A 288,358-nucleotide genomic window follows, 5' to 3' on the forward strand; every position below is an offset into this window, starting at 1 on the left:
GCTGACATTATTGAATATTGCAATATTTTCCAAGTGTTGCACTGGCGCCTTATATGCGAGCACATTACCGGGGTGAGTAACCGTCTTCCCTCTCCCACTTTTTCATGTTGTGCCTAATTTAATTTACGCCCTGTTCTTTGTTAAATTTTATGTTTAGAGAATATGTGCTTGCTCGAGGTGGATTTCTCAAATCCAAAAAGAAAACTTAAATTTTTTTTTTGAGTGTACCTCCTCGATAGAGTGTCACGGACCCCTAAGGTGATTTCATAATTGCAATAATCTTGACAGCGACGCAAAGCGTCTCCAAAAGTATTGTCGTTTGTTATATAATATTACAAAACAAAATACGATAAAATGACTCACTCTATTTTGCCACAAAACGTTTGCTCTCGAAAAGTATGCAGACAGCTTATAATATGCCACGCAAATGCAATAAACTTCACATTATTGAACGCTCATACTCCACCCAAAGGTAGCGCAGAGGTCTGTACGAGATCCCGAATATTAAGCACGAACTAATATTTTATTTAAATGATACAGGTGATTCTCTGACAATTTTGACGAGAAAATGGGGCTCATTTTCGCCCGTTTTCGGTTTTCTGCGCCATAGATCTTCCTGTATCCGAGAGTTCCGTGAATCATAACTTTCCAATTCCAAATTAAAAAAAATATCAGTTATGATACTTTAAAAATAATGCATCGGTTAGTGTCGAAACTTTGGCATCTGGTTCGGATTTCTAGCGCTACCTTTTGTCCGTGGATTGAGCATTTGGCGATGCGCAGTTTATGTTTGCGGTTCAAAAAACACACAAAAAAAACATAAGCACATTGTTTCGTTGTTGTTGTTGTTGTAGTTGTTGTTGTTGTTGTTTTTCTTGGGGGGTAATTTTTGCATTTTATACTTTGTCTTTTTATTTAAAATGAATGTGCAGATAGCAAATCTGATGCACTTCCGAATTTCGCAGGTGCAGTTCGGATGCGGATACAATGCCTGTGGATGAGGATTAGATCAGGATGATGAAACTTATCCTCGCAGCTCGCAAATCATGCGTGGAAAGGATGTCTGAGAGTGTGAGCGCTAGTACAATACTTCAAGTATCTCACGTGGGCCTGCTTGCGTCAGTGGAGTGTGAACAAAACCTTTTAAGCATCTCTCGCAAATATATAAAAAACGTATCTCACTCCACTTAGTCAGTTTACTTGGTGATGATCAGCGGATTCCTCATCCTTGTTTGTCGACCTCTCTTAATAAGATCGGTCACGCGCAAAAACTTGAACTTTAGTTCGTACTATGAATGCATGTTCATCCTTCAAATACTTAAACATATGTAGTATTCATATACCACATCACAAGCTATTACACCTCGTTTGCCTTCCAACCTCCTGCTCCTAATACTTCATACAGTCGGTACATTTTTAACGTAATAACGCTTGCTTTATAAAATATTTAATTATTTTAGTTAGATGAAGGGTGGATAGGCGAAGATGTGGCAAAAGGCCAGTAAAAAGCAAAAAAAAAACACATCAAAACTGAATATCCTATGTAATATAAGGCACTGCTATTTTTTTGTTTTTTTTTTTTTTGTTTCAATATTGGCGGTTTCAGCAAGGTGCTTTTCATGCAAGATTGTTAATTATGTACGTTTGTTTTGTGTCCTAATTCAAAAAAGAAGCAGTTTGAAGCTAGGTCTGAAGGTCGTTCTTGAAGTCTTCAGCGGTTCCTTGATGAGGTCGTCCCCTGGGGCTGAGCGTTGTTTTGTCTTTACTGTCGTTATAGTTGGGAATAGTGCGTCACAGCCACTGATCTCTATTGTAGTAGGCTGGATCGCGGACCGCGGCCTCGGCAGCTGGGGCCGAGTGTCGCCACCGGCGGCCATTGATTGACACCAGCCAATGCATGGGACTCTATGGGAAGACCGAGAAAAAGTGCCATTTCCCCCGTTTCTAAGCTGTTGTCGGCACTAAAACTTTGTGGATGCTTTTCGATAAGCCCGTCAAATAGCTTGCTTGCAAACATTAAAACAGATAGCCCTCGCAGATCTCATAAATAAATATTTTGTGGTCGAGAGTGACTCCTCTGTAGTGCAGCTCAATGAGGCGAGAGTTACCTAGAGTTACGGCGGAGTCGGTGGCGGTTTCGTTGAGTTGGGTTTAGCAGACGACAAGCTTGAAGGCTTTGCTCCGCGGAATTCGCTCACTCCCGGAAAGCCGCTGTCGAGATGGAACTTCTTTGTCATTCATCAACTACTGGGCTTCCCCGAGGATGGTCTCATTGACGGCTACTTCCTTTGTTTACTCCACTACGAGAGCAAGCTTGCTAGCTCAGCCGTAGGTGCTCCGGTACGTTTGATTTTTTTATTCGGCGACCGAACGTTTGACAAATACTGATTCGATCTCAAAACACCTGACATAAGGTCCGCAGCACTCCATAAAATACTCGCCTCCGAGCACAGCGTACATGCTTCAATATTCTTTCTTTTGTGCGTTTCTCCCATAGACTTGCGTGTATTCCGTGGTGTCAAGCAATGGCTGCCGGTGGCGACACCGACGGGCTCCCGATCCGCGATCCAGCCTACTACAATAGAGATCAGTGGTCACAGCAGTAAAGTCGATCCGAATGCAGACAAAACTTTCTGAGCCAGAATCTTGAGGTGGGGATGATTGGCTGCCGTCACAAAAAATACGCAGTTTTATCGGAGGGCTGGTTCATTAATATTCCTTTTTCTTCTTGCAGTTCGAAAGTTATAGTTTCAACGCCTTTCAATCATGTAAAATTTCAGCATGGTTGTAAAGCCGTCACTTATTTCTCAGCACATCCACCATAAAATAAATCGTTCAAAGCGCTGCATATTCCTCACGTTTCTCAAGGATTTAAATCGAGACTGAAAATTTCTTTCGGGACATTCACTATTTGCAATGTACTTCTTGAGCTTACGTCCAGTATGTTCAAGCATGTTTGCAGCAACAAGCACGAGCTTCATTCGCGGAAAATAGATCAGGTGCTTTTTTAATTCCATTCGAAATTTGTCTGTTTTTGCTTTGAAAGCTGAAATTGCTGGTGCGAATTCCGACAAAATTGTTCGCCCTTGCGACAAAAAATGCAGAGCTTGAAGATGTTTCACAATGTCCTTGAGATGGCCAAGCTTGATCAACCAATTCTACTTTTTGAAGCACGGGACATGGCCTCCTTTTGCCTCCAGAAAAAAAAAAACTTCAATCAGCTTCAGCAGATGCAGGAATCTTGTCACAATGCTGTTCATAAACAGTCGAAGTACGGAACAAAGGAAATACACTTCGCTGGGTACACCATTCAACTTATGTTCTTCAAGGCGGTTGCGGATTTGCCAGTCAGACTTTGCTTTTTGTTCTATGTACTCTTTGACTCGAAGAATGGTCCTTATAGCATTTTCGTAGCTTAATGATTCGCAAGAATGTGCTTACGATAGACAATATAATGAAGAGCAAAGAAAATTCGGAAATTCGGGGAAACACTCCGCTCATGACTTAACTAGCCTGCCATATTTACGAGCATTGGTGGTGCATCATCACTTGCGACTGCGACAAGTCTAGGCTGAGGACCGTCGAATCTCTTCAACGTAGTTAACAAGGCGGTCTTGATGTCGACACCATAAGTGGTTTCCTTCAGGGTGATTGTATCCAAAAGTTTTTCTCTCATGATTTTATCGAATGCAACTTGGCGAACAAAAATTTAAAGTTGTATCTTGTTTCCGATATTCGTACATTTATTAAGTGTTAAGCTGAAAGCTTAACAGCCGTTTAGGCCAACCGAAGCTTATTATCGACGTCATAGTCTAGATTTGAAACGCGCCTCTCGACGGGATGTCGCAATGTGGGCACGTCAATGACACGTTTTTGAAACTTCTTGCTTTAATGGTTCATCAATGCCAATATGCCAAAATATGTGTTATCCACAACGTCTCCTTTTTTTAATAGAATCCTACTAATAAGCGCACTCTTACCTTAGCCACTTAGACAAAAAAGAAAACACGCTGCTTGAGTACAGCAGCAGAACAAGACATCAATCATCACTTCGTAAAACCGATACATTTTTTTTAATAACCTGCGTGAACAACAGAATTGAGTTAAGCGACATCTTGCAGGGTGCCCTGCCGCTGTGCCCTCTGAGAGGATCCGTTGGCGGGCGACAGGTTATCCCCTCTGATCCTGCCGTTGATGACGATGGTGCTGGGACCAAGAACGACGTGTCGATGCGCGGTTGGTTTGGTTCAGTGGTGGGTGGTGATTCCCCAAGCGATGACAACGTCCACGTAACAGTCCGTGAAAAGCAACATTACGAAGAACCTTTGCTGCCGTAATCGGTGCCGTTAAACTGGCTGGAGGCGACGGGAGCACCAAGAAACAGCAACAGCTGCGTAAACAACGAAATTGGGTTAAGCGACATCTTGCCGGGTGCCCTGCCGCTGTGCCCACCTGACTGATAACTTAATTTAGTCGCAGTATTTATAAAAATTATAGCGCTTACTCTTAAAAGATCATAACTTAAGTCCTTCATAAATCTAAGAATAGGCCATTTTAAGAATACCACGTCGAAATAAAATTTATATTGCCGCGCGCGCAGCTGACAAAGTAAGCAGCGCGTCCTTTGCCTAACAATAAAGAAAAAAAAAAGCGCGTCCTTTGCCTAACGGTTATCGTGCTTGGTTCCCATGCTAAAGACCACGGTTCGATTCGAGGCAGCGGAGGTGCATTTATATTATATCTAACTCTCGCATTCTAGTAAATTGTAGACTCCTGTTGCGCGTACAAGGTCCGAATTTTGTACGCGCAGAATGTTCTACGACGAATGTTCCAGAAGCCCACGCGTGTGAATAAGGGGCTCCGCGGGGGCCAGCCGGATTCAGTCTCGCACCAGCGTTCGATCCAGCTGTTACGGAGACTTCGATGCCAGCGGACACTCTGTTGTTATCCTCTGTTTCCTTTTTGTTTTGGGCACAAGTTCGCTCCATTAAACGTTTCAGTTTCCCCAGTTATTCCTTTTTTGTCACCTCGTCATTTGGGACAAAATCGCGTTGAAGACATTCGCTAAATTTAAGCTTTTGAACCATCATAAACAACTTCAGGCCTAATGAATATTGGATTTCAAGCACAACGTTTGCGTTCATAGAAATGCGAGCGCAAACAAGTATGTTTGCACACTGTGTTCTCACTTTCCACTAAAATGTTCTAAACCCACGGGATACTGACGTGTGCGAAAGGGAGATTAACTCACCGCTGCTTCCTAGAATCGTCAAAGTTGGCATCGGCTGCTGGTGTGAAAACGCCCCTCACTGACGTTAGCAGTATGCATGTGGCGTGTTCCTAAAGGCGAGATGTGCTGTTCGGAAACGACATTACGTTGGCACTGGCTGCCACTTCTGACCCAGATAGTTCCAAGCCACTATACCAGGGCAAGAACGATTCGCTACAAAAGGTCAGAAGGCTGCTTTGACACGACCCAGACGAGTAAGTATGAGTTTCTAGGACAAAAAGGGGCATTTACTTTGATAGATTTATTCCGTGACGGCGCTCGAGAAAACTAAAGGAGAGGCGCAAACTCTCGAGCGGGCGAAAAGAAATGAGTATAAAATATATGACGACGATAGCCAGTTTGAACATGATAAACGTCACGTCGGTGTTCTTTAAGTACCCTCACGTGCCCTCCTTCTCCCACGCCCAGCGTGTGAAGTGTTGCCTGCCGGTCAGTAAATTCTTACAATGGTCAGTCCACGAATGTGAATGTATTAACTAGGGCTGGGAAATTGATCGATTAACCTTCCGATTAATCATTAAGGCTTTAATCGCGATCAAATTTTTTAACCGGTTAATCGGTTTTTTAATCAGTATTTAAAGTTGTATCTTGTTTCCGATAGTGACCGCTGGACGCACGCAGTGCGTCCAGCGGTCAGCGGTTTGGACGCAATCCTGGACGACCTGCCCGAACTAGGGGCGACTCATTACCCCCCCCCCCCCCCCCCCCCCTTAAGGAAAGCGCTGCGTGGCGTGCATCCGGTCGTTCTGTCCTGAGCGGTTTTCTGTTCCCAGCCAGGTGCTATGAGTATGAGCAAGGTTCAATTCTCGCGCTCGCGAAGCGTCACGTATTCGAGGATATAGATTACAGTTTTACCGAGGCCAGACAAACAAGCCGGACCCGCGATTGATCCCTTTACGACCGCGAAACTTCACGTGTTGAGGTTTGTCTTCCCTGGGCACATCCTGCCCAGGGAAGACAAACAAGCAGAAAAACAAGCTGGGAAGCTAACAAGGCCATGGTTACTTGTTCCAGTATTCGGCTCGTACAAATGGACGAGTTCGCGAGTATGAAAGGCAATCTCGCTGGAAAGTTGGGGTTTAAAGTAAACTCCAGTGGAGAAGTTTTTAACTCGAAGGAAGACCTCTGCATCCTCTGCAAAAAGCCGTTTTCATACAGCGGAAGCGTACGTTCGCTTCAGTCTCACCTACGAGCGAAGCACCCATGTACGCCGCTGCAGCAAGGACCATCCGCCAAAACGCAGACAACAATCAACGCCTTCCCGTCGAGGCCACTTTCTCTGAAGAGAGAAGAAAGCATCGCCCAAGCCCTGACTTCTTGTCGTCCTGTCGGGGAAAGTGGACAAACTTCTTAGTCTTCGGAGCTGGAGCAAAAATATGCGAGTCTTTGAATCGTTGAACTATATGTATCCTCAATTGTAAATGTCCTTTGCACCGTGTAACAGAGAGTAAAATAAGTCTTCAAAAGCAAGACGAGTTGTTGCATTCTTTTTATATATGCTTTATAAAAATCAACGGCGACCGATAAATCAATTAATTAATCGATTAAAGGGTGGCGATTAATCGGGTTAAAATTTTTAATCGACGCCCAGCCCTAGTATTAACCGGCCAACATGAAGCACATCACGTCAGCGACGTCGGCGATAGGAAGGAACTCATAGAGGCTTGACAAAGCAATTTACCGATGTCTGATTTTGTACTTTGTGGGGGCCACGCAGTCGATAAGACATTTTTCATAGCGCCCTGGTTGCCGTTATTTCAAAGAGATAACCACCAACTGTCCAGACTCAAAGATAATATCTTGGTGTCTAAGGTAGTAACGCCGTTTACGCTGCTGCTGATGCTAATATGTGTAACATTGTGCGAGTTCCCCGGTGTTTTCTGCGTATTGTACAGACTGTAAAACCATTTATGTTCGCAAGCCCTTAATTTCCGCGAATTAAAATTCGATGAAATTTAAGGACCCGCGAAAATATCGGCCCTAAAGTGTTTCAATGCTGGCTTCTGGAATTCGCGAAATTTAATCGCCGCAATTAGGTCCTCTGCGACCGATTTGCGAAAAATAAGGGCCGCGAAAATGAAGCGTTTTACAGTACTAATCTAAATTTATGCTACGATGCGCTGAGTGTGACGGATATATTACTGAATTCAACGCATATTTAGGCTACCGTCCTTATATAACATCTTAAAGGGAGTATTGACCGTACTCTGTATATAGGTATTCGAATTGTAGGTGACAAATGGGTGCATAATTTTCCAGTTTTTGAGATCCGAAAAAAAAATGCACACGAAGGTTGTTGCACCAAGGGCACAGTAAAAGGATTCTTTGAGCTTATTTTTCCGTATACGGGCGGTCGACCTGGTTCTGCGGACACCATGGTATACCAAGAGCACATCTTCGAGCATGTGAGAAAGAAATGCCCTGTAAGCTACTGTCGCTGAGCAGGACGAGTGTTACCCATGGCGAAGAAGTACCTCTTCAATGAAGAACTGGGCTTTCTATTTGCGTTGCCTTTGGGGTCAGCCACCGTTTCTGTGAATCTAGTAAGTGGTAAGCAGCGATGACCATCCAAAGGTTTCCATGAGTGTTGATAGTCAGGAACTCAAATAAGTTTGTGCTTATTGTGTCAGAAGGTAGTGATTTTTGATAGGTTAGTGTGGTTAGACGACTGTTCTGTTTATATAAAATACAAAATGTGGTGTATTAGGCATCGTAAGAGCAGAGGCCAAACTCCCAAAAACGTGGCCGAATATTTGAGTTCATGTTAAATGCGTCGAGATATCCGGTGGTCGGATAATACAGGGAGTGTAGTACCGTCAGACGTAATAAGGGTGGTCTCATGAGCGACCACACAGTGATCACTATCAGGACTGTAATTTTACGATATAATATATTTTCTTAAATCTTGAAGTCAGGCTCTCCTTGAGCACATACATAACATCTAAAAAAAGGTTAAACATTCTTGCCTGTTATACTACTCTGGTTCTGGTACAGCCGTGCTGAAACACATGGACAACCACTCTGTTTACAAGATCATGAAAAAACCGCAACAAAAATTACTCCAAGACATTTTGGATGAGACAGTTTTATTTCAAAAACAATAAGCCATAAAGACTTGTACATTTCGATTTGATTTTAGGATTTCGCATCATACTATAAAAATATAGCTTTTGAAGAATAACATATATTACTGGTACTTTCCGCTTCCCATGAAATTTAGGAATTATTTAGTCGTTTTCCTTTCTCCTGGGCACATAGTTCCTTTCACCTTTGCTTGCAATTTCTTCCAGTCATCAACCCAGTACTTCATACTCCTTTCAAGTGTTTCGCTGCAGTACTGCGTGAGTGGTAAACATTTTAATAGGGTTACTACAAGATATTAAAATTCAATGTTGGTGTTGTTGCAGCCTTGTTTGGGCAATATCACTTTTAACAAAGAATGCGCTTTAAGGTCTGGATTTTATGCGACAAGCGTTCTGCTTACGGGGATGTACGCGTAAGCAAAACGCTTACGCGGACATACAGATACACGTGGTGAAGCCAACATCCAACATAAAGAGCACGGATAACCCAAAAGCAGGAAACGCATGAATACACAAATAAAACACGTGACACAGTTTTTAGTACGTACTTCTACATTATCTTAATTGATCAAAATTAATTGTAATAAGCAATTTCTATGAAGCGGCTCAGTGGGGATCGCACACCCCAACGTGCGATACCCATTGAATAGGGTCTGCTGAACAGTTACAAATTCCTCTCTCGGTTCTTCTCATTTGTAACTGTTCAGCTGACCCTATTCAATATGTACCAACTAGCTCAAGTCAAACATGTAGTGTGATACACTGCCCGACACCCGTTTCAACGCCAGGACGTGCATGCAAACAGGAGTCCAAGCAGCTGGAAAATGTAGAGTGCATGTATGCTTCCGCGTACTGTGTGTCACTGCAAGCTCAGCTCGCCGCTTGCGTAAATAGCTATCCTTGAGGGGCCGTTGTCGTCTCTGCGTTGCCGTTTGAGCGTCATTTTGAGAATTATTTGACGATTTTTGCTTGTGTTCTTTATTTTTATTGCGAGCGCTCTCTTTACATTGCTTACGACGAGCCTCCTCAGTGAACCGCAACTGATATTCTCCTTCTTCGGATCCGCTACGACACTGTAAAGCCAAGTCACAGGGCGTGCAAGCAAGGTCGTCGGCCCGGATGGTACTGCGCACGCGCCGGCAGAACGTGGCGTGAACTAGCTCCAATACCACCTCGAAGATAAGGCCTGCGCGTTACGTCATCTTTAGTGTGCCCCTGACCCGCCCAAAGCGATGTAGACAATAAAGCTCGACGAGATCCGCCGTGAAGCGGCAGACGCTTTCGTCTTGGCTTAACGGTGTGCTAGCGTTGCTTCGTTTCGTGAGAGACCCTTCAACTCGCGTCGTCCACGATGATGACACAAGGTTGGCAGCTCTGCGTGGATTCCCTCGTGATGACGTTTGGGAGGGCAGAGCTGCAGACCTTGTCTGCCGGGTGGTATTGCTACAGCCAACACGTTGTGTGGTCACTCACAAGGTGAAAATCAAGGTATGTCCCTTTTGAGAGCCGGCTTCGAGCACGCAATCACCGCTTTTGCATTTCTAAGGCGTCAAGTGCATGCTCGACACTCACGAGACACCGGAGCGTTATGAAAGGGAGAAAGAAATGAGATGTATGGTGCCTTTAACTTTCCGAAATATATGCGCCCATCTGGAGTGCCAAAATGGCAGTACGTCAAGCACCCGTAAATGTTCGCTCAGAACGCAGTTACTTTGTTGAAAGTCTACGTATTATAGCTGTCATGTACCGATGACTCTATCCTGAAGCCGAATATTTGACGGCTTTTGCGAAGCTTACTGAAAGCATTATAATCATCATCCAAAAAAATGCTGTCTATAAGCTAAGCCCAAAGAACAGAATTCAAGTGACATGGTCCACTATATAGTGCCGCGATTGAGTGCATTCTACTGTTTGTAGAACATCGGAAATAAAGAAAAGTAATAACCGTAGATAGCTCAGATGATAAGGCCGTTGATCGTAGGGAAAAATATTGCCAAGGTCCATTGGTCACTTGCCTGAAATCCGACTCGACAAAAGGACATTTTTGTTTTCGTATAAACAATAGTGCCTGGAGTGCGTCGTTGAATGGGGTGCATAGCGTGCTATGCTGCCCATACATCAAAGGTGGTCCCGAAGTGGCGACATATGATGTCACAGAAGACGAAGTGTCATGCAGTTCCACGTCGCGATCCTGGCGGTTGGTCGTAGAAATGCTAAGGAGAAGCTGCAAGTAGCACAACCTAACGTGAGTGTCGCTGTCGTCACGGCGTCCCAACTTATGACTACCGAAGCTTCCGTGGACTCCCACGCTTGAGAGTGACCTGCAGCAGGACAGGCGTCTGCCGCATCCGCCACAGCATTTGGGACGCCACCAGGATCGCGAGTGGCATGACCCATAGCCTTCTCTATACACACAAAGCCTGGTAGTTCGACGACGGAGCAATAGAGTGGCCGGTCGTAAATTTGGAGCGCCAGGATCTTGTAGCAGAGAGCATCAAAGAGGAACTTGGACGTCAGCATACAGATTTTTGGAGCGGCGAGTATTTGAAACCCACTTGTTCGATCATGAGACATGTGTTTCGGCGTTCGTTTCAAAAAGGCTTAACGAAAACACCAAGTCTATTGTACGGAGAGAGAGGAGCAGCAAATAAAAACGTAGCATGAGCTTTCCGCGAGCTGTATTTATTTCCGAAGCCGGCTTCTCCCTGCAGGTAAAGAAGCTTACGTTTCGAAAGCATGCAGCCACTCAGTCTTCTCATAGCCAGCACTGCGATGCTAAGCGAAGGCAACCGGCACCCCATTCGCCCACTTTATGTCTTAGTTTTGCTATTCCTCGAGCCACTATTCCTTCGTCAACCGTTCGCGTCAACCGCACATCACGGAGGAGTGGTAAACCATTCGCTGGCCAAATCAAAAGCCGTTCTAAAAAAAAATCAAATCAGGAGCAACCTCTTGGCTCATTCCAGCACGGTAGCACGAAATTATGGCGTAGCCACGTAGCGTAAAAGGATGTTAAATCGCTTGCCACCAGATGGCAGGGTCAAGCAGAGTAATCGCAAGTAGCTAGGCTAGGTGGCGCTAGGTACCGCCCAATTCATGTTCTACAAAAAATATTTATTTTCTCACGCGATCTTTGAGTTTAGTTATCTTTGGGAACCTTTATTATACACTCATGTCACGGTGTAAGATACACTGTTTAGGTGAGGACACGGCGGGACTGAACGCGCGGCGCGAGGAATCAGATAGTGTTCGTTCGACGGGCATCCGAAAGGCTGGATCATTCCGCTGCCACCGTGCCCGTGGCTGACAGTGTCGCCGGCGGCCAAACGGCGAAACTGTGTGAGAGCAATAAAATTGTCTCGTTGCCATGACAGCCCGGTATACACCGTGGTCTTTCTCTGCACGTGCGACAACCTCGTTGGAGCTCTGCGCTTGTGGTACATGAGGGGGCACGAGCCGTGTTTTGTACGTGCCCACGGGTCGACGAGTCACCTGCCGGCGCCGGTTGAAACCATAGTGAGAGAGAGAGTGAAGCGCGAACTTTATCTGGCACGTCGCGAGGAGCGCGCTGTCCTCACCGTGACTCATGTAGACACATTACGCATACTAGAAGCATCAGGTGAACATATATTGAGCGCATACACAATGCATCGCCACATACGCACATCAATTCAACAACACACTAACCCCATCACTACTCCCGTGCTCTGCGCTTCCGTCTTTTATACTGGTCGTTTTTGCACGTACGGTATTTTTCGGTGACTCCCTAAGCAATAAAAAATATTCCCAGCATGTTGATTTTTTTTCCAGCAATGTCATACATTTGTGAGTATTTTTAATGGCTCAGAGGATGAACCTCTTATTAAAACGAAAACGCTCGATCATGCCGTAATTATTTGAAAGCCAATAAATCGAGCCGCTCCAATATGGTTCCAAGCCATGAGTTTGTTTCCAAACACGGCACTTCGTAGCCAGTATTTCTATTGTAGTGTTTGTTTTTCTATTTCTGCTGTTCGCGCACGGCTGCAATTGCCGTCTTGAATTAATCTTTGCAGAGCGGATATTCACTCAGCTGGAAGTGATGCTTCACGGGCAGAGAAATGGCTTTTTGAACAACTTGAATGCAGTCAAAGCCGCGACTTGTGGCAGGTGTTAAGTTTTGTAGCTACGCCATAGCGAGCTCGAAAACTTCTATCGCTCATCCCAGCGCGCCACTTGGAAGGCAGTTTCTCCAGGAACCGTAGTATAATTAAACAGTAAAATAAAGTATAGCGGTTTTTGTTTTTCAATTTTACCTGTTTTTTTTTATGCTAAATTTTCATTGAAAATATACGTACTTTCCGTCATAATTTCGTACTGTTCAGCCTTTTCCCCAGAGCGCAATCGCGCTCGGGGACCGACAGACACATTGGCCACTTTACAATAGGAGCTTACTCTACAGACCAGCGTTCCAACATGACTATCCGCAAGTCGATCGATTGCATGTGCTTAATCCCTCAAGTGGTATTAAACTTTTTAATGTAAAGGGGAGTGGCAACCTGCGAAACCCCGTCCCCTCCAATCACGCCCCGACCAGCGGCATCAATGTCCGACAGTTTACGTCATATCATCTTGTTGTTATACCACTCATACGCGAACACACGGTCACATCGGCGATAATTCCAGTCTTCTGTTCTCTACGCACATGACGATGCTGCTGACACGCAGAAATACTGAACCACGTTGAACGCCGGTTGGCACTCGCGATCGGCACGGGAAAACAAAACCGAACTCGGCACGGACGGCACCCAGGCAGCCGGCAAACAAATCTGCCTGCCTTGGGAACAGTTCCTCCGATTTCCATAACGTCTAAAACGTCGGCACAGTTCCGCGTGGTTTCGCTACTGTAGTTCCGCGTGGGTCCCGGAATCCCGCAATCCAGAAACGGCCATCTTACCCAGTGTCCGTAGCGCTGCTGGCATTGCTCCGGAAGTTCGCTGTTTCTAGCGACTTCCTTTACTGGTTTGATAAAATTAGTGGTAAAAACGTCAATGCAACCGAAATGTTCTGCGCGTTTGGACTAGAAGACGGAATTACAGGCGGCCTTCGCTGCCGATGAAGCTCAATCAACTCAAGAGCATTTATTAAACAACGTGCGCGACGTGCTCGAAAAACGAAACCGAAAGAAGATGACTCGGGAGAGCGAAAGCTTTCCCCGTCTGCCTGGAGAAGGAGGAAAACGTCTCGTTCCTCCCTTCTTCTCGTGTCCTCTTGGGGGCGCGCCAGTAGAAGGGAGGAAGACGCGCCGTTGCTACCTTTTTCCTCCGTTTTTTTCTTAGAGTGTAGCGGAGGGTTGGCGAAGGGAGAAACACGGTCTACTAAAACTCGCTAATGCTGTGTACGCCGCGAGTGATGGGCCGCCGGATTGGAGCCGTTTAGTCGCGTCCTAACGAGCCTTGTGTGCGAAAAGAGCCTAGTGAAACGAACGAGCGGTGCAAGTGACTGCATGCGGATGCAAAGGCATTTCTGGAGCTGGAATGCTTTCTTTCATATGCTTTCACTCCATAACACAGAAAAATGAACTCCGGTTTTTTGTCGACTCTTACCAGACACTTGCAGAATCCACTTTCTTTCCGACACAAAAGCCCTCCCTCTGGCTTGTAGCGTTGTACGCATCTTATGCTCTCACCCGCTTGCCCTTCTGCTTCGCCATTTCTGTTGCTCTTGTGCTTGGCCACAAACAAATTGTAAGAAAATGTGCTTTGACGCTTTGCCCAGTTAGAAGACACGACACAGGTCCGCTCAGCTTGAGGCTGCGACACCTGCTTCTTAGCGTCACCTCTTTCAGCAGAAGCACGGAAGTGCACTGTATTACCTGGCACGAAATGTGTCTGCAATGGCAGGGCGCCTAGCCAAAATAACTGGAGTTCAATATTTTCCAAGCTTCCCGCCTCTAAAGAACATAACAAATAGAAAGTAACTTAAAAGTAACTTTAAAATGAGTAGAAGGTACTTGAAAAAATATTTAAGTTAGAGTGCTAAATACTGACGGTCGAAAGTATTTGAAAGATATCAAGTTACTCAAAAACGTATTTATGATAAAGTAAGTTGAGTAGAGTATTTAAGTTACGTACAAGTCTGGTTTCTTCTCAAGGAGCCTCGGCTTACAGGTGCGCTCTGGATGACCACACGGAACGCGAAACGCTCCCGTGCCCCGTGCGCTCGCGCCGACGTCAGCGAATACCGAGGAGACTGTTCACGTCACGCGCCTTCGGGCAGAAATGAATCAGTATCTGGAACTACGATGCCACTTTTGTATCCAATAAGCGGCGGTACGTGGAACTACTCAAGAACGCAGAGCGCTCGGTACACCTCCCCACCCTAGCAAGAAAACGAAGCATTTTAAAGCGGCAGATGTTTTTTTATCCGTCCCTCGCTTTCGCGACGGCATGAATAGAAACGAAACAATTTCCCCGCTAAATTTGCGAAAAAATTTACGGCACATCACATATGCACGAATTCAATTTCCCGCTAAATTTATCGAAAACATTGATGGCTTGTGGCTTCAGCATTAAATCAGTTTCTCCTCCACATTTAGCGATAAAATGACCTCACGTGACCTATTCACCACTTCTGTTTGCACGCTAAATTTGTCGGGAAAATTAATGTCACGTAAACTGACGTCATTGCAACAATAGACACATTTACGTTCCCCAGTTAATTTAGCGCAAAAATTGACGTCATGTGAAATGTGCACCAATTGAGTTTCTGCGCTAAATATGGCGTGAAAACACATCATGACCTTTCTGCCACTGTATAAACGTGCTACGTCGTGCGATTGTAGCGCTACTTTTTGGTCGTGTTGTCTCTTTTCTCTCCTTTGCGCCGTCTGTACGGTGGAGGCACTGTCGTCTATGGCTAATCAAGCGCGCGTCAAAAGGACATTATTTGGCCGATCGCGTCACAGCGCTGGCCGTGTTGTGTGTTGCCACTTATATACTGGGTGATTCAAGGAGCCACCAGGCTCTTTAAATCGACCGCAAAGTTCGGTTTCTTAACCTATTGCGCTACGATTTTGTACAGCGTTGCCCCGAGATGGTGCATTTTTTCTTGTAAAATTTGCAAAGAGCGAACTTACCTGAGGAAAAAGTAAAGAAAGAAAAAGGCTTAGCTCCTATGGAAACGCAGCGACGCTACCTGTCTTCAAACAACGCAGCGCCTTTCCGCACAGGAGACAAGAGATGGCGCAAGCGGTCGCGATGCCAACTTCACCAACGAACAAGCATACGGCGCGGAGAGCCGGCGTGGTTAGCAGACGATCTTTCCGGCTCAAATGCGGCGCGCGTTCGGTAGGCGGCGACAGTCGCAGAAACAAAAACAGGCGCGGTAACAACAAGGAACTGCAGTTCCTTGTCTGCTAAAGACGCCGGCTCTCGGCGTCGTATGTTTGTTCGTTGGCGGCAGTTGGCTTCGCGACCGCTTGCGCCATCTCTTGTCTCCCGTGCGAAACGGCGCCGTGTTGTTTGAAGACCGGTGGTGTCGCTGCGTTTACAAATAAATGAGCCTTTTTCTTTCTTTACTTTTTCCTCAGGTAATTTCGCTCTTTGCAAATTTTACAAAAAAAAAAAAAAAGCATCATCTGTGGGCAACGCTGCACAAAATCGTAGCGCGATAGGTTAAGAAACCGAATTTCGCTTTCGATTTAAAGAGCCTGGCGTCTCCTTGAATCACCCTGTAGATCTTACGCTCTGGCCTCTAGCTCTAACTATATAACCACAAAAATGTGTCCCCTAATAGAGCAGCCTAAGTAAAAACATAACCAATATAAATTGTTTATGCTACGGCAAGTACCATGTATTTTGTATTCGGGCGCTTTCACTTCCGCATGTCAACGGCCAACGCGCTAGTATGCCTTCGCTCTTCGTCATATATTTTATTACGTATGTGTTGCACTTTCGATGGTGACAAGACGCTACCACGCTGTGCAACTTGCCTAATTAAAAACTAAGAACCTGATGAGGTTTACCACGCTGAGAGAGCTTGAGAGCCGCCTGTATGCTTCCTAGTTTATCAGGTGCGAGCACCAAATTCCGAGGATTTATGGCGAAGCGCTGTCTTCCGCATGCCGAGGTCGAGTATTTCAAAGATTCACATGACACAATCAAATGTCTTGCCTTTAAAAGCTTGTAAGTTTCATCATGGCCGATGCCCACTAGTGCGACAAACAGAAACAGCCGATAGCGACAATCCTCATACATGCGCAGCACGCACACGAAGGCACCTTTGTCAGGCTCGCACTCTCTCAGTGCTCGTGATGGAAGCACTACTAATTGCAAAGCCTGTGAAAGATACCTTCGTGTGCATAATTCGCGTGTTTAAGGCTTGTCAATGTCTTCTGTTTCTGCTGTTCCTTTAGGGGATTCGGGCAAAACAGTAACACTAGAAACAATATAGACGAAGGACCTCTGCATTGCTCTGGTTTTGTGTTGATACTCGGCTTCGAGTCCTCTTTATCACTCCCCAAAGGTCGTAATTAGCACGCACAAATGCTATTCCCTTAGATAAATTTACAGAAATATAGACTCTGATGGTTAAAAAACGTCAATTCTCTACTGTACGTTTTGTGGTTGTACTTTTGTGTGTGGGTAGATATTCGTATTAGGATCCTAATTCGCTTTATGTTTTAAAAGAAAACAACACGAATCTATCTTATTACAAGATGACTAACTTGATTTCCGTAAGAAGGTTAAAGTTTTCATATTGTAAGAGCTTTGATGAAAAGAAGCTTCCGCCTGTGGGTCCCATGCTATCATTTACGTAAGCCGGAGGATGTCTGAGTTGAAAACTTCTACCCAGGTTATTGATCGTTCACAGACGCGCTTTCTGGACTGATTAGTTTTCCAACGAGACGGCTGAGACTTTAGGGCTCAGTTTTAGATGCTGTACAGAGGCGATTTGGCTGCACTCCTCAGAGGGATCTATATAAAGCTGCAACAAGAATGCATGCGGGTTTCGCGCAGCGGTAACGTTGATGCTTATCCTCAAACCGGACAATGAATTGTTCTTTTTTTTAAGCTGAATTGTTTTGCAATGTATCATTAAAGAGCGACCGTGCTGAGGGAACTTTGCTCCTTATGATGTATGCATGTATAATGTTAGGTTCACAGGAGGAAATGTGAGTGTAATTTGAGTGAAACCTAACCGTAACCAGTGTTTTAGTTACACAATACAGTACTGCAAAACATATATCTCCACGCACTGACGAATATAAAATCTGCAGTCGGTCACGTCTTGAGCCAATCTCTTAAAATTTTCACATGGCATTTTTCTTATGGCAGCAATGCTATTTTTTGGAAATTATCCAAATGAAGAGCTGCATTTAAACATCTGATACGTACCGCGCAAACATCATATTTTTATCTATTTACTGGTTTCCTTATTGCTTTGAATGCGTGGTATTTAAATGGTTTAAAACATTATTGATATATTCATAGCTTAAATTAGATCAAATGTTCTACTGAATAGTGATTCCAAATAGCACGAGTATATTGTTATGTTAGTAAAAAAAGAAACGTATTAGCAGTAGGGGCGTTTACTGTAAAGGCTTACTTCCAACATGCAGGCTGCATTTCTCAGCTCACCATCTCCTCCTGAACACTACAAAGCAAAATTTTTTATTGTTCTGACTCCCTCCTGAACGGAAAGTTATGTGTGGATAGTACATTTTAAGAAACAGGCGGACACTGCAGCGAAATATATATAGAGGCAGTGTTAAACCAACCTCAAATCCGTACGGCGGAAGTTCACCAAACATCTTCAGGTACGTCGCCCAGTATTCCTATTAGGAAAAAAAAACAATATTGTCACCGTTTCTGAGTTAATATATGCTATGTATAATGCTGATAGTATATACATACTATCAAATGCTCGCTTTGAATGCATGTTCAGCGCAGTTTTAATAATGGCAAATGACCTTAACGCCTGACTAAGAATTACAATTTTTTTTTTCATTTTGTACGCGCCATGAAGGTTTCGCAAACTGACTAAGATAAAAATATTTGCAAATGGATTATAAAAAAAATATATTGTTTAAAGTATCTGATATATCCAGAATCACCCATCAATGGTACTTGCATTCCCAATTGTGAGACAAAGACAGAGTAATTCTAAAGTGACTTACCACCTCGAATATTCGTTCACATTGTGCAGGGGGTAAAAGAAAATCGTGATAGCGTTCTGTGCAAGACACCCAGCAGTTTCCAATGCTCATTGTATAATAATGCTGAAAACAAAAATTCCGTTTTGTTTTATTATGATTTCCTTAGCTATGCTTTAATATTTAATTCGCGTTGGAATATAAAAGAAAACGTATATAATTGTGCATTAAAGTACACGTATATGATCAAATACTTCAATATCATACCATAATTTTAATTTCAGTGGCAGACCATTTACTGTGAAAAACGCAAGTGTTTCAAGACGCCCAAACGTTATCTCAGAAGGAGTTAAACGGTGAAGCTGGTATAAACAGTTAGCTTTACATGTACTACATATGCTAAAACGGCATTCGAATTTGTTCATTAAGTAAGACATAAAATTGGAATGAAAGATAATGAATAAAATTCATGGGAAAGAGAATTCGCATTGGGCATCTATACATCTGCAGTGCCATAAAACATGCCGGACTGTAACTATTTTTCCACAGCTCCGAGATATTTTTATATTCCCACAACAAAATAAATAAATATAAGTCGGACGAGAGCGACGAGAGCGACCTTAAAAAGGGAAATTTATATTAGGTATAACCAGGGATGGGCAAAATACATGCAAATATGTATCGAAATACAAATACAAAATACTTCGTCAAAAATGTATTTAGTTACGAATCTAATTACATTTTCAAAAAACATTTAAGTACACGATACAAATACAACCAAATGTATTTGGTCTCCTCCAAATACTTTTGCAAATACATTCCTCAAAATTTGCGTTAGCGACTTCAGGGCACCTGCAACGGGTTTGTTGGTATCTCATTTTACTTTTGCATCGCACACTCGGGAGTTAGTGTGCGAGGCTCTAGTAACGTAATAGAAATATAATCACAAAAAAAATGTAATCAGCTTGGACGTAATAGGTGAAAAAAGTACAGAGCTTCCAGCCGCTTTTTTTGTCGATTACATTTTGGTATAGACCAACAAAGAACCGAGCCGACCAAGACGCGCAGAACTAGCTAGAGAATTTTTTATTGTTGCAACTTGCACCAGTTACGAAAATCTGGACGGCCCGCGCATTTAGAATGTTCGAGGCAAAAATATGGATGGAAATCAGGCTGGAAACCATCACAAGCTGTCACAGGCACTTATTTAACCAGTCTGCCTGTGAACGTCGATTTCGTCACTATTCTTGCCCTGGACTAGCACCGTAATCAAAAAGTCATTAAACGCTTATACTTGATTGAGAGACACTGCATTCGGTACAAAACGTTGTTTTCTTCCTGCTCTGGACAGTGACAATAAATTTGAGGGATGTATTTTCGCCCACAAAATGGTATTTAATTACAATTGTATTTGAAGTACCTACGTTTTAGTATTTATATACACACGTCAAATACATTACCCAATTTGTAATTAACTACAAATGCAAAATACACAAAGTATTTGAAATACGTATTTCAAATACTTGTATTTATTAATTTAATCCCTGGGTATAACTCTCGCACATCCCCAAGGGAGGTTAGATGACAAAGTTTGTTCTCTGTTTTTATATACCCGTCAAACGTAAAAAGAGTTAATAATGACTTCCAAAAAACTAATTTCAGAGGCTGCTGGGGCCGGCGGAGAGAATGTTGAATCCCTTCAATCAAAGGGGTGGTAAATGTATCCGCCTGAGAGGGAGGCTAGGCGTGTTGATTATTCATGGCTTATAGGTAACAGCGCACAAGATAACTCACACACTCAGAACACATGCACACCGGCAAACACACGCACACGCACAACCTCACCAAACACAAACCAAAAAAACCCACCAGCAAACACACGCAGAGCAAACCAAACCGGCAAATCAGAGGCAAACACACGCATACCGGCAGCGCGAAGTAAGAGGTTATTTTTTTGCCGTTATGCCTATGTCCTTAGTGTGTGTTACCTTGTGCGCTGTTACCTATAATTGAAGCATGTCTGCGTTTACATTACCCCTGTTAAGAATACCCATGTTGCTGGGCTTCGCTCAGAATGGTATGACCTGTCCAAGTTGAAGGGCCTCATTCACCTGTAGTCGCTCGCGCTGCGCATGAGGGTTCTTGCTCTTCAACTAAAAGAAATCTGAATGTACGAGGGCTCTGGGAATTGATGGAAGTAAGTCCTTATATTATATTAATATACACATTACAGTGGATGACCAAAAGTACACCTTACAATTCAGCAGTGAAATCGAGAGCAATAGATTAAAATATTGTGGTTTTTCTTAATGTATTGGAATAAGCTGTGCAACCTAGAAGGTTTGATGTTCTTGCTCCGCCTGTATAAAAGCTAATGCTATGTACATACTTCTGCACTGAGGCAGCGAACTCCTGCTGGAGAATGAGTAGCGGACCAACGTTAGTGTACATAGTGAAGAATCACTATAAAGTCCAGAAATCACATGGAGCAACTATTTCAGTGTTTGGCGGCAGAGTAACATAGACTAAGAGAAGGATTGAGTGTTGTTGTCAAACTTTTAAGTCGAAAAATAGGTGGCCGAACAATACTCGGTTTGTTTTCAAAACGTCAGGAGTATCTAAATGTTTGAAGAGCAAAGAAAGACTGGTATGGATAAATCTGCACTTCATATGAATATCAGAGGCTTTATGGTCTTCATCTTTCAACAGGCATTTGGCGTGTCTCGGAGTTGTGTGGAACTCACCATCGAGAGATCTGCGCCATAGGTGATGGACAGAACCAAATATATTTAGGGCAGACTGCCGTGCTGATCCAAAAACAAATGTAGAATGATCTAGGCGAGACCGTACCAAACAATATAATCTGCTATAGGCGACGTGGGTCTGCTATCCAGGGCATATGTGACAAGACTTCAGGAATGTGTGAGGATCACAGGCATTTTTTAACTCCTTAATGTGACGCATAAACGCGAGGCTTTTATCGAGAGCTATGCCTAATACCGAGTATGCCAACTTTAGGAATATAACCATTATGTTCATAATAAAAATCGAATCTAAACACCGCCCACTCTGCAGTAAAAAGGTTAAGAACCTTTTCAGCGCCAAACTTTAAACCGTCTTTTTGTGCCTATTTTTTATTTAGTTGGTTGTAAATTGCCGCAGCCGCTCAAATCTGTACATTTTGCAAGAAGAAAGAGACCTGTGCATATCGTACATATGTAGGAAATAAGATAGTGATGGTGCTGTCATATATTTGCCAGGTCACTCATTTTTATTGCAAGGCGTTTCACACCTGACATCCTTCGCAAAAAAACACCACTTTGATGGAAATACAGATCCGATAAGGTGCAACCTAATATGACTTGAAAGATTCGCTTCGTCAAAACAATTCCAATAATGTGTAAAACGCTGCCTTGAAAACTTTAGTTATAAAAATCGTTACGTATCGAATACTGTCGCGTCGTGTTGCAGCCCTCATGAAAATGGAAAGATACGGAGACATAGTGATGACGGTGCACAAACGCTTCGCTAATAAATGTTTTTAGGTGAACTAGGTGAAAAGCAGAAGAACGTCCTGCTCGGAAGTCGCACTGATTAAGGTTAAAAATATTATCTGCTTTACGAATGCACGAGGCTGCGATCAATGAGTTCCTTGGAGGGTTTCCCAATCACTTTGCGCGAGCAACAGATATTCGAAGTGCGACTTCATTACTTTATAGTCTTCGGCATCCTACGCTATATTTTCTTTATATGGGAGATTTTATTTCAAACAAGGCACGAATTTTGGGTCGAATTTTTAATTTTCTCAAAAAGTATGTTTTGGGGCAATTGCTATATTAAAAGAATGCGCAAAACGACAATTTCGGCGGATTTTTTGTTCTCAAGTTATGGACCGTTGAAGCGGCCGTGGTGGAAACTAAGGTTTTTCTAGGTTATCGGGGGTGCGATATTTCACTCCATCACTTTTCCATATTTTCTGGGAACATTCTAGTCATTTGTTGTTTATGCTAATTAAGTGTTTAGGTCATAATATTCTTAATGTTTTTTTTTTGTTTTTTTTATTTGTCAAACCGCCATCCTAGGACGATCTTTGACAAAGTTCAGCAAGCTGAGGTTATGTGGCCTAATGAACATATTTTTATGATTTTATATCACCGTAAAGCTCCAATTAAGCTGTTTGTTTTTTTTTGCTACAATTTGAATATTTTGCAATAAACATATAATGCGCTACATGTGCCTGAGGAACGAATAATTCGAAAAAAAACTAGCAAGTTTGAAGTCGGTTTTCTAAAAACCCCACCTTTAACTTCTTTCATTTTGTATTCACAGTTAGGGAACATAGTAGTCTATCAGGAACTATCAACTGAAATTGCAATATATGGTTTGTATGGCCGCTATTAAGGCTAAAATCTCGCGCTGTAAGCGTTTTGAACGGGGCTTCGCTCAGGCGCTCAGCTGAGCAGAATCTTGGCCATTATAAGGTTTTCCCTTTATCGTTCGCAGCTACATCAGTATCCAACCATGAACGTTAATAAAATTTGGAGTAGTGTACGGAAAAAAATTTACTTAGAAGTCCGTATCCAAGAGTGCGGGCACCCAGCGCTTGCTTCCTCCCCATACGGGGGAACGCAGATCGTCAGAGAATTCCTCCGGGCCCTTTTGCTTTTGGCTATGAGTTTGGAATACCGAACTTGATATGTAATTGTCATATTTTTATGTCAAACAGATATGCAGTGCATAGACATATGTACGATTTAGTATTTGACGCTTACGAAGTACGTTATTTTTTTTTTTGTGCGCGTACGGATTTTGTTGTAAAATAACGAGCATTTCGTAGCGTCTTAGGCTTGAAACGTGTTAGTGATTTGTTTACTAATTCCGAATTGTTTTAATGTTTATGGTTTGATATTGAACTAACTGCTACTCAAAAGAAAGGTCATAATTGAAGCTTTACGGTGATATAAAGATCATAAAAATATGTTGATTAGGTCACACTGCACAGCTTGCTGTACTTCGTCAAATATCGTCGCAAAGACGCAATTTGACAATTAAAAAAAAAAAAGAAAAATCATAAAAATGTTATAACCTAGACGCTTCATTAGCATAAAAAAAGCTTATGTCGAGAGTGTTCCCGAAAAGCTATATTGATGGAGCGTAATAAGTATGGAAAAGGGACGGAGTGAAGCATGGCACCCCCGATAAGCTGGAAAAACATGTTTCCACCTTGGCCGCTTCAACGGTCCGTAACTTGGGAACAAATAATTCGACGAAATTGCCGCTTGCGTCTTCTTTTAATATAGGAATTGCCCCCAAAATATATATAACAAACATTAAAAATTCCACCTAAAATTTGTGTCTGAGTTGAGATGAAATCACCCACACATATATATTATATGGGTGGTTTCATCTCAAATCGTGCAGCCAAAAAGGGTCGAATTTTTAATTTCGATCAAAGAAATATATGTTATGGCGCCGTTTCTAAAACTGCAGTCACCACAAACCGCAAGTTCGTCATATTTTCTGTTCTCGACTTATGAATTTCGAAAGAGGCCCCGGCGAAAAGCAGTGTTTTTCACACTCGCCGCGGGTCGGATGTTTCGCTTGATCTCCCGCCATGGATTTTCAGTCCACATTATATTATATTTTTTAAAGCACTCTGTGGACACATTTAAAAGGCTCCAATACCATGAAATAATTTTAGGCGTTTTGCTTTTTTTCTGTAAAAATGTCAAAAACGCCTCCTCGGTCAATTGTTGACGAACTTTGACAATTAATTACTGGCGATCTACTTGGGTTACACCGATTTTTTTTATGTCCACAGAGAGCCCAAAACACGCTCTTTACATTTATTATAAAATAACTCGGTTGTATAAAATATCCTTTGCGGTACGTTTACGTTAATATTATGCAAAAACCACAGAGTACCATTTTTGATATCGATTTTCTCAAAAAACCCATTTTTTATTTTTTTTATTTTTTGTTCAAATGTAGATATGATAGTTGTCTACACGAAAATCAATCCAAGAAAGTGTATATTTTGTTTGTATGTTTTATATTTAGGCCTCAATATCGGGAAAAAAACGTCTTTGTTTTGCAAGCCCTAAGTCAGACATTGCGACCCATGCGTCTCTATGAAGTGTGAAGAAGTTTTCTTGAATTTTCTTCTGCATTTTGTAGACAATTATAAACGAATTTTGTGGTATTGAATATTTATGTATGTTTTGATAAGTGCGGGAACAACGAGATACATATCTAACCAAATCAGCAGGCCTAGAGACTTTCAATAACCAAAAGGCACAGACGTTGTATTGTTTCGATTTATAAACCTTTCACAGTAAACTAGCACGACTAGCTATTAGCTGTAATATTACTAAGACAAAGAAAGTCACCACATCCGTCGATATGTTATATACAATTCTTTCCGAAACCAAACACTGGGGGTTTGTTCACCGCACATCGCACAGGTCACCAGGGAATGTCCTTTCACTTCCGTAATACACAAAAGTGGTGACACAGAAACGGTCCGAAACACACAGAGAGTGTGTCATGGAGAGGGGTAGGAAATAAAAATAAATAAATAGGAATTAAATTGCCCAACTGCGATCTTAACGAAAATTGCGTTAAAAAAATAAATAAAGTATTTAGGTTCGAGCGGTGGCAAGGCGATAGGTCCACGTCTGGTGGAGAGTCCGACAAAGAAGTCGACAACACGTAAAGGTAAAACAAAAAAAAAAATTCAGTAATTTAATAAAGACGGGAAAACTCAGCCGCACATGGCAAGAACAATAACCAACTCCTCCGGGCATTCCCTAAACGGGATGCAACCAAATGCGTGCGAACACGCTCTCTACATCACCGCCTAGGCCGCTACGGTATGACAAAATAAACCCAACAACTGAACAGTGCTAACAAACAGTTAGTAAGAAAACATAAAAAAAAAAAACGTTCAAAAACGCACCCGAGAAATTGAGTTCAGCGGGGCGAAAAAAAAAGAAACACGAGTCGGTCCCACGACACTGAAGTCTGTCATGATGACGGCGTCCAGATGATGCTCGAATCTGTTCCTCCCTCTATTACGCACATCCACGACGGCTGTGCGGAACAGTGGCTGTGCGAAAGAAAGTGAAGAATAGATTCAAGCAGGCGATGCGCGAGAAGGTAACCGAGACTATGCCTGAAGCTTCATATCGGGAGAGGAGCTTTCGAGGTAGTTTGTGCAGTTACTCAAACTTTTCCCTTTTTCAAAAGAACACGTCAGCCGGCGCTGACTTTTCATCTCGGGAGAAGCCTACTCTTCACAAACGGTTATAGTTGACAAGGAGGCTGACTTCGACCCAACTAGTTTCCGGGCAAAATACAAACACAAGTATATTTACCAACACGCTCGTTTTAATGTCAGTCTCCGGGCTTTGCTGTTTCCAAAAGAGATAACCCTTTATAAGGACAGAACAAGCGGGTTGGTGGGGATAATTAAACTTAAACACTACCTTCTCGTTTTCTTCCTCAAGTTTAATAGATAACCCTTCGGTGCTATCGTATCTCCTCGGAGAGAGAGAGAGAGTGCGGATGTTTCAAGGTAAGGATAGGGCGCTCGAAGCTGGGGCAAACAGGCGGTATCGTTTCACGCATGCACGGATGGCTGGTTTCAAATTTCCCCACATCCCTAACGAAACCGGCCCATCTTCGTGTGTGCGTCTGTGGGATTTCCGTCCCGCGCCGCCGGTTTTAGCGCGCACGCGGCGTTGTTTTGGCTGGCAGAACAGTTGTTGACCGTCGATATTGTAAGGCCGTTGTGTCCTCATCCTTTCAGGCAACGATTCCTTTGCTTTCTCTTGTGCAATACTCTGACTGACTCCTCCTGGGTGGCTGTCACTGTTCGCCGCGTCAACGACACAATCGTACCATTTCACTCCTCGTGACACAGGGTGCGCTGCTCGCTTTACTGTCACGGGCCGTCCTATCTAACACAACGAGCGCGAAAGGTCGTGGTCATCTGCTGGCTCCGAATGGGCGGGACGTTCATGCAGGCCAATGAGGGCACCGAATCAATACGACGTCTGCGGACTCCTGCACGTTAAAAATTTACGACACCTGCTGGTCTGTTAAGAAGTGTTGCTTTCTCTTTTTGGAACTCCTACGATGTAGCTTGCCGCCTATAATAAAATTTAGATAATCAATAAATATAACAGGGTGGAAATACTGTATCTCATTTTTATGTGGGAACGTTGAAAAAGATAAAAAAAACTATTTCCAAGCTTGTGAAGACGCGCAATTCGTAAGTCCATTTCGTGCCGTAAAAACACGTTTTTGTACGATATTGATGCTTAAATATAAAACATACAAACAAAATATACACTTTTTAGACTTGATTTTCGCGCAGAAAACTATCACATCTACATTTTAACAAAGAATAAAAAAAATGGGTTTTTTGAGAAATTCAATTTCAAAAATGGTACTTTTTGGTTTTCACATAATATTAACGTAAATGTGCCGCCATAAATATTTTATACAGCCAAGTCATTTTATAATACTCATGAAGAACGTGTTTTGGGCTTTCCGTGAACATAAAAAGTATTGATGTAACCCAAGTAGATCGCCAGTAATTAATTGTCAAATTTCGTCAACAATTGAGCGAGGGGGCGTTTTTGACATTTTTACAGAAAAAAAGCAAAACGCCTAAAATTATTTTATGGTATTTGAGCCTTTTAAATATGTCCACAGAGTACTTTAAAAAAGATAATATAATGTGGACTGAAAATCCACGGCGGGAGATCAAGCGAAACATCCGACCCACGACGGGTGTGAAAAACACTGCTTTTCGCCGCGGCCTCTTTAAAAATTCATAAGTCGCGAACAAAAAATCCGACGAACTTGCGGTCTGCGACGACTGCGTTTTTAGAAACGGCGCCATAACATATATTTTTTTCATCGAAATTAAAAATTCGACCCTTTTTGCCTGCACGATTTGAGATGAAACCACCCATATACCTATATATGTGTATATATATTACGCAATTTATTTTCACCGCTTGTACGGAAAAAGAAAATGTAGTTCACACATCTGGAAGCTTCACTCTGTCTACGTTTAGCCAGTGCCACAAAACAGGACAGCAAGAGCACGGCGGGAGAACAATACATCGTTGGAGTCAACACTTTGACGAAGCACGTGATTCTCTCGATGTCATCCTACTTGCTCTCGACTATGTCGAAGACTGCTTGGCTTTTTTTATTTCATCAGCATTAGTCTTGAGCGAGCTCCCCCGTGATGGCACAGCAGAACAGCGACTGCGCGTCCTTCGGCGCCTATGGGATGTTTTCCTGCATTACTATTATGAAGTTATTCTACGTCTTCAACGAACTATTTGGTGAGTGCTGTTGGCGAGAGATGCAAAGCTACTACGAGCAAGCCGTTGTCGACCTTTTCGGCACACAATTTACCAACTTCGTCTGACATGCCAGAGATATCGATGGGTACAGCACAGTCCCTTACCCATGTAGATGGCCCCTTGGCTAACGAGTACACCATGGTTTCATACGAGCATCACAGTGATTCATGAATGGGGATAGCACTTGCCTGCCCACGGGGTGACTGACATGTCCCCTTCTGCTCCTCTGATCTTCATCTCCTCCTCCTCTCCTGCTCCCCTTCTCCTCCTCCTTCCTCCTCCCCTCCCCTGCACTTCTTCACCTTTTGCTCCTGTCCTCCTACTTCCACGTGACCCTCGTGACATCACGTGTTACGTTATTATGGGAACCATCCCATAATGCAACGCGCGGTTGCGCCGACTGTTACGTCGACACCGACGTCGACAGCGACGGCGACGGCGACGCCGCTCAAGCTGGAAACGGCCGCCTAAGAGCTGCCCAAAGCACTTACTGTGCTTTAAAATCTAGTTTTATACGTGGATCGTTTTTTTACTGACTTCTTTTTGCCTTTTAGTAGAATCGCTTGTGGCAGGAAGATAACCTTGATACTGAAATGGTTCCGTCCTCGTCGGATTTTTTTGCCACGTTCCCCCCAGGTTCTTCGGTTCCAGCCGTCGGCAGACGCCTGCAGGTCGATTGCCTTGACGGCTTACAAGGATTCTTCCGAAGTAGGGACAAAGGTTCGAGTTGGTTGATACGGCCGCGGGATCACAAAACAGCAAGGGCAGATGGATGGGGCCATTTCATGCTCTGGGGTGATTGCTGGTATTCAAGTACTATTCCTGTGGTTGGGACACGGTGCCTGGCACCGTCCTGGCTGGTTTAATAAGGCATGACGACGAAACACACACATTGTCGGAGACGCCTGTGTTTCGCCGATGCCGTCACTGTTCGTGCAACTCACCTACAGACAAACTCAGCATAGGCTTTTTTCACGAGGAAATAAAGGTACTTCTTTGCATCAAGGTATGATTTATTTTAATTTACTTTCGCGGTAAGTACTTTATTTTCTTGATTCTGGACTGGACACATTTGAAAGTACGGGTGGAGATCATCGCACTTCCCACATTTGGGATTTTGCTCATACATATCAGCAGCATACTTTTCACTAGGGTACTTGGCAGTAGAATCATCTCCCCTACAGCTCCCTGACCAATGGCCAAAACGTTGGCACTTAAAGGGATACTTCAACGAAATTTAAAATATACTCGTCGTGTTCAAAAATAGGTTGAATATGATACACAATATCCATAAATGACAATCTTACGTTTGTATTTTCAGCCTGGTGGCAGCATTTCTCGTTATAAACGGCCCAACCGTCCAAGCGCTCGAAGAACAGCCAGTGGAGACCATGTGACATCAACGCAATCGTGACGTAGTTCGTCTCCAGACGAGCAAAGCTACGGCGAGGCTGACGTCGAGACGATGGCCAAGTCGTTCCAGCCAGTGAAGTGGCTGCTTTTGTACGAATTTTGAGTGACGGTTTAATCTTCTATAATCTCGTAGGGGGATAATAGCGACTTCTGGGACACACAGAAGGCATTCAGGGAAGAGGGGAGTTCCTCCTTTCCCTCTTCGCTCGTCGTGGCCGGAGGCGAAACAGTTACCGTCACTAGCTGTCAAGGTTCCTAGACAAGCATTACAAACGAGGCGTCAGCGACATCCGGAAGGTGCTCTTTGCTAATCGTTTAATTCGTTTTGAAATTCCTTTTTGTGACTTTTATAAGAAGATATTGCTGTGTTCGATCTGATACTGCTCCTTTGAACACGTGTAGACCAAAAAATGAGCGCCGAAATTTTGTTGTAGTATCCCTTTAAAGCAATACAGAGGTTCCGGCGTATATGACCGGATACTTCTGTGGGGTTTCATCTTTAAAGCAGTAGGAAGGGCTGACATAACATGGCCCCTTTGCCGTTCTACACCAATAAGGCGAAAGTTGATATACGTCCCGCTCCAACAATTTCCATGCTGAGAATACCTCCATAGGCTCTGCATCTGTTTTTTCAAGCAAGTCACCTCCAGTGATGACCCTTTGATGATGTTAATGATTTCTGTGGTGAGTCACACTAACCAAGGTTCCCTCTACTTTTTTTTTGTCTAGCTCAACGAGTATGTCTCCTCATATCATCTCTATGGCAGTGATTTTTGCACCGACAACACGTCATATTGTTTTGGACGCCAGAAAGGGCGAAAGTTTAGCAAGTGGCATTTCGTTCATTCTTCTTGGAACCAAACCCGAGTTGAGCACATGCATCATGATGCCCTTTTATTCTAGACACATGTTTGTCAAGCACAGCCAGGCGTGGGAGGGTGAGCCTACGTGTTTTGAGGTACGCGGCGACGTCTCTTATTATACACGAATTAGCACAGCTCCTTATGTAAGGCTTCAATTTGTGGTGGAATCGTTGCCATTAAAATCATGAAAACAGTGATCACTTTGTTTTAAACACTGAAACTCCAGTGTCCTTATGAGAACATTAAAAAAATCTTCAAACGCAGAATCAAATGAATAAAAAGCAAGCTATATATATGTTCTTACCTCAATAAACAACATTATCAAGAGCTACCGTATTTGCATTTGCAAAACGTCACTTTAACGTTTTCAATGTTTGCGGCGTTTGTGTGGAACCGTTCTATGGAGTAAATTTTGGTTTAGACTAATTTAAGTTAACAAATCAAATATAATTAATTGAGTATGAATGACAAGTATCTACAATATACAGGTAGCCAAAAACGGGGCTTTCTCTTAATTCTACCTAAAAACTTAAATTTAATGCGACCATTAATCGCATTCAGAGCACTATAAAAGAACCGTCGGCTTGCCGTTCCTCTGTGCCAATTGTCAACATGTGATGCTGGTAGACAAAGAACTACGAACTTCGTGCAAGTGGCAGTGGTTGAAAGCCACTAAACTCTGTCATGCTTGTGTTACGGGAAGCTGGAAGGGGTTATACCCCCTTCCAGTCGCAAAGAATACGAGCTGGCCGAGCCGGGTGCTAGATGAAAAGAATAAAATGCAACTTGCAAAGCCTCCAGCTTGCAAATGGGTGGTTTAATCTCAACTCAAGCACGGATTTCGGATTAAATTTTTAATTTTGACAAAAAAAATATATATGTTTTGGAGGCATTTCGCAAATGAAGGAAGGCGCAAATCGTATGTTTCCAGATTTTTTTTTCTTGAGTTATGGACATTTTAAGCAGACGAGGTGCAAACTGACCTTTCTCTTGCCTGTCGGAGGTGTCATGTTTCACTCCTTTCTACTTTTTGCCCTTTTTTTGTGGTGCAATGTAACTTTTTGGCCACTCTCAGAATAGGGATTATTTTTAGTCAATAGTTTTATTGTGATTATTTGTCTTTAATTTTGTTTTAACTATTGTCAAAATGTGTCCCTTTGACAATATTTTTCAAAGTTTGACCAGCTCTTCCGTGTGATTTATTCGAGATATCCGAACATATTTAAAATTTTCAGAAAGCTAACTGTATACTCTTTATATAGATAACAAATTTAACGTGGTGTGTCAAAGGGAAAGGGCAGTGTGTTCTCGTAAATAAAGGACTTTTACAAAATATTGGCAAATTGGAGATCGATTTTCTAAAAAACTAACCTTTTATTTGGCTGATATTTTTCTTTAGCTATTTATTGCAGTGTTTTATAAGGCAATATAAATAGAAAATGTAATATTTTGTTTGTATGGCAGCTGTGAGAGCTTGAAACCTGATTTGGTTTGGCTGTTTTGTCAGTAAATCAACTTTTTCGCAAAAATTCATGAATTCAAAATTGGCACCTCTTATTTGTTAATCGATACCTGTGAACACACTAAAATTCTCATAAATAATTTTAACGCAATTAGTTGTATGAAATATATTTCAGAAAATTTGTCAATATGGCGTTTTTGGACAATATTTGGGAATGTTTGCCAGCTCTTTCGTGTGACCTATATAAGCTGTCTTAAAATATTTAGTATTTTCAAAAAGCTTAGACGATACTCCTTCTAATGATAACAAATTTTATGTTGTGTGTAAAAAAGAAAGGACAGTATTTTTTTCGTAGAGCAAGGACTATTTCAACACATTTGGGAATGAGGGGGCATTTTTTAAAAAGCCTACCTTTTCCTTTGGCTAATTGTGTTTTTTTTAGCTACCTTTTGCGGTATTCTATAAAGTAAAATAAACAAAAAAGAGAATACTTTTGTATGGCGGCTACGAAAGCTTACATTCAGTTTTTGTTCACTTACGCCTAGTAATACAAATGACTTACACAAATACACTAACTCATTATTAACGCCTCTGAAATTTTGAGTAACTACCTGAAAATTTCTTTACTAAAAGAAGATGCAAACGGCGAGTTATACTAATAAAGGGTCTGGGTCATTATATGTTTTTTTTTTTCAAACAGCCTCTTTTCAACAATATTTGACGAAGTTCAGCAAGTGGTACTGTGTGACCTAATCAAAATAATTTTATGATCTTTACATCACCGTAAAGGTCTAATTAAGGTATTTCTTTTGACTAAAATTTGGATATTTTGCGGTAAACATGTAACGTGGAACATTTGCCTGAAATACGAACATTTAGAAAGACTTGCAAGTTTGAAATCCAATTTCTAAAAAAAGCACCTTTCTTTTTCTTTAATTTTATATTTACAGTTAGGTAATATAGAAGTCTTATTAGGAACTACAAAGGGAAATTTTAATATATTCTTTTTATGGCTGCCATTAGGACTCGAATCTCGTGCTATAGGAGTTTTAAATTTGACTTTGCATATACGCTCAGCTGAGCGGAATTTCGACCTATGTAAGGTTTTCTATTTAATGTTAGTACTTACCTCAATATATGAGCGTAAACGCCAGTGAAGCAACAATATTTATCCTAACAAGATCTATTCCCCTGGCAGTTGCTTGATTTGCAAGGTGTGTGAGCTTCGCCCTATGTATTGACGGAGAAGATACGTAACGTCTATACTCCCGGCCAAACTTAAGTCAAGGGGGAAAATTCAAAGTAACCCGGCATAAATAACTGAAAATAGAAATTAAACCCAAACACATGACTAACACATTTGAAGCCTTGCACGCTACGAAATGCTCGTTATTTTACGAAAGAGTCGGTACGTGCAAAAAATAAACCGTACTTCTTTATGCGTCAGATACTAAATCGTACATATGTATATGCACTGCATATCTGTATAACATATATAAATATAACAATTATATATCAAGCTCGGTATTTCAAAATCAAAGCCGAAAGCAAAAGGCCCCAGAAGAATTTCCTAACGATCTGCATTCCTCCGTATTGGGAGGAAGTAAGAGCTGTGCCCGCACTTGTGAATACGGACTTCTAAGTAACTTTTTTGAAGTAGACTACTCCAAATTTTACTAATGTTTATGGTTGGGTATTGAGGTAACTGCTCACGATAAATAGAAAGCCTTTCATGTGACAAAATTCTCCTAAGCAGAGCGCCTGTGCCAAGTCCCGTTTAAAATGCTTATAGCACGAGATTCGAGTCTCTTATAGCGGCCATACAAACAATATATTACAATTCCTGTTGATAGTTCCTGATACACTACTATTCTTCCTAACTGTAAACAAAAAATAAAAGAAGTTAAAGGTGGGGTTTTTAGAAAATCCACTCCATACTTGCGAGTTTTTTTTTTCTCGAAATATTTGTGTTTCAGGCACATGTAGCGCATTATACATTTTGCGCAAAGTATTCAAATTATATTTAAAAAGAGCTTAATTGGAGCTTTACGGTGATGTAAAGATTATAAAAATATGTTGATTAGGTCTCAAGGAAAGCTTGTTGAACTTCGTAAAATATCGTCGCACAGAAGCGGTTTGACAATTAAAACGAAAATCATTAAGGATCTTGTGACCTAGATGCTTAATTAGCATAAAAAGCATATCTCAAGACTGTTTCCAAAAATTTAGATTGATGTAGCGTAGAAAGTAGGGAGAAGGGATGGAGCGAATTATGATACCTCCGATGAGCTGGAAGACGTAAGTTTCGACCTTGGCCGCTTCAATTGTCCATAACTTGGGTAAACAAAATCCGATGAACTTGCCGTTTGTGTCTTCTTTTACTACAGAAATCGCCCGAGAACATGTATCTTTTGAAAACGAACTAGAAATTCGACCACAAATTCGTGCCTGAGTTGAGAAGTAATCACCTAAATATACTAAGCCGACTTTCATTATAGAACAATTGGAAATGGGAGAGTTTTCGCCATCCTCGTTTAAGAGCTCAGACTTCATGGGGTTCTCGGCGTCATATTTGTGCTGCCCCGGCTGAATGACCGCTGGTCCAGTTCAAAAGTAGCGCACTTTCTAAGTGCACCTTGCCAGCTACGGCATTATAGGTTGCATGTGATAGTATTAGAGTTTCATACCCCTCCACACAGTTGCAAAATCCTCACTAATGCATGATCTACTCTCCTCTCGTGATGATCTCACAGAAGACACGTGGTACGGAGCTCGTCGCTTTTATTCATAAAACATACGTATGCTCAGTGATCAGTGAGCATAAAATAAGTTAAATTGTCTCAATGTCATGATTTACCAGGGTGAGTCCTTATTAAAGTGGCGGCATAGCGCGGTCGTTTTATTGGGCCAACCAGACGTAAAGACGCGTAAGCACGGAGTGTGTAGCTCGTTACTTGAGAACCGTTAACCTGTCTCGAGAAGGGAAAAAAAGAGGCAACCAGTGCTTGAGTTTGAACCCCGGTCACCGGCGTTGAAGCCGATTGCGCAGCTGATCGGGCTACGGACTTAGCTCGCCGGAAAAGGTTGAGCAGAGGCTTTTGGGGTGAGAAAGAGCGCAGAGCGGAGAACAGTGTAAACAGACAACAAAAGAGGAACAGAAACAGTAGTGTAGAAAAATTGGGCGGAGCGAGGAGTCGAAAGGGACGAAATCGCGCTTGCTGAAGGAAAGCGCGCTGTTGCAAAAAGAGACAATGATTTGACATAACTAATTTCCATTCAAAACCCTACCTTAAAGAACCACCTTACCTAAGAGCACCACCCACCCCAGGCACTGAAAAACTAAGGGTATTCTTGCCCTAGGCACGACCCGCACTAAAGGCAAAACCCATTATATTGAGAGTCTGAATTTAAACGCGCTTTACAAATTAAACATGCATCCAGTCAAGTTAAAAGGTAATATTGTTTGGCCAGGCGGGAAGTTCAGACGACACTCATTGGTTTTGAGGGGAGGGGGAGGCAGGGGAGAGAGACCATGACAGCAAGAAAACGTTTGTGCCATGCGTGAAAAACACCTAGACCATCTAGATTATTAAACAAGTTTTGTTTCAACTTAAAACAATACAAATTTGTTTTTTTTTTTAATAAGAAGTACGGAGTAGTACAACATGTCACACATTACTCATAACTTTGCTTTAATGTTTTCTTAAATTCAATAAACAGCCCAACAATGAGAACCTGCCAGGACAATCTTGCGACACAGATAGACACTTTTGATTTGTGCAACGCGCTGAATGAATAAAAAACGAACAGGTTTCGGTGCTGGTATAAAATTTCGGACATTGATTGTTGATATTCATCTAATATAAAAAATTCGACCACAGTGAGCTCATTCGGGGCATTCTCACTTGACAAAGACCGGCAGAAGACATATTAACACTTGTGCATTCCCATGGTCTTTTTTTTTTTTTTTCAAAGTGCGCTCTAAGACGTCCCTAAAAAAGATTTCATAGCAGCATTCAATATAGCATGCTACGTAGTTTCCGGCACTTTGCATAGGAAACACTATGTTGTTCATAAAACAAGAGCTCCTTTTTCTTCAGCCCCACTTTGTTCGGTAGGATGCATCAATGAAACTTTAAAAAAAATTAAGGTTTTGTCTCCTTGGGGGGGGGGGGGGGGGGAGGGGGAGGGGGGGACGCACATATTTTCAAAGTGCGATAGTAAGTCGTAATCTTGACAGTTGCTGATGATTGCACGATAAATTGGTGATGGCAAAATAATCCTCTACAAGCTCTCGTGATAGCGCTTTTCTTGACACAGTTTAAGGTAATCCAGAGAACATCGTGCAGCTATAAATCTAGAGAGTCGACATCTTCCTTAAAGTACCCCAGTAATTGTGGGAACTGGTCTCCAGTCATAGCAATTAAAACACAGGGAATGTAGGATGCAAATGTAGTCAGGATTAGCTCCAACACAACTGGAGACTCCTGATCCTAAAAACAAAAACCGCGCTACCAGTTGACGGGTAAAGAGGTGCGAGATTCCGATGCCTCCCGCTGAGATGCGACGCAAGAGGGTGTCCTGTCGGATTGAATTTGCAGAGCGATTTTTAAATACAGCGAAAATCCTGTGGAACTTTTGGATGTTTCGCAGTGCACAGTGCAGAACCTGTAATACGTACCAGAGTTTAGCAGCAAGAAATGGGTTGCAAGTGGTGGACCTTACGAAAATGGATACATATCGGTGTGCCCAGCGCTTGGCGCGCTGTTCTAGGTCTGTTGACACATCCGACCACTAGGTCATACATTTTTGATAATGCCGCAAATGCACTCCTAGGTATCGTCAGGGTGCGGATATCCACTCGATACCTTCATATTTAGAGGGAGTCTATTCCGAATACCCGTGCCAAAACCCTGTGTACTGGAGCAGTTTAATGCAGCTCCTGTGGTTGCGTAGAAAACGCGTGTAAGCGCAGTAGCGTGCCTAACACTTGGTTTGTTTCTGCAGAAAATGGCAATATCGTCCGCTAAGGTCGAACTTTGTTTTCCGCGCCCTGCAAATCGCAAACTTTTACAATCACGCTCCGAATCTTCGGCAAAGGGTCTCGAGATACAAGGAGAAAATCAGGTGAGAAAGGGGGTAACCTTGTCTAACTCTGGAGGTAACAGAGATTTTTTCCGAAGCACTATTTTTTTCTTTCTTCCTACTAAGGCACTTTGTGCGCAATATTTGAACGCCTTGTGGAATTGTTTTCTCAGCCCAAAGCGCTCTAAAATTTTGAAAATTACATCATGCTAAACACGATCAAACGCTTCCTGGAGATCTATTTGAAAGACACCCACCTGGTCGGGGGGGGGGGGGGGGGGGGGCATGATAAGGCACAAATTTCAAAATGATACGAGCTTCGTGAATTTTGCGATATATAGCCTATTCCCATATGTTTCGTGCTGTCCGACTAGGTCGGTGATGACTCCTTGTAACCTAAATAACAATATATTGGCAAACATCTCAATCCAAGATGCCCAGAGTAATGGCACGGTGTCCGACGACGTGGAAACGTTTGTTCTTGTCTTTACCTTTTAGGATTAAGATAGTGTGTTACCATAGATACAAAGTGCTGCAGTTCACTTATATCTTCCGGCTCTCGAATAATTCTTCGCAAAATATGGCCGATTGCATAATTGTGCGCATTGTAGAACTCCGCAATAATACGATTAGCACCAGGCAGTTTTCCGTTTGGGCCAATGTCAATGCCATTTTCTATTTCTGTTGATTAATGACGTCTTCCATATTAATTATATGGTGCGCGCTTAATCGCAGGAGCGCCTCTACCAACTTCGAGTTGCATTCCTTGTTGTGGACGTCAATCCTTTCTCCGGAGAGTGTGTGGTAACGCGGCAATGTTCAGCGAACACATGCTCTATCGCTTGCTTGTCGGTAGCTATCCTACTCGTATGTTGTATTTATGAAACTTTCTTCGCCACAGTGAGGCATTTCTGATCTACCATCGCTCTCTATTTCGGCAACTCCCTGAGGAGAAGTCATTCCACTCGGGAGCGCACGACCGCACCCTAAGAGCGCTATTGGTACGGACTATCTATTTGACTCCGTGACGTCACTCAAATATTTCGCCCCTGGCCCTGTATTCGTGCATTTCAGCTGGTGCGAAAAAATGGGCTCGTTCAGTAGTTTGTTTTATTTTTTACGGTTATGAAAATTAAAAACATTGAATCTTTAAATTGCGAGTATATACACGTCTTTCTTAAAAAGCTCCGGAAGCATAAAATAATGCTGGTTCCGATTTGCAAATTCTTTGTAGAGCTGCCATGTGTCATCTGTACACGATTCGTATCTAAGTAGCTGAGAGTTCAGCGTCCATATTGTTCAGTCGATATACTTTGGCTTTTGAGAAATTTGTCAAAATGTAATAGAGATCACGCAGTGGTGTCAAAAGGAAACCGGTTTGGTGGCATATCTGTTCCATTCTTTAATAAGCTCTAAGAAATATAAACCTTATCTAACCGAGCGTTTTTGCAACCGATAAATAAAATCGTACGGCTCAATTATGTCAAGTAATAAATTCTGACTTTTATCAATACGTGTTGTGTTAGGAAGTCGGTCGTCCGTACTTCTAACACAATTAAAATCGCGAAGAATAATGACTTTAGTCACAAAGTGCATGGGAGCGCAAATTGTTGAAAACAAATAACTCGCTTGTGGACATTATTTGGATCGTAAAGGTACATCTCTCTATTATAATCCCTATGCGGTGAAGTTGCATATAACACCTCTGCCACAAGGATCGCATGTTACCACTAATTGGGACAGCTGGGCAAGCACCTTTATTAATAGAAAACAAAAAACCGCCCTGAATACCCGACGGCGTAGGTTACACAAACGTAGCAGATATTTAAAAGTTAATGCAATGTAGAATCTACCGGTTCTACACTGGACAATTAACTTTCCTGAATCTCCCAATAATCAATGTTTTGTATCTTCAAGCAAACTCAGTAATTAATAGTGTTTTTCCCCTGTAATAATCCCTCAAAGATTTAGAGTAGCAAGGCGAAAACCATTGACTATTTTGATTCAAGGAGGGGGCGGTTCCTTAATTTGTCGTACCAAATACTTCATAGCAGCGAATGCACACGCTTGCTCGCACTGTTGTCCGGCGGTGAAGCCTGCTTCCTCTCGGCCTTGTTGCTTTCATTGGGCCCTTGGTTGGTGCGGATTTCTGTAGCTGTTCTTTATCGTTCGGGATACTAGGTGGAAATCAGACCTCTGTAGGTTTAGTGTAACTGGTTTGCGAAGAACCAGCCACGGCGGGCTCAGCAGTGCGGCCCTTGCGAATCTCCGTGATATCCTTTGACGACTGGCTGCACTCTGCTTGTCCGGAAGGTTTTTTTTTTTTTTTTTATTTACCCTAAGTGCCCTTTCGGGCATTACATAAGAGAAATTTTTAACACCAATATTATAAACAATACAAACAATGAACAAATAGCGGTAACACATTGCGAGCAACGAAAATAAAAAAATAAATAAATAAAAAAAGCGACGGAGAAACAATTCAAAGTTGTCATGGCGAAGCAAAGCATACAGACGGACAATGACTTAGGCTTTTTCTGAGATAAAGAAAAAATCAAGAAGCCTAAAAATGTTTAGTAATCCTGTATGACTGCAATGTTACTTGGTAAGGCGTTCCATTCATTTACTGCGAGGTTCAGCGGGGAGTATTTGTATAAGTTAGTACGTGCAAACACTGAATTCACTTTGTTACGATGATCAAAATGGGGAAAAATGCGGGTAGCGGACACATTGTGCGCTTGACTGAGAGATGATGAACTGTGGTGGATTTTATGAAATAAAAAAAAAACGTGCGATACGCCTTGTGGTCGCGAGGGGCATTAAATTTAATGATTCTTTGATAGCGGTGATGCTACTAGTAGGAGATAATTGCGTGCTATAAACCGGGCTGCTTTATTTTGTAGTGACTCCAGGCTGTTAATTTAGTGAGCTTGGTGTGAATTCCATATCACTGAGGTGTATTCCAGTTTGCTGCTTACAAGGGATGTATATGCCATAAGTTTTGTATTAGTGTCAGCTACAAATAAGTGCCTTCTCAAGAAACTAAATATTTTAGAAGCATCCTATAAAGTTATTTCAATGTGAAGGTTCCACGACAGGCTAGGTGTTAAATGAATTCCTCGATATTTATATGATAATACCCTTTCAATATCTCTATTGTTAATTTTATAAGTATGTTCGGTTATTTTATTTTTTTTGCAGTGAAAATCATGCATCTAGTTTTCTTTATGTTAATCTGTATTTGCCAATGAGACCACCACCTTGAAATTTTCTCGAGGTCAGCTTGACGTAAAGCACTGTCAGAGGGAGAGGTTATGGTCCGATAAATGACGCAGTCGTCTGCGAAGAGCCGAATGGTAGAAGTAATGTTGGTATCAATGTCGTTAATATAAAGGAGAAAGAGTAAAGGCCCGAGGACGGAGCCCTGGGGAAGACCGGATTTAACGGTGTTCCCCAGGGCTCTGTGATATCCTTTGACGGCTGACTGCACTATGCTTGTCCGGAAGGTTTAACGTCGCCTGTAGCGTAGTCGAACTCTATGGCGTTCATGAAGTGCCCCTGTTTAGCCTCTACCTCATCACTGGTGCCCCTTAACGCTGAGGCGTACGTTGAGTAGCACTCCCTACTCTCCCGTCCAAATCGGTTGCATTTCGAGCATTTTGGAGCGCTGCAGTGCTTCTGAATGGGATCAAGTTTAAAAAAAAGCAGCTCTTAGGGGCCCGTTTCCAGCCTGAGCGGCGTCGGCGTAACCGGGAGGGGGGGGGGGGGGGTCACGTGACCCCCCCCCCCCCGGGGTCACGTGACTACCCGCAGGTGACGTGACCCCCCTCAGTACCCTTCCCTACTCCTCCTCAAGAGCTGCGCTCCGATTCGGCGTTACAGGGATTGTAAACGGCTTTCATTTTTTACAATGAAGACAGAGTACGCTTCTTCCTGGCACAAGCAGTATCGACTACACGCCGTACGCAATGAGCATATGGGGGAGGTTTGAGAGGCTTACAGTGTTGTGTAGCGTCAGGCAAACATTCCTGATTAGAGGCTGCATACTTTTCATGCCCTGTATTCTCTACCTTTTTCTCATGATCGACCGCACCTTGCTATACGGTTCGAAGGCCTCTGCGATACGCCGGTTCTCCAGTTACGTAGACAGCCAAACGAGCCTCACATTGACATCCTTCGGGTTAGGATCGATCAGAAGGCATTTTCTTGACCTGTCCGGCCGCCTTCAACTTTTCCGTGGCTGCCATGCTTGCCAAGGACAGCATGTATACCTAAATCATATGATTCGACCCAATGAGACTAGGTTGTTGCTGTCTACGATGTCCTTGAGTGCGTCTCGAAACTCAACATCTCGGTATGGTCTACCCGCCACGTCGGCGTGGAGGAAAACAAAATTGATGCCCATTCTTCAATCGGGAACGTGTTTGGCAAAATACGGTACTCGTCGCTACAGCCAGTTGCAGCATTATTGATACGTCGTCTACATTAGCCGTTAACGCGCTGTTATCAGAGCGATGCATTTCCTCCCACTCTGTGCGATAGGCTGACGCGAACCCTCTCACAAGGTTGGCGTAAGTTGAAGTGCTATTTGGCGGAAAAGAACTGCAGGCATCCGCTCTACGTCTGGCAGATAGCAACTTGAGAGTCTGTTAGGTGTTTCAACAGGAAACGTTCTTGGGTAAGGTGTTTGGAATTTTGTGAAACCATTATAAAATCGTGACTTGAAGGCCCGACACTGATTAGTTGACCCGTGGGAGGGGAGTGAGGTGCTCGTCGCTTATTTGTTGACGGGGAGGTCAAGTGACCAGAAAGAGAGGCGAGGAGAGGGACAACTGGGTAAAAGCTTGAAAAGGTGCGTGCTCTGATGGAGAGGAGCTTGAGATAATGGAAGGGTCCGAAAGATCGCCTGGTTGATCAGCTCAATTAGCTGCAGTACCGCTTCATTTGAATATATACTATCAAGGGTGTACATGGTACGGGTTAAACTATCTAATGAGAAACTACTTAAACGTAGGCGTCTGGCGTCTGGAAACTTAGAGTATCGGGAAGCATTTGTGAAGCTAGAACATTTCACGTATGCAAGCCTATTGCATAGCTACAGCGACGATAAGGACTGTCAGAGTGTTAATACAAGTGTAGACTATACTATATCTTGAGTGACAACAGGGATACACATCTTGTTGCATTAAGCTCATTTTAGAGACATCGCCGCCGACACAGTAGACTCTATAGTTTAACACATGTGCAGCGATGACGAAGACCACACCTATCTGGTTAGATCAATTTACTCTCAGCACAGTGAGGCAAGTAAACCTTGGCCTAAGGATCAACGTGATAGCGCTTGGATTGAATCTGAAGTAAACGCCATACGCCACCTCAGCCAATCATCTGCTCGAAGGCACATACAGGGCACAAGGGGTGTTTAGTATTTTTTATACACGAGAATAAAAAAAAGTAGCTACGATTTTGGAAGAAGTCTGGAGATTGCGTGGCGCGTCTACAGATTACTCATGCACAGTTGCGTCTCACTGCAAGTCTAAATCTACAAGATAGAAAATGCGAGGAAATTTCTTTTGTGAATCATCTAAGGAAATGCTTGATTTATAGCAATGCTCAGTAATAACATGTCCCACATAAAAAATAGCAAAAATATCAACGATCGCATGACCGTGGTTTATGAGTAGTCTGTTCCGTCATTCTACGGAGAAAAATTTGAGAAAAATAATTTTTGCTAGGCTTGCGAGAGCGCGCACCACTGACGCACCGGTTTCTGGGCCGGCGCGCACGCAGGCTCCATTGAAGTGGGAACGGGGCGCTTTCCCGAAGTTCTGGGGAGACACAAAGGACCCTTATTGTTCACAATAGTCTCTGCTGCTCTAAACTGACACTCGGACGGCGTTTTTTTAAAATAATTTATTTATTTTCAAATACGTGCCAGTCAACTTTCCGATGGGGGTGGGCGCGTCCTGGTCCGGATGGTGACGACCGATGACGGTGCTCGCCCGATGACAGCCCCCCGGGAAGTTGATAATAAAAATAATACTAAAAGTTGTTCGATCCCGCTGAACACATTGCGACGTTGGTTGACTTTACGGTGGCCAGTGTGGCCACGTTTATTATGAAACAAAACAACTCAACAGTGAGTTAAAAATCCCAAAATTAAACCCCGTACTTTTGTTCCCAGTCTCCCAAAATCGAATCGAAGCCAATCCTCAGAATCCCTCTCGGGGATCCTTTTGTAGCCTCGTAGGGGCCTCCTTTCCCCTCAGGGTCCAACCAATCCCTTCAAATTTCACCACTCCCACGTGGTACACTCTTCTCCAATGGTCGACAAGCTGTCAGCCTAGCACTTCCAACGGCCAAATCCAAATTCTTTCTAGAATCAACTCCTGCATTTTAAGCAGACGGGCTGGCGCCAACAGCTAAATTATTACCTCGGGTAAAAAGCAACAATTTGATACTAAGCGGCAAAACCCTCTATGTACAGGCACATTCGGCTAAAAGCTACACGCTTCTCCAGGCGCGGGCTGTCCCGCTCCCGGTCCGAGCAGGCTTCCGAAACCCGAGACGCTTCTTAACGACCGCGGGGAGAACCGCTCCCGCGACGCGGCCGCTCTGGCCCCGCCGACACAAACATAGAAAGCTAAAGAAAAGAATGCCGACGCAACTCTGGAAAGATAAACTTTCCTAACAAAAATCACCTTAACTAATAAGCAGGATTTTTACAAACTTAACACCTCCCCACCAAGAATGTTGCAAGTACACTTGTTGTTCGCGCAACATCAGTCCCACTGTTCGTAACTTCGGAGACACACAGCACAGAGCAAGACCCAGAGTCGTACATTCCAGATTCCACAATGTCCATATAGGTATATTTAAACCCGCAAATCTTAAAGCTCTACAGTAGGGGTGCAGACATCACTAGGCACTCTATTCCTGACAAAGTTCGCACTAGTCAAAATAAACATTCAAAATAAAACAAAAACTATACGACTAAAAAAAATGCAAAGTGCTCCAGGAAAGCAATCCACAGATAACTCTCAGCGTCTCCGCCAGCACTTTCTTTGTGCTCTTTCGAGCCTCGACCTGCACGTCTCAAGATATACGTGAGGACCGACAAACTTCTCCCGCGGAGAATAAAGACTATGCAACAAAAATATTACGTAGAATATAAAATACTGAAGGTCCGACCGAAAAGCAAACGGAAAGTTAATCGGGAGGGCAGTGAAATAAACGTAGCCTAAAGGCGAAACAAAACTACAGTAGCCTTGCTAGCTACCCTCCTAATCTTGGCCGTCTTGTCGTCCAGCTCGTTGCCATCGGAGACGTTCTGAGAACTGCCTGAGGCGGCGCGCAGTAGGTCACTTCCACGACACCCGTTGAACCCGAGCTCAAACTGAACGTCTGCCGTCCTCGCGTGCGAGCTCTGGAGGAGGCTATGGCTCTGGCCACTGGCCGGAGTGGCTTCCCCTTCTTTTCGGTGCCCATTTGGCGCTTGCCACCCCCGCAGCTCCTTGCGTCCGGACTCCTCCTTCCGGAGTCGCTCGACGCAGCCTTCTTCCTAATCGTCACCCTACGATGTACCGCCGGCCTGACCTTCGGTGATTACACGGCGCCGGTAGCGGAATCGGTGCCATCACCATCGCTCCCGCTCTCGCCTCCCTTCGCCACCGGATCGCTGGCGAGTGCCTCTGCCTCGTCGGCGCTCGACGCAGCCTTCTTCCTGATCGTCACCCTACGATGTACCGCCGGCCTGACCTTCGGTGACGATAGGGTGCCGGTAGCGGAGTCGGTGCCATCACCATCGCTCCCGCCCTCGCCTCCCTTCGCCACCAGATCACCGGCGAGTGCCTCTGCCTCGTCGGCGCCAGCTCTCCTCTCAATTTTCACTCCGCGAGCGCCGCAGTCATCGCCGTATGCATTCTCCTCGCGGTCTTCCTCCGGACTCATTTCAGTCTCAGCGCTCTTAAAGCATGCCGGCGCGAGGGCTGCAAACTCCGGCATCGGCGCGAGGACGGCGCGGGGTTCTTTCGCGAGCTCTCTCAATTTTGTCGGGTCCTTCGAACTCCATTTTCTCATCGCCTGAATCTGGGCCAGCTTTACTTCCTTAATTTCGCGTTGGAGTCTAAGAATTTCAAGCGCTATAGCTGCCGACCTGCTACCTACCCCGTCCTCCGCCCCAGAAGAACCACCCTTAGCCCCTGATATTGTGCCCTTGGACATTGTGAGCCTCGGAGGAAACAACCATGGGTCTTACCTGGAAACGAAGGTCCTGCCGTGCCGTCACATTTCCCCGGGGCGTCTCTGTGGCTCCCTTGTGTTGCCGCCTTCCGCCGCTCTCGAGTCCTTCACTCCCGGAGCCTCTCACTTGGATGTCGCTCCGTCCACCGCTCACAACGCAACAGGCTCTTGCCGCCGTCTTCTCACGCAGATATTGGCGGGGCTCACCATCAGCTGACGTCGTGGCGTCCTTCTTGAGTTCCTTGACTCCCGGAGCCTCTCGCTGGGATGCCGCTCCGTCCGCCGCACACGACGCAACAGGCTATTGCTGCCGTCTTCTCACGCAGATGTTGACGGGGCTCACCATCAGCTGACGTCGTGGCGTTCCTTTTGAGTCCCTTGACTCCCGGAGCCTCTCGCTGGGATGCCGCTCCGTCCGCCGCACACGACGCAACAGGCTATTGCCGCCGTCTTCTCACGCAGATATTGACGTGGCTCACCATCAGCTGACGTCGTGGCGTCCGTTCCTCTTGAGTCCCTTGACTCCCGGAGCCTCTCGCTGGGATGCCGCTCCGTCCGCCGCACACGACGCAACAGGCTATTGCCGCCGTCTTCTCACGCAGATATTGACGGGGCTCACCATCAGCTGACGTCGTGGCGTCCCTCTTGAGTCCCTTGACTCCCGGAGCCTCTCGCTGGGATGCCGCTCCGTCCGCCGCACACGACGCAACAGGCTATTGCCGCCGTCTTCTCACGCAGATATTGACGGGGCTCACCATCAGCTGACGTCGTGGCGTCCCTCTTGCAACCCGTCGCAGGAAGTCAGCGGGATCCTGTCGACTGCGCCAGTCAACGTTCCGATGGGGGTGGGCGCGTCCTGGTCCGGATGGTGACGACCGATGACGGTGCTCGCCCGATGACAGCCCCCCGGGAAGTTGATAATAAAAATAATACTAAAAGTTGTTCGATCCCGCTGAACACATTGCGACGTTGGTTGACTTTACGGGGGCCAGTGTGGCCACGTTTATTATGAAACAAAACAACTCAACAGTGAGTTAAAAATCCCAAAATTAAACCCCGTACTTTTGTTCCCAGTCTCCCAAAATCGAATCGAAGCCAATCCTCAGAATCCCTCTCGGGGATCCTTTTGTAGCCTCGTAGGGGCCTCCTTTCCCCTCAGGGTCCAACCAATCCCTTCAAATTTCACCACTCCCACGTGGTACACTGTTCTCCAATGGTCGACAAGCTGTCAGCCTAGCACTTCCAACGGCCAAATCCAAATTCTTTCTAGAATCAACTCCTGCATTTTAAGCTGACGGGCTGGCGCCAACAGCTAAATTATTACCTCGGGTAAAAAGCGACAATTTGATACTAAGCGGCAAAACTCTCTATGTACAGGCACATTCGGCTAAAAGCTACACGCTTCTCCAGGCGCGGGCTGTCCCGCTCCCGGTCCGAGCAGGCTTCCGAAACCCGAGACGCTTCTTAACGACCGCGGGGGGAACCGCTCCCGCGACGCGGCCGCTCTGGCCCCGCCGACACAAACATAGAAAGCTAAAGAAAAGAATGCCGACGCAACTCTGGAAAGATTAACTTTCCTAACAAAAATCACCTTAACTAATAAGCAGGATTTTTACAAACTTAACAGTGCCTTTCGCGCTTAGCCAGGGGGAGAAGAAAAAAACTACCGAACTGTGGTGCTGTAAAAGGTATTGAGGGAAAGGAAACAAAACAATGACGTCAATGAAAACATAGTTCAATAATCGCCAACGTTCAATGAAATAAATATTCAATTAATCGGTTACGTTCATTTCCACGCCTAATATTAAAAAAAATACGAATTTAATTATTGTTTTGCCGTGTATAAATATGTACAAAAATGCGAAATGCATGCACAGTTCCAATCATAAATCAACTTCGATGTGGAGCTGAGAAGAGTCCAAAGATACTCGCATTTAGATAATATTACTTCAGCTGCAGAGGCAAAGGTTTCTTTTATATATATATATTTTCTGGCCAGAGCGAGCTTTTTTGATTGCTCACAATCGTCAGTGCTGCTGTAAACGACAACTTGAATGACGTTGAAGTTAGCGAGACGTAACCATCCACACTTGATTGAATTTAGATTTATCACCCCTAGTTTACTATAGACCGAATTTTCATATAATATTTGCTCTTTACACACCTTCAATTGTCCAGGACCTCATAGTGTAAGTGTTGAATTTTGAAATTTCTTTCCTTTTGCCAAAAGTTTACCGATTAACCTGGTAAAAAGAGTAATCGCGATCAAAGCATTCATTTATTAATTGATAGATTATTCGATCAACTGCTCATCCCTAAATTACAGAAGGCCATAGGGCTTCGGTACGGTCATGAAAATTGGAAGATGCTTTGTGAAAACCGCATGAATTTGTTTTTGTCACTTGGTGATTGGAGATGAAATGAACAATGAAGTGAAAGACGAACTGCAGCACAAAAGGAAAACATATCCGTTGAGATGGCTACATTCGCATACCTGTGCTCAGAAAACCTGAAACTGTTAAAGACAGTCTCTCTTTTTTAACTTCACTGCTGTGCTACAACAGCGAAATTAAATAAACATTTAGGCCCATCGGGAAGGGGGGGGGGGGGGGGTTATATTTTTGATGTGCTAAAGTACGATACCCGGCTCTAATCCTGAAACAAATATATAATTCAAAACTAATTCGCACAGCATGTCGGTATTTGAAGAGATTAATATTTACAGAAGTCTTTTTTCTTTTTTTTCCGGAAAATACGCTACTTCAAAACCAAAGTTGCAAAAATATGACGAAGGTATATTTGTATATTGTGTATTTCTGTAGAATAATGACAATTTATATCCGAAGTGATGTTTGAAGGCCAAGATAAAATCATGCAAACGATTTTAGAATTCCCGAAAGCGCTCGTAGATGGAGTTTGCCGGGATACCATTGAAGGAAATGTGAATAACACTTCTTTGAGGATGACCAGGCAAGACTAGATATTTGTAAAGATGAGATATGTTGTTTTTCATCCTCGACTGACTTCTATAAAACTTAAATAAAGTCATCGAGTCACGAATGCGTGGCTGATTGTGTATACGTTAGACAGTTACAATGAGGTCCATGTGTGAGACAGTATCGAACGCATTGTCACGGTCGATGAAACTTACGCCGGTTTGGTCGTTATCGTGAGTGTTGTAGGAAAGGTAAAAATTAAAACCGAAAATTTGTAATATATGATGAAGTTTATAAATCAAGTTTAGTTAGGACAATTTTTAGGATCGGTAGAGATGAGCTAGCGTGTGAGTATATGTGAAATGTTTCTGGATTTCAAATGGCACACTGGTGAGAAGTATTAGTTCATATCTAGGTATCTGACATTGTCCCAGTTTCAAAATAGTTTAAACTTGAGCAGGATACCTCTCGTGTTGAGAAAATTAAGAGGCGAAGCTCTGAAGGTAAGAAATAATGATAAAACACGTGATATCGTGTATCTCATATTTTTAAGAAGGCTGGATAGATTTATTCCTTCCCTTGAGAGCATCCTATCCGATGGCTTTTAATTTATTTAAAAATTCATTGAAGCTAAAAGTTTTCACGAAGGTAAGTTTAAAGTCCCGAGAGGAAAAAAAACGTTTTTTTATTACGCTGTTTCCTACACTGTTTTATACTTAGGAATGTTTTTCACTAATTGAGTGTGAGGTTATACTCTTTTCCTTCAGGCTAATGAAACACCTTATCTTTTTCGGGCCGAATCGCAAAGTGTCTCTTTGCGTCTTTTTATACTTTTTTGTCTTAGTATTTTTAACTTTATTATAGCAATTATTTGAGACAATATAGCAACTCATCCAGTGTATGAAGGTATGTACCTTCTTGACGTTCCAAAGTTAATATAGTAATAGGAGGTTATAACATCTCATAAAGTTCAGTCCTGAAAATAATCCAGTTTTCATAGAGAGAACGTGATTCATTATTATATATTTTATTTATTTACATAAATACCTGCTTCGCCGTTAGGCATTATGCAGGGGGGAACAAACGAAAAACGAATTTAAAGACATTTTCAGTAACGCAATCGACAATCATCCAGTACTACATTTATAAATTTATAATTATTATTGATTATTACTAATTATTTATCTTGGATCCTAAATGTGTCTTCAAAATTTTCACCAGAATAATCATAATTCGTTTTTTAACTTTCACGAATCTTTGCACAATATTCAATGCATAAATAAAAATAACCATGTGGTCCCCCATTTTATAAAAAAAATTTGTCGAAAACAAATATGTCATTCCCCGCAAATCACAACACGCTTTTAACATTTTCTAACTTCTACAAACGGTCTGACGAAAAACCTACTTCTTTTACTCGAAGCATAACTAACGTTCAGTAATTGGTCATATTTTGTTTTAACTCAAACATAGCGAGTTAATAATAGATATTTACATTTTTCGAATAAAATGTATTCAAAGCTAGCATACACTTGGCAGGCTATAGACTACACTTGCGCCGACGTTACTTTGTAAGGTGAATTGCACGTTGCTTAATTGTCTAAGTCAAGTGTTCCAGATGTCAAGTTGCCGCCTCTGAACTCTAGTCATGAATGACGATATAGCACAGATAGTGGAAGTGTAGGTATTTAATTATTTCTCACGTGCGTGCTTTCGTCTCCTTGTGGTCTTTGCAATTTACTTAATTTGGGAACTTCCGAAAACGTTGGATTTCCAAAAATAAACTCCAAATAGCCTTGCTAAAAAAAACTTTCCTAATGCTTTTTAGTGAGATGAATAGGCTTACATCCAATGTTTGTGCATTGTTGTCGCCAGTAATTTGGACTTTTTTTGTGTTCCGTATCTAAGAAATACACTATTTACTTTCCCCGGCCTCCAAAAGAGCTGTTTGTTAATAACAGAAGAAAGCGCCACCTGTCTAAAATCAGCGGCTAGTTTCAGAAGTATCTCTGGGGATAAAGTGCGACATTAACCACCATCATTACAAGCCGTGTTGGTCTTCCCGTGGTTGGAGGAAGTTGGGAACGAAAATAGAACAGATGGTGTGTCTTTCAGATCTGTGTAGCCGAATTGATCGAGTAATATTTGCTTTTATTTAGAGTCTGGAAATTGTTTCGTCTTCGACTTTATAATTTTTTATCTTTTTATTCTTGATATTAAGCTTTGCAACGTACGTTTTAGTAAAGGACGTACTTACTCAAACAAGATTTCTGCTGCACACCTCCGTAATTTAAGAGTGCGCAGCAATCTCTGTTTCTTAATTTATATAGCATTGCAAAAATAAAAACAGAACAGACGACCCAGATGTTCCGTGCACGAGTAAATATTTTTACTCAGAGGAAACTTCTTTAAAAAATTAAACTGTGATACAATTCCCAAGAGCAGGACTCTTATGTCGAATTGTGACCATTCTCAGGTTCACCACACAACATGTAGCATGTGACAAATGCGATCAACTTAGACTAAACTACATGTCCTACATGTCATAAACTACAAAACATGTTTAGATGCGATAAGACAGTCAGCTTGTTTCAGTGCGCGTTGTACACCAATTCAAGGATTTTTATGCAAAACGCGACTTCTAACTGAAACCTTATTTTCAAAACTTGATACTTCATTAAGAAAAAAAGTCGTCCCTTGATGTTATATTATTGCTATGCTTATAATATTTTTTATTTCTCAGACTCACCCCCTGTCCTGTAAGATTGCATGCAATCTCTCCTCCTTCTTTGATAAGTGCTATGCAGGTGTTGTCAGAATAGTTTGGCCAGTTGACCCCTGAAACAGATGTTTGGTACAGAAGTCTTAATTTCTGTTCATATACACCTAATCACTGAGTACTATGCTATAAGTAATAAGTGTGGAGGCCATGCCGGGCCAGAAGAAGGTTCATGCCAACTCTCTCGTGCCAGAACAACAAGTGACTTTTATTCCGTTGAAAATAACACACGAAGCCGTCCCCGCGGTGGCACAGGGTTGCCTGCGGCAATCACGTACGCGAGGGTTGCGCCCTCTACATCTCCCCCCTCAGAATCACACTAAAGGTCCAACTTCCTGGGACGCACCACCCGTCGGCCACACCTGGTTCTTTGTACAGGTGAGGTATCCAAGTCAGGTTCGTTGCGCCGGAGGTTGTGGCTCGTAGGCGAAGGTGGCTGCTGAGGTTGAGCCGATCCTTGAGCTGCAGGTGCCACCAACTCTTGAGGAGGAACCGGTCCTTGAGGAAGAGCCAGTCCTTGAGATGCAGGTGCAGGTGGTTGCCGAGGGGAAGCCCGTGCCTGCGCTGCAGGTGCCGCCGGTTCTTGAGAAGGAGCCAGACCTTGAGCCTCTTCTCTCGCAGTTGGGTCTTCACTGCCTGTCCTGAAAGGCACCAAGTTTCTCCGGTTGCGCTGCCAGATTGCTCCCTCATCTGTTTCCACCACGTACGACCTGGGACGTTGCGCTGGACTGAGGACAGTAGCCTTTACCCGTTCCGGACGAACCCAGACGCGGGTACCGTCTTCCAGCGGCGAGAGGCTTCTAGCCCGATGGCGGCGATCAAAGTCGGTGACTTGCCGACATTCGAGCTTCGCGGCCTTGGTGGCCACCTCCTCCTGTGGCTTGCTACTTGGTACCAACAGTCTCCCCTCCTTGGGAAGTCTGGTGCGGAGTCGGCGCCCCATCAACAATTGTGCCGGACTGAAACCTGAGGGTCCGGGGGTATCTCGGTAGTTGAGCAAAGCCAGGCACGGATCGTGCGCCTTGCGTAGCAGGTTCTTCACCGTGCGCACCATGCGCTCTGCCTCCCCATTGGACTGTGGGAAGTTGGGGCTGCTTGTCTGGTGTACGATTCCGTACGATGCCATGAACCGAGCGAACTCGTGGGACTGGAAGGGTGGTCCGTTGTCTGAACGCAGAGTGGAGGGGATGCCGTGACGAGCGAAAATGCTCTTGAGCACTTGGATGACATGCCCAGCTGTTGCAGAGTTGAGCGAGACCACTTCCGGATAACTGGAATAGTAGTCGACCACGAGGAGGTAAGTCTGTCGGTTCAGGTGAAACAAGTCAGCGCCCAGAAAGTCCCAAGGTAGACTTGGAAGCTGCGTGCTCCGAAGTGGCTCTGCTGGATTGCCTCGGTACGACGTGCACTGTTCACATTGTGCCACGAGTGCTGCTATATCAGCGTTGATACTTGGCCACCATACTGATTCCCGGGCCCGAGCCTTGCATCTGTTAATGCCTTGGTGACCTTCGTGAATCAAAGTCAGCGCTGTCGCACGTTGCACCGCTGGTACCACGATGCGAGTGCCTTTCAGGAGTAAACCATCACAAACCGAAAGTTCGTCCAACACGCTAGCATACTTCGTCAGGTGAAGCGGTAACTTTGACTTCGGAGGGAACCCGTTGTGGCACATCGACGCGAGTGCGCGACACTCCCCGTCGCTTGCTTGAGCAGTTCGAAGGTCCTCCAGCTGTAGAGATGCTGCTTCTGATGAGGTCTGAAGGACTTCCGCAGCAAACACTTCGATTGTGTCTACAGGACGAGACGAATCGGCAGGTTCCGTTGGCATACGAGACAGGGTGTCCGCTGTTGCGAGAAGCTTCCCAGGGACATACGACATTGTGAACTGGTACCGCATCACCTTCAGTCGAAGGCGCTGGATACGTGGAGGTACCACGTCCAGGTCCATCTTGCCAAACAGTGAGACCAGAGGCAGGTGATCTGTCTCTACGTCGAAGACCAACCCACGGAGGAACTCGTCGAACCGTTGAATAGCCCATACAGCTGCCAGGGCTTCCTTCTCCGTTTGGCTATAACGTAATTCAGTCGCTGTAAGGGACCTCGACGGAAAAGCAACCGGTCTTCTTTCGCCGGAAGGCTGAGTTTGTAGAAGGACTGCCCCCAAGCCAAATGAACTGGCATCCGCTGAGACGACTGTTGGGTACGCCGGATGATACTTCGCCATACAGCGGTCCGAGACGAGCATCAGCTTGAGCTTGGTGAATGCTGTTTCTTGTTCGTGGGACCAGTTCCACGCAGCATTCTTGCTGAGGAGCGCTCGGATAGGAGCTGCAACGTCCGAAACGTGCGGAAGGAAACGCCCGAGGTGGTTCACCATGCCAAGGAGGCGTCTTGCACCTGCAATGTCAGTTGGCGCACTCATCTCCTTGATCGCTTGGAGCTTGCTTGGGTCAGGACGGATGCCCCTTGCAGATACCATCACCCCCAGGAAGGAAACCTCGCTCTGGCGGAAGCAGCACTTCTTCTCGTTCAAAGTGATGCCTGCGCGGGATAGTCGCATCACGACTTGCTGCAGGCGGGAGTCGTGTTCTTCGAGAGTGCGTCCGAAGGCGAGTATGTCGTCTATCATGCACACAGTGCCTTCCAGGCCTTCCAAAACCCTGGACATCTGCTTCTGGAAAAATTCGGGCGCAGAGGTGATGCCGAAGGGTATCCGACGGAAGCAGTAGCGTCCGAAAGGTGTGATAAATGTGGTGAGTTCTTGCGATTCTTCCGCCAACTTCACCTGGTAGAAGCCTGATTTAGCGTCCAACTTGGAGAACACCGTTGCGTCTCCCAGCAGGCCCAGGACCTGGTCGACCGTGGGAAGGATGTGGCGTTCTCGCAGGACCACCCGGTTCAACTTCGTAAGGTCCACGCACAGCCTGTGGCCCCCGGTGGCTTTGGGGACGACCACCAGTCCGGCGCACCATGGTGTTGGCGTGTCAACTCGGCGAATGACGCCTTCTTGTTCCATCTTCTGCAGTTCCTTGCGGACGACTTCCCGCAACGGAATAGGGATGCGCCTTGCCACGCTAAGAGAAAATGGAACAGCGTCTGGCTGGAGGCGGATCTTGTATTCTTCAGAGAGAGATCCGAGGCCATTAAACAGCTTGTCACAAGTCTGAGAAGAGACTTTGACGGTAGGAGGGTCCTTTTCTTTCGATGAGACGCCGTCGACGAATTTGACGACTTGAAGTGCCTGAATGGCTGGAAAGCCCAAAAGAGGCACGGAGAGGGATTTTACCACGTACAGTCTTTGCTGGGTTGACTTGCCTCTCCACAGCAAAGTGGCCATGAAGGACCCAAGAACGCTGAGTGGCTGGTGCCCTGGCCCGAAGAGAGTGTCGTCCACCTTGTCGAGGGACGGCGGCAGGTTGGGGAAGGTGTTCGAGACGGCCGTAACTTCGGCGCCCGAGTCAACCTTGAACACTTCCGTGTAGTCGTTGACAGTTACTTCCACGAACTTGCCTTGGTCGGAGTTGCGAACGGCGTACAAACCCAGCTCTGCCACCTGGGTCGACCGTTTCTTCCGGGAACGGCAGACGTCCGCGAAATGGCCTTTTTTCTTGCAGTGGTTGCACAACGAGTTGCGGGCGGGGCATTCCGAGCGAGCGTGTGAAGCACGGCCGCAGTAGCCGCACGAGCTTGAGGTGCGCTTGTCGCGTGCTGAGCTGTACTTGACGCGTCCCGCTTGTGGCTGCCGAGACTTGGCAGCGTCGAGGCTCACCGGTCGAGACTGCGTGTCGTGGCCTGCGAGCTGGTCTCTCTGCTTTTGGGCGTCTTCTGCTTGTCTCGCCTGCACCCATGCTTCTTTGAGGGTTAACTTGGGGTTGCGGCAGAGCTGGTCGGCGAGGCGAGCGTCGCGTAAGCCTACGATGAAGCGGTCGCGGACAAGGCGTTCCACGACCTCGGGTGACGGGTAGTTGCATCTCTTGCAGAGCTTGCAGAGTTCCGCATAGTAGCTGTCCACCGTTTCCCCCGGCTGCTGGACTCGCCGGTGAAACTGCGCCGACTCGTACACCTCGTTGAGGGGGTGAACGAAATGGGCCGTAAACTTCTCTACGACCACGTTGTAGTCCGTAGGAGCGTCGCCGAGGCCGAACGTCGCAAGAAGAGGACGAGCTTCCGGCCCCATGCAATAAAGAAGTGTGCGGACCTGAACTTCTCCCGACGCCTGTCGAAGACCGGAAGCGAAGGCGTAGTCCTCGAAAAGGCTTAGCCACGTCGGCCAGGAACCGGCGTTCTCGAAGTCGAAGCGGTCGGGCTGATGCAGTGAAAGACCTTGCCATGAAGGCTTGGCGCCGTTTCCTTCGTCGTCAGGCATGGCAGCGAGCAGGACGGCAGCGAGCAGGAACACGGCGGTCGAAAGCCGGGCGACGGGCGAGCGAACTACGCAGTTACGGCGAAGACGATTCATGCGGAGGTGAGGCCTACGTCGTTAGGCATAACGTTTGGCACTTCTGACACCATGTGGAGGCCATGCTGGGCCAGAAGAAGGTTCATGCCAACTCTCTCGTGCCAGAACAACAAGTGACTTTTATTCCGTTGAAAATAACACACGAAGCCGCCCCCGCGGTGGCACAGGGTTGACTGCGGCAATCACGTACGCGAGGGTTGCGCCCTCTACAATAAGAGTCACATTTGGTTGTTCTACGTGCCTAATTAACGACGGGCGTCTGGCATGCCCCAGTCAAAAACTGAGCATCAATTTCTAACGTTCGGTAATACGGCGTCTTCTCCGTAAGAAGCCCCTTTTAGCTTGAGGGAACCTGGGTCGATATTCAAACCCGCAAACCTGGAGATCCATACGCCGGCGCATTGCATTGGACCCATTGAGGCAGTACTACACTAAATAGTATGCGGTATAGACAGAAAATATTTAAATATCAGGTATATATATATATGTCCTAATATTCAGAATACAATGAGCAGTCGGTCAATTGGAATGCGAAATTACTGCCTTTGCGCACGAGAGCTGCTGTAAGTTTACCATGATTACTTTGACCCGTGACTGGAGCCGAGAAAAGAATATAGTTTTACAGCGAAAAAAAAAAAAGGAGACACAACGAGTTTCGCTGTCACCTTTTCTTCCACTGTAAAAAATATGTATCCGTCCTGCCCCAGCCTCGGGTTGAAATCATCATGGTAAGTTGCATTTAACTTTCTGATTCTCATTATACGGGAAGCTGTATTTAGCTCTATATACTGGTAATGCAGTGTGGTAGCTGATGATGAAGGTGGCTTATTGTTACCCTGCTAGGGCGTGAAAGTTATCACCCGAAATATAATGTAGTATTCTTTTCGTTTTTTGACTGATTTCTTTAGCCTATACATCATTCTTATGGCAACATGTAAGCATTCAAATAAAATATTTAAAAAACAACTTTATCAGTAATAAAATACTAAAGTATACATACTGTATCTAAACGGTCACATTAATCGGCTCAGGAATACTTATTTATTAATGCGAACACAATAACTGTCCGATGGAGCGAGACGACGTCATCAAATTTGATGCCGCGCAAAAAGACACCTAAACTCCTTTCACTAAGTGAAGCCGCGATCAAATGGATTCCAGCTTTGAATCCGTGCAAAAGTCCCAGCCAAACGGTGCCAAGTTTCCCTTCTTCCAATGGAGCGAACTGCCGAAATCTGATGAACTTCCATTGGAAACCCATTGGCTGGCGCGCGTCATAGTTTCAAGGAACGATGCTCACATTGGCCGCCGCGCGTCAGTTTCAAGGAAGGCTACTCATGGCGTTGTGGGCCCCGTGCCGTCTCCGCGCCGGTAAAACGAAGCGTCGCAACCCCGTGGCGCTACGGGCCCCGCACCGGCAAAACGGACACGGTGACGCGTCCTCGGCGGCTTCTGCTCGTCTCGTCACTGACGAACATGGCGCCGTCTCAAGCATCCACACATCGTCGGCGCCCGCCACCTCGGCGGTGACACAACCTGCCCGTAAACGCAAGTACAATGGAACAAACTAAGTTAGCGGAACAACGACATGCATGCTTTCGCATTCACTACTCATAAAAAGTGTTTTGGTGTATGTACCTCGAGCCTTTTATGTTGAAAATATGAATATTTGTTTGAAGTAATTTGAATTGAAATTTGTCACTTTCGGAACAGCCGCAAGGAACAGAGGCTATGTCATAAGTGCCTGAAAAAGGTATCTGTCCCCCTTGAAGTTTGTGCATACCGTGCACAACAATCAAGCGAAACTATTCAGATCTACTATACAAATAATGTTTCAAATGAAACAAAACAAAGATCCCATTTAGTATTTATACAGATCCTAAATAAAAAAGTTGTTAAAGAGAGCAATCAAATTTAGATTAGTTAAGGTGGCTACAAGTACATGGCACTGCCCATCCGAACTGCCTTTAGATATTTAAAAAAATTAAAACAATATGTGTTTGAATCTACAGTTTTCTATAAAATATAGTATTTGAGTCGCTTGGTAGTGTTTATTTTTGCTTCCCATATTATGTGAGAATTAGAGAAAGTCGTCACAAAGAATGCTTAAATATGTATGTATGCACTACATCACATGAGTTTATATCAAAGAGCTTCTCTTTGTGAATGAGTTGTATTAGATTGAAATCATAAATCTTCTTAGCTTTGAGTATTTCATGTTTTGCGAAAGGTCGTTCTGTGGGCAGATTCTGTATATTTCCTAAACAATTTTCTGATAACCGCAACTTTTTTTTTAATGTGATACCATTGTAAGTTGTAAGCTTATTGGTACCCCATTCTAAAATACAGTAGCAAAACATTCAATAAAGTATATATATGGGCGGTTTCATTTCGATTCAGGCAACGAGTGGCAGTCGTATTTTTTTATTTTGCTTAATTTTTTTTATATTTCGTGGTGCACGTTTCACGAATAACAATCCTTTTTATTTTAATGTCCTGACATGTTTAGTTTCTGAGAAAAAAAAAATCTCAAAGAAGCCGGAAAGAACGACGAGGTTTTGACGATTGTCGTGTGTGGCGTTTTGGAATTACTCTCGATCTCAAAGTATTCGAAAGAGAGCGTTATATTTTTGTAGTGTGATATATACGCAAGTAGGTAAGACGACATTAAAACTACTATTTATTATTCGTTGATCCAATCTTTGTAAAAGTTCCCAAACATGCCTCCCCGAACAACTGTGACCTATATTGCGAACTTTTTGTTGAGTCGACTATGTTTACTATCGCATTTAAAATAATACCACCTGTAGATTTACCATAGATTTACCTTTTTGAAAACCACATTGAAATTTATTTGAAACATGATACCTTAAGGAACACTTTCGGAATCTGTTCTTAGGAACTCTCTTGAAACTATTAAGGAAATAACGGGCAAAGTCAAAATAGGTCAATCGAGTTTGTATATATGCCTTATCTTCTTTGAATACGGGTGAAACTCTAGCAATTTTAATCATAAGCGATATTCACCGTTTCAAAAGTACAAATAATGATATGAGCTAAACTGCTACTGATACCTTGAGACACATATTTAATAAAGAATTGTTCTAAGCCGTCTACACAGCTGCCTAGTTCATTTTTATCCCCCTTATAAGTGCGTCCATTGATTGAGGAGAAGATGACGTTCACATTATCTAGTTTCCTAAGTAATATATGGTACTTTAAGGTAGGGTCATGGTTTATTTTGAGTTACTAAGGGTACCCCAAATCCTACGAAACATTCGTTTATTGCATTACAAAGTTCAGAACAACTCTCATAAACGTCCACGTCATGTGTTTCCTGGAAATGAATAAGCTTCTTTGTTAGTGTGTTAACGGCATCCAATAAATTTTTGGGGTCGTGCTAAATACAACAAAACAGGCGTCGATGATAGACACATTTGAAGTTTGTTATATTTCTTTTTGAGGGGGGGGGGGGCAGAAGTTAGTTTATTTGGATATTTTAATGCTGCAAGAAAATCTGGATCCCTAGACTTGAAGGAATTACGGCGCATTTTTAACTTTGTTTTATTTAATTCGTGTTTTAAGTCAGCGCTTATCCTGGTTTTTTGCAGTTTTTTTGTTTACTTAGTAGCTCGCGTGAAATTTGTGTGGTAACTTTCTTGATTTTTTCTTTTAGAAAGTGGCGTACGCAAAATTAAGATTGTTATCTTAATATTCGTTGCTAGAGTCTATTTTAACAATGAAGATGCGAAAAGTTGTCCACGATGCCTTGTATATTTTATTGGCAAGTGGTCACTGAGGTCGTTTGCGGAAAGGCCAAAGGAGATCTTATTAAATTTTATATTAGACATACAATCATTAAAACCGGCCGCAAGTTTGCGCAGTCAATATGCTGGTCAGTGTCACCGTATTCAAACAACCCCGAGTGGTCAAGACACTTGTTTTAGTTTTATAGAGAAATTTAAACTTCCAAGTAGATTCAAGTTTACATCGCTCATAATAAAAAGAGTTTGGCAGTGGAAGAAAAAATTCAGGATTGTCTTCAAGAAAATAGAAGGAAAAACGGCTTTGTTTCCAGCAGGAAAACTGCATATTACACTTACGACGTTTCTAGCATGAAAAACAAGGCATTCCAAATGAGTAGTAATTATAGAAAGCTAATCCAGTGCATGCCGTGAAATTATTGTCAATAAACAAATGGGGACACCACCTCCTTTTTTTTCTCCTAGATTCGCAGAACTAAAACCAGTAAAAAAAGGGGGTTCAACGTCTGTGGGAAACCATATCTGCGTAGAAAGCAGGACGTCGAAATTAAGTAACAATGACTCCAGATACAAGTTAAGATGATCTAGATTATTGCTCATGCTTTTTGTTTTAAATCAAATAAAAATTAAACCATATTCAGGAATATAAAATGTTTGTTTTATTAATAACTAGGTATAGCCATTACAATCAATCGAAAACGTAGCAGTCGTGAAGTACACGCAAGTCTATCGATGGTGAATTTTCTCTGTCAAAGTGAATTATGCGATTATTTTTTCAATATCGCTTTGGCCTGCATTTTTGAAGTTTACGAATGTATCATCTTTTTGTGTAAACACCTTTCCTCCAGCTGCCGAGACAGCTCTCCAGCGAGTTTTTCGCTTCCGGGATATCGCAGTACCAAGAACTGCTTGTTCTGCCTCGTCTAATGTTCGTTAACCTGCATGGGAGTGGTGAATCCGACTGCATAAACATCCGTTGTCGTCAGCAGTATTTGTTTTTACACCTTGCACGTAACGCGTTTATTTTGATTGCTGAACAAAATGTACGATGATTCTCTTTTGTTGCTTTTTAAGTGGGAACCCATAAGGAGATATTTATACCAGCGCTCTCAAACGTTCACCCACAAGGGCACCAATTTTTTTTTTGTCATTTGGTTTGCCCCGTTATTGGGGCTGCGTTGATCTCCAGGCTGTTTACTCGTTACTGTCGTTATAAATAATCCTGATTTTTATTTAGGTGCTGATTTGCTCTTTTCAGCATCTGATTTTCTTGCGTAAGGTTTAGTATCTTCTATCGTATTTCTTTGGTCACGTCCTGTCTAGAAGTCGTCAAAAGAGCTGCTATAATAAGTTACACTATCCTTCAGTCCTCTCTGTCTAGACAAAATTTGTCTGCAAAAGTCATCGTCTACTATAGTAAACTTTTTCGCGTCTTTATTCATATTATATTTCGGAAGGGAGAAAACAAAATTTGCAGAACCATGCACACAAACGAATGTTTCTGGCAACAGTACACTCAGAAACCTTCAGTGGAAAAAAAAACAAAACGTAAATTATAGAGCACTCAGCTCTGTTAGAAACAAATAGCTTTTTTTTTTGGTCGTTCTTACCATTGATTGTTTCAGTTACGATAAGCACCGTGGCAAAAAGTGTGACAAGCATTTTGGTTTATTTTACGAACAGTAAAACCCAACCGGTGGATTCTGAAATAAAGAAAAAGCCCATGCTTAGCAAATACTGAGCACTCAGAGCGAGATGGCTAAGCGGATTCCTGTTCCCTTGTAATTTGCTAGCCATATATCTGTGTGCCACTTGCAGGCCAGAATTACGCTTCACATTGGGTTTGGTCTTTACCTGCCAACTTTGGTCCTAAAATTTCAACAAATGTCAAAAGTAGGCTTCAGTGCTCGCTGTTTTGTTGATACGTGTCATGTGGCACATTAGAAATTGAAAAAAAAATCGGAACAAAGAAAAACTATAGTACTTCGGAGCTAACTAATCCTCTCAGGTCACTAATGGTGAATTCCGCTCGCAGATCTCGAGCGCTCCAAAAGCGCTCCATTTAGAGCGCGCATATTCCGCTCGCAGATATGGCTCGAGCTGGTCATCTTCCGCTCGTAGATCTCTGGCAGCGCCCGCTCCACGGAGCGCATCAAACCCCACCGAACTTGCTCTGCGGGACTTCACAGATCTCTCCGGAAGTTGACAGAGCGGCCCACGTGATTTCCGCCTAAATCGGCAGTGCGCATGCGCGGCGAGTTTGGAGAGGTCAGCGGGCCGGTCGGGCCGTCAAGTTGGATCTGTGGGGGTGCGTCGGTTGTTTACGCGAGATTGTGACGGCTCGAACGCTTCCACCTCGCATAGATCAGGGATACAAAGCCGGGACTGTGGAGCGTGGTGAATCGCAAGCGCTGACATCTGTGATCGTGAGAGGAAGAACGACAGAAAAGCCGGAGGCAGACGCAAGGTTAGGCCTGTTCATTCTGCAGCCAATGATTGTTTACCTTTTTACACCGTATTCCGCCTGCGTTTTCCTATGAAATAAAGCAAGAAGTGATTAGGCAACGACTGCGCAAGTGGTGGTTTCTTACCTTTGTGTTTATTAAAGTCGTACCAGAAATCTGAACTCCACCGCAGGCAATCGCTGTCCGTGCCCCGCCACTTTGAGGCGGCCGAAAGGTATGTGACGGTGCGGAACGCGGACGTATTCGTGATTTGTGACATTGGCGTCGTGGTGCGTATAAATTCGCGCGGCCTGTGTCGCGTGTTATTTCTGCAGCTAAGCATTGACAGTCGTCACTGTTCGTCGGAAAGATCAGTCGGTTGAGGCGTTGGTGGGCTTGTCGAGTTCGAGCAGCGGCCATTTTGAACGGCGGTGGGGAGGGGTGTAGGGGAGGTCGCTCCAAAAGTGCAAGTTTATCTTCCCCTTGTCGATTCGGACCGGGTCCCACGGAGCGGAATTTCGCCTCCGTCGCGGATTTCGGAAAGCGCTCCGGATCTACGAGTGGAATTCACCATAAGCTTTGGCAAGATTAGGAGTTTCTCTGGAATGCTACCTGGAAGGTAAAGAGCGCCTGAGCACACCCTACCTTAGCCCAGAATACGGAGGACATGAAGAGTTGTATTTTACCAGACACCTGCATCCTAGCCTTCACTCTAGGTTTCAAAAACTGAAGTAACATCTTCAGATATTATCAGAGGAATTTATACCTCACCAGCTGTTCAAAGACGACACAAGGATGCGCGTGTTTTTTTTTTTTTTTTTTTTTGCGTGGTTAGACATTGCACACGCAGTAGAGTGATTGGGGGCTGAAGCAGGCAAGGAACCATCCTCCAAAACCCAGTCTCAACGTCCCCACCTTACCCCTCCCCAAACCACTGTATAATTTCTCAAAACTTCAAGTTCCTACATTTTAAATACAGCGTTTCATCGCATCCAGCAATTTTTTTTATGATATTGTTAACACTTCACCTACTTAGGCCAGACCCTGATATTTTCGTCAGTTCAGAGACATTGATTTGACATCAAAGCTTCAGCACAGCGGGTTTGAGAGTGTGGTAGAAGGAAGAATATATGTAGGAAAATTATAAATTTAAACCTTGATTTTTTTTCATAAATCTTGGGAGAGCAGAATGCGTCCTACGAGTATAATACACGTCTTATTATTTGCTACGCTTGGTAACATAAAGCTTTGGGTTGTTCCGAATGCTGTATCCCCAAGGCCTTTTCTGTTCTCCGGGTTTACCAAAATGGTAAATCTATTCAAGAGTTAAGTCTGTCGCAAGCACGCTTTAATTAGGAGTCGTATATAGTTATGGTTTTTATATAACTCCTGCGTTCAGGACATTGAGTTCTCGGTGCTCGTGTATTTCCAGAAACCTCTTGTGGTAAATGAAGCCATCGCGTGGCACGATGGCTTGTCCCGCACTCTATGCTATCATTCGAGTGCTGCCTGAAGATGACACATCTTATGCCTGCTGCGCTATCTTTTGGTGCGTTGTGATTACGGTTCCGTTTTCTTGTCTCTAAATGGCAATAAAACCCTAACCAGTTTTATTAAATTAAGGAAAAGAACGAAATAAAGTTGTCTTTAAACATGAAAAATCCAAGCTTTACGTAAATTTTTCTTAATCTGCAGATCTATTACGTTAATCAAAGCCACTGTACACACTGAACTGCGAAAAAGGCTGCTACTTTCCTCGGGAACCAGGTCCATTGCCCTGTTTTGTTCTCTTATCAATATCGAAGCGTTTCCCCTGCGATTGAATTAGGTTGATCGGCACGGCGCTCGTAATATTCCAACTTTTCTAATCACAGAGTAAACAATTCACGCACAGTGAAGGCGCCGTCATCCTGCGTTTTTTATTGCCTAATTGCCAGAGGTGACGATACAGTCCCCACAAAGAAAACAGGCTCCGCAAGAATACAATTTAGCCGCTGATTAATTAAATCATCCACCCGATCGACGCGTCGTCTGTGGTCGCAATAAAAGTCAAATAGAATATAAAAAGCTGGAACAAATATATATTACCGCCCAAGATCCGCCGACCGACAAAGATGATGTACTAGTTGTGCTTAGCATTTGAATGTCGCTTGCACACCATGTAAGATAGTTTAAGTATGAGTAACCCGCGACGGTCACCTGCCGACAGACCGTGCTGAAGTGAGAATGACTCGGCGCTTTGGACTGAGTATGAATCGCCCTCAACAGTTGCCTGCGGACTAAGTACTTGCCACCGTTGGTTAGCTGTGTAGTGCGTGTGCTGAAACAAGCGTGACTGGCAGCCAACGATCGCACGCGGACTAGGTATGCTGGACAAAGTATAACACACTGCTGCCAGTCGCTTGTCGCTTAATTAACAATGACTAAGTATGACTCGCCGTCGGAATTCGATTGCGTTGTAAGTATACTGAACTAAATATGACTCATTGCCCCCACTGATCTGTGGAAAAAGTAGGCTGGACAAGTATAAAACGCCAACGACGGTCGCATGTCGACTATGGAAGACATCGCCGGTTGACGTTTGCGGATAAAATATGCAGATTAAGTGCGACTCTCGCACGACTCTCGTCTGCGGAGTTAGTAAGCCCGATTTAGTGTGGCCTGTTTCCGAAAGACGTCTTCGGTCTAAATACGATGAACTGTATATGATTCGCCGGTGAATTTCGCTCCCTGATTCGGTATGCTCTTCTGAGTATGACACTCCGCCGACGGTTGCCTACGAAAAAAGTGTGCTAGGCGAGGTATGGTGTCTGAAGTGTCCCTCGCTGCGGATATTCACCTGCTGGCGCATGTTAACGTCGGCGGCAATTATACTTCGTGTTTTTCCTTCAGCTTCCATTTATGTCCTCCTTGTGGCGCAGATAGCAAGGTCCAGGTTTTGATTGCCACAGAGCTTCATAAAGAACCTCCCTTGATGTTAAATACTTTTTGTTTTAGTTATGAAAATGTACTGTAAGTTTTGACTGAGTGTGGCCTCTGTGTGATTTCGATCATTTTGCATTGCCTGCTTTAGATTATGCTTTTTGTGCCTAGGCCTAAGTGTAAAGCACTTCGTCACGCTCGAGCATTTCACTTCTTGCATACCATTCAGCCCATGAGCACATTGTGTGATAACATAAAATGTAAACCCTAGGGACAGTGAATCTGAGATGAATTCAGGTATAATCGTCCAAAGAGACTGATCTCTCTCGATCTGCATGATCACGTTTCACTGAAATCCCTCTGTTAACGATAAGCGACGACACCGTGAAGACGGTTCGTGATCGGCTGTCCACAAAACAAACTTTGCAATTTTTATGCACCGGAAACAGTTCAGACTTTGATAAAAGAATACACGTCGGCAATAAGACGCCATTTTCAGCCCTCGCAAAGTGATGAATATAATAGTTTATATATTGAGCTAGATTACAATGTAATCCATCACATGTTAGTGTATTTTATGACCTTTTATTCATAACGTGTCCGGAGAAACATATTTTAAATGTCAGTGCGTTCACTGTTGACATTACGAGATTGAAAACTGATCACAAATTGCAGCATTATCGTGGAGATGACGTCAATGGAGCCGTCAATCATAGTGTAATACTCCGCAGTTGTTACACAACGGCTACGCTGCACAATAACCCGAAGAATGCGAATTTAAAAGAAGAAAAGAACAGAAAGAATGTCGTGTTAACTCTCCTTAGATTTTTAGACAAATAAAAATAAACAGTGTTTGCCGAAATCGCTTCGCTGCCTTTCGCTGGAATGCGTTAGCATCTCTGCCGTCTTATAGAGGGATCTCGAAAGGGTGATTCACGCTTAATCTTCGCGTCGAAACGTCGTCTGCTCCTCAGAAAGAACTGTTCAAAGCAACTGGGTTAGGCAGTGCGGAAAGCAGTTCTGCCAGTCGTTTCGGCAATACTGCTCACCCTGTTTTGTATCCCATGGTTTGTTTCACCTATAAGTTTATGTTAAAAACACGGAATCAAGTGAACAGTATTCCGCAGTCATTGGCAGTGCGAATAAAAACGAGAAAATTGAACTAAATGGCAAAGCAGTGCGCGCAACCCAGGTCATCAAACGAAATAAATATAGATGCACCACGTATACTATACAGCACTTCCGTGCATATTTTGACCGGAAGTGCCGATAACAGTTCAATTTATATCTAAACTACTTTCGCCTTTGAAGAGTGTCGGTTAAGCTGGAACCATTTTTATAAAGGTCGTCGAATTGCCGAATATATGGCGCCGGCACTATTTCTCGGTTGCTTAAAAAATTTAAGCTGAGGCAGATTGTCCTTGAACAAAATGATAGAGTGGCAGCATTGGGTTGATTGCATCTTGAGTATATTTTACTTTGGGTAGTAATTATTAAGTGGAGCGTTGTAGGAAACCGAAATGAGCTACCGGTAGCGAAACGTGGGAAACGTGCCAAATGTGCTACATGTAGTGATGCATCAAAAATGTACCGCAAATATTCTCGTGATCGGACGAGTGCCCAAAACATTGTTAAAAAGTATGCACATAAACTTCGCCACAAGTACACTAAAAGAAGTAGCTCTTCGCTAAGCACATGTGCGCCCACGCCCGTGCGCTAAAGCAGAACACGTATTTGCTCATATTTTTTCTTCTTTTGCATGTTTCCTAGCTAGCTTGATTCTGCTCTCTTATGCAGTAAAATGTCTTGTATTATTATCGCAATGTGCGGAATTCCTGTGCTTGCGAATCGCTTTGTAATTGTACTGCTGTGATAGATAGGATCACAATAAAATAAAATAAACACAAAAAGGGACTCTAAACATGGATGTTATCGATATTTTTAAACTGGGAATTTCTTCTAGGCTGTCCAGATTTATTAGAAAATGGAACTTTTGTTATGAATATTTTGACCCTGCGCAAGGCGAAATTGGTTGATTAGATTAATAATTCAAAAAGATTTATCAAAATTTTTATTTTAACTTTGGGCGTAATGTAAATTCAGATTTGAGCACTTACCTCAATATGATCTACGATGGGAGTAAAGTCTCGATTAACAAACGGGCACTTTCTGCTAGTACGTCGAAACGCGGTAGCTCTTAGATCTTTTATCTGTGAGGGTGATATTTCACTGAAGAATCTGAGACGACGCTTGTTTCCTCACTCAGCTATTGGTCGTAAAAGTAAGATCACACTCGTCCCCCTTATCTGTCCCTAGCTAATCTTTTATTCTTTCAGGGCGTCCGATTGTCACGACAAACACGCTGAGACACAGTGGACCGCCACTTTCGTTTATTGAGTCGCCTTTAGTCCGCCCCTTTCTTGAGAGATGGTGGAGACAACCAGAACACATCCAGTGACAATGTATGTTATCATAAGACGAATAAATAACAAATGGGGATAATTATACCCTTGCTTATAGTTACAGCTTGCGCCACTCTCCGTGAAGACATTTACGCTATTTCCCTTTACATTTTGCTATCAATTCTGCCTCTCCTATAATCATCTACATCACCAAATTTTAATTATTTTCACGCTTTCCTAGTTGTTTTCCATCAATATTTAATCAAAGTTTAGTGCAATTCTTTGTTCCTCCGTTCATCTATTCTCGCCAGCATAAGCCAGCGCTCGGATCTAAGCCGTTACCCACTAAGGAAGTAAAGAACGAAACTATGTCTCCTTAGACCAGAGGTTTTAGCGTCCCGCTATCGCAATAACGTGCGGCACATATATGTTTATATCTCTAACATTAGCCATATATGCTTCTCTCCTTGAGAGTCTTGTTCTTGACGTTTTAATAAAAAGTTTTCCCGTGAACAATGAAACACCTCCATTTTGAAAAACCTGTACGACTTTATACTGGGCATAAAGGAGCATAGCAGTCACGGGTATATTCATACCCGTCAACTCTACACATATCCCTGAATCCGGCACAAGAATACGGGTCATACGTTATCGAATACCCGCCGTTAGCACCGGTTTAAGGTCGCAGGTAAAGGAATAAAGGTAATACCCGTATGATGCTAGCGGTGAAAAATATAGCCAAGCGGTTGACGCCCCCGAACCTGCAACGGTATTTCTATAGAGGTCACAAATATATAATATTAAGAAACCGTTTGGTTTCTTTGATCGGTACGAATACGATTGATACGATCGCCAAAAAGAGTGTACAAAAACACGTCCTCGGTTCGATCACAAAAGTGCAAGATTGCTCAACGAAACAGGACGAAGATGATGAAAATATAACCGAAATCAACTGTTGCTCCGTACTTCAGGAACAGCGGATAAAGATCGTATGAAACAAACATTGACTTAAACAAAAAGGTACTGAACGTATATCGGGAAAGATATTTAGTTATATCCGAAATAATCGGAAACTGCTCCTGCATAGTGGACGAGCGGTCTGGATAGCCGCCTTCTGGAGAAAACGTAAGCGTAGTTTTAGGTTAGTGTCCACCGAGGAGCATGTCTTTTTACATCAATAGTTATGTGCAGCTCCCACCACTGCAAATAACGTCCATTTATATTGTAGTTTTGATGTTCGTCCGCCTGGCGACCGCTTTTCGCTCTCAGCAATGACCTCCAAAAACGTCGCGTCCAACTTTAGCTAGGTTTTCGGCGTTCATGTAAGTAAACGAACTACAAAAGATCTCGCCTCCCTTTGATGGCTTTGGTAGCTGGGTTCACGCTTTCCTCAAGAAATAAGGCGCTTTGTTGCCATCATTCGGCTTGGGCTAAGTGAAGGAGCAGGTTTGGCAGGAACGAGCGCAAAATCGGCAGTTTTTACCGTTGTGCTGCTGCCAATAGAAGACGGACTTCATTATCGCGTGAGAGAAAACCGTAAGGTGGCGAGATCAAGTGGGCACTTGGGCTCTTTCTCCACGCTTTCTAATGGGCGAAACTTGAACAAAGATCGCTCGAAAGAAGTACTTAACGCATATGGCTTATTTTTCAGTGCCTAATAATTTGACCAGCTTTACACAAAAAAAGTAAGCGTTTTGTTTTTAAATAGGACTATGCTTATTAGAAAAAACTTCTGATGTACCGATTATCACAGCCGAAATCAGGGGCTTACATAATTCTCTGGTCCAACATGTGAGCCGCATTCAAATATCGTTACTGAGGAGACTATGCGAGCGCTGCTGCCTTCGAGCTAAATCATCAAGTTCGAAAAGAGATTGAGTAAAAGGTGCTCGATTCATAAATTAATTTAAACCGTAACAAGAAGTGCTTGCGATACAACTGGGTCCCTCTAACGCCAATAAACTTGAAAACAGTAAAAAAAAAAACATTATTGGGGAATATCGTTGCACCGCAACATTGAAATTCAAGCACTGCTCTTGTTACATATATACCATAGAGGTAAGTTTCACACGAAGGACAGAGTTCGACTTTACTTCTTGTTTTCCGGTTCTGTTGCTGCTACTTTGGGCATAAATTGCTACACGAATGCCAAACCTGGCCTTACTGCCAGTTTATATTTTTATGTTCTCTATCATTGGCATAAATGTTGCACGTTCGCTATCATGTGGAGAGCCAGAGAAATTCCAAAGAAACGCCAAAGAGAAGTACCCTTGCAATATTCAACTCCAGTATTAGGCACAAGTTAGACGTTTAGGGCTGCCAAACATGTGCCACATGAGGCGTTTCCCCAGCGTACTGCCAGGGTCTATTCCTTTTTTGTTTTAATGATTTGCTTCTGTGTAAGTTTGAGAAAATTGACGTACTTGTGAAGAAGAATCCACAATTTGGCTGTGGAGTTCAAAATTGACCTTCTATTCTGCATATTACAAATCAACGCTCGTATGTGAGTGCGGTGCAAGGTTCTCGCTACGCAACATATTAACTATACCTTGCAATCAATATGAGTTTAGGAACACTTGTGAGATGGAATCAGTAATGACAATGTCCTTCTTTTGTGATTGCGCCGGGCCCCGACGACGGAGGCAGCTGATGGTCGCTGACCGAAAAAAAGAACAGCCAGGACTCCGTGGAGAGGAGAAAAGAAAAGACGTCTATTTACAAATCAAGCTATCTTCGAATGCCGGTCCCCTCTCGTGCCGTGCTTTTGGTTTTGCTCTTCTCTAAACTGTCTCTTACGCCAGCCCGCACAAGCGCTGTCAGTCAACTTATACACCGGTGCACTCGAGCAAACAAAAATACGCATAAAAAAGAAAACGAAAGGAAGTCCTGTTCTTTTGTCCATTCACAGCGATGGCGGAGCCAATCCTCACACCTCCCGAGTAAGTATATTTTGTACCCAAAATGTCAAAAACAATTAATGATACCTAATCAACTGCCCGCCAAGATTCTAAAGGAGTGACATATCTCGTTCCGAGACTAGCGCAACATCTGGCCTCCTAGCCTCGGTCTCTTTGGCAACAAATTATTCAAGCCATCCAGACATCGAATGGCTTGAATCGGACGGTGTATAGCTGGTTCAGGAATATCCCCGCGCAAGAGCGCCGACATTTTATACTCTTTCCTCACTTATGAATCAGGAATGCGGCTCGCAGGCGGTCGCCTTAGTCGACGTCCTCTGCATTCCCAGCTCTCTCACACGGGGCCGGCTGGCAGGCAGCCGAGTCTTCATCGGCGTCCCTAGCTGTGCTCTGGGACGACTTCATCTCGAAGACGGCGTTCCTGTCGCTGTTCCTGATTTCCCTGGCATCTTCACCGGCCGTCTGTGACGTCCGCCGTCCTAACAAGGCGCCCCACACTTGTCGGCACCTACGTCCTTGCCGTGATCGTCATGGTAGTAACCAGCGAGGTATGGCGCCACCTATCTCTCAGTGGTGCCGCGGTTTGAACACGGGCGCGGAGCACGCGACATAAAGATCGTTCGTTTGAAACTCCATGCTGGCTGATGCATATTTCTTCCTAAATGGTTGCAGCGGTTTAAGCCAAATTAGTTTATAGCGGTTCAAGGAAACGACGCAACGCTGGACAGTAGGCCTGGAGAAGGTGGCGACCGCGAAGAACGCCGAAGTGAGCGAACAGCGACCACCATGACAAGCCTGCTGCCGCCGTCGAAACCGCTAGACCTAGCAAGCGAACCCTTGAGCGCATGGAATAAGTAGCTAATGGAATTCGAGCTGTGTTCGGTAGCAACGCACCCGATGGAGCAACCTGACAAGGTGCAAGCATCAAAACTTCTCGTCTGCATCCGACAAGAAGGTTGGCGAATTTACACTACCTTCACATTCGATAACGAGGAAGAAAGAGAGAAAGTCGAAGTCGTAATGAATAAATTCGCGGCGCACGTGAAGCCAGTGATCATCCTCACGTACCACGAATTCATCTTTGGAAAAACATACCAAAAAGAAGGGGAGAAATTTGATGAGTGGTTGACGAAACTGAGTGTGCGTGTGCGCAACTGTGAGTATGGCGACGTCGAAGAAAGTATGCTAAGAAGCCAAATAATACTCGGAACTAAAGACCGACAGTTGCAACAGAAACTCAATAAATACAGTACTACCTTTGAAAAAGTCCTGAAGATATTCCGAACTAGAAAACGAACTGAAGAACAATTCAACAAAATCAGCGGAAAGGACTAGCGACACGAGGGCCCACTGGCAGTAAGTGCGCTCAGAAGAGCGGACCAAGCCACGTGTCACTGTTGCGGCTTCGTTCATCGCGCGAGTACGTGCCCAGCTACTGGAAAACAGTGCCTTGGTTGTGGTGAGCAAGGCCATTTTTCAATATACTGGACGAGCGGGACCCAGGCATCAGACATCCGTCAAGGACACCAGTAAAAAAAAATGACGAAAATTCGAACCCAAAGTACGACTAGCAGAGCGCGAGAGTACGGACGACAGCAACGTAGATTATCGGCTGTGCCAGTTAACCCTAGATAAGATAGAGAAAGAAGACCGAAGGAGCCAGACAGTCACAATAGAAAAAAATAGCGTATGCTGCAAGCTCGACACGGGGGCTAATTTCTTAATCATTCCAGAGGGGTTTAATATCCAACAAGACAGTCTGGAAGTGCGACAGCACACTGCCATCTTTTTTTGGCCACAAGAGAAACGGATGTGGAAGACCAACACTGACAGTGTCTAACGGAGCCAGGACGTTCCAGGAGGAGTACTTTGTGGTCAAGGAAGGAGTTCTTTGTTGTCAATGGGTTCTTTGAGGTCAGTTCTCCAACGTTGCGTGAACTAAGTTAAAAACTTGGAATAATGTCAAGGGAACATGAAGACACAAATGCAGCCGGCACAAATCTTTGTGTCCCTGCCGAGCCATTCGCAGACGTTTTCCGCGGACTGGGAAAGGTCAAGGGATTTGTCTACAACATGAAGGTGAAGCCAGGTTCAAAAGGCGTCTTTCTCTCAGATAGGAAGGTGCCTGTGGCACTGCAAGAAAAGTTCAAGTGTGAACTTCAGAAAAGGGAGAACCAGGGAGTTCTGACGAAAGTAAAAGAACCGACAAAATGGGCCAGTTACATGGTTGTTGTCGCAAAGGACAAATTGCACATCTGCATTGACCCAGATGACTTGAATCGAGCCCTGAGGGGAGAACACTACCCGGTGACGACAATGAGTGATACGTGTTCTCAGCGCTAGACACATCCTCAGGATTCTGGCAGATCAAACTTGATGAAGAGAGTTAAAAGTTGTGCACCATGAGTACTCCGTATGGAAGGTGCAGGTTCGGAACACGCACAGCACCTGAAGTATTTCAGCGTGTCATAAACGAAGTACCAGATGAACTCACCGGAACAGCAGTCGTGATAGACGACAAATCGGTGTGGGGAAAGATCCGTCAGGAACATGACGGAAATCTTCGACACATGCTCCAACGCTGCCGAGAGATGAATCTACGACTTAACTCAAAGATGATCCAATTTGCCAAGACAGAAGTTCGCTACCTCGGACAAGAGCTGACTGGTGATGTAGTAGCTGTTGACCAAGAGAGAATCAAAGCCATAGTGAAGGTCACTGCACCAAAAGATCGCAAGGAACTTCGAACATTTCTCGGAATAATCACCTGCTTGTCGAGCTTTATACCAAGACTTTCCGAGCGTGCGACACCACTATGAGAACTGCTGAAGAAAGAGATCGCATAGGTAGGGACGGAAGATGAACAAAGAAATTTCGAAGACCTGCGAGACGCTTTGACAAAGGCGCCAGTGCTGGCTTACTAAACGGCAGAAAAGCCGATTACGCTGTCAGTCGACGCAACCCAATACGGCGTAGGGGCCGTTATCACCCAAATGGCGTACTCATCGGGATCTTTGACAGACGCACATATGAAATATACGCATATCGAGAGAGATGCTGATTACCGTTCATGGTTGCACCACTTTCCACCATTACACATTCGGAACACAAAACGTAACCGTAGATTCCGATCACAGGCCGTTACAAGCTATTTTCATCAAACCGTTGCATCAGTGCCCGATGAGACCGCAGCGGATGAAGATGGCTCTCCAAAGATACTCATTGGAAGTCAAATTCATATTGGAAAAGAACTCCAGCCAGCGGACGCACTGTCACGCTTTCCCACGAAGGAAAAAATACAAGAAGAAGAAGATAAATTTCAAGTCAACGCACAGGAGTACATATCTGTCACAGAAGATTGGCTGAATGAAATAAGAGACGCAGCGGATGCGCAGATGCGACTACTGCGCGAGTATGCACAGACGCCATGGCCCGAGCGAAAGGATCAATTTTCTCAACTCGGAAGGCCATTCTGGTCCTACAGAGAGGTGATCCACAAGGAAGACGCCCTTGTGCTACGGTCCAACAAGTTAATAATACCAACTGCCAACAGATTCAAGATTCTCAACTTGCTCCACATGGCACACGCGGGCAAAGCCAAAATGGAAAAAAAGAGCCAGAGAAATTTTGTTCTGCCCGGAATCAATGCTGACAATGAACGCGAGCATGACAAATGCAGTAAATGCGAGAAGTACAAATTAAGAAACGTCAAGATGCCACTCCTGAGCCACAAACTGCCAATGCTTCCTTGGCAGTATGTCGCGACAAATTTCTTCACTCCTGAAGAAAAATACTACATAATGCTGGTGGATTTTCCCTTATTGTATTTTGAGGTAGAAAAAATGAAAACACCCCAGCTTCCAAAGTAAAAGAGTTCTGCCTTAAATTATTCGCAACACACGGACTGCTTTTGAAAATTATAAGCGACAATGACCCACCATTTGGGAGCCAGGAGTTTAAGCAGTTCCTGGAAAACCTCAATAAAGAACAAGTTACATCAAGCCCCTACCACGCTCGATCAAATGGCATGGCTGAACAAGCCGTGAGACAGGCCAACTAACTCTTGCGAAAGAGGGCGAACAGTGAATATTTTTACTGCTCCCTCCTTGAGTGGCGTAACACTCCCCGAGACGATGTCCTTCATCGCAAGTACAGAGATTGATGAGCCGACACACAAGGACATCGTCACCTGCGCGATCGGAACAATATACTCTCCGCTGTTGTGCCAGCCAAGGCTGTCACACGTCGTCTCACACAAATAAGGCGCCAACAAAAGGCGAACTACGATAGAAACTCAAGAACGCTGCCAGACATTGACACGGGTTCTACAATCACCGTCTAGAACACCCTGAGGCTCACATCGTCACCTGCCATAGTCGTAGGACATCCAGCGCCGAGGTCCTACAACATTCTAACCTCAGAAGGTCAAGTCGGCCGAAGCATCCGTGAACACTTACGACCGGCGACAGATTTTCGACAAGAACTGACCTCCAAGAGGAAAGACGACCGGCACAGAACTGAGTCCCAGTGACTTTAACCAGAGCCAGCCTCAGCCGGGACCGCAGCCGCGAAGAGGATCAAGAGAAAGAAAGCAACCACAGCGATATCCGAACCATGTTGATGATGAAGCTCTACCCTGACTTTTCCAGAGAAATGAGATTTAGTAACCAGCGAGACATGGCGCCACCTATCTCTCAGCGGTGCCGCGGTTTGAACACGAGCGCGAAGCGCGCGACATAAATATCGTTCTTTTGATTCTCCATGCTGGCTGATGCATATTACTTCCTACAGCCATCAGCGTGCGAGAACGTCTGCCACCCAAACAAGATATTGGGTTTTTTCTCGTCCTCAACGTTCACATCCTCGGCTCGCCAAAACGCCTGCCGCCGCGCGATAAGTTCGGCCCTTCATCGTCGTCCGTGCTCTGGCCGTCGTCGTCCTCAGCTTGCCGGAACGTCCGCCTCCCAGGCGATACCCTCTGTTGTTCCTTGTAACCGAAGCCCACGTTTTCAACAAGGTGGTCATTGGTATGCCGAAACTTGAGCAACCCAGGTAAGATGTCGGGACCGGTCTCGATGTTGTCGAAGTTACTACATTTGTCGTCCTCAAATCGCCTGGACGCCTGCCGTCCAGGCATAGTGTAGGGCCTTTCGTCCCAACGTTCACCTGCTCTTCGTGGTCATCCTCGGCTCGCTGGGACGTCCTTCACGCACGCGAGACGTTTAGCTCCTTTTTGTCGTCAACGCCAGGCTGCACAGACACGCAGCTGCAATTGTTCTTCGACAACCGCTTCGTCTCGTCGGCCTGTAACAGAATCTGAAGCGCCTCGCGGACCGATTGGCTCGGCCTCTTTGCACCTTGGTGACCTAAGTTGTTACCGTCGGTCTTGCCCACGTCGGTCGTTACCATGTCGGGCTCACGGCTGGATTCTTCCACCACTGTGACCTTCTCGGCGACTACTCTTTTCTTGTAAAACAGAAGTTATTCTTCTGGTGTCTTCGTCCGGAGACATTCGCGGAAAAGGTTCCACTATTCCGCGCATTTACTACACTTCACCGGATAATTTTAAGGTATAATGCCCTGTATTGGGTTCTCGTATTTTTTCCTGGAGAGAAGTGGTAGTTTCAATAAAGAGCCTCCAGAACTCAGCTCGCGAGAGACCGAGTTCCAAAAAGACCATTTCTTTGACCGCGTCATATCCACTCCTCTCGCCTACGTTCGGTCTATTAATTAGTGCACGCGTGCTGTCCGTGAAACAAGGTAGCACAAGCTATCCTCGAAGCCGCTGAGGCACAATATACCTCGAAGACGTTTTCTACGCCATCATACGAGCCTGGCACTAATATTTCGGCGACGGAATGTGAGTCAGTACCCCTTTCATCAATCTTGAAAAGCCTAAAACTTCATCTCGGAGGTTGAACTCCATGCCTCCTCCACAGGCTCGCGATCAGTTCACTGAGCGTGGATGTTCTAGCTCCAGCTCGAGACGTAACAGCTGTTCTTTCTCCATCAGTAGTTCTATCTCCTTTCCTAATGAGATGTCTGACCCAATTCCTCCGTTCCCATCCCCTTGTGTCTGCGAGTTTGCCACTAATCCACTCAAAGGTGACATTCACCTGGCCGCCAACATTACAATTGCGAACCCTATGCTGTTCTAGCGGTAGAACCGGCATCTGCCGCTCTGCGCTGTATGTATCTATAGCGGGCACGCGTCAAAGAATCACCTTACCGTTAGGTAAAAGACTGCCGCTGGATCTCATATGCAGCCCGCTGCTCAGAATTGTGAGGCACGAAACTGATGTCCGACCTCTCGATTCAGACGTTCCTCACTGGAGTGGGACGGCATCGGGTCCGAGGTAGCTTTGTCAGCATAAAGTAGCTCGGTGGTACAGTCTTCAAGGAGCTCGGTTTTCCTGTCTTGTCTTCGGAAGACTCCACAAATGCCGCGTCAAGTTGCTGCCCGCCGATTTCGCTCTGACGATCACGCCACCGGGGTCCACTAACGCAATCTCGTGATCAGCGCCAGTAATAATAATGCTCTTCAATCGTGATTTCCCCCGGACCAGACGACGGAGGGAACTGATGGTCGCTCACCGAAGAGAAGAACAGCCAGGACTCCGCGGCTAGGAGAAAAGAAAAGACGTCTATTTACAACTTAAGCTATTTTCCGAATGCTCACAATGTCCACTCTCGTGCTGTCCCTTTTTGTCTTCCTCTTTTCCAAACTGTCTGTTGCGCCTGCACGTACGAGCGCCGTTTGTCCACCTATACACCGGCCGGGGCATGCGAGCAAACAAAAATACCAATAGAAAAAAAAGGAAGTCCGTTCTGTTCTTGTGTTCATTCACGGCGATAGCGGGGCCAATTTTTACGGAATCGGCATTTGTTAAGGTTCCTTTTTCAACGTGTAATCAAGTTGCAACAATCACCAGCACCTAGCCCGCCAAAAATGTTGGGGAATGCTTACCACGATACCAAACAGAAACACCAGCCCAGGCCTACTAATAATGCAAGTTCACTACAACGACACCGAGCAAGCCCGGAATGCACTCAATTTGACCATAATGGTTGCCCTTCATTGAGTATCAGATCGGCACATTTTACATAAGTTTGGTAGTTGGCAGAATACCTACGCTTGTGAGGAAAACCGAAAAATCGAGGCAGTCGGCACGGCAAAAACAACGAGATGTGCACATCCAAATAGAAGCAGAGGCAAGTTAAAAGCAGTGTCAACCGATTTGTTCAACCAGTGCGCGAACAATGAGATGCAAATGTCCGTGCAGCGATTCTACATATTCGCAAATTTGAATTATCAACGAAACCTTCTGGTACGTGCACGGCGTAACGGCCATTCATTGGATATAAAACACATTATACAATTTTACGTGTATGCTACAGGGCTGTTCACAATATACACAAAGAAATACACTTTAACAGATCTCACGTACCTCAGCTTAGATCCCGCAAAGCGAATGTCTATAAGAGCGTTTTATATATACAGCACAGTGATCTATGCTTTCTTACAAACGTCTCCACACTGACAACCTCCAACTGTTTGATGAGAGATGTACTGCGCAAGAAATACCTCCATGTCTCCAAAAGCATAAAAGTTTAAAGCCATCGTACTACCCCTGTACCCTCTGTTTCCCTGTGGGTATGTCATCAGATACTTCCCGAAATGTTTCGTAAATGAGAGAAAGATATTGCAGATGGCTTCACACAACTCACACGTGTTGCCCGTCCGTGTTAGGAACATTCTTATAATCTAACACTTTTTCGCTAGACCTTAGGAAACTGAACTCGACGACGGCCTTTCCTATAGGCTTTTGTGTAAACTAACAATACTCAATGCCAAACTATTTGTAGAGTTGAAAGTTGCCGAGAAAAAAAAATAAAAGTCAGAGTAAAATTGAATTCTAAAATATATACTTTTCGTAGACTGTTCATTTTGTCCTACGTACCTTAGCTTGAATCTAACTTTCTGCTAATGTAATGTAACTCGTACTTTTAATGCTTAAGCATTAGCTGTCCCATGGAGTGCGGCCCGGCGGTGTCTGCAACCGTATAAAAACGTCACCTAAAACCGTAACCGCGAAACATGGCGCCTAAATTGGTCGCGACGCGTAATAGCGGAGGATTTGTCACGGAAGCCGAAGTGGGCGCTCAAGGTCAAAGCGGACACACCTCGCGAAAAAACGGAACACTAAGAGAACCATAGCAAATCATTGCTTCCTCACGGAAGCCGTTGTGAATCCATCGTTAAGGCGCCAAGGTTCGCCGCGCCTGCCCAGTGGCGGAGCGTAGTGTCACCGAAGTAGCGCCGTGTGCGATAGGAAGACGTGGTGCACTGCTTGTTGGAAAGCACTGCGCGTAGCCGGCAATCCACCATCGTTGTCAGGTCTCGCAGTACACGGCGGGGTTGTCCGCACGGTGCACCGGCGCACTCGCTGCTGGCGCTGTGGCCGGTTGTGGTTCTCTCGGCACAGATTATTCTTTTGCATTCACTACTCAAAAGAAGTGCTAAGGCGTCCTTGAAATTGCCTTTTTTTTCATTAAACATCCGAAAAGAAATTAAAAAAGAAAATTGTTCATCGGCGTTGAATTTAGATACACTCAAATTTAATGCTCTGATTCAGTTCTAGCTAAGAAAAGACTAAAAGACAGCGCACATTCATACGCGAAAAGAGACCACCCGAAGTTTCACGTCGAATAAATAAGTCAAAGTTACGTGGTAATGCACGAATGTTCACAAGCACCGACTACAACGTCCAGTTATCAACTCATGTGCACTGCGGTTTCTAACTTTTACTCATCTCAAGGTTACTTGCCAAAATGACGACCATTGTGAGTCTACTCTACTGCATGGTAGATACTCAAGAGGTACTCGAATGCACCTCAAATGCACTCGTGAACGCTGAATAATAGACATTAATCAGCCTATTAGTAGCATCATCAAGAGCATAATTTGCGTTTAGTGATCGGTATCAAATTTTGCGTTGAGACCGGCGATGTACCATTCAAACTAGGCTGAGACGCCTACCTCGACTTGAGCCCATCTCATCCCGACAAAACACACCAACGGCTGTGTTTTAGTGCGTCTTGTGGATTTCCCTAATCGAGAGTGTGAGGGTGATTAAGAGAAACAGGGTGGAACAACGAAATGCATGTAATTCTGACACCTTTTTCTTCAGCCGATAGCACAAGAGAGCAAGCGCTTGGCTTCACTCGACCGCACCGTCGATGGTGGTCACATTCTAAAATAGAAACATATTCAGGGACAATGCTGGGGTGGATTACGTCTACAGAAGACATAGCATGGGTGCCTCGCCTTGAACACAGTTCAGACAGTTATGCCTTAGAACGAAGTGCTCGAAATATCTCAGGAAGAGCTCTGTGAGGGCCTTTCAAGCCAACGGGTTGTAGGCGCACACCGCATCACCCTCCGCCGTACAGGTGTTGAACAAAAAAGAAGACATTATCTTGACATTCGATTACACCACACTACAAGATACCACAAAAGCAGGCTACCTCCATTGCCGAGTCTGACCCAATGTGCCATACCGTCAGTGGTGCTCCAAGTGCAAATGGTTCGGCCGTGAGTAGCGCAGCTGTCGGGGAGTCGACACTTGTGTCGAGTGCTCCAGCAAGGAGCATATGGTACAGATGTGTGGACATGAATCGAAATGTGCGAATTACGATGGTCGTCACACTGCCTACTCCCGATCCTGTTTACAGTAGAAACAAGAAGAGGACATTCTTATATTTAAATTTCGTAAAAATATATGCTACCTTAAGGCAAAGACACGTTTTTCTTTTTTGTCGAAAATCGGATTTTCCGAGGTCGTACGGAGGGGACCTCCACGGCCAGTCATGGTAGCGGCGAGAACCAAGACGTCTCCGGGCGAGAAACGGGTCTCGTCAATGTCCTCACCCACACAAACGGGGAATACTGCCTGCAGCAACATGCCCCAAAGACCACGGAGGGTACTGGTCTGCCGGCATCGACCCAAAAGCGGGGGGTGCTCCCTCTGCCTCTGTGACCCCTCAGGGCCGGGGCAAGCCAACCCGAACCTCTGCCCCGAGGATGTCCTGCAAGTCGTCGGGGCGATTCGCCCCTAACGGCGTCGACGGAAGAACCAATGGACGAGAGAGGGCTCTAATCCAATGAGGAGGCTCTCTTCACGGGATCTGATTCCTCTCTTTCTGCCTCCTTGCCCCTAATGGGAAGCAAAGTGATTGCGCAAAAAAAAGAGAATAAAACGCTGTGCGCATACAAATTCATATTTAAGCCAAGAACATTTTCTTACAATTGTTATTTCAGTTTTTACTTTTATTTCGATTTTACCACTGTTATAAGTACTTAAACACCTAGGTTTCATGCGGTGGAATTGCAGCGGACTTGGTGACATTCATTATTTAAATTATTTTCTTGACGAGCTTCTTTCTGTGGCACTCTGTTTAAAGTAGACCCACCCGAATGACAAACACAAGCAGGTCTTACGTTGTCACCAGGTATTTTGGACGGACTGAATCTCTTCTAAACTTTCTAGTGGTGTTGAAGTGGTAATGCAGAACGGGGTTGTATGTGCCCAGGTTCGTTTACCAAAGCAGCTTCAGGGAGTGGCAGTTCGCGTCTTCTTTTACCGCCTCATCACCCTCATATCGCACGACCTGCCACCCAACGATCCTCTACAGCTCCGTGAACTGCAAGGACAGATAGATCAGTTGCCTAAGTCTTTTTTTTTCATTCTAGGTAATATTAGTGCCCACCAACCAGTGTGGGAAAGTTCTCGACAGGACTCCTCCAGGGAAATTATAGAACGGCTTTCGTTATTTTCTGAGCTTTGTTTTTTGAACAAAAACGAGCCAACATAATGCGGAGGGCAAGTTCGTCTGCTCCTTGCGCAGGGGGTAGCAGTGACGTCAGAACGCCGAGCCCTGATTGGCTGATCGCGACCCCCTATCTGAGCGTCGTCTGTTCCTTTGCAACGTCGTCTGCGTCTTTCTTACCTTTCCTGTGACTTCCGGAAGTGCAGTGGCCAGATTCACGAAACAATCTTACGCCAACAATGGCCGTAAGACAAAACTTGCGAACAAATTCGTATTCACAAAGCAAAATTTTCGTAAGTTTTGCGCAGGTTACTACGAAATCCTACGAAAGCTCCGAAGCTGTCTTACGCACTTCTTTCGATCAAATCGGCATGGCCGACAGCGTTGCGGTCGCGGCGACCCACGGACGTTTATTTTTCTACGTGCGCTTCTCACGCGTCCCGACTTCAAGCAGCAAGAAAAAAGTAAAAAGTACTTGAAACAGACCACGACGAACAAGAACGCTGGATCCACAAACACCCGGGAAAAGCTCCAACGGCCACGATTCCACCGAACGCGACCAAGCGAGGTCAGCAGTTAGGCCTAGCAGGCACTCCGCGACTCGGCCACCGTCTGCCCACGACCGGCTGGCGTGCTGAATGGAATATGCCAGCGCGACCCTTGTGAACCCTTCCCGTATTATACTTTGATCGCTGACCTCAATTTTAGATTAAGAGGTCAAAATCTTCCTCTTCTTATCTCCTTGTTTGCCGAGGCAACGGTGACTCTCGCCGGTGATAAAGCGGTGAATCTCCGACAGACGCAGAAAAGGTAAAGCAGCCATCGCTTTGACTAGCAGACGTAAAGCAGGCGACGTTAACTGCACCGACCCGCCGACGCCGTTAAAGGTTGAAAGGTTTCGCCGCACACAAAAGGAGGGAAAAAGTATTTGGGAGGGAACTTGGGGACACTAAACACCCTCACTCTCGGTTCTTATCAAACAAACCTCGGCGCCTCGGGACACCTCGGCAGTGAGTCCTTTGACCTCGCTCCTTGATGTGCGTCTGCTAGTCTTAGACAAAAGCAGCGTACCGCTCGAGTTATTTCGTCTGCCCTCTCTGAAAGGCGAAGTCGAGCTCGCTAGTAAAGACTTGCACTTCCGAAAGTCGCAGGAAAGGTAAGACAGACGCAGACGACGTTGCAAAGGAGCAGACGACGCTCAGATAGGGGGTCGCGATCAGCCAATCAGGGCTCGGCGTTCTGACGTCACCGCTACTTCCTTTCTCATGCGCAGAAGACGAAAATGCGCCCACTTGCGAGGCGTGTTGATAGCGATACTCACAACACTTTCACATCAAAAGGCCTTTCAATATCCTCGCCATCGTTACTTCCATGCTTTTCATGAAGTTTTATATAATCTCTTTGGCGGCGATCATCTCCCCATTAGTTTAGAAAATGTTATAACTCTTCTTTCCTTTTCAACGCGTCTTCCAAAATGAAAGTCCGGTTGTCGCCCAATCTGTGAGGCGACAGGCGCTGCATCAGCGTTCGAACGGCAGTCAGCATATCGACTTGGTCTCTTACAGGGAAATGGGAATTGTTAGGTAGCAGATTTATAATGGGTGTTAATAATATAATCGTTGTGTTTTAACCAGGATATGTCTCTAGACTCCCTCCCACTAAGTGTTTCAATCGACACGTGAAGGTGTAGCGGCAACAGAGAACTTAATAATTTAATCTTTGTGTGACTTTGACCCAAAAAAATCATGTCACCTTGCCTTTGTATATACTTTAGGAAATCTACCACAAATCGCTATAAATCTGCGACTGATTCCCCACACCAAGCGTGTCATGCGTCCGCTGACGAAGAACGTATTCTACGTACTACCAGTTTCGTCATTACGATAAGGCGGCATTTGCTTTTGTTATCTATACTGTTCCGAGACAAATGCATAGAAACGACGATGAAGTAAAGGGAAGCTGATCAAGAAGACAATAAAACACTGATTTCCAAACTGATGCTTGGTAGAAGAGCGTGTTGGTTTAATTCATGGATGAAGAAAGAATAAACAATTAAAACGGGGACAACACAACCACATCTTTCAACTAGCAACAGACGAGTAAACTTTCAACAGCGAGCGGCCGACTATACCCAGTAGGAGTGGGGGAGAGAAGGGGAGAGAAGGAAAGATAAAACACGCGAAGTGCAAGTCAGGGTGGTAGGGTTATCTCAGATTTTAAAAATTCAACCTCAGTTTTCGTCAGCAGGAGGGAAGGGTCTGACACGTTATTTTTTGCTGTGGTCATGGCGAATGATTCTATGATTTCCCTGCCGAATCTGCTGTCATGCCCCCCAAGGATTTTTGTGTCATCAAAGAGGGGATGACAACGCAAACACGAACGGGCATGTATGACTATGGGATGATAAGAATCTGGAGAGGCCTTAGAAACTTCGTTGTGATGTTCGCGGAGTCTGTGATTTGTGCATCTGCCGGTCTGTCCTATGTATTGATGGCCACAGCTCAAGGGGATGGAGTAAACTTTCTTCTCTTTGCATGGAATGAATTTCGTTTCGTTTTTGACAGTGCAGCCAATCGGAATCCGGTTGTTGTTCACTTGTTGACAGAGTTGTTTAAGACGCCTGCGGCACGAGAAGACAACATTCGTGTCGAACTTTGAGGCAATGGATTTCATCCGGTGGGCTGAATTGTGTACGTAAGGAATGACGGCGAATCGGGCTTTCTTTTTTGTGGCTGGTGACTGGCGATCAGGCCCGCGAATCATCCTTTCCATTACAGATCGGAGAAGGTTGACGGGAAACCCTGCCCTGACAAGCCTCATGTGCTGCAATTTTAAGCTATCTTCTGAAAGATGGCAGCAAGATTTCGTGAAGGATGAAGAAAACAGCGATTTGATGATACCGTGTTTTACCGACTTCGAATGGGCGCTAGAAAACGGTAGGACAGGTTTGGAAGACCTTTGTTGAAAGGCCCAGCAGAGTCCAGTGGCACTGACATGAAGCCGCAAATCTAGGTACTGAAGACCTTCATTCGATGGTTCTTCCTTCGTGAATGTAAGGCCTGACGAACAAGCGGAAAAAACAGCTGTAATGCTATCTGGAGAAGTTCGAGCAGGATGAATGATTAGGTAATCGTCTACAAATCTGAAAACATGGCAGCCAGGCGCGGAGATGTCCAGTTGTGCTTTTATAGCTCTGTCAAATCCTTGGAGGGCATGACAGCAGATTCGGCAGGGAAATCATAGAATCATTCGCCATGACCACAGCAAAAAATAACGTGTCAAACCCTTCCCTCCTGCTGACGAAAACTGAGGTTGAATTTTTAAAATCTGAGATAACCCTACCACCCTGACTTGCACTTCGCGTGTTCTATCTTTCCTTCTCTCCCCTTCTCTCCCCCACTCCTACTGGGTATAGTCGGCTGCTCGCTGTTGAAAGTTTACTCGTCTGTTGCTAGTTGAAAGATGTGGTTGTGTTGTCCCTGTTTTAATTGTTTATTCTTTCTTCATCCATGAATTAAACCAACACGCTCTTCTACCAAGCATACCTATTTTTCTGAGCTATGTACTGTGCCAGTCCAAACTGCGAGCCACTGATCTTCAACCCTGCTTCCTTCTTCGAGGCTGCTTGCTTCATCTCAAGAATGAGTTTGCTCCGTCTAAGGCTCCGCTCGCTCGGTCTGCACCTACGCAAGAACCTCCCTCATCCTGGAGTGGCCTCCGTCCTTGGATTCAACTGTAACAACTGGTCCTCCAGCTACCGCATCATGCAGATATCGAGGAAAGAAATATCCCCAGAGCTCCACCTTCTGGGGAGGGTCCTTCCCAGCCGCATGACGAACTTGTTTGGCGCTGGCTTCCGCTCGCATCCTTCGTACCTGTTCATCGTCGACGCAGCTTCTCGCCTCCTTGAAGCTTCATGGAAAGAAGTGATTGCTGGAGTGACTGCCTCCTGCCGTGAGCTGAACGAGACGAAGTTTGAACCGCCAGTCCTGTTGTGCAAAACTGCTCTCTCGTCTGACACCATGGAATTGCTCTCCAAAGGCCCCAAGTTCGCCCCAGACCTTCCCACTAAGAAGGTTGATCAACTCGCCTCAGTTCATCAAGTCGCCACCGCCATCCCAGAACCACAGAGGCAAGATTTCCTCGGCTCCGCCATCCGCGCCGTGTGCTTCTACCCACCCCCCAAGCCAGGCAAGATCTCTCTACTCGCCGCTGTTGAAGAGCTTCGTCAAGAACACCTAAAGCTGTTAGAATCCGATAAGACGGGTGTGTTTGTTGTGTTAGAAGAGGGAGATTTCGGAGATTTCGGAGATAAGGTGAACGCTGCCCTTTCAAAGAATTTTCTCAAACTGAAATCGCGACCGTCTGGGACCCTCAGGTCAAGAGCTAAACAACTCTGCTCGTCTTTGAATCTGTCGTCCCAAAAAACCGCCATTAGTAGTCCAGCGAAGCAGTACCTTTCAGTTTTCTTCACTGCAAAAACACATAAGACCGGAGTACCCCTCCGAAGTATTGTGTCGGAGAAGGGTTGTTGGCAGAAGCAGCTCGGGCTCTTTCTACAAAAGCATCTGTCCTGCATCCACCTCCCTCAACCCTTTAGAGTGTCTAACTCAATAGAACTCATCTCTGTCATCAGTTCCCAACATTTCTTCTCCTTGCCCCACTCTATTTTTTCACTTTACATAGAAGACATGTATTTCAATCTAGATCCTACCGCTTTGCTTGCCTCAATCTCCGACGCCATCTTTGAGCACGGAGCTGTGGATTTTCAGAATTCCTCCGGTGTCTCTGTTGCTGGATTCGTGGACCTGATTCATCTATATCTCCAGTCCACCTTAGTCGAACATGAGAAAGGGATCTACCGCCAAAAAAAGGGAGTTCGCATCGGTTCATGTCTCGCCCCTGTTCTCAGTGAATTATTCCTTTTATTCGTTGACAGAGCTATAAAAGCACAACTGGACATCTCCGCGCCTGGCTGCCATGTTTTCAGATTTGTAGACGATTACCTAATCATTCATCCTGCTCGAACTTCTCCAGATAGCATTACAGCTGTTTTTTCCGCTTGTTCGTCAGGCCTTACATTCACGAAGGAAGAACCATCGAATGAAGGTCTTCAGTACCTAGATTTGCGGCTTCATGTCAGTGCCACTGGACCCTGCTGGGCCTTTCAACAAAGGTCTTCCAAACCTGTCCTACCGTTTTCTAGCGCCCATTCGAAGTCGGTAAAACACGGTATCATCAAATCGCTGTTTTCTTCATCCTTCACGAAATCTTGCTGTCATCTTTCAGAAGATAGCTTAAAATTGCAGCACATGAGGCTTGTCAGGGCAGGGTTTCCCGTCGACCTTCTCCGATCTGTAATGGAAAGGATGATTCGCGGGCCTGATCGCCAGTCACCAGCCACAAAAAAGAAAGCCCGATTCGCCGTCATTCCTTACGTACAGAATTCAGCCCACCGGATAAAATCCATTGCCTCAAAGTTCGACACGAATGTTGTCTTCTCGTGCCGCAGGCGTCTTAAACAACTCTGTCAACAAGTGAACAACAACCGGATTCCGATTGGCTGCACTGTCAAACACGAAAAGAAATTCATTCCATGCAAAGAGAAGAAAGTTTACTCCATCCCCTTGAGCTGTGGCCATCAATACATAGGACAGACCGGCAGATGCACCAATCACAGACTCCGCGAACATCGAAGTTTCTAAGGCCTCTCCAGATTATTATCATCCCATAGTCATACATGCCCGTTCGTGTTTGCGTTGTCATCCCCTCTTTGATGACACAAAAATCCTTGGGGGGCATGACAGCAGATTCGGCAGGGAAATCATAGAATCATTCGCCATGACCACAGCAAAAAATAACGTGTCAAACCCTTCCCTCCTGCTGACGAAAACTGAGGTTGAATTTTTAAAATCTGAGATAACCCTACCACCCTGACTTGCACTTCACGTGTTTTATCTTTCCTTCTCTCCCCTTCTCTCCCCCACTCCTACTGGGTATAGTCGGCTGCTCGCTGTTGAAAGTTTACTCGTCTGTTGCTAGTTGAAAGATGTGGTTGTGTTGTCCCTGTTTTAATTGTTTATTCTTTCTTCATCCATGTTCCAAACTGAATTTACTGGAATCTTGTCAAGAAGAAAACTTAACAGCAGCCTATGCCAGGTCATCACGTCTAAGCAAATGTTCCTTGCGTACGCGCTATCCTAGGCCAAGTTCGGTCCGGTTTGAGGAAGAAAGTTCAATAAAGGCGCCTGATTCGGGCAAGAGGCGACAGATGGCTACACGTAAGATCGCCAGCGTTCACGACGGGCTCTTCCCTCGAACACAGCAAAAGCAGACAGTGTTCTAGGCCAGAAGCGATGCTCTCTTTTCCTGTGGGAATTGCCAACATATGATTGTATTATTCTATCAATAAAACAAACAAAATATATAAGTCGAAGACAACAAAACAGGTGTGTTATTTTTGCACAAACTAATTGCTGCCGCGTCTTTTCTCTGCAACTTTAGTCCGGTCTGTTTTGGGGTGCAAGTCATCTTCATTGTGCACTTAGCTATCAACAAGCGACGGACGTCTGCTGAAAGGTAAAAGAAATGTAAGAGGTAAAAGAAGTGTAACGATATCCGGCGGAATTTTCGACCGTAGCAACGACGGCAACCTCCCAGCTCCCCTACAATTCAGCGCTGGGTGAGGCGAGTCAACGAGGAGGCAAACAACCAAAATAAGCCATCGACAAATGTGTTGCCACTACCGATGCTGGTGCTGCGAAATGTTGCATTCCCTGCCTTCACAACCAAGCACCCCCCCCTCCCCCCCCCCCCCCCCCCCGTCCATGTCGACGCAGAGGTCACTGTTGATTTCAGTCGACTGTTGCGCCACTCAGACTCTTTTGGTTAGCTCTTGGCCACCATAGGTGGGTATTTCAAGGTTTTCGTTGGGAATTTTTAAACACGCAAACGTGTTCAGTTAAGACTGTACACCCTTAATGCTAGTTCCTGGGCATCTCTGTGAAAAGTTTAGGTTTATGCGCTTATAAACCGATTTACGCCGCTCGGTGCACTGTCCAACATAGCTGCATGTAGAAGCCTCGACCTTTTTTCTTTTAGAAGTCCAAGTGCTAATCTTCGCTTTTGCTTTACTTTTTGTTCGATCTGCACCCTTAAATAAACAAACCCTAGCACAGTAGTTCTCAAGAATTGATGTATCGGGGACCCTTTCTGTTTCTACAGGGTAGATGGGGGACCCCATTCATTAGTGGAAAGTGGTGTGGGGGAGGTTGGACCAGTACAGTGAAAAATGGGTAAATAAAAAAAAAAATTCGTGCGAAGCAACTCTGTGTGTTTTATTTTTTTTTTCAGCTAAGCAGTATTTCTAGAAAAAAGTAAAAGAAAACATAAACATCAGAACAAAACAAAATGTCCACGGCTGTAGGGGGGTTTCTTCCGCAGTGGCAAGATCAGAGGGTGCCAAGAGGCGAAGCCGCGACGAGCGATACCGACACTGCGACTCCGGTCCTCAGGAAACCAATCGTGCAGAGCAACCATTCTACCCTGACGCTGCTCAATACATTGTTTGTTGTGAGTTTGTGTGTGTTTTCTAAAATCAGCATGTCGTCCACTTTTTTATCTGTTTCTGATTTGACTATTTTTAAACCTTCATTTATTATCGTTGCTGGAGCAAGTCGTTCGGGCGTGCGGGGTGGGTTGTTCGCGAGTTCAGTGCGTGCTGCTGTCAATGCGTCACTCTGCGTACTAGCTGATTGAACGCACAGGTGAGTGCTGTACTTAGGTTCTGTGTCTGAACATATGTATGATCACTTAACTTGCTTGAAATGGTGTTCGCAATAAAAAGATAAAATCACAGAACGAAATTAAGCTTCTATATATTTTGCTGTTTTCGCTTGCGCAGAACGGCTTCTGATGACTTTTTGTTTTTAAAGCAGATGATGGGTCGTAGTGAAAATAGTTTCTGTTTATGACTGGGAGCTCTAAACGTTTTTAGGGACCCTTTAAACCCGTTTGTAATTGGCGGATCCGATAACGGAACCCTTATTTGGGATTCATCACTCATCATGATCCGGACGGGAACAATATGCAAGCCTACTCAACCCCAACTCGAACTGAACCGGAATAGTGGAAGGAAGAGGAATTGGCCATGAGTGGGGGGTGACGGCCGTGCTGTCTTTTGCCACGTCATGAATAACGCAAAGGAATAGGTAGGTAGTGGATAGAATAGAAGCTGTCACGCCTACTAGGCCCCAGTTGAGCGTGGAAAGATACTTTAGTTGTGAGGTGAGTTGTTTGGAATGGGCTGCGTTGTAGGTCGTCACTCTGATGGCCATGATGCTGTCGTCCGAGTGGTAGGTAGCATAGATCTGAATATCTTCGTTGGCTGCTAGATTGTCCAGGAGAAAAGCCAGTTGCTCCTTTGGCAGAGTGCGCCGGTCTAGTATATATTTGCGCCTATGGAGAGGGTTATCTGGCGTATCTGGAGGTGCTCTTTGTGGCGATCCGTAAGCAGTAGTTTTTTAACCTGCGTTGAGTGCACGTGCGTGAACCATGGAGAGATGGCGTGGTCTTCTAAAGGAGTTCTTGCTTTCCAGTCTGCCTTGTGAGAGTTCGATTTCTCGTCCTGGACGCTTTAGAATACGTAGCTGCATTCAGCTCGTCGCCGGGAACGGAGCCTCCCGGCTCCCCACGGGTTCGTGTTCAAGCAGCCTTCAAATTTTGCTTTGGTCGATTTATACAACTCCTTGCTCAGGCACCTCTGTAGCCGCCTAAAAAAAAAAAGGGGGGGGGGGGTTTCCAGGGGTGCTGACAATTCCAAATTTTGTATGTTTTTGTCTAAAGGTTTGCGTTTTAATACACACCTAAAAATATTGCAACGCCAAAGAAAAAAGGAGAACAAAAGTACTTCCCCACGTGAGCGCGCGTCTTTTTATTTTAGGTTTCTTTCTCTAGTCTAATAGTCGAATATAAAGTCTAGAAGCTTTGTAAACAACGCTTTTTTATTATTTAATAACGGCACTTGTAAAACATGTTTTAACGCAATTGCGACAGCGGTACAACACTTGTCCTTTAAATACCTATAATTGGAGCCCGCACTGATGTCGCCTCCTGGTTTTTTATCCTACCTCAAAACGCATGGCGGCGCTCGCCAGTTGCACTGAGGATAATCGGTGAGTAGGGAAATCGAACGAAATACTCTTTTTTTATGTGCCCGTCGACCTATCAGATTTCTCAAAGGTAATGGTCAGACGTTCAAAATAAGTGGGTTTGGTGCCCCTGTACCGTGGTTTCGCTTGTGACTCCGCAGTCGCAGTCTTTCACGCAGAAACGGCGCGACGTGGCGTTTCACGTCGCTTATAGAACTCCGCTGCGCGCTCTCTTCGACCTCACACTGTTTCGAAAATTGTGAGAGCGGTAATATAGCCCTAAAACACATAAAACTGCAAAGTGAAGTGCGGTTTGTTGACAGCGATAGGCGGCACGCACGCAGGAAAGCGGTTGATCATTGGACGCGGGCGAGCACCACACTTCGGGTCGGGATGGTTTAGGGGCGTGCGAAATACTTGTGTAGCTCGACGGCTCAATCTTTAACGTCACTCCACTGCGAAGGATTGCGCAGGAACTTAAAACTCAGCTTTGAAAACAGATTTTTTTTTTTTTTCTTAAAGCGCAGCCCTTAGGCACTTGTTTCTGGGTTTCGCTGCTTCGGCGTCGTCGTCGGCGTAACCGCGCTACTCTTAGCGGGGAAATTGACGTCACGTGATCTCAACACGAACTCGATTCCGTGCACTTGTTTGTCGCACTTGTTTCTGGGTTTCGCTGCGTCGGCGTCGTCGTCGGCGTAAGCGTGCTACGCTTAGCGGGAAAGTTGACGTCACGTGATCTCAACACGAATTCAATTCCGTGCAAAATTTAGCGGGCAAAATGACGTCACATGTTGTAGTGCCACATCACAGATAAGGAAATTCGGCTTCTCCACTAGATTTAGCAGGAAAATTGATGTCACGTGACCTCTGCAGATTTTCAGTTCCCCACTAAATTTAGCAGGAAAACTGACCTCACGTGACCTCAAACGCTATTTAGTTTCCCCGCCATATTTTGCAGGAAAAATACGTCACATGACTTGATGTCACATCACCTATGAACAAATTCAGTTCTTCCTCTAGATTTTGCGGGATATCGAGGTCACGTCACCTCAGCACCAGTTTCGTTTCCCAGCTAAATTAAGCGTAGGAAATGACCAATCACCGACGTAGGAAATCACCAATGAACAAATTCCCTTTCTCGACTAGGATTAGCAGGAAAATTGACGTCACGTGACCACAACAGATTCAATTTTCCGCTAAGTTTAGAGGGGAATTGAATTGCTGTTGAGTTAACGTGGCGTCAATTTTTCAGCTAAATTTAATTGGGAAGCTGTGGGAGCAGCCAAAGGTATGGAGGAGGAGGAGGGTAGGGGACAGAGGAGGAGGATGGGAGGGTTCGAAGATGGAGGAGGGGAGATCACGGAGGAAGAAGAGGGGAAGGCATGGAGGAGGAGGAGGAAATAAGAAGACAGAGGAGAGGAGAGAAGGAGGAGGAGGAAGGAACAAAGAAGAAGGAGGCGGAGCATGAGGAGAAGGAGATAAGGGGAGGACAGAGAGCAGAGGAGGAGGGGAGGATGGGAGGAGAAAGGGAGGAGGAGAGGCTGTGGGAGGAGGAAGCTACGGAGGAGGCGACGGAGGAAGAGCTGCGCTCCGATTTTGTGTTACGCAGATTTCTAAACGTATTTCATATTTTACATCACCAATACTGAGTTCCCAAGTTTGGAATTTTGAGGGTCCTGCCACCGTTTTCATTTGTCTCTGATAATAAAAAATAACTATGATTTTGAACTGTCAGTGCCTCTTTCTGAATGCCGCAATTTCCCAAGTCAGTTGCCGAGGGATCACTCTGGCCTGGGTGTCCATGGGGATCACAATGGAAAAGGCTGAACGTAGTAAAAGTATAGCTTTCAGTGATGCCTTCAGGTTGGCAGGCGTTATCAGCACGAGTTTTGACTACATTTGCTGCTTAGGCGTCGGGGGATATGACAGTAGCCGTTCTAGAAGCGAATGGCGGAGCCTATGGCAGCCGCTCCGCCGGCGCTGGCGCCCGCTCCGGCGTTAGGCGTAGCGCGGAGCGGGTGCATTGTCACCAAAATGTGCCAGAAATCCGATCGGGCTGTGCATTGAGCGAACTGTTAACACGAGTTGCTGATCCTCCCGTAGTCCCGCGTGGCAGTTGGAAGCTTCAATGTCCGCCGTGTGGGGCAAAGCCTCAGAAAACGGGCGAAAAAGAGAGCAGAATAAACGTGACTGCCCAACTCGCAATAGGAAATGAAAGTTCCCTAAACTTATATACATATATATATATATATATATATATATATATATATATATATATATATATATATATATATATATATATATATATATATATATATATATATATATACATATATATATATATATATGTGTATTTTTTCTGATGTGTCAGCAGTCATTTAAGGCGAGTCCTCCTCTTCACACATGATACAAAAGGCAGTCGGTAAACACGAGTCGACGCAATATTGCGGACCGATTGCCGCGTGGCAAGTTTCTTCTGGAACTCATTGAGATGCGGCAGTCGAAGCACGGATCCCTCGGTGACTCGTGTTTGAATCTATGTGCAGACTGTTTTTTTTTCTTCTATTATGCGCAAGTATAGTCATACTGGAAATATGCAACACAGAGCTCCGATCACTCTGTAATCGCTCCACAGTCAATGTGATTGCGCCATTAGCCGATAACAACATTTGACGCAGGAACATAGTATTCCGCTGCCTGCATTTCTAACGCTATCAGTGACTCTTGTCATCTTGGCAATATGAATCGGTTGAAAAAAAAAATACAGTTGTGCACTTAAAAATAGTGTGACGATTCTGTCGACCAACACACTGTTTACAAAGAAGCCCGTTTTTGCCCACGCTGGGTGTGGGCACTGCGCAGGCTCAGGAGTAAGATTCGCGTGAAAGAAAAGGTCTCCGCATGCGCAGTACTGACAGCAGCGCCACCGCAGGGGCGTGACGTCAGAGAGTTGATTTGGTGTATTCTATGTAAATGAATATCACCTATCCTATGAAAACACCCGGCTTTGCCCCCTTCATGTCAGCACACCTGCCCTCTCTCTCGTCCCGGATGTGCTCATGAGAACCTAGACAATGGCTCGGTTTTCAAAAAAATAGAAAGATAAGGGATAGTAAAAACTGACACGACGCTGTATATAACTAAGATTTGTGTTTCATAAATAAAGTTATTTCTAAGCGGGAGATAGTGTTAGTCATTTATTTAGCAACGTGCATTGTGAAGGAACCTATACCTGCTGCACACGGTCGTATATTATTGGTTCCTTCAGTTCTGCCACATGATGTGGGGATCAAACAATCTTATTTAACTCTTGTGAGCACAGATATTCTTTGGCATTCTCTTCATAACGCTTCCAGTCATCACGCCACATTGTTAGTCTTGCTATATCTTCTTCTTCGCAGTCCTGTGAGGTAAATATTTTGGCACAGTCATGTAAGGATAATAAAAAGAGAGCTAATATCGATGTCTTTTTTCAGTCCGGTTTTGTTAATATCAGTTTAAATTTAATGGCACCGTAGTTGTCACGTAAAAAAAAGACGTCGCAACCAGAACTTTAGCAATAACCTTGGGATCCCGTATATTCCTTAAATAATATGCGTAAAACATAATCTGTTGGTTGATTGAACTGGTGACTCCTGATTTATATACAAAGAAAATTTTATCATATAAAGTAACATAAAATAACTAACACGTTTCTAAGCTATTAAATAACTCTATATAACTCTCACAACAGTAAGATGTAAGTTCAACGTTAAGCAGGGGTCACGCTGCTCATACATCATGCTGCCACGCGCCTCTCTGACCGAGAGCGCTCGTGGCCGAATGGTTATCGTCTTTCGCTAAAGCTCAAGGGGCTCGTGGTTTGATGCCTTGGAGCGGACGCGCCTTTTTGTTCGACGGTGGGGAAGACGCAGCTGCGGCGCGCGTCTTCTCGGGGTCAGGGCGAACACATTCACCGCTCAAGGCGTGGCCTAGAAACTTGACCTCAATATAAGTGAACCGTCATATCAATGGCTTGAGAGTTAGTTCAGCGGTCTTGATGGGTTGAAGTACGGTACGGAGTCGTCGTTGTTGCCCGTCGAATTAGCTGAAGAACACTACAGCGTCGTCCAGGTAGACTACACAGCTCCGCCATTTTAAGCCTGCTAGCACGGAGTCCATGACACGGTCCAAAGCCGCTGGCGCTGTGTATAGTCCGAAGGCCATCACTTTGAATTCGTAAAACCCGTTGGTCGTTACGAAGGCAGTTTTCGCCCGCTCCCATTAGTAAACGTTGATCCGTCAGTAGCCATTATTCATATCCATCGACGAAATCTATTGGAAGGGTCGAAGGCGGTCTAAGGTATTGTAGATGCGTGGGAGCGGGTAGAGATCTTTCATTCTCGCGGCATTCAGCCGACGATAGCCAACACAGACTACCAGTGTTCCGTCATTTTTCTTTACATGCACAACAGGTGAGGCCCATGGAGTGTTAATGGCTGGATGATGCCGTCATAGAGCATTTCCTGAACCTATTCTTGGATGACTTCCAGTTCTCCCAAAGAGAAACGCTGCGGTGACTGATGGACTTGGCGCACGTCGCCGTCAGTAACAAAGGCATGTTTCGATATGGGTGTTTTGTGGACTTTCAACGACTTGGCAAAACAGTCACTGTATTCAGCAAGGAGATAAACCAGTTGCCCACGCTTTGGAACAGGGAGCTCGGCGCCATTGTCAGGGTGCGGCGGAGACGTGTTCTTGTACTGTGACGACAAGGTTTCCATGCCGCGCTAGATGTCAGTGACATTGCAGCACTCCAAAAATATGATCCTGAACTGCGGGGACTCATCGGGAACCTTGAAGGACAAGGAAGTGCAGTTCTCTGCGTTTTCACACGAACACTGCCAATATTCTGCATCCGACACGGTGTGATATACGAGGAGAACTTCAGCGACAACAACACGGCTTGGCTGTTGGTAATTTTTCCTGACGGTGGGATACCTTGCTTACAGGAGGACTCCTGTCAAGATGCCCGAGATGTATTGCTGGCCCAGGCTTGCGAAGACATTTAATCACTACACCCGATCTCGCCGCAATTGTCAATGACGCAGAAGTCCACCGAAGAGACCGGGAGGATTTCTTCAGCCTATTGCTCCGGCATCTCTCCCATTCCAGCAAACGGAGTGAATTTACTTCGACCGTTTCCATAATTGAACCAAGGAAACCGATGGATAAATTTTGTGACTGATCATTTCACGTGGTACGCCAAGACGAAAGCTCCTCATCAGGTACGACTGTTGAAGTCGCCAAGTTCTTGATCGAGTCTATCGTCCTCCGGCACAGCGCCCCCAAAGTCCTCATTACAGAGCGTGGATCATCATTCATGGTCCAGCTGACGCATTAGATTCTTCGTCTCAGTAGCACCAGCCACCGTGACACCTTCGAACAACTGCGTACCATCCGCGGACAAATGGACTGACAGAGAGGCTAAACAACACTGTCGCCGACATGATCTCCATGTATGTCGAAGTAGAGCACAAGACGTGGGGCTAGGTGCTACACTACGTCAGGTTTGCTTACCACACGGCGGAGCAAAAGACCACAGGAGTAACACCGTTTCAACTGGTACGTGGCCGGACCGTAACGACCATGCTCAACGCGATTTTGCCACACGTACCAACTGACAATGGGAGTCCAACGCCCCGGTGGTTGCTCTACGAGCGGAGGAAGTTCGCCAGCTTGTCCTACTCTGGGTTCAAGGCCAACAACGTGTCAACGCCATCCGGTACAACCTTCGTCAGATCAACGTTCGATTCAAGCCCGGAGACCGTGTGTGAGTCTGGACCCCGATACGGCAACGCGGTTTAAGCGAAAAACTTCTGAAACACCGCTTCGGATCCTACAATGTACTACGAGGTGATGCCCGACCGGACAAGAACATCATCACGGCGCCCACCAAGACCTGACGTCATCCACGTCGTGCTCCTCAAGCCGTGCTCCTCAAGCATGATAAATCTGTGTACCACGACCCCGTGCTAAGCTTGATAAGACTGTGCTCCACCAGCCTCCGTATTTTCCCGGTCCTTTGTTTGTTATCCTCTGTTGTTGTTGTTTTTTTTTTTTACCTTTCATGTTGCGTCGAGACGATACGTGTTTTAAAGGGCAGAGTAATGCAATGTGCGTTCCTGATGGAGCGCGCCCGTGGCCGGATGCTTATCGTCCCTGGCTCCTCCGTAAAAGGCTCGCGGTTCGATTCCTGGGAGCGTACGCGCCTTTTAGCACACTGCCGTTTGTGTGCTATATAAGCAGTGTGACCCCGGCTTTGTCATTAACAAATCACTAGCAACATTAATAATATTATTAATAAAATCCCTTTCTAATATATATATTACCCTTTATCGTGATACAAAAATAAGTTTAACGGGTTCGTCAAATAATACAATTTCTTAAAAGGCATGACTAGGCAACCGGGCCAACAAATAATATACAATTTATGCAACATAAAATATTTACATATCACTTAGAATAACATTATAAGGAAAACAACAACCAAATACGCGACACGCACCAACATAAAAAATAGTTAAAATATAGGTGACACTCACCAGCTAGGGGACATGAATGAATAGATGCAAGATAGTTAACTATTAAGCTAGCTGGTTACTCAGCAAAAAACAAAAATCGATAAGGCCAAGGACACGTGGCAGAAAACAAAACAAAAATTAAACAAGTTATTCGTTAGTTGTTTATGCAGAGGGAGTTTAGTCCGTCAGAACACCGCAGCGTAGTTAGCCGCTGTAGATAGGACATTTAGCCAGTGCTGTACGACTGCTGGGCTGGGGTCTTTAACATGCATTATGCAGTAGTGATACACGACCGCACAGCGGTACTATGCTAATACAGATCGATCCGCACTGGGGTAGGGATTGAATATAGGATCACTCGGTTTTGCAGCTCGGGAGCTGGTGCGCGCTAGTCCACTCGACCATCGATCCCCACAGACAGTACAAGCGCCTACTATGAACTGACGTTTTAATCCATCAGTAGTGAAAGCGAAAAGTGAGGAATGTGATAATTAAATAGACAGAAAGGGGAAATAATCATTTGAAACAAGGTGTGAAAATTGAGGTTTTTGTTAAACACATAAACAAATAAAAATAAAACCTGAATGCTTACAAGAACATGTAAAATAAACAAAAAAAATTATGAAAATAATTTCAGGTATTTCATTTGTTTGTCAGATAGCGCTATAGACGACATACCAATACAGGTATGCCTCTTAGCTTTGATTGTCAGAGCCTCATAAATCTCTGTTTTCCGATTGTGGTATCGGGCGAGTTTTTTACTCCGGCTAAACACTGAAATGTATTCGCACTTTCTGACGCGAATAGCTAGGCACCAGCCGGTGTCGACCTGAGTGGAAGAGTGCGCTCTTTTGAGTGCTCCTTTAAAGGAGCACACAATTGTGTGCTGCTTTATGTGACACCTCCCTCCTTCGAAGTGTTATTATTCATAGCGGTTTGGTAGCTGCGACACCCTGCCACCCTGCGTTACCCTTACGGAGGTGTAGGCGCCGTGCAACCCAACTGCCTTACTATTCGCATCTGAAGTTGCGGCACTAGTTAACGTTTTGTGTGAAGCAATGTGCGTTGAGTTGTTTTCTGCAAGACCATGTGTGTCCAGATTGATGGTTAACCATTCATTGAGAAGCTGCGTCCGCGTTTATTCACACCACTGAGTGTCTGGGCAGCGTTCAGTATTCACTTGTACTGTAGCATCGATTTCAATACGAGGATTCTCTGGTTTTCTGTTTGTGGTACTGCAGCGCGATACCTGCGGGCATGGTACCCCGACGTTTTAGTAAAATTGGCTCAGTTGAAATAATTGAATGTAACTTCTGCCTCATAAGGATTTCTCAAGGAGATATGTCTTCTGGTCCTGAAGTAGTTCGGTAGGCCATGGGCATATGATATGCACCAATTTTCTTAGCCAATTCTTAGCTCTTTGTGCGGCGTGCTCTGCTCCTCCGCTGCTATGTGGATAATAAAAGCTTGAAGTTATTAGCTTGGCTCCCCACTAGTTATTAAACCAATGGACGTCCCTCGACCCAAATCGAGGGTCATTGTTGAATGATAAAATCAACTTGTAGATTTGGTGCGGTTTCTAAAATTCGCGAGAAAGTTTAAAATCCGCTCCGCGGAACACGCTCTGAATTGGCAAGTGAAATACGGACTCGCGTTTTCGGAGCGAATCGCCAAACTGACCGCTTCTCGGACTTGTCTTAGCTCCGATTTGACGAACAAATCGAGCTCTCCGTTGACCGGTCACTAAGTACTGTCGCTGCCCAGCTGGTCTAGCTGTAGAATAAAAACAAGCGATTAAGATCAGGCGCATTCGCAGAGTTCATGGCACAAATGGAGAGGCAGAAGTGCGCGTTTGTCACTATCCCATACCTTTCGGCCATTTCGGAGCGGAGGGCACGCACAACGATCGACATTGGGGGAGCTCAGATTGCTTACAAGACATTATAAACACGGAGAGGTGGCTAACTATCACTTGTACGGTCGTTATTTAGTGTTTCAGCGGAGCTCTTAGGCGCCCCCTTCCGGCGTGAGCGGCGTCGGCGTCGGCGTAACCTCGCGGTGCATTCTGGGAAACGTCCGATAATGGCGTTGCACGTGACGTTACGAGTGACGTCAGGAAGGTCCCGCGCGTTGCATTGTAGGAAACGCCCCATGATGCAAAGCACGGGTAGGAAGGAGGAGGAGGGAGGAGGAGAAGGAGGAGTGTGGAAGGGGAGGAGGGGAGAAGGGAGGTGGAGAGGAGGGAGGTAGAGGAAGGAGGAGGAGGGAGGATGAGGGAGAGGAGGAGGAGAGATGCCAGCTAGCCGTTGCGCACGCAAGTGATATTAGCGTTCATATTTCACAGAGAGGCACGTACGAAAACGTGGTGTGCTCGTTATCCAATTGGTACGGGGCTGCGGTGTACCCATAGATCTCTGTGGCTCGTCAGACGAAGCTGGTAAATTGTCTGCCGCCAAGGTCGCCAACGGCTTGCTCGTGGTGCTTTGTATCTCTCACCTACGGCACTCAGGAAATATTTCGTGCAAGACAAAGAACAACTTTATAGCAGTCATGCACGAAAGCATCCCACTGGTCTGTAGCAGCGAATACGTCCAGTGTCACCACCAAGAAAGACAACGAATCGACTCCTTGGCGCGAGCCCAACGGCATGTGGATTAAACAGAAGGTTTTCACCTAAGCTCGGAGTCGGTCGCACCATCTCTGCCGTCCTCAACATCGAGCTCGCTACAGCCCCGAGGGACGTGCACACGATGTTCTGCTGTGCTATCTTGGGGGACACGCTGTAGACTAATGCTGAGGAAATCAAAAACGCCGAGCACTTCGACACAGCCGACAGCAAGTAGGATAACATCGAGAGTAGCATGTGCTTCGTCAAAGTGTTCAGTCTAACGCTGTCTCGTTCTCCCGCCTTTCTCCTGCTGTCCTGTTTCCCGGCACCAGATTAACTTAGACAGAGTGGAGCTTCCAGATGTGAGAACTATAATTCCTTTGTCCGGACAAGCGGTGAGCGAAAATACCGCTATATATATATATATATATATATATATATATATATATATATATATATATATTTCTTATTTGGATTATTTAGCACGTTATGTAGCAAAATCGAAATACCTCAAGAGAGGAGGAGGAGGAGAAGGGAAAGGAGGAGCAGGGCAGGAGGGTAGGAGTCCTGGGGAGGAGAGGGTACGGATGAGAATTAGGGGCATACCCTCCTTCTCATACCCTCCCCTCCTCCTCCTCAAAAGCTGCGATGTAATTTGGCGTTACAAGAGTTGTAAACGTATTTCATTTTTTTTCTTGTTTACTATATCAGAAAACGGCGGTGGCACACAGAGGACAACGTTCAGCTGCGATAAAATGAATGAACAGTCCTAACCTTACGTCCTCTTTCATCTTCAAATTTTTTGTCGTTAATGTTTTGATTCTTCAGCTTAAGACTGATATCTTTGCTTATGATTCGCCACGCTCCAGTCCCGCTTCCGCATTCCTGATCCACGTGAGATAGGAACGTTTGAGCCCTTACAGCCCAGTGTAAACAAGCAACGTGGCCAAAGGGATCCGACTCAACTGACGTAGCGCGCTTCTGTTAACTTTCGCAGATCTCTAAATTTCATGGCGCAACTTCGGTGCGGTACGACGGGCTCCGCGGGGCGGGCAATACAACAAAGCTGTTGTCGTAGTGCCGTTTTCGTAATAGCGCATCCGCTCTTTCTGCGCAGGCGCTAACTCTCTCCGTGATTCTTGGAAGCGCTGCTATATGGAGCTGGCTGGACCAGTCTGTCGACGGCGACCTGCACACGCTCATTTCGTAGACTTCTGTTTGTGTCGTTTAGTTCCAGCGATCGATGTGAAGACAAACACAGTTCAGTTAATGAAAAAGAAATTTGAGGACGAAATGTAGGAAGAGAGTCCAATTCAAGAAATATTTAGGCTGGACATCGCTATGTCTACAATACATGCTTCGATGATGCATCTTTCGGCGAAACTCTAAGGACCCGTTCTAGCGTGGTTCTTTATAAACAGCAGAAAAATTTACGGTTTGATTCGTGTATTTTTCCTTTCTGTAGTTTTAGGGCGCAGCTCTTAGGCGCCCGTTTCAAGCTTGAGCGGCGTCGCCGTCGACGTCGGCGTCGCCATCGGCGTAACCGTGAGGTCAGGTGACCCCCGTGAGGCCACGTGACCCTGGTGACGTCACGTGACCCCCGCGAGGTTAGGTCACCCCCGTGAGGTGACGTGACCCCCATGAAGTCCCGTTACCCCCATGAGGTACGTCGCCCCAGAAAAGTTACGTGACAACGGTAATGTCACGTGACCCCCGTGAGGTCACGAGGGTCACGTGACCTCACGGTTACGGCGACGGCGACGGCGGCGTCGACGCCGTTCGGAGGGAGGAGTAGCAGGCAGGATGAGGAGGTGAGAAGGAGGGAGGAGGGGTATACCGTCCCCTCAGCAGAGGTCGGCATTTTAGTTCGCCCTCACTCACCCTCACCCTCACAGCCACACTCACCTAACCCCCTCACTCACCCTCACCCTCACAACTACACTCACCCTCAACCCCCCATTCACCCCCACCCTCACGGCTACACTCACCCTCACAGCACCTCACGGCCCTCACGCCTCTCACGCACTCATGGCCCTCACGCCACTCACCACCCTCACGCCCCTCACGCAGTCAAGGCCCTCACGCCACTAACCGCCCTCAGGCCCCTCACGCACTCATATCCCTCCCGGCCCTCACGCACTCATGGACCTCACGCCACTCACCGCCCTCACGCACTCATGGCTCTCACACCACTCACCGCCCTCACGCACTCATACCCCTCACGCCACTCACCGCCCTCACGCACTCATGGCCCTCACGCAACTCACCGCCCTCATGGCGCTCACGCCACTCACCGCCCTCACGCACTCATGGCCCTCACGCAACTCACCGCCCTCATGGCGCTCACGCCACTCACCGCCCTCACGCAGTCATGGCCCTCACGCCTCTCACGCACTCATGGCCCTCACGCCACTCACCGCCCTCACGCACTCATACCCCTCACGCTTCTCACGCACTCATGGCCCTCACACCCCTCACCGCCCTCACGCGCTCATGGACCTCACGCCACTCAGGCCCGCTTCTGACGGGGCAATTTCGCCCAGAAACTTGACGTCACAACACCTGCAACACGGGCCGCCCGCGTTGACAGGCAGCAACCAACTGCTGCTATTTGCCATCATCATCATGAAATTTTGTTTTTCTTGCACTATTTAGACAAACAATTGTGTGCTATAAACGTGTTTTTATGCATTTAAATCTCGTCGAGGATACTAATGCATCTTTCTGAAACATTTTATTTTCAAAAAAACGATCAATTTCAAACCAGGACCAAGTCTCATATTGTCATCATCACTGGCACAAGTTATCACGTGAAAATATCGCGTCCCCTATTGGATGCAGCCGCTTCAAGCGAATTCGAATTGCTCCGAGCTGTTGGCTTGTTTCGAGCCGTACCCGATCTGAGCAATTCGTGTCGATCTAGGGAAAGCTAGGGAACAATCCGCCAGTAACACCAAAATTGCTGAGAAAGTTGCTCCGTCTGAAGGAGCCTCACGCACTCACCGCCCTCACGCCCCTCCCGCACTCATGGCCCTCACACCCCTCACGCACCCACCGCCCTCACGGCCCTCACGCACTCACCGCCCTCATGCCCCTCATGCACTCACGGTCCTCACAGCCCTCATGGCCCTCACGGCCCTCACTCACCGTCACACTCGTTAATTTTCCTGGTTCGGAAACTCACTCACTCTCTCACTTCACCTGTGAAGATGAGGGTGAGTGAGGGTGAGTGAGGGCCCTCATAAGTGAAGTTTGCCGAGGTATGCCCCTCAGTACCCTTCCTTCCTCCTCCTCAAGAGCTGCGAATAATTCAGGGTTACAGGGAGTTGTAAACGGCTTTCATTTTTTTTTTCGTGCTTTGTAGTTCCTTCTATGGAAAGGGGGGGGGGGGAGAGTTTACCGAAAATTTATAAACTGTTCTTTTACTTGCAGTATCTAGGTTGCCACCAATGTACGAAAAAAAATTCGCCTACGTACATGTGCATAAAAGGGTCTTTTCGTGCTTTTATGTGGCTTCCCTGTAACTTTTTGTCATGCACCTGCAAAGCTGGTCGTGCAAATAAAAAAAATCTGAGATTGAACTACAATCCGAGTAAAATATGGGAGTATGCTTAGGCAAGATTTTCAAGACAAACTTTTCAGCCATCCTCTCCTAACCGTTTCTTAACCTAGTTGACAGGTATTCTTTCGCGGCATTGCGAGCACTGACGAATGGCGTGGCAGTGTTTTGGGAAGCGCTTGTCGACAGCCGCGGATAATGGAAGCCAATAGGACTGGTACGTTTATTGCAAATTTTTATGGGCACATTGCTAGACAGATGTGACTTCGTAGCACCCAATTCGTTACGGTATTTTTTTCTCTGAGGTGTTTGTAAAAGCGACATGCAATGTTCTTTTTACTAGGTCAAGGTTTTTGTAAAAAAAAAACAGCTGTCACGGCTTTTTAATGCGATTTCCTCCTGTGATTTATTCAGCCAGCTCGACGTACTTTCTTGTACAGTGCATTCAAAAGGAATGTAACTAATTGATGACTAATTCCCTGAAATTCAATAATTAAGTTTTTTATATACAGATTTCATAGTCCAAGTTGCAATTGCAATTTTAGAAATAACCGCCGTCAATGGCAAAATCAATTTACGCTAGTAAAGGAGCATGAATATATTCCTTGTCAAAGTTCTCGCACTCCGCTCATATGCATTAGAAATTAGACCCCCTCTGCCTAATGAGAAAGCTTTATTAAACCATTCTGGCGGCCTAGAAGCAATGCCAGATAACAAAATGATGCACGTGCCAAGACGCCAGCTGATTATTGGATGTAATTATCCCCGTTGTTGCAAGAATTTAATAAACATTTATATTTTTGCATCCTGTTTTCCCCGCAGAGGGCACCTGTAAAAGCAGGTGTTTTGAGAGTGGCGTCTCCACGGACCCCAAGCCTCGCAGGGGGCGCCTGCGCCCTAGGTGCTAAGTAATCACCAAGCACCTAGCACCTTCGGTCCTAGGTGCTTGGTGAGTAGCGTCACCACGGACCCCATCCACGTGAGCCGTCATACCCGCACGCAGGGGGCACCTGCTTTAGTAGGTGCTTGGTGAGTGGCGTCACTACGAACCCCTAGCCGTGTGGGCTCACCCACCCACGCCTGGCTGTGCGTGGCTTAACCCGTGTCCGGGTAAAAGGGGACCCTGGTGTTTGAGCTGAGCCCGGGGTACGTTGGTACCCTTCGGGGCCCCCCGGGTGGGGCTATACACCGTTTCGGCCCCTGCTTCTCGTGGACTGGTGTACTGTCTTGGCCCGACCAGGACGATTCAGTCAGTCGCCTCTTCTACCCTCTTCTTCCCTGTTTCACTTTTCCTTCCAGCTCTTTCTCTTTTCTTCTACACTCGATTCCTTCTTTTTCGGCTTTGTAGGCGGCAAGGGCCAACCTTGCGTGAAAACAGGACTCGTCCCTGCACCCACACTAGGGTATAGTGCCCAGGCAGCACTGGTAGCGTAATTGTGTCAGCCAAGCCCTTCTTGCTATGGCACATTACCTACCCCCTTGTTGGGATCCGTGGTGGGCGGTGCACGCGGGCACTGAACTTTCTTTCCCACCTGTGTGTGTTCCAAGCAAAGCAAAACCTCTGATCGGTCCCTGAAAAGGGTTCGCAACGAAGAAAATTTCGCTCCTTCGGAGTCAGAAAGTAACACTGACTAAATTACCAAATTGTTTGTAGTTCATGCTGAAGACGCATCCAAGCCACTGTCTAAGATGGCACCTTTCCTTGTGGCAAAGGTTCTGAGAGGTCTGTTAGGGGAAAACGTTTAACTTCACAACAAATTTACTGGTGACATGTTAATAGAAGTATAAAAAAAACAGGCAGTGGCTTTGCACTGTTTGAACCATATCCAAAAAACAAAGGTAATCATTTCTGCTCACCGGACACTGAACACCTTTCGTGGTGTTATATCTGAGGATGACCTGATGAACTATTCCGTGGAAGAAATTCTTGAAGGCATGTATGGCCAGGCCGTTGTCGCTGCCAAACGTATCACCATGCGAAGGAATGAAAGGGAAATGCCTACAAAGCACATCATCCTCAGCTTTGAACTAAAATGCGTACCATCCTCTGTGAATGCAAGATATTTGAATTGCATTGTCCGCCCTTACGTGCCAAACCCTATCCGCTGCTTCCGTTTCCAGCGGTTTGGCAACGGTTCGCGTTGCTGCCGTGGTCGTGGGACATGTGCTAACATGAGCACACTACTGATGATTGCCACGAAGATCCCAGGTGCGTTAACCTTAAAGATAATCACCCGGCATATTCAAGATCTTGTGATCATTTCAAGAAAGAAAAAGAAATTCTAACCCTAAAGTGACAGTGGGTATTTCTTACCCCGAATAGAAACGACGCCTCTCTGGGTATCAGAAAGGCTAGTTTGTAGAGGTCGTGAGCAGGGGACCTGCACCACTTATGGCAACTTTGGGAACACAAATGTCCTTCTTGGAGTTTGCGCAACCACTTAAGTCCCCAGGTCCCAGGTTGAGACTCCAACTCCCTGGACGTTCCATCTCAGCTGCACAGACAGCTGCTGTACCGAGCGATAGTGAAGGCTCTTGTGCACCAACTGAGGAGATGGATGCGACCCCGTCGCCACGGAGGGTACCTCCTCTCAGGGTGGTCACAGAACCCACCAAAAAAGATTGACATGCACTGAGTCCCTGCGAAAGGTTCGGAGGTATCAGTGGACGAGATGGAGGTTACCCCGTCACAGACGGAAGGTGCCTCCTTTGAAGGGGGGCTTCAAAACCAACCCAAGAGAAGTGATCCAAAGAAGGCAATAACCAGAATCACTGGCCCATCATTCACAGTCCTGTTGTTTTTGGTCTTTTATAGCCAGGGGCCTTATGCAATGGAATTGCAGAGGGCTTTTTCACAATTTAGATTGTGTAAATTTTCTCCTGCAGAAATATGAGCCAGCAGCACTCTGCCTTCAAGAAACAAACTTAAGACCATCGAATACCAACGTTTTTTTTTTTTAAATTCACTTCAACTTTTAGAAAGGATCGTTTTACCTTCTCTTGCTCCTCAGGAGGAGTTGCCATTGTTTTGAAGAGTGATGTTGCAGCCTGTGAAGTAACTCTAGCCACCCCTCTAGAGGTTGTTGAAGTACGTATTTTCATTGATCGGCTGGTTACTGTTTGCTCATTGTACATACCACCTTCATTTCCTTTATCAGCAGAAGATCTTGAACAGTTGGCCGATCAATTGCTAGAACCTCTTTTTATGTTTGGGGATTTTAATGCACACAACCCACTTTGGAGGAGTCAACGGCTTGACAGTCGGGGAAAAGTGATTGAACGTTTCGTCTCATCAAGGGAACTCTGTGTGCATACCACTGGTGAACCAACAAATTTCAGCTCAGCTCACAGCTCTTTTTCGTGCATCGATATTTACATTTGTTACCCGGATATATTTACCTTTTTTAGTGGAACGTTATTGATAACCCATATGGCAGTGATCACTTCCCAGTTCACCTATCCCCAACGCAACTCCTGCCAAGATTGCCGTCACGTTCTCCCTGGGGGAAGCTTGAAACCGAAAACTGAGAGCTTTTTCAGAATACTACTGTGTTCGCCCATGACCTCCTTGACACGCTTTCTGTCGATCAAGCAAATGACCATATCATCACAATCTTAGTAGAGGCAGCGCCGGCTTTGATTTCCCGAACGATGGGCTATTTGCCTAAGCATGCTAAGCCTTGTTGGAACGATGAGTGCCGTGAAGCTAAGTAAACGCAAACTAAATACTGGGGAATTCTGCGTTGATATCCAACTGATAGAAATGTCTTGTCTTTTAAGCAGAAGCGTGCGAACGCACGCATTGTCCGAAAGCACGCAAAAAAGAACTCCTCGGTTGGCTATACAAGGGGGCACCCAAAAGAAACCGATCTAAACTTTTTGGCACTTATTTATTCCCATTTCAAGTACTAACGTTCAATCTCCTTCAAAGTACTGTCCACTTGCACTAATACACTTGTCTAATCTTTTAATCCATGTGTCGAAACATTGTTTAAATTCATCTTTTGTGATGCTTGACAGCGCCTCCGTCGTTTTTTTCTTCACCTCAGCAACGTCAACAAAACGCTTTCCATTCATTTCTCTTTTCCTTCTAGGAAACAAAAAAAAAGTCGCACAAGGCAAGGTCGGGTGAGTATGGGGGGTGAGGAACAGGGGTCATACCATTTTTGGTCAAGAATTGTCGTACAGACAAGGCAGTGTGAGCCGGGGCATTGTCATGATGGAAAAACCAGTCACCCGACTTCCACAAATCGGGCCGCTTCCGCCGCACACTGTTGCGCAATCTTTTCAAAACCTCCAAGTAGAAAGCCTGGTCAACTGTCTGACCCTGCGGAACAAACTCTGAATGGACGACTCCTTTCACATCGTAAAAACTAATCAGCATTGTTTTGATGTTTGATTTCACCTGACGAGCTTTCTTGGGGCGAGGGGAACCTGAAGTCTTTCACTGGCTTGATTGTTGCTTTGATTCAGGATCGTAACCATAGCACCAAGTTTCGTCACCTGTAATAACTTTTGAAAAAGAGTTTGGGTCACTTCGGGACTCTTCTTTCAAAGCACAGCATGCTTCCACGCGACCTTGCTTTTATTCAGCAGTCAGCAGTCGTGGCACGAATTTGGCAGCCACCCTTTTCATTCCCAAATCTTCTTTCAGAATTCGCTGCAATGGACTCTAACTCCCTCCCGAGAGCTCCACAATTTTGTCAATGGTCCGTCGTCGATCTTCGTTGATGATTGCACAAATTTTTTCAACGTTTGCATGTGTTCGTGCCGTGGAAGGACGACCGGAACGAGGTTTGTCATCAATTGACATGTCGCCATTCTTGAAACGGGAAAACCACTCAAACACTTGAGTTTTGCCCATGGAATCGTCCTTGTACGCCGTTTTTAACAGTTCAATAGTTTCTGCTCCACTTTTTTCGAGCAAAAAACAGAATTTAACCACCGCACGCTGTTCACAGAAATCATACATTGCAAAAACGACGCCCACACGAAACACTTGTCACTATAAACCCAGCCTCAACTAGTCCTAACCTTCTTCGAGGACCGAATTAGGCCTATTGACTCAGCAATGTTCGCTCTATCAACTCCTCGCGGCAAAACGCGGTACTGCAAAAGCTCTGCTTAAAAAAGAATTAGATCGGTTTTTTTGGGGTCCCCCCTCGTATCTTCTCCATCAATAGTTCCACAGATTTCAAGGTGGTTGGGGACAGGGTCAGGAAAATAGACAAAGACTACCGTCAGTATTCAATTCCCTTAATTTCGTCACCAGACGGTGATACCGCCTCCTCGCTGGAAGAGCAGGCTAACATTCTGGGCGGGCATTTTCAAACAATATCAGGATGTGGAAATTACTGCAGTAACTTCCTAAGTCACAAGGCAAGGACAGAAAAGGTTAGGCTTGTTGCTGCTGGCAACAACAACGAAGAGTACAGCCAACATTTTAAACTTGCTGAGCTACGTTATGCTCTTGCATCATCAAAGCCTTCAGCCCCAGGGTCCGATAGAGTTCATTACATCATGCTAACCGATCTCGTTGAATCATTATTTCATCTTCTTCGGACATTTTTTAATCGCGTATGAAGAGAAGAGCAGCTACCCATTAAGTGGAAAAAAGCCATTATATCCTTCTTTTTAAAACCAGGAAAAGATATATCAAATGCCTCTAGTTACCGCCCTCATGCATTGACTAGTTGTCTGGAAAAGGCTTTTGAAAGACTTGTAAACAAGAGGCTTATTTTTATTTTAGAATGTGGATTTCGTGTTTCAAGGTCGACAACTCATCACCTTGTCCGCCTTGAAACTGGTATCAGAGAAGCTTTTATTAACAGACAGTTTTACCTTTCTGTGTTTTTGATCTCGAGAAGGCTTATTATACCACCTGGCGGTATGGCATTTTACAGGTTATTGTGCGCGTTGGTATACGGGAAAGAATGTTCAACTGCATTGCCATTTTTTTAAAATAAAGATCCTTCCACTTCCGTTTAGGAACTACACTTTCTTCTTGTTTGGTTCAGGAGAATGGTGCCTCCCAAGGCTGTGTTCTTAGTGTGACGTTGTTTCTCTTGAAAATCAATTCTTTGTCACTGGTGACACCACCAAATGTTATGCACTCGCTATATGTCGATGACGTTCAGATCTCGTTTGCGTCTTGCAATTTCTCCATTTGTGAGCGGCAATTGCAGATGACTATAAATAGAATCACAAAGTGTGCCGATCAAAACTGGTTCAAGTTTTCGACAGAAAATACTGTTGTTTTTTTCTCCTAGAAAAGAGGCCTATTTCCGGACCCCTCGGTGTATTTGGCAGGGCAGTGCTGCCAGTTCGAGCCGAACATAGGTTTCTCGGTGTCACCTTTGATAAAAAGCTCACTTTTGGTTCACATATTAAGTAGCTCCGGTTGAAATTCTAGAAGAAAGTTAAATGTTATGAGAGTTCTTTCGCACAAGTCCTGGGGTGCAGGTCGGGTCTGCCTTTTGCGCATTTACAGAGCAGTTGTACGCTCAGCTTTCGACTATGGGTGTACTGTGTATGGGCCAGCCAAAGCAGCAACTCTCAAATCGTTGGACCCCAACCACCACCAGGGTATTCGGCTTGCAACGGGGGCATTTCGTACATCGCCGGTGCCTAGTCTGTATGCAAAAGCAATTGAATGGTCTCTTGAGAGGCGCAGGCTATTTCTTTGTGTTTTGCACTCTTTACAAATTCGCTCTTCCCCAAACTGTCCTGTTCACTCCATGATACGAAATATACAATACGACCGCATCTTCCAGTACAAACCATCTATCACAAAACCTTTTGCTTTGCGCATAAAAACACTGACTGAACAACATAGCTTTGAAGCACCTGGTCCTGTTGTTGAGCTACAGCAACCACTGACCCCTTGGAAGAACAATGATATAAACTGCAATCTCTCGTTGTCCAAATATAACAAGAGAGTAGCGTCCGCAGATGTCATAAGATAAGAATTTCTTGAAATGCATGCCAGTTATGAAATATACCGTAGTTTGTTTACAGATGGCACAAAGACTTCACATTATGTCAAATGTGCCTTTGTTTCTTAGTCCATTCAGTGTGTCCGAAGAATAAGTAGAGATGGCACAGTGTTCACAGTCGAGCTCTATGGTTTAATACTGGCAGTTGAGCACCTTTTGAAGCATAAATTCCTTAAAACGGTCCTTTTTCTCCGACTCGCTTAGCGCAAAAAGAGCCTCTAAAACCGTAGAAAGGAAAAAGAACCCTCTTTTTACAGATTTACACCGACGAGTGCTTAAAGCACTAGACCGGAAACAAGCCATTGAGCTCTGCTGGGTACCCAGCCACATGGGCGTAACTGGTAATGAAGAGGCCGATCGGGCTGCCGCAACTTTGGCTGATCGCAGTGTTGGCATTTTTGTGATACCAGCTGCTAATTACAGACCAGAATTACGAAGGCAGATAACAAAGAATCGGCAAGAGGAATGGGACACTGACACTTACAATAAACTTCACTTCATCAAAAGAAGTCTAACTGAATGGAAACGTTGCAGGCATCGTGAGCGTTTTACGAGGTTATTTTGTGTCGATTGCTGATTGGACATACGCATCTCACTCATGGACAACTTCTAAGGGGGGAGAGGCACCCGAGTGTGATTCCTACTCTGAACCACTAACTATTCTACAAATTCTTTTAGTCTGCCCAAAATATGAGCGTGAACGTCACCAACATTTTGCATTGTTTTACCATGAGCATGTTCCATTTCATCTGATGCTCTTGCTTGGGGAAGAATCTCTCATACCATATACACAGGTTTATCATTTCTTGAAAAATATTGGCCTTATACACCGTCTCTATTTTTTTGTGCTGCTTTATGAGAGCTGACACTGTTATCAACCTGTCTTTTCTATTACTTTTATCATAGTACTGGCGCACTATGGCCTTTCTTGCTGACGCGCCAAAACATCCCAATTTCATTATTTCGTTAATTTTCCATCCTGTTTGAAAATTACAATTTGTCAACTTTCATTCTACTTCTATAACCTGCATAAACATTCCCCGAAGGCTCTCTTGAACATTGTATTTTTTTCCTTAGACACTGCAGTAGTTCAATATAAAATAATTGATTCCTCTCGGACTTGATTTTTTCGTAGTGTTGCAAGAAAAAAAAGTAACAAGATGCATGGTATTTTACATGTTCCATTTTTTAAGTTTATGTTCACCTTAAGTGTTTTGAGATCCTTCAATAAAAAATTTCGAAATTCACGTCGGTTGCGGATGCATCTGAAGAGAGCTGACGGATGCAGATACGGTGACTCGAATGCGGGTTGGACGAAGTTAGCGATATCCTTTTGTTCTCTAGAATTTGATAATTGTTTTTATCTAAACTTTTTCGAAAATCCGCTTGGTTGCATCAAAATACAGTCAGTTAAACAGAGTGTTTAATTCAAGCTAAATTATTGTATAAACCTTTTTTTTATGTATATCCTGCCTCTAGAACAGGATCCCAAAAGCAAATCAGTGTCCCAATTTTCAATATACTGTGTTTACCTGCCCTGCCTTTTATATAGCCAGAGCGGCATCTGCTTATTTGAGACTTTCTGACGCTTCAGAGGATGGATCATGCAACAGTCTACAGTTTCCTCTTTATACTTTATTATACTGAATCGTCCGCTCCATCTAACTTAAAACTCGTATATCGGAGATTGGCCACCGAAAGAACAGTTGAAACAATGCTTACCACACAGATATTTATAAACTAGCACCTTACCTCGATGATGTGATTGAAGCAAATATAAATGTATTCATAATGCAACAAGCAAGCATCGGCTCCTTAAAAGGTGGAGACAAAGCTTTCAGGGTGCGGGAGAATTTTAGCTCGAGAAACTTCGGGCTGATATCTGAAGAATTTCACAGTACTGATCAATGTCCAAATCCAACTTTTCTAGTGTCACCTACGCGCATACCTAGTGGTTCTAGAAGATGGTCTTCGCCCTTTTTGGTGGTGCTTCCGTGATCGTATTCGTTTTCATTAACTATGCGCAGCCGAGGATAGTCTGGTATTTTTCAACTGGAACACAACGTAATTTGGTTTTTCTCATCTACCGGACAAAAATGCAAGTGCAATTGTCGGTTTAGTAGTTGTCAAACGTTTTAAAATAATGATTTGTTTGCAGATAGATGGAGCAGTACAATGGTCGAAAATGCCCATTCTAGAGCAGGATGTGGGGAAGAACACGCTTGTTTATTAAGATAGATACAGCTTGCGTCTACGTTCCGTTCGCTCATTAAAAAACTGAGTGGTTGCTGACATACATTCAAGTGCATCCTTATGGCTAGTCTAAAAGTATGCAGCGGTTTCCAAATTGTCTTCTTGTTGCATCAGTTGCTTGCACAGTAGGTTTTGAGATCTTGACACGTGTGCTGATCCCTCGCCTGATTTTCGTTTTGCATGTGGAGTATGGAAAGGCAACCAATCCGTCCTGAACATGCACTGTCAGTCACAAAAATCCCATCGCTTTTCTCTTGCATCGGGCCAGCTGCACACATGTTTCTTTGAGGCGAACTTGACTCAAGCAAAGCTGATTAGGAAGCTAACACGTCTTTGTTTGCTTGCGTTTTCATTTCTGACTCTATCGCTGTGCGTAACAGCCTCGACGTTCATCTTTGTTCATTCAGAAAATAGCACCAGATAATGTACATAATCTGTACTGGGCAGTCAAGGTAACATGGAAGAAGTTTCAATATTAACCAGTTCCTCTCATGTATCTTTGTGCATAGGGTAATGGGGACACTCCACCGGAGCATCTTTGCTTTGCAGTAACCTATTCCCTTCTACTGTCGCTTCTGATTTCAAGCAGTGATATGATGCTTGAAATAATTTTAATTGTACTTTTTTGCGTTGGGAATTTTGAGCTCTTGAGTGAATGTCGGGAATTTCAGCTTGAAGAAAAGCGTGTAGGGCTGGAGTACGCACTTTGAGACATAAGTATATAAACGATGTGCTATTGTTTTACTTCACTGGTATGCATCTTAGCCGGTCATCTATTACCCTATCCCTAAACAAGGAGGCTTGTCCCTTTGCAGCCTAATCTTTATAGTCATGTCTGCTGCAAGACATCCCGTGCCGGAATGGCTGAGAGTAATAAAGTGTTCGGAAAGTGCTCCGTAACCTTTATCGAACGTTGTCGATTCCTGGCTTGTAGTCGTATCAGCAAGCGCCGCTTCCAGTGTAAGTGAATTAACATTCAAGGGGATGATTACGGCTACTAGATTCTAGGGAATGAGCACGAACAAATATGCTTCGTGTACCAAGTGCCGTAACCTGGACAGTGCTGACATTGAAAATTGTGAGCCTAACCTGAACGTGGTTTCCGAGAGTGCCGTCTCCAATGGTGAATACCGTGTGGCATGAGACGCTACTGCGTAGTGCGCTTGCGGACTCGGCGGGCTTGTAACGGTACTCGTACAAAAAGTGGACCAACTCGGCAGCATGGTTCGCTTCCTTTGGTCTGACAACGTTGCCATTCTCAGTGATCTTCAAAAATTGAGCCTGCCATTTTCGGAGCTAATAACTGACGAACCTATGGCAACCGGTTCCAGTGAGACTACTGAAAGTCGGCGCACCTACGACAAGGTGGCACGAGGCTCCGTTTATTGAGTTCATCGAGCCTCAATCGAGGAAGCGGGTTGTCGCGCCAAGCTCCATTGGGCTGCGCGAAAATGCGGCCGGTCCCCACCCTTCAGCTGCGCCGATTTTGGGTTTCGCTGAAAGAGTGGAAGCACTGGATAAAGCGAGTGATGGGTACAAGCTCGCCAGTTACTACCAGCGTCGTCCGCCGTTGGAAATGGGTGTGCGGAAAAGCGCACCTGTGCCTCCTGTGGCTCTACCACCACAAATAGGTGGCCTGTATGTCCCGAGGTTACGTCCTTTTATTACATGTGAAGAGCTAAGTGAATTTGTGTCGTCCACTTCGGATGTGGGCTTTTTTACTTGCAAGCAGCTTCATAGGAAATATGACACGTATAATTCGTTTCACATAAGCACCACCATTGATAACTTTATTCGTATTAACGACGCTTCCGTGTTGCCCGAGGGTGCTTGCTTAGGAGGTCCGTTGGTAGATTCCGTTCTTTCGAGAAGCCAGATAACCCACCATATCAAGCCGCAATGGATAGTGAACAAAGCTATTATCAATATGTACGTGGTTCGCGGACTAAGTCTTATATCTCTTTTTACATCAGTTCTGGTTTTGGTTTTTGAATTTTTATGTATTACTGAAACTTGATTAACTAATTTTATATCTAGGTGTGAGTGCTTTAGCTCTGATTACCACGTCTTTAGATGTGACCGGAATGGGACAGGTTCCTCCTCCATCCTCGGGTGAAGCGTGCTTACGGCTTTACTGAAATCTGTATTGTGCTTTCGGCGGTCTCACCTTGACATGAATCAATGCGTTCGGATTGAAGCTACAGACGCAAAGGAAGCTAATTTTTTTTATCGGAAACTATTACTTTCCGACTAGTACTGCCTGTGTTACGCTGGTTCATGATCTCAGTCACATCTCTAATTTAATTGATCTTTCACTTTATAACGTTATGATTTTAGGAGATTTAGTATACCTGTAGAGAACTCAGACATGAACATGTCCAGGTCAGATTTGAGAGCTGGATGTAGGGAGGAGCTGCTTGATTTCGCGAAGTTTAACGGTTTTGAACAAATCAGTCGTGCTGTAAATGCTGCCGGTAGCGTCCTTTACCCGTGCATAACAAGAATCAGAGCGGCCTCGCAGAGCGTTGATGCTTATCCAGACGTTCATCTCGACAAGTGGCATCCGCCATTTTCTGTAGCAGTTTCACTTACATCTACAATTGCTGTCAGCTCGGATGCGCGGGCTCCGAGGTTTGACTATGCTCGTGGTGACTATCTCCGAATCTACGCCAATTTAAACGATATTACCAGGGACACTGCTTCCGAGAGCGCTGATGTAGACGGTGCCATCTCTCGGCTGTCAGATTTCTTGAAGTCTGCAATGGACCGCTTCATACCTATGGATCGTAGCAACAGAAGTATATATTCCTGGTGGTTCTCAGGTGATCTCCGGAGGGATCTTATTTTAAAATCGCCTTTTCACACACAAAAAAATAACTATTTTGGCTTGGACAAATGGTATGCTTTATTAAATGGGTACTTCCCTACGGTGAACCATTTGATTAAAAGAGACAGATTCTTACTGCATGGCTCTATTGAGTCTAACCTTAAGCGCTCTCCCGACCGCCTCTGGAAATAAGTTCCGTCTAGTAGGCCATCCAGTAGAACTGATAAAAAAACTTTGAAGACGCGGACAGGTCATGTGTGCTGCCAATTAAGTATCTGCAATCTCTTTGTAAAACACTTCTCATCAGTAGGAAATCCAAATGACTTCTAGCCCAAAAACGCAACTCTGTGTTCTGAAAATCCCCTACTGATGTCAATTCCTGTATTGACTATTGATAACCTGGTCTCGGCCATAAAAGAACTTGCACCAAAATGACATCTGGGGAACATAGGACACCGGCCTTTGTTGTTAAAAGGTGCTCTTATATATTAGCTCCTATACTGCATCACATTTCTATCATGTCCTTAAAGACCAGTACAGTTCCTCTGAGGTGGAAAACTGTTTTGGTTGTGCCAGTACATAAATCTAGAGGCTCCAAGAGCGTCGACCGCTACAGAGCAATTTATTCACTTTCTTCATTTTCGAAGGTTTCTGAAAAGCCATTTTTAAGCATGTGTGTTTTCATTTTCAGTAGACAATCAGTCCAAATAAGCACGGTTTTTTCATGGACAATCTGTTGAAACAAATCTTGCAACGTTTTTGGAGTTCGTAAAACCTATAATTGGGTCCCAGGGTGAAGCTGATGATATTTATTTTGACTGTTCGAAGGCGCATGACCTTGTAGATTACAATTTATTGCCGTTGAAGCTGTTACTTTTAAGTTTTCGCGTTCCTGCGACTGGTTTGCAAGTTATCTTATCGAATGCTCTAACATAGTTTCCCACTTAGGATGCAAATCATTCCCTTATCTGTTGAATTCGGGGCTACCAGAAGGGTCTACCCATGAACCTTTCTGTTTTAGTATCTTTCTAAATGATCTTGTAACTAGTGTGAGTGTCACAGTGGTGCTTCAGTTCTCTGATGACGCAGAAATTTTCTCAGTATCCACACGTCTGTGGACTGTGAATTGTATCAAAAAGATGATGATGCAAGTCATCTGTGGGGCTGTGCGAACTCGCTGGTTTTAAACCCAACGAAAAATAATGTCTCTTTTTCTCGTAAGGCAAATGTTGCTGTTCATTCTTAAACATTACACTTCTCTGAAATTTATAGATCTCGTGTTGTACCTAGCCTTGATATTTTGCTAGACTCAGGCCTGAACTTTGACTATCATGTTTCAAAGGTTATCAATGATTCCTTCCGCGTCCTCTGCGTAATTGCACGCATTACACACGGCTTCTAGAATTGCACCTGCATGCTGAACCTCTTTCGGTATTTGGATGTATAGCGGTTGGATTTTTGTTCTGCTGTATGGAATCATTTGGATGTCAGTCAGGTGCTCAGGTTGAGGTGCGTACAGAGACGACTTGTGAGAATTGTCTATAATCGCCACATTGGACGGATTGTTTCTTTATGATTATAAACTTCTTTTCGACACTCTTGGTTTATCGCCCCTTTCAATGACAGGACTAGCTCGCAATTTCGTGTTTTTATATAAGTTGCTTGATGTTGTCATCGATTCCCAGGTGTTATTGAGCAGAGTCCTACTTGATGTCCCGCTGCGACAAAAGAAATCCACGTCTTTTTAAGGGCGCAGCTCTTAGGCGCCCGTTTCCGGCTTGAGCGGCGTCAGCGTTGGCGTTGCCGTCGCCGTAGGTGTAACCGCGCGATGCATTCTGGGAAACATCCCATAAGGCACCGCGTGGGACCGTCGTAACGTCACTCGTGGCGTCACGAGGGTCACCGGTGACGTCACGAGGGTCACCGGTGACGTCACGAGGGCGACGTTTCGGCACGGTGCGGAAATGTCGCCGTGCCGAAACGTCACCGCAGTGCATTCTGAGGCGTTTTCCTTAATACACCGCGGTGACGTTTCGGCATGGCGACGTTTCGGCATGTTGGCGTATCGGCACGGTGACGTTTCGGCAGGGTGACGGCAGCTGGGTGACGTTTTAACACGGGCCTGTGTCCTCCGTGACGTCACAAGTGACGTCATGGGGCTCACGAGTGACGTCAGGAGCCTCCCGTGCGTTGCATCATAAAAAACGTCCCATAAATCACCCCGGTGACGCGCCCGTTGCATTATGGGACATTCCTCATAGTGCACCGCGCGAAAGGAGGGGGAGGGAGGAGGGGGAGGAGGAAGAACAGGGAGGAGGAGAACGGAGGAGGAGGGAGGAGGAGGAGCGACGAGGAGAAAGGATAAGGAGGAGGGGGAGTGGGAGGAAGTGAGGAGTTGGGAGGAGTAGATGAGGAAAGAGGACGGGAGGGTACGGATGAGGAGGAGGGGCGAAGAAGTAGAAAATTAGGTGTTTAATGGCACAGTGGCAACTAAGGCCATAGTGTGCCAAACACAGGGTAGGTTAAAGGCAATACTGAAACGACCTATAGTAGGTAGTTCCATCAAAAATATGGGAAATGAATGTTTAAAAACTTGACAAGATACTGGGCTACTAAGGCCTCCACAAAGTTTTAACCGATGCTCCGCTAACCAGAGGCACTCTAAATGATTTTCATTCACACTAGGAAGTCTGGGAGATTGTGCCGACGATACATGATCGCCGGTTGTCTGCAACCGCTAATCTTCAGGCAAACGTAATGGATATGAAAACAAACTAAAATTCATAGCCAATGTAGGATGCCAATCCTATCTAAAACTTAAAACCTTCACGGTGCGGCACAAGAGGTTCGTCACCAAATAATAATGCCGGGTGGAACAGGACGTGATTGCGAAAAAGGTAGAGAAAAAAGTGGTGCGTTCGTGATTGTACTGAGGACATAGGATAAGAATATGCATGACACTCAATGACTCGTTACAGTGCTCACAATTCGGAGCCGCCTCTGCTCGTAGGAGGTGCCCATGCGTGAGATGGATATGTCCCAATCTCAGACGACAGAGCACCACCTCAAAGAAGCGCTCCCTGTGCTGGCAACTTGCCCATTCCCGCAGGGTAGGTTTCAGGTAATGAAGCTTGTTGTGTATTTCCGTGTCCCATTCTAACTGCCAGTTTTTCTGGATTGCTCTCTTGAGACTGTGTTTGTAGTCAGTGTATGGAATGTACTTCACACACACTTGCTCTCAATGCAGGTATCGGCAGCTCTATCAGCATCCTCAATTTCCTGAATACCGACATGACTAGGCACCCAACAGAAATGTGTAGGTGTGTAGGTGTCGATGTGTAGGTGTGATTTTGCTGCAGTGTGCACAATGCTCCGGAGCCTAGTAACGAAGGTATTCTTCGGTATTTCCAAAGAAGCAAGCGCCTTTAATGCGCTGAGAGAGTAGAGTAGATAACAAAATACTGGATGAAGTTTTCTATAATAAATTCAACAGCTAAAAATGAAGCATATAATTCTGTATTAAAGATTGAGGTTCTCGCATCAAAACGCCTAACAACCTTCCATGTTTCGCTTATAACAGCTCAACCAACAACAGAATCACTCTTAGTACCATCTGTGAAGATGCTGCTACAGTCGCTGTATGTATAAGCAACCTGCGAAACCTCATGCTGCAGGGCAGCAAGAGGAGTTTGCTGCTTATTATCTTTAATCAGAGTAAAATTGGTTATGGGTGCTGTGCACTCCCAAGGAGCTATTGCCGGTGGAAGTTGGGCAACTAGGCTGAAACTGTAAAGGTCTGTGAACATGCTTTAATTCTGTGCGTAAAAGGGGGTGTGACAGATGGCTTGCCCTGGAATGTGGTTTCATAGCGAGAATCCTGAATTGATTCCTGGATTGGATAAGAAGGGATAGAGCGAATTCTTAATAGATACTGAACCCTAAATAAAATCGTCTATTTTCAAGTGAATATTCATTACCCTCAGCATATAGGCTAGGAATAGGGGGAGTCCCAAAAGCTCAAGTGGAAAGCCTCAGACCTTGATGGTGGATCGGGTCCAACACCTGAAGGATAGATTGACGTGCTGATCCGAACACTACGCATCCATAATCTAATTTCGAACGAACCAAACAGCGATATAAACGAAGGAGGCACTCCCGATCGCTACCCCAAGAATTGTGTGAAAGCACCTTTAGGAGGTTCATTGACCTTGAACACTTCTGTTTCAGGTTAAGTGCGTGACTACGGAAATTCAACTTTTTATTAAATATCACTCCTAGAAACTTGTGTTCATTACGAACAGGAATCGCCTGCCGGCTTAAGGACAGGCTAGGCTCTAGGATCATGCCCCTATGTAATGAAAAGTTGACACACACTGACTTCTTCGGAGAAAAACTGAACCCATTGGCATCAGCCCACCTCATCAGGCTACTAATTCCCAGCTGAAGTTGTCTCTCGCAGGCTTAAATGTTACACAAACAGCAAGAGATATGCAAGTCGTCCATGTAAAGAGAATTGGAAAGTGATTGTCGGATAGACTTTGCAATAGAGTTCATTTTTATTAAGAATAGTGTTACCCCGAAGGAAAAATCCATTAATGTAACCCTGTTTGGCAGTCAATGTTTTCTAGTGGACCGCTGACTGGGCCTGACTGTACTTCAAGCATGTCTGATTATCCAACAAGTTACTCTGACCGACAGTCAAACTCCAGTCAGACTCCACTTGTGGACTTTCTGATGGTTTCCTGGTGGCAGTCGGCCGCCGCAAAATGCCATCAAGATGTCTTGGTGGCGATTCTGATTGTACATCGATCGTCTCTGACTGTACGTCTAAAAGCTTTGACGTGCAGGCAGACGTACGGTCAAACTACGTAAAGTTCGTTCGGATACCACTATTTCGTCAAATCTATGAATACGAAAAATAATCTATGCACAAGAAAACGATTTCGGGACTTGAGCCCATAGAACCTCTGATGTTAGAGATATGACTCGCAGCCGACCGACAATCTTGATCAGAAGCCCGCCGAAACGCCGCCGAACACGCCACTTCGCTTCGCCCACAGAGGCTTCGCCGCTTCACCGAGCTTTCATGAACGATCGCTCTCGACTCGTTTTGTTTACTCACTTGCTCCAACCTGTCGATCCTGCTCGGGCTCTACAATGTCTTATGTTTTAGTAGAATTTCTACTCGACAAGACCCAGCCTGTTGTGAGTTCCGACGATGTAAGGGACTTTATCGGTGTAGTTGAAGACGACAAGGTGTACCAGGTCTACTGGGCCGGAGACGCGCGAAGAAAAGAATCGTTCTACGACGCGAAAGTACTCTACATGGCGGGTGAGTAGAACTGAAGTACGGCGAGTGATGTACGAGTGCTTTGCATAACATGCTGAAGGCTTAACTGCATTTGCAGCCGAAACTTCTCGTATAAAACTAATGGTCAATCGAGTTTCCAAAGCAATGGCATAGCATAGGGGTTAAGGTGTCCGCAAGTGGTCGCGGGTTCGATCCGCGGTGGTCCTGCTTTTTTTTTCTTTTTTTTTTTCTCAAACATTTTGTTTTATCGAGGCATTTGGCGATATTTATGAGTGCGTATAGCTTTACTCTTATATAAATGCTGCCCTTGTTGAGGAAATTATCTTGGCAGTGGCAGTCAGACGTCATCTGATGGACCATTAGATGACGTCTGATGGTCCATCACGTTCCACCAAGGCTGCTGACTGGCAGTCAGTGTCCCAAATTACGTATCTTGATGAAATTTTTAATAGGAACGCTAAGGACATCAACTTGTGGAACTTAATTCTCTTGGACAAAACTGCGAGAGAAGGTTGTACCAAGCTTGAAATGAAAGTATTTGTGTTCCAAAAAGCTTTTGATAAGTGAAAGCATTCGGCCACGAATTCCATATGAGACAATATCGTTCAAGATTTCATACCTCCATGTTGTGTCGTAAGCCTTCTCTCTCTCTCTATATATATATATATAAAAAACACTATGCTGTCTATTGGCAAAAGCCTCACGAATAGTTTTTTCGAATCTGACTAGGGGATCCACCGTTGATCTGTGGGCATGAAAACCGCACTGAAACTTATCGAGGACATCCTTTTCCTCTAAAACATAGACCAACCTTGAGTTTACCATCCGTTTAAAGGTTTTCCCCAAGGAACTGGTGAGGGCTATGGGCCGGTAACTTCAGGGTAATGATGGATCTTTTTTCTTTGTTTGAGGAGCGGGATAACCTCGGCTCTTTTCCAGCAGTCTCGGAAGACACCTTCTCGTCAGATTTGGTTAAAAATGTTTAAAAGCGCTTGAGCATACAGTAAGGAATCCGGTCTGGTCCTGGGGAGGTATTTTTACTTTTATTTAAAGCTGCCTGGGTAACTCTCGAAAAGTAAATGGTCTGATATAGGCTTCTCGTACGTAGTCCTCCAGAGGTATTTATTCTCTTCTTCTCTATAACACTTTTGCTTTAAAATGTAGCCGAGTAATGTCATTAACCCGATACAGATGCAAAGTGCTCTCCTAAAATATTTGCCTGCTGCTCGAGACTTGGCAATACACCGCCCGGCAGAACAAAAAGCGGTATAGAGAAGGCTCGATAATCCCCATTCATCGTATGCACTTTTTCCAGACAACGTTTACACTGGTGCGACTATTAACGGAGGAGGTGTATTTCTTCCCTGTCCTCTTTTTGGATTGACGACGAACATATCGAGCCTTCGCCCGAGCATGTTTGAAAGCTAAGACATTCGGAGACGTCGGGTACCGGCGTAGCACATCCCATGAACAATTTTGTTTTTTTCTGAGTCTTGCTGCACTCGATCCTTAGTCCATCAAGCTCTCGGCTTAACAGGAAGGCGTGTAGGAGACTGCGGAATAGCTTTATGAGCTGCCTCAACTATTGACGCAGTAAAAAATTTTCAGGCGTCATTCACATTGAAGCAAACTAAAATTTCAGGGTTAACCTCAGATGACATTTCAAACATGGCCTAGTCTGCCTGGTCTACTTTCCAGCGTGGAGAACGTGTCATGAGAGAGGATGAAGGCGCAGTGCACTTTAAAAAGTGGGAAAATGGTCGCTACCTATGTGTTAGGATCCACATGCCATGAAAAGTTAGAAAAAAGTGTGGCAGTCCCAATGGAAAGATCAATGCATCGTGAAGAAAGGTGCCGACAGCTAGAAAAGGTAGGCCAGTATTAGAACGACAAAGTGTTCGCGAGAATAAGACAGTCTCAATAATTTTACCTCGGATGTCACGACTTGTGCTCCCCAATAGAGGGTTGTGACAATTTAAATCGCCCGTCAAAAGGAATGGCTCAGGAAGCTGGTCTAAAACGCAGTAAAATCTGAGGATTTCAAAGTAAAAGACAGTGGTAAGTACGAAGAGCACAATGTCAGAGCTTTGTGAAGCATAAACCGCACAGCCACTGCTTCCAGTGAGGTAGACAGTGGAACCTGTACACGGGGCACTTCTCTCGGGAGAATCACCGCAACTCCTCCTGAAGAACTGACTGAGCACGGACGATCCTTCCGGATACCTGGTACCATCTGAGGAAGTTGGTATGGCTGGGGTTTAAATGAGTTTCCTGCAAGCAAAGCACACGCGGCTTTTGTTACTCCAGCAAAAACTCCACATTACCCAGGTTACTTAGGAGCCCTCGACAGTTCCCCTGCATTGGCACTGAAACCATTATAAATATATAAAATTACGAGCACACGGGTAAAGAGTAAAATAAATTTAATAACTTCGAAGCCTTCACAGGTTTTTTACCTTTATGTTCGGTCTTCGAATATTGCCACTCCATCCCCTCCAGGTCAGACCCAGGGGTAGATGGGGAGGTGGACAGGGCAGGAACGCCGCTCTCCTGAGCTCCGCAAGGAGGCTTGCTTGCCGGCTTCGGAGGATCGGAGGTGTGATATCCTAACCCGCGGCCGCGATTAGAACCTGACGGAAGGGTGTCAGATGCACTTGGGAGAGATTCAACCCCATTCATCTGCTCCGCCTGCTTTTGTGTTGCAGAAGCTGCATGAGGACCATGCAGCTCCTTGGTTGCTGGCGGTCTCTCCAGGGAGTGAGGCCGAGAGCCTCGCTTTTTCTCCCTGGTAGGAAACCGTGCGGACTGTACAGGCGCAGCAGACGCTGGCGTGTCTTGGGACGTTGGAGCAGCTGGCGAACCTTTCCGTGAAGAGAGGGAGCCCGCTGCCCCTGGGTAGGTTTTGGGGTCCTGAGGGCTGCAGCCAGGTCTTCGAGCAAAACCTGGGTTGCCCTCGACGCCATACGTGGCGCAGGACCCCGGCGCGCCATGTCGGCATATGAGCGAGAAAGGACCAGCGTATCTTGGCCTCAAGGTATGTAATGTTCTCTTTAGGCTTCAAACTCAAGATCTCTTTGTCCTGCTTCCTCAGGGGACAAACACGGGAGTACGCTGCATGGGTGCCCTTGCAGTTGGAGCAGCGCACAGTGTTTTCACAGATGTCTGCGACATGTTCGTTGTGGCCACACTTGGCGCAAATCTCTTCCACGGCAGCTCCTAGACAAATGCCCGAACCGCTGGCACCTGAAATACCTTTGGGGGTTCGGCACATAAGGACGGACACGGCAGTTCAGATAGCCTGCCTTCACTGGTGCTGGAAGACTATGCCGTTCAGAAGAAAGAATAAGATGTTTTGAGGGTATCTTTTGACCCTCGCGGCGACGTATATTCCGCTTTACTGCAGTGACACCCGAGTTTTGTAGGCCTTCAAGGATCTCATCTTCGCTTACACCTAGGAGGTCTTCTTCAGAGATGACAACACGCACACTGCTCAACGTCCTGTGCGGCGTAACCGTGACGGAGGTATCGACGATGCTTTTCATCTTTTGAATGGCCACACTTTGCGCTTCTGTGGTGACCTCTTCAACAAGGTCCCCAGAATGCAGCTTTTGGAGCGCAGCTCTTAGGGGCCCGTTTCCGGCTTGAGCGGCGTCGCCGTTGACGTCGGCGTCGCCGTCGCCGTCGGCGTAACCGCGAGGTCACGTGACCCCCCCAGGTCACTTCCGAGTTCACGTGACCCCCAGGGTCAGCCCAAGGTCACGTGACCCCCCAAGGTCGCGTGACACCCCCCCGAGGACACGTGACCCCCAAGGTCAGGCGCCCCCTCAGGTCACGTGACCCCCAGATCACGTGACCGCCTGAAGTCACGTGACCCCCCTGAGGTCGTGTGACCGCCTGGGGTCACGTGATTTCCCTGAGGTCACGTGACTCCCTCCCCCAAGGTCACGTGACCCCCCTGACGTCACACGACCCCCCTGAGGTCACGTGACCTTAAGGAGTCACCTATCTCTCAGTACACTTCCATCCTCCTCCTCAAGAGCTGCGCTCGAACCGGCGTTACAGGGAATTGTAAACGGCTTTCATTTTTTTTTGCTTGGTAGGAGTGTCCGATCAAGTGCTCAAGAACTTTGGCAACAATGAACGGAGACAGCTTGGCGACAAGGCGTTGATCGTCTTCGGAATGAATTACATACAAACTTAACAAAATGTTCTATTTCCGGTGCTTTGGCAATGACTTGGTCCGGGCAGTGCCGTTTGGATAGCTGCCTGGAACCGGGTTTAGACAGAGAGGGAGCCATAAGAGGCGGAAAGCGTTCAGAATCCGCGGTGCACCGCTCACCACCGAGCACAACAAGGGGTTAGGTAACGCACCATAACAAGAAGGGCTTGGCTGGAGACGTTATGCTAACGGTGCTGCCGGGAAACTATAACCAAGTGTGGATCTGGACGAGGGTACCTGTCACCACCCAAGGTTAACCCTTGCCGCCAAAGAGGTGAAATAAGAAGGTAGAGTAGAAGAAGATGAAAGGTATAGAAAGGAGAAGTGGAGAAAGGCGACTGATTGAATTATCTTGGTCCGTCCAGGCCAGGACACCCGTCTCCATGAAGCAGGGACCGAAGCGGTTTATTGCCTCGCCCGGGGGGCCCCGAAGGTTCCAAACCTTCTCCAGGCTCACCTCAACCACAAGGATCCCCTTTACCCCGGACACGGGTACGCCACGCACAGCCAGACGTGGGTGGGCGAACCCACATTGCTCGGGGTTCGTAGTGATGACACTCACCAAGCACCTACTAAAGTAGGGCCCCCTGTGTGCGGGTATGGTGGCCCACGTGGCTGGGGTCAGTGGTGAAGCTACTCACCAAGCACCGAGCACCTAAGGTGCAAACGCCCCCTGCGGGGCTCGGGGTCTGTGGAAACGCCACTCTCCAAACACCTGCTTTCACAAATGCTCCCTGCGGGGAGGAGGAGGGGTATATTGTCCCCTCCGTACCCTCCCCGCCTCCACCTCAAGAGCTGCGCTCTAATTCGGCATTACAGGCAGTTGCAAACGTCTCTCATTTTTATTGCGAATGTATTAACTCTCCCTTGAAGCGAACCGGCGCTATCAGGTTTTGAAGCTGCGCCAAACCACACCTAAATTCCCCTGTCCTATGGAGCGAACGCTGTAATCTGTAACAACGAATTCATAGATAAACTCGCATTAGCGGGCGCGCGGCAGAGTTCGAACGAACGCCACCCCACAGAGAAGCCCTCTCCATGGCGCAGCGGCCCGGCCGCCGGTAAGAAGGCGAGAGTTGCCAGGCTCTCCTGAGCTGCCGGCCGCAGAGCCCGCCCGAGCAGTCTCCGCACACGTCGTCCTGCCGGGCTCAGCACGGGGCGCAGCATGTAGGAATAAGCTATGTATACGAATGTTTTTGCATTCCGGCAAGTTAGCAATTGTCTGTGTCTTTCTAGCTTTTTTTTTTACTTCTTATTTAGATTCTAGTCCTAGTATGACACGGATGATGCTCATGAACGACAAGTGCTTTAACATCGGCGCAGAATTTTCACTTCTTTTGGAAAGTTCAAAAACAGTATAATACTAAGGATTGCTGTGTATTATGTACATTTTAGTGGTGTCTCATTTCGTGCGAGTCTAACCCTCAGAAGGCTCTAAATTTGTTTGGGACATAATAAAGCTCGCATCGATTCAATAGTGGCAAATTAATGTTAATGCTTTTCGAAACATAAAAGTTGTTTTTTTAATCCTTAAGTTCAGTTTCATAATGGAAACTATTTACTGAACTCGTGGCATTTTGATACATAGGAAACTATCTTGGCTGTGTTTCTTTAATAACATATGCTATAAATGTTCCCCCTTTATGTTCAGTGTATTGTTATCCTGCATACACATATCTCGAGCGTGTTATCATGCTCTCAAAATTGAATTATTACAATCACAAAATGGTTGACAGAAATTTCCCTAATTTTTCTTTGCATCAGGGACAAGAAGTCACTGATCGACGCTATTGCAACTGATACTAACCCTCTTGTTTCGTTTAAAGTACAAGCAAGTTCCGTACTTTTTGAAAGCTGTACGCTTTGCATCGTATTACTTGCCCTATATCCGACATTTAACCAAAACATTTAAAAAAAATTAAGGATAGGGTAATTTAAAAAAAAGAAACCTTTTTCGAACCCCAAATCCCGTCTTCAAGAGTCATTAGGACTTGCAAAATATATAAAAATTAGCTATCTAATTAACTAAGATGTACTAATTAACATTCCTGACAGCGTTTTAGAGCCCATCTCTTCAGCGCCCGTTTCCGGGTTGAGCGGCGTCGGCGTAGCCGCGGGTTACATTATGAGACGTTTCCCATACTGACGCCACACGTGGCGTGACGTTAGACGTAACGCGGGTATAATTTTCCTGCTAAAATTTGTGGGAAAAGTTTACGCTAAATTTGTCGGGAAATGTTTCCGCTGACCTTAGCGCGGAAGTTTCGCTATATTTTCGGCTTAATTTAGCCGGAAAATATTCATAAATGTCCCGCTAAATTTAGAGGGAATATTTCCACGCTAAATATAGCGGGAAATGTTGCCTTAATTTCACGAGAAACTTAATGAAACTTTCGTGCTAAATGAGAGGGGAACAGGAGCGGAGGAAGGGAGGTCACGGAGGGGGAGCAAGGACATGCCCTCCCTCCGCACTCGCCCCTCCCCCTCCTCAAGAGTTTTTTTTATAGTTCGTCATTACAAAGAAATACATATGTCTCTCATTTTGTTATGTCTTTGGTTCAATTGAAATTTAGAAGGCTACCACTAGAGAAGGCTAAAACAATTTGCGGAAAGCAAAAATAATCACCCGGCTTGGAGATATTTTTTGACGAACTTTCCGCTGCATTGAGTATAATTATCGAAATTTGATATCAATGCACGTGACCCTCTTATCATAGCATCACAGCCCATGGTATCTCTGTGAGCATATTTAAGCCGGACGCTCTTTCCACCTTCCCTAAATTGTCTCAACATCCTATGATGGTAGCTTTCAAGATGCCAATTGCACCATGGACCTAAAACTGCTAATTACGAAGTTAAGTACCAGATGTTATGTGGTTAGACTGGTAATTTTTAATCGTTGTTGTGACTGCTAACATCTCCCGCGGCTGAGATTACGTTTTCAAATAGAGTTTCTTTGTTGTTGTTGTTGTTTTTTTCAATTACCCTATTTTTTGAAATTTTTTAAAGCTTTCGCTGAACACCTGGGTGTTTCAGCGAAAGTATATAAAATGTATATAAAAATTTTATGTTACGTGCATTCACCCTCACCCTATGTAATTACATCGGCTAGATGATTTTGAGGATAATTAAATTTGAACTTGAGCAATTTTGGGGGGATCTGCTTGATCGTCAAATGTAGGAGCTGTTATCTAGAGAACTTGCTCTTTAGTTATCTGCTGCAAAACAAAATCTGATAGAAAAAAATACTGAAAAGAACGACCTCAACGGTCTTAGAATGGGCAGTGATGGTGGGCCAAACTGCTCACCTTGCTAAATATTGCTATATTTAACACACACAAAAAAAGAAAACGATATACTTGTAGAAACAATACATCAAAGCCGCTTTTATCTTCTGAGTATTGAATAACTTATAACTCAGGCTCCACAGACCGCCGAATCAATATGGGTCTTATAATTTGTACTTTCTTTAAAAAAAAAAGCAAAAAAGAACACGTTTTTTTAATTTGATTTGCATGTCAACAACTGCGGGGTACCTGGGCTCAAGTAAGGTTTTGGTTCGTTTTCTAGTTCCATTTAGTGCACTTCTGCCCAGGTAATTTGCACTGCGGAAAAGCAACATGCGTAACGCGGGCATCGCAACTCCGTGTGGCTCGGTTTGCCACATCAAAGTTGCATGTTTATTGGGAAGGCACTGCTTTAACATTTAGTGTGAAAATACTTGAGATTTGTCTTCACTGAAGTTAATGCAAACGATTAGGTTTTTTCCGTTCCCTTCAGCTCTTTGCACGTCAAAGTGAAAAGGTTGTTGCAGGGGATTGGTTCATTTTATGTAGCTGAAAGTTAAAGCAAAGAAAAAGCGATTATTTTACATGGCTCACGTGTACTACTAAATCAACGTCCCACGGATTCATCTTTTAGTTTGCCGGCTAAGACTCTACTTTGAGTAAAGGCGAATAATAAACTCACTAGATGTTTTTCTATTGAAGCTTACACTGCATTCCTTCCAAGACAGAATCTTTGCAATTGATTTGTTCGGAGTAATTAATTTCATTAATAGTGTATTGAGAACATAGAGTTTCTGGTTGACTATTCGAGACATTGTCCATTCGCACCACCTACTTTTGAAGACGTGTTTACCCTATGAAAAACCATGATGTATAAACATTTCGATATTAAATTTTCTAGAAGCATTAGAGAGGCTGCATTCTAACTAACATTTTACATGTTTCACCGGTACTCAATGTATTCTGCCTTTGCAAATTCATTGGCGAGTAACCAAAATTAAAAAAAATAAAACTGAAACTGTACTGATTTAACAGAAATTACAATTACTCTAAGTATCTATTATCATTTTGGTTTCCTCGTTTATATGTTGCGTTTTTATTCTCCAAGCAGATTTTGGCTGAGGTTTTACCTCAAAGTTTGTTCTTGCAATTTTGAGGTCATTGGTTTTCTCAACACTTCCACCTCTAGATGGGGTGTGCACCTTCATTGAGCTGAAGTAAGGTGCCAAGTTTGGAAATTGTTAAAAACCATTGACTCTGAGAACAAATTTTGATATGAATCCTCCATACCCGACAAACTTGAGCATCTGGACAAGCTGCTGGAATCTGACCCTAAGCATTTCTTTTAGCTCATCAGTTCTACTTTGTTCATTTTGTCAGCAGCTTAAGTAATGATGTGATTAGCTTTTGTTTCCAGGTTGTTTTGCAAATCAAATTCTGCAGCTCATACGTTACCTGATGAATGATGATATTTTTGAATGAATTGGTAGGCATGAATACTTAATTTCATTTAAATGCGTGTCCCAGATTGCCAGACTCAATGGATGTGCAACAGAAAGACGGAATCAACTATCAGGCCTCAACACGTTTATTAGCTGTATCGTCTGCAGGACTCTTGTTTAACAAACAATAGATTTCCCTTCTTATTTTTTTCCTGCACGGAGCCTACCTTATCACCGAGTGCCTTTTGCCAATCTGTATGATTTTCCTTTGTTTCCTCGCTCCGTCAAAAGCCGTCCATTCTCTCCATTCCCTTAGGGAACCAGATCCAACAGGTTGCTTTCTTCAGGACAAGTTTTCGCTCGATCCAATCACCTAGGTCATGCCCGGCTCTTAATTTCGCTGGTTCCTGAGTATGTAAAGGGAGCATCTCTCGTGAAAGAAGGATTACGACGCTCGAGGGAGCCGTGGCTGTGTCGTAGCGAGGCCATCCGGCACAGGGGCCCTTATGTCTTACGTAGCCTCCCCCCCCCCCCCCCCCCACTATTCGAGGTCGCAACGAACCAGTAAAGCAAGGGGGGGAGGGGGGGATGCCGGTTTCTGCAAAAAGTGGCACCCCTCACCTACTTGATTGGGACGCCTGGTACCTGGGGTTCAGAGGAACACTCCCCCCCCCCCCCCCCCGGGTTGCTACGGCACTGCACATGATCAATGTAAGTAACGTACAAAGATAATGATGATTTGAGTTGACAAATACTCAAATATAACAGAGGCAATTATAAGCAAGCGAAAATAAAGCTTAGTATATTCATTTCTAACACTTGCACGAAAATGAATTTCAAGGTGAGCTTTTACACGGGTCCGTCAAAAGACGAGGAAGAGTTTCTCTGGACCTTCCAGGAAGTGAAGGCGTCTTTCTCCTGTGAGCCCATCTAAGGTAAGCGTATCTCGGATATTTATCTGGAAGGTGCTAGCTTGTAAAATATATGTTGCCAAAATCGCAGCGCAATTTTTTTTTAATGCGGCCGCATTGCTTGTTGTTTTTTTACTGCGTAAGCGCGTCTTTATCAAACTAGGGCCATAAACTCGTCAAACACAAAGCTGGAACCGAACGTTCACGGAGCGCGCCGATTGGACGTCGGCGAAAAAAACGCGAAGTCATCGTCGTGATAAGCCAATCGGTGCGCTCCGTCAACTTTGACCTTAATTTTGTGTTTGACGAGCTTAGAGGCCCAGCGTTTTTTTTTTCTGTCTATTTCTATGGCTTCTTTCATGATGATTTCTATTCCTTCGTCGGTGCTTATTTGGTGGTAGCATACACAACATCCACGCCGATCAAGTCGTTGAAGAAATGCCTCTTGTTTTCGCCGGTAAGTACTCTGGCGGGCCATATGACAAAGCCCAGGTGAGCACGAGACCAACGGTACCAGTCTCGCGTCTATCAGAAATAACTCTACCGTTCTCGAAATTTCAGTTGCTGTTCAGTTGCCTCTATTAGCCCGTTTTGCGAGATGCCTTCGCATGCCTGGCTCAAGATTGCATCGCGGTCGATGTTGCATTTGGTCCGATTCATTGCATTATTGTTGCTTCTAGTCTCTCGAGCTTTGCGTAAACACATCACATGCTGTCCAACAGCCTCGGGTTCACGTGACTGTCGCTGCGCCTCGGTACGCATACGGAAACTTTCGAGACATTCCTCGTCCGAGAAACGCTTGAACCTCGGCCGCTTGATTGCAGCATCTGGAGAAACTCTTCTCCCCTGGAGCAGAGGTTATGGGAAATCACGTGGACTGTACAGTACACGATGGCAGCTTCTTTGCAAACCAAATCAGGGGCACAAAAGTGTGTAGCGATTGCCCAGAAGTGTGATTGCATTTAATATGTCCTTGTTGCGATTAAGCTATTCTTCATGTTGCGGATTCGTCAGACTACATCTCGGCTGTGAACAAGACCAGAGCGAGGGTACAGCAAAAAAGGAGGGCTGTTTTTTTAATGAAAATGTACTCTTTGGAATATATTTAGTGCAGTAGGAAACGCACGACAGTGCAGATAACTGCATGTTATAGAACGCCGTTTTTTAATTAAAAAAAAGTGTGGGAAAAATTTGTGAGCCAATACTTGGTGGGTCGACACTTGGTGGGTCGACACTTGGTCGACCCACCAAGTGTCGAAGCAACTTTGCTCTGCCCATGACGCTACTTCTCTTGGAAGGCTCAAAATTTACAGGAGCGAACCGTCAACCAACTTTCATTGCATCGTGGTCTCACGAGCTCCTTCACAGCGTGGCATGGCTTTGCCGATTTCCACCTGCTGGCACAATCACAGCAGAAGCCTTTCCAGTACATCGAGACATCTCTGGTGATCCGGTTGTTTTTTAAGCCTGTTGTTTGGTTCTTCCAAATTGTAGTCAGCCAGAGGGGTAATGGGCCGCTTTCCAGTAAGCTGAACGCATGTGCACGAACTTTCTCCTGGCCTTGCTTCCAGCTATCGCAATTTTTGGAGGGCACCATCTCGCACGACCAAGTTTACCATTACCTATCTTTTCGTGTATTTCGTCTTTTTAACGATTCTTTTTCTTGGTATCAATAGCTCGTGGCATAAACACCAATAAACACCGATACAACGGCACGATGTCAATGTGTTTTGAAAAACGCAGTCCTGCTGGGATGCCCTTCATTTCTGGTTGTCGGACAAACCGCCGAACCGCTCTCGTTACTCGAGAAATGTCTATTATTTCAAAATATTCAGAGATAATTCCACCACTACGCACACAGGGCAACTGTCCATTCAGTGATTCAAAGATGTCGAGCCGCACCCAGACCGGAAACGAGCATTATCGCGGTGACGTTGTCTCAGATAGAAACCCTCTTTTGGTTTCTATCTGAGATATGCATGGAACATAAAAAAATGCATGGAACATAAAAGGGTGTTGTGAAACATGACTCTCAGCGCGCGATATTTGGTTGTGTTTGGAAAAATGAAACGCGTATCATAATATCCCACACTGCGATCGTTCACTGTCTCGCCTGCGGAAGCTTCTTTTTAACAAAACGTACACGGCCATCTATTACAATGAATGGCGAGATGGCCCGACGGGCTCGCTCGTGTGGCAGCCGCATGCTCGCGCGCGCGGTCATTCACACATCTGCCCGTCTGGCCAATGTACACAGCGCCGCATGACAGAAGGATTTCGCATACAACTCCTGAGGCACACACGGCAAATTTTGTTTTGTGCTTTTTGCTGCAAAGATCAGTCTGTTGATCGGGACAATTGATTTTACGGCAAAGTCGGACCGTCCGATTGGGCGCTGAGAAAACCACAGGTACATTGAAACTCTGGGCCACTTTCTTTAAATTGTGTGGCACTGAGTGCAGGTATGGAATAACCGCTGGCCTCATACTGGGTCTCTCGAGGGCCGATTTGCCCGTTCCTTTTATCTTTTTTACAAGGTCTTCAGCAACCTCAGTTAAGCACCTTTGCGGAAAGCCGGCCTCTTGCAGTTTTGTGATCTGTCGCGCGACTTTCCTGAACGGAATGCTCGCAAGACTTCTTGAGAGCGGCCTCCAAGCACGTTTTGGCGATGCCCCTCTTTACTAACTTAGAGTGTGCCGACTCAAATGGCAGGATCGCTTTCTTGGATCTTGGTTCATAAGTCCAACATATATGGTTTTGTAAAAAACTTTGTTTAATATCTAAAAATTGTGACTTCCCCTCAGTGGGCGTCTCAAAGGTAAAAGTCAAACCGCCTGCGCGAGCACCGAAGATACGCATAATCGCAGATACAGCTTCTGCCAACGATTCCTCGGGCGCCTTACTAAAAATAAGAAAATCATCTACGTATCTAAAAATCCAGTTTTTGCCATCGCAACTTAGCTTCTCTAGTATGGCGTTGTCGCAACTGCTTAAAAGAATGTCACACAGAACCTGCGCCACACGCGACCCAATGCAAATGCCCTTCTTCTGAACGTACAAGTCCCCTTCAAACGAAACATACGTATGCGTAAGATAAACAGATAAAAGTTCAAGAAAACTATCAACGCTAACGCCACTGGAGGAACAAAACGTCACCTCTAGGTTTTTTTTCGATACATTTTCCAACCGCACAAAAGAGTGGCTCATGCGGTACAGTATAAAAAAGATCTTCAGCATCCACCGAAAAGGCACTTTAAAATCCCCGCGCTCCTTCCTCCAGAAATTCAATAACGCTCTCCGAGTTTCGCCCCAAAAAAGGATCGGTCAGCTTCAATGTTGACAAGTGCTTGCTGAGGAACGTAGACAAGTGTACCTGCCAGGAGACCCTTTCCGTTACACTCGTTCTAAAAGTGTTCCCAATTTTGTGCGTTTTAGCAGAAAAGAAAATGTTCAGATATAGACCGGTGGCAGATTGCACGCTCTTTTGCCACCCGGCCAAGTTGAAATCACCACAAAGCTCCTTTGCGCGGGCCTTAACCTTAGACAAGGAACCCGGGCTCACTTTTTTGAAGTTCTTGAGGATTGCTTGTTGTGACCTTTCAGCAAACATGTCCCGCGTCACAACCACAAAGCCACCTTCCTTATCGGAAGTTAGCAGCGTCAGGTCGTTGTCCTTGAAGTAGTTGATGATGTGCATGTTATTTCATCCTTTCATCGATTGACCGGGCAAGTGCCTTTTCGGTGGATTCTGAAGATCTTTTTTTATTCTGTACCGCATAAGCCACTCTTTTGTGCGGTTAGGAAATGTATTTTAAAAAAAACGGAGAGGTGACGTTTTGTTCCTCCAATGGCGTTATCGTTGATAGTTTTCTTGAACTTTTATCTTTTTATCTTACGCATACGTATGTTTCGTTTGAAGGGGACTTGTACGTTCAGAAGAAGGGCATTTGCATTGGGGTAGCGTGTGGCACCGGTTCTGTGTGACATTTTTTTAAGCAGTTGCGACAACGCCATCCTAGAGAAGCTAAGTTGCGATGGCTAAAACAGGATTTTTAGATAGGTGGATGATTTTCTTATTTTTAGTGAGGTGCCCGAGGCATCATTGGCAGAAGCTGTATCTGCGATTATGCGTATCTTCGGTGTTTGCGCGGGCGGTTTGACTTTTACCTTTGAGACACCCATTGAAGGGAAGTTACGATTTTTAGATATTAAACACCATATATATTTGACTTATGAACCAAGATCCAAGAAAGCGATCGTGCCATTTGAGTCGGCTCACTCTAAGTTAGTAAAGAAGGGCATCGCCAAAACGTGCTTGGAGGCCGCTCTCAAAAAGTCTTGCGAGCATTCCGTTCAGGAAAGTCGCGCGACAGATCACAAAACTGCAAGAGACCGGCTTTCCGCAAAGGTGCTTAACTGGGGTTGCTGATGGCCTGGTAAAAAAGATAAAAGGAACGGGCAAACCCGCCCTCGAGAGACCCAGTATGAGGCCAGCGGTTATTCCATACGTGCACTCAGTGTCACACAATTTAAAGAAAGTGGCCCAGCGTTTCAATGTACCTGTGGTTTTTTCAGCGCCCAATCGGATGGTCCGACTTTCTCGTAAAATCAATTGTCCCGATCAACAGACCGACCTTTGCAGCAAAAAGCACAAAACAAAATTTGCCGAGCGTGCCTCAGGAGTTGTATATGAAATCCCTCTGTCATGCGGCGCTGTGTACATTGGCCAGACGGGCAGATGTGTGAATGACCGCGCCCGCGAGCATGCGGCTGCCACGCGAGCCAGCCCGTCTGGCCATCTCGCCATTCATTGTAATAGATGCCGGTGTACGCCAGTGCTACATGACATTAAAAGTTTGGCTCGTTATCGCGACCGAATAAGCAGAGAGGTGCACGAGGCGTATGCAATTAGGGATAAGGGCGTTGAGTGTGTAAGTGAAGCGTCACTCGCCCTGTCAAAGAGTGAATTTGAATATTTGAAAGTAGCGTTGCGAGGGACACGCTGATGACTGACAGGGTTCTGGGGCCTATAAATGCATGTAGTTTTCGAAGTAAACCACAGTTGCGAGTGCGCCTTGTGTCGTTCCACTACTTTGTCATTGTATTTTTCGGCGCTTTTAATTATTTAAAGAATCTTAAAAAGCGCATGTTTATGGGAGTTTCTACTCCTACAGAATATGCTTGTAAGATATTTTGCTGAAAGGTTAAATATTAGAAAATTTCTAGAACAAACACTAAAGGTTGACTTAGTGGCAAGTACTTTAGAGTAAAAGAGAAACGTTACTTATATGCAATTTAGGACACCCCCGAGTGCGTAACTATGTTAGATAAAATATTTAGCTCGTTACAAACAGTTTACTATAAAGACGAAGGAAAACTCTGACAACCCACATCATCCTTATTAAAAACTCAAAATCAAAACAGTTGGTTTGATTGACCCTGTCTCGAGAATAATGTTATGTATTAATAGAAATTCTGAAAAATGAGAAGGGTGCAGCCCTATATGAATTTAAAGCCTTAAACCAACCTGAAATCCGTACGGCGGCAGTTCACCATTATTCTCCTTCTGGTACACCGCCCAGAAACCCTGTTCGGAACAAAAAATAGCGTTTGTCACGCTTTCTCCTTCGGAGTGTCTGCTGTGACTTTCACGGACTCTGGCTAGAATATCGCGCATAGGATCTCTCCGCTTCAATCTGTTCATCAAACATTTTTTGCCGCCGTTGAGGCACAAAACTAGGTTGAATGACAAAGCAGTGTCGAAGCAACATACTTAGCGCAAGGGCTAACTTCTACATGTCGTGGCGCAACCGAAAAACGAGCGAAAAAAATGAAAGACCTTTACAACTATCTGTAATGTAAATCTAGAGCGCAGCTTGACGAGGAGGAGTGGAGGGTACGGAAAGGAGGGCATTCCCCTCCACACCTCCTTCTTTAACCCTCCTCCCCTCCTCCTATCCACCTCCTTTGTCCTTCTTCTCCTTTTCTCCTCCTCTCCACCTGCCGCTGAATTTGTTCTTGGGTGACGTGACACGAAGTCGTGGCGTCATTTCCTCGCTGAATAATGCGGGAAAACTGAAATAGTGTTAAGGTGGCGTGACATCGATTTTCCCGATAAATGTAGCGGGAAAAGTTTTTCGACAAATTTTAGCAGAAACATTTACCGCTACATTTAGCTACAACATTTCCGCGCTAAATATAGCAAGGTAATTTCCCCGCTAACTTTAGCGGGGAAACGTCCCATAATGCAACGCGCGTGGTTACGTCGGTGACGACGCCTACGGCCAACAATATTAGAACCAACTCAGTTCTGAAACTCTGCTCCGGTGGGGGGTCCCTTTGCGTGGCGCCTGTTGAAGGCGCAGGCTCCGCATTAATACTCAATATCATCATCATTGACGGCGCGCTCGTGACCGTTGCATCTGGCCTACTGAGCTTACGGATGTTCGTGGCGCTTTTTCTGAGAGTATCAGACGACTTTCAAATTGTTTCTGCTGCACTTGGTAGTCATCGGCACATCTACTATTACAGTATGCATAAACTTGCCCTGACTGTAGCCACCAGATTGTGGCGCCGACGAATTTGGGTTATTCGAAACGCTTCGCGCTGTCAGTACAGCTAAGGCAGCAGCATTTTACAATAATGCAAAGCGTATGCCAAAACGGTCGTAGCGCTTTTCATGCTCAAATTGTAATGTTTACTTGCAGAAGGGAAAAAATTAACCAAAAACAATGCTGAACCTCGAGAGCAGTCGGGACTCGCAAGCAGCCGCGGAGCAGTAGCAGACGAAATCGCGTGGAGTTATGCGCCGGCAGCGCCACCTAGCTGCAAAAAAATCGGGCATGGTTTTGGACCCCCTCCAATGTACAGCGTCTATGGGAAGTTCCATAACTGAGTTGATCTAGTAACGGTGCCTACGGCGACGCGGCTCAGCCTGAAAACAGGCACCTAAAAGCTGCGCTCTCAAGCAATCTTTCCGTTGAGAAGTATGGGAAACCGTGCGCGCGACAGGCTACTATTAGCCGCATATCAAAGGGCCACCTTGTGTCGCCGCTTGCAGTTAACGCAAGGAGAGGCCTCTACGTAGCAGCTGCAACGAGCGCAGTTCGCACATCTATATATATTTCGTACACAACGGACAGGAGTAAAGCATCAGTGTTATACTGGGACCACATCGGCGTGATTGCAGAGCCGTGTGCTTGTGCGTACAGCAATACAATCATGGAGGTAGTAAGCTTATGGAGGCGGAGTGACGCGACCAGAGGTGAAACCGGTGAAACCTTTCGGTTTCGAAAGACACGCCCCTAGCGATGATCAAAATCAAAAGATGCTATTGGCCACGAAGTGAAACTAATTTGTTTACAACAACGGTTTTGCTCAACCCCATATTGTACTTCGGGCCTCACGCTGTTTTTTTTTTTTCGCTTGGCTGGATTGAGCCAGTATGACGCCCCCTCTTTCCACATTCACAATTCTAAAGCTTATAAAATAGCATTCTTGTATACACATGTTTGTAGCTTCGTAAAGCGAGCGAAGTATGTACGTGCCACACGCACGGACGCTGTAGGGGGCGCGGTCACGAGCTATTTTATTTCTAAGACCCTGGCTTCCGCATAATCGAATGTCACCGATTACCGGGTCGCGTATAGAGGCTAAACACTTTGAAGAGAAGATGGACAGCAATATTCGCGCTTCGAACATTTATTACAGCCTAAAGCCGGGTTCACACTGCTAATACATCAAACAAAAGACGGTCTGCGTACAAATTCCATCGCGAGTCACCGCGAGAACCGTGTGTCTAATACCGCATGTCAATGTGTTCAAGGAGAAAACTTGGCACAATGCGTTCGAGCCATGTATATTGTGGTCAATTGTGTTTACAGACTGTCTTTTGTAGGATGCATGAGCAGTGTGGCCCCGGCGTAACGCCGCATAATCGTCAGCACAAATATACATACGACGAACAAGCCACGATCGCCGCCCAGGGGCGAGATTCCCGAAACTTTCTTACGACAAAAAAGTGCGTAAATTTATGTTATGACAACGTTACAAACTTTTGAGTATTCCCGAAGCAAAATGCTCGAACGTTTTGCGTAAGTTACGATGAAATCCGTAACTTACTCAAAAGTCATGAATATTTTTCTTCGGGAATACTCAAAAGCACTTAACTTTGCCGTGTGATAAGTTTGCGCATTTTTTGTCGTAATAAAGTCTCGGTAACCTGGTCTCAGGTGCGCCAGTGACTTCATCCGTCTAGCAACTACGCTCATGCAAAGGCAGACAATCGACGTAAACAGCCAAGGCATAACGCACACACACAAAAAAAGAATGTTGTTCGATCAAAAATTTGAATGTGGGAAAATAGTTTCAGTTCTATGCCAGCCATGGGAAAACAGGAGCAAACGTACAGGGTGTTTATTTTTAAGCTTAATATATTTTCTGGCGAAACTCCTGAACTCTAGGTTAATCCGAGTTTCAGTTTTCGCAAAATTTGGAGGGTGTTTCTTCGATTTTATTTCTTTGCAAAAAATTCGGAGCTTAAAGAAGGCTATTTTTCATCGATTCCCGAATATCGAAAATTCGGAGCTTAATTTTGCAGTGTATTTTTATTAAAACAATATATTATATCGGTGTAAACTTGTATTGGTTTCAAAAGACGGAGGTTTTATCAATTAACATTTTTTTTAACTGGATGTGGCGTTTGCGCTATTGCCACTGGTAATACTCTACTAATTTGTCCCACGACCAAAGTTGCAAACGTGTGATTTTTTGATAAGCGTCGAAACAATGAAATCTATAAACTCCTGGAAGTGATTGCCAAAAATCTCGGATTCATCGCATCCCATCTATCAACCTAGGCCGCAGCCGCGCTGGGTAGACCGGTAAAAGGTTTAATATTAAAGTTTAGCTGCCCGCTTCCTCTTCTTCCTTCTATGAAATTCCAATGCTTCACAACTTTCACTGTTACAAAAACACCCCCACTCTTTCCTCCAAGAAGAACAATGGTTTAAACCGGAAACCGGAATAGTAGTTTTTGTCGCGAGCCGGAAGAATTGTTGTCCTGATAAACCTTGACGAGATGAGTGGTAAGATATGTTTTTGTGTGTGGTCCCACTTTGAAAGAAAACTGAGGTGACATTTCCTCAAGAACAATGACCCTGTGCGCTCTCCAAACTTGATTGTAAATTACCACCCTTTCCTTTGTTTGTGTGTGTGTGTGTCCGGGTTGGGGGGGGGGGGGGGGGGGGGCGCATTGTCATACTGAAATTTGGAGTTTATCGAATATTTCCGAATTCACGAATCTTTACAGGTGCGTATTTTTCTGAGTTATTCAGATTTATGCGAAAACACGGAACCCTAGTCATAAGTTGAAGGAGATATAGTATGAAGAACTGATCGTAATCATCGGCCGGCTAATTAAGTGAATATTGTAGGAGAAGTGCAAAAGTAAACTCACTCACACTGAAAATGCGCGCACACCAGAAAGACGGTCACTCACGTCGCTTTTGCGCTTCTCCTACAATATGAATATCCAAATCGCCCAAGCATCCATTCTAATTAACCGAAATTTTATATTCAACGTAAGATTAGAAATAACCATGGTCCTTATTATAAGCTTCCTGAGTTTCATCAAAAACAACTAAATAAGTCAATATCAGAAAACCTTGTAGCCCGTGCGAGTACGGTGGAGCGCCAAAGTTAGCGCTCGTGCAGCAGGAGCAAGGCTGTCAGTGTGATGACTCTCCGACACAGTTCCTCTGTCGCTTATCCGCCTTTTCTCGCCCCATATTTATGCCTGTTGCGAGTTGTAACTTCAGTGCACTCCAGCGCTTCCCACACACTCAAAAAATTTCTAGAAATTTGGTGAGTTGATACTTCGCTCTGCATATTTCAAAGTGAAACCATATGTGTATTTTTTTCTAATCTAAAGCTAATTAACAAATTTCAAATAATTGTTTCACTTATTATGCCTATTAGTTTTCTGAATTAAGTCCACCTGGTCGTATAACTCACCTGCACAAACCCCTTGAGTGTATCTCTCTAGGCAGTTTTTAAACAAATCTATAAGGCCTAATTTACACTGTATATCCCTGGTAATACCCTTCTAAAGTATCTAATACACTAGATTGGCTCCTGGCGGGAGTGGCGTTTTCGACCACGCATGTCATACAAGGCAATTTTGAAATTACTTACGATGTCAAGTATTCGTTCACATTCCTTATGGGGAATAGTCAAATATTGGACGCCTTTCGTACAAACAACCCAACAATTCCCGATACTCATCCATCTATAATTCTGGAAAAAAAATAGAAATGTAACATTATGATATTTCGAGCTACACGTTAATATTAGTTGATATTTACTATTTGACTGAGCATATATCGTAAGTATTTCTATCCATAGTTATTTGAGGTTCAACTCTTTTCGTTAAATCGGATTCCATTAGGTGCTTATTTCTAGGCTAGACAATTTTAGAATTGATATTGAAAATGAGTGTGCTGGTAAATATGTTTACAGAACCGGAGAGAATAAAAACAAAAACGGAACGAAAACTGACGAATTTTTCGTCCCGTTTTCGTAAAAACGGAACGAAAACTGACGAGCTTTCGTCCCGTTTTCGTGTATATAATTTCCGGTTGTTTAATGAAATTTTAGGATCTGCGTGAAACGATTCTAAAGCACAATTAAAACAAAAACACGTATGCAACCTTTGGGTTTTATGAACATGCCGGTTGTTTCAAAGAAGACATTCCAAAATTTATAAAAATGAGGTGGTTGAGAAAAATAAGATCTAAACACTCTAATGGGAAAAGATACTTTTCACCTTCGGAGATTGTAGGAAAGAAAAAAAGAAACTAATTATCTATACAACTAAAAAAAATACCGATTTCAGTTTTAAATAATGAAGATAATCACTTTCTTCCCATAAAAACCCGCTGAGTGCCATTAATAATTTTAGTTCAACTCTTTCTAGAAAGATATAGAGCAGGTGCTTCATTTCTACGGCGCTTGCTACGGGTTTCTATGTTTCGGTTTCCAATCTAAGCACATCTTCACGTCAATGGTTTCGATACCTTAAAGCTCGCTAAAAAGTGCCATCCGAGTGCGGCTGCAGTAACTCGCGCCTCTTTAACGAGGTTTACGTCGAGCTGTTGCTATGACGACCCTTGCGACGAGCCAATGGGAGGCGCTGGGCAGCACATCGCAATGCACAGTAACGCAGTCGAACCAAATGTGTGACCGAGCCTTGAGCCACACTTTTTTCCATCGTAGGTGAGAGGTTAGGTGGTAGCTTCGCACCTCGGCCACCGGAGTGCGGGCCGGACAGCTGGCGCAATGGTGCGCTCCGATAGAAAACAAATATCAAGAAGCACCTCCAATTTGTGTTATCTTTTGACGCAGTATGAGGCTGCACCTGCCTTATATCTTTCGAAAATTAGTAGATTTAGTGGGTGCAGATTATGCCGAAAAATATTTTAATTAGAACCTTATTCTTAATTTTCACTAAATAAACGTTTAATTAGTAAATTTTAGTTCAATATGTTACTTATTCGTATGTATTGCTAAACTCCCTGACGTCCGCTGTGGCGGAGATTTTGTTCCTGAAATGTATATATTCCTTTATCCCATCGTTAGACATTTTTGAAAGTTTTCGATGAAACACCCCGTGGGATAGAATACCAGACAGTAAACGCATTTGTATTCGGGTAGGAACGGGGGGAGAAATGTAGATCAAAGCGCGGATCGGGAGATCACCGAGCAGTTGGCATGAGTCGTGGGTGGACACAAAGCTGGCGTTTATTGTCCCTTCTCGAGCACTAACGCGGAACACCGGGTGCCCGCCTTCGGCTTTTGAATGCGTTCGTTCAGTGAGCAAGGACAAAGGTAGCTGCACCTATGTATGCCCACTGATATTTTTTTTTAAGGTTCTGCGATATTGCGTTTTGGCGCGCTCATATCTAATCCTCTTTCATAGTTTTTATCCGTATATAAAAAACATACTGTTTGAATGATGTTTTTTTGTTATTTTTCAACGCATATTGGCGGCAGTTTAAGATGCTACTGCACGCATTTTTGTTTTTAAACCATTCGTTGGCTGATGCAGGAATCCGATTTAGTTTCTGCGAAAAAAATCCAAAACATCTATGATAAATGGAAAATGTCTACAGCAGACAGGCAGTCAACAAGTACGTTCTTGCTTAAGCAGTGCCGTCTTCTAACTGAATGTGGCAGTCTGCAATTTAAAAAAAAGTGATAACGGCGTTGTTTTATTGATAGTGAAGTTATAAAAGCAGGGCAGGCTGCAACTTAATCGCGACTAATTTAGGTTTTATTTTGTTTTGTTTTTAAAAGGTGAGTGACAACAACAGTCTGGATATATATTTATATATATTTTTTTTTTTTTACTTTCACGAAAGATTAAAAGTAATTGCTAGGGATCGCCTTGAAGTTCTGATGTTTGGCAATTGTGTATTAATAAACAAGAAATATTTTGTAAGCGTGAATTTAAGCTCCCGGCAGAATTTATTAAGTAGTTGGAGAAATGATTCAGCCCTTACCATTTTGATTACATCAAAGAGGAAGTGCCGTCAGACGCTTTTTTTTTTTTCGGTCTCAACGATTACGCCAATCACGAGCGCTCACATCTGTTAACCGGCCTATAGCACGCCTACTTAACTGGGCACTTGCCACGTGACTTTTCCCTACGTGCAACCGAAACGCCACTTTTAGTTCTATTTTTTCTAGCACTGATCTACTGAGTTATTTCCAAACTCATTTTTTTCCAACGGAAAAATATCAGAAGTGTTGTGCCGCAGGCTTTGGTGAGTGAGGTGAATTATATCCTAAGCTTTTTGTTTCCTAGTGAATTGTTCTCTCGAAGGTAGAGAGGATATTCGACATAAGAAAATATTACTTTCCCAAGACTTCGCCATTTTTGGCATTATTCGCGTTCGTTCCAACGCATCCAGCACTTCTCCAAGCACCCGTTAAAAATAAGAGAGAAAAAAAAAATCTGCAGGCGGACACTTCTTTTTTGCTAACACTTCAGGACTTTGAGTTTGTGCGTTTCAAAGTCAGCGGTATTCCCTCCGTGAGAGAACTATGGGACGCGCTTTGAAAATCGCATTTAGCGCGGCTGGCAGACGAACAGGTGGTCGATCGGGAAACGCGTTCCGTAGCCTGAGGCCCATTTTCGCGTGCGAAGATGAGGCGACAGACGCGCGCACAGATCGAACTTTGGTCCTTAGATCCGACTAGTTCAGGATGACGTTGCATGAGGTCTGGGGAAGACCTAAAAAGTAATCGAGCTGTTCTCCGCTTATCATATATCCTAGGCAATAAATGTAACGTCCATCTATCACACTGCAGGCTGGCTTCCGATGAGAAAATTTCCGGCCTCTAGCAGATGCAACCAGCGCACTTTTTCGAGAAATCGAGGAGGCCTTGATATCCTGAAAATAATCTAAATTCAGTTGACTGAGTTCAGGGTGGAGAGTAAACACTAAGATGGCTTAAATTGTGATTTAAGCCACGCCAATTTCAATATGATAATACTTTTTTGCAAAAACGGTCTTCTCACTCAAATCATTCCCCGCAAAACGAACAAAGAATATCGTTTTTCCTATTGTTTCTAATTTAATGTTGCCCATGTAAATGTACTTTGTTTTTAATAAAACCAAAGTTATTAAGCAAATAAAAATGTCTATTATGTTGAACAGGAGAAAAATGCACTTCTCTTCTGCGCTAATCGGAGAGGCCAGCTTTGTATCTATCTTTCACTTGTTTCTCCACTTATAAGGCACTTAAGCATGCATATCCGAATCCTAAGAAAACAAACAAAAACATGTATGCGTGCGCGCACAGGCAGGCAAACAGACCGTCAAACGGAGTTATTGAGTGAGACAGGCACATACATATAAAATTGTACATGTAAAGTTTCTCTTACATTGGTAATTATAAATACTTTTTGTCTTGCACAAGCTTGCCGTTTGTTTTGTGATTATAAGACAACCTTGCGCACTTTAGAACCAGCATAAAAAGCATCGTTGTTGAACAAGTCGCGAGCCGTGCTCGAGTTCAATAACCTTAATTTTACGGCATTGCATTTATTTTTTTGCCTTTTCACGTTTATTTCGACTGACAGGCCTTTAATAATTTGTTTTTAAACGGCCTCAGAACCAAGGCAACGGTGGCATCGTGCGCCCGAAGATTATAAATTACCATTTGCCAAAAAGGAGCAGTTTCCTCGGGTCATTTATATAAACCGTAGTTGTTCTTCTTTTGTTTTGTTGAATTATTGCGGAAAATAATGCTTTCTCAATAACCAAACAAGTCACGCATACCTTGGTATGCGTGACTTGTTGGTCACGTGGTTTATATAACACGTGGTTTATAAAACACGTGGTTTATATAAAAAATCTTGCCGCTAAATTAAGCGAGGAATTTTTTAAACTAAATTTAGCTGAAAGTTTTCCCGCTATGTTTACCGATTTTTTTTTATTTGGCGGAAAAGATTTTCCCTTTATTTTGCGGGGGAATTTGCGCGCCAAATTTTTCGGGAAACTTTTCAGCTATATTAACAATTTTTTTTTTCCAATATGCAGGAACATTGTTTTGCTAAACTTAGAGGGGGAATTTCCGCGCTAAAGTTAGTAGGAAATTTTCCCGCAGAATTTAGCGGAGTTTGTTTCCGCTGTCTTTAAGGCAGATATTTTCCCGACAAATTTAGCTGGAAATTTTTCCAATAAACTTAGCGGGAAAATATTTCTGCTACATTTAGCGGGAAAATTTACCAGGAAACTGTCGCACTATTTCACGGTAAATTCTTTTCCAAAATGAGTTGCTGGGCGAGTTGGATAGACATCTTCACTTAAACAGCGCGAATAAGTTACGTAAGGAAGAGACAACAGGAAGGAAAGAGCGCTGATATGAAGAAACAGGGTCTAGAGGAGAGAAACACGGTACAGAGCCCATTGTAGAAGAAAGGTATTGTACCAAAATGTTTCTCTCCTCTAGACCCTGTTTCTTCATATCAGCGCTCTTTCCTTCCTGTTGTCTCTTCCTTACGTAACTTATTCGCGCTGTTTAAGTGAAGATGTCTCTCCAACTCGCCCAGCAACTCATTTTGGTACAATACCTTTCTTCTACAATGGGCTCTGTACCGTGTTTCTCTCCTCTAGACCCTGTTTCTTCATATCAGCGCTCTTTCCTTCCTGTTGTCTCTTCCTTACGTAACTTATTCGCGCTGTTTAAGTGAAGATGTCTATCCAACTCGCCCAGCAACTCATGTTGGTACAATACCTTTCTTCTACAATGGGCTCTGTACCGTGTTTCTCTCCTCTAGACCCTGTTTCTTCATATCAGCGCTCTTTCCTTCCTGTTGTCTCTTCCTTACGTAACTTATTCGCGCTGTTTAAGTGAAGATGTCTATCCAACTCGCCCAGCAACTCATTTTGGTACAATACCTTTCTTTTACAATGGGCTCTGTACCGTGTTTCTCTCCTCTAGACCCTGTTTCTTCATATCAGCGCTCTTTCCTTCCTGTTGTCTCTTCCTTACGTAACTTATTCGCGCTGTTTAAGTGAAGATGTCTATCCAACTCGCCCAGCAACTCATTTTGGTACAATACCTTTCTTCTACAATGGGCTCTGTACCGTGTTTCTCTCCTCTAGGCCCTGTTTCTTCATATCAGCGCTCTTTCCTTCCTGTTGTCTCTTCCTTACGTAACTTATTCGCGCTGTTTAAGTGAAGATGTCTATCCAACTCGCCCAGCAACTCATTTTGGTACAATACCTTTCTTCTACAATGGGCTCTGTACCGTGTTTCTCTCCTCTAGACCCTGTTTCTTCATATCAGCGCTCTTTCCTTCCTGTTGTCTCTTCCTTACGTAACTTATTCGCGCTGTTTAAGTGAAGATGTCTATCCAACTCGCCCAGCAACTCATTTTGGTACAATACCTTTCTTCTACAATGGGCTCTGTACCGTGTTTCTCTCCTCTAGACCCTGTTTCTTCATATCAGCGCTCTTTCCTTCCTGTTGTCTCTTCCTTACGTAACTTATTCGCGCTGTTTAAGTGAAGAAAAAAAAAAATTCTTTTCCGTTTTCTTCCCCTTCCTCCGCACCCTTCCCACATCTTCCTCAAGAGCTGCCCTCTAATTCGACATTACAGAAAATTGTAAAGATCTTTCATTTTTTGTTATTATTCTCAAGGTTTTGTTCCTGTGATCGTTCACCAGCTCGCCTCCGCAGCACCCCTTATTTTAAGGGTGCGTTGTTGAATAGCAAAGTAAAATTGAAAAAAAGACCATACCTTAAAGATTCGCATATTGGTCGCTATCAAAGGCATTCTTTTCATTACAAAGCGCATAATATATAGCAAGCCTGTCTTCCCGCCATGGAAAGTTTCAGCAGGTGATAAGGCTAGAAAAAACAAATACGACAAATCTCTGACAGCGAATGTCTTCAGAACTTCACATTGATTGAAGTTTGGCCCAATTATATAAAGCTTGAGTGTTCTCAGCAGACTGCGCAATTATGAGCTAAACTTGCCTACTGCTATTCAAAAGGGGGGAAATGCAGCAAAGGCTTCCTTTGTGGCATTTCCTACTTTTGTTTCAGACAAAGTTGTGTCAAGGAGGCTGCAGCAAACGAAGTCACAAAGTCTTATGATGTGGCCCATTCAAAGAAGTCCCCTGGTGGAGAAACAAAGCATCCTTCGCCTGCCCATTTCTTAGACGCCGATTTCCGCTTCAATTGCTCGTCTTAAAAAATGTTATGCATTCATCGCTATTCAAAATGTGCTCTAGAAATTCCACGTTATCATCATAATTGAAAAGCAAGACTCCCCAAATGGTCGGCATGTCTTGACACTGGTCGTGCGTTGGTGCGAAACGGCTTGTCCCGAAGCAGAGGTGATGTTAATTTTGTCTAAAATTTTGTGTGACATCTAATATTGATGTTACATTCCCTTATGGAATGACGTTAATTGTTTCTGAGACATTTCTACGAACAATGATTTCGACCATCCTACGTTTTTTATCCGTATTCCCTGTTGCGTGACTGCCTGCGTGTGTTTCATGTTCGACTGAATTTTTTTTTCTAAGCACCCATGCAACATAAGAACGTATGATTAAATTATGGCTTTGTTATCAAGCACACACTACACATCTAAAACGTTCCATCGCATATTTATCTAGTTTGAGCGAACCCTGGCATTCACTCGCTACTCCAATTGAGGCTTTTCAGTCTTAGCCGATGGCACATGTGCACTATCTATCTTCTGATAATCATTTGCGTTTTCGGATAGGCTAAAGCGCTGCATAGATTTCGCTAAGTTTAAAAGTACCTCGAAGCGTGTGCATGCTGGAATGCACCTGAGCCAAAAATAACAGAGCGTCGCCGAGGATGTAGAGTATTCCGGGAGCGCGACGCCAGCATCTATACTCTAGACCAATAAAAGCCTGATCGTGAGCGGCGGCGCTTCCCCGGCAGCCACAGCAGGCCAACAGGAGCGTGCGCGTCTAAATGTAGGATACGCCATGAGCCGAAAATGACGACGTTTGCAGGCGTCCAAAATGATTGCCCGAGGCACGGTCAAACAATGGAGGTACATGGATATGTCAGAACATCCAGCACTCCAGGACACGTCAGTAACCACCGTTACCTGTCGGGGAAACCTAGCCGTTGCGTCCTTTCCGGCTAAGTTGAGAACCGAACCCATGCGGACAGCAACAACATGAACAGTTTGTTTTTGATCTAGCGGAGCGCTCGGCTCACGCAGTCGAACGCTGCGTCAGCGTTCCACGAGGGTTTGTGTTCACTCAGTAAAGCACCAATAGAGCGATACACCAAACGTTCAGCGGAAGCGTGACGCCGGCAAAACTTTAGTTCAGATGAGGCAGGCAGTTCATCAGACTCCCGGTGCCGTGTCATGCTCTGAACGCGCAGTGCTTCAGCGAGGTTGTTCCAAGTGCACAAAAACTAACGTTCCCTCAATGCATTGCGCCAGCGCCGGCGTAACGAATCTGGCTGGTGATATCGGTCTATTGAACACGACTCTTGACAAGACGCTGATTCAAAATATGCCCTTACTCGAGTGAGATAGATGACTTGAATAATTCCATCCGAGGGATTTTTATAGAGTGGACGTTTTTTGTAGCGTGAGCTACACTGGCCGAAGTTGACCAGTTTTGCGTGACTGTCTAAGATCCGTGCTGCGCAAGCGCGAGGAGCAGTGACGTCACACGGCGCACAGCTGGCGCGCCGGAGCCGCCGCCGCCGCGCGCGCCTCGCCGGTCTGCGCATTCCAGAGGAGTGACGTCGTAGCCACGGCAGACGCGCTGGGGCCGCCGCGTGCCCAGCTGTCCGCCTCCGTTGCGCAGTTGCCAAGTCTGACGCTGCACCGGAGCCGCTTGATAGCACCTCTCATTTTGTGCGCATAAGCTCACGCTATGTATATCCTGGCCTAGCCGAGCTAAGCCACCGCAATTTTTTTTTTTTGTAAAAGCAAGCGTTTCAAAAACTTTTATAGATTGACCTTCAGCTCGATAAATGTATTTGGGGAATGCAAAGCTGCTGCGCATTGCGACCAGTCCTTCAAGAATTTGACTGATACGTGCCATTAACCTAGATCATGTAAGGTTCTGCGAGGGAATATTTTTAAAAATTTATTTCTTCATGCCCCAATATCCAACAGCTCAATTTTTGTAATAATTATATTTGTGTGACAATACACATATATACCTAATTTCGTCGTATTAGATTAATAAATGTTCCACAAAAAAAAAGACATATACAGTGATACAGGGTGCTGTGCTGGAAATATACCCGACAAGCGTGTATGAGATAACTTATGAAAACCTGTTTCATAAAGTTTGCAGAGAAGTACTCAGGTATCTTCCATGAAGAATACCTTTGATTTCAAAAGTACTTGGAAATATAGTTCAACTATTTTCAAATGTGCTTTCTAATTGCGCAACTTGTGCGGTCTTCAATGAGGAACTCACGTATACTGTTTACAAGACGAGCGCACATACAGAGAAAAAAAAAGTGCAGATATAGTCCCATTGCTAAAAATCGAGTCTTATGAAGAATTTATATTTATCACTGTAGACGACAGGCGTATTTGGTATATGCAAAGTTCACCTTAAAAAAAGTTCTGTCACGTAAAGGAACGAAAAAATGCAAAAACAATGGCTCATGAAAGAAGGCTTAGATTCTGGTGACATATCTAAACACAGAACTTAGGTATGACGAAAACTCCACAAATAGCGCACTGTGGGAAGGAGAAGCTCTGCTCCTGCCCCAGAAGCCCGTTGTGGGGACCGAGGAGTATTCCAGTGTACTGTACAGGTAGGGAAAACCCAGTTGGGAAACAAAAAAGGATTCCGAGCAGGAAGCACAGGAAACGCAGGGGACAAAGTGGTGGGGGGGGGGGGGGGGGGGGGTCTCTTGTACACTTCATTTTCTTCACATATTTGCGAAGGTATATATACAGACAGAATGCACACGCTTGCAGGTGATTGCTGCTCCTTTTTAAAATAATTATTTCTTGACGCTGTACCAGGTACTTAAAGCAGTATAATTTGCAACCAATGCTAGTTAAAGTTAATTAAGCCTCAGTTCGTGGAGCTCGAGCGCCGTCCCCCTTCCTTTCCTTGGAAACAAACTCATCACACACTCGCATACTTCCTTGACACGGGCGGGCCCGGTCACGCTTTAGTTACACTGTCGGCGTTTAGACGGGACGGAAGAAAATTAGATTCCGGAAGTAAAGAGATGATCTTCTTGGTCCTTCAAACTTCGACGTTCATCGCCATACATGTACGGCGGCGATCATACATTTGATAGTGGCAGCCTGAGCGGCAACAACGCGCACCGCGGGGAGGTGTTGTTATTTATCTCGTTGGCGAGCTATAAACGTTACATTCGAACGGTATTTCGCTTTGCTGGGTATATTTATAGTTGTAAAATTAGATGCTCTTCACATGTGATACGCCCGACATGGCCGCTTCTCATGTCGACTGCTCGGGTGGTAGTGGCGATTGGAGCGCCGGCCCTCCCGATTCAGACATCTGATGCTTCTCAGAATTAATTCAGAGGAAAACGGATACAATTCTATAGAGAAGAGCTGTAAATCACTGTTTATTATCCCAGTAAAAAGGTCTTCCCTACACAAGCGCAAAGCAGAATGCACGTTCTTTTCGCTGAGAGTTTTCCCGATGCGTTCTGCTTCGTTCCGATGTGTAGCAGGAGGAACCCGGTTAGGGCCCTGAGTTGTGCGCTTGCGGAAACCACTGGACGCAACCAATAACGACACACGCAACTGTGTACCATTGGGGAGGCGCTGCATTTCATTGCCGCGTCGTTAGAGTGCGCTGATAGTACCGGAAGTCACGTGCTCCCGTATTTACGCTAACTGGGATTACGATAGCACATAGCTGAGTAAACCCATTTATCAAAGAAACATAACGTTAGAAGCGTAGGGATTCATCAGTTATCCACCGGAATCGTAAGAGAGCAGCCGAGCAATCCTAGTTGATGAGCCGTGTGATGAGCAGAATCTAGGCCGTCTTCTATGTGTCAGCATTAGTGCCCTGGGACATCAGCTGACCTTGGACGTCATTGGAGCACACATTTATAGAGTTCGCAACGGGGCCGCGGGATGGGAACACAGCGCTAGCAACCGAAAATCGCCGGCATTTTGAGGGACGCGGGTGTATCACGGGGCGCTTGTCACCCCCCCCCCCCCCCCCCCCCCCCCCTTCGTTCTCCCCCATTTGCGCCACGCGGCTGGCGTGCTGTTACGCACTTTGGACGCCCTGGGACCTCCTGCCATCGGCATTGAAGACCTGTGAACGCACACAGGCTGCGATTCCGTTCTTCCGCCTGCAACGCCTTTCTTGACACGCAGTCGTCTTACCGTGCCACCGGGTCACAAGCGCACTGTTCCGTTGCCATTCCATACACAATGTGAATGCCCAACAACAAGATGGTTTTGTCGTTATTCCCCCTTCCGGCGCCCGTCCTCCGTGGAAATGCTTACTGACCTGCTTGCATTAAAAAAAGAGGTATTTCAGGAATATTCACTCCACGGAAAAGTTATGAGATGCTTTATTCATTATGTTTTGTTGTATATAACCTCTGCTCAAATTTCTCAGAATTTCTTTGAGCATTTCTGCCGATTTTGTTTCATTTTAGGTGGTTTAAGTAGAATATAAGGGATATTGAAGAACCGTCTAGCTTGTTAATGTTTAGAATGCGTAGTTTGGGAACGATTGCGGAAGAATAATCTAGGCTTCACGGGAAGCTCAAAAAGAAGCCGCCCCATGCCACACGGAGTCAGTCTCGTCCCAACGTTCTGCCCGGCTGTTACGCCGCCATTGACCCTTGCGACGCTAATCTTCGTTTTTTTTGTTTTTTTTTTTTTTTGGGGGGGGGGCGGGGGGAGTTTTAGTTCACCCTATTAAATATTTAGACTACTTAACCACATAAGTTGCTGGTAATTTGTTATTCGTGACAATATGACTTAATAACCTCAGCGTAAAAAGTGCCCATACAGCGGTGCCTTCGGGTGCTGAATACCAACTACAGTTGCGCTTGAAGTAATTTGGTAGACTCATTTTATTCATAAATAGATGTTTACACTGGTTCATGTGTCTATTTCGCGTGTTCATGTGATTCACTTGAACACGACTTCATACCAAACTACCCGAATGTTTACCTATCCTTTCTCATCACCAACGTTCCTTAACTAATGCTGTTAACGAGGGAAAGAATGCACGAACATCTTGAACTCTCCTTCTTTTCTCTGAACGTCTTCCCTGGTGATGTGCCGCTAAATTACCCATTGCTCTTTTTCGAGATACAATTGTCACCAGGAAGTTTGGACTAAAGTGATGGGGGTATGGCAATGCAAGGATTTTTCACAGTTTGCCGTCAAGGTAATCTGGAGGCGTTGATAGTTGTCAGATAGCTGTTCTATTTTGGCTGAAAATAGATTAAGTTATGTTAAAATTTCACGACTACCATAGTGCCTAGAACAATGCCAGATAAATTATTCAATTGCAACACGTGCATGTAATAGTGACTAATCATTTTTTTAGTTTGTGTTTTTATAAAATATTACGAAAGATGAAAACAGCCAATGCATATTATTCGCCAGAAAATGAAAGAAAAATTCTTTCTTATGAAATTATATTTTGAACTGTTTACTATGACTTAGGCAATAATTTTAATTCGAATTTGAAATTTACCTTAAATTTGACTCGAAGCAATATTAATTCGAAGTAAACTTTACATAAGTAGATATAATGTTCGCAATTCATTTTGTGCTAACTAAAATTACCCTGATTAGCTAAAGAATTTTAGTTGCACAATTTCAATCTCGTTACATGGTGTGTGCTGGGCAACATGTCATAAAGATATTTTAGGACACGTCTTTTCTACAAAAGAAAAAAAAACTTTCTGGGGATCGGCACAAAATAAAAACGTCGTCTTTTGCGTAATTAAAAAGATATAAATTTACTTTAATTGTAATATGTTGTTTACGTTGAAATACTTACACCTTGTCCTGTCATACCGCATGCGATCTGCCCTACGCTTTCGATAAGTTTCATGCATGTGTTCCGCTCTCTGGTGGTAATCGAGGAACACGCTCCTGAAATGGGAGATTAGCATGAAAGTCATCAATAGCATTGAAATCAACTTATTGAGATATTTTTAATTTAAATCTAATGTAACACACGGTCAAAAAAAAAAAAAAAAGATCGCCGCTGTATCAGTTAAAAACGAAGGGAACATAAGGCGACCGTAAGGTTAAATGCGACTTTTTCTACCTTGCTATCCTCGCCATTTTCTGTATGAGACTTGTTTATTCAACGGAGTGCGAATGCTCAAGTATATAATTGTATATTTATTGCTTTCCCAAGGAAATATGTTTATCAGTTTGCTCGTAAATTGACTAAACTAACGTTTATTTTCTTTGTATCTTCAGTTTCTTTTGTTATTTTGTTGTAAGTTATCTTTGTTCCATGCATCCTGTAGACACTAGACTGAAAGTTTAAAAATGCCGTTAAATGCAAGAATATGAAGACATCTTGCATCTCAATGGGGCGGCACGAATGTTCGTAAATCTTACACATATATATAATTTTTAACACTGTATGCACACTATACTCTGTTTAACTTTAATACGCCTCGCAAGTGGGCTCATTTTTGTCTTCTGCGCATGAGAAAGGAAGTAGCGGTGACGTCAGAACGCCGAGCCCTGATTGGCTGATTGCGACCCCCTATCCGAGAGTCGTCTGCTCCTTTGCAACGTCGTCTGCGTCTGTCTTACCTTTCCTGCGACCTTCGGAAGTGCAGGTCTTTACGAGCGAGCTCGACTTCGGCTTTCAGAGAGGGCACACGAAATAACTCGAGCGGTACGTTGTTTTTGTCTAACAACTAGCAGACGTGCATCAAGGAGGGAAGTCAAAGGACTCACTGGCGAGGTGTCCCGAGGCGCCGAGGTTTGTTTGCTAAGAACCGAGAGGTGAGGATGCTTAGTGTCCGCCAGTTCCCTCCCAAATACTTTTTCCCTCCTTTCGTGTGCGGCGAGACCCCTGATTCTTCAACGGCGTCGGCGAGTTGGTGCAGTTAACGTCGTCTGCTTTACGTCTGCTAGTCAAAGCGATGGCTGCTTTACCTTTCCTGCGTCTGTCGGAGATTCACCGCTTTTTTACCGGCGAGAGTCACCGTTGCCTCGAGAAACAAGGAGATAACAAGAGGAAGAAATTGACCTCTTAATCTAAAATTGAGGTCAGCGATCAAAGTACAATACGGGAAGGGTTCACAAGGGTCGCGCGGGCATATTCGATTCAGCACGCCAGCCGGTCGTGGGCAGACGGTCGCCGAGTCGCGGAGTACCTGCTAGGCCTAACTGCCGTACTCGCTTGGTCGTGTTCGTTGGAATCGTGGTCGTTGGAGCTTTTCCCGGGTGTTTCTGGATCCAGCGTTCTTGTTCGTCGTGGTCTGTTTCAAGTGCTTTTTACTTTTTTTCTTGCTGCTTCAAGTCGGGACGCGTGAGAAGCGCACGTAGAAAAATAAACATCCGTGGGTCGTCGCGACCGCGACGCTGTCGGCCATGCTGATTTGATCGTAAGAAGTGCGTAGACATGTAGCTTCGGAGCTGTCGTAGGATTTCGTCGTAACTTGCGCAAAACTTACGAAAATTTTGTTTCGTGAATACGAATTCGTTCTTAACTTACGTCTTACGCACATTTTGGCGTAAGATCGTTTCGTGAATCTGCACTTCCGAAAGCCGCAGGAAAGGTAAGACAGATGCAGACGACGTTGCGAGCAGACGACGTTGCAAAGGAGGAGACGACGCTCAGATAGGGGGGCGCGATCAGCCAATCAGGGCTCGGCGTTCTGACGTCACCACTACCCCCTGCGCAAGAAGCAGACGAACTTGCCCTCCGCATAGCAAGCGAGGTTGAAGCTACAAGTGCGAGGGTGTGACCTTGAACAGTGGTTGCGCTACACGAGCGTGCGTGCTTGACAGGGACAGTAGGGAGTTTTCGTAGACCGCGCTGCCCCCTCCGCTAGGCGTTCCGCAACGAAAAAGTTGCTACTGCGCCTGCGCGCCGATAGCCTTGACTGTGGAGTTCCCGCTATCGTAGCGGGTTGCGGAGGGCGTTGCGGGACGGCGAAAACGATCTACGAAAACTCCCTAGTGAAAACCCGGAGCTCGCTCTTGCAGCCTCCTTCACGCTCACACTTAACGTGAAACGGAGCATAAATAATTTTCTAGTCAGTGGTATACTCGGGGTCAGGTTTTTGTGGCAATACAGCCAAAGCAATAGGCGATAATACCCTCGCCCACATCGAGCGCTATCGAAGCTGTCCACGCGCTTTCTTCCCTTCTTCTCTTATGCCACAAAACGTTGACCGCGACTATAGCCATTTATCTCTCGCACATTTATTTGTTTTACCTTGAATAGTAAACGCATGTAGGAAAGTGAACTTCTAGACTATAATCTTTAGCAATATGTGGGTTAATATATTTAAAATATTAAAGAATAGTTAAATATATTATTTAATATTTCAAAAGACAGGTGCGTCACTACCCCCTCCCTTTCCTTAACTTACAAAACTCGATGTCGGGCACTATTTTGTTGTGTCAATTATTTTTAGCGTGCAGCGATTCACAAACACGCGTAATTCGGTGCGTTGAACATACTTACTGGCATACAAGATTTCACAAGACTTAACATGAATTTTGTGACATAAATATGGGGCTTGGTTTGGTTTTTGAAAGAGTGGGGCAATAGATTTTTGATATGTGTTTTATTGAGATACTCCAAATATTATCAGGGGTTTTAATTTCAATTGATACGAACACTGTCCTCTTGAGAACGTGCGCCACAAAATAAAATTCCCTCGAAAGATAACTAATTCAACGCTTACGTTTCGAGATATATTTTGAATTAGGAGAAATTGCAAAAGGTGCTTTTTGTCCGTGACGTCGACCCTAAAATAGGAGCGGTTTCAAATGGCTCCTATGAACACTGCTACACTGCACTAAAAAAGGGACAAGAAATCTCCCAACATTTCCACTCGCGTACTTTTTTTAGAATCTGGGACGGTTACAGAAAGAACTTATATTTTAAACCATTGTATCATATTAAGAAGCATGTGTTTTTATTGTTCCTGAGTGTCACGACAAAAATAGAGTGCCCCTCCTCGTCCCCCCTTCCAACCAAATAGTTCTTTAGAGCCGCAAAAATAAACGACGCATCGCCGAACACTTATTTTTGGCCAAATGCAGTCCTAGGAGTAGGAACCAGATGTCAACCCTACCGAAAATACAGTATGATTGACGTATGAAAAACAAACCGGCAGTCTAAAAAATGGTTTGAATATACCAGGAAACTTACCATGTTTTACAAGAACGGTTTAACAGTGACGGTGCAGCAGCTTATTCAAGACTGTGCTCCGTTTCATACATAGCATGCACCGCAGTCAAAACTAGCGCACCGGTTTGCATCGCCGACCGTGCCTACGTTCGCCCCATAAAATAATGCGTCCCCTGAAAAACAAATTTTAAAAATCCGAAAAATGTGTTTCCTCGGAGCTAGTAACCGATAGTGGCGTTATGATTTCGACGGAGCACCAATTTTTTTTTCTTTAATAAAAAGAAAAAGGTAATGTAAACTACTTTAAAAGTTTTCGTCCGTGCGGCAGCCGCTGCGGGTTTTCGGGTTTTGTGGCACTGGCTGGTTTTGAGAAGAAGGTGTCTTACGCAGCAAGCTCAAGTACCTCTCCTGCTCGGATATTTTTGAAGTTTCGTTGTGCGAAGACCTCGAAAAAGTGCAAACAGGTGATCGTCAATGTGTACGCGAGTACAAGAACGCGTTTCCCGGAGACGTCGGTCGTGAAGTCCTGGAGATGATCAGTAACGACACCGGGGTGTGCGCCCGTACAGTTGCGAAGTGCAAGGCGCAGTGTCTACCTGGCAAGGTGGTGTCCCCGAAGCGAAGACCTCGACACATAGAAGTCTCAAACATGGGGACCGTCAAGCATGATGAATTCACACACAACGCCATTTGCCTGAAGGTGCATCGCAAGTACCCCGAGAGGGAGATTCCTACGCTTGACAGCTATTTCAAAATAATCGGTACAGGCCACAACTCTTGTCGATTAACGTCCTATTATAAATTTTGGGACAAGGCTGCTATCAGTGCGATTCCTCATTCCACGCTACGCGAAAGAAAAATATAACTCGGTGCTGGAGGCAAATGACACTTGCAAAGCGGCAGAGCTGATGGTAGAAATGTGGCCTCGCGGCGACTTATAGATAAAAAGCAAGAAGAAAGGAAGAATTGAAATATGCACTTCGGCGATGCGCACAATCTTACACAAAATGTACGGCTACAAACAAAATAACTTCGCGCGTCAAATGGGTTCGAACTACCGCCACCGAGACGTCGGTATCGCCAGAGCAGCGCCTTGTACCACTCGTCCAAGAAGCGCGCGGAGTGACACATGTTTTTCTTTCTGCTTTTTAATGAGCACGACTTCAGTACCTTTGACAGCGTTGCACACTATGTATGTAAAGAAGTAAGTGCCCATTTTGAGAACCACACTGCGAGTTGGAGCAACGCCGAAGGCTCGCGTCTCGCAGCGCCGCCTGTTGAATGACCATTCGAAGAGTTTGCACACTGAGAAGGTAAGAGCGTTCGTATCGAAGAGCTCTCTTTACAACGCCTACACACACGCAGAGCTCACAATTGAAGGGGGCTCACTGAGGTTTAGAAACCACCGATCGTAGTAATCGCATTTCAAAGACGCCGCGTTGTCGTAGTTTGTTTTTCACCAGCTAAGTCATGTAAGGCTGAGGCCACGGCTGGGGGTTCCTTCGCCGGAAACATAAAGGAACCAAGCAAACGACGTGAGGCTCGCGGACGCGGTTCGTGGAAGCCGACGACGTCCGAGCCACGATCCGAGGAGCCCTGGTTGCAGCCTTGCTTCCGAAAAGTCTGGATATTATTTCCGGCAGGCACACAGTACTTAGACAGCATGCTTGCGGCTGATTCGGATCGCAATAGGTGAATAACAGGGCAACCCAATGCACAGAAAATAGGTTGAGCACGGCACAGAGCACGCACACAGAACGATCGTCGCCGCCATGTGGAAATAAAACGAAGCTGAAGGAGGCCAAGCTTCAGATTAGTACACAATTAAATCCAACATACTTTATTAGAAATAATTATATAAATGTTAAAACGGTTTTTAGAGCGCAGCTCTTAGGGGCCCGTTTCCAGCCTGAGCGGCGTCGGCGTCGCCGTTGGCGTCGCCGTCGGCGTCACCGCGCCCCTCCCTCTCCTCCTCCTTCCCCTCCTCCTCCTCCCCCTCCTCCTCCTCCCCCTCCTTCTCCTCCTCCCCTCATTGTGTAGTATGGTCCGGGCGGGTCACGTGACCTCGGGGGAGGGGGTCACATGACCCGTTTCCAGCCTGTGCGGCGTCGGCGTCGGCGTCGCCCCTCCCCCTCCTCCTCCTCCCCCTCTGCTCCTCCTCCTCCCCCGCCAAGGTCACGTGACCCCGGGGGGTGACTCCCCTCCCCGGTCACGTGACGGCCCGCCCAAGGTCATGTGATCCCGTCCCCTCGAGGTCACGTGACCCCCCCGGACTTCTGCCCTCCTCCTCCTCCCCCTCAACCTCCTCCGCTCATTGTCTAGTATGGTCCGGGAGGGTCACGTGACCTCGGGGGAGGGGTAAAGGAGAGGGAGGGGGAGCAGGAGGGGAGGAGGACTAGCAGGCATGATCACGAGGGAGGAGGAGGAATATACCCTCCACTCCTCCTTCTCAAGAGCTGCGCTCCAATTCGGCGTTACAGGAAGTTGTAAACGGCTTTCACTTTTTTGTGTGTTTAAAAGTCATAATGTAAGTCGACTAAAACAGGAACATTCACGTTGCGTCAAATGCGTTTCGTCATAACCATAGAGTTATTATAATCCTCCTCAGTTCCTGTGACCCCAATCGGGGACAGTGGTTTAAACGCGTGCAGTTGGTCACCGAATGGGAGTCTCCTCTTCAAATTCAAATTTCCCGCCTCTGCAAGCCCTACTTTATGCACGCTCCGTGAGATGGCGCTACTGGTCCAGCAGAAGCGCTGCACAGCGCGTTCCAAGATGGCATCTTCCGTGGAATCCGCACGCCGTCGTCCTCGTGGTGAGTAATTTTTTTAGAGCGCAGCTCTTAGGGGCCCGTTTCCGACTTGAGCGGCGTCGCCGTCGGCGTCGGCGTCGGCGTAATCGCGCGGTGCATCATGGGAAATGTCCCATAATGCACCGCGCGAGCCCCCCACCAAGGTCACATGACCTCGTGGGGGGTCACGTGGCCCCCTCCTCGAGGTCACGTGACCCCCGCCGATGTCGCGTGACCCCCCGATGACGTCATCGTCACTGATGACGTCACCGGCATCCACATCGTCATCGTCATCATCACTGATGACGTCACCGGCATCCACATCGTCATCGTCATCACTGATGACGTCACCGGCATCCACATCGTCATCGTCATCATCACTGATGACGTCCCCGGCATCCACATCGTCATCGTCATCATCACTGATGACGTCACCGGCATCCACATCGTCATCGTTATCATCACTGATGACGTCACCGGCATCCGCATCGTCATCGTCATCATCACTGATGACGTCACCGGCATCCACATCGTCATCGTCATCATCACTGATGACGTCACCGGCATCCACATCGTCATCGTCATCATCACTGATGATGTCACCGGCATCCACATCGTCATCGTCATCATCACTGATGACGTCACCGACATCCGCATTGTCATCGTCATCATCACTGATGACGTCATCAGTGACGTCACTGATGTCGTCACCGGCATCCGCATCGTCATCATCACTGATGACGGTACCAGCGACGTCACTGATGACGTCACCGACATTCGCATCGTCATCATCATCATCACTGGTGAAGTCATCAGTGACGTCACTAATGACGTCATCGGTACCCGCATCGTCATCGTCACTGATGACGTCATCAGTGACGTCAGTGATGACATCATCGGCATTGGGGGTCACGTGACCCCCAAGGTAACGTGACCCCCCCCTGGTTAGTTTAACCCCCCCCCCAGTGCCCTTCCCTCCTCCTCCTCAAGAGCTGCGCTCTAATTCGGCGTTACAGGGAGTTGTAAGCGGCTTTCATTTTTTTCTCAAGCAATATGCACTAGAACGTTACTTTCAGGGTGTCGCAGTCCTTTTGAAAGGTCAGAGCACTGCCTGAGAAGAGCTTAGTGTCATAGTTGCGTTGTTATTTGCTGCTAAGCGTTGTTTAGATCTGATGTCCCCAATCGGGTACTGTGGGTCCTAAGTACCACTTGATTGCTTTCAGCACCGTACCTGACTGACGAAGAAATTCAGGCCCTACTGCAAGAAAGTGACGCTGATCTTACAGACTCAGAGGACACCGATGCTCTTGCCAATGGTGTGGACGGCCGTGGTGATGCAGAACCTGAGAGTGATGATAGTGACGACAGCCAAGACGATCAAGGTGACCAAAGGCCACCAGCAATGACTCCGCCAAGGTGGAGGAGCAAAGCGTATGTATCTTTCAGTATTCTACGCGTATATCAAGTAAACTAGAAGATGCTCTGTGCACTGAAACCCACTTCTTATTTTTGAAATCAGATTTTCCGGCATTACCATCAGAGAAGAGGAGGAAATACCAAGCAGCCAGGCGCGCCAGGAGCCAGACACACCATTGAAATATTTTCTTAGATACTTTCAAGAGGACTTCTGGGAGGAATTAGCATACCAGACAAATCTATATTCCGTTCAGGAAAAGGGGGGGAGGTCAATTCAAACGGATTCAAGAGAGTTGAAGATGTTTGTTGGTATCCACATTGCCATGGGTGTACTGAAGCTCCCAAGAGTTCGGCTCTACTGGTCCCAAGTGCTAGGTGTTGATCTAATTGCACAAGCAATGTCAAGAAACAGGTTCTTTGAACTGAGAAGCAACATTCACTTTGTTGACAAGGTGTCGGTAACCACAAAACAAAAGGAAGAAAACAGGCTCTTTCTCGTAGAGCCTATTGTGAACTCGTTCAGAAATGCTTGCTTGGAGCTGCCCCGATCTCGTGAACTATCAATCGATGAGCAGATGATTCCGTTCTCGGGGAGATGTCCCGTGCGGCAGTGTGTGCCTTCCAAGCCAAATCCTGTCGGCCTTAAAAATTTTGTAATGGCATCTCCGGATGGCTTGGTTCTGGACTTTTCCATCTATGTTGGCAAGGGCGCAGTGTCTGATGATGACATGCGAGAGTTTGGACTTGGGGGAAGCGTCGTCAAGAAGCTTCTGGAAACACTAAGGAGGGACCGAGAGACTTTCGTGTTCACTGACAGGTATTTCACGGGCCTGAAGATAGCTGAGCACCTCATTGAAAAAAATGTTTTTATGACCGGCACAGTGATGGCCAACCGTACTCGTGGCATTGCAGGGACAATGCCGCCTGACCGGTCAATGCAGCGCGGCGAGTCACACTGTAAAGTGCGAAGTGACGACAAAGTGTGCATTGTGAAGTGGAAGGACAACAAATCTGTCTTGGTCTTATCCACTGCATTCGGCACAGAGCCCGAAGGAAGTTGCAAGAGGTGGTCGAAAGATGAAACGAAGAAAATAAAAGTGAAGCAACCCGATGCAGTTGCAAGGTACAACAGGTACATGGGCGGGGTTGATTTAATTGACAGGTTTGTCTCCTACTATCGGATCTCTTTGCGAACAAAGAAATGGACTGTCCGCGTCTTTGCCCACTTCTTAGACTTGGCCTGTTATAACGGCTGGATAGAGTACAAGAGAGACTGTGAACGAGCTGACGTTCCAAAACAGCAGAGACTAGATCTTCTTGACTTCAAAATGAACATTGCAATTTCACTCATTCAAGCAGAAATACGGGGATCCAAGAGAGTGCGAGAGCAGGAAGAGGAGAGCAATGAGGAAGAGACTACACACACTGGGCGGCAGAGGAGCAAAATCATTTCGCTTCCTCCAGATGATGTCAGATACGACATGACAGGACACTTCCCAGAGCACCAAAGGCTTGGATCACATATGAGGTGTAGGTATCCAGGTTGCGCGGGCAAATCAAGGGTGAAATGTCTGAAGTGTGGTGTATTTCTGTGCCTCCAGAACCGCAACTGTTTTGTTGCCTTTCACACGCACTGAGTCCCACAGGACCCAATCGGGGACAGCCTAGTTTCACAACTTCCCTTCTTTGTTTGAAAGAACTATTTTTTCCAGTGATTTTTTGTGTGCTCAAGTGCCAAATAAACAAGATTGAAGCAAATCGTGCAAGTTTTCTGATCTTGGGACTGCCGTTGCAAATTGAAGCAGACAGCAAGCAGTCGGAAATTGACTTCCGGTAATGCATTTCTAGGGAAAAAAGCGAGTGCATTTCCTCCCTGCGCTCGGTTATAAAAGCAAATGTCACGAATAATTCGTACCTACTAGGCACATTAGAACATTTTCCAGACACGTAGATGAAATAATTGGTCAGTTACGGCGTTTTTATTTTGAAATCATGGCATGAAAAACGGTGCTAAAACTGCTTCGTACATGTATTTATGTGCACTGTCGGACACTGTTAGCGCGAACACGGCGCCGGCGCTTTCCAGCAGGGGGGTATACGTGCCAAACGAACGAAGGACATGTGGAAAACCAAGACAGACGGCAAGAACTACGCAGTAACACTGGATAAGTAACTCCTTGTGCTTGCAGACGATCGAAATAAATTGAAAGTCACGTAATATAGTTTGATTTGCAATAAATAAGTACTGCTTTATTCTTTTTGCTCATGAATACATGCGAAGATGCTAGTTCTGTGTTCAAATCATCACCCGCATGCTCCAAATCTTTGCAAATCGGGGGAAGCCAGAGAACAGGTGCGCGATAAAAACTGCCCAACATAGGAAATAATAAGAAAATACACTTTTCGTAGCCCACGTACTTTATTATTTACGTTTCGAACGTTTTTTTAACCACTCGTAAAGATGTACGATGGGGGGCATTTTCATACAGTGAGAGGACAGGCATATTAGCAATATATTAGTACCAACGGAATGCTGGCGAACTTTGAACACACTCTACATTCCTTTCGATTGTTATTTTGCTTGGAATCGTCGCTCGTTTCTACATACCTGCCATGAAACCGAGGTTTGGGCCTGAATTATAGCGAAGTTTGACATCGTTCAGTGGTAAAGGAAAAATGCTGTAACTAAAGTAATTACACTTTCACAATATTAATAAAGGTACATACTATCCGGTACAACCGAAATAACAAAAGTTATTAATGTTATTTTTCGGCGACGCGACGAAATTCACGCGCGTTTTCCCATAGGAATACACAGGAAGACCGGAAAAGTAGACTGCATGCTGTCTGCTTCAATTTGCAACCGGAAGTCTCGTAGACACTAGCGCCAGCTGAGCCTCTAGCGTTTATTATAATAACTCCATGGTCGTAACCAGTGTCGTCGGAACAAGCGAACGTCGCCGCATCGCCATCGCCATCGCAGCCAAATTCAAAAACAAAGCGAGCTGCAAACTCTCAGGCCACCGTGCTTCGGGTGGTTTCAGGCATTTACCCAGGCAGCACACCAATGTTGGTCCAACATTGGCCTAACATTGGCAAAGACCGGCCTCAATATCGGACAATATTGGAAGCCCTACCCTATCCAACGTTGGCCCAGTCATTCGTGCCAATGTTGAGCCACTGTTCTGCCATCGTTCGAGCCAATGTCGGCCCATAATTTGTGCCAATGTATGCCCGTTGCTAAACCATGTTTTCAGCCAATGGTGGTCCCACATTGGCAAAGACCGGCGTAATATTGGACAATACTGGAAGCGCGACCGGATCCAATGTTGGCCGTCATTGGTGCTGATTTTCGGCCATCGTTGCACTCGCCCAGCTTGTTGCAAGTGCACTCGCCAAGATGTTTGCAAAAAGGAAGGTACACAGGCACAAAGGATTGTTTTAAAATCTCCTAAAAGTTTATTACACACAGCCTATTCTGTAGACAAGCACAAACTAAGCAATTTGTAATATATGAAGAGGTACTACTCAGCTGTTATACAACTGAGAAGATTGAAAACCAAGCAACAACCGGGGTAATTCTTGGGTAGTATCCAGTCTCCTGGCAGCTGGCAGCACTTTGCCCCAAAATTCCACCGGTAGTCGCCCCTCATTGGCAGTGCAATCAGTTAATAAAACGACATTTCATCGACAGATCGTTTCATAAAAAATTTCAGAATAGATTCTTTTTTTTTTTCTTTTGCAATGAACCGCTATAGACTTAACATGAAGCGGTTTGAAAGGGTGGGCTGGTTCGGTGAGCACGTGCCTCAGGAATACACGCACGTTGAAATGCCCCTACAGCGTGCAATTTGCGTAACGAACGTTGAGGAAACGTTGCGCCTCAGGAATATATCACGCGCGACGAAATACCCCTACAGCATGCGATTCGCGTAAGGAATGTCGATGAAACGTGAATGACGACGAAACGTGTATTAACGAAAAGGTAGCCACGAAACGTGTTTTCGCGAAACGCAGGAAGAATAAAAAAAGTCAGTATTCTACCTGCAGTTGTGACATTATTTCAGACAGATAATGGCAGGCGACTGTCGGTAAGATTTCGGGAAAATTATTCTCCCGGCTACCAAGAGATAGGCACTGCCTAATTTTGGGGATAATGTTAAACCAATGCTGGGAATAATGTTAAACCAATTAATCATCTAAATACCCAAAAACCGACAAAAAGGCCCGCAGTTAATTATGTTCCATGACAACTATCTGAGGGAGAAAAGGCAGCGAGAACGCATAATCATCAGCACTAATTTTTTCAAAAATTTAAACGCCTGGATCGAACATGTATGGCACAAAATAAAGTTTCCACGAACAACTTGTCTGACTAAATCATTACGATGTGAGACACATCTTGAGTTATGAAAGAATCCGAAGTTAAGACCTATATCGAGAAATTAAATCCAAAATAGAGGTGAGTTTCGGTTTCGCTCCAGCATTAAAACGCTGATTAAAGCAGAAGTTTGGGCTAGTTGGTATTTCATGATTAAAGATTAAAACAGCGCAAGGACACGGACAAGAACAAGAAGGTAGACAAACAAGGCGCTGACTTACAACTGAAGTTTATTCGTTCTAACAGCGAGTATAAATACTGTATTGTCACAACAAACAAACATCAATAAAAAGCTTGACCTGGATGCCACGTGCTCACTAGCCATCGCTATGCACTGTCACTGTTTGTCTAAATAGGAACGTTCCTTATCTGACAAAGATAGTGACGGAATGCTGACACAGTTTTGCCCCAATCTTCCAATTTCCCGCGCCTCAATGATTTCCCGAGTGAGTTTGTCTTTATTTTTCCTAATCACTTCACATTTGTCAAAGACGGGAGCGCAGCAACAGTCTCGGCAGTGCAGGCCAAGGTGACCTGACACAACTCTAAACACGTTATACTTGTGCTCCCGCAGCCGATCATTGAGCCATCGCCCCGTTTGCCCGACGTATCTCCTGCCACACGAGAGGGGAATAGAGTACACTACTCCCTCCACACAGTCTACGAATTGGTCGTGGTGTTTTTTGGTGCAACTCCTGTTCTAAAGAAAAGCAGGGTTGCACCAAAAAACACCACGACCAATTCGTAGACTGTGTGGAGGGAGTAGTGTACTCTATTCCCCTTTCGTGTGGCAGGAGATAACGTCGGGCAAACGGGGCGATGCCTCAATGATCGGCTGCGGGAGCACAAGTATAACGTGTTTAGAGTTGTGTCAGGTCACCTTGGCCTGCACTGCCGAGACTGTTGCTGCGCTCCCGTCTTTGACAAATGTGAAGTGATTAGGAAAAATAAAGACAAACTCACTCGGGAAATCATTGAGGCGCGGGAAATTGGAAGATTGGGGCAAAACTGTGTCAGCATTCCGTCACTATCTTTGTCAGATAAGGAACGTTCCTATTTAGACAAACAGTGACAGTGCATAGCGATGGCTAGTGAGCACGTGGCATCCAGGTCAAGCTTTTTATTCATGTTTGTTTGTTGCGACAATACAGTATTTATACTCGCTGTTAGAACGAATAAACTTCAGTTGTAAGTCAGCGCCTTGGTTGTCTACCTTCTTGTTCTTGTCCGTGTCCTTGCGCTGTTTTAATCTTTAATCATTAAAACGCGCATCTTTGCGTAAATATTACGCTAAACACCGTTCTTGTTTTCAGGGTAAAGAGGGAACCTGCGCTCATAACACCCTAGCTTCCTCGTATTACCAGTAATAATTCGTGTCGCTCAGTGAAACCAACACACTAGACAGGCTCAACAGGGGCACGCATCTCCGACCCTCACTATAACCGCCATTTTGAAAAATGAGTGGCGCCACCTATAGTTAATTGGAGACGCGAATACAGTAATCGAATTCAAATTACAGTATGCTCTGGCTATACGGTTTGGTCACGGTATGCATGTTTTACGGTAAGATTCCCGGTTCAAAAATCCAGTTTGAATGTTACCGTGTTCAAGTTCATACCGTTTTTTTTTTTTTTTTTTTTGGGGGGGGGAAAGCTTTAAAACAAGCCGTTATATTATTTTGAAGTTATAAGAGATGTCTTTTTTGTTAATTTCCTAGGAAAAACGGAGGACAGCGAGCTCTTATTTTTCCGTAAATTTTTTTCAGAAAACCATTTTGATTTTTTAGAATAGATAATGGTTCATTTTCAAACTTTGGCATCTGGTTCTGACCTTTAACGGAATATTCATGCGCAGAAGAAATCTTGGGCGGTGCGTAGTTCATTTCCGTGGTGAAAGTAACACCATTTGTTTTTGGTGGACTCGCTATTTATCAGATAATTAGTATAACACTAATTTGTTTTATCAGTCGATCTTCATTTGATAAGTAACCTTTTCCAGCAACACTTGGCTGCAGTAAAAACGAGCGGTCCTGGGGTAATCCAAAACACAGTAAGCGTTATAGCGCTGACACGTAACGGCCAAGTCGTTGGACATCCGCGTCGGGATCACTTACCGTGGGTCTGGAAGGCGAAGCATCAATTGGCTTCGTTCTCATGAGCGCTCAGCTCACTGTTCTACCTGCGACGCACGGAGAGACGCCTCAGCGTCCCCGCCTGACCGTCTTTGAGAGTCTCACAAGAAGTGCGACGCAAGCACGTGGTGACGCCCATAGGCACGCGCCTGCCACTCTGCGCCATACTCGGCGCATTTTCCGCTTGGGGCGGCTCGTATATCCACTAGCGATGACGTAGTGCGCAGATCCGTCTTCTGGGTGGTGTTGTATTAATGGATACACGCTGAACTCATTTAATCCGGCGGCGGCTTGAGCCAGCCAACTGAAGTAGTAATATCAAAAATTAACTCCAATAAATATTCAAAATATTTACCAATGACGAAGAAGTTTCTATTGGGACGTCCCATGACTGTGCCCATCTAGCTGGCACTGCACAATACTCATACGAACATTTTTGTTCAACAAATATCAGGTATGAAGATAATTGGCAATGCTAGTGTGTCTTCATGAGCACTTTGCTTAGGGTGATGATATATAGGCATTTTCTTTCGAAGTTTCCAACGCTTTTTTTTTTTCGGACCGCGATAAACCTCAGTTTCCGGCACAAGGTTTTTCGCATTGACAATCTTACAGCGGCATTTGTTACCGTTCATTTATTTTTTTTTATTTCCCAGGAGCACCTGCTCGGCATGAGGTACTTATGGAGTCGCTGAATGTTCTCAGAGTAACGAATATCACTCAATCCGTTTACCGGAAGTCAAGCCCGCAAACTCCAGCTCTCATTGCGAGGTTTATCCCGTGGCGGAAGTTATCAGTAGGACTTTATAAAAAATAAATCCCTAAAAAATAGAACTTTAAATAAAACGTTGCCGCTTTACCACCAGTACGTCGGATACCCACGCGTGAATGCTGTACGCAATTAGAAAAAAAGAGTCTCTATAGTTCTTCCTAGAGGGAGGGACACTGAAGTGACCTATGTATACTTCAGAAAGGGAGAAACTTTCGCCCTGAAAGCATGGGCAGCAAAGTTACTCTGTCGCCTGCATCTCATTATTGCGGCCCAGAATCGAGCAAATCGAGCTCCATAAGGCTTAACGAGGACACTACATCTGTTATATGGGGCGAGAGGAGCAGCAAATAAAATCGTAACACGAGCTTTCCGCGCAGTGTATTTATTTCCGAAGCCGGCTTCCTCCTGCAGGTAACGAAACTTGCGTTTCTCGTCGTCGTCAGCACTGCGATGTTAAACGGCGACAATCTGTGCCCTGCTACTTCGAGCACTTTACGTCTTATCTTCGCTATTCCTTGCGCCACAATTCCCTCGTCAACCGCGCATCACGGAGGAGGGTACACTTTTCGCGAAACTAAAAACCGCTCTGAAAATAGCATATTCGAAGCAACCTACTTGGCTCATTGTTGCATGTCGACCATAAATTATCGCGAAGCGTGAAACAAGCGGACATCGAAGACCGACACCCTAGGCGCTATGCCATCCGGTTACGACCGACTACGTCACCGTCAACATGAACAACTTCAGCGGGCGTCCTTTCTTTTGGTGGGAAGAACCCAAAAAAACTGCGGCTATGAAAACCAGCACCGAAAAACGTAGGGAACCATATATTCAGCCCCTGCAGCTACCCAGGGAGTTATATTATTTTTACTGCAATAGCAGTTGTGGTGGTTTACTTTGCGGATGTCGCGCTGTCGACTGCGCTCTATATTGACACGGGTCATTTTCGGAAGTCCGCCAAAAGGTTCCACATTGACAACACGCCGTTGTCATCCCGACAATCGTCACGACACTTACGACTCGCCGCGCATCACGTCAGCTGTTACCTGGCGTCAGCTGACATCATGCACTGACAATGTCAAGCGACGTGGCGTAGTGACGCCACGCCACTTAATGACGTCACGAGACACCGTGAGACACGTGATGTCATGATGTCGCACAATACTGTGACGTCACGTGACAATACGTCGTCACGTGATGTCATGACGGCACGTAAAAAAATTAACATCAGAATTGTGATAATTAAAACAATCAAAACAAAACTTCTTTGCTAATTATACCAGAAGGTTCTGTGATGACAGAACCAATTTAGCGAGGTGGGTGTTAAGCCGGCGAAACCACGGGCGTGACATTAGGTGGAGCTACAAGCTTGCAACTTTAGTGCAAGATTCTGGAAGCGATCTAGGCTGACCACAAGACGGTATTAGTTTCTGTCCAAAAACATTAAATAACCCATTCAGTCATGTACAGCAACAACAGGAAACGGATCATGCATGCACCTGCAGTTTCGTCGTTCTCACAATTTCAAAGTTGGCACGCGATTTTTGAAGTATTCTTCAATTACCACTAGGTACTCCTAGTCTGTGTCCAATAAGAGCGTTTAACATGTTCACACAACGCTCTTAATTGTATGCACCCTTTTTGGTTTGAAAACGCTCTGGATTATTCTTCCGGAGTTTTTCTTAGTTTAATACAAACAGCATATGCGGACTTCATAATGCGTATTCGCATATTTTTCGTCCCTTCACTCCCTCTGCACCGCAAGGACATCTTGGCGGTGCCGACGTCACACCTCAGCTGTCGCACTGTTTCACCTTGCGGGTTGCGTTAGTGCCCTTATTGCTTTATTGCCTGACAATATTTATTTACACGAAATACACTTTCAAATACACTTCTGAAGGGGTATCAGCTTAATTATGCCTGGCACAGAATAATTAAACTGTTCTTAGTGTGACCCGTACGCATATGACCGAAAGCCACTCAAGGCCATCTCTGAAAACCTTATAAACTTCTCTAATTTGACTAATGCTCTCAGACAGATAAAGACACACAGGTCGGGCATTTAAATCGGCATGCCGCACTCTCATGCGGTTCTTCCAGCTTTTGTGTAAGCCAAAGACAACAGGCAAATCCTACTTCATAGAGTCCGTTGGGCTAACTAGATTGAAAAATATTTCTTGTGCCTAAAGAAAGATTTTATTTCAGGAATTATCACAGGATTTCCCACTGCAACACATCGTCTCAACAATTTAATAACATGTGTTCTATCGGTTCAAGCTTTTGTGACAAAAAAAAAAAAAACACTCTTCAGAGTCTGTAAAACTAATATACCCTTTTTATTAAGACATGTTTTATCCGCAAGTGTTGCATTGTGAAGTTGAAGAGAAAAGCTGTTAATTATAGACGGTACCAACATTTTCTTTACGCGACGAAGTACATTCTTTCTTGTCAAAGCACTGTAAACAGCTAGATAGAAAGTAGATGCAAAAAGCAGTCATAACACATCTGTTTCTAAACAGCTTTCGAGAGACATTACTCATATTGCCACGCGCGTGGCCGAGTCGTTACCGCGCTTCAGTTTCATGAGGAGTCCCAGGGTTTGATTCCCGGGAGTTTCGCGTGTTTTGTTAATTCTTTCAGTTTAATGTACTGGTAAATTCACAAAACCTGTTTCTTGTTCGAGGTCCGAATGTTCTGCTCGTTTGAGGTTGGAATGTTCTACGCGCCAAAAACCTTCTACGCGGACTGTTCCTGAAGCAAACGTGTTCACATAAGAGCCTTTGCGTGTCAAGCCACGGTCACCTTCGCCCCAGCGCGCGGTCCTGGTGTTTCGCCGACATCCACGCCTGCGACACTAACCTACTTCTCTTTTGTTTTTGGCAAAGTTCGCCCCATTAAACGTTCAGTTCATTCAATTATTCGTCGCCTCATTATTTGTAATTCGCTACATTTTGGTGGAAGTGCGGGGTATTGCCTTTTATGCCCGTGAAACGCACCTTTCAAAGGATTTGTCGGGCCCGATTGTTCTCAAGTGCAGCAAAACTAGTCTTCGTCGACGATCCCGAGCCAGTCGCCGCAACCAAAGACACTCTACGGAGTTCAGTCAACTCTCAAAGCAGCCAAGAAATACGAAGACCCCGACGATGGGGGCCAAGTCGCATCAGGCACCAGCCGTTCCATCGTATACCTGCCGTTTTCGCCTCGAACACCGGAACCTTTTCACGGCGATATTCATGAGGATGTTGAAGACAGGCTCAGCCAGTACAGCCGAGTGGCGCGACACAACAACTGGACACCAGAACAGCGCCCGCAGAACCTCTGCTTTGCATTACAGGGCACCGTTAAGCGCTGCTTTGAGATCCACGAGCCAACGTTAACATGGTGGGATGTCTGCAGGCGCGAGGTGCTACGAAAATGGTCATCTGCCTTCTCCCGTCATTTTTGAGTGGAGAACCACTCAACAGCGGCGGGAGAAGGCAAAGCACATTTTTTGAACGCAAGTCCAGGACCCAAACGAGACCGTCACAACGTTCGTTCGAGTTGTCTAGGGCCTGAGCAGCCGTTTCGACACACAAGCCGCAGACGACAAGAAGCTGTTGGTTGTTATGTGCGGAGTGAGATATCATATCTTTGGAGGCCTCGTCCGCAACGAGCCAACAACCGTCGAAGCCTTTGTCATGGAGGCAAGCAACATTGAGCGCGTTCCAAGCGCACGCTTCCTGCTACCAACAACATTTAAGCGTTGCTGCGTCCACCCTGTTTAGCGTCGAAACCTCCCCTGTAACCCCGAACATTCGCGAAATTATACAGGACGTCGTCTGGGAGCAACTTGCGGGTTGCTCCCAGCTTCGAGTCGTCCATCGATACTCTCCAACGCCGAGGTTGTGCGCGAGGAAGTCAAACGGGCGGTACAAACTAAAATTCCCATCAAAATGACGACGGCAGAAGAACCGACGTTGGGCTACGCCGCCATGGCCCGACGACCGCGTCATGTTCCACGCCAAGCCCCGGCGCCACTCCAAAGTGAAGCCTCAATGCCGCGGTATCCTCAACGTGAGGAAGAACAGGCCCAGTACGTCCACCTGGAACGTCCCTCACCGGAAAAGACCGATGTATGGCAAACGGCCTACCAACGAACGGTCTGCCTCCCTGCGGGGAAATCGACCACAACTACCGCGGATGCCCGTACTGTAGACTTGGGCTGCGTGGTTTCCACCCAAACGACCCGCGCTCGAGGTACGGCGAACGCCTTCGCGACATAGAGGAGTACCACCGACTCTCGACCTCCTCAGCGCCGACTCATTGCCGTGAATCCCGCTCACTATAGTAACAACGTTCAGCGTCTCCGGCACCTCGACAACGCCGATATAGCATGTCTTCCCTGAGTCTACGAGAAAACTAAGTGCGGCAACGCCTGAAGGTGGTGTTGCCAAAGGCGACCAAAGTAAAACCCTCCAAGAATGCCGAAGCGCTCCCACTCTCCCTGCGCAACACATCGCAACGACGCCCCTGCAACGGTGCCCATCAACCTAAAAGTTGTTATCAAGGGCCACGACGCATCGGCCTCCGTGGACACCGGAGCAGATTACTCAGTCTTGGTTGGGAGACTCTCTCGCCGCCTGCACAATGTTACGACGCCCTGGGGTGGACACAAATTCGAAGCGCCGGAGGACACATTATTACACCCGTCGGAAGGTGCACTGCCCGAGCCGACATTCACGGCGAGACGTGCCCTGTGAAATTCGTCGTTCTACAAGACTGTGCCAGAGACCTTTTTTTCTCAGCATGGACGTTCTGTGTGAATAAAACGCCGTCATCGATCTTAGGAAGAATAGATTGACGCTGCGAACACCTTTTCCGCCTCCAGAGGAACCCCAAATAACGTCAGTCGCCGTCCGAGTTGCTGCCGACCACGTGAACCTGTAGCAGCGGTCAAGCGTTTCTGTGCCCCTCATGATAAATGTAGCTACCTGCGAATAACTTGTTCGGGAAGGCAACTATCACCTGCTCCTGTGAAGTGGAATAGGGGTCGCATAGGAAATAACTGAACTTCACAATGAACGCAGTATGCTCCTCATGAAGATATTCTCACAAGAAACGCAACACCTCACGAAAGATGCCGCTGTGGGCCAGGTCGAGGAACTCCTTAACTTTGCCGAAATCTTCGCGATTGCTGAAGAATCCTCGCCACCTCAGCAAGACATGTCGCCGACTGCAGAGCTCTACATTGACACCCAGCTTCCAGGCCCGAAACGATAGCAGCTGAGTGACCTCCTCGCCGAATACAGCGACTGCTTCGCGACATCGTCGAAGGCGCGCCAAACCACGGTGGCGAATCATCGCATCGTTACTGTGGACGAAGCGCTCCCTGTGCATCAATCGCCAACAGAGTCTCCGTAAATGAAACGGAGGTCACCCAGGAGCAAGTGCAAGAAAGGATTAACGACAACATAATCCAGCCTTCAAACAGTCCGTGGTCGTCTCCAGTAGTGCTGGTTAAGAAGAAGGACGGAACGCTTAGGTTCGGCGTGGACTACCGGCAGCTGAACACGGTGACGAAGAAAGACGTCTTTTCTCTCCCTCGATAGACGACACGCTAGACCGGCTGCGCCACTCTCGATATTTTTCATCGATGGACCAGATGGGCGGCTACTGGGAGATCGGAATCGACGAACGGGATCGAGAGAAGGGAACCTTCGTCACGCCGGATGGACTGTACGGGTTCAAGGTGATGCCCTTTTGACTATGCACGGCACCAGCAATTTTCCAGCGTGCCATGGACACTGTATTGAGAGTACTGAAATGGCAGAGCTGTCTCGTCTATTTTGACGACGTTGTAGTGTTTTCAAGCGACTTCACCGAGCACTTGCCATCCACCCCGAGCTGTTCTCCAAGCCATAAAGGGACGCCGTACTCGCCCTCAACCCGTCAAAGTGCCGGTTTGCGTATGGTGAACTGAAGTTCCTAGACCACCTGGCAAGTAACGAAGGCGTTCGCCCACACCCCGAGAATACTTGCACCTCCAACAAAATGTCACGAATGACAAATGATGACGCGCCGAATAACTAAATAAACCGACCGCGTGTTTGGGCGATTTTCAGCTCAAAACAAAAGAGAAGTAGGTTAGTGTCGCAGAAATAGATGTCGGCGAAACAGCAGGATGAAGCGCTGGGATGAAACTTACTGTGGCTCGCCACACGGAGCCACTTATGTACAGCGTTGGCTTCTGGAACTATTGGCGTATATGGTTTGGCTCGTAGAACATTCGAACCTCGATCAAGTAAGAGGGTTCTCGAATGTGCCAGAACATTAAACTGAAAGCATAGAATAAAAGACGCGGAAGTCCAAGGAATCGAACCCTGGGCCTCCGCATGAAAGTGAAGCGCAATAACCACTCAGCCACGCACGCGCTCACTCGCCGACGTGCGTGGCACTATATTGTAAAGATAACAGCGTTGATATAGAGTGCTATTAATAACAACTTATTTCAAGTAAGCACTCAGTAGACAGGCATCGAGATTCGTCAAGTAGACGAAACAACAGAACACGGCAAGACACTCGACAATGAACCTGACGACGAACACGCGAAAAGTGATATAGGTATTCATGGAAATCAAAACGGTCAACAACTTGACGTATAAAAAGCGTGATTTGGAAAAACGAAAAAAAAAAAAAAAAACACAATGCCGGGCGCTTTGAAATAAATTTATTCGCGTGACGCGCTCCGAGGTGAACGACCACACATTCACTTACTATACACGATGCAACTTTTTAATGTGAAAATTGAACAGTGCAATACTTGTAAAATATTCCATAGCTTAGCGAGAAAAAATAAAGAAAATACATACCGTATGTCTCGCGAAAGTTAAAAGTGGAATGCGAAAGCCGTGTAAGCGTTTCTGAATGGCGTACCCAGTAGAGTGTCTGGCTCGCAACCGAAAAATTATGGGTTCGAATGCAGCCTAAAATTTTTCAATTCATTTATTTAGTGCTAAGTAAATTACTTTATAAAGTAAAGTTATTTGAGATATGCGTTGACCTTCAATTTGCATTATATGTCATGTTTTAGTCACTTTCTTTTGCGCGTAACGTTATGTTAGACGTGAGGGTTGTGGGATGTATGAAAATCTCATGTGAAGTCATGACCGTATCGACCAATCAGGATTTTCTGGTCCCGCCAACCTTGATGCCGGCTTTTCTATGAACAGAGCTCGCAGAAAAGCCGCAGAATCGCAGCCGCAGAGCCCGAAGAGCACCTTAACGCTTCTGGGCTAATAAAAAAATGTTGACCAGTGTCAGGGTCCGCCTTCTTGCGCAGTTTATCAGTCTCTTCAATCCACGAACTTGTTTTGTCAAGATAGTATTGAAATGATAGGCCCCTTGTGACGAGCGATCCCGCGACAAACCGAAGAGGACGGGGAACAAGAAGACGGGCTGGGGCACGCGAGGAGGGCGGGAGGGGATTCGGGCGATTGAAAATGGATGGAGCAGACGCAAGTGGGCCGCACCTCCGTCGGCGTGACCAGACGTCAAGAAGCCTGACCCACAACCCGCTTCTCACGCAGTCCGGGCGCCAACCTTCCGGTGGCAGACAAGATTGCGTATGTGGCGCAGTTGAACAGCCGCTCCCGCTCCGTGCCACAGACGTACTGGGCGTGATCCGAGCCTTCGGCCACCGACCAACTACCTCGTCACTACGTCCTTCGGCCCTGACGCCGGTAGACCCCTGATCATCGGTTTGCACGGGTGCTACGCCGCAAGGACTTAAAAATTCGTGAGCGAAGTCACTTCAGGGGACACTCGAACTTTAACTCTGTTGTTGAAGTGATGTAAATAGTTTTGTAAATATTCTCTTTCCATAATTCTACAGTGCAATGTGAATTATCTCATAACGGATCATCGTGTCAGCTGTCGTTTGTTTCTAACATCACGAAGCTCACGACAATTTGACGTCCGCGACAGGATGGAGACACTTTGAATTGTTCGGGATAATTTACTGCACGATGGATTTAAAGGAGATAGTAGACGTAGGCAAGTCGTTAGGCCTACAGGGCGTTGAATTGAGAAAGTGGGAGGAAGAGAAAGTTGCCTACGAACGGGAACAAAAGGCGCGGAAAAGAGAGGAGAGAGCCGCCGAGAGACTAGCAAGTAGAGAAAAAGCCGAAATAGAGGAGCGGGCACTACAGCTGCGTTGAAGGCTAGTTGAAAGCGGACCGGCAACAAATTTTGAGGCAACGCCCGAGGGAAGTAACAATGGGAGCATGAATTCTGTTTCCATTTGTCCCCGTAAATTCATCCCGTCATTTGACGAGAAGCGAGAGGACCTGGATGCCTATCTGAAACGTTTTGAATGTATCGCAAAGGGAGAGGAATGGCAATAATCAAAATGGGCGACGGCGTTGAGCATGCGCCTCACGGGAGAGGTTTTAAATGTATACAGAGACTATCGCCACGAGACTCTATGAGATACGAAGCCACTAGGAGAGCTCTTCTGGAAAGATTTCGGTTTACGGCAGAGAAATATCGAGAAAAGTTCAGAAAATCCAAACCCGACGAAGGTGGGAGAACTAGTCAATACGCCGCCCGGCTAGAAAGTTATTTTGATAGGTGGCTGGAAGTTGTAGTGACGCCTACAATGTACGACGCATGGCGAGACAAAATCTTGGGGGACCAATTTCTGTCCCAGTGCCACGAGAAGATCACTATCTTTCTGAGGGAAATAGACTGCAAGACACGTTCATCAATGGTTGGGACGGCTATCGATTCCTCGAAGCCCAAAAACCAAAAAGTCTCTTCTCTTTTAGAGAAGAGTCAAAGACCGCCTTGATTCAAAGAACTAAGTCTGACGCGCCCAAATTTTCTAAACCTAAATGCTTCTTATGTTGCAGGTTAGGACACAAGGCACCTCAGTGTATATATAATAATATATTAATATCTTTATTTTCCATTTACATTGGTGGAGTCCAAGAAAAAAAAGCCGCACGAAACGGCTTGACGAGCTCTCGGTCCCCACATTGCATTCTGCTGCAGTGACAAGGCGAAAGAGAGAAAAAAACACACACGCACACCAAAAACATTAGTCGTCTACAACAAAATGGCACGCACACCAATGCACGCAATTCTTTCATGCTGATAGTGTCTACGTCAACATTACTATGAATAAAACAATTAAGCAGTTTAGATAATCTGTAGCACAACATTTTTTTTCCTAGGTTTAATCGGCAAGTAGGTGCATTCCAGTATTCAGGTTTCCGAAACTGATAATTGGGAACGCGTTGGCTTAAACCAGACAGTTCAGTTAAGTAAGTACGTTTACTGCACAATTCACGTTTATACTCTGTAGAAAGCCTATAATTATACATGTTGTAGATACTTAATATATTATACATTCTGAGCAGGTTTTCTGTATCGAGCAGAATGGCACATTGGCAATTGTATGTAACATTCGTTTTTGAAGTAAGTGTATCATCTTAAGATTTGTTGCCGTGGTGGTACCGCAAACCAGCTGGCAGCAATTTAAATGAGCAGAAAATAGAGCTTTATACAGTAATATTTTAACCGAGCTCAGAAATATATATCGATTCCGATATACGAGACCTACAACGTTTTTTATTTTATTTTTTAAATACTCATATATGATGGTTTCATGACATGTTTTCTGGAAACACAACACCAAGCGTTTTGAATGATTCAACCAATTCAATATATACCGAGTTTATATAAATGTGTTCTAATAGAGAAATAACTTTATTTTTCGGCCTAAATATCATAGCTTTTGTTTTATTTGTATTATTTTTAAAGCGGTTTTATCGGTCCATTCTCCTAATTTTTCTAGTACTGTGTTGGCCATAGACATAAGTTGATCTGCCTTATCAGCAGTAAAAAGAAGCGCCGCATCGTCAGCATATATAAAAAATTTAGTTGTCCGGTCAATGTTCACAATATCATTGACATAAGCGGTAAAAAGAAAAGGTCCTAAAATACTGCCTTGAGGTACGCCCGATATTACCGATTTGATTCTGGAAATGAAATTATTACAACAAACGTGTTATTTGCGGTTTCCAAGATAGAATTGAAGAAGACTTAAGCTTTTCCGCGAATTCCGTAATATTCCAGCTTTTGCAATAATAGTTCATGGTTTAGAAAATCAAAAGACTTTGTAAAGTCTACGTAAATATCAAGTACTAGTTTTCGTTTCTCGAGATTTCTTAAAATGAATTCTTTCTGTTCAAGTAAGGCAAGTTCAGTTGATTTATGCTTTCTGAACCCAAACTGGGATCTCGTAATTACCTTAAGTTTGTCAAAATTGTTAGACAAGCGGGTATGAATAACTTTTTCAAGTCCCTTTGAAAGACTGGCAGTCGAAATGGATTTAAGTGAAAGAATCCATCGTGCTCTTTCTGCCGAAGGGAAGGGCGCGACGAAAGAGACTGTCCCAGAAAACGCGAAGAGACCACCTGTAATGTGTTTCGTTGAGCCTCCTGGACTACCTAAGGGTGAGGTAAACCACCTGGGGGTGCTATCGAGGAAGAAAAGCCTTCGCTGTGTGACGACGGTGAGGTTGGGGTGATTAATGTTACCCAAGAACACAAGAAAGTAAACAAGAGTCGAAACATGCCTGTCTTGCAAGGTGTACTTAACAATCAACGAGTCAGCGTATTACGTGACATTAGCAGTAGCACGGTAATTGTTCGACGCAGCCTAGTCGAAAACACCAGTCATACTGGAAAGACGGGTGTAGTATTCCTTGTGGATGGAACATCGTTACAGCTACCGGCGTCTAGGGTGGAACTGTGTTCCCCATCTTTCACCGGAGATTTGCTTGTTAAGTGCACGGAGTCACCTCTGTATGACGTAATCTTAGGAAATATTGAAGAAGCAGAAGAGCCCAATCCCGGATGGAATGACGAGAGAGGGCAGCCAAGCCCGGAAGGAAGAGCTCTAGAGCAGCGAACAGAAAAGGTTGCTATCAGCAACCTGTCGGCCGTGAGTGGATCGAAGTCGACAGATAAAACGGGCGAATCCAGCGAAGTCAAGAGGAATGAAATAACTTCTGAGCTTTTGAAACAACGACAGAGGGGTGATGCCACGTTGGACGTCTGTCGGAGCAAAACTGGACAGGTGTATAACACAAAGGATGGATCGACATGCAGCTTTTGTTTATCGAAATACGTACTGTGCCGAAAATAGGAGGAAAAAGGGGGCAAACACTTCAAACAGGTGGTCGTTCCAACCACACTCAGAAATTACGTCTGGTAGGCGGCACATCACAGTGCAGTGGCTGGTCACCTGGAAGTAAAGAGAACTACTGACAGAGTGTTAGACGCTTTTTATCGGCCTGGAGTTCAGGCTGACATTAAACGCTACGGTAAATCGCGCGATGCCTGTCAAAGGGCCACTCCGAAAGGGCCATTCAAAACAGCGCCCCTTGGGCGAATGCCTATTATCGACACTCCGTTTTATAGAGTGGCAATCCACTTATTAGGGCCACTTCGGACGACTTCGGAAAGCGCAAACCGTTATGTACTGACGATGGTAGATTTCACCACCAGATACCCAGACGCGGTTGCGTTGCCTTCCTGTGACTCTCGCACGGTGTCGGAAGGATTCTTAGAACGTTTTTCTCGAGTGGAGCTGCCCAGGCAAATTGTATTTGACCGTGGGACAAGTTTCACGTCCGGGCTCATGAAGGAGCTTACACGACTACTGGACATCCAACAGCTTCTGACTACTCCTGACCACCCTATCTGCAACCGATTGGTCCAAAGGTACAATGGTACCTTCAGACAGATGTTGTGTAAGATGTGCCAAGAAAAGCTTCGATCCTGGGATCGATATCTTGCACCGCTCCTGTTCGCGTACCGAGAGGTCCCGCAAGCCAGCCTGGGTTTCTCTCCCTTTGAGCTGATATATGGGAGACACGTTCGCGGGCCGCTGACAATCTTGAAGGAAATCTGGACGCAGGAGGAGTTAGAAGGAAACTTGAAGACGACATACTCACCCGTTTTGTACCTTCGCAACCGACTTGAAAGAACCACCGAACTGGCGCACCAGAACTTAACAGCAGGCAGGCGGTACCAGAAGAAGATTTATGACAGAAGACGGGGAGGAGACTTTTGAAGGTCGGGGACCGTGCATTATTGTTGATATCGACAAAGACGAACAAGTGTGTTATGCACTGGAAAGACCCATACAAAGTCATCGGCAAAAAGAGTGAGGTCAATTACGTGATAGACTTAGGACAAACAACCAAGGTCTTCCCCATTAACATGCTCAAAAAATACAAAGAGCGAGAGCCAGATACCATGGTAAAAGAGCACGTTTCCTCACTGATTGCCATCGAGCAGGAAGAAGTAGAGCATACCCTGCGTGGGTCTCAAGAGCACTCAAGCAATCGCCGATGTGGTGCTGGCCAAAGACCTTACTGAGGGCTAAGAAAGGGACATCAAAGACGTGCTAGGTAGATTTGAAAGGATTTTCACCGAATTTTCTCGACGAACACATCTGTCGGAGTGTAAGTTGGAGCTGACTACTAACGATCCCATTCAGACTCCACAGTATCCTGTTCCTTTTGCAAAAACAAGGATAGTAGAAGAGGAAGTTGCAGAAATGTTAAAGCTTGAAGTAATAGAAAAATCGACTTCACCATACCGTTCTGTGTTGGTTCTGGTGAAGAAGCCGGACGGTTCATATCGAGTCTGCATGGACTTCCGTCGGCTCAACGACATCCTTGTACCTGACGCTGAATCTATTACTCGGATCGAAGACGTGTTCACGGAAGTTGGAAATAAAGTATATTTCTTGGAGCTAGACCTCTCAAAAGGGTATTGGCAAATACTTCTCGCCAATGATTCGAAGAAGAAAACAACCTTCTCCAGCGAATCTGTACTTTAAGAATTTAAATACATGCCGTTCGGGATAAAGACGGCATCTGCCGTTTTCACACGACTGATGAGACGGGTTCTTGCAGTCATCCAAGGTGTACAGCATTATATTGACGAGGTACTAACTGCAACCACAACCTGGGAGGAACACATATAAGTACTCCAGCAGGTTCTAAAAGGGTTGAATAAGCAGGCTTAACTGTCAGGCCCAGCAAATGCGAACTGGCGATGAGAGAGATCGCGTTCCTGGGCCATCGACTAGGTCACGGTGAGCTTGCTCCTATACCCGAGACGCTAGAAAAAGTTGTTGGTTCAAAACGACCATCAAATGAGAAGCCACTGAGGTCATTCCTGGAGTTGACAGGTTACTACCGCCAGTTCATTCTGAACTATGCGGAAAAGGCCCTACCCGTAGTCGAGCTCACAAAGAAGAAGGAGCCAAACATGTTGTGGTGGACAGGCGTCCAAGAGAATGCATTTCAAGAATTGCAACGAGCGCTTTCAGCTGGGCCGATTCTCCGAGCACCCTATTTTACGAAGCAGCTCGTGCTCCGAACAGACGCGTCGGACAGTTGCCTGGGTGCCATGATTATGCGAGAACGCATGTCGTTCTTGCATCCAGTTGCCTACGCGAGTACAAACGTCTTGTCCAGAGAAAAGAACTACGCTGCAATTGAAAATAAAGCATTTGCGTTAGTATTGGCGATCCTGAAAATTCACGTGTATTTGTGTGGGAAGGAGTTTAAAGTTCAGACGGATCAGCAGACGGTGGAATATTTACATAAGATAAAAGCTGCAAACAGTAGGACTCTAAGATAGAGTTTGCTTCTGCAGGAATACCGATTATGAGGTATATAAAAGAAGTGGATGATAGGGGGGGTCCAGACTATTTAAGCCGAGTGAGAGGTACGCGATGAAGAGCTTTACCGGTGTCTTCTTTGCTGTTGTATGTATTCTTAGGCACACGTAATTAAATTTACATTCATAAGGGGAGCTCGGGCTCAACCTATTCTGCAACTGAACGAGCTGGTGTGGACTAGAATCGACTCATGTGAAGTGCATTTTTTCTTCTCTTCGGGTAGTGAAAAAGAAAAAAAAAAGACACCTTGTTGGGCGGTCACTGTGATGAGCGATCCCGCGACAAGCCGAAGAGTGCGAGAAAAAAGAAGACGGGGTGGGGCACGCGAGGTGCGCGAGAGAGGATTCGGGCGGTTGAACAAGGAAGGGAAAGACGCAACCAGGCCGTACCTCCGTCGGCGTGACCAGACCAGACAACCCGCTTCTCACGCTGACCGGGTGCCAACCTTCCGAAGGTAGGCAATATTGCATGCGTGGCGCAGTTGAACACTCGCTGCCGCTTAGTGCCACAGACTTGATGAGCCTGATTCAAACCTTCGGCCAACGCCCAGCTGCCTCGTCTCTACGTCCCTCGGCCCTCAATTCGGTAGACACCTAGTCATAGGCTGCCACCAACGTACGGGGCCTGACTCAAGCCTTCGGCCATCGATCAACTACCTCGTCACTACGTTCCTCGGCCCTGACGTCGGTAGACCCCTGATCATCAACCGGAACGGGTGCTACGCCACAAGACGTAAAGGAATACTACAACGAAATTTCGGCGCTCATTTTTTGGCCTATATGTGTTCAAAGGAGCAGCATCACATCGAACATACCAATATCTTGTTAGAAAAGTCACGAAAAGGAATTTTAAAACGAATTAAATGATTAGCAAAGAGCACCTGGTGGATGTCGCTAACGCCTCCCTTGTAATGCCCGTCAAGGAACCTTGGCAGCTAGTGACGGTGGTTGACTCGCCTCCAACCACGACAAGAAAAGAGGGGCAGGAGGAACTCCCCTCTTGCCGAGAATGCCTTTTGTGTGTCGCAGAAGTAGCTATTGTCCCCCTAAACGATTACAGAAGATTAACCCCTCACTCAAAATTCGTACAAAAGCAGCCGCTTCGGTGGCTGGAACGACTAGGCCATCCTCTCGATGTCAGCCTTGCCGTAGCTTTGCTCGTGCTGAGACGACCTACGTCACGATTGCGTTGGATGTCACGTGGTCTCCGCTGGGCCTTCTCCGAGCGCTTGCCAGAGTGGGCCGTTTATAACGACAAATACAGCCACCAGGCCCAAAATACAAACGTGCGATTGTCATTTACGGATAGTGTGGATCATATTCAACCTATTTCTGAACACGACGGGAATATTTCAAATTTCGTTGAAGTATTCATTTAAACGTCGGTAGCGAGGGACATCTTAGGGGACACTCGAACCTTAACTCTATTTGTTGAAGTGGTGCAAACAGTTTTGTAAACATTCTCTTTCCATATTTCTACAGTGCAATGTTAATTATGCCATAACGTATCCTCGTGTCGTCTGTCATTTCTTTCTAACATCACGAACCTCACGACACCCCTATAGACCTTTCCAGCGCTTATCACTGATGAAAAAAAGGATGAGTAAACGGGATGTGGACCCATGAGAGGCGTCTTATATTTCGTGAAATAAAGCAACGTCGCCCGGCGAGAACGAGTTCCACAGCCCAAAAGTCGGAGATGGCACCCTACAGAAGGTGATATTGGATAGGTATATTATCTACGTGCGCGACCAAACGCGCCTCTGTGGTAGAGGTACGTGATTGGCCTAACCAGAGGTTCTGGTATACTGATTATGCCAGCCCAATCGCCTGGTTACGGCGAGGCAAATCCTGCCAATCACCGCGAGGCAGTTACCAATCCCGCTAATCATGGAGAGACAAATTCTGGTTGCGACATCACGAACGGAAACCTTAATAGGGTGCCACTGAAACATCTGGGCGCTAATAGAGGGCTGGCAGGGTTGACCAGGCAAAGCAAGCGAGAAATTATAGCCTTGAAGCACAATTGTGCCTCAAAGTTTGCCCAGTTCACGGAGCATCTGTCCTGCGATCTATAGGATTTCATGATTTCAACTACTTTTCAATCCTGCCATTATCAGCCCAGGTAGCACGCCAGAGGAATGCCCAACTTGGGCAAAGGTCTGGCAAACATAAGGGCCCAACTTTGGCGCAGTTAGGTTTTTGCACCATGGCATTCATCAGTGCCAAAGTACGGTGCCTAACTATAGCCTTAGTTGGGCGATCCTATGGCATGCCAAAGTTTGGCTCTTCTCCGGTACGCCAGAGGAGTGCCAAAGTTAGAGCCATACTTGAGCCATAACTGCCATAGTAAATCCTAATCTGGGAATTCGGGGCGTGCCAAGGTTTGGCATTTCTCTGGTCTGCCAGAGGAGCGCCAAAGTTGGTGCCATACTTCAGCCATAACTGCCAGAGCAACGCCTAATTTCGGTATTTGGGACGTGCCAAGGTTTGGCGTTTCTCTGGTCCGCCAGAGGAGCGCCAAAGTTGGTGCCATACTTCAGCCATAACTGCCAGAGCAACGCCTAATTTCGGTATTTGGGACGTGCCAAAGTTTGGCTTTTCTCGGGTCCGCCACAGGATTGCCGAAGTAGTGCAATACTAGAGCTATAACTGCCAGAGCGATGCCCAATTTGGGTATTTTGGACATGCCAAAGTGTGGCGTTGCTCTGGTCCGCCAGAGGAGCGCTAAAGTTGGTGCCAGATTTGAGCCATAACTGCCATAGTAAAACCTAAACTGGGAATTCGGGGCATGCCAAGGTTTGGCGTTTCTCTGGTCCGCCAGAGGAGCGCCAAAGTTGGTGCCATACTTCAGCCATAACTGCCAGAGCAACGCCTAATTTCGGTATTTGGGACGTGCCAAGGTTTGGCGTTTCTCTGGTCCGCCAGAGGAGCGCCAAAGTTGGTGCCATACTTCAGCCATAGCTGCCAGAGCAACGCCTCATTTCGGTATTTGGGACGTGCTAAGGTTTGGCGTTTCTCTGGTCCGCCAGAGGAGCGCCAAAGTTGATGCAATAATTCAGCCATAACTGCCAGAGCAACGCCTAATTTGGGTATTTCGGACACGCCAAAATTTGGCGTTTCTCTGATACGCCACAGGAGTGCCGAAGTGTGCCATACTTGAGCCATAACTACCAAAGCAACGCCTAATTTCGGTATTTCAGCCTCGCCGAGTTTGGCTTTTCTCTGGTCCGCCACAGTTGTGCCAAATTAAGTGCCAGACTTGAGCCATAACTGCCGCAGTAAATCTTAATTTGTCGATTCGGGGCATGCCGAAGTTTGGTTCTTTCCTGGCTACCCACTGAAGTGCCAAGTAAGTGCCAAAAGTGGTAAAGAAAGCCGAGAGGCCAGCCCAAGTTTCGAATATCTCTGGTGTGTCACAGAAGTGCTCTTTTACGCGTCCCAGAAGAGAAATAAAATAAATAAGCGTTGGAAGCACGATAGTAAGATGTCATCACCTCCGTTCCCAAGCAGCACGGCAATACTTTGTAGTATCGTGCCAGTGCCGGCCAAAAGTCGGTTCCAATATCGCTCAACTGTCCAGTTTTGCACCACCGTTTGATACCCGGCAGGTATTGCCGTACAGCTGTTTCGCCCCGGCCTAGCGTTCACGTAATATTGTGCGAAAACTCTACGATGCGTCTGCTTCGTATTGGCCGAACGTCGTGCAAGTATGTGTACGTTGCATGTCATTTGTTGCATATCCAATCACTTATACGGACAAACAAATTTTTTCGATCGCTCCCAGAAGTTTATTAAACAACTATCATTACACACAGTGTATTCTCAACATATTTACAAGGTCACACTTCTCTGTAAAACGAAAAGCAAATTATAAAATACAATTAACACTGTCCTCATGCCAAGCAAAACTCATCACACGTAAAACCGGGGATAATGAAAGGAAAGCAGGACGACTATCAGAATCATGCTGGCAGTGCACTTACTAATAAAAGAGCGATATCATGTAATCCTTGATAGATGCATAATCCAACTCAGGCACCCCACAAACACATTCGAGGAAGAAGGTTGCGCACATTCAACTGACGTCTCGTCGTCGGCGAAGAGCAGTTTTTGTCGAAGCGTGTCCAACAAACACATCACAAGTATTCCACGAACTCCGGTGCAAAAAATGACTGTTACCGAAAAATTGGCATGGACGTATTCCGACCGTTTACGACGAGAAAACACGGCCGCGTCTGCAACGCACGAAAGCAACAGAACACTGAAGAGCCCAGTTCGAAAACCGGACCTACGTGGCCTGCTTATTTCTATAACTAGGCAAACGGCGAAAACGACAGCCCCGGAGATCCCATCAGCGTGACAGAGAAAGTCACGTGACAAATTTTCGTCCAAACGTTTTTGTCCTACGCGTCCTATGTAGAGAGGTCACGCTGAGTCACGCGTTTCGCTTCATCCTTTTGATTTGCTTAAAGCGGCTGTCGAGCTCGCTGACAGCCACACGAAGACGCAAAACCAGGTGGGGAGGATTTGCAAAAGGCGAGGTCGAAGGGGCATCAACAACGCATAAAAGGAAAGGCCGCTTCTGCCGGTGACCTTGTCGCCTTGCCTAGCCTGTCAGCGTTCGGCTTCAAGTCCGAACTCGTCGACCCGCATGGACGTCAGGACACCAATTTGACATTGACAAGGCATCGACCTTGGAGGGGGCTAAAAGGTGGGAACCGAGGAAGCTGCTGGAATCTTGGTTCATCCAGAACGACAAACGCGGAAGTGATTCATCGCTGGTAAACAAGAACCGTGGCCCCCTGCCGGACGTGTACACAAACTTTATGCCTAAATAGCCGAACTTTTTTGTGCGATTCTCACTCGCTCTGTGCTCTACTGGAGATGCCTCCCGCATTGGAGGCGCAACGTTTAATTAAATTGTTATTTTTGTTATGTCAAGCCGTTTTTGTTATTACATAAATTAGGAGCGCAACCGGGACATTTTCTCCCGTGAATGACGATCGGGTGCTTGGACTCCGAAGCAGCTCTTTCGGGGTTCATTTGATGTTCTCGGAGTCGGTCGTTAAGGGATCGCCCCGTTTGCCCGATGTACCTGGTCCCGCAGGACAGGGGGATCGCGTACGCTTCCTTCGCTTCCTCTCCTTCCGCCAAGATTTCTCTTTCCGGTACTCCCACGGAGCGGGCGGGTTTCGAGGTTGAAGCCGAAAATAAAGTTTGCTCTTTCCACTTTTTTTTGCGTTTCCTCCTCTCCTGCCCTCCTTTCCTCCCTTCACCGCCCTCCCCCGAGGGGCCAACGCGGAGAATGGATTAGGAGACGCCTCCGTTAATCCGGCATAACCCGCCGTAGAGGGGGCGTGCTGCTTGACTAAAGATTATCTCGCTGCACAAAAAAAAAAAAAAATAAATAAATAAAAAAAAAATAAAAAACGTCGCGGGCAGCGATTTAATGCGCTTTGCCGGATGCGTAACGCTTCGCCCGCCTTGAACAAGCTGGTATGCATTGGACTAACATTTTTCGAAGCGCGGCAGGTTTAGTGTAGGTCCTATCATAATGGTCCTGCAAGACTTCCCTGTCCGCCACAAGCTAGCCAATAATTCAAGGACATAACGACGGCAGCGTATTCAAACAGTGTAAAATAAAATGTATATAATATTTATAAGAACACCATCGTGTTCACTGCTTGGCTTTCAAATTTTTAGCGCCGCAAATAATCGTAATCAAAATATTTTTATAATTGAAGACCCCTCGTCGTGCATCGAACCCAAAATTACGCTTACGTGAAACATGATTCGGCGCGGGAGCAACTCGAGTCACCGTAATTTTTTTTTTTAACGTGGATTTTGTTTTTTAATCTAACTGAGGTACCACTGGCAGAACACGAATCGCATACTTGGAAGGATCTGAAAACTCATATAGCTGGTTGAGTGAATGCAATACTATCGCATTCGTTGAAGCTCGATTTGTTGATTCGAACTTCAACAAATCACACGCACCCATTCTCCCTATTTCTGTTTACCCAGTCACAGTCGTTCCCTCACGATGCAATACGAGTACAAGTAACGGCAGTTTATGCAATGTTGACGATACACAGCCGTGATCGCACGGTTTTTAGAAGCGCTATAGAACGAGCACAAGCGTCGAATTTGGGTACTCTGATTGATTTCTCTCTTCCCGCCGTGACACCACACAACAAAAGCGATTTCGTTCCGTCTGTGAAACTAGGAACAAAGAAATCGAGATATAATCCCGTAATAAAACAACGCGAAATGGATCTCTGCAGCCAATACCCAACCGTTCGCGAGGTGACTGGGCAAAAGCATATATTACCTCCGTGCCTTTACCCTCTGCGCACCGCCAGAGAGAGTCATACAAACTCCTTTGCGCTATTATCAACACGATTGCGTTTGCAAGCCGGTAGGATTCGTCCCTTCTGACTTTCATAACTCTCTATGAAACCAGAAAGGTAGATACTTTTCTCCATTGGGTTGGTTTGCCCGGGGCCTCCAGTTATTTACGGCCAAAATCACACTAGAGGCTCTTCAGCAATGTTCACTCTGGTCGACACACGTGCTCCATAAAAATGCCTGTCGTCAACCCTTTCCCAAAAGATACTTGAAGAGCCAATCTTAGAGACCGACGGATAACGAGGCCTTAGACCTCAAAGAAATTAGAACACAAAGTTGGCGTCGTCATTCCCAAACTGGTTGCCGGACGAAATCCAGGGTTGGTAATAGTAACATAAGATACGTACGGCAGAATTCCCTGCCATAAATAAAACGATTTGGCTAACGCCAATGTAACGCGAAATAGGTGCATAGCGTTTTGCGATAGGAAGCGTAAACCGAAAAAAAGGAAAAAGAAAGAAAGAAAGAAAGAAAGAAAGAAAGAAAGAAAGAAAGAAAGAAAGAAAGACTGAAGAAAAGGAGAAATTAGAAAAAAAACCTCTGGTGACTTGGCCAAAAAAAAATTCTGTTCATGTGATTTTTCTTGTCACGTGACCAAACAAAAAAAAAACGAAAGAAAAATAACACGAGAAAAAAAACCATCCCCTGCCCGGTTTCGAAGCTAGGCCCTCTTGATCGTGAAACTAGCGCGCTATCCGTTGCGCCAACATAACTTTTTTTTTCTTTCTTTATTGCAAGTTGCGCCAACATAACTCTGCCTGTAATGCTCACGCATTCCCACATCATAGGCGAAAGCTTAGGTGCCTTCGCAGTTTTTCATGCATGTGTTATTTTTATTTGTGGCAAGAGTTCACGTACAGAATGCTTTTAGAGTTTTCGACCAAAACGAGTTTTCTTCTTCCGAGTCACCTTCTAGAACCAGTAGACCGCACTGGGTCGTCCGGCTAATCAAGCAGCTATTTTCAAATTCTCTGGCGTGCCCGTCCTCGGATCCGAGGTCGCCGTTTGACAAGCTTAACTTTCTTCCACCTTTTAGCCGGAACCCCACGGCAGCTTTGTTCCGTCTTCACTCCCTCTCGAGAGAATGGCTCGCCCCGAGGCTAATCCCATTCTCTAAACCTCTTTTCATCCAACGCTTGACCTTTCCCTCCCCGTCCCCCAGCTTCGGGACAGAAGGTTCTTCTCTGCAGAACGTCCCGTTTGTACAGCGGCTTTAAAGTTCAGAGATTGGCCTGTCTTTATCGTCCCTTTTGTGTCTCCACTTTTTAATGTTTAAAAAGTATCAACACGCTAAAATAGTACAATTTCCGAGATTTCATTTTCATCCCCCAAGTGTGATGCGGGAACCGCGCCATAGAGCCACGGTCGTTTCCGCACTTTGTTATCGCTAGGATTTGACAGTGCTCAATCACGATGCAAGACACGCACAGAGCCACGCTCGCTTTTGCAATGCGCCGCCTAAAGGGGTGTCCAAACAGGACACGACTCCGACAAATCGTGAAAATTGAAGCGGGCTTGAAGCGAGCGCGTCCGCTTCAATTTTCACGATTTGTAGGAGTCGTGCGTTTTGTAGTGTCCTGTTCGGACACCCCTCAATAATGATATATCTTGTTGAGACGTGCGCACAGCACTTTCTGTAAAGGCGGATTCACACCGGGGATAGCAGTCGCGCGATCCAACTAAATCGCATCGCAAAAAAAAAGAAAGAAAAAAAAAAGTAATTAGTTGGTTAATTTGGCGTGCGCGATGAGCGAGTCCAATGCCTTCGTTGGCGAGTCGCGTCTCAAAAACTCTCGCTCCGAACACCGTTGGTTGGCTCGGCCTCTCCGCGACTAGAGTGCATCGCAAAACGTCGGGTCAGCAAGCGACTGGTCTGGCATTAGTTTGGCGATTGAGACTTCGTCCGTGTCGTTCTGTGTTTTGTCCCTTGTCCGTATCCCCAGTCTCGGGTTTACAACTATGCTATACTGCTCAAAACCCGTCACTTTTTGCCCGCGATGGTCGCTTTTGCGATGAAAGTTATGGCGCGACTAGATCGCGTCGCCGGTGTGAACGCGCCATAATGTCGAACCAGTCTCACGGCGCGTCCCGATATTGGCTTGTGTACCTACGCGCGAGTAAAACATCTGGCACAATTTGCGTTTGCAAAGCCTGCTCCAGCCGCGTCAAAACATTCAGCCAACCTTTGGACTGCAGAGATCAAGAGACAACCAAAATAAGATAAAGTTGCCAGCCGAATAAAACTTGATTTCTATTTAATTAAGATGAAGACCACCCGCATACATCAAATACCTCATCAGCCGAACTCCAAGGCAGTAAGCCTAGTTCTGGCACTTGTTTGGCACCTTTGGCCCGTCGCTGCCAGATCACAGCCAAACTATCGGGAAGCGAAGCCTAACTTGGGCACTCGCTTGGCGACTTGGGCCCAAAGATGCCAGATCTCAACCGAACTACAAGGTAGTAAGCCTAACTCTGGCACATCTGTGGCGATTTTGGCCTGAATGTGCTAGGTGACAGCCGAACTGTCAAAAAGTGAAGCCTAACTTTGACATTAGTTTGGCGATTTTGGCCCGAAAATGCCAAAGCTCTGCCGAACTACAAGGTCGTAAGCCTAACTCTGGCACATCTGTGGCGATTTTGGCCCGAATGTGCCTGGTGACAGCCGAACTGTCAAAAAGTCAAGCCTAACTTTGGCATTAGTTTGGCGATTTTGGCCCAAAAATGCCAAAGCTCTGCCGAACTACAAGGTAGTAAGCCTAACTCTGGCACATCTGTGGCGATTTTGGCCCGAATGTGCCAGGTGATAGCCGAACTATCAAAAAGTGAAGCCTAACTTTGGCATTAGTTTGGCGATTTTGGCCCAAAAATGCCAAATATCTGCCGAACTAACGGGCAGTAAGCCTAAATCTGGCATTTGTTAGGTGATTTAGGTCCGAAGATGCCAGATAATAACCGAACTACCCGGCAGCGAAGCCTAAGTTTGGCACTTGTTTGGCGAATTAGGGCCAAGATACCCAGACTGTTGCCAAGGGAGGTCAGGTCTGGCACTACTTTGGCTTCTTCGGGCTTTTTAAAGGGACCATGAAATGATTTTAAAATCGAGTTTCATCCACCGCACGTCGTAAAAGGTGTGAAAATAAACACAAAAACACAAAAATAGGGAGCCCAAAAAAATTATTTGCTATAGAACTTTTAAAAGAAAACTGGACTCTTTTGCGCCTTCCTTCCTTCGCCTGTTCACTACGATGCATACGCAGAATCGGTGCACGTCAGCCGAATCCACATCGCCTATTGGGTAAGAGCCTACCTCACCAGCTCCGCGATCGTAAACAATAAATAGCCGACGAATGTTTCCTAAAAGTTTTGTTAAATAATATTCAGATCCACATTTTGTAGCATAATTAGAGATGTGTGGCGAAAATTGCCAAATTTGATAATGCTGAGAGCCAAGCGCCATCTATCGTGTGGTAAACGAAGCAACTACTGCGCGTGCGCAGTAGGGCAGGGCCGCCAGTTACTTGGGTGACGGCGACCGACGAACATTTATTTTCTTTGTTTTCCTTCCTCTCAAAACTCTGACTGACTGAACGTTTATTTTTCTACGTGTTCTTCCCGCGCGTGCCGACTTCAAGCAGCAAGAAAACAGTATTTAAAACAGACCACGACGAACAAGAACGCTGGATTCACCGACTCCGACGAAGCGTATAGGCCTAGCAGGCATTCCGACTCGGCGCTGCGTTGCTTCGTCGCAAGACCGTCTGCCTACGACCGGCTGGCGTGCTAAATGGAATATGCCCGCGCGACCCTTGTGGACCCTTCCCGTATTATAGTTTGATCACTGACCTCAATTCTAGATTAAGAGGTGAGGAGGTCAATCTCTTCCCCTTGTTTTCCGAGGCAGTGTTGACGAACACTCGTCGAAAAGGGACTCTCGTCGATTCTATCTTCTTGTTTTGTGTGATATAGAGCTGAAATAAACGCCGTATGGATTGCCTTCGTAACACGGTATGTACACTTTGTTATTGGTATGCCATTTTTATTCTGACAGACTGCACGTCACTGTCGACCCCGGTCCAACCTTTCTTTGCCGAGTGTCGCGTCAGTATCGAGTTGCAATCGTAAAAGAACGGTCCCAAAGCGCTTACAAACAAGGCGAAAACAAGAATTCCATCAAGCGCGCGCGTCCGCTCCGAGTGTACGCGTCCGCTCCGAGTGTAAGCAGGTATTTACGTGGCTCTTGCTGACACTCGTAGTTCAAACGTATCTTTTTTAACGTCGGATCGCTCCTGCATCTCCGAGGCCGCGAAAAACGCCATCTACGTCGCTTTGCAAACGACTGACACGGGCCGGCCCTTCTGCCAACAATGACGGGGTGGTGACAAGACTCGCTGCACTTCCCAACAGGCATACCGGCGTATGGGACTAGTCCCATGCTGTCGCTGTAGCGCAACATATCTCATTGAATTTCGCTCAGCTGCGATGCGGCGATGAGAGGCGCCGATTCAGGAAATACGTCGGTGACATCAGCGCAGTAAAACCTACCGGCGCACCCCAACTCGTTGCCGCTAACACTCCCATTCTCCTACTGCCGAGAGAACTTCCGGTTCCGGAAACGGTCTACGTCACGGCTTCTTTTGCGGTCAGTTGGAGAGAATGAAAAAGTCGATATTTCAATAATTTTTTGTGTAAAAGTTAATAAACCGAGACGAAAACGGATGCCTGTTCGGCATTCAGTGAACATTGACGGTTTAATGTAAAAGTTATCTGGAAAAAGTAAAAAGGTCATTTCATGGTCCCTTTAATGCCCTAAACTGCCAGACGCAAGCCAAGTTTTGGCCCAGAACTCGGTGCTGCCTGGGAGTGTACAAAATAGCAATATCGTACGCATAGGCAAAATTCTGAGGAACCGTGTTTGCTCCCGACGCAAAAGCGGACACATGCGGGCGCCTCACGAAGGCGCGTGCGCGACCTCGCGGTTTGCGGCATTTCCTGTCATGCTGCGCCATCTATCGGCGGGTGTAAAAAATGCGAGCGAATCTTCGTGCTCCGTGGCGAGACGGTGTCTCCAAAGCAGACGAACGCAGAACATAAGCGAGTTTACCGGGAGCTAAGAAACGGCAGAATCCGCATGTAGATCCTTTCAGGGGCCCCGCTCAAGAAAGCCGAGAAGTATAAGGTCGATCTGACATTCTGGGCTTCCGAATCTTTGTTAGCATGATCAAGCTTGTATAAACTGTATTTGTTCGGGGAGTTTGCTAACATACGTGGTTTACCCGGGCGCTTTAACTTGTTTTTGGTAGGAATTTAGTGTTCCCTTAAAGGGTACAAATCGGGTTCTCGCACGAACATCACAGGGTTGGTGGGAGAACCCCTCCCTGGGCTTAACAAACAACAGCTAAGCTTTTGACGGCTTAAGCAGCATTATAATTAAAGTTTGGCAAGAAACAAATTCCTGAAAAGCACTCACCACGTGCAGTTTCTACATGAGTAAAAATAGCAAGCTGAGATGTAGATAAACATGCGCAAGACTGAAATCGCAACCCTTTTGATTGATCTACCACCGTACATACTCGCTTTTTCAAACGTAAAATTTAGCGTTTTTTTTTTTTGCTTTCGTCTATTTTTCAAAAAATCTTCATATGTAAAATTTTAAGATATGCATCTCCTACGGAAAAAGCGTTGGTACAGGAAATTACTGTTTACTACACTCTCTAGACGGACCTGGACTAAGACTGTTTGAGGTGAATTATTGATGAAAATCAACACTGCACTCCAACGGCCTTCTCTATATACGAGTTTACATCCTTTAGAAATGAAGTGTGTAAATTTAACAGCACACTACTTTTTAATGAAAACGATTTATTCAAAGTTTGGGGCTGGTGCTCCACGTGTGTACCTAACTCTGTGAGCCTCTTGAGCCTCCTTGCTAGACTCCTAAGAGTGTAAATATTTTACCCTGCATTCAACTAAAGATTACGTTTTCTTACAGAGTTAGGAGGCAAAAATTACTCCGCCTCATTGGCATTTTCCTTACCGTTTTGAAGTGCCTGTGCAAGAAGCACCATGGCGATAATATTAAGCACCATTTCTTGTTTCTTAGAAATTGTGGATGCCCGACAGCGTATTCCTGAAAAGAATAGAAACTCGCATTGATCCGCACACAGTGTAGTTGTAATGACGAACTGCAATAAACTGTTACGTGGCAATTATTTATTTGCAAGCAATATTATGGCCAAGGTAAAGCTGGACGGCCGAACGGGGAATCGGAGCAGAAAGCAAAGCGCTAAACTTATAATTTGATCGAGTGTTCATTAAAGTCAACTAAATCGGACATTCAGTCAAATGCAATTAAGGAGCTGCTAACACGTTATGTATTTTTTTTCCACAAAAACCACTTGCTACAAATTAATATGAAGTGTCACATTCGGCAAAGAAATTGTGAACTTATAAAGTACTTTATTGCCTGGTACAGCCCTTAACTTCAAGATTAATTTACCCGCAAAATACGCATGCGGCATCACATGCAAAATGATTGTAAAACACCTCCGTGCCTACTAGCTTAACGTGCTACCACGCTCTTTGCCCAGAACCAAAATTCACCCTATTTGTTTGGTGTTTTTTGTTGAATTCTTATCTAAACACAAGACAAGACTAGTACGTCCTGGTTCACTCGCCAAAACAGCCTAGTGCGTCCTAGTGTACACATCAGGCTAGTTCTGTGCGCCTAGGTGCGTACACCAAACCAGTATAATGTGTTATTGTGACACACCAAACCAGGTACAATAATTTTATTGTACACCTGGGTGGCTCAGAACGACACTAGGCTGGTGTGGTGCAAACCTTAAGCAAAAATGCAACGGGGGTCGAATTTTATTTTTATTTAGTATCAATTCAATATCTTTTTATTCACTTGGACATTGCCAGAAATACACTGAAATGACGAAGTGGGCTAGTTAGTACAATTTTAACTAGAAGAGAACTTCAAAAATACATGGACACGAGAAATAAGGTACTGGACCCAGCGCTTGGTCCTCTCCCTTCTTTCTTACATTCACATATTTTGAGAAGTTTTTTCAGGTAATTACGACAACTTACGAATTTGAAGATTTTATATTGAATACAATTTCAATGTCATATATTTAAATACGATTTGGTACATAAATTTGAATAAAATATTGATTTCAGGATATAGCAAATTTGGGATGAATATTTTTATAAAAGAGGCCATTGTTTATTGTTTAATACTCTATTAGTAGTAAGGGATTATTGCGGTATATAAAGGATGTAAACAAAATATATTATCTTATTTTTTGCCACAGTTAACGCAAGTAAATTTAGTAATTGGTTCACTCTAACTTTTAACGCTTAAGTTCTATCAGATTAACATTAAAGCGTGAGTATAGTGAATTATCTTATATTTTTACTCACAAGTAAACTTTAAGATTTGTAAAATTATTTATAACGCGGAGTAAAAGTTGCTTTACCCCGCAACCAAGTTTGCTGTTTTACAATGCAAATCTGTCATTATCCATGCTTTTATGGCAGCCATTAAAATTGGTATTATTTTTTTATATTTTGAAAACCACTATTACACCTTATTACGAATAAAAAAAATGGAAATCGCTTTGAGGTTATAAAAAAATCGGTGCAAAATTAATTGTTTTGTTTAAATTTTTAATTAGTAAAATGTGTGTACTTGATTTTATTTGGCACACAAAACATTGAACTACACTTGCATTAAAGCAACTCAATATGAGCTTCATGGTGAAGTTAGGGCAACTAAAACACCGATAAATCACACGTGAAAACTCGGAGAAATTTGTCAAAAAGACTGAAAATGAAAGAGTTACTTTTTTATTATTTAACATGTATTCCAAAATATAAGAATGTTTCAATCGCTTTAGCGTAATGAAACCTATTTCGAGAGTGTCACAAACTTCCAAGTGCACCAGCTTGAGAAGCTACAAAATAGCAAGTGGTAAAACATGGAACCCCAGGCAGGTGGGAAACTTTTTGCCTCAGCCACATTCACATTCAACTTGAAAACTAAACAAACAAAAATCCGCCAGGCTTCTCATTTACGTTCTCTTTCACTTTAAAAATGATTTCAAAACAATAATGTTTTTTTTTATAGAAAATTAGGGCTGAATTGGAATGCATCATATCGGGTGTTTCTGAGAAGTCTTAATAATTCCGAAAAATAGGATGGTTGAAAATAAAGAAACTCCTTTCGCGAACACACTGCCAGCCACGGTGGACGTCAAGGAATAATGAAACGTACCAGTGAGCCAAACGCTATTGAAAAGTTTCTAATAATATTTTTCATTAGTAAAAATAAGAAGATCGTTCCAATGTGAAACTTGCTGACCGTCATCAAAAGCCTCTAAATCAGTCAATATTAGGACGACTTGAATCGAGTGGGAAGCTCGGGGTTGCGCTAAAATAACGACTCGTGCAACAGGAGCAAGGTCGGTGATGACAAACCGTGCTAAGCATATAGTCTTATCAGTCTCGTTTTAGGATCGCTGGTCTTGCGCCTGTTGCGAAAGTGGTCCGTTTAGGGGACCTTCAGCTGTCCACATGCTTCAGTCGTCCTAAAATTAAGCAATTTATATGATCTCGACGACGCTCAGTGTGTTTGTAATAGGAACCATAAGAGTATTTACACAAACTAAAAACTAATTTGGGATATTGTAGTTAATATTTTGTAAATTAGTACGTTTTTTTAATCCTGATGTCCTCCGGGGCTGGCAATTTGTTACGGAAAGGTTTCTTCTTTAAATACATAAACGAATATTACCCAATTCTTAATGCTAAAAATTCATTGCAGGAAAACATGGCATAAATAACGAACCCATTAACTTGGAATTCCTACGATTTATAGATAAACAAATAAACTAAATTTTCTCAACGCAAGTTTGAACAAAGTGAAATACACACACACACAAAACACAAACGAACACGCACGCACGCACCCACACTCCCCCTCCCACAGACACACATATACTCAGACACACACACACACTCTTGCTCGCCCAAGCTCACAGGCACTCAAGGACGCGCACACACACACACACAGACACACACACACACACACTGGCACGCGCAGGTTCACTCACACACACATAGACGTGAGCGTGCGCCCTCGCGCAGACGCACGCACGCACGTGCACGTAAATGGACGCATATAAAAAGAAAACGTCGTACCCACACACAGGGACGCGCATGTACACTGGCACAAACGGGTGCAGACACGTACACATTGAAGCACACATGGGTGCATACACATACACAAAAAAATCATTTAGGACCTTCAGAAAAATGTTTTTATTTATATATTCGTCCATACTGATGGCCCATTCGGTGTTACGTTACAGTAGTGGGTTATTAGTAAAATAACAAAATTTTTAAAGCACACCTCGATGAATGGTACGCATATGAATGATTCAGGCACATATGCACTTAATGTATATAAATATAAGCGAACTTAAAAACACTGTACAAAAAAAAACATTATATGTTGGGCAAGGCCTCTCAAGCCGGCTTCAAAACCTTCAACGGTGTCACATTCAAAAACATCTTGTGGGAGGTTCTTCCAGCTAGCTATGTTCCTCGCAAAGAAGGAATACTTAAAAATGTGAAACCGGGCTTACATCGGCATCAGTATTTCAATATGACCGCCCCGAAGTTCTCTAGTAGAGCGAGACATTAGATATAGCTGCAAATCTATATTTAACCTTTTGTTTTGTATCAAATACAGCAGTTTTAATCTCGCTTCTTTACTCGATCCGTTCTTTCATTGTCGGCAAATTGAGTTGGGTAGCATCGCGCTGACAGACTGATCAGGCCTTCGGTATCTGGACATGACAAACATGGCTGCTCTCCTTTGTACCTTTTCTAATGTTTCAATCTGTTTCTTTTTTTGTTTATTTGTATGGGTCCCTCACGGTGCCCGCATGTTTCAAGACAGGGCTTACAAATGTTAGGTAGGCAGTTAGTTTTGCTTCCTCTGCTGCTAATTTGAGGTTGCGTCTCAAGTACCACAATTTTCTTTCGGCGGTGCTAGCGAAGTTGCCAATATTAGATTTCCAACACATCTCCAGACACGCTTACAACTAGGTGTTTAAAATTACTAGCGCCAGGTTCATAATAAAAAAACACGTCTTTAATCTTGTTTATGAAACTTGAGAATACAGTTTCTCGGGGGTTAATTTGCATTTTTGAGCGTTTACTCCACTCATTTATAGTTTCTAACGCTATGTTCAAAGTGATGTGTTCTTCAGGACACACAATTCCGGAATAAATTAAGCAGTTGTCTGCGAGTGAGTGGTAACTTTAGAGCTAATTTTGTGAAGGTTGTCTGAAATATCATTAATATAACTTTAAAATATTACTGGTCCCATTACGGACCCATGGGAAACCGCCGACGTGACTTTTAATGTATTAGATCTAGCACCGTTAACTCCTACAAATTTAGAACGATTATTGAAATAGGCTTTAATCCATCCTAATACCTGTAAATTTGTACCGGTGTCTACTAGCTTTTTAATGCGTTTTGCGTGTGGAAAGCGATTCAAAGTCTTTGAAACGTCCAGGCAGATAACATCCGTCTGTCCCCTCTCAATCAGCGAAGTCGTAAAATCGTGGATTGTTTATGTCAGTTGTCTGACTGTCAATGCAGGGTGCTCAAAATTATTTCAGTGTGAGGGCGACAAACCCCACTACCAAAATGTTAAGGGGAAAGGCAGAACAAACAAAAAAAAATGATTTCCTAAAAGAAAAAAAAAACGTGCAGTGCTTTTGACGGTGTAAGTCAGTTGAGATGAAACTTATCGCTGAGCAAGCGCGGCCAGGTCCCCACTCAGGTCAGTCCGTTGTTTACGCACCATAGAGACTGAGAGGACTCGCATGGCTTCCCATAACTACCTTCGAAGCATGAATAAGGGTGCATGCAGAGGCGAGTCTGGAGCGTGACCTGTCAAAACCGCTAGCATTTGTGATCACCAGAGAGAGAACTAGAACGACAGAAAATACTAAAGGTGCAGACGCAAGGTTGGACTTGTACATTTCGCCGCAGCTTGATAGTTTACCTTGTACACTGCATAGCGCCAGATTTGTTCCGTGCAATAAGCCATGAGCAGACTAAGCAACGACCGGTCAAGTAATACTTTTTTACCTCTCTATGTTAAAGCCTCAGCAGTAACCAGATCACTACCGATGGCGATCACTATACGTTCCCCGCCGGTCCGAGGTAACCGAAATGTATAGGAGGGTGGCGAACGCGGCCCAGTTATTCCTCTCATTATGTTACATGAATTATGTCGTTCAGATATTGCACACGATATGTGTGTGCGGACCACAAAAACGCCAAACTTTCGCACGTCCGGAATCTCCAAATTATGATTCAGTTTGGCAGTTTTTGCTCACGTATGGCACTTGCTTTGGCACTCTGATGGCGGACCAAAAGAAAAGCCAACTTTTGGCATGCCCTATGATGTACTTTGGCACTGACAAGCGCAATGGAGCAGAATTAAATAAACCCAAGTTAAGCCCTTTGGTTTGCCAAACTTGCGCCAAGGTTGGACGTTTCTTTGGCGTGTTACCTGGGTTAGCAAGGTGAAACGTAATGCTCAGTGTTACTTTGCAAACAGTATTTTTAGGTTGAAAGCCTATCATCTGCCCGGCCATTTACCGAGCTTCCTCGATAGATTACAGTAACTGGCTCTCTCAAGTGATTTGCAAGAAAGCGCATGTTCCACATTTCTTAGACAGTATTTTCTACTTCCTACCGAAACTCGGTGGAATCGCTACAACCGCTCGTGTCATAAAGCACTCTGACTCCTTCTAATGAGGACGCCGCCCCTCTCCCCCCACGAGTCGTGTTCTACTCTTACCTACAAAGTCGAAGTAGAGGTATTTTTGCACTTAAGAAACCTACAGGCCTCGAGGCCGCCTACCTGCAGGGAGTTTCCAGAAACACCTTTTTGATGTTCGTCTTCTCATAAACGGTTTTTAATAAAGCAAACTGTTATTTATCGTAAGCCTAAAATATTACTCAGTGCGGACTACAGATGTTTAAGATGAGTGCATTGGCGCACATTGTCGACGACCATGGCCACAAGAGATGTCCAGGTGGTTTAGACAGTATTGGGAAATGTGGTGTAGTCGAGCCCGGGCCTTGCGCTGCAGAAGATATCCAATGGCTCCTAAGCGAGTGCAATTGAGATGATGAAAGTCGCTGCCTAGCCGAGCCGTGGCACAGGAGACGGGCTGAGTTCCAGACGTTGTTAAAGTACGGTTATTGTAGTCATTAAAGCAACTGAACACGAGCAACCACCCCAATGCTAGTGGAGCTATTGATTATCAAAAAACAAATTTAGTGCTCACGTAATGCTCTGCTTCAATCTATGAGCCTTGTTAAAATATTATATTTCGGTAAACTATGCAAGCACCGCGACGTCCGAGCTAAGTCATAAATTTTGCGAAAAAGAACTTCATAAAAAACGCTCTCTTTTGTCGTTGAATTTACACCGCAACAAAAAAAATGTTTTGTAAGGTGCATTGCCTGCAAATATAATTGGGTCCCTCTTGTGTAAATAAGCTCACGTATAGTAAAAAAACATAATTAAATATATTCGCACCGTCCCTTTAAGTTCTAAACACCGCTCATCTAAACTATGTTCAAAAGTGGTAACCATTAAAAGTGTCCGAATTAGGCTCACATTCTTGCTGATTGATTTAAATGTGGCAAATTGTGTCCTAAATTTCTAAACAAGTGTAAAACATGGTCTTACTGCTTGTCTCTCTGTTCATTCATAATATATTTGACTGAAGTCCGGGATTTTTCTAATTATGTCGCAAGCCAGAAAAGTCTCATAAGAATGTAGAAGTGTAAGTACCCAGTCAATAATTAACCCCAATATTGGGCGAAAATTATGGGCCTAAGATTGCAACACTTGCCAATTTATGTGCTTCCCTAGTGTGCCACCTAGGCCTATTCATGCGTTATGAATTGTTGGTTTCGTTTTATGTTTTACAAAATTAAAGTACTTGCAATAAATATTCACGATATTAGCGTAAAGTTATCAATTACCCTACTACTCTGCATATTACCATCAACACTCCCAATCATTGGACGCTTAAGCGTCTCCCTATATAAAAAATTGTCTAAAGGACTCCTGCTTTGCCCAGGAGGCGCTGCAGAAAAAGCGGCTGGCGGCGCCCCCTACGATTTGTTTATCGGTATTGGATAGTACAAACTTGCTCATTCCAATTTGTCCCGCGTGCAAACGTTAGCCGGCGGTATGAATTCCTTCCGTGCAATTGTCTTACGGCAAGGAATCGTGCCAATTTCTAACCTGGAAAGCTGCTTTCGTTCCTCAACACTTCGCAATGAGAATAAACTCAGCGATGCGAGCTACGTCTACGCTGTACAAGAAGCCGCAAATTTGGTGTCGGCGTTCTGTCACTCGCAAAAACAGCGAGCTTCTTATGATATCGAGCTTGAGGTGAGCATTACGAGATACGTTAACGGATCTTTTTTAAGCAAAAACTCCCAAACTGCAGCCCCTCCATACAGCCAACGCTCGCAGCTGATGACCAACCTTGAAAATGCTCGAAAGCAGACGCAAGCGATCGAGGTTCGACCGGCTGTCTGTCGGCCGATCACATAGTTGATATTTCTTTATTTTTATTTTATTTATTTACACAGTACCTACATCGCCACAGGGGCATTATTGTAGGGGGTACATGGTACAGGAAAGTAAAACGATTATACGTCGCATTGTATCAAACATGTTAATAAAAAGTAAGACTATTGATTGAAAGAAGTGCAATAAGACTGTTACAAAAACTGTTACACAAAATCAGAAACATGACTGTACAAAACAAAAACAGAGCACAGAACTATTAAAGGATGTCTAATAATGAGGTGGAAAACATAATAATGAGGTGGAAAACATAGCATCCGAATTCTCAGCGACCACGTGCTGCGGAAGACTGTTCCAATCACTAATTCATTTTGGGAAATATGAGTTCTTAAACATTTCAGTTTTACACCTAGTATTCTTTATTTCTAGCGGGTGGTCCACCCTTGAAGACAGGTAATCAGGATTATGTAAGTAGTGGTCCTTCACAATACCTGTTTGTCCTAAGTAAATACTTCTGAAAAGTTTCATTCTAAGATATTTTCTCCGCAAAATCAGAGATTTCCACTCCAGTTATTTCTTTAAATCTGTTATACTTGAGCAAAACTCATAATTATTTGCAACAAAACGGGCTGCTCTATTTTGCACACGCTCTAGTTTCGATATTAAATTTACGTAATATGGGCCCCACACTGGACAAGCATACTCTAAGATTGGCCTAACATTAGTTACATATAACAGCTCCTTCATATTTGTTGGGGCCATTTTGAAATTCCGTTTGATAAAATTTAAAACGCGGTTTGCCTTTGCTGCTATTGCGTCGACGTCGACGTAACTCTTGAGAAACGTTTGATCACACCAAAAGGAAAATTGCCCGTACTCGTAGGTCTGTGGCACCATACAAGACTTTATATACACATACACAGACACACACACTCGCACACGTAAATAAATAAATAAGAATGGAGGAAGGGAGGGAAGCCAGCGCGGCATCAAACACAATGATAATAATAATCTTTATTTCCACAGAAATTTTACCCCGAGTGGCTTGCTCGGCTAGGACAGAAAGGCGAAAGCCCGTACGCTTGTGCGTCTGCTAGCCAACCACCCGGGGCAGGAGAAAAACGAAGGACTGTAAGCTGCCTTTCGAGCTGTTGCAGCTTTTCTTACACATCTGCGATGTAAGCTTCACGCAACATAAGGTCAGCAGTAGGAGCTCCGCCTCCAGCACATGCTTGTTGATTTCTGTGGTGCGTTGGTGCGCACGCATGCTCGATGTATACATAGTTTCCGACACTACAAGCGCGAGCATGTGGCCCTGAACATTGCTTCAAGTTGACAGGGTCACTGAAAGCCCGCAGCTCGCACTTGTAGCATCGGCTGCTGAAACGAAGTGTAGGTCAATCTGATCGCTCAGCTGATCGGCCAGTATAGCGTGTCCCTGTTCGTAAAGTTCGCATGACGCACGTTTCGAGGCATGTCACAGCCGCTTGATCGAGTGGTCGTGCCTTAGCACCTGGAGGGCGAGAAAAGCAATTGTCTCGATTACTCAGTGCGCTGGGGGGCTAGTATCGTTCCCTTCGCTCGACTTCGCACGGTTTCGATGGGAATCTGTAGAAGTTCACTCCGGGGCTCTTCTTGTTCTTGACAGTTGACGACGCAACAGTACCGTCGACGGCGACGTTTCGAACGCATCGAGGCCGCGCATGGGTTTCGACGTGCTTGGACGAAAGAGAAATTACTATCTTGGGGCGAGGTCGGGTCCCCGGGCTAACGTTGTGCGGTGACGACCACGGATGACATATTTTAAATCGCGACCACGAGAACTCCAAATAACAGCAGCGCACAGAGGCAAAAAGCCGCCCGAACAGGATTGTTATTGTACGTACGAGGCCGCGGAACCTTGGCAGGCTTGTACTTCTCAGACATTTAATGCCCGCCACCGAAGTGCGCCACGATACATTCAAAGCTTCAGCGCAGGAGGCCTATACCTCGCAGTCATATGGATTCTAGTAACACTCGTGCGTTGAAAGCTCTGTTAGTTGAAAACGATTTGAGCTCAAATATTTGATGGAAGATGAGTTATTTAAGCGTGCGATGGAACTGAGCTATTTTAGCGTTCATTCATGGTACAACGGCCCGCAACCCCTTGACCTTCCACAGTATTGTTGGAATCTTTACCCCGTTATCAAATAGAACACCAGTGCCCAGCCAACAAATAATACAAGGGTAGAGTACGCCACCGCGCAAGGTAGGATTGCACTCAATCGGACCATAATTGTCGCCCTATGTTGAATGTAATAATGCCATAATAAATATAACTTTAATAGTCGTCCGAATTCCTATTTTGTCCGGCAAAGCCGCATAACGTGGCTGTGAATACGGCAATAACAGCGAGAGGTGCAGATTCAAACAGAAGCAAATGCAAGATAAAGTGAACCTTAAATGTTTCGTTCAACGCCCTCCCCCGAACCTTGTGGTAAAGCCGTAGAGAGCTTCTACAAATCCCAAACGTTTTTCTCAGTGTCGGTGTCCTCTAAAATGTTCACGAAATAAGGCCATTCACTGGATATCGAAACTCACAACAAACTATCACGCGCATGCTGCTGGGGCCGGTCATAATTTACATAAAAATAGGCTTTAACAGATCTCACGTACCTTATCTTTGGTCTCGCACAGCGAATCTATCGGAAAGTTTTTCGTAACTTGAAGTTATAATGCCTCTACTCTCTATATACAAGTTGAGGTCGCTTTCCAACTCCACATTACCAAGTTCTAACTGAGTAATGAGAGCTGTACTGCAGAATAAATACCTCAACGACTCCAAAATAATAGCAGTTTACTGCCATCGTACAACCCTGTGCTTTTTGTTTCTCGACGGGTACGACTCAGCTACCTACGTAACTGTTGCGCCAATCTCAAATGCCATTGGAGGTGGCTTCACCCAACTCATACTGGCCTCATCCAGCTTATTAATCGAGTTGAGGGAGGTTCAGCACCGCAAACATTTCTTTATGAAATATTCTTCTTTACACTTAGATTTCACAAGTATAGCTGATGTAACGCTACCCTTCTTGTAGTTTTGTAATAAAGTAGAAAGTGTTCTTTTTTCTCGTTTCGTATTTAAACCCAAGTCCGTAAGCTTAATTTTGGGGGGATTAATCGGCCAAAAAGGTGTCTTAGTGTGATTGTTGAATCTTGTTTACGCTTTACTAGAGCCATTCCATCGTGTTCTATAATTCATCAAACAATATTGTAGAACCATAAATGTTTATTGGTTCAGTTTGGGTTCAGTTTCGTTTCAGTAACGGGGATCATAAATCACGGTCTAACTGGTTCAAACTGGTTCGAACCCGTTGGAATCGCTACATGGAAAATATAATTTAGTGTTGTCTGCGCAAAACGTACTTTTTCTGCCTTGAAACTTTTAACTATACATTTTGTTTCTATTGTACGTACTGTAAACTTATATTTTCATGAAAAAAATAAGAAATTCCAATATTTAATTTTGACACAACAGTAAAATTATCCAGATCAAGATGAAACACGCCTTATTTATACGACTCAACATCCCTTTGTTTATCAGAGTTACAATCAAGAACATTTAAAAATTGTTTTTAGTTTGATTAACGCATAACCCGCCGAATCACGCTAAGTATGCGATTTAGACGGAGAACGAACTTCTGAATTAAGGGTAATTTTTCACCTAATTTGTTTAATTTAAAAATTGTTTTTAGTTTGATTAACACATAACCGGCCGAATCACGCTAAGTATGCGATTTAGACGGAGAAGGAACTTCTGAATTAAGGGTTATTTTTCACCTAATTTGTCTAAATAAAAATAAATGATCTTCTATTTTGTGTTGTAATCAAAATCAGCTGCGCATTTTTGTAGAAAAATAAGCTATTTATTAAGGCGTAAACCTTATGTCTCCTCGTCCAGTCAACCTTCAAAGTCCTTGAGCGAAAACACGTCGGCGACATAAAAAGTCCCGAAAACGAAGGTACCAGTGAAATGGCGCAAAAAGATCGTTCTCAGATTGCGCGCTGTCTTCGCAGGTTCACAATCACGTTTGCATCGGCGCTAGTGCTGTCGCCTTTAATTCGTCAAGGGGATAACATAAGGGAACCTACGAATTCTTAGAACCGTCGTTGATAGACCGTGTTAGGTAGGTTCTTCCGAATTGACCTTCCGCGACTTAACAATGACTTTTGTTTTGCCGTTTCTCCAATGATAATGTGCCTATCTTAATATTCGTATGCATATTAATACACCAGTCAAGGCTGCCCGCCGGCGCTACTTGGATGTTCCGCGGTGACGCTTATTTAAAAGTGTTATACTTCATAATATCCACCACTACTCAAGTCTCCCTTCTGTTGCGCCATATGAACAAGAACAGTGGCCGGGTGTAATGGCAATGTATATGCGCGACCTGTGAGGATGTGTGTTACAAAAACCCTAAGCAATGTGAAATTTATGTGCGCAAATTTAGCCTGCTCTCCTTGGGGGTATCTATTTTCAATTATCTCGAGCGTGTGAACTCATTTTAGATTTTATGTAAGTGTTGTTTTGTCGCCAACGTGACTTTACCTTTCGACATGTTTCATACTATTTTGTGCAAGACAACATTTTGAGTCCCCTGTTTGATTTTTTTGGAGGAAGCTTGGAATTTTTATTTCTCTTCTCTATTTACCGGTGGTCCCAAACACACAAAGATTACTAGCCGCGAGGCAACACAGTTTTGCTGCGGGTAGATGGACTCCACTGCACCGTAGAATCAGCAGCTGTCGGACTTAAAGAAAACCGGAGTGTAGACACGAATGCGGCCTCTCGCACGTGCTGTTGCACAACACAAATTTCCTCATAATTTTGCTTCAAACCGATGTACACTAGAGTCTGACCTTTCTCTCACAGAAAGAACGAAATGTCTTGAAATATCATCGGGATGCGCGTCATCCATGTACTTGTGAAGCGATCTGCCGATACCCACCCTTGCCCGTTTCGATCTGGACGAGCATCGTACCGGCGTGCGGTCGTGTATCACTACCGGGTGGTGCACGTTGAAGACACCTGGTTAGCGGTTCTGATGCATTGGCTAAATTGCTCATCTACAGCGAGGGACTCGTCATAACTTTGAAAATGGCTGACCAACTGCACGCTGTATAAACATCCACGCAACCCCAATATTATTATTATTGAAGCGCTCTGTAATTCTACTCTTGGAAAGGGCGTAATGGTATAATCAAGAATGAAACATTGATAAACATTTATGTTTCAATATGATATTTTATTCGCGAGTGGAAAGAGAATAGGCGCCGATAGGCGGATTTACACCCTCTTGGAACATTCTGCCATTTAATGAGATTATAAGCCGTCAATCTGTTTTTGCATGATGACTTTCATTATCTACAAAGTAGATGAAATATTTAAATAAAGAAATACGGAGACTGACATCTTTGTTGTCACACCCATATTTATTACCTCACTTTGCCCCCCATGCGTAAGAGTGTCCGTGCATCTACTCTCGATACATCCAAGCAGTTAAAGGGAGATGCAACAGTAGCCAAATCTAGTGGCATCGTCATATCCGGGTACTAAATGGCAACCCCTACTTACGATTAAAAGCACTATGTACTTCATACACTCGGCAAATTTTGATTGCCATGCAAAAATATGATCATTGGCTCTGATAAAAAAGAAACAAAAAAACTTTACACTGCACTTATACATTTCGACTTTTTTTTAATTTATCGGGAAATTTGAACTATCCAAAACCCATCTCCTAACTACAGCAATAGCAAGCGAATATCAAACCCCTAAAATGTTGTATGTTGTTCACGCCTCCCTTGACATAACGTAGGGCGATCCCGAAGATACGTGACAACTCACTAAGAAAGTGTGCCGAAGCAGGCATGATAAGTATACTAAAACATAAACTAAAGACAGCCACTCGCTACTCGCTCAAAAAAGATCTTAATACGTCATTTCGTAGTGCGAAAAAGGACAGCTTTTCTTCATTAAAGAAGTGACTCGCTATATTCTTCTAAATGAAAATAAAAAAAAAGACGCCTTTCTTAAGTGGTGGAAAGTTCCCAGGTTTGATACCAGGAGCAGGCGGAATTTTTCAGCGCGCAGAATGTACTTAGCTGTGTTTGGAAATTTCGATTTTTCCTTTGTCTCTCTAGTTCCCCTTCCCCGGTGTTTAGTATCGTTTCTTCTGTCCAGCTCGCTTGCAACTTTGCATTAATATTGTAACCTTAATATTGCAGGCCGTTCACCCTTGTCGGTGTTTGACGTGTGGAAGCTGATAACACTAGTTTGCTCTAGAGACGTCTAACTCCTGGTCAGCCCATTTGATAAAACGCTCCATTGGAAATAGAGAGGTCCCTGGTTTGATAGTAGGACTAGGCGGATTCTTTCAGCGCGCACCAGGAACCTAGCTGTTTTTGGAGATTTGTGTTTGCCCTGTGTTCCTCTTGTTCCCCTTCCCTATGGTTTACTGTCGTTTATTTTGTCCAGCTTGCTTGCAACTTTGCAATAATAATACATATTAAAATCACTTCCTGTTTAGGTTCTCCGGTCAATTGTGTTCTGGATGCTGTTATCGTCTTCAATTTTTTTTTGTCCCTAAACTTACCCCTCAGGTGAGAAGTGGCACCTTATCATCAAACTAATCACCAACGTCAGTTGCGACATTTTCAGCAACATAATTAATATTTGTGTCAACCCTTTGAACTCGTAGTCCACATCAGGCTACCAGGTATTACTCCGCTGCCTAGAGCAGCCAATGTTCGTCCGAGACAGGCGGGAGTATGTGGTCAGAATATCCCAATGTCTTGAAGCGTTCAAGATCCACTAAATATGTTAGGTTTATAGTATCGGCACTCCCTTCCTTGATTATCTTGTGGCCGCTTCCTCTTTGGAAAGATGTTTTTTTGTCTATTTTTTGATGTAATAGACCCTTTTCAAAATTTTTCGCCATCTAGTGGCTGCTGCATCAATCACCAGAGTCCGCAATGTTTGGAGACATTCTGTGAGCATGTATTGGACACAGGTCCTGCCTCCAATGTTACCGGATAGTCTTTTTAAAAGTATTTATAAATTACAAAATGTGACATCCTGAGCTTTAGTTATCGTGACATAAATATCAGATGAAGCTCTGTGGCCTTTACTTTGAATCAAAGTAATTTGGTAGCCTACACTAGACCAAAAACGCGAGCCCAAATATTCTGGAACTTATTCATTTCTACCAAGCACACGTGGTAGTTGAACAACATTCGTCTGTGACCCTGATGCACGAAGCCAGAGTTTCGAACTCCTAATTTTCCCAAGTACAAAGAAAAAATAAAACGCGGTTATTTTTTTTTTTATTTGCAGAGCGAAATTTAGTTTCCCACTATATATCCTCAAGTTCTAATTTTCTTGTGAAAAGCATATTAATGATTTGACAAAAGTAAAACCCAACATAGTAGAATCACCGTATTGGTTATGTCGTTCTTTTCTAGTACATTTATAATTCGGGTTTCGTATTTGTTTCTGGTAAATATATTCAAAATCAGAAGAGTAGTCATCAAGCAGGTTATAAAAAATCTGAGAAAACTGAAAATATATAAGAATTAAACCTGTCATGAATTTTAAAAAAAAAACCAAGCTGTACGGGAAGACGATCGTTATCTAAATATTCTGTCTACGTGGGGAGAGCGAAGAGTGTTATAATCAGCGGCAATATAAGAAATATTGGGGGTTGTTTAATATAACAACACTTAATGTTTTATGTTTTGTTAGTCAGCATTCTTATCGATTAACGACGTCATCTGATTGGCGGCGGATCGAGGATCAGAGGCTCCGTACGCGCCACACATGCGTTTCTTTAACCTATCAAGGATTATAGTCCAAATCTTAGCCCGTAATTCCACGGATCGTAACACCATTGATAGCGGACGCTATGACGACAAGCCTATAGCTGCACTCCGTTGCCGACACTCTATCGGATGTCCTTCCTGTAGTGCATCCAACACCGACACAAGTAAGTAAGGACCGTGCAGATTTTTCACACAAAGCTGTCGCGTCATTATGGTGTTATTTAATGCCGCTCAATAATCAGTGACTAAATAACCCGCTCGCACTGAACAGAAGCCTCCCTCCCTTCCTCATTTGCTAGTCAGCCAAAGAGGGACTGGAAAAAGGACGGAAGCGTTCGGCTCGTCCTGATTGCAAACACGACGGAGCCCTTTTTCCAAACAGTAACGCTATTTTTATGCCACAACTGACTAAACGACATTGTAGAAAGCATTGGGGACCTCCACCAGGTACAGTACTAAAGTTGATTGGTTGATTCAAAAAGAAAGACATTTGGTGTCTTTTAGCACTGAAAGTGTTTCATTGGTTAAATTCCGTTAGAAAACTTTCATAAAAAAATAAACGTCACGCAGAAGCAACAGGAAGGACCATCACATCAATTTCGCCACTAAATGTAGCGAGAAATGATTGCCACGAGACGACAATTACTCTGCTATATTTAGCCAGCAAATCGACGTCTCCTTACCATGCTTTTGACCCCAAAACGTGATGTCAATTTATCCGCTAAATTTAGTAGCCACATTTATAATACGTGATGTGACCACCTCTTGTAACCTCAAGACATGTGACGTCAATATGTGCTATATCTTTCTGCGACGTCTAGTTTGCGATCAAGATATTATGTGCTTCCCTGTCCTTGTCAGCATGACCAAGCTTATGTAAATTTTTTGAAAAACAACAGGTATCTCTGCGTTGTTGCCAGAATTAGCTAAACACCTAAACATATTTGACTGAGACATATAAGACTACTGTTAGAACTCCGCCGCGAGGAACAAGCCGTACACCATGTTTTGACAAAACCAAAACAGAAGATGGCAATGTTTATTGGGATTGCGTGATGTGCGATGGCTATACAAGAAAAACAAAAATTGAGTTTCTTCACATTCCCCCACAATGACATCAAGTCATTAATAAATAGATTCCATGGGGTAAAAACGTTGTACGGGTCTCCTAACAATGGTACCATTAGGAAGACGCATCAAAGCAGCTCGTATGTGCTTGTCTCGTCCAGTCAATGCTTCTACGACTTCTCCCGTCTTCCAAAGTTGTCGAGGTTGGAGATGTTGGTGGACCAACACTAGAGTTCCTTTCTTCAGGGCACTGGAGGAAGTCGGCACCGTGAAATGAGCAGATCGCAGACTGGTCAAGTATTCCCTCTTCCATCTACGCCAAAATTGATCTGCCATCCTTTGGCGGTAACGCCGCCGCCTGTTGTATTGTCCTTCAAGGGGAGGCACAGGCTCCACGCTGGAGCTGGTCGGAAGTGCAGTTAAACGCTTTCCCACCAGAAAATGGGAAGGGGTGAGTGGTTCCTTTTCGGTGGCTTCGGTGTAAACGTATGTCAGAGGTCCTGAGTTAATTACAGCCTCAATTTCAGTTAAGATGGTCGTCAGCTCTTCGAAGTTGCAGTAGCTGTTACCCAAAACTTTCTTGAGCGAGGATTTCACCGACCGGACAATCCTTTCCCAGAACCCACCCCACCAGGCAGCTCTCTCGATTATAAACTTCCACTGTATCTGCCGATCAGCGAAGTAGGCTTGTATCTCCTCTCCACGCACCGTGGTCCACAGTTTCTTCAGGTCCATTGTCAGAAAAGATGACTCTGCACACTCCTCTTCTTGACACAAATCGTCTGAAGGCCATCAAAAATTGGGGGGTGGACATGTCGGTCACTACTTCGAGGTGAATGGCACGGGTAACGGCACAGGTGAAAATGAGGATGTAAGACTTCTTGTTGTTGCCTTTATCCCTTGTGTTGAGTGGTCCCGCGAAGTCCACACCAGTCACCTCAAAGGGGGCCGCTCGGGTTACTCTGTCTCGAGAGAGTGGAGCAACTGGCTAGCTGGCCGCTCGGCTCTTGACACGGTCACAGATCACACATTTCTTCAGCACACTTTTTACCATCTGTCTTCCTCGAACGACCCAGAACTGTTCCCGCAGTTCTGTCAGAGTCTCAAGGGGGCCAGCGTGGAGAAGTCGTCGATGCGTGGCATTGGTTAAAAGCTCGGTAAAATGATGACTTGATGGAAGAATGATGGGATGCTTTGCATTGTCACACATGTCAGCGTTACCGAGGCGTCCTCCGACCCTCAGCACCCCGTCCTTGTCCAGGTATGCGTTTAAGTCCCTTAACGGAGAGTTGCTTTCCATGCGTGATGAGCGTCGAACGCATTGGAGCTCTCTCTGAAACGCCTTCTGTTGAACCTGCAGGATCAGACACGTTTGAGCTTGTGCTACTTCTTCGGTCGTCAAATAACCCTTGCGTTTTTGACTGGGATATCTAGACTTATGTATAAATCGTCGTATCCAGCCAACAACTCGAACATGCTTCGAGAGGGAACTGTGGCGCTGCTTAGGCAAAACCTGTTCTTCTTTCAGTTTCACGCTATGGGCTCGAACTTGTTTGTTCTCTTCATCAGCCACGGTCAAATCAACACCCGCTTCATGCGTTGGCCAGGCAGCAGGTGGCTCCGTGAGCCATGGCGGTCCGATCCACCATGCCGCACTCGACTTGAGTGCTTCGGGTGTCACCCCTCTTGTGAGCAGATCAGCCGGAGTTTCTAGTCAAGGACAACGGTTCCAAAGCTCTGGATCAGTCAGCTGTTGGATCTCCAATACTCGATTGGCCACAAAGGGCTTCCACTGCTGAGCAGAACCTCGCACCCAATGTAGTGCGATTGTTGAGTCTGTCCAGAGGTACCAGCTGGCAACTTGTAGGTTCAACGACCTAGTAAGGTAGTCCTTTAGCCGTGCCCCTATCACCATTCCCATCAATTCAAGTCTTGGGAGAGAAAGTTTCTTTTGCGGCGCCACCCGGGTCTTGGGCAAAACCAAAGTCACCCTCATTGGTGCAGTCTGCGTGCACAGGTACGCCACAGCCCCATAAGCCTTGGGGCTGGCATCTGTGAATATGTGGACTTCATTTCGGTCATCCTCAGGAAGCTCAAGGCACCTTCGGGGTACTGCCACTTTCGTTAAGCGGTGCAGTGCTGTATGCCTCTGCGTCCATCCTGTTTGAACCTCTTCAGGTAGTGGCGCGTCCCAGTCGACACCCAGTTCCCAGAGGGTTTGGAACATCAGTTTGGCTGTCACGGTGACTGGGGAAAGGAGTCCTAATGGGTCATAAATGCGAGATGATGCCTGGAGAATGAATCGTTTCGTGTTGCAGTTCCGGTCTAGGAATTCCAAAACAGGCCCCATGGAGAACGCCAGGCAATCGCTGTCTTTGTCCCAGACAAGTCCTAACACTTGAGAAACGCTAGGGGTGGTACACTCTACTTGATCTAGAACACACCCGGTTCCTCCCTTGTTGAATAGCTGCTGCAACTCCGTAGAATTTGTGTTCCACTTCCGCATTGTCATTCCGGCTAGCTTCATGACATGTAATGTTTGTCGATAGAACTGTTCCGCCTCTTCCTCGGTGTTCGCTCCGGTGATAAGATCATCGACGTAGAGTCTCTCGGCTAGTGATTTCGTTGTTTCCGGATAGTCCTCTGTTATCAACAAGTTGTGACGTAGCGTGGCTGCGAGAAGGAACGGGGTACTGGTCGCTCCGAAAGGAACCCTTGTCATCCTCCACACCTCCACAGGAGGGTTCGGCTCTTGCTTCGTTGGCATTCGTTCGTACCAGAAAAATCGCAGAGCGTCACGATCTTCCAGTCTCAGTGATATCTGTAGAAATGCCTTCTCAATGTCTGCACTGAGGCCGATACGATGAATCCGAAAGTTCAGTAACACTTTCAGGAGGTCTGGATTCAGGTTTGGTCCTGGCTCTAGTGCGTCATTCAGAGACAGACACCCTGGTTCTCTTGATGACGCATCAAACACGACTCTGACCTTGGTCGAGAGGCTGTCAGGTCGTAACACAGCACGGTGAGGCATGTAGTACACTCGGTTCTCTGCCTTGTCTGCATTCGGGGAAATCTTTTCTGCGAATCCTTGCTGGAGATACTGGCGAATTGTCTGATCATACTCAGGCAGCATCACATCGTCCCTAAGCAACTTCTTTGTGAGGGTCACCAGACGCTTCCTTGAGACTCCTTCATTGTCTGCCAGCTGAAGGTTCATTGGCTTCCAAGGTAAGGCCACCTCGTACCGTCCGGTAGTTAGCTTGATGGATGATGTAAATGCTCTGACAACTTCATTCTCCTCTTCCTTTTGTGGGAGGTTAGGATCGGTGATGCCCATGCTTTTCAGCTCCCAAAATGACCGGATCTCGGTAGACAATGAGCATGTGCTTCCACCCACATTGGCCTTCAGAACTGCCGCAGTAGAACAGGAGGCAGTCAAACCGCTTTGGGGAATCGGTCCTTGAAGTGTCCATCCAAAGTCTGTTTTGACAGCGACTAGAGCGCCTTGCACTTTTTGGACCTCACCAGAGACAAGGGTCCAATAGTAGTCAGCACCAATAAGAATGTCAATGCCACGTCTTGTTAACTGGGCTGGTGGCAAGGTGACGTCTGCCAGCTCAGCTATCTGTACTTGGACTCCTTGCACTACACTCTCAGGTAGAAGAAGATGATCGGAGCAAATCTCTGGTATCTCCAGAGCTTCTAGGCAGTGCTTCTTTTGGCTGTACTGGCTCCTTAGCCAGACTCGTACCCTTCTGCGTTTTTCCTTGATGATGTTTCCTGCTCCTCCAAAAGGGTAAATAGTAATGTCTTCTTCACCAACAACCTCGAGCTGCAGCTTACGTGAAAGTTCTTCCATCACAAAGGTTCGTTGGCTTCCTCCGTCAAAAAGGATGCGCGTGAGAGCTCTTTGCTGTTTCCCTTCTGCCCAGACCTGAGCTGTTTGAAGTAGTACAGCAGGTGCTTCATCGCTCTTCCCGCCAGTCGAAGAGTGTAACTCTGCTGCGGTGTTCTTACTTTTCTTCCAGGATGGGTCACACATTTGAGTTATGTGCCTTCGCCCGCATGTTTCACACATGATTCTTGTGTTGCGACATTCTTTGGAGGTGTGTCCCTTGATCAAACACCGAAAACATCGTCCTGCTTCTCGAAATCTTTGCTTCTTCTCCTCCAGAGAAATTGATGTCTGACAATTTCGTGTAGTGTGGTTCTTCGTGGCACAGAATGCGCATGGTTCAGTCTGCTTGGAGCGACTAGTTGAAGAAAGAGCAGCGGCTGATCCCTTCAGGGAAGCCTTTCCACCTTCTGTTATTTTGGTATGGCTCATACTCTTGGCTTCTCGCTGACGAACTTGTTGAGCCTCTTCACGGCTCTCCACTTCAAGCTTAAGGAAGTGTTGTAGGCTCTCTATTTTGATACCGTCGTTTCCCTTGTCCGCAGGACGTTGACACTTGTGGTAATCAATGACTAACTCTCCCGGCAGCATTCTCAGTAGCGCAGAGCAGAGCATAGCTCCGTAAGTGTCGCTCTTCACCCCGAGCGCGGTGAGAGCGGCCATATTACGTTGCAAGTGGTCATAGAGACGTCGCAATCCGCTCACCTCGCTCGAGTGTCGTACTGCTGGCAAATCAAGTAGTTGGGAGAGGTGTTCTTGAATGAGAACGTCAGTCCGACCGAAGCGCTCCCTTAGAAGCTCAACGACGGTATCGTAGTTTTCTCCCGTTGCTTGAATGCCGGCTATCGCCGATGCTGCCTTTCCTGTGAGCGCCGACCGCAGGTACAAGAACTTCTCAGCGTTAGAGAGGCTGTCGTTGTCATGTATGGCTTGCTTGTACTGTTCCCAGAAGGGTTGCCAATCACTGTTCCCAGAAGGGTTGCCAATCGGTAACTGCACCGCCAAACCGTTGAAGCTCCAGTTTCGGCAGCTTCACCTTAGAGGTTGCAACGTGTCCGTCATCGCCGTTGTGAATCCGCGTTGCACCAGCTTGGGGCCTCGCTCGTCGTAGTTCCTCTACCACCTGTGCGATGGTGGCGATGTGCGTGACGATCTTGTCGTCATATTCAATCGTGCGGGCGTAGTTTTGCTCAATGTCTCCGTCAGGTACCAGTGCTTCGATGGATGCGTTCACGTTGCTCAGCTGTATTCGCAACTCACTGAGCCTCACCGATAATACGTTGAGGCTTCGCTCGTCGGAGTGGCTTGCGATAGCTGCGTCGATGTCGGAGATCAGCCTCGTTACTTGAGACCTCAGAGCCGTCCGCTTCTGCTTTAGTCGTTCCATGGCGTTTCTGCGTCTCGCGGCGTTGCTGGCGTTGCGGCGTCACTAGGCCTCGTTGGGCGATAACTTCGGTAGCGTCGTTGGAGCTCGCTCTCTTGCGGCGTCCCTTGGCTCGTTTCGTTGCGGCGTCACTAGGCCTCGTTGAGTAATAATGTCAGCAGCGTCGCTGGAGCTCGCTCTCTTGTGGCGTCCCTTGACTCGTTGAGTGATAACGTCGGTAGCGTCGTTGGAGTTCTTCTCTTATTGCGCCCCTTGGCGCGTTTTCTTGGCGCGTTTCGTTGCGACGTCACTAGGCCTCGTTGAGTGATAACGTCGGTAGCGTCGCTGGAGCTCGCTCTTCTTGCGGCGTCCCTTGGCTCGTTTCGTTGCGGGTGGATGCCCCGTCGTCATTCCGTCGTGACTATATCGTTGTCATCCCGAGTTTTCGGCACCAAAATGTTAGAACTCCGCCGCGAGGAACGAGCCGTACGCCATGTTTTGACAAAACCAAAACAGAAGATGATGATGTTTATTGGGATTGCGTCATGTGCGATGGCTATACAAGAAAAACGAAAATTGAGTTTCTTCAACTACTCACGTGCTGGAATGCGAAAGCATTCCTACACGCAGCGCATTCCTACAAGCATTGCGCAACGTCTTCTTATCGCACACGGCTCTCCGGTGGTGACATCCCGCTCCCCCACTGCGCATGCGCGGCAAACCCTGCCGGCCTCACGACGGCTACCGTGACGAAGCATTCAGTTGCTGTGCTTTTCTTTGTGTTTTATTTCAAATGAGAAAATGGCAATTTAGGAGCCGCTTCGCTCACCCAATGCAAAATTCAAGTGCCGTTTCGCTCAGCCAATCGAAATTTAGGCTCCATGTTTCACTGGATTCACTGCATGAGACATTTAATGCTTTCGATAATAAAACAGACAATTCAATTTAGTTTTTTACACCTTTAACCATGGCATATGAACGATTGAGCCTCTGAAAACGAGAGCAACTGCCAGTCATTAAAAAGAGGGTTCGAGCAAAATTTGAATGATTACTTATTTGCCACATGACTGCTAGACTACGTCACAATATTAATTTTAAGCTTTTAAAAATTTGCTGAGAGTTAATATTGGCAAAAATAAAAGCGTAACATAAAATGCTGTAATAGGGGACCACAGCAGCTGGTTAGAGGACATTTAATGGTGTAAAATAAATGCTGGTCAACTCGCTCTCGTGAAAGCGAAACGAAAAAATTATTGTTATTTTTTTTTAATAACCACTTAAATTGCAATTTTTGGCCCTCTGACGGTTACCTCAATGAATTTAGTGGTGAATATAAACGTTTGTTTTAGTATAAATTTGATGTCTTTTTCTTCAGTTGCTATTTTAAATTTAGGGATTAAACTAGCATGTCGTAAAGAGCATACCCCGGAGATTCTGAAAATGTATTTAGTTTAAGAAAAGAGAAAAAAACTCCATTAAGTATATTTTTAGCTTTAATAACTTAATAAAGTTTAAGTTACAATTGATAACATTTAAAAATCGTTTTTAGTTATATTAAATCAAAAACCGGCCAAATCACGCTAAGTAAAGAGTGATTTAGACGTAGGAGACACTTGTGAATCAATCGTTGTTTTTCACCTATTTTGTCTCAATAAAAGAGAAATCACGTCCTATTTTATGTTGTAATCAAAATTCAACTCTCCGAATTCTTGTAGCAAAAATAAAATATTGATTAAGATGAAAACCTTATGTTTCTTTATTCAATCGACTTTCAAAATCCTCGACCGAAAACACGTCGGAGCCATGAAAGGTTCCAAAACGAAAGTTACCAGTGAAACGGCGCCAAAAAATCGTCGCAAGAGAGGGCACTGTCTTCGCAGGTTCAATATCGCCTTTACATTGGCGCTGGGGCTTACGCATTCAGGCCGTCTTTGGGATAACATAAGGGACCCTAGGAATTTTTAGAACCGTCGTTGGTAGGTCGCGGGAGGTAGGTTATTGATAGCGGGAGGTAGGTCGTTGATAAGCCAACCTTCGGTGGCTTATCAACGACTTTTACCATTTCTCCAGGGGAGATGTGTCTCTCTTAATATTCGTATGCATATTAATACGCTAGTCAAGGCTACCCGCCGGTGCTATTTGGATGTTCCGCGGTGAAGGTTGTCTAATGTGTTATACATTATAATATTCACCACAACTCAAGTCTCCCTTCTTTTGCGCGATAGGGAGAAGAACACTGGCCGGGTGTAATGCCAATAAAGATGCCCGACCTGTGAGAATGTATATTACAGAAACTCTGCGCACTGTGAAATTTCTGTGCGCGAATTTAGCTTGCGCTCCTTGGGGGTATCTAGTTTTAATGGTCTTGAGCATGGGAACTCATTTTAAACTTTATGTAAGTGTTGTTTGTCGCCAACGTGAATTTACCATTCGACATGTTTCATACTGGTTTGTGCAAGACGACATTTAGATTCCCCTGTTCGATTTTGCTGGAGGAAGTTTGGAATTTTTATTTATCTTCTCTATTTATCGGTGGTTCCAAACACACAAAGGTTACTAGCCGCGAGGCAACGCAGTATTGCTGCGGGTAGATGGACTCCAGTGAACCGTAGAATCGGCAGTTGTCGAACTTAAAGAGAACGGGAGTGTAGACACATGTGCGGCCGCGCCCACGCGCCGTTGCCGAACACGGATTTCCCCGTACTCTTGCTTCATGTCGACGTCTACAAGGGTGTCTGGTTTTCCTCTCAGAGACGGAACAAAAAGTCTTGATATATAATCGTGATGCCGTCATTGATGTACTTCTGGACCGCTCTGTAACTCTATTCCTGGGAAGGGTCGAAACGAATAAACAAGAAGGAAACGTAGATAAACGTTTATGTCTGAATATGACATTTTACATGCGAGTGCGAAGTGAATAGGCGCCTGTAAAGGATTTACATCTCCTTGTAAGATTCTGTGATTTCATGAGATTATAAACCGAGAATTTCTTTATCATGATGATTTTCATTTTCTACAAATGAGATAAAATATTTAAATAAACAGATACGGAGACTGACAGTTATATGGCAACCCCTACCTACGATTGAAAGCACTGTGTACGTCATTTACTCAGCATATTTTGATTGCCATGCGGATATATTGTCATTCGCTCTGATAAAAAAAAAAGTCAAAACGCACTCAATCACTTAGACGTTTTGTAATTTATCGGGAGGTTTGAACGATCCAAAACCCATCTCCTAACTACAGCAACCTCGGCACTCGAAACCCAATCACCAGAACGCAAATATCAAGCCCCTAAAACCTTGTATTTTGTCCACGCCTCCCCCGGCATAACGTAGGGCGATCTCGAAGATTGGTGACAACTCGCTAAGAAAGTGCGCCCGAACAAGGCATGATAAGGTTACTAAAACTAAATACCGTCACTCGCTACTCGCCAAGACAAGAATTAAATATGTCGTTTCTTAGTTTGAAAAAAGGCAGCTTTACTTCAGTAAGGAAGCGACTCGCTACATTCTGCTCAATAAAAAAAAAAAAATGTCGCCTTTCCTAAGTGGTAGTTTCCTTCCATTGCTTTGGGGGGAGGGGGGGTTGTTAGGAATGTTTCGCTTTTTAACGCATTTATGGATATACTGAGCTGTTTATTAAAATATTTACCCATAGATTAGTGTTGCTGCGATCATAAGCATTTCTTGCACATTCCTCTAGAAAGGTGCATGTGATAAAAAAATCTATGCACTCATTGTGAATAACTCGCTGTCGGCTTGCGCAATGATCACCTTTGTGTTTTAGCTGAACAAGCATCGTCCGATAAATCTTATCCCTTAGACTCATAATTTACAGGTATATCCGAGGTAACGCATCGGTTACGGTGGGTATCAGAGGTAATAAAAAGGTATTAACACCGTGCGCTCTAATTTCTTTGCTAATTTGTAATAGAGTGGAAAGTGCTTTTTCTTTGTGAACCCTTATTGCACTTGAAGTCCGCAAGCTTCATATGGGGCTGTCTGATTGGCCGGAAATGGCCTCTAAGCCGTGTTGTTGAATTTTGCTTTCCCTTTGCAAAATTTATTACGGCCTGTACTCTAATGATTCAAAGCGATTTCAGACGGCCCGCAAAAATTGGTTTCTCGGGTGATTGCGCTGCAATTGAAAGCAACGTTCAGCTAAGTAACAGGCGTTCGAAATAAAAATATTAACAAATGAACTTGCCTGCATGAAAAGCTGAAAAAAAAAACTTTTTTCGCAATTCTGCGGAGCCGTTTTACAGACCATGTCATAACGGTGCACGCAGATTTGTAGGTGCTGGCCACAGATGGCGCAACGTCAGACGCAAGAGCCAATATCCTTTATTGGCTTGTCTGGTTGATAACTTCTCGCTTTAAATTGAATGCACCACAGGAATGCACAGACACATATGCATACATAATCATTGCCTCGACCGAAAGTCTTCGTGCAAATACGGGGCCCTGAGGGGTCTAAATGCTTTTATTTGTATTAAATTTAACATTTTGTGTGTGTGTGTGGGTGTAGTTTTCTTTTCTTTTTTTTTTGTAATCACATTTTGAAATGTGTATTTCAGAGAGAGAGCGCGGCGCTAAAAACATTTCCTCAAAACTATAAAAAAAATGGCATACGAAGCTCTGCCACGGCGCGCACATGACGCTTGCCGACAAACTTTCTTCAAAATTAAAAAAAAAAAAGTAACCGTCGCGCTTCTGCATGTTGTCGCTCACGGCAGCCTACGTGGACGATAATGAGCCTCGGCGCCAAGTGCCCAGCCGCGCGCGGTGTGGGAAATCTCCTGTGTCGCGCGTGACAAACACGCGGCCCTCGGACTACGGGAAACAAACGCACCGATCCGCAGATCGTTTTCAAACCAACCTGTCTTTGATCGCCAGAGCCTCAAAACCACTGCACTGACAATGAGCCTGTCTATTCAGGGACAATAAACAATCCTATTGTGCCCATGGCAAGCGCCCTTTCCACGTACACGAGGGGAGCCGCCAAGGCTTCCTTACCACCCTTTCCTCCCCCGCTCCGCGAAGACGCCTCCAACCCTCAACTGAAAACGAGTACTCGATTCGTTTCTACCCGGCCGTGGCGGATCTGACAGTCTTGACATTATTGTAGTCAAACCGCTTTAAATTATTTTTGAATAATCAGTTATGCAACGAATTACTTTTCTAGGCTGGCAATTTAGTAATTTAATGAATAACACTCACCTAATAGTTTCAAAAAAATACTACTTACTTTTTAAATTACTTTTGTCTCGAATAAGAAAGTTCAATGGCCAGCTTTAAAAAAAAATAATAATTTTGCAGTGTGAAATGTAGTGAAAGATACGTCAGAACAAATAAACGACGGGCATCTGTGTCCAAAGCCTCGTACGAAGAACTCATCACAGGCACAAAAGCGGGCTGGGAAGGCGGAGGAGAAACTCTTACGTGAAAAAGAAAACGCTGGAAGGCCACGCCTCACGAAATCTAGGCAATGTATTCCGGTGACCCACATCATCACGACGATACTCTACTTCGCTTATCCCTAAGCTGGCAGTGCGGTGGGAGCTACGACCTCACTAGTGTGTATTCGTCTAGTCGTATCAACGACCTTCCTTTGCTCGCCTGACCCGTACTTTTTTCGGCGCGTGAGTATAAACGAGAGTGTGGTTCCGTGGTGAAAGATAGACATGTGACTGTTCCTACGAGAAGGCAGCTTTCACCGCACTGTCAGCTTTAGGGTGAACGACTGATAGGCTACACGGCGAAGGGCACATCATCAGTGAGGTCGACACATTTTGAAACCTGAGAGCACACAACGAACAGATGCCCAGCATTCTGGTTCTTTCGTAAAGCAAGTGAACCCGTAATCTTCTATCCTTCTGAACAGCGAATGAGCTGAATAAATAGTTAATGCCAAATGCGTTGTCGAAATCAAATAACGTTTCGTGCCCACTATCGGCCTCGTTAAGTAAAGGTCGTTTTGGGGTCGGAAAAGACGGGAGTCGATCAAAGCATGTGACGCTCATGGTACACCTAGCTAAGGGATCAGGCCTCGCCGCATTTTCTTGGGAAATTCATTATGGAATAAGCCTAGAAGCAGATATCGCCACCCGTTTTTTGGGGGAAGCACACAATTTAGGAACCTCCCTCCATCCCTATCTTCAACTGGCGACGCTTCTGGCTAGCAGATATCCAGCCCCCCTTGTGTGACAACGCGCAATACCTTGGACTCTTCGGGGCTTTGGGAACAATATTCCTTGAAAAGAATGACCGGGAATACGTCAACAATTGTTCTTGAGAGAGTTATATTATATTTCGTACGAGGCGGGAGGGAAACATTTCATGTGACGCCTCCTTGTCAGAACGAGCTCCCATGGCCCGAGCTGACATACTGACGCGGACTATGACTTGTTTTACTTCAGAAAGACGGAAAGATATCACCCTTTAACGAGCGACATTCACCGTTGATTTAAAAGTGAAACCGGTGAGTCAACTGTCTTTCAGTCACATCTAAAGAAGCTATTCGACATGTTTAATACTTATGTCGTGTGCGTCACCAAAACGACTCTTCAAAGCAGTTCACTTCGAGGCGTATAATGTTGTTGCAATGTAAACAAGAATATATGAGTTCTGGTACACATACTGTAAATGAAAAGTGCCCGTATGACTGCCTCAAAGTATTTGAAAAGTAAATTATTTAATTACTTTTGAAAAGTAATATTGAAATGTCATTATTTTAAGTCTGCTGTAATTTGTAAAAATTTTAATATATTTTTTCACTTTTTAGGAAAGTAATCAGTACTGTGAATTGATATGCTTTTCCAAGTGTTTTGCCATCTACGGGCTGTGGTTAGCCGGTTGCCGTAAATCCATTAGGAAGGTGCCGCGAAGAAAATGGGTGAAAGGTCGAGGTCGCTTTTCACTAAAACCTCAACCCGGGTAGGCTGACGAACTGTCACCCTTAAATGAGGGGTCAGTTTGCGGCATCCTTACATGACTTCGTTTGGTTATTTACATAGAATAATTTTACAGTTCGGTTGAGCGTGTGCAACGCGTTTAACTGCGTTCGCCACATTCTGCTTTGATGCTTGGAAAATATGCCTTTTAATGAGTTACCAAAGCACCAAGTATCATGCATACTACGAGTGTAGTTACACGCGCTGCTCGTGCTGGCATCCGCAGTAGTAACCGTTCTACAGCAAAAACTTTGAGCCTTTCCACTCAGGTGAAGAAGGAACAGCAACGGAGCTGTACTATGTGCCGCCATCTAGAAGCGACGGCAGCAACCAGACAATTTGCAAGCCGGCTGTCTGGTTCCCACCGCTGCTTATAGGTGGCGGTGGCTGTCAAAAGGGTTGTGTAAGGTTTATATTTCCACGGACACGAAAGTGAGGAAACTAGCCCTTAACAGCTCCGTTGTAAAGCCTTAAAACTAATTTTGCCTCGCACGCGTATTGGACAACGCCTTATTTTGGTTATTTACTTGGAATCGTTTGTACTAGAACGGTGTGCGCGTGCTGCGTGTAGATATTCCCAGCACTCTCTTTGATGTTTGGGTAATTTAAAAACAGGTCTATTCTACAAAAGGTTTATTCCATGCGCATCGGAGTGTAAAATTTGCCGATAGGTGATTTTTCTGCGATTTAGACCACTTTTTCTCCACTTCTTCGTAGATGTCTTTCATTTGTTTTTTTATCATTCCTTCGTTTTTACTGTTAAATTTAACTCCGAATGTATGGAAACATTACACTACTTAAGCTAAATACTTGAAAAATTAACCACACTTACAGTTCTTCTTGGTTTTCAAGTATTCAACAGATTAATGAACTCCGAGTGAGATGTTCACTGATTCTATATGAAGTTTACTGGACTGTCGGGAATAACTTCTGCCATCTTGTTTAAAATCCAATCTCTGAATGTGGCAACCCTGGCATAAACGCCAGGGTACTGTGCCGTTCCACAGCCCACGCCAAATGAAACTATTCCGACGACTTCCAGGAAGTTTCGGCCATCCCGCGTTGAGTTGGTGACCAGCGGTCCGCCGGAGTCTTGCTGAAACGATATAAAGGATTTTTTTTTTGTATTCCAATGAAACAATAAATTTCCACTCTGTACAAAGGTGTTTTTTGGCGGCGCATTTGTCATAATATTTCGTGAGTCTAGGTCTCGGGGAAAAAAATAATAAAAATTAATTGTTTACTACGGTCGTGAAAGAGCAATCAAACTGCCAGGTTGACGCTGCTGCTCGCATATCGCACTATATATATGGCACAAAAACTTGAAAGCTTTTTAGAGATTAACACCCGAAAGAAGATCCATACGGTGCATACGAGAGCGTGTCGTATCATATGATTTGTAGAAGTGTTTATCCAGCCAGACACTTTGTATCCTTTTTGTCCCGTTGGAATTAACAATATGTTTTATTTCCTGGATATATTTTTAGAGACCTGCACTTACGAAATTCAGGTGCAGCTTGTACTCTGATGCTTCGATGCCAATTTCGAAAATCCGCGAAAATCGGTTTCTCAATGTATCGCGCTGGAAATTGCTACACGGGTGGCGCGGCGCAGCGCACAGATAAACTTAAAATATCAAAGCATGAGCTTAGGTTGTTTCAAAAATAAAGAAAACACAAAAACTGTTTAGAGGTATCTGCCACGGAATTCGAAGACAACGTCAATACCAGGCTGGCATAATCAAATGTCCCACCGAGAAATGTCGGAAGTGTCAAGCGCGCCGGCGCCCAGCATATATCAGTCGATTTTAGGAAACTTTTCATTATAGGCTTGTTTCTCTCGATCAGGGGGCCGCTGTAGCGTCCACAAGACTCAACCAGGAAAAAGTCTCATATACTAGCGTCCACCAGACGCGATCCTATAATGCTGACGTGACGCGTCGTTTTAGCGTCCTGTCATGCACGATTCACGGGCGAAAAGTAGCGTCTGTCTGCGTTCCTCAGCGTTTGTTCACAGGCAGTAACACAGCATTTTGAAAGGACGCAGCGCGACGCAGAACGGAAACATGACCGCGAAATATCTGTTAAAGCTGGGAAGCGGCGCTGCTCAAAACGGGACAGCTATATGCATATAAAGGCGCCGCTGTAGCGTTTAAACATGCACGGGAGGCTTTCGAGTACTGGCGTCTCTCAGCGTTTGTTCAGGCGGGCTAACAATGTGCGCAGCAAAGAGCGAAAAAAATCATGATGCTTCATTATGACGTTTCATCTAACCGCTAAGAATACATTCCTTTCAGCTGTTTTGTTCTCTTTATTTTCTTTCAAAGCATTTGTTAGCTTTTGAAACCCAAACAAAAATATTTGGATTTACTCAGAACGTGCGCCGCTCAAAACTTGATGCCTATACAGGCGTATGGCGACGCGCATTTCAGCCGGGGCGCTAAACGCTTACGGCACTTTTCGGTGGCAGATATAATAACCACAGGGTGCTTCAGGAAGAGGCCAGGCTCTTTAAATCGACCGAAAAATTCGGTTTCTTAACCTATCGCGCTACGACTTTGTACAGCGTTGCCCACAGATGGTGCTTTTCTTTTTTTGTAAAATTTGCAAAGAGCAAACTTGCCTGAGGAAAAAGTAAAGAAAGAAAAAGGCTTAGCTCCTATGGAAACGCAGCGTAGCCACCGGTCTTCAAACAACACAGCGCCGTTTCGCACGGGAGACAAGAGATGGCGCAAGCGGTCGCGACGCCAACTGCCACCAACGAACGAGCACACGACGCCGAGAGGCGGCGTCTTTAGCAGAAGGGGAACTGCAGTTCCTTCTTACCGCGCCTGTTTTTGTTTCTGCGACTGTCGCCGCCTGCGGAACGCGCGCCGCTTTTGAGCCGAAAAAGTCGTCTGCTAAAGATGTCGGCTCTCGGCGCCGTATGCTCGTTCATTGGCGGCGTTCGTTGCGCCATCTCTTTTCTCCCGTGCGAAACGGCGCCGTATTGTTTAAATACCGGTGGCGTCGCTGTGTTCCCATAGAAGCTAAGCCTTTTTCTTTCTTTACTTTTTCCTCATGTAAGTTTAAAATTTTACAAAAAAAAAAAAAGCACCATCTGTGGGCAACGCTGCACGAAGTCGTAACGCGATAGGTTAAGAAACCGAATTATGCGGTCGATTTAAAGAGCCTGGCCGCTACTTGGGACACCGATTATTATTGGCGCCACTCAATAGGCCCCATTTCATCGTAGCGTCAACTGCAGTTGACGCTACGATGCCGGGGTGCGCAAGCGCGAGGACCTCACGCGACGAGCAGGCACTCTAAAAAGTGCCTGCTCGTCCACTTACTCACAAAACACACAAAGGCCCAATCGGTGCGATCTACGGAATCAGTTCAGCTAATGATGAGGTGGAGCATCCGTTTAAACTTCAAAAATTAAATCTGCGCTGTGGCATTACGCAATGCAAGCATGGCGCTTTGCATTTCGTAATGACACAGCGCTGACTTCATTTTTATGGATAAACGGATTTTCTGCCTCGTCATTCGCTGAACTAATTCCGTAGATTGCAGAGGTTGGCTCTTCGAGCGTTTTGCGGGTAAGTAGTCGCGCGGGCATTTTTTAGAGTGTGGGGCCGAACTGAACGGCGAAAGGAGATATGTTATTCCTTCACCATAGCAACTCGCATAAAAAAGCTTTCTTACCTGACAAGCATCGACACCCCCGTCAGTGACGTTTCCCGCGCAAATGAAGTCGCCGCTGATGCCTCGAGGGAACTCCCGCTCATAGCTCGCGAGCGAACGGTACGCCTCGTTGCAGACATCGTTTGCCACCAGGGGTACCCTGGCCTCCTGGAGATGGGTCTGGAGACGACCACCTGCACCAAGCGTCGCTTTTGTTAAAATAAACACGCACAATACGCAGAGTTAACTGAAAAAAAAAATCTCAGGGAACCAGGACAGGCTTTTGAAACATTCACGTAGTAGCGAATACATCATATTTCGGATGTTTAATGAATACCGGAAAGCAAATCTGTTCTTATTTCGGTGTGCTCATTTGAAAACGCAAGGTATGATAAAATTCCCAGCTTGGCCTCCGTCCTAAGAAAAGTTTGCACATGGGCTAGTTTTTATATCGCATACCTGGAACGATTAACAGAGCAAAGACTCACAACACAATTAGAAGAAACGGACACGCCATTGAAGTGTTCGCCCTGTTCGCGTCTGGTGGTCGATTATTTTCGGGAAGGCTCTTGTATTTTTCCTTAGCACACCAACACGGCGAGCCTTGACATCTATTTACCTAACTCACCGAACTCACAAACCAACCACCAACGTGAGTCGTGACATCGTCCGCATCGTGTGTAATTTCGTTGTATGCTTTTCGAAGTCGCGGAAAAAACCGGCTATGAAAGATTTCTGCGCTGCCTAGTGCAGGCAATGCTCATCGCAGACACGTGTGTTGGTAACGCAAGTTTTTCCATTCCTTAGAGCGCCTTATATCAACTAAAAAGAATTAGAGTATCGGACGTCTATTCCTTGATTACCTCCTGGGCGCCTCCATTTCGTTGCTTAAAGCAAAACAGAAGCAATGTACCCCACATTGCTTCTGTTTTGCTTTAAGCAACGAAATTTCAGATAAAATCGACCAAAGGATGGCCAGTCGACATTTTCAAATCAACTGATGTTTTTATATGTTATTGTCTAGTGTCTGGTATGAACGAATCCAAACTTAGTTTTGACTAGAAAAAATACTTGGGGACAGGAAAAATCGTAATGCATGAGGTGGTGGACAATTGCATTAACGCGCACTGATGGAGGGGGCCAGTTTGAGAGTGAATAACTAAAGCGGTAACATTAGGAGAACTCTAATACGTTTTAGGCGCAAACTATGGGTATAGCTTGCTTGTAATATAAAGTAATCATATTTATTTAAAATTTATTTATTTTTCTAAAAATTGACAAACATGCCTGCTTGAACGACAAATGGCAAATTTTGGAGGTCTGTATCTCATGAAATAATTTAATCATTATGATATAATTTGCAGATATTGTTCTACTAATATATAGCTAATATTTAAAAAATAACTAAGGTATCTGTGTGATACAATAGTTAGGATATATTTAGTCAAACATGGAAAAAAAATCAAACAAAGAAAAATTCCGATGCGAATAAAAAAAAACACCACCCTCGATTTTTTTTAAAATTTAGGTAACCTGTTATACTCTATTTTGGCATTCATTTCCATTAAAAACATGTTGCATCATTTTATTGAGAAAGAAGATACAACTCCCCAAAGTAGGGTCCTTTTTCAAAGCCTACACTTAGCAGTGTTTTATACAAGAATTGACTCTGAGTTCCAGTTTCATGAAACCAACACACATCTTTTATATATTTTTATTCAGATGAGGCCAATGATAACTAAAGAAATCGTTCACACACTTAAATTAAGGAGAAACTACTGTGTACAAAGAGGTATCATATTACGGACTAGTGATCCGAGAAAAGATCATGCAGCCATCGGCCACTAGGAACTTTGTTTACTTTATTCTCCTGCGACACTATATGCTATTCCCTCTTCCGCTCTACCTTCATCTCTCTCTCTCTCTCTCATATATATCCCTGATATATATCCAGAACAAAAACATGTTCAAGCATTCCCTTTCTGCGTGGTAGTGTTCTGTGGCTAGCAAAAATGATTTCCTCGCTAAGCTCACGATTATGGCAAAATAGTTGCCGGAAACCGCAGACGACACTCGTCGCTAGTTCTGGCAAAACGGCCGATACTATCTTTTTTTCGCATTTCCCCGCTCGCTGTCAAGGACAAGGGGGTTCGCTTCAACCAGCAAAACATGGCCGCCGACGCCTGTTTACTGAGCAGTCATGCCTGTCGCCATCTCACTCGCTGGCGTCACGGGCGATAACATCAGGCACAAAGGGGCACACCAACCGGCAGCATTATCCCCAAATACTCGAGCCTCGCGTAAATACATAGAGTGTAAACGCTGTCGCCATGTTATCGTAGTAAGACCGCCCCCCCCCCCTCCCCCAACGGGGGACTGCAGTACGCGACGGCGTACTAACACAACGGCGACGATATCGACATCGCGGGCTCTGAATTTTCCCATAGTTCTACTCCACGGGCATTTCTCGAAACGCTTGATATTGTGTACGCCCGCCTGGAAGGATTTCAGGCGCGTAGTTAAGATAAGGCTGTTCTCCGCGGCAAAAGAAAGCAATTTCACAAAAGCTTAAAAGCGGCGGCGACGCGTGTGCGGTGAACGCTTGTAGTTTTTGTGTAGACAGGGTGTGTGTGTTCTCGTTGTTGACACCAGCCGGCGATAAGACACTGCAGGCGGTAGCTCAGTACAGAAAGGGCTAATCCGAGTGACCATCAACGTAACCCCACCGCCAACCCCTCGCGAACCGGTCGCCGACATGGCTCAGGCTGTGTCATGAACCACGTGGTAGAAGCTCGGGTGCTTTCAATCAGCGCGTGGAGGGACGACAGTGCGATTCCGGAAAGTCTTTTTCGAAGGCCGCTGACCACAATTTTTTGTCTGGAGACTTTCCCTCTTTCTTCCTTTGACGTGGATCAAGCTTTGCCGACAGCCTCAGTTGTGACCTCTCTTTTCAAATGTACGTTTGCAGTGAGTGAGCTCCTCAGCCTTGGACTTGTCACTTGTGCACCCAGTAGTTCTTTCACTTGGCAATTATATGCCATCAGTTGGGGTTTAATTTCTATTATTTATGTATACATTATGAAGACGTCCTGGAGCTCCGAACGAGTGTTTTGTGCAGATTACTTTTGCAAACACAAAAAGACTATACCAAAGCAGCGGAATTTTCGAAGTGTTGGCGAGTTGGACCTAAACTCGTTGCAGCAAATTCTTCCGCCTGACTGTTCCACCAAAGTGAGTGCGACGGACTACCTGTGCTACCATTGCTTCATGCACATCACTAAGGAGATCTCGATGCGAAGCTCAGAGCAGTGCCCTGACATATTTGTGCCAGCTGAAGAAGCAATTGAAGATCTAAATCGCAGCATACTACCTAAAGATGTGTCGCCGCTGAGACAACCAAGCGTCGTAAGAAGTCGGGACAGGCCTGCCTATGTCAAGAAAAAGCAGACAGAACTGGAGCAGGTTGCTGTCAAGAATATACGTTCAAGGCTACGTATTGCGTGCGACAGGGACGCACCATCGGGGTCGTCCGAACCAACATGCTCCACATGCACTGAGTGGGTGGACAACTTTCGGCAGGCCTTTGAAACCGCCACCTCTCTCCGGGAACGTTGTCAACTGCTTACACTTTTGCCGTCAACACTGACGAAGAATGAGGTTCAAAAGATGATTCCACAGGCCTCAATGTACCTCATCAGTAAATCCCGAAAACTCAAGGAAAAACATGGCGTGTGGTATGAGCCGGATCCTTACACGAGGTGCAAGGTGAGCCCTGAGAACCTGTCTGCTGCCCTAGAGTACGTCACGAAAGACGAGCTACAATGTTCGCGCCAAAGTCCCAACCAGAAGGACGTCATCTCTGTCATGCTCAACGGAGAGAAAACGTTCGTGCCAAAGCGCTTCATGACACCCTCAGTACGAGAGGCCTTCCGTATATACAAAGACAAGCATCCCGATTCCGGCGTTGGGCTAACGAAATTTTATTCGTTGCGCCCTAGATGGCTCCAATGTATTCCACACCAGGAAGTGTGCGTTTGTGTGCGCTGCGCCAATTATTATCTTTGTATTGCCGCTCTAGAGAACGTTACAGGCTCAACATTCAACACTGGTGAAATGAACTCGGCATTTCTGTGCGACCCAGCAACAGAACTGTGCCTTCAAGGAGACTGTGATCACTGCCCAAAAGGCCAGTTTCTTACACTCCAGGAACTTGATATCCCGGAGGATGAAGAGATTGTGCTTGCAACATGGGAGTCCGGCGACCTTGTGAAAAAAACTTTGGAACCTGAGACTTCCCTAAAAGTCATCCAAGTGACGGTTGGAAGTTGGGTACTTCACAACCATATCCGGCAAACGCAAGGTAAAGCGATCTACGATGAAAAACAGTGCATGCAACGCGGGAGCATTGTCTTTCATTTTGACTTTGCTGAAAACTGGACCATCGTGCTTCCTGACGAAGTGCAAGCATATCACTGGAAAAAAAAAAAAACAAGTTTCGATATTTACATGTGTAGTGACGACAAGAAAATTTACAAACAGCTTTGCCATCATCAGTGAGGACCTGTGTCACGACGCCGCTCACGCTTGCTTGGCTCTAGAAAAAGTGAAGGAGTGGGTTGAAGACAACGTTGAGGTATACTCGTACGTGACGTACGTAAGTGACGGCGCCGCCAGTCATTTCAAGAATCGCTACCAGCTTCACCAATTTGCAAAGGACGATTGCCCACAAGCCCAGTGGTTATTTTCTGCATCTGGACATGGGAAAAATGCATGTGACGGAGTTGGCGGACTCGTGAAGCACCAAGCCACGCTGAACAACCTGAGAGAACGTTTAGTAAGCGCAATTCAGACGGCCAGGACAATGGTGAGCGTTCTATCAAAGAAACTGAAAGGCGTGCATCTTGTATATCTGGACGAAAAGGAGGTTGTTCGGTATCGTGAACAAAAAAAAGAAGGGCTGACGGTGCGCGCTTTAACTGGCATTCAGTCTTGGCACGCGTGGCGGCTCAGCAAGTCATCAACAGAAGGGACCTGTGACGTATATGTAGCACGGACAGTCGGATCTGCTTGGAAGCAACTTTATTAAATGGGTACAGCGAGGAAAACCTTAGCGTAAAGTGCCGAATTTGATTTCCCAAGGACTGCTCATTTTGAATGCAGGGACATCTTATTTATCAAATTTTTCTTCACGGGGTATTTAACTTACTGTTTTTGTTGGTGGTTACTAATAATTTTTATCTGATCACTATAAAAAAAATCCCAAAATGTTATCCTCGAGCAGGATAAAATATATCGGCTTGCCACGATTCATTCATTCACCGAGAGCATCGAAGCTGCTCCAGTTAGGCACTATGGCATCCGTCACCTGAAATTGTTTGTAATCGTAAATACACAGCCAACATAAATATCTTACTATTATATCTTTGTTTTTGTGTGTGGAAGTAAAGTTATTCATTTTACTCTAGATGTAAAATATACCGGAAGGTACAACTTCACACTGCATCATCTTTTCTCAAATCATTAGTCTCTAATATGATACCACTTTGTACGCTTATGTAAAATGCTGTATATAGTTTCTCCTCCCTTTTACTGTGTGACCGATCGCTCTTTTTATCAATGACCTCATCTGAATAAATGTATATAAAATATTTGTGCAAGTTTAATGAAACTGGAACTCAGAGTCACTTCTTGTATAGGACACTGCTAAGTGTAGGCTTTGAAAAAGGACCCTACTTTGGGGAGTTGTCTCTTCTTTCACAGTGCAATGATGCAATATGTTTTTAATAGAAATGAATGCCGAAATAGAGTCTAACAGGGTACCCAAATTTAAAAAAAAATCGAAGGTGGTGTTTTTTTTTTTATTCGCATTGGAATTTTTCTTTGTTTGATTTTTTTCCCATGTTTGCCTAAATATACTGTAACTATTGTGTCACTCAGATACCTTATTTATTTTTTCAATAATAGCCATATATTAGTAAAATAATGTCTGCAAGTTATGTAATAATGATTAAATTATTTCATGAGATACAGATTTCCAAAGTTTGCCATTTGTCGTTCGAGCAGGCATGTTTGGCAATTTTTAGAAAACTAAATAAATTTTTAATAAATATTCTTACTTTATATTACAAGCAAGTTGTACCCATAGTTTGTTTGTAAAAAGTTTTAAAATTCTTCTAATTTTATTGTTTTAATTATTCACTTTCAAACTTGCCCCCTCCATCAGTGCGCGTTATTGCAACTGTCCACCTCTCCCTGCCTTACGCTTTTTCTTGTCTCCAAATTTTTTTTTTCTGGTCAAAACTAAGTGTGGATTCGTTTATACCAGACACTAGACAATGTCATATAAAAACATCAGTTGATTTAAAAATGTCGACCAGCCACCCTTTGGTCGATCTTATCTGAAATCACCCAGGAAGAGTTTCTTGCTTTCCAGGTCTGTTGGAGCCCAAAACAGAGCACCACGCTGATAGAGAGAACGTGACAGAACACCATCTTCCCGAGGGGAACCATGGGGTGATGCGGAGCATCCCGGATCGTTATTAACGGTGCTATTAACGCTGTTAGTAACGTTGTTAGTAACGTGGTTAACTTGCGTATTATTACGTTGTTAACTTGCGTTGGTTACCACACATCGCGTGAACGTTGTTGGAAACTCCGCGATGTTCCGCATCACCCCATGGTTCCCATCGGAAAGATAGTGTAATTTTTTTAATTGCGTAGACGAAGGTGAAACGGTTAACGAAGGTCTTTATTGAGCAGCGTCTAGTACTTGAGGCGTGCACTTTGCTTTGATGAGGATGGCTTTGTGATCGCTGAAGTGAACCGTGAGGGGATCTTGGTGCAGTGGGTGGATCTTGAAATTGGTGAAGACGTAATCAATGCATGTGCCGTGAATGGTAGTTGGCTATTGTTTGCGGTCGTCTTATGATATGTGTTGCAGCGAGTGGTGTGATGACATGTACTCAACTATCCAATGGCTTAGTTCAAGGTCTGCCGCTCGCTTCAAGCGTTTGCGCTCAGTGTCGCGTGCCCTTCGCTGCGCAGCTTTGTCTTCAGTGGACGTAGCGTTGCTGTTAGTTTGTGGGGTGGTGCTGACGCTTGCTTGCGCCAACCCACTAACTGACGGGACTGTTGCTTCCATCACACTTCATCGGAAGGACGGAGTGAGGTGGAGTCAACAGCGGGTGAACTGAACGCGCGCAGCGCGCTACCGCTGCTTATATTCACACTTGAAGGAGAGGAGACTAGAGGAGGAGAGTTGCGCATGCGCACGCGGTGTGATAAAAAGCGAAAAGCGAAGTGCACGCAGCTGGTAGAGAGAGAAAGCGGAGAGAGTAACGCGCAGCTGTTGGAGAGAGGGAAGGAGGAGAGTTGCGCTTGCGTAGTGTGAGTGCGGACTACGACGCCGACGCCGCGGGACATAGGCCCGAGCAAGAGATGCTCCGCATCTAATAAATTGGAGACGACAAAAAGAGCCGTTCGATGAACGTTATGCAGCACGGTCTCTTCCTAGCCTCTCAGCTGCTCAACGAGTTTGACTAACGGGAATGAGTGCCGAAGAAACGATCGTTTTAGGCGTCCTCAATTTCCAGGTTCTACTGGGTCGAGAAAGACTACAGCCTTCTTCGCAAAGACATACGTCAATTGGTTTCCGCAAGTTCCTCCAGAAACATACAGTAACTGTTCCAGGGTTCAGCAGCGGAGCAGAACAACTCCGACCAGCTGGCCACAGGCTTTCCTTTCTTGTTGCTCAAGCCAGAAGCTTCCTGTAAGCTAAATCAGAAAACCAACCAGAGCAGTAGGCTACGTCCGTCTTGAGTCCAGAGCGCCGGTATCCACTCCCCGCTACCACAACACCAACTAGCCAGCAGCTGCAATCTCGTTTCTGCCGTGCGTTTAGAACTCCGAAAATGCTCGGATTTAATGAGTGATTTTGTTTAAATGTATACAAATTTGTGAGAAAAGACTGTTGTAACAAGAGACGATGCAGTGTCATGCGCTATCAGCCGTGCAGATATCAGAACGATTACGTCTCGAGTGTGTGTTTGTATTCTGTGTTGTCGCCCTTAGGATGTAAGATAAGGAAGGGATTGCACAATCAAAACGTTTAATTGCCTTGCAACAAAGCATTCAGTAAAGCCGCACACTTGATTTAACGTTGGAGATCAGATATAACCCAAGTCCAAATATGACAATTAAATAAAGAGTAAGTAGACAGGAGAGCTGGATGATGTTATAGATATAGAAAAAAAAACTGACACGACGGACGCAGAAGGGGTCAAAACATAAAAAAAAAAGTCTCAAACGCATTCTCTGTGTCCCCTTCTTTGTCCGTTGTACTCGATTTTTTTAAGATCAAGGTATCAGAGTACTTTCGAGAAAACAAATCAGCTCAAGTCCAGCCGTATACTGCTCCTTTTAACTGTTGGGTTAACTTCCGGCCGAGGTTCCCGCAATCTCACGGAGGCTAATTGTGGAAAAGTCCTGTAATCCAAATTTAAGAATGCACGTCATAAAAATCCTAGATGAATCGCCAGCCCTTCGCTGGAGCTTCACAGATGCCATTAGTTGATCTGGCACGCAAACCGCCATATTACTCTTATGTAGGGAAGGACTTATCGCATTGCAATCCAATGTAATAAAAATCTCAGTGGAAAAAAACAACATTTGAAGGCAGCTGAGAGCGAAAATGCTTTTTGCACGTAATTATACCTCAATTTGTTACAAATTGTCGTAAATTTGAAGTCTGAGTTAAGTACGTTCCAAGGTATTGCAACTTAAATATATTTAATTCCCAATATTGTAGCTTATTGCAAGAGTTCCTTGTTTTGTATTAGATAGTCTATATATCTGCCTCACTTTATATAATGATTTCAGAAGAAACCCCTAAAAAGGAGTATTTTCGACACTTTGTGGACTTGATCTAACAATATTTGATTAAATAATTCACGTCTGAACTCGTCATTACGGGAAGTACGACCAACGCTTGTGGCAACTGTTCGCATCAGTTTTTTTTCTACGGACGGCTAGCTCGTAGTTAGTATAAGTTATTAGCACGCTTGCCTAGTACCGGAGGGTCCTGGGTATGAATCCAGGACCAGGCCGATTTAATTCAGCGGCTACCTATTGATTGCTAGAGGGCATGTGTTGTGATTCATTTTAGGTGGAAGTGCAATGAATTCATTATTGCGTATCTCTGCCAGAGATGGCGATCGAATATATTGCAGCCCCTGAAAAAAAAATTCAGAGTACTTGGGGTTTATTCTGTAATAGGGGTGCATATTGAAGTTAAATCAATACCGAAGGGTGTGAATATATTACGTTATTCGAACGGGCAGGGTATAATAAGAAAAAATGCTGCTGCTCAAACAAACATTTTGTTTTTTATATAAAAAAGATAAATTTTATTGCATATGAAACCAAGAATTCGGCTCCTGTGTTTGTCGATATTCTTTTGAGTTCATGGTTTTTGGACGCTTGAAGGCAGTAAACCATCATTTTAGGATATGTCTGTAAAATATATTTACAACAAAAATGTTCATTAGAGAACAAAACAACCGTCCGATTCTTACTGTGTCATTAAGACCCTAATCATCCTCACCATCTACCCGTTTCTCAGAGGCGTTGGTAAATTACATGTTTGCATATCATTGTAATTATGATGGACACCAAAATAAACAGTTCCGTTTTGTAAACGATGCTTTTCAGGAAGCGGTCTTTATATTGATATTTGTTGTCATTTTCTTACAGGCATTTTAAACGTAGTTCCTTTACACCAACCATGCATCATAGTTACCTTTAGGCTCACCGTATCGTCTAGGTATCAGGCAACCTAGGCTGTGTTTTTATTTGCACATAGTTTCTTTGACCTTGTTATAGCGCTTCTCCCATTCCATAACCCAATTCCTGAGTCTGAGTTCCCAATCTTCATTGCATATCTGTGTAAAGAGCAAACAATAATTCCGCAGGCTCATTTGATAAAATTAAATCAGACATATCGACGCCCTCATTGGTTTTTCCGCAAAAAAATATGTTTTTATTTTTATTTCAATTTTTGCTTCACGCGAGAGAGTAAGTGTCAAAAACTCAGTTTTTTCTGAAACATTCTTGCTATTATTATCCTTCGCTTACCTGTATACTGAGACGGAGGTACAAAAATAGCACATAGCTTAAGCACTCACATTTGAGTAATCCGCTCCGTGCTCATAAGATAATCCATCTTAACACTGTCTCGATTATTCCAATAAATCCGCGAACCACAGCATGAGTCGTGTAGGTATTATGTAAGCGCTATGATTCGCTATGCTTATTTATGGGTACCTTTGGGTGGTTTTGGACGCACTGCACACACGACACACTTTTGTGTTCTTCAAGGTTATCGAAATGATCTAAATAAAACTAACGTATAAAGGAAAGGATAGTGCCACAAGCGTGCCTTAATGCAACATTTTCAATGGGCTCTGTTTTGTTTCTGGATGCGTGTAGGGACTTATCCGCGGTCTTGGATTTCTTGAAACCGTCAGTTGCACGTAACAGAAGTAAACCCGATGAGAGGGAGTTCATCACGCTCTTAGCTCTCTGAAGTTGTGACATGAAAACAAACTATATTATGGACTAAAGCAAGGTCCACTTTAAATTCATTAATAGTAAATCTTTAACGTTTTGTCATGACCACGTGCCGGAATTCGCCAATCGCACTGTTGGAAAAACTGGTTACTTTTTAAAGAAAATGTGACTTGTTTAGATAATAAATGCATGATCTAATGAATTACCCCCCGGAAGAACGAATAGCCTTGTTTCGACGATTCATTTAATTGCGTTTTAGACGACAAATTAGCCTTTACGAATAGCAAAAAATAGTGAAAGGCAAGCCCACTAGTCTAATTATCGTCAAATTATCTCTGTTTAGAATGAAGTCAGGGAAGTTAAGCCTACATTATTTCATAACGCACTTCCTCCGGTACTAATAGAAAATGACAAAAGTTCTGGAATGTCATTAGCCATTTCAAAAGGTCAAATAGTACTCCAATAAATTGCATACGGTTTTGTACTTGCTTGATCTTAGTGCTGTTAAATATTGATAAAAGCAAATTTTCTAAGTCATTTTAATGCGCCTTTTTTGGCTTCCTGTCATTAGCGATGTATATTTCCCTGCATGAATCCCTTGTGTATAGGCAGAGTTGGGGCTATGTACATCCTGAAGAATTTAAAAGTGTTTTCTTCTTCAGGACCAAATGGTTTTACACAAAATTGAAATATTTCTGAAGTGTACTGGCCTCTAATTATGTAAAACGTTTTTCACAGACTATTGATTTTTGTTTAGTACAAAAGTAGTCACGAAGGACAAATTATAAGGCGGTGAATTATTGAGAGAAACAAAACGTTTAATATGACGAAATTTTGCCCGAAACAAACGTGAAATAGATTAGCGTGACAGCCGTCATTGTCAGCGAAGCAGCAAAACTGAGAGCTGGCGCGAAAATGACTCCGTCTCGCCATGCGATGTCCCTTATGTACATGCTTGGGCTTCTGGAATAATCGGCATAGAAGCTTCGGCGCTTATAACATTCTAACCTCGAATAAACAAGAAGTCTCTCGAATTTTACAGATCGCGACGTTTACAGAAACAACAAAAAGGTGCATCCGCAGCCGGTATTCGAACCTCGACTTTTTGTGTGGGAGCCACGCACGATAACCGCTGGCCATGGGCGCGCTGCCTACTTGGCCAGCTTCGAACGCGAAATTACTCCCCCCTTTGAAAGGTGCAACGCCCCGATGCAACTCAACACAAAACAAAGTGAGAATATAACGGTAAACCAAAAAGTGATTTGGAACACATGAAATCCACAGTCCAATTGAGCGTAAAATCGCTTCAGTCAAATGACGTGACCCACCTTCGGTCGCGGTCCGCGTCGCTGTGATGCGTGCATACCGTCAAGCACTACTTCATAGTTGAAATCTCCCAGGCGTCGAAGGACCTTGTATGGTCCAAAGTAGCGCTTTGAAAGTTCTCGGTGAGGCCACGACGGCGCATCGGTGTCCACAATCACACCCGGTCTCCGGGCTGTAATTGAACGTCCAGACGAGAGTTTTTTAGCGGCCAGCCTCGACAAGTTCTGGTCTTCGATCCGGACTCGGGCGAGCTGGCGCGCTTCTGGTTGTTGCGCAACCAGCTGGGCGTTGTCACTTTCGTTGACAGCTGTCTCGTGAGGTAGCGTGGCGTCATGCATCGTGGTAACCTTGTGACCATGCACCAGCTGAAATGGTATAACACCAGTGGTTTCTTGAACGGCTTTGTTGCATGCGAACGTGACATATGGCAGGACCTCGCCCAAGGTCTTATGTTCCACGTCGACGTATATTGAAACCATGTCGGCGATGTTTTTTTTTTACGCGTTCCTTAAGCCTAATATTCTGATGATGGTACGCTGTGGTTCGCCGGCGGTTGGTGTGGCTCATACGGAGGATCTCTTGCATCAGCTGTGCCATGAACGATGACCCGCGATCTGTACTCAGAGATTCGGGAGCGCTGTGCCGGCGGACAATAGACCGACACGCGGAGCGGCTCTGTTTACCAACACGTCCGGCAGGCCGCGCATGCGCGGTAGCTATGTGGGCAAAAGCGACCCGGCTCTCCGCGTTTTCGCCATTGCGTTGTGTGGCGTGCGCTCGCTGTTGACGTTGTAGGGACGCTTCTAGCTTTATTTGTGAGTCGTATTTTCTGGCAACGTATGTCGTATGCTAAGCCCGACTATTTGAGCTCGCTTCCCGAGCCTGAACGGCAGCGGTATCGAAACAATGCGTGGACGGCGTTGCCTACGAGGATCCGTACGCCGTAAACAAGGCCTGCTGGACTTCCGACGTGAAGTTGCTGCCACCGAAGTCGACGGCTCACGTCGTCGTTTATTTAGTTTTTTCGCCAAGCCAGTTCACGGCCGACACGGAGCAGGCTTACAAGTCTCTCGAAGCCTGCGATTACTTCGAGTCGGTTTCCGCACTGCCGGCGCGGGATCAGGAGACTGTGGGTCTGCGGAAGTGTATTTATTATTTAAATAAATTCACACAGTGTCTTCAAGTCAAGGTATGCTATTTTTCCTGCTCTCACGACCACAAGGCATGACAACCAGTAACGCTTTGTCCGTTCTGCAGTCTTGGCGGTAACGCGTTACAAGTAATGGCGTTACCAGGAACGTGTTACTTTTTCAGTAACGTAGTAACCTACTCGTTACTTTTTTGACACAGCAATGGGTGACGTACTTACGTTACTATTTCAAGTAGCGTAGTTACGTTACTCATTACTACAATTACACTTCAATTTTTTCCGTGTTTTTAAGCGTCAAGCCATGTTTTTCTTTGCGTTTTTTCTCGTGAGTATTTAGTTGAAACCGTAAAAAGAGATAAAGTAATTATGTTCAGTTTCTATATGAACATGTTTCTTGATAGCTTATGCATACCTGTGTCTTCAAAACCGTAAAACGTGTTAAATCATAATTTAAAAAAAAGTAATGCAGAAGTAACGTGCGTTACTTTTTATCGGTAGCGGTAACTCGTCCCTTTTATTTTTAGGCAACGTAGCTCAGTAACGCGTACCTTTGATTTGCAACTAACGAGTAACGTATTTCGTTACTTTTTTTCGGTAACGCCAACAACACTTCCGTTCTTTCGCCGATCCCCTTCTGCTGGGTAGCACGGGCGTAGCGAGCCTCCGACGGGCGCTTGGCCGGTGCTTTGTGCGCGAACACCGTGAGAACAAAATCCGGGTGGTCTCGATCAGACGACGGTTTCCCTGCACACAAGCAAGCCTCGGGCGGAGATTGAAATGGAAGCCGCACTTGCCTCCAAGCTTGTAGAAGCTCACTCCGCTACTTTTCTTGTACGTTTCGGTGAGATTAACGGCCACACGGCTTCGTAGCATGCTGAAATGCTATGACGCCCATGCGAAACGTGCGCCCTTTTGCCCACACCCCCCGGCTCCGGCGCGATCGCAGCGCCGCCGCAGCGCCGTGACGTCAAACCCGCGTGTCGGTCTATAGTCTCGACGATAAACTTGTCGACTTCCACAGCAGTCCCGGAAGGAAGGGCTTTCGTTTCGGTGAATCGCGTGAGATAATTTGTGGTGACGATTATCCAGCGTTTTCCCGACTTCGACGATGGAAATGGGCCAAGTAAATTCATTCCAATCTGCTAGAACGGTGCAGAGGGGGAGCAATCGGATCCAGGAGTCCTGACGGCTTCGTCGGCGGTTCTTTGCGTCGCTGCGACTGCTGGCATGACCGAGTTTAGAGACGAGCGCTCTTCGGTAGCTTCGGCCAGTAGTAACTTTCCTGAATCCTGGCAAGCGTCCGGCTGTAGCCAAGGTGCCCAGCCGTTGGATCGTCATCGCATCCTTGAAAGATTATTTTCTAGAAGGATGGAAGGAATACCCAAGGCCACGCTGTGTTGTTGTTGACGACGTTCTTCTTGTAGAGCACCCCTTGTCGTATGTAAAAGGTAGGCAGCATTCGTAAGAAGGCGCTACATAAAAGTATTATACCCTTCGGGATCCCTACAACTGTGGAGTTGGGGGCCGCATGCTCCGTTACTTGCAGACTTTTTCAAGTGAGCGTACGTTTCAAGTGAGATTAGGCTCTATTTTTTCCAATGTCATCTTACAAAGAAAATTGTGTCCCCCAAGGAGCAGTCTTAAGTGCTTCTTGATTTGTAGTTAAGAAAAACAGTCTTGCTTAAGTTATACCGTCATCTGTTTCTTACTCACTTTGTGTGGATGACGTGTAGATGCATTTTTCGTCCTGAAACCTCCGCAGTTGTGAACGGCAACTGCGGCTCAGAATTAACAGAATGAGCAATTGGGAAAAATAAAAGGGTCTCAAATTTCCCCAAAAGAAAACTGCGTGTCGTTCTCCCTGCGACGTGGTTTGTCTTCGGATTCAATTTTACAACTGAATAGTATAGAATATCGCTGAAGCATGAACATGCATTTTTAGGGATGATCTTTGATAAAAACCTTACATTCAAGTCTCATATAAATGAAACAAAGCAGAACTGATTGCGATCCTCTAACATTCTTAAGGTGCTGTCGTATATATCTTGGGGGTCTGACAGGCGATGCCTCCTAGGGTTTTGCAATGCCTTAGTTCGGTCACGCCTCGATTATATAGCAATTGTTTATGGTTCGGCGCGTCCATCTATCCATCTGCACTAAGGATGTTGCATCCGGTTCGTCACCTCGGACTCCATCCTGCCACTGGGACATTTCACACACCACCTGAATCAAGCTTGCATGTGGACAAACATTAAATGTCTCACAAAAAACGATGACAGTACTTGAGCCAGTGTTATTTCTACAAAGTGCTGTCGGATCCAAAAAATCCCGCTTATAGTATTTTACACACCCCTCAGTACAGTAAATTGTTTGAAAACAGGTCAACAATACTGCACAAGCCAGATTTTCGAGCACAAAGTATATGTAGCTTTCTCAACCTCCATGTTTCTTCCGTTAGTGGTGTTAACTTGCAAAAATATATAAAGATAATATTACCTTGGAACGAGCTGCCCATATGTTGTGCCTGGTTTTCACCAAATACCGTAAGAAAACTGTTGCTCCACAGTTTCTTTAGCAAGAATTTCTATCTTGGCAAGAAAGGATATGTAGAGGTTGCGTCGAGTACTAAACTGACGGGTCAAAATATTTATATTCTGTTGGTTGTGCAGTTTAATATATTAATCATAGAACTGCTGTGCAGCTTGACTCATTAGCAAGCATCTTCACTGCAGAGTTCTCTGGTATTTTATTAGCCGTTGAGCATGTTGTGAACAACAATGTATTGAACGCGGTCATTTTTGTCGATTCACTAAGTGTCTTACTTGATATTTTCTCTAGACTCTCTATAAAGACTGCACATAAAGAACATGTTTATCTTAAAGTAAGCAGAGCACTTCACCCTGAATTTTATCTCAAGTTTTGCTGGGTACCGTATCACGTGGGAATTGCAGTAAACGACAGAGCAGATCTCTTGGCTGCATCTGCCACAGATTCCATATTATATTAAAGCGTGCCCTACAGGAGTTTATACCGTTTTTAACGAAAATCTATTTTAAAGTGTTGGCAGCTAAAATTGGACACTAAAACGAACAACAAACTCACGTGATTATACTCCTGATAGGCATCTGGGAAAGTTCCATTCACGAAAACCGTATTCTCATGAGGTTCTGTTTTCCCGCTTGAGAATCCGCCATTCACGTTTGAGGCATATGTATCTCCTCTGTGGCAGTATATGTTGCACTTGGTGCCCATTGTGGCGTATTACTTACATTTTCACATAGTATATAGTATATAGGAGTGTGGGCTTTCTCATCAACTGCGCGTATCATTTTTTTTTTTACTTTTTCGAAGCAATCATCCTTTTTTATTCTATATTTTTACAGGGTGACAACGCTTTAGTACCACTTAGACGGGTTTTCGATTTTCTTAATAGAACTGGTTATCTACACCAGTCATGAAAGTTTTCACTAAACTAGCTTATGTTTTTCTTGATCTTTGATAAACAACTTGTTTAGTGCATTATGGCCTCCGTTACAGCTGTGCTATTAAAATCTTAATCCTGCGCATTTACTTATGCCGAAATTATCTGTCGGCTTTGCTAGAAGAGCCACCTGGGGCCGGCACTAGAAAAGAACGACGCCGGGGTCCCACAACACCCACGCCGTTTTCAGACACCACAACGTTGCCACTCCAGCCACATCAGTTGCAGTCGCTTCTCCCGGCACCCTCACACGGCCCAGACCAGAGCATTCTCCTCTCTCCCCAGTCCATCGAGGTGGAAGAACTCTGCCCTGAGGCACATAAAATCCCGACTACCGGAAGTCTACCGAAGTCCAGGGCTTGAGGGGGAGAGAGTATGGGAGACGAGGGTGGAAGCAAGTGGAATACGGCGGGGCGGAGGGCGCGTGGCAGAGCGTGCTGTCCGAGACTGGAGCCGGGAAGAAACGTCGAAGCCGGTCTGGCTGGTCTGGAAATACAGCAGGCCGGGGGCTGGTGTGACTTGATGTAACACCAGACTTCTTACAGATGTGATTTGGGATATTTTCACACCAGAAATCTGGTGTGCTGGTGTGACACCAGCAATCTGATGTTTTGGTGTGACATTAGGTTTTGTTGTAGTGTGATACCAGAGCACCTGTTGACTGCATGGGTGTTGCTTTACTCAGAAGAAGAGTACAATGTTAAGTTCGACAACAACGTCGCTATCATAATTGCTTTATTAAAAAAAGAACAACTGTAAAGCTTCGAAAGCTTTACTGTTGTAGGGAGTTGGCCGTGATAACTGGAACTTGTACGCGGCCACTGCCCTGCGTCGAAGAACCGGACGCCCTGTCGTTCCGCAATTCTTGGCCTTTCAGTTTGCGGTTGACTTGTGTCTCAGTTACGCTGATCCCTTCCGCGTACTCTCCGCGCCAGTTATCTCCTCTTTTAAGGCATCATATTCGACAGATGGTTCACTTTCCTTGTCCAGCTCTTTCAGGAAAGCATCTTTAAGTGGAAGTATATCAAATTTTTTTTTCGAACTCACTGATGTCGGTTAGGTCCGTGGCCAGCAGGACGCCAATCTCGTTGATAATCTTTGTTGTGGCGGCTCGCAGGGTAATTCTCTTTTGGTTCAGGCGGTCGCCGCCCTTCTGGCTCGTAGTAGGCATGATATGACCGTTAATTCCCGGGTTTTGGAAACAAAAACTGTATTAATTACTAGCTTTCTTTGTTGTCTTGTTATCAGACCTTGTCTTAATATCTTTAGCTCGTCGGAAGTCAGAAAAGCGCACCAACACACATCTTTTCGGCTTCGACTCACAGAGAAGACTACTTTATTTTCCCAAACTTCAACGAGAATACTGGCGGAAAGGAAAAGGGAAACCCCCGAAGGGGCGATTGCCCCAAGCTGCTTAACGCCGCCCGGGAAAGTGCTCGGGACGAGGCTGACACTTCTTGAGCACAAAGGTGCCCGCCACGGGGTTTTGGACGACCCCAAGACGAAGGGAAACAAGGCACCGCATCGGGGGAATAGGCGTCACACAAACGAATCAAAAACACGTTCGCGGACGGGGGGAGAATTCAACAAAAATACACCAGTGGTGTCACATCAAACTGCGTGGTGTGCACACCAGGCTGCCTGGTAGGCACATGAGCCTGTGTGGCGTGACAACAGACTCTCTTGGTGTGCCCACCAGGCTGGTGTGCGGGTACACCAGCATTTCTGGTAGGCACACTAGGTTGGTGTGCTTGATACACCAGCATTGCTGGTAGGCACAACAGATCTGGTGTCACACCAGGATTCTCTCATGTCACACCAGGATTGCCTGGTGTATTTTTGATTAGGGGAAAAAGGTATTTTTTATAGATTCGCAATGCTACTAATGTTTCTGACAGTGCAGCCGACAGCCGTCAATCCTAGGGGAGTAGGAGTCTGTGGTATAGGACACTTAATTATATAGCGTGTGTAATGATAAAAAACACACTCCACAGTCGATCGACCTGGAACGAGCGTCTGACGTCTGTCGGCATAATGTTTTCTATAGAAACTACTTGCGTGAGTGGACTGGTCCCAATTCTTTGGTGGAATGAAGCATCTGCTGAGGCATATAATTTATGTTTCACCTATAAAAGCTGTTGCTTTATGTCAATATTAAGGTTCTAGATGTTAAAAGGGTTAAAAGTATTGTCTAATATTTTTTATTAAGAGAAAAATAATTTCACAGCAGCGGTTAACGCACTATTTAGAGCTTCTGGGCAGTAGAACGTTCGGATGTCCACGAATGATATGTCCTTGCAGAGTTGGAATAAGCGTAAGGAAATTTCATGTAGAGAGGGTGTGTCTCCCGCTATGTTTGCTCTTTATCGGTAGCGTTTTTAATTTTTTGCTCACGACTAAGACTCAAGAGCGTTTAATATATATTTTTGTATTCGTCACCCTTCAGAGAACCCCATGCATTTATGTAGATTTCCATATGTATTTAAGGGTATTCCTGCCCAAGCATGCACCAGAAGTATTAAAGACGGCAGTAATGAAATATATAGTGCACCAGGGACATGTACTTTGAGCTTCTAGGCCCGACATACTGTTATTTAACAGTGCCCTGCCCACATCTTTTACAATACTTCATAGTTTCGTCAAATTATAAGAAAGACGCTCAATGTTTCCCATATTTACTATAGTGTGAAAATAGTTATTGCCTGTTAGGACAAAACAAAATTATACTTAATAAGATTATTTTGCTTCTCAGACATGAAAACGTTATTTTCCTGTTTATGAAGATCGTGTTGACGCTCGTGTCAGACTTCTATATGAACTCGCAACAAGGACGGCTCGTCAGTACCGTGCCGTGATAAGGCTTTGACTTATAATTGGTCCAGCAGGGGGAAGCTTAAAATGACTGAATTATGTAAAATAAAATAAAGCCGTTTGTAGTACCGTCATGTGTGGGCGTTTTACTTTCTACACTGTGGGCTTGTGAAGTTACTTGTATAGAGGCGAATATACGTTAATAATTTAGCTCGAATGAGATGGTAACAGCCCGCGTAATTTTGCGAGTATAAATAAAGTAGTAAAAAAATATATGACTCGATGGCAATCTAGACTACTCGCGAGACGCTAGTTGGTTTTATAGACAAGGGTATAACGAGATACAGATAACAGTGTTTCTTCTAACGCTGTACTTATAGTATGCAAGGTACCACTTGAAACCTTATAAATTCCTCCTTTGTGGCTCAAACTTCAGACAGTTCACTGGAGTGACTCAATCTTGGAAGGGGAGTCGTGTCCCAGAAGAGCAACGTCACAAACATGCCCACAACCAGCGGAACAAAAAATTTGGATTTCTTTTAAACCCACCTCATAGATGTACTCCGGGAGTTTATGAAACGCCTGCAGGTACGCATTCCAGTCTTTCTATTGTAGAAGCAACAAACAAAACAAAAAAACATAAGGTGAATGAACCTGTTTGAAATGGCGTTTGTCGCTGTTTTTTTATTGCATATATATTATTGATTTATTCGGTACACAGTCAATTTCTATTTTTTCATTTGTTTTCTATAATATTTATACTAATGGTACATAAATCTTAGCGTCTCAATTTTCGTTTGTCTCATAATCATGCGTCTTTCTCTGTTTTGTTTTTAAGTAACTAATGATTTTATTTTAATTTTGGGTATTTCGATAGATTCCGCAATTATTACATCTGCAAGACAAATATAATAATAGAAAAAACATCTCGTGCTCCTATGTACCAAAGTGTACAAACATAGCAAGATAATTTTGAATAGGCTTACCACATCCAAAAATCGTTCGCATAACGCGTGTGGTATCAAGAATTGATTACTTCCGCCCGTGCAAGTTACCCAGCAATTTATAACACTCAAACTGTAATAGTCCTGAAACAAAATTGGAATATTCAGAGCGCTTACAAAAATGAGACTGCGAGCCATCCGTTCTGATTATTTTCGCATTGAGAGTACATAGGGAATTGCTTCGTGATACACATTCCCAATATTTGTGAACCACTTGTTTACTTAGGTACTGCGAACCTATAAGGTTAATTGTTTACTCATGCTAGGCCGCAGTAGTATCCTCATGGCACCCACAAAAATATAATCAAAGAAATTAAGAGGCATTAAAGGGGCGTTGCAACAACTTTTTGATCGGTTTTTTAATTTGCACCAAACCTGAGCGCACTGAACGTACTAACTTAATTAAACTTTTCTTTCCACGAATTTCGCTTCATCTTAAAAGTTATAGGAAAATAAAATTACAATAACATTTACAAAATAACCTGCTTCATGACGTCCTCGGTCGCTTGACTGACCGTGAACTAGGGGTGGGGTAGTGAGCTCAGCGAGCGCTCACGGCTGCCGCACTTCGTGTCGACGGCTCGGAGGGCGCCACTAAAGCATGTTCTGGATAGGCTGAATGAAGCCGGCGGCCAGGCTGGCTCGCATTGCATTCGCTGCGCGAGTAAACACTAATTCGGTATGACACTTCATTGGCTACAAACGACAGCAAACATGGGGTAAAAATCAGTTCAGAACGAGAGCCACTTCGCGCTGCCATTCCGCCAAATGTCCGAATCGCAAGCCAAACCTGCGCCGAAGGCCTTCGAAACGCTCGGAACCGGTCGGGTCCTCGAGCCGGTAAACGACGGCAGCGCCGCCGCGTACATCCGGGACCTTTCTACGCTCGCCGTTCGTTGGTTTCTGATCCCACTACCCCTTTCTAGTACGCCCCGCCTTTTCCAACGCTTGGTGGTGGGTATGTCGACGGATCATTTCTTGTTACTGCACTTTATAAAGTGCGTTTTTTTTTTTGTGGTCTAAAATACTGAACTAAGAATACTTTCATAAATAATTGAAACGGTTCGCGCCACTTATATTTTCTATTTTGACTAAAAAAAGGTTTCAGCGGCTCTGACCAGTAGTAAGGCCAGAAACAAACACCTCACATATCGCGCGCTTTCGGCACCGCGGGTCGCCCCCGTAGGTGGAGGAGGTTTCCGCGTCGTTCGGTTAAAAAAGGACGCACTAATATTTAGTTACTGTCTCCGTGCCCGCTCGCTTGCCCGAACTCCAAGAAACGCGGAAACCGCAAAAAAGTCAGAGGCTTAAATGCGATTGCAGGGCACCTTTAAGTATCCTCTTTCTTGTATGATCATAAGACTGAAAATACACAAAATTAGGTATCCACCTGTTTCTAGAACATAGTGCGGACGTCATTTATTTGCGTGTGGAAGTGTTAAATATTTAAATTTGATACTGAAGCATATCAATTTATAGTCATTTGTGTTGGCTTAGAAAACAAACTCAGCTATTAACAATCAAAATTTAAAAAAAAAAACAGCCAAGCTAGTGAAGTTCTTCCGTAATTATAAACCCAACACCCAGAAGAAAGCCTAACACTCCCTGCGTTGGTCGTGGTTACCCCTTTCTTTATACTTCCAAGTTTCGGGTTCATTTTTATGGAGACGGAATTAGTCAAAATTTAATAGCTTCAAAATCCAGACCCTTATTTGCTTACAAAATAAGTATATAAAATAAACAGGTTGTAAACAACTGTACTGCTTGCTCAGTGTTAACTCATATTGATTTAATGTAGCTGTCTACATTTAAAACACTAACTGCTCCAAATCTTTTAGCAGTTCGCCGTTAAAATGCGACAGCTTTTTGCACCGTTTTCTTTTTTACTGCGTAAAGATTTTCTTTATTTAAATGTTTAAGAACAGCTATTGAACATTTTGAAGTGTTTGAATTGCGTCTATCAAGTCTTCTATTACATTAAAGGGCATTCACATAATTGTTTGATGTATTTTTTTTCGTGAACTGGCTTCCCATGAGCAACCATCGCCGTTTAGTCTAGAATTACAGCAAATCCAAGATTTGTTCCGTACTATATGTGTACATACATATTAATATTCTTGATAACCTTATTTGCCGTTCAGAGTATAAGATATAACATCATGCTCGTTGCGAGCATGACCCCTGGTATCTTTGAAGCAGATTTATGCGCAACAGATGCGTCACGCCTTCGTTATTGTTCAGAAACCAAGCACTGGACGCTTACATTTCTGAGCCATGGTCGTGCTAAAATTATGGGCGATCCCGCTTATATATTTTGTCCTGTTAAATATATTACAGTAACGATCTACATAGTTATATATCATTGCGTTGATGTTGAATTTTTGTAACGTAGTAATATCTTAGCCAAACTCAGCTCATAAACGTTTTATTTGTTGATTTTTACAAAAAAATATTTGTTGTTTTTGAAATTCCCGAATTCTCACTTCATTTTAAATAAGATTGTTTTGGACAATTATTTTTATTTTAAATTCTCAATCTTAGTGACTACAATATTAGTTGTAGCCTTTATGCTGTGCCAGTTTCTAAGGATGTCTGTGGCATCGTTAAATTATTTACTATAACACATCTAGGTAGCGTCAGAGATAATAACATATATCAGAGAGCAAGATCAGCCTGTGTTCCTTCTAAGATAATGCTCAGCATGTGATGAACATAAAGCGGCAGTTAAGACCAGTCACTGGGCATACAACGCCTTCGGTGCAAAGTGACTAGACTCAGACATCAGCAGGGCTTAGAGGGCAAGACAGGCCTGTAGAGAAAGCTGGCCAGTTGCTATATCAAGTGTCATTCTTGCTGAGCCCCTTAACTATAAGGGTAATCACTGTAATACTACCGTAATGACACACACACGAACTCTTGAAGTGCTTAGGTGAGTACCTTACTCTTAGTAAAATGCACTTAGTACTCTGCGTAGACGTTGAACTAAACATAGTTGTCATAGCTTTGGTATGAAGGCCATGATAATGTTCTGGGTAAAATTAATACCGTGTCTGGCACTTCGGATTTTTGACCTGTTCTGCAGTAATTTGGCTATACACAAAGACAAGATCTATCTTAAGAAAAAAAAAATAACACGGCATTTTTGAAGGGTACAAATGAAATCTTGAATCTGGGATGTGGTGGATTACATTTTTGACGGTGGCAATTCTCCTCTAGCTAAAAGAGCCATCTAATTAGATATAAATATTCCTATAACACAAACGAGAAGGTTGGGGAAGCGGGTAGTGCGAAAATAAATAAATAAAGAAGTATAACGGTACGACTACGATGAGGCACGTTAGCGACTTTCCGCACCTTATGTAAATATTTAAACTATTATTTCTCTATAACGAAATTGTGAGAACCGGACTTACAACATCAACAAAAGGTTATCGAAGCAAAGGTAATAGCAATCTACTGGCAACATGAGCGAGACTGTACTTAAGGCAACGGACGGCCTGGACATTATCACCCTCATTGATGCCCACATCGAACGCCTTGTCCAACAAGGATTGGGTTACACAAACAGTTAACGACTCGTTGTTATTATCTTGAAAAATTGCCGCAAACAACCACATGCAGCCAATTTAAACAGATGAGCGCGAGCTTAAAAGTCTACGATTGCCAACTCAAATGTAAATATGAAGATATGAAACATTTTATCCAAACCGAAGATGTCAAAAATGAATTTTACTATAGTTATAGAGCTTTGCAGCGCATCGTTAGGTAGCTATCAAACCTGAGGTTCAAAACTCAGTTCAGGCATCGGCAGATAAAAACCGGGGAACATTTAAGTAAATAAGCAGTACTCATCGGTGAAAATTGATTTTTCTTTTTGTTTGCTCGCGGTGTATTGCGGGTCGATGGTCGATGAGGTCTTTTTCGGCGCTGAGTCGGAGGAGTGCGACGGAGGCTTTGTGATCGTACAGTGAAAACTGTTAATTTACGCTACATTTTCACGAATACTTCTCCAACAAACAACTTAGACATCTTATATATATATATATATATATATATATATATATATATATATATATATATATATATATATATATATATATATATATATATGTTTGAACTAAAGAAATTGCGTGTACATTTTTAATATAATACGATATTTACGTAGCTCATATTGCATTATGGGGGTATTGTTAAGGAAATGCGCCTTATGAAAAAAATGTACACAAAAAAACAAACTAAGAGCAACATCTTTTATAACAGGATAGCTAACAAGTATCATATAAAACTGAAAAGAACATGTAGGATACGACAAATTCAAAATCAAAACTATCCCATTTTGGAATGACTAAAGAAAGAAAGAGAAGCAAAAAGACCGGTCAGCACTTCAAATGTCGCAATTTGTTTTATAATCATTCCTGGTGCGAAATCAAGAATAGTTCATTCTCATATGTACTTTTATCAATTCCGATGTGATTGCTATAAATCGCATAAAAATTTCAGACGTATGTATTTCCTCCGCTGACAAAGAAATTTTCATCGGAGATGACACTTAAAGGTGTGGTGCAACAAATTTTGTACTTTGCGCAGATACCACTACGAATTAATTTGTTACGATCATAACCAATGAAACACATTTTAGGTTTTCTGGTTCTGCAATGGTCACAGCAATACGAAAAAAGAAGTCGGATGACACCTAAGCATTCCATATGAGTTGTGAATGCGAAAGCATGAATGTCCAATGGAACGTCGCGGAGTGATCCGCGGAGTTTTGTGGCGCGAGTAAATGTTTTCGAGTTCTTGCAGAAGCACCGGCGACGATGTAGATGCTAGAGGCGGCGCCATGTTCGTCGGCGGCGAGACGAGCAGAAGCACCGCCGACGATGTGGATGATGGAGCCGACGGCATGTGGCATGGGGTTGCGGCGGTTAGTTTTATCCGCGAGCTGACGGCACGGACACGCAGCGCTATCTTGCGGCGGTGTTTGAAACTGACGAGCACATTGGCAAATGGGAGCCTCGTCGCCGCCCGCCACCCAATGGGACCTTTGGGATCAGGGAAAGTAGGTGCCGTTTTCGCGCTTCAAACTGATGACGTCGGCTCGCTCCATGGCACCATTTAATGCTTTCGCATTAAAAGAAGCGAACAGCGTGTTTGCCTTGAACTCCTGTCCAAAACAAGCCACCACGTAATATGGAGCCGATCATATGCCACCAATGTTTATCATAGCCACGCGCTGGGGTTGGCAGAGCACACTATACGCGCTGTGTCCCAAACATTGTTAGTGTTTGGCTATTGTCGCCATTGAAGCGATTGAGACGAGCCACTAACCAAGTTATTGTCGAGCTGTTGAATATTTCAAGCCCAAATTGAAGTTCACGGAATGCGTGGGTCCACTCTAAGAGCCGCATTAAACACCGTCGCTGGAGTCTATAAATCGTCACTGCGACCTACATACTAGGTCATTCACATTTACGAAGGAAAATTGGTAGAACACGCTCGCTTTTTTCTTGAACTTGTCCCGAAACGAAGAGTTTTGTCTCTAAATTGCGTTATGTGCGAGTTCATTTAGGTCCCACTAATGCCTCTAAGCTTGGGTAAAGCTAAAAAATTTTAGACTGAATAATATTGCACGCTCCTTCAATGCTAGTACTGCGAGAAGTAAAATTGTAATTCCCGCTAACAAAACGGGCAACATAGTATTGGATATAATTCAGCTTGTAGATTAGATTCAGCATACGAGGGACCCGTGCTCTGCATGCATTCTCTAGAATTTTTCTCACATTGGCAACATTCAGTGCTTTCATAAATGACATGAGACTGATTTTGAGTTACTCCGAATAATATTTAACACACCACTAGCTTTGTTAGGTAAATTATGTATGTGCTTATTACATATCAAGTCAACCGTGACATATGCACCTAAATACTTACAATTATCAACATTAATAATAAATAAAATATACACCAACCAAATAATCCTTTAAAGGCAAAACCGTACGTTTCGAGACCAGCTCGGTCTCTTCTTCAGGGGTTGACTGCGGCTATTACCGTTGAGGAGCAGTAATCTGTTTTCTTCTTCTTCTACGGCAGTGTCTATCGTTTTGCATCGGTGAGGTGGCGAGGTCCGTTCACGTAGCCGGTCGGCAGAACGCCGAGGGATCTATTTATGTTTTCTGGCGTCATTTGTATGTGCCAAGATTCAATAAAAAGTCTATGTCTGGGATTGGTCTCAACAGCCAAGATGCTGGTGTTGGCAAAGTCAATTTTGTGGTCCTTGACGTCGCAGTGCTCAGCTACGGCGCTTCGTTCACAGTCAAACTTTCGAACATCGTTCTTATGCTGGCGGATTCTCTCCTGAAAGTTCTTCGTTTCCCCGATGTATGCGACGGGGCAGTCCGCGCATGGAATTTTATAAACGACGGCTTGTGCTTTTTCCTTAGACGGGCGATCCTTTGGACGAGACAGGAGTCTTCCAAGCGTAGACATCGCCTTGTGGGACACCTGGATCTCTTCTTTGGCCAGTACACGTGCGAGCGCCTCACTTGTACCTTTTATATAAGAAACGCTGACGCGTGAGGTAGGACGGGTCTGTGTACTTGCTGGGAGTTTCAGCTGTCGGCGATCTCGGGCTTGATGACGCGCAATGCGGCAGATAAAGCTGCTTGTATAACCGTTATGTTGTAGGTCGGCGAAGATGGTGTGTTCCTCTTTTTTACGGTCAGCTTCGGATGAGCAGATATTTTTTTGACCTAGATAGGTCTGTTTTGACCACTGACGCCTTGTGACAGGCTGGGTGATTGGATAGGAAATGGAGATAGCGTCCAGTATGTGTCGGTTTTCTGTAGACAGAAAACTGGAGCTCTTCATTTTGTCTTCTGATGAGCACACCGGAGAAAGGTAAGGTAGTTCTTTTCATGCTCCGCGGTGAATTGTATAGACGTTTTGATGGAGTTGAAGTGGGTAAGGAACGTGTCCACTTCCGACGTTTTTATGATGCAAAAGCAATCGTCTACTTACCTCAAGAACACTTTGGGGGCTGTGTGAAATGACTGTAGCGCCTTTTCCTCGATGGCTTCAATACATAGGTTCGCTGTTGTGACGGAAATGGAGGCACCCATTGCGGTTCCACTGGACTGTTTGAAGAATTCTCCCTTGAAACTAAAATAGGTGCTACTAAGGCAGAACTCAAGTAGGCGGCAGAGTTCCTCCGCGCTAAGTTTTGTCCTTTTGCTAAGGGATTGGTCTTTCTCGAGGGCGTTCTTGGCCGTGGCGACAGCCAGGGGAACCGGGATGCTTGTGAATAGCGCGATGACATCGAAGGATACGAGGCTTTCTTCGGTGGTCACCTTCAACGTCGAAATCTGTTCCACGAAGTCTCTGGAATTTCGTATATAGGTCGTCATTTTGCCCACGAGAGGTGAAAGAGTCTGGTGAAGGTAGTTTGACGGACCTCGAAGTGGTGATGTCGTGAAGTCCACGATTGGCCGTAGAGGAATGGAAGAAAAAGAAGAAAAAAAAGAGTAGGGGGTTCTCAGTTGCCATCCCACCTGCCTTCTTACAAAAAGAAAAAGAAGAAAAGCACACATTCTTTTACTGAAATGAATGAAAACGGCACCATCAACACTACCTATGACCAAAATCAGTATCAAGAAAAAGAATAAAAAAAAAAGAGTAGGGGGTTCAGAGTTGCCACCCCATCTGTCTTCTTAAAAAAAGTAAAAAAAGAAAACCACACATTCTTCTACTGACATGGACTCTGGCCTCAGCTCTCGAGGAGAAAAGAGGTTTGCTCGTGAGCTTCCTTCCAAGGTTCGATCATTGCACCGATACGAAAGGTTCCTCGCACCTCATCGCAGCCGCCATGGATACCGACGACCGACAAGGACGAGTCACCTAACCAGCCGACACGCCAAGCGACCCTTGGAGGCGTTTTCAAGGGTCAGAAGATGCATACTGGAAACGGAGCGGCTAAGCCTACCGCTGCTCTTGCCCAAGCGATTCAAGGAAGCATTAGAAGCTAGGCGTCCTCGACCGCCGTTTTACAACGGAACATCGTCATGGACGCAGGATACTTCCTGACGTGCAGTACCAACAAGGATTGGGTCAACACCTGCATGGCTAACCAAGCATTCCTGAGGAAATGCATGGAGCAGCGGGAGAAACTTCAATCACTGCTCTTAAACAACGACGAAGAGAACAATGGTTTCAAAGAAAGCCAGACCGAAACGACACCTCTTTGTGACGAAGTCTCTGCCATGAACGAAGAAGACTTTCCTACTCTTGAAAGTAGCTCGCACAAAACACACGAAGAACAACATCGCCCCATCACCGACGATAAGAACGACGACGGCTGGCAGACAGTGCGACGAAAGCGAAAACACAACCAGGCGGCAGCGAGCCAACGTGAGTCTTTCGACAAAAATGTTCCAAAACCACCAACCCAGACGGTTGTTCTCCGCCCTGTGTGCAAACATAACATCGAGGACTTCTCGACAAAAGAACTCCGCACCGCCATCGAGAAGGTCGGGATAAACAACGTCGACGAGTTCACCTTGCACAGACACGAAAAAGCGAACACCATTGCCATCACCACTAGGAACAGCTCGCTCGTTTCCAAGTTTCTGCAGATCACGGAAATCCCAAACGAACAACACGGCCCACTGGCTGTGCAACCCTACAAGGCGATAAGCTCAAACGAAGTGCGAGGGGTGATATACCTTAATTCACCACACGATGACCCAGCAACTCTCGTAAACAAGCTTACGTGCAACACGCACAAGGTTGTCGCAGCACGAGCCCTGGGCATCAAACAAAAGACCATTCTCGTTACCTTCGAAGGCAAAACTGTGCCCCGACATGTCCGCTACGTCTTTGAGGTCTACAAGGTGTCAGAATACAGGCCAAGACCACTGGTCTGCTACGGGTGTCATCAACTCGGCCACAAGTCTGACGTATGCCCCTTAAAGGTCAAACGATGCGGATCGTGCGGACATGAACATGGAGAAGTTGAAGAATGCCAGGCCACACCAAGGTGCTTGAACTGCGAGGGACCGCACATTGCCACGAGCAACGAGTGCCCGAAAAGAAAAATTCCACCGAGAAGCAACACGCGAAGAAATAACCAAAGTAAGAGATCTGCCTCGAGAGGAGGTATGACCTCGCAGTCTTTGCAAAGTATGTTCACACAGACATCTCCAGCACCAATGAGGACTCTCTCAGACAATTCGTGGGCTAACATAACAAGGCCTAATCAACAAGCAACCGATCCGGCAGGGTTATTCTACTCCACAACCTCCGCACCATCCGGAAATGCGCAACAACGGCAGCCGGGGCATCAGAACCCAACCTCACTCCTTTCAAACATTACACCAAGGATGCAACTCGATTGGGAAGCAACGTTCGAGGCACTGAGCCGAAGGGTTGAGCAAGGTTTCGCAGACGTCCAGACCAACACGAGCCGAATAGAAACACTAGAATCTTTAGCATTTGAGATCCTCACCAAGGTGAACTACATCGGCGAGAAATTCGACAAATACTTCACTGCCAAACACCCACCACAGTAAATATGAAACCGAACGGCTCAAACTACCAAGATACAAAGGTACACTTTTGCATTTTTCATTGGAATTGTAGAGGTTTTGCAAACAAATGTGCCGAGCTCAAACTTCAACTCGAAAGAATGGGCAAGAGAAGACCAGCGGTACTTCTCCTTCAGGAAACCAACCACGAAAACGTCAAACTTAATGGATACAAAACTTACACAGAACCCTCCATAACGAGAGCGATTCACCACGGGAATGGCAAAGATGCAGTGACAGCGATCATCGGGCAGGTGGCCATTCTAGTTCAGGAACAAGTTCCACACGCGCGTATAGAATCGGCACATCTGTGCAATGAAGCAAGATAGGTAGTTGCTGTGCAGATAAAACAGGAAGGGAAGCCTCTCGTAATTGCTTCAACCTACATCCGACCTAACGTTAAAGACGGAGATGATATGAGCTGGCTCACGCACCTCAGACCCAATAAAGAGCTTCTCATAATCAGCGGAGATTTTAACGCTCAGCACGAAGACTGGGGCTATACCCACACATCACCTCGAGGCAAGACACTAAAGTGCAAAATGAAGGAGGTCGGATTAGTACTAGTGAACGAACCCTGCATACCAACGAGGATTGGCCTTCATGCCAAAGAACAAGACACGACGCCTGACCTCACTTGGGCAAGCAAGAAAATCAAACTCTCCTGGAAAACATTGCCAGACGCAATGGGTAGTGATCATCTGCCGATCAGGATCGAGCTCCCTACCAACGGCACACGGAGACGAGACGCACCCTTCATTCGATGGGACACGTTTCGCGATGCCATCAAAAAGGTCCCTTCCTCACTCCCCCTCGCTCATCAGATCCAACTGGCAGTCAAAGCGGCGACAAGGACCTACCAAGTCAAAGAAGACACTCCCAACCCAGACATGCATTTGCTGAACCTTTGGGCAAGCAGACTTCAAGCTCAACAGCGATATAGAAAAGCAAAGTATAACATCCGATACAAAATACAACTAAACATCGCAACGGCTAGAGCCAAACGTTATACGAAGGAGCTGAAGCAGCAAATCTGGAGACGGCTCTGCCATTCATTCAATGAAAAAACCGGCATTAGAAGAATGTGGCTGACATACAAAGGCATGTCCGGCAAGAAAAAGAGCAATTGTACGGGACAAAATCTCGCTATCAAGTTCGGCATCACGGAAGAAGATCTTGCAGTAATGGCAGGGGAACACTTCTTCCCGCAACCGACAACACAACAGCTGCAGCAACGCTACAAAAAGAGGGTTCCCGAGCTCGACCATCGGTCACCAGCAGACGCCCCATTTAACATGGGGGAACTTATAATGGCTCTGGAATCAGCAAGGAACACCGCACCCGGACCGGATAAGATCACCATCACGTCTCTCAAGAACCTGCCAGAGGAAAAGAAGACGGAACTGCTGGCCTGGTTCAACAAAATATGGGAGACAGGAGAGCTGCCCGAAGAATGGAAACTGTCAACGGTTATTCCAATTCCCAAGCCAGGCAAGCTCACCGACTCAATCCAGAACCTAAGACCAATCTCACTCACTTCCAATTTGTGCAAGACCATGGAGAGGATGGTCCTGGCGAGAATCACGTGGCTCCTCGAAATTGAGAGCCAGGCTTACTGCGCCAGACAAACCGGCTTCAGACCAGGTTTGTCAACGCAGGATAGTTTGGCCCTTATTCACAAGGACATCACCTCCAAACGACCATCCTACAATCCACGGCTGATCGTCACGATCGACATAAAGAAAGCTTTTGATTCTGTGCCCCACGACGCGGTCATACGTGGTGAAAAGTCAACAGTCAAAAGAGGAATCAAAGGGAGACTCCTGAAATTCATTCACTCTTTTCTGGACAAAAGAAAATACCAAACGGCTATAGGACCAACCAGAGGACCGATGACGGATAACAAGATCGGTGTCCCACAAGGAGCCGTAATCTCGCCAACACTTTTTAATATGGTGATGGCAGATCTTGCTCTTCCCCTAGAAAAAATTCTTTTCTTGGGATTTACCATTTACGCAGACGATATTACTATTTGGACAAAGAACTGCAGCACGTCCACACAAGTCATCATGCTTCAAAAAGCCCTGGACACAATTCAAGACTTCTCCGAACAGACGGGGTTACAACTCTCAACCGAAAAAAACAAATTACGTCGCCATATCCAACGCCAGAAGGCGAGATGAAAAAGTTGGAGACAAGATCAAGCTCCTAATCAGTGGCCAGCAAATTAAATCTCAAACCTCAATTAGGATACTCGGTATCGTGATTGACGAAAACGGAAAGGCGGGAAGCTGGTACCAGCAAATCAAAAGTCAGTGGAAGCAGGCACTCAATATGATCAAACACACCACCGGCAAAGCGTGGGGAGCTAAAGAAGACATCCTCAGGACCATGGTTAAGGCTTTCCTTGCACCAAAGGCAACTTACGCAGTGAACTACCTCAGTCTAACCAGAGCCCAAAAGAACGGACTTGAAGCACTTAACAGGGAAGCCTTGAGAGTAATCACTGGGCTTCCCAGGTGCACCAAGGTGGAAGCGCTTTACGAGATCGGAGGACTCAACACGATCGAAGAAATAGCACAAGAAAACAAGATCAGTCAAAACTTGAGGCTTGAAAAAACTGAATCAGGAAGAAAGATCCTGAGAGCTCTTGGTTACAACAACGAGGTCTACCAAGTTTTTACGAAACCTCCTCCACCATGGAAAGACGAGATAGTTATTGATACAAGACCGACCCCGCAAAATCAAGGAAAAACACAAGTTAAAAGAAGAAATAGCGCTGCCAGGAAACACGACACCGAGGTACAATTACTTCTTGAAGATGACACTAACGTCATTATTTACACGGACGCAGCCAAGGAGGAGAAATGCACAGCTATGGCTCATTATTGCGCAAACGACCAGAGAAGAGTCGCCGCCTCCCTGGGCAATACCACCAGCGTGAAGGAGGCTGAACTTCAAGCCATCAAGACGGCGGTCGAGAGTGCAGAACAAGAAAAACATAAAAGCAACATTTATGTCTTTACGGACTCTAAAGAAGCCGTACGAGATTTGAAAAAAAAACATGATAGCCGCAGCAAAACGGTTAAAAGCATTAAGGCTACGGCCGGACAGCTTCGAGTTGAAGGCCGTACCATCAAGATACGATGGATCCCCGGACATCAAGGTATCCACGGAAACGACGAGGCACATGCAGCCGCACGGGAGCAGCTACAGGCAGTCCCACCGGCCAAGGCTCAGTGCACCCCGTCGTAGATGAAGACATCGAAGACGACGTCGACCCGTCGGAAATCAAAGCCCAAGAACGGCTAGAAAGAAGCCAAAGACTCGCCGATCTACGCAGGCCAGACGAACACCCCCTTCCATCGACATCTTACAGTCGGTGGGAGCGTGTATGCCTACGAAGGTTGCGTACAGGAACCGCCATGACACCGGCCTTGAAGTATAAATTTCGAAAAAGCAACAACGGGGAAGATTCCGAAACTGACATGTGCGATCACTGTCAAATATTGGCAGACATCAAACACATCATCTGGGATTGTCCCAAAAGTGACATCAAGCGGAAACTAGCTTTGAATGCTCTACCGCCACAAGAAAGACCATCCTGCCTAAAGGAATGGGTTCTTCCAGACGGCACCCCCGAGCACAGAAAAGCAATTTTAGACTTGCTGATAGAGTTCATCAAGTCCGCCGGACTTGATATTTACATTTAAACCCAATCCCTCCTTCCCCTTCCCCTGTAGCCAATGACGAGTTTCAAGGGCAACAGGTACCCCACCTGAAAATAAAACATTTTCTCACGCGCTCACTTCTACTGACATGAATGAAAACGGCACCATCAGCACTACCTATGACCAAAATCAGTATCAAAAAAAGAAGAAAAAAAAAAGAGTAGGGGGTTCTCAGTTGCCTTCCCATTTGTCTTCTTAAAAAAAGAAAAAAGAAGAAAACCACATATTCTTCTACTGACATGAATGAAAACGGCACCATATACACTACCTATTTTCAAAATCAGTATCAAGAAAAAGAAGAAAAAAAAAGAGTAGGGGGTTCTGAGTTGCCATCCCATCTGTCTTCTTAAAAAAAGAAAAAGAAGAAAACCACATATTCTTCTACTGACATGAATGAAAACGGCACCATCAGCACTACCTATGACCAAAATCAGTATCAAGAAAAATAAGAAAAAAAGGAGTAGGGGGGTTCTGAGTTGCCATCCCATCTGCCTTCTTACAAAAAGAAAAAGAAGAAAACCACACATTCTTCTACTTACATGTATGAAAACGGCACCATCAACACTTCCTATGACCAAAATCAGTATCAAGAAAAAGAAGAAAAAAAAAGAGTAGGGGGTTCTGAGTTGCCATCCCATCTGTCTTCTTAAAAAAAGTGAAAGCCGTTTACAACTCCCTGTGACGCCGAATTTGAGCGCAGCTCTTGAGGAGGAGCAGGGAAAGGTGCTGGGGGGTGGGTCACGTGACCTTGGGGGGTCACGTGACGATGCCGATGACGTCATCGGTGACGTCACTGATGATGTCATCAGTGACGATGACGTCATCGCATCGTCATCAGTGATGATGACGATGACGATGCGGATGACGGTGACATCATCAGCGACGTCACTGATGACGTCATCAGTGACGATGACGTCATCGCATCTTCATCAGTGATGATGACGATGACGATGCGGATGACGGTGACATCATCAGCGACGTCACTGATGACGTCATCAGTGACGATGACGTCATCGGGGGGTCACGTGACCTCAGGGGAGGGGTTCACGTGACTTGGGGAGTCACGTGACTTTGGGTGTCACGTGATCTTGGGGGTCACGTGACCTCTAAAGGTCACGTGACCTTAGTGGTCATGTGACCATCCGGTGACCTTGGGGGTCACTTGACCTTGGGATGACCTTGGGGGTCACATGACCTTGGGGTGACCTTGGTTACGCCGACGGCGACAGCGACGCCGACGCCGACGGCGACGCCGCTCAAGCCGGGAACGGGCCTCTAAGAGCTGCGCTCTAAAAAAATAGAAGAAAACCACACATTCTTCTACTGACATGAATGAAAACGGCACCATCAGCACTACCTATGACCAAAATCAGTATCAAGAAAAAGAGGAAGAAAAAAAGAGTAGGGGGTTCTGAGGTGCCATCCCATCTGCCTTCTTACAAAAAGAAAAAGAAGAAAACCACTCATTCTTCTCATGACATGAATGAAAACCGCACCATCAGCACTACCTATGACCAAAATCAGTATCAAGAAAAAGAAGAAGAAAAAAAGAGTAGGGGGTTCTAAGTTGCCATTTCATCTGCCTTCTTACAAAAAGAAAAAGAAGAAAACCACACATTCTTCTACTGACATGAATGAAAACGGCACCATCAGCACTATACTCTGTTTCACCTTAGGTTGTACCGCAGGAAAGGCTGTAAGCGCGAGCTCCTTGTCCTGGGGCAGATCTCGGCGGCACAAGCTCTCGTGCAGTAAGGGCAGCTTTCAACGCTATGAGCTCGCGCTTCCAGCCTCGGCTGCGGTACAACATAAGGTGAAACGGAGTATACCTATGACCAAAATCAGATACCTTTCGGCTAATCTCTCTGGCTTCATTATATACATAAATAAAAAAAATTAAAAAATCTACTGACATAAATGAAAACGGCACCTTCAGCACTACCTATGACCAAAATCAGTATCATCAGCACCACCCGAGCTTCGCCCCAATCAACATCATTCACCACGTGGAGATGCGGTAATTTTTTTACTTTTAGTTTTCATTTGGTTTTTTTAATGGTATACTTTCTGTAAAAAATGTTCGGATGGCACATGACAGTGAAGATGTCCAGCATGCTGGATTCTTCTTCGTTTTATTTTTTTGTCTTCTTATGTTGGTTTGCTTTAAGAAGGTGAAAAAAAGAGTAAGTTGTGAGTCAGCGCTGTGTGTGTGTCCCTTCTTCTACTTGTCTTGTGTTCGTCTGCGCTGTTTTTTTTATGTTTGCAGTGCACCACCGACTAGCCCACCTCCGAACATTACTAATGTGCAGGCATCGTTTTCAATCGTATCGGATAATAATTAAAAAAACGCGATTTTTACAAGTCGCTAATGTATAGACGCTTTGCAGCAGCTGTGCATCGACGCCGCCATAACTGACCTTCAGTTTTTGTTTCCTTTTATTTCGTTTATTTCACTTCATCATTACCATAGCAGGCCAGGTTATTGCCACATTAGATTCAACTGTGTGCTTTTCTAAAGCATCGGTCTTTGTAGAGGATCGTCAACTACCGTTTCAGTTGCTCGGCATCTCGGTAAGGCAAGAGAAGGTCAGCAATGGCGGCTGTAATTTGGCGCGTGTGTAAAGCGTCTGTAGCGAGAAGAGCAAGGGCCTTGACCCGACATTTGCGCGATGCCTGAGAGGAGGTCGACAAAACAAGATGCAATACTGCCACGCGCGCCGGCGAGCGAGCTCGTGCGTGGCCCAGTGGTTACCTCACTTGACTCTCGTGCGCAGCCCAGGGCCCGATTCCTGGGAGCGCCGCGTCTTCTATTTATTCTTCCAATTTAGATTTCTGGTAATTTCGAGAACCGTATTGCTTGTTCGAGGTTAGAATGTATTTAAAATGATCTACGCGCCGAATCTTTTAGGCCGATTGTTCCAGAAGTCCACGCGCGTACAAAAGGGGACCCGCGTGGCGAGCCAGAGTCAGTCTCACCCCAGCGCTCGATTCTGCGGTTTCGCCGACATCGACGTTCGCGACGTTCTTCATTTTTCGCCTCTTCCCTATTGTTTTGGGCACAAGTTCGCCTCATTAAACGTTTAGTTTCTTCAGTTATCATCGCCTCATCATTTGTCATTCGTGACAATATCATTCATTACACAACAGTACACGGCTTTTTATTGGACAAATAATCAGTTAACAAAAAAAGAACTTTAGGCAATAGTCCCGAGTATGCCAATTTATATAAAAGAATAATACGTGGAAGCCTGCCAAATTTTTCTGGATGGCAAAGATTAGAGAATCGACCTATAGATATTTGCCGTATAAAGTAGTGTAGTGAGGAAAAATATTCAACTGTGTGACACACGATTAACCAGCTTTGAAGCTGTTTTTGGTAACTGTGCAAAATATTTGTTTGCTTCGATTTTTTTATAACAATGTAGTAAATATTATGCTGAATGGTTTTAAAACGTCCACTTGTGAGGGAAACTGATATTTACTTAATGACGCTATTTTTAATACCATATTTAAATGTCGGTACTACGTTAGCAGATATCCATTCAAGAAGGAGTTAATTATCCTCGAATAATTATATGAACAAAATGATTGTAAAAGGTTTGAATGTACCAGCAAATGTCTTTAAAACATAGTTAGAAACGGCATTTGTTCCTGGCGCAGCGTCCTGTTTAAGACCCTGGAGCAAGTTAAATATGCCATATATTGAGCCAACAATCTCACGCACGGCCATAGCAATTACCTGCACATGGAATGGGGCCAATAAACATCGAAGACGGATACAAAAATTACGGATAGTCTTATCAAAGTCATTAGTGAAATGATATGACCATCGCTGATGTCCGGAATGCCGACTGTGTCCTTTATTTGACATTTGGTCAATACGCAGCCGATGCTAAGAGCCGAGGAGATCAATCAGAGATCATCAAAAGTTCACCCTCATGGTGTTCGTTATTTTTATGTACATGTTCTGTCATTGCTGAATCATTTATAAGCAAAAAAAGGGTTAGTGACATGCACTTTTGACCTGGCTTCAATGGCCCTATTACCGAGAAGCATCGGCTGTATCTGTACTTAAGCTGAAACGAAGTAGAGATTGTACAACCCCCACGCCCAAACGTTCTTAGGGTTACTCGCCAATTGTTTGTTTCAAGAAAAAATATACATATTTCGGCTTCTTTCATTGTCATTTTTAATAACTAACAGAGCTGTACACGTTTATCGAGCGCGTCAACATCTTTCGTTTTATGATTCTGTAAAAATTGCCGACCCGTTAAGGGTTGGCCGCGGTTTCGAACGGGTACTGGGTCAAGATCGTAGCCAAAAATTCCCGTCCCTCGCTCGAGACGCGGTCTTTTGAGCGTTCCGCCTTCCTTACCCTCGGGCAGGTATCAGTAAATTGCTCCACGCCTTTATGAAAACACCGCCAGACGATACCACGTGAGATCAAGCCAACATTATGTGACTGCCTGTACCAAGAAATACAAAGTCGCAACCGCCAACTACACCTGCAACCCGGTACTCACAAAGCAATTCACCAGACCAACAGAAGAAATAGGGACGGTCAGCTGTGGAGCGCCAAATGTCACCTATACTCTAATCGGACAACTGTGGCATGCAGACGACGGTCGCAGTGTAAATCAATTTGTTCTGAAAATTCGTATATCAAATCTGAAGTCGAAGAATTGACGAAACGAAAGAAATAAGATAGAAAGATAAAGAGGAGAGAACAAGGAAATGTTAAAAGGTAATTTGCGGCACAAATGAATAATATTCGTATTCAAGGCTGATTAAACGAAAACACGTGACACAAGTCGTAGAATCGGGGTGCGTCAACAACTACAAAGAGCTGTCAACGGAATGAGGAAAATATTCTCTGGCACAGCTTGCTCCCAGTGGAAAGTCTGTGTTTCTGCTACACGGTGCTTCCCAGTTCACTTGTAGCTTAAATGTAGTAACTGATATCGAGGACATGCTGGCGACTCCTCACGAGTCCTTGCTGGCGATTCCTCTCTCCACACAAGATAATATATCGCACCTGGAAGTTACGCAAAGGGCCGACATGAAGTGAAACAGAACGATATAAACGACAAAGAGTTTGCTGCGAAAACAAACAAAAAAAGAAAACGAGAAGTGTGTTGATCTTATTTTGTTCTACACTCTACGAAGAAAAGGAGGAAAAAGGTAGCAATGTAATATTTCCTCCGTTCTACTAACGCGCCCCCAAGTGGAGGCGAGAATAAAGGAAGAACGAGACATTTTTCTCCTTCTCCAGGCAAGCGGGAAAAATGGTCCGCCCTACCGTCTCATCTTCCTTCGGTTTCGTGTTTCGGGCACGTCGCGCACGTTTGTTGCTGAGTTAATTGAGCTTGCGCGTGAGCGAGGCCAACTGGAATTTTGTCTACCAGTCCAAACGTGCAGAATAACTAGGTTGCCTCGACGTTTTTACCCCAAATTTTGTTTAACGAGGAAACGAAGCCCTAAGAAACAGCGAAGCTATAAGCAGTGCCAGCAGCGCTACGTACACTGGGCTAAGATGGCCGCCTCCAGTTTACGGAACGAGGTTACGACGTCGACGACGTTCTGGAAACTGCGAAAATTTCGTCCAAGAAAGGCAGCTTTTTCTGCCTTGTGCATGCGTGCCTTCGTGCTAAGTTCGGTTCTGTTGTCTGATGTAGAGTGCGGACGGCAATCAACGTGGCTCTCTATTTCCGCGTGTAAGCTACATAGCGGCAACATTGCTAAGGCGCAGTTGTTTGTTGCGAACGAAGAATGGAATTGTCGCCGATGTGACCGGTGTGTTCGCGATTCAGTGGTGTAACGGCAAGATGAGGTGAAGACGCAAACTTCCGGGCATTGATGCCGCTTGTCGGTCCGTAATTGCAGGGGGCGGGGTGTCGCCGCTTGACATTCTGCTTTACATTAAAGAGTATAAGACCGCTTGAAGGATTACGCTGCAATCGATCGACGTGCTGTTAGTCATGTTGGAACGCTTGCCTGAATCGGCTACCACCGTACTGTGGCCAATGTGACTCTCGCTTGTGATATCTTGTTGTCCCTTCCCCGAAAGCGATTGCGCTTTTCGGGAAGGACTGAGCAGTCTTGAAATACAATTGAAAGAACATATATTTACAGTTTGGAATTTAAGGGAGAATGGTGAAATCGTCAAAAAAGATGTCCTTTATTGTTTGCTTAAATATACTAAGGTTCCTGGAGAAACGTACTCCAAATGGCGAGCTGGGATGAACTCTAAAACGTATTGAGCTCAACTCGCCGTACACTAAACACACTGCCGAAAGTCGCCGCTTTGACTGCATTCGTGTTGATCAAAAAGCGATTTCTCAGCCCGTGAAGCACCGCTTCCAGCTGAGCGAATACCCCCTATACAGAGATTAATTCAAGACTGCAATTGCAAGCGCACGCGACCAGCAAAAATAGAAAACCAAATACTACGATAGGAACGCTGGCTACGACGCGCTGTGCGGGGAAGCAAACACATGTCTCGGAACTGGACTGGAATGGGTTGTTTTATTGGCTTTGAAATCATTTCGGCATGAGCGTTTATTTTTTACTGAGAGATTCATCAAATGAACAGTTCAAAATATTTTAAAAGGTATGACATAACTGAAAAAAAATGCCGAAAATATTATTTATTGCCTATGTCATCACCGAGAAAATTCGTTCCTCCCAACGTCCAGTATAAAGGGCGTAAACGCAGAGCTCTGCAGTAGTAATTCGTTTAGTTGGGGGGATCGGTGCCCGAGTGGTCTAGCGCACACCAGCTCGGAGCACGTGGAGCGAAAGCTCGCGCTGCAGAAGCCAGGGATCCTGGGTTCGAGCCCCACCCCTGCCCGTTTCAATCTGGATGAGCATCGTACCGGCGTGCGGTCGTGTATCACTACTGCGTGATGCACGTTAAGACCCCAGGCTAGCGGCTGTACCGCACTGGCTAAATTTCTCATCTACAGCTGGGAGACTCGTCGCCCCTGTGAGGCAGCCCAAGTTCTAGGCTGTATAAACACACACACAACCCAATTTTTTAATTCGTTTAGTGCGATGTTGTATTGATGTTTGTATGTGGCGTGTATGTGTGTGTGTTCGTTGCATATGTTCAGCTGATGTTCATGGGATGCCTTCTTTACTGGTCATCAGGGTACAGTCACGTGACCACAGGGATAACGTGACCACCTACACAAACCCTCCTCACCTCCCCCCCCCCCCCCCTCTTTCCCCCGTCCCGATCTATCTGTTTTTATTTTGATCTTGTTCTTTCACTCCAGCGTGTACTTTTTTTTAACCTTTCTGCCTTTCCGTTTTTTTTTTTTTTTTTTTTTTTTTTTGGAGGGTGGGTAGCTGGGGCATTTTTTTCCGCGCTTTATTTGTTAGTTTACTTTTTTCTTGTTAGGGAACACTATTGAGGATTCTTGCTCTTGCATGGATACAACATAATAAATAAAATGAAAATTGGGATATTTTTTAGGATAATATTAGTTGCTTATGCCCATCTCTGGGCCAAACTATTCTTAATTCTGACACTGGTTTTTCTTTACCAGCTGTCCAACAAAATAAAGCTTTATATACATGGAGATATATCCTAGCAAATATTAACGGCCTCAAGAGTTCAAAGACCCTTGCATAAGACATATTAGTAGCCCTGCTTGCATGTTAATGTAGCATAATGAAAAATGGGGCTCTGTCGCATCCGCTAGCATACCTATATTCCTCCGTTTTGTTTATCAAGGGCTCCGTGTTTTCAGTGTAGCACTACAGCCTGAGAAGTAACACATGAGTCGATCTCCGCTTAATATTTTTCACGGTACTGTCCGCCTGGTTACTTATTTATTTGAGAACAATACTCCTTACCGTGTTTTTTTGCTTTATCGGTATACTGGGGCGTTTTCCAAGCATTCCGTGTTACGCGAATGAGGTTGGGGAATGTTATGCCCTGATTCTCTTCTCTTCGACATTGAAACGTCAATCTTTCGTTTGAATTGCAATATAATCACTGACAACAACCGAATTCATTGCAGAAAATATCCCTGAGAAAGCACCCTAGAATTCACAGAATAATTAACCCCGAAAAGGTCCAGACGAAAACTTTGTACATATTGTAGAAACGTCAACGCCCGGTATTACCAATCGTAGAATCGTGCCTTGGAATACTAGTTCACCGACAAGAAACAAAAAAACACGTTTCACTCTAACAACAAAATATGTAAAAGGCGAAAGTGAAAGCGCACATAGAAAAATAAAATTCTAGAGTTTACTCAATCGATAACATTCGTTCTCTAAAAACTGTTTTACTTAATAAAAAGCCTTGAGATAAATCATACCAGCGTCGAACAAGCACTAATTTGAGTCGGAGCCACAATGGGAGATTATATCTGCTTCGCCGTCAACTGGACGTAAGACCGCACATAACACATTCATTCCAGCGCACTGTATAAATTTCAGACTATAGCGAGAAAAAAAACGAAACCAACTAACAACCAAAACGAGCAGAGAAATGCCTACCCGTCCCTACGAAACAAACAAAAAAGGAACAAAAAACGAAACAACCCAACAGAAAGGCCACAGAAAAGAAACCATAAGCAGGGAGAAAGTAAAGCTGCAGAGGAGGATGAACATACGAAATAAAAACAGAAATTTGGTGCCGTGGAAGAGGGGAGGGGGGGGATAAATGGGACGAGGAGGCACGGTGGTGTTTACATGATTCCTGTTTTCACGTGACTGCGCCCTGGCGATCTGGAAACAATGCGTCCCGACGCTTGTGGTACGCTAAAGGTATCTAGATGAGTAATAATAAAGGCAATAAAGGTGACCGGAGCGCCATTGTAGTGTCAGAACATAAAAATATCTTTGTAGCACATGAATTAGGCATTATTAAGCGCCACCTAGCCTAGCCACTTGCAACTACTCCGCTTGACCCTGCCATATTGTGGCAAGAGACTAAACTTTCTATCACGCTCCCCGTTAGCGTTCAACAATGAGCGAAGTAGGCTGCTTAGAATTTGCTCTTTTAAGAGCGGCTTTTGGTTTTGCAAATTGTTTACCACCCCCCGTGATATGCGATGCTGAAGAAAGAATTGTGGCTCGAGGAAGAGCAAATGTAAAATGTAGAGCGCGCGAAGTAACCGGGTATCGGTTGTCTGCTTTTAACATCACACCGCTGACAAGAAGATTGAGTGACTGCTTTCGAAACAGAAGTTTCTTCACCTGTGGAGGAAGTTGGCTTCGGAAATAAAGGCAGTTCGCGGAAAGCTCGCGTCGCGTTTTTATTTGATGCTCCTCTCGCCCCGTACAATAGACGCAGCGCCCTCGTTAAGTTCTGTTGAGCTCGATTTTCTAGATTCGGGGCCGCAATAATGAGATGCAGATGTCGAAGGAACTTCGCTCTCCTGCTTTCAGGGATGAAAGTTTCTCTCCTTCTGAGGGAACACATGTGTCAAGAGCCTTCGTCGCTTTAGGGAAGACCATATAGAGTACATAAAATTGAAAGAATAAAACACAGAGGACAAGCAAAGGACAACCACTTTCTTTCATTTAGCAACGCCGTTTTTTTTTGTTTTTTTTTTTTTTTGTTTGGGGCTTTTTTATATAGATCTTTTTTTTCTTCTGAGAGTCTAGTGTCAAATGCAGAGACTTATTAACGACTGAAATTTGGATCGGAAGTATGAAAATTCAGAAATATCAGGGGACTCCCACAAACAAGATTTCGAATCATGCAAATCAATACAAAGAAATGTTCACAAAAAGAACGATCTGGGCCTGGATATAAACGAATAATGCCGATATTTTTTAATCTACATATCTGCATTTAAACTTTGTGGCTGGCGTTATTTAGAAAACCACTAGTCAGACCTTATTATGTCATACGGTATGGGGTATTCATCGGGTCACGTGATTAATTAATTAGAGAGTTTCAGGGAACATCCTCCGTAGATCTGATACCTTAACATGGGCACTCCGGTACGATCTGCGCATATTCCACCTTTCTGCTATAGCGCATGGGCAGCTCGTACTGGAGGGCCCATAATTTCATCAAATCTTATTAGGTTCATTTTGATAAGAAACTTACTCCTTCTCCCGTAAGCTTGCATGCAATCTCTCCTCCTTTCTTAATAAGTTCCAGGCACTTGTTTGGTTCTTCTGTGGTACTCGAGGACAAAACGTCTGAGGCGAAAGATTGATACGAAAGTCATAACTTGCTCTGAAATTAACTTTATCACTGAGCACTACACTAAACCTCCTGTCGCAAATGAATACAAACCCACGTTACCGCTGTTTCAAGTATAATATCGCTAGGAAAACGGAAGCCCCATAAAGTCGAATTCAAATTTTTGGATATCATTATCTTTAGTACTTTTAGCACCAGAAGTTATATTCTGAGATTGAAGGCTGAAGGTATAGTATCAACGTTTACCATGAGATGTGTGCTCCTGCGCGGACATATGCCATCGGTTGGATCGGAAAATCGAGCAAAAATTATTGTAATATTTCTTCAAACTTTTTGTATTTTTACTTTTCAGTGATATCGTGACATTACCGCTATACTTCAAACACTGATTAAATCTTTTAAAATTAACATTACCTAAATTTACGGAAGTTTATGGAAATTGAAAAAGGTGAACATGAATCGGTTTCCAAATTTTGTTTTATTCACGAAAATGTAACTAAGACATTAAATTAATTTGCACCACTAAGCGGAGATTCAACTCCCCCGAGTTCTTTTTTGTTAAGTGCCCGGATAGGAAACGAATGCCAACATTTTAAGTTAAAAGAACGAAAAACATGAAAGGCACCTAAGCACTTCTTATGAGTTGCAAATGCGAAAGCATGAATGTCGTTCTTCCGTGCCCGTAGTTCGTTTGAGCTGTCCTACGTGGACGGCCACATTTCGTTACTGCCGATGTTGCGGCCGCCGACGATATTTATTTATTTATTTATTCTGCTTAGTGTGCGCACAAACAGCTCGAGGCATTATCAGTGAGCAAGTATTACAAACAATAAAAACATATACAGACAAACAAACAAGCAAAACGTGATTTAGAAAAGATAAAAAGAAATAAATCAAACTACGGAGAACAGTGGAGAACACCAGAGAACAGATTTTTGTCAAGCGGCCAACAATGCTTTTCTAAAATCTAAAAGGGGTGAAAACAATTCTAAATAACTCGTATCGCGATTATAAAAGAGCTGAAGGCGTGTCATCGGGGACAGGAAAGGAATTTTTTGAGGGTAGAAAAGAAATGAAAATCTGATACGCTTTTGAGGAACACTGGAAGAAATCGCACTTAAAAGTAAAGGTGCATCAATTGTAGCGTTTACAATCTTATACAAAAAAGTCATGTCTCGAGCTGATCGTCTTTTGTGCAAGGGTACCAGGTCAAGCAGATTAAGTAAGTATTCATAATCAAAATAAATGCGCCTTCCAACCCATCTATCGTAAACAACAAGCACGAGACGACACTGCCCTTTTTCTAAAACACATGATTGAGTCAATCCAGTGGTGTTCCATACGACTGAGCAAAACTCAACTTTAGACAAAACAAGAGCGCGAAATAGATGACTCATAATACCGTAAGTACGAGAATTTCGCGTCATTCGGAAAATAACGCCTAGCGCCTGATAAGAAGCATCCACAACTTTCGAAACATGCTCAGTAAGCGAAAGGCGGGAAACAAACAGCACTCCCAGGCCACGAATAGTATCTGGCATCGCTATACCTGAACCTAACATGGTATACGAGTAATCAGTACAGCTTGTCTTGCGGGTAAAGGAAACAACCTTGGTCTTACTGGGTTTAAGTACTAAATTATTTTTGAAGCACCAGTTTAGAACTGCGTGTACATCGTCTTGCATCTTTAGACAGTCAGTAGTTGAATTAATTTCGCGATAGATCTTATCATCGTCTGCAAACTGCAGCACCTTTGAATGCTGCACACTGTCTACCAAATCATTGACAAAAATATTGAATAACAACGGCCGCAAATTGGACCCTTGAGGCACTCCAGTATTTAAAACATATGAGGCAGAAAAACACCCTTCATACAGCACTCTGCTAGGGTCTTCCGCCAAGATAACTGGACAACCAACTGCAAAACGAGCTAGTCATGCCCAACGCTGAACACTTGGCGAGTAACAACTTATGATCTACGAGATCAAAAGCTTTAGAGCAATCGAAATAAATAACATCAATAGGCTTTATCAGCATATAGATGCCTCAGGCGCCGCCATGTTCCTGAGCGCCGAAAAAAACAAAAGCAAAAACAGCCCCCCCCCCCCCCACCGGCAACGCCTGACTCGAGAACGGCGGCCCAGTGTGAGGTGCGGGAATTTCCAGCTCCCCGGGCCTTTGGTTGGCCTTTGGCCGCGCCTGACACGTGACCTCATATGGGGGAGAGAGGGGCTGCCGAGCGCGTGCCACCCTCGCTTTAGTTGCTCACTTACCGCGGTCACAAACAATGCCCACCTTAGTTGGCCGTTCTCCGCGGTCCCAAACAACGCCGGCGCGCATGAAGCGACAGTTAATTCTTTCGCATTAAAAATATTTATACCACAATATTTACGACGCGAGACATTATTTGAGTAAAAAGTGATATTGAAACATTATTCTCTTTAGCACGAAGTACTGAACTTTTGTAACTGCTTCTAGGTAGGCAAAACTCCCCAATAGTATTTTTTCGAGGCAAAGGGTGGGGCACGAACGCCACACGAGGATCTGTCCCTGAAGACAATATTATAGCGATTATTATCGTGACACATACTGTGAGTGAGAGGACATTGACAAACGGGTCTCTCCTTCGTGCGTCTGCCTCGAAATAGAAGGATAATATGAAAGCTACTCACGAGACTATATATACGTATCGCGATGTAAATATTACGCTACATTTTTTTTTCCTTTTCCTTTTGAGGGGGGTATTTTTTTTTCTTCCAAATATCAGCTTTATTTATATATATAAAACCTTGTCTGAAGTTCAGTGTCAATTTAAAGGAATACTAAACTTTTCAATGAGGTTATTGGTGTTTAAGTACAACCTTTTCAGCTGGTCCCGACACCACAATATGTATTACTTTCTTTGTGTTTTTTTTTTTTTTTTTTTACCTGAAAAATGAATTACGTATCGCTGAACGCTCATTTCCTACCCAAGTGTATTGCTAGAGGTTCGAACGAGACGCCAAAGATTCGGAACCGACCGTTATCTGGTTCAAAAGTCGTGAGTGATTTGTTGGAAAAATGTTGTGGACACATCAGGCCTGTTTTCGTCCACTTTCGGTAGCTGGCGCTATTAAGCTCCACGTATTTAATAACTCGTCATCTGCCATCTTCCAATTGACGATTCCAGAAAATAGCATAACTTTTGAAGGAGATAACGGATCGTTTTGAAGTTTCGGCAACTGGTTCGAACCGGCAGGTCTACATTTGGGAGAAAATGAGCGTCCGGCAAAGCGTATCTTTTTTGGTAAAATACGCTTTTACACATTTAGGCCACAAGTGAACATTATTTAAAAAGAATGGTAGCGCCAGCGCGATGTTTGCATTTTTATACATGTTTCAAATGCAGAGCATTTCTAAAGCATCTCTCTATTTGTGACGTTAACTCCGAAACGGGAGCATGTTTCCAAATAGCTCCTAGGGACAATAAACGTAAGAAAAAAAAGTGTTCAAGTGCGTAGGTAGGCCACAAATTCAACTTGGTTTTAAAAACGCACTTTTAAAACCAAGTTTAATAACTACCAACTAGCCCAACTTTCCACCCTACCACAAATTCAACTTTCGTAAAAAAATATATCAATCAATATTTGCGTTGTTGGGTTTATTTCAAGTTGAAGATTTACGAAATATAGTTTAATTTGAATACGTTGTTCCATAGATAGAAGCAACTTTCGGAATTGCTCAAATGCGTATCGGTCCAGGTTTTCCCATGAACATCCTTCGGGTACTGGTAAACACCGTAAAATAAGCTTCTGCCGGTCCATGTACTATCCCAGATATCGTTTTTTTAATCAATCATCAAGTGAACACGCAGCACACGTTTAATACAGTTTTTATATTCACGATACCGGAATATAGAGACATAAGGAAGCACGTAATACACTTCAATCACTGAAGTTTCGACCGCGCCTTCGCAGTATTACTCGACTCTTGAAAGATAAAAGTCACAATTATGTTGCTTGTCGTCGTCAATATTTCTGAGAAAACATGTTATCTAGAAGTGTAAGGAATCTATCTCTGACGTAAAGGCCGAAACGGATGTAAGCAATTTAGCGAGCGACGACACGAGCGACAACACGAGCGACGACACGAGCGACGACACGAGCGACGACACGAGCGACGACACGAGCGACGTCGACATCGACGAGAGTCAGAGACAAGCAACGGAGATTTCTCACTGTCGCTCGTCGCGTAACTATTTTTTTGTTGTTGTTAATTCTAGAAAACGTCGCTCATCGCCTTTTATTCTTGCTCCCGACGTTTGCATGTGGTTTGGCTCATTCTGCGACTGACCGTGCGAGAGCGAAGTGGCTCGCCGTCGCTTGTCTCGTCGCTCGCCGAATCGCTTACATGCGGTTCGCACTTAAACATTTTTGGCAGGGCAATACTTATTCAATGCAGTCGCTAAAAGAAGCTCCACAAAAAATATCTGAAGTGGCTTTGCTGATGCGCTGCGCAAGTAGTAAAACACACTGTTTTACTACTTGCTGCAGCTCAGCAAAATACTGCTTCCTTTTTATAAAAAAAAAATATTATTAAAAAAGGAGCGAAAAGCATTTAGAGATGGGTCTAAGTCAATGGCACATCCTTGCTACAGCCTTAAAGGGGATATGCAACGATTTTTGTAATTTGTGCAAATGCCGACTAGAACGGATCCCTGGCGATAATGACCTGTGACACACCTGTTTGTTTTACACCACACGCAATCAAATTCGCATACAAAAATTAGAGAAGAACGTGTAGCGTTCACCCCCTCAACTCGCAACCAGAACAAACCTCCACCTGACCGGGAGCGATTATACGCCGCCAATGTTGATCATGGCCACACGCTGGGGTTAGCAAGGCACAGGACGCGCTGTGAGTTTCAGAAAATGTTACGGTTCGGAAATTTTCTTCATTGCAGCGATTGGACAAGCGCCACTACCCTAATGCTTCTCGAGCTATCGATTATCGCGAGCCAAGTAGAGTGCCCACGCAATGCTCGGGTCCAATCTATGACCCGCATTCAAATATCCTAACGGGGCGGTACTGCGACCGCCCATCTATGTCAACACATTTTGGGACGGAGAGATTGAATGAAAACGCTCGCCTTTGTCCTTGAAATTACACCGAAACAAAGAAGTTTCTTGGCCAGTGGCGTTGCGTGCCAGTATCCTTGAGTCTCTCTAGTGCCAGTAACCTCGTGTAAAGTGAAAAAAATAACTTTCCAATTGAATATTGTTGCACCGCCCTCTAAGAGCGTAAATAGTTAAGTTTGCACACTACAAAAAATTGCGTTTTCGCGGAAAAGTAGAAGGCAACAACATTTGCGCTTCATTCGCATTTACATACCGTTTTGAAGCGTGGGTGCAGGCAGCATCGTGGCGAAAATTATGAGTAGCATTTTTTTATATATAGAAGGGACAGCCAATGCCCGACGACGTATATCTGAAAGAAATATTGTTTTGAATCAGATTTAAGAGTTTGAACGGCTACATAAACTGAAAATTTGTATGGCACAAAAGTTATGACTGAACAACTGATGTGTTCAATCAGGCGATAGAATTAATATTTTAAAGCGTGGAATACATTTTTAACATTGCTCCTCACTCTCAGAAATACCTATGTCTATCAGTTCATCGCCAGTTCAAATATTTTTTTCCTATAAGTTTAGCGGGCAAATTTAATTCAAACATAATTTTACACCGTTATGGGTAGAACCTAATGTGACACTATGACCGGACACTTTGACGTCATATCACGCGGCGACGTCGGGTGATATCGGTTCACGGTACGTTAAGTAATGAACCTGATATTTTCCTTTACTCCCCGGATTGACTTATGCTATCTAAAATCAATGACAAAATCGCTGGTCATTTTTTGAAGTCTAGGCCTTATACAATTTTGGAGAGAATGGTCATTGAATATATTATTGAAATGTTTACTGTAGACTTTTTATTTATAATAGGCGTCTCCAAACCCGGCCCGCTGGCCAGATCTGACCCACTGAGGCTTTCCGGACGGCCAGCAGATGGCCGCGGCGTTTCCACGGACGCACGGCCCGTAATCCAACGTTACAAACCCTAATAAGAAAATAAAAAAACAGGTGTAAAACAAAATAGCGCCCTGCCCCCCACCGAAAGGGTAAGCAAAAAAATTAGGAAGAATCATACTTGGACGTAGTTCAACTACTGTACTCAAAGCACTGTAGTTTAGCTACTTTTCCGAGTAGCTTGGTAACTTTCAATTACAACTTTATTTGTGTAATTAGTAGTTTAATTTAACTACGCTTTTTTAAGTAACTTTTACTCAAATTACTAACTACTTTTAAAATCTAGCGCGCACGAATGCAGGAAGAGATGCTTAACTAGCCTCGGTCGGGTATTGACCTAATCTGGTAAATCACGCAGGCACCGCGCCTCCAGCTGCAACCGTTAAAGACGGGGACACTCCGAGGGTTGTTGTGGTTTTCATGTTGTCTGCGTGAGTTCTGAATCAAGCGGTAGGTTCCACGGGAGGTACCACAGTATTGACCTTGAGGCTGGGGGCCTGTTCCCATGGTCGACTCGCCGTCAGCGCATACGCCTTTGCAAAGCCGGACTCCCCCGCGTACAAACGCAGTCATGGATAATCCGTTCATGGGAGCACGTTTCCGCTCCAGCTGCAACTGTACAAGCCACGATGCTTGCTCACGTAATCCGTCGCGTCCTTTTCACCTTCCATGCCAGGGAGACCTCCTCTTTGCTGAAAACGGTTTACTTATCAGGCCTGTCAGACGCGTCAGGATACCGTAGTCGCGGGCGAGGATTGCGATTCATCCTTGGGAGATTCTTTCGTCCGGATGACCTCATCGTTATGCGCGAGACTTGAACCCTTTACGGTCAGGTGCACTCGCTCAGCGTACTCTCCGAACGTCGTGGGAATAAAGACAAAGTCTAAGACAAAGACAAAATAAAGACAAGGACAAGATAAAGTCATACAAATCCCAACTTGCCGAAGAAAAAAAAAGGAGGAGAGTTTGTTATGAAAGATCCTCTAGCCAAGGCAAACCTCACATGTTTCGTCATGGACACTTAAGATGCCGACACTCACTTGCCCGACCCTGCACAGCCTGTTTCTCAAATTCAACGCTGCCGTTTCATCCAGCGCATCGGTGAAACATCTTTTTTTTTTCGCTTGGTTGGGGACGTCTTTAGGAGCCAAAAGGGGAAAACTCTCGTATCAAGAACTTTGAGAGTCAATCATGGCCTGGAATCTGGGACATTCGCTTTAGTTCCATTGCAAGACGACACGTGGCGTCCAAGCACAAGCGAAATTAAAGCCCCTCTATCCTGGGAAAAGTGGCACTATTCATTGTTGTAGAAATGCTCGAGGTGCGTGCCGCGCGCTATTTCTGGGAAGAACATGGCGTCTGTAATCTAGCTCATTGCTGAACTCTGCCGCCATGATCTTCAAAGGGCTGCAATTTCCACGTACCTCCTTCATGGACGAACTGTGCGGTACTTTTAAAACTTGATGGAGCTTAAAGCGGGATACGTCTCGAATTTCCTATCCGCCCTTTCTTTACGCCTCCTCCGCGGCTCCGCCAATCTTATCTTCGGATTCGAAGAGGAGGCATCATGTCATGCGGCAAGGGCGTACTACGCTATAACACGGCTCGGGACCTCGGAACCTTCCAGGGCTATAGCTGAGCGCAGAAGCGCTAAATGTTCACTTTCTTCGCACGCTTGAAATGTGAATTCGCTCCTGCAGCCAATGCGCATCTTAAAGCGATAAATATACACCATAGTGAATTTCGTCTTATGTACGAGCGAAGTTAAAGCTAGAAGCGCGAGCCGAACGCGCTGGGTGTTTCTACCTTGCACACCCGCTCGTGCAGGAGTTTTTTCACGAAGAATGATTGCGACTGTAGCTTCGGCTTCGCTCGCACATCAGGTAAAAACTACAGTGCGCTTGAATACCATGTAGTCTTGGGATCGGAGCGGCTCGCGTGAGGCGTGTGGTGTAGGTTGCGATAGGTGTTGACACCAGCGCATCGACAATAAGGTCAGTATGGTGGTGGTTGCGCGCGTGCATTGCGTGCACCTGCACATGCGGAGGAACGTGCGGTCTTCAGCGATTTTCTGCAGCCTTATCGACTTCAGCGCCACGATTGCTGTCCACACGCGCATCCTCAGATGTTCCCATTGCCGAGCCGCGCCGGTCCAAACACCATCCCGTATACACTGTAGTAAAACGATGCTAAGGGTGCTATAATGTGCAGACTAGTATTCTGGTAAATTCGAGAATCCTGTTGCTTGTTCGAGGTCGAAATGTTCTACGCGTCGAACTTTCTACGGCGATTATTCCGGAAACCCACGCATGTACATAAGTGACTCCGCGTGGCGCGCCACAGTCAGTTTCTCCCCAGCGTTCGACCCTGCTGTCACGCCGACTTCGACGCCCGTGACGCTCTACTTTCTTCTGTTCCCGTTTTACTTTGGGGCACAAGTTCGCCCCCATTAAACGTTTAGTTTCTTCAGTTATTATCGCCTCATAACCTGTCATTCGTGACAATATACTGCACTGATTTTCATCTTCAACGAAGACAGCAGCCGTCCTCGTGGCTGGTTAACTTTCAGCTGTCTAAACATACAGACGATAGTATTACAATTAATTGCTCCGTGTATAATATTGTATCTCTAAGATATGCAAGAAAATTTTTCGAGGGCTTTTTTGTAGTTTTTGTTTGCCTCGTCTTATTTTATACAGCTCTCCAATTATTACCCTAAAACGACACATTTTTTGCACGAATATCTTTTTCATTATACCTCTCAGAGTTTTCAAATTAGCTTCACCTGCAGTTCTTGAATTTTTTTTATTCTATTCGAGTAATTTCTTAAACGCAGGTACATTGTAGTTGACACTATTTATTTCAATCATTGCAACATACTATGTTTTTGATGATGGAAGTCATTTATTCTTAGCGGGTAATTGAAGCAAAACGTTCGATACGTCGTGAAACCTCGGATATATGCGCAGAAGTGTACGAGTACGTTTGTTAATATTCACTAAAGTAACGCTGTCAAATGTTACTCTTTTTGACGCGTCTTCTTATTGACATATTATTAAATAATTGGCCTTTAATAGATAGGTTTGAAATAATCAGGCACATTGTACTGTGTCCCGCCTAAATGGGGGCAGGTTTTTGCGTCGAAAAAAACTTTAAATACTAATAAAAATATTAAAATTTATTTTTATATTTTCTTTTCTGCCATCTTGTGACATATCAAAGAACTGCTAATTTCTAATGTTCAAGAAATTAACGAAGGCAGCGCTGGCGCCTCTATTACCGTTATTTTTAATCATTTATAACTCACCAAGCCGAAAATGTTCTCATTAAATAATGATAATTGAATTGCTCAGATAGTCCACTTGTTTAATATATATAATGCATCTGTGCTAGTCAATCCTGGTGCTAGTAATCATTACCCATAAAAAGGGGCAGAAGAGATGATGTTTACTTTGTTTAATAAAACAATAAAAGGGTATCAACCTGCTTTGATCACAATCACTGCTATGAGCATATTCTGTGGTATCATGCACCAGTGTAGGTACGCGAGACACTTAATATCCTCGTTGTTTCGTAGGCTTCATTTTTGTGAAGTAGCAGTTTATCTCGAATTTGATTAACCACTAACTCAGCGCATACGCTTTAGCAGTTTAAGTTGATTCTGGTGGGATAAAATAGATCTGTGGAGCTCGCTTCCTTCTTTCAGAGCCCCTCAGCGGTCCCTCGCGTTAGGCCTTATATGTCACTATTACCAAGCTTCCATCTGTAAGCTGGGAGCAGAACCGTTACGGCAAGGACTAGGTAATTCTTCGGAAATTGGTGTCGTAATGAAATGGAATAGGTAAACAGACATATAAATACTAACTTGTGTTTTCATTTACGGTCTAACAATGCCTCTAAAGGTAAGACAGAATGCTCAATCTGCCCACTTTTGTTAGAGCCCTCTTCTATTCTGCTCCCGGAATGCGAGGTGGTGCTGCCTATGACTTAGGGCGGAACGGAGTATAAACGTTTACGGGCGTGATACATGATCCTGCCCTGTACGAGTAGCGCCGAGTAACATACACGACGAACATACATTTTTCGGGAAAGAGATAGAGTTTTAGAGCGCAGCTCTTAGGCGCCCGTTCCCGGCTTGAGCGGCGTCGCCGTCGGCGTAACCGCGAGTAACCCTCGTAACCCTCGTGAGGATTACGAGGGTTGCGAGGGTTAATCTCACGTAACCCTCACGAGGGTTACGCGAGTAACCCTTGTAACCCTCGTGAGGCTTATGAGGGTTAGTGACATTCGTAGCCCTCTTGAGGGTAACCCTAGTGAGATTAACCCTCGCAACCCTCGTAATCCTCACGAGGGTTACGAGGGTTACTCGCGGTTACGCCGACGGCGACGGCAACGCCGACGGCGACGCCGCTCAAGCCGGGAACGGGCGCCTAAGAGCTGCTCTCTAAAAACTCTATCTCTTTCCCGAAAAATGTATGTTCGTCGTGTATGTTACTCGGCGCTACTCGTAGAGGGCAGGATCATGTATCACGCCCGTAAACGTTCATACTCCGTTCCGCCCTAAGTCATAGGCAGCAACTATGACTTAGGGCGGAAAGGGTTACCTTCACGAGGGTCACGAGGGTTAGCCTCACGAGGGTCACGAGGGTTATGAGAGTTACCCTCACGAGGGTCACGAGAGTTACCCTTACGAGGGTCACGAGAGTTACCTTCGCGAGGGTCACGAGAGTTACCCTCACGAGGGTCACGAGAGTTGCCCTCACAAGGGTTACTAGGGTTACCCTCACGAGGGTCACGATGGTTGCCCAGGTCACGTGACCCCCCGTTGACGTCATCGCCACTGATGACGTCATCAGTGACGTCACTGATGACGTCACTGGCATCCAGATCGTCATCGGCATCATCACTAATGACGTCAATGCATGAATGCACATTTGGAAGACTTTGATGGACATACAGATGCAACAGGGAGGATGTTAGAGGAGTTCTGCGAATCTGTCGATCGGGTATTGGTTAATGCTCTGGTAAAATGTGATGGAAAAATAACATGGGAAAGAAAGAACTCTCACTCGACTATTGACTACTGTTTAATGTCGCGTAATATATACAACAGATTAGGAGGCATGGAAATAGATGAGGAAGGCAGAAAAAGTCTGGGGAGCGACCATAAGATAATCAAGATCAGATTCGGCACAGTAAAATCAGAAACGCAAAATCAAAAACGAGAAGGTAGGAATAACTTAGATGATAAACAACTACAGGAGGTATCTAAGGAAATCGAGAACATTGTATCCAAGCAACCGGCAAGAGAATTGACATATGAAGACTTAATTAGTGTTTTCAAAAGAGAGTTAGAGAAATATCGAATCAAACAAGGAGGAAGAAAACTAAAACGTAAGCTCAAAAGCTGGTGGGATAACGAGGTTAAGGCAGCGATATGGAGACGCCAGGCGGCATCTAAAGAACACAGATGGGCAAAGAAACAGGGGGCCACACTAGACGAAGTAGCATCAAAATGGGAGGAATTTCAGAAAAGAAAGCGGGAGGCATCAGCATTAATGCAGGCCAAAATTGGGAGGGCAGGGGTCCAGCGGATCATAGAGATAATCCAGAAGGATAGGAATGCGGCAAAAAGGTTCTGGGAACACATCACTGCGCAGGGAAAAAAGACCGAGGGGTACCAGCAGACACTAACCACACAGGAATGGACAAAGGTAGAGGGGGAAGAGGCAAGAGAATACATTAGACATACAATCGAAGCAGCATTTTCGGAGTTAGAATCAGATCAGGCCGTAGGGAATGGTAGCGTCTACAAAACACAAGAGGAAGATCATAGCGAAGAAGAGGAAATGACCACTGGGGAGTGGGAAAAAGCAGAAGGAGGGGTTCCGGCTGGAACTGAGATTGATAAAAGTGCTAGGCAAAACAAGCAAATTGAAACTAAGGCAGATGATTGACCAGATACTTATGGGAGGGGAGGTACCCAGTGACTGGAAATTGAGCAGGATGAGATTATTATATAAGGGCAGGGGAGACAAAGACAGTATCAAATCATACCGACCAATCACAGTAACTTCAGTAATATACAGGCTAGCTATGAAAATTGTAAAAAAAAATGGAAGAATGGGCAGAGAGAAAGCAGATTCTAGGGGAGCTTCAAAACGGTTTCAGGAAAGATAGACGACTAGATAATAATTCATTCGTAATCGCTCAGTGCGTAGAGATAGCAGTGACAAGTCGAAGGCCATTATGGGTAGCAATTTTAGACATCAAAGGGGCATAGGACAATGTGAATCAGGAAAAACTCTGGAACCAACTGAAGAGATATGGGCTTGAGGGAACCATGGTTAATTTTCTAGAACGGGTTTATACGGAGAATAGGGTGGTTATTGCATGGGAAGCCGAAACTACACGACCAGCAGCAATAAAAAGAGTTCTTAGAGAGGGTTGCACATTGTCTCCCCTGCTCTTTATGATATACCTCAGTGAGATGGAAAACAGTTTAGAACGGTGCAACCTAGGTTTTGACCTGACTTACATGGAGGAAGGACATGAAGTAAAGCAAGTATTGCCAGGGTTAACGTATGCAGACGACATTGTACTCGTATCAGAAAGTCGTGAGACAATACAGGAACTGATTAAAATTTGCAGTAGGGAAGGGGACAATTTAGGACTAAAATTTAGTAGGGACAAGTCGGTATAATAGTTTTCAACGACGAGAAGGGGGAGCTCCTGGACATACAGGACACATTAATAGAACACGTAGAAAAGTACAAATATCTGGGAGTATGGTTAAGTGAAGGAAGACGGTATCTAAAAGACCACGAAGATATTATAATAAAGAAGGGGAAACGAAATTCGGCTATCATGAAACACAGGGCACTATGGAACTATAATAGATATGAAGTTGTTAGGGGTGTATGGAAACGAGTCATGGTGCCAGGACTGTCATTTGGGAATGCGGTATTGTGTATGAGGTCAGAACTCCAGGCAGGTTTAGAGATACAGCAAAGGAGTGTGGGTAGGTTGGCATTGGGGGCACATGGGAATACACCAAATGAGGGAGTGCAGGGGGATATGGGTTGAGCATCTTTCGAAAGTAGAGAAGCGATCAGTAAAGTAAAATTTAAACAAAGACTAGCTGAAATTGAGGATACACGGTGGGCAGCGAAAGTGTACAAGTATCTATATACGAAAAGTATAAACACTAAGTGGACAAACCGAACCCGCAAGCTGAGATTTAAATACATTCAACGAGGTGGAGCCGATCAGATCATATCAGTAGAAAAGGGAGTAAAGGAAACAGAGAGGAAATTGTGGGAAGAGAGAATGCAGGGGAAATCAGCTTTAGCAATATACAGGGCACAAAAACAAGAAATAAAGAAGGAACAGCTGTATGATAATTCAGTGGGGAGCTCTTTGTTGTTTGAGGCTAGAAAGGGGGTGCTGCGAACGAAAACGTATAGGGCTAAATTTCAGGAAGTAGACACTCTGTGCGACGTATGCAACCGCGAAAGGGAAACTATAGAACATGTAATTTTAAGGTGCACGGGTCTTCGTCCCACCCTCTTGGGGGGGATGACTACGGATTTGGAGGGGACACTGGGTTTTCCGGACATGGATGGACGAATCAATAGGGAAAGAGTTGCGGTAACTAAGAGGAGATTAGAAGATTGGTGGAAGAGATCTAGGGAAGGATAAAAAAATACATATAAAAATAGGCAATAAACTCAATTTAAAAGAGAGGGGGGTCTGTTATAACGAAATTCATACAAATAAAAAAAATAGAAGGGATGACGAAATGTTAGGCTAGGTGGCGCAAGCTGCCGCCCGTTACAAAGGGTATAGCCAATACCATCCATCCATCTATCCGTCATCAGTGACGTCACTGATGACGTCACCGGCATCCGCATCGTCATCGTCATCATCACTGATGACGTCATCAGTGACGTCACTGATGACGTCACCGGCATCCGCATCGTCATCATCATCATCGCTGATGACGTCATCGGTATCCGCATCGTGATCGTCACTGATGACGTCATCGGCATCGTCACGTGACCCCCCGACGTCACGTGACAGCCCAAGGTCATGTGAATCCCACAAAGTCACGTGACCCCCCCAGGTCAAGGTCACGTGACCCCCCCGCCCCTCGAGGTCACTTGACCCACCCCCCAGTACCCTTCCCTCCTCCTCCTCAAGAGCTGCGCTCTAATTCGGCGTTACAGGGCTTTCATTTTTTTTGTTTCGTGCTCACGCAATGCGACACCTTAGCATTCCTAAAATACCACTAGTATCATATTTCACTAAATGTTCTTTCCTTTTTTTTAAGTCTGATAACTATATCGTATTTATGTGCAAATCGCAGCGAAATGTCGAGTTTAGTTATCGGAGCTATTGAAATTATATACTCAACTACCAAGTTCCATATTAATCGACGAATCAGAAATACATTTTCTTTTGTAATCGCATATTTTATATGCATTTTAATATAACCCATAGGCATCGCCGTTTTCCAAAAAAGATAATTTCTACATTTAATCGCTTTCCAATTGTTATCATGTTGACCAGAGATATTGATCGCCAAGCTTCGCCATATTTTTAGCTGACTTCTATGTTAACCCGTGTGCGGAAATGAGGTCTCATAATCGTGTTGCCGAGCATATGTATTGTATTTTAATTCACAAAAAATTAGCGAGGAAAGCCGCAAGATTATGATGATTAGGAGATTTTTTGTTTTGTTTTATAAATGTGTAGGATAATTATATTGGGGAGGATCAGAAGCCCCTATTCAAGAATAAAATATATACAGCTTGACTTTCTCCGATAGGTAAAATGATCGGGCTATATAGGGCGCCTTTATATTAGTGCTGCTTAGGGGGATGAAATGTGGCCATTGTGATCTAAATGTTTTTTTTTGTTTTTTTTATTTAAGTGCGTGAAAGTGCGTCTTCTTGCACCCGTGCTTACCGTTGGCAGTTTTAAGGCAACTTCTGGACAATTTTTTTACTTTCTTTCTTTGTTGTGGGCGCATGCTGTCAGTATTGAATATTGAACAGTATTCCATTACCCTAATGCCTTAATGACGCTGGTGGTTAAACCGCGTTCGCCATGTGGTTGGGAACGCGGTTGCTTAAAGATCTAATAAAAGTTTACGCCCGTTTCATGATGAAAACAAACCGACCCTCTTCCCTGTTGCGATTCAAATGCCAGTGGGAAATCACTTTAAAAGACGGCCATTAGGAAGTTTTATATTAGGCTACTTTGCAAAGTTCGCGCATTACACAGCTGCAGCGGACAAAATATTAGCAGAACTGACCGACTACCGGAGCGTCAAAATCGCGACACGCGGCACTTTTGTTCCCAATTGCGCCAATGGCGAGAGTGCCAATCACGTTTCATGTCTCGATACGGGGGTGGCCGGCGGACAAATGAGGGATAAGACAGCTTTTGAAATGGAGGCTTTAGGATCGGCCGCCTTCTTCCCGCTCACCCCGCGTTGAGATATTGAACGTGACTGACACTCTCGCTAGCGACGCGCTCGGAAAGAATAGCGCCGCTTGTCGAGATTTTGGCGCTCCGGTCATCGGTTACTTGTGCTAATATTTTTTTTCGCTGCAACTCTACACAGCGCGCGTTGCACTATAAGGCACCTTTGACCATGCAAAAGAGTGACTTAGCTTCCGTTTCCATTGCCACGTGTACAAAGCATTGTATCACAGCACTCTACGAAAATAAATTTAGGACATCTTTGCATTATAAATATTAATCTTCGTGAGAGCCTTCGCAAATCATTGATCTCCAGCGGCCGATAGGACCTGCCTATTCTTAGCGTGGAGGAAGAGTAGGGCCAGCCACGTCCCTTACCTTCCTGGCGGTCTGTGGCTGCTACTTTAGGGTGCAACATGACACTCCTGAGTTGAGGATCAACTTGGAAGCCTAGGACATTGAGACTATGGAACAGGATGATCGGTGCAGTACAGTTATTCTTTCTTTGTTTTCCTTCGCACAAACTCTGGTACGTCGGGGGCCCCAAAAATCGTGCCCCAGCCTTTTTCCCCGCATTGGTGGGAAACAACATATATTTAAAGAAAGTAACATACACTCTAAAAAATAGGGAGTGTACAGGGGTACTCCCCTTGTCACATATGGAACTCCCCAAAACTACATTTTGTCGTTCTGTCGATTGACGGCGAGCGTGCGATACCAACTTTTACGAGCGGCTTGGTAGCTGTTGGATATAACGTACTAAATAGCTAATGTGCGTATCAAAGACTACAAACAAAAATTACTGAGGTTTGGCAGCAGGGCCAAAAAAAGCTTGATTGTCTTATTGTAGCCTTTAATGAGTACATCAGCTATTTTAATAACTTGTATCGCTCGGCTATCAATCCGCTCAAAAAAGCTGGTATCGCCAGAACGAAGTCAGTGAACAGAACGACAAAATTTAGTTTTGGGGAGTTACATAAGGGACAAGAGGAGTACTTCTGTACACCCCCTATTTTTTAGAGTTAATTAGAAAATCCATGGGCAGTATTTAATCCGCAAGGGATGTCGTGCATTGATGTAGGCAAATTTAAAACTCAAGGGTGACAAAAGGACTCCCAAGATGCTTTGCTCGGCACTACGCACCTAGGATCGCTTCGATTTTGCAAGAAGTCTATTCGTACTCCAGGGTTAGGGGGTCCCTCAAATATAAAGGCTCACCACCTAAGCCATGTTTCGGGTCATGCCTCATTCACACTTCCGGATCTACAGGCGAATCGGCTGGGAAATTGATGCCAGGTGGGGGAATCGCCTCGCCGCTTACTGATTACTCGAATGTGGGAGCAATCGGTTCAGATCATATCTTTCCAAAGCAGATAAAGTTTCCACACCGCCGTAGCCAATCGGGACGTACGGAAGAAATGGAATTGCATCCTGGCCGAGCTGCCCGTGTTCTGGGGTCGCCGCTTCAGTTGTCGCAAATCCCAAGTTTTGTGAATGGCGCCGTCTTGCTGGTATCGTTTTGTTGGCACAAATGGTCGCCGAGACTAAATTATTATACTTTTTTCAACAAAAGGCATCTGAACAACGCAGACGGTTCCCAGAGATACATGATTAGAATTCCCGTGAATGGTACGGTACGTACGCACATTGCCTCCGTTTGCTCGTTATTTTCTTATTGCCTTCTCGTGTCACTGAGCGAATGTTGGGAATTTTCTCGGCATCGCGCGAGGGGTAGCATTAACTGGAATTTGAAGTCAGCCAGAGCAGTTCTTCGAACACCGCTCAAGCACATGTCAGTCTCCTCTCGTATCCTCCAGCGACCAGAAACGCCGGGACGCTGCAGGTGGCAAAAAATATGGAAGTTGCGGTCCCTTTTCGCCGAGCAAATTCGGTCGTCGGAGAGAGTTGTCCGCAAGTATGAACGAGTGCTTAGCGTTAGCGCGTAACGCATATTTCGCGAGACGCCTAAGGCAAACAAACACAGTGGCGTCCTTCATCGCTAACTTGGGAACAAGATCACAAAGTTCGCAGCACTCTTACGTACATTCATCGGCAGTTAATGGTGCCGCAGGCTTTCACTTAGCCTTGCCTCACTTATATCATAAAGTATCAGTGACGATCCCGCCCTGGTTTCTAGATTGTTTTCTTTCTAGTTAAATCTGAATGGACGCGCTAACTGTTTACATGTCCGCGCATTGTGAAGGAAAATGACGAAACCTAATATAAATGTCTGAATCTAATTAATTTGGACTTTACTTCGAACATCAAAATATTGAATTATCTCTAAAAAAGATAAAGTAGGGTTTACTCAGTAGTTGTGACTAAGGCAACACAGGTGGTTTGTTAATCGGAATTATATTACTTGTTTACATTTTTCACAATATTAGTTGCGCTTGTTAAAACTAATATTATTGTTGTGTTTATGTCTATGCAGCCAAAAGTTAGTCAGCCTCAATGGGCCTCCGGTGTCTCAACTCAGCGAACTCAGCGAATGCGCTTTCGCACTTTATATGGTCAAGAAAGAGAGGTGTGGATATCGCTTGCTTGTGCCAGTGTCTAAGAGCGATCCCACGCATTATGCCTAATGAATCAATAGGGAGGTTTAGCAAGCCGTTACCATGTACCAGGTACCGCACTACGGGAGGCTTTCAAGCATGTTTTCAAGCTCGCGCCCTAAGGTCAAGGTATCACTCGAGAGCGCGCTTAAAAGCATACTTCAAAGGATCCGGTAGTTAGGTACACGGAACAAAGGTAAGGGTTTGCTAAGTGCCCCTACTATTACCGTGGTCCCATCTGTGAACTGGCAACAGCGCCACAGTAGTTAATATTATATAATTCTTTGAAAATTAACTTATAAAAAAATTGATATAATAAAGAAAAAAATTATAGCCGCCCTCGCTCTCATTTACGGATGAACAATCCTGTACAGACTGGGACAGAATGATCGATCTGTTCATTATATTACTGATCTCCTATTTTAACCTTGGAATACATATTATCGCCGGTTCCAGCATACCGATTACGCTGCACTTTATGGGTAATTAAAGAGCCTTCATGATGTTCTCATCCTCTCCGATCGTCAATTTAAAAGTTATTGAGCTCATAAATGCCTGCAGTCCAGGTAAAGTCAAGCGCGCATTTGGCCAGCGCAATGAAACTTTGTTTGGTGGGGAACTCATGCATATAACACACTTTTTAAAGCCACACACTACAAACACTTTACCCCCTTAAAAGAACGCTGTTTCACAAAATTATACACCCTTGACTTTATCATTTCAGTACTTATATTTTACACAATACAAACTTTTCAAACGTAAAATAGGGTTCGGTGGCACTACACACTCTTCATTTTCAAGGATGTAAAAAAGAGTATGAGAATAGCGCTACGGTGAATTGAGCAACCTTTTTGTTTTAGCTACAATCTCAAAAATATTAC

At 44.8% G+C, this 288,358-nt stretch overlaps 3 protein-coding genes across 3 annotated transcripts; all 3 read right to left on the reverse strand.

The window, feature by feature from the left end:
- Positions 1-8,513: 8,513 nt before the first annotated feature.
- On the reverse strand, positions 8,514-60,561 carry LOC120842842. The gene is made up of 5 exons (XM_040214028.1): positions 60,510-60,561; positions 50,644-50,732; positions 18,533-18,634; positions 18,134-18,190; positions 8,514-8,627 (listed from the first exon to the last, which is right to left on the reverse strand). Exons 1-5 carry the CDS (start codon positions 60,559-60,561, stop codon positions 8,514-8,516), a joined length of 414 nt encoding a protein of 137 aa, XP_040069962.1.
- A 32,292-nt stretch (positions 60,562-92,853) lies between these two features.
- LOC120842856 lies at positions 92,854-205,331 on the reverse strand. Its single transcript, XM_040214044.1, has 5 exons — positions 205,322-205,331; positions 152,105-152,199; positions 139,734-139,835; positions 135,067-135,126; positions 92,854-92,967 (listed from the first exon to the last, which is right to left on the reverse strand). The coding sequence occupies exons 1-5, from the start codon at positions 205,329-205,331 to the stop codon at positions 92,854-92,856; spliced, it is 381 nt and encodes a 126-aa protein (XP_040069978.1).
- Positions 205,332-211,586: 6,255 nt separating this feature from the next.
- Positions 211,587-214,943, reverse strand: LOC120842857. The gene is made up of 3 exons (XM_040214045.1): positions 214,593-214,943; positions 212,784-214,549; positions 211,587-211,713 (listed from the first exon to the last, which is right to left on the reverse strand). Exons 1-3 carry the CDS (start codon positions 214,941-214,943, stop codon positions 211,587-211,589), a joined length of 2,244 nt encoding a protein of 747 aa, XP_040069979.1.
- Between the last annotated feature and the right edge of the window lie 73,415 nt (positions 214,944-288,358).

Source organism: Ixodes scapularis, unplaced genomic scaffold, assembly GCF_016920785.2.
Source record: "Ixodes scapularis isolate PalLabHiFi unplaced genomic scaffold, ASM1692078v2 PGA_scaffold7__128_contigs__length_106722199, whole genome shotgun sequence".
Taxonomy (NCBI): domain Eukaryota; kingdom Metazoa; phylum Arthropoda; class Arachnida; order Ixodida; family Ixodidae; genus Ixodes; species Ixodes scapularis.

Excerpts from the sequence above, each read along its gene's own strand:
- LOC120842856 (XM_040214044.1), bottom strand. Across the intron at positions 139,836-152,104 it reads GCGGTATGACAGGACAAGGT|AATTATAGATGGATGAGTAT; the intron begins GTAAGTATTTCA and ends TTTTTTTTCCAG. Across the intron at positions 135,127-139,733 it reads GTGAACGAATACTTGACATC|GGTTTCTGGGCGGTGTACCA; the intron begins GTAAGTAATTTC and ends TGTTCCGAACAG.
- LOC120842842 (XM_040214028.1), bottom strand. The coding sequence starts at position 60,561 with ATGCTTGTCACACTTTTTGCCACGGTGCTTATCGTAACTGAAACAATC. Across the intron at positions 50,733-60,509 it reads CGTAACTGAAACAATCAATG|GGGTCAACTGGCCAAACTAT; the intron begins GTAAGAACGACC and ends CATCTGTTTCAG. Across the intron at positions 18,635-50,643 it reads GCAATCTTACAGGACAGGGG|CATTATTATACAATGAGCAT; the intron begins GTGAGTCTGAGA and ends TTTTGTTTTCAG.
- LOC120842857 (XM_040214045.1), bottom strand. The coding sequence starts at position 214,943 with ATGGAACGACTAAAGCAGAAGCGGACGGCTCTGAGGTCTCAAGTAACG. Across the intron at positions 214,550-214,592 it reads GACACGTTGCAACCTCTAAG|TTACCGATTGGCAACCCTTC; the intron begins GTGAAGCTGCCG and ends TTGGCGGTGCAG. Across the intron at positions 211,714-212,783 it reads GACGATGTGATGCTGCCTGA|ATGCCAGCCCCAAGGCTTAT; the intron begins GTATGATCAGAC and ends ACATATTCACAG.